Raw genomic sequence first — 258,664 nt, forward strand, 5'->3', positions numbered from 1 at the left:
CACATATGTAATTGTCAGCAGCTTTTTAATAGAAATGCTATGAAGTGTTCATCTTTCAAAACTCAGCATAAAATGAAGTCTCTTTTTTGGATTGTTGTCACGTCACAAGAGCAAATTAAAATGTCCTTTGACTTAAGTCTACACAAGCCTGGTATTTGTCTCTGTCCCAGGAGACAGACCCCAAATTGAGGCTTGATCCTCCATCTCTCTTTATCGTGCAGTGCATGCAAGGGTCCTCCACGATTTGCTCAATCTGCTCTGTGTTTTCCTGAAGCTCTCTAATATGAAGAGCAGCAATTTTCTGGACTAACCCAATGTAAAAAAAAAAAAAAAAAAAGATAATAAAAGATTTGATGGCAGAGGAGTTATATATTATTGATTGAAGGAATTTTTTTTTTCCTGAATACCAGTGGTGATGTCCTTGCTGTTTGTCAGTGTGTATTTGTATAGCACTGATGCAGGAATATCAGGACAAAGCTATTATCCTGGTCCAACATATGTTGATGAGTGAGTTCTCAAGATGTTTTTTCAAAGGGTCTTAGCTTTCTATAATGTCAACATGCTGACTTTCAGCTTTAATTTTAGGGTGTTAACATGTAGTGTAACACTTTTAATATGGACTTTAGTCCCCAAATTTTTTAGTGGACCAACTGTAATTGGACAAATTAAGATCCCCTTAAAGTCCTCATGGTGTTTTCTTTGTATCATATTTTTTGGAATACAGAGCAAAAACAACATCATTGTAAATCATACAATGTCAGGGAATTATACTCCGTAACAGTTACATAGCATTTTTTTCATTAAATTAATCTAATGCTAAGTTAGCCATATAGCGCACCACGGTCTGTCTGTCTCACTCCCCACCACTAATTGACAACATAGCACGACTGAAGGACTTTTACTTGTAAAGGCTTCAGATTACCCATAATGAATGTCTCGTATTTTTCCAATTACTAGTATATTACAATAAATTGTGTTTTCTTACCTTCATGGCACAGAATACATATCTCAAATAGACCAGACTTTAACACATAAGAAGCGCAATAAGTCAGCTCACACGCAGTTTTCTACAGTTTAACCGAGTTCAGTAGTTGATCGTTGTAAACATAATGTCATTTGGAACAATTCAATCAAGAGAGACCTCATTTTGAGTGAACAATTTTTCATTGATGTGTGCACACTAAAATGATAAATGATGTCTTTGGCGATTAGACCCCATCGTGACATCATCGAATTCTCATTGTGACGTCATCATATTTAAAGGGAGTCGAGAAGCTGTGAGTATGGATGGAGTCTAGGCACTGGTGGTGATGGCGATGACTGAAGAGGATGCTGAGATCTGGATGAATGAGAAGAGGACCTGGGAGCTGGAAATGATGAAAGAAATTGTGGCTTAACCTGGTTGGTTTAACTGAAAGAAAAAACGCCCCCTAATAGGCGAATTTACAGCGAACTAAGCTTCATTAATCTGGCCTGGAGTCTACAGGTCCGCTTTCTACTGATCTGTGTGAAGTAGATTTATCCCAGAACATACTTTACAGTAGGTAGGTCAGCCCCCTGTGTGGAATTACATCTCCTCCGTGGGCTTGTTTAATGCAATCTTATGTCAAAACTTTCAAGATCAAACTGTGCAAGGGCACGAATAATCCACATATGAAGCAATCTTTCCATATACCATATACCAATACCATGAACCAATATGTTGCTGCTGACAGTCATTGTATCGGTTAACTCATCAGGGTCATGTAGCCTACATCTAAACATGTTGTCACTCTGGTGGGGGGCAGCTGTAATTCAATTATGTAATAAGCTTAAGAGCAGCCATATGTTTCAAGGTCCAAGTCTGACATTAGAGGTGCTTGTGTGACAAGGTGACAAAAATAATGCGCACTAATTTAAGAACAGGAACGATATTTTTATTTTCACACATTTTGATGGTACTGGATTTTTACTCTATATGCAATCTCCATGGAAATTTTAAACGACAATTGAAAACTTATTTATTCAGCACTGCTTTTCACTAATTGTCAATTGTTGCTTTATTATCATGGTCTGCATGTTTTGTTGCTCCAATGATTTCCCTTGTATTGTTCTGATTTTATTTTCTACGATTCTTGGCATACCTGTTCTTAATGTTTGCTGTCTCTGTCTTTTGATGCTCATTTGATTGTTTGATTTTATCACACGATCACAAAAGTGTCTGCATTGATTTTACGGTTTTAATTTGATTTTGTTTGTTTTGTGGTCTTTCGACTTTGTTGTAAAGCACTTTGAGCTACACTCTGTATGAAAAGTGCTACATAAATAAAGTTTATTATTATTATTATTATTATTATTATTATTATTACTATATGTAAATGTGTAGTTATTCATTTAGCCTAATAAACTTTTGTTTTTAATTTGCTATATGGGTAATTCCTTTTAAACTTTTGGAGAGAAAAAAAGATGGATTTTTTAATGTTTTTTTGCATCATATAAGAATAGTGACATGTTTAACTGTCAGTAAAACATATTGACAAATGTCAGGCACTCAAATAATAATCCTTATGGATGGACTGGTTTTCAACATTTTGAGCTAAGTTAGCCTTAGCTCTGTGAGTGATCCAGCTTTAACTAGGTAACTTACACATAAAAATAACTTTTATAACTATATCAAATATAACTTTACATGTTTTTGATTGGGCCAACTATCTTCATAACTTTCTGTTGCCTAACGGTGTGAAACAAAAAAAAGACGTGAACGTTTTTCCTGAAAATGTTCTCAATGGAATAAGTCTTAAAGGGGAACTATTATATAGCATTTTCAGGTTCATACTTGTATTTTGTGTTTGTTCTGGGACATGTTTACATGCTTTTTAAGATTATATTTCTGGTATTTTGAGGCCTTTACTTGACAGGACAGAAAGCCCAGTCTGCTCTGATTGGCTAGCGTGTTTCCTAGAATCTCCACTTTGCTCAACTGTTGTTTCACTAGTTGCAGCTGGAGCTACCGCAACAGGTACAGCAGTACTTTGTCTCGTGAAAAATCAGCAATCAAGGCTTCTAAACCAAAGACTACACAAATGGACATGTCCCAGCAGTAATATGCCTCGAAATTGGGGAGAAATGACCAACAATGGCCGCCAAAATTACGGCTATCTGGCATTGGCATGCACCTTCTTCATATTTAGCAGTAGGCTAACATCAAAAAAATTGCAGATAAATACTTTTAAACCAAATACTACATAACCGGAAATGTTTCAGGAATTGGGGAGAATTTAACAACATTGGCAGCCAAGATGACATATTTTACTGCTGTTAACATGTACCAACATGCGACAATGTTAACACGGCAGTAGCTTAACAAAAAAAACACTCCAGTAGTTCCTTCGTGGAGCAGATCACCAACCCCATGTCCAATAAAAGGCCGGCTAAGTGTTACGTGACATAAGAGTAGAAAAAAACAGTTGAAACCGGAGCGTTTACAACAGCTGGAAATCTGAACGTTTTAGCTCACAGGGATTTCTCTAAGATACGTTTACCTTAATCTATAATTTGAGGCCTTGTGTTATATGTATTTGACATAATTTAAAGAAAATACGAGGAAGTAACATCTAAGCCTACCACAGAAAATCTCAACAGTTTTATGGAATTCTCAACAGCCGATCACAGCTGTGTTCTCCCTTTCTGCATGTGTGATTGTGCACGACAGAGAACCAGAGAATCACATGAATTTACCTTCCTTGTCACACCACCGACCATTACCCTTTCTCTCCCTCCCTCTCTCCCTTCCTCTCTCACTCTTCCCTCAGTAAGCTGACACTGTGCATTTACACGTTAGCTGCTTTTACCCCTAATAGGATCAGAGGGACTTACATTGTCATCTGATAAAACTAAGCAGCTTGATAACTGCACTGCTCCTTCTTAACCAATTTGTGTGCAATTAGGATAACAGAGACACAATGGAAGGACAAAAATGTATTAACAAAATCATGAGGGGATAAACGAGCACCTTAGACTATCATTACTCCGTAAGTATCACAGATTCAATCCCCCCAGGTATTGATCCTAATGGCACTTTACAAGTGAATGAATCTGAAAATGTTTTCTGCAGGGTAACATGTAGTACTAGTACTATTCCAGTTATAATCAACAATAGACCATAGTCCAAAGACCTATGACCAAAGTGTTGAATCCCCTAAGTAATAAGAAGTTGACTGCAAACATAGTCAATTTAGCATCCAGTTCACGTCAGCCACAACCTGCCCCAAAAAACGAGACAGTGTCTGTAACTCGACTCAGATCAGTTAAATCACAGGTAACCAAAAGAGGGGCAATACTTAACAACCTAATTGGAATTACAACTACCACTGCAATGATAGAACAGGATAGGAAAATTAGATGCGGTCTACTAAATATCAGATCTCTGTCTTCTAAAGCAATACTAGTAAACGAATTGATATCCGATAATCAAATTGATCTATTCTGTGTAACTGAAACCTGGCTGGGCCATGAAGAGTATGTCAGTCTAAATGAAGCCACTCCTCCCACTCATATTAATACTCAAATTCCTAGAGGCTCAGGCCGAGGAGGGGGAGTTGCAGCCATATTTGACTCAAACCTGTTAATTAATCCTAAACCTAAACTAAATTATAACTCTTTTGAAAATCTCATTCTTAACCTTCAGCATCCAACATGGAAAACAGTACAGCCTATTATATTTGTTGTTGTCTACCGAGCACCAGGTCCATATTCTGAATTTTTATCGGAATTCTCAGAGTTTTTATCATGTGTAGTCCTAAAATCAGACAAAGTACTTATTGTAGGTGATTTTAATATCCATGTGGACGTTGACAGCAATAGCCTTAGTACTGCTTTCAACTCACTACTAGATTCAATTGGTTTCAGTCAGAGTGTGCACGAGGCCACGCACTGTTTTAACCACACCCTTGACCTTGTGCTGGCATATGGCATCAAAATTGAAGACGTAACAGTATTCCCGCAAAATCCTTTATTATCAGACCACTTCTTAATAACTTTCGAATTCTTACTACCCGACTATACGAAATTAGATAGAAGCTTCTACACTAGAAGCCTATCTGACAGTGCTATAGCTAAATTTAAGGAAGATATTCCAACAGCACTAAACTCATTACCGTGCCGTAATATAACAGAGGATCTTTATGTAAACTTTAGTCCCTCTCAAATTGATAATTTCGTAGACGGTGCTACGGCCTGCCTACGGACTACTTTAGACTCTGTTGCTCCCCTTAAAAAGAAGACGATGAAGCAAAGGAAACTAGCACCTTGGTATAACTCCCAAACTCGTAAATTAAAGCAAATCTCGCGCAAACTTGAAAGTAAATGGCGTTCCACCAAACCGGAAGAATCTCGTTTAGACTGGCAAGACAGTCTGAAAACCTATAGGAAGACCCTAAGAAAGGCCAGATCAGACTATTATTCATCACTAATAGAAGAAAATAAGAACAACCCAAGGTTTCTTTTCAGCACTGTAGCCAGGCTGACAGATAGCCACAGCTCTATTGAGCCATCTATTCCTATAGCTCTGAGCAGTGATGACTTCATGAGTTTCTTTAACGATAAAATTATAACAATTAGAGATACTATTCATCACCTCTTGCCCCCAACCTCTAATGGGTCACCTTTAACTGACAGACTGCTAGAAAGAACGACTAGACCTGACATATACTTAGATTGCTTTTATCCTATAAACCCTCAACAATTAATGCTAAAGGTCTCTTCAGCAAAGCCATCTACCTGTCTCTTAGACCCCATCCCAACGAGGCTACTTAAAGAAGCGTTACCCGTGGTTAACACTTCATTGCTAGATATGATAAATATGTCTTTATTGACAGGTTATGTACCGCAGTCATTTAAAGTAGCTGTGATAAAACCTCTACTGAAAAAACCCACCCTCGACCCTGAGGTCTTAGCCAACTATAGACCTATATCTAACCTTCCCTTTCTCTTCAAGATCCTTGAGAAAGTAGTCGCTAATCAGTTATGTGATTTTCTACATAGCAATAGCTTATTTGAGGACTTTCAGTCAGGATTTAGAAAGCATCATAGCACAGAGACGGCACTGGTGAAAATTACTAACGACCTTCTAACTGCTTCAGACAAAGGACTTGTCTCCGTACTTGTCTTATTAGATCTTAGTGCTGCATTCGATACTATCGACCATACCATCCTGTTACAGAGACTGGAACATTTAGTTGGCATTAAAGGAATCGCACTAAACTGGTTTAAGTCCTACTTCTCTGATCGATCGCAATTTGTTAATGTTAACAATAAACCCTCCAATTACGCTAAAATTAACCATGGCGTTCCTCAAGGCTCAGTGCTTGGACCAATTCTATTCTCCTTATATATGCTTCCTCTAGGCAATATTATTAGGAAACACTCAATTAACTTTCACTGTTATGCGGATGACACCCAATTATATCTGTCAATCAAGCCAGACGAAACCAGCCTGCTAGCTATACTTCATGCTTGCATTAAAGATATAAAATCATGGATGGCCTACAATTTCCTGATGTTAAACTCAAACAAAACCGAAGTTATTGTGCTGGGCCCGAAACATCTACGAACCTCATTATCCGAAGATATAATTACTCTGGATGGCATTGCCCTGGCCTCCAGTACTACTGTCAGAAATCTAGGAGTTATTTTTGATCAGGATCTATCCTTTAACGCCCATCTAAAACAAACCTCTAGAACAGCCTTCGTAACATTGCAAAAATTAGGAACATCCTATCTCAAAACGATGCTGAAAAACTAGTCCATGCATTCGTTACTTCCAGGCTGGACTATTGTAATTCCTTATTATCAGGATGCTCAAATAAGTCCTTTAGGACTCTCCAGCTGATCCAGAATGCTGCAGCGCGTGTTCTGACAAGAACTAAGAAAAGAGATCATATTTCTCCTGTATTAGCTTTTAGGTTTTTCCTCGCCACTGTTGCAATAGCCACTGCTAATGCTTGCTCTTGGGGGAACTATTGGAATTGTTGGGGCTTTGTAAATTATAGAGTGTGGTCTAGACCTACTCTATCTGTAAAGTGTCTCGAGATAACTCTTGTTATGATTTGATACTATAAATAAAATTGAAATTGAAATTGAAATTGAATTGAATTGAAATTGAATTGAAGTCTGTTGACAGTGAGTTTGCAAACAAGGGACTGGTGACTGTAATGGGAATGAAGGATTGTTGAGGCAAAATAATGTTATGGTGCTACACTCTGGTTTTCTGGGCTGAAACGTAGATGATTATTCATGATGTCCGATTGTATATTAATTGGTATTAAAATTGTCAAAGAAATTATGATAGCATTTGAGAGCCACAGTTCGAGTGATCTGGATTGTATATCCACCACTGTCTGCCTTCCACTCTTTTTCACCCTTTGAATTATTCCAATGAGTTGTCACTGTTGAAAAATGTTTAAACACACATTACAGTCTGTTTATTAAACCACTTATCATCCAATGAAACTAATACTATATATATATATATATATATATATATATATATATTTTTTTTTTTTTTTTCTTTTTTTTACAAATGCACCATTCCATCATTTTATGCATGTTTCCTCCCAAAACTCAGCCTGGTATATCTGGTATCTATGGAAACTAGGATCTCCACTAGAATTAAAAAATAAAGTCTGGTAAGTTTGAACAATGGTTTGGCTGCACAGCATATGTTCGTACTGACTGTCCCACCAGCAGGAGGAAAGCTGTATTGAAGAGGTTCAAGCATTCAGCAATCACTGCAGTACCTCAGTGGCATATTTTTATGTATGTTTTTTTTTTATAAACAAGTTGTCCACCAGTTGGCATGATTTAAGCCAGAATCAGTACACAAAACTGATCTTGTTTGCGTGTTCAAGTCAGATGTCTCTGCAATGGATTAACTGGTAAACTCTAAGGTAGACATGTCAGGGGTGTATTTAATGAAACGTAAATAGACAAACAAGATTAATTAATTGTGAATCATGGATTGCTATTTTGTCATGTGCGCATGCTCCCAATAGTAAATACTGCAACTGATCAGCTGTTAAATCGATGTTTCTCTAACTTATAACTTAGAAGGTAATCACTTTAGAGTCCCAGCTGATTACTGTGACATTAAGCTGGAGTCAACTCCACTGCTTTAAAGTTGCTAGCAGACACTTTCATGCTCCAGAACACAAAGAAACAATATCCAAGTATACGTGTTGATAATGAAGCAGCAGCAGGGCTTTTGTTTCCAGTCAACAAAAAGCATCACAACCTTTTATTGTCATCATATGATTGTCAAAAGTAGTTCACAGCAGCTCTAAAAGGGACATGTTAAAAAGCTTCCCAGTAAAGGCCTTGAAGAAATACTGCACCTCCACAAGAGGAATCTTACTGTACAATGTTTCCAGCCCACTTTTCACTGACTGGGCTGATGCACTGAATATGTCCGATTTTACAGTTGGTCCATAACGGTCATCTGACACCAGAATAATGGAGGTTCCTCCCAGAACACAAACACTTCTTTTTTTTTCTTTTTTTTTTTTACTGATATCATTAATTTAGTTGTTCAATTCTTTTTCTTAAAGTTTGAAGGTATATTGTAGAGATGCACCGATCGGATATATATATCTGACTCAAATAGCTGGATCGGGTATCGTGACAATGGGGCTGATTAATTAAATTCTATTCTATGTTTATATACTATATACATTATATGCTGGAATTTTTGACCAATTTGTGGCTGCATTTAAAAGGTTTACACTTGAAATGTACTTCCTGTTGAAAATGTTTTACCAACGGTTGCTGGTGCAATACTTATTATGGTAATAATAAATCAGTTAATTTATATCTATGTATTTATTTGTTACATTTTGTTTTACAAAGTTAGGAAAGCAATGTTTAAGTCAAGCCTGATGTTGACTTACACATGAAAGAAGTATTCCACTTCCACACAGTGAGGCATATAGCTTATTAATTTAACACTGGAATAGGATCAGTTCTCTCTATCGGCCTATACCCAAAGCCCAGGTATCAGTATTGGGACTGAAAAAGTTGGATTGGTGTTCCCTATAGCCTTTTTGACCACTGAGCAGGCCTGATGGGTTGCATTTCCTTTATATGACTGAAGAACAGTTTCTTTTGTATGAACCATGAGTTATAATGTCATACAAATAGTGTATACTATACAAATAGTGTAACTGCAACGTTTCAGAGTCATTTCAGCTCTGACAAGAACTTTTATGAAATCCCTGATTGTTTTTGGTTTATTTTTAAATTATGAATTTTAAAGAGAATTAACATCAGCATACTGAATACAAGATACATTTCATAGTGTCTCACTCATAATGTACATTATTGAAGTATTTCCGAAAAATTATGTTTTTTTCTAAAGTAAGTATAGAGCAAGTAAACAGAGAGTAAGTAAGTAGGTTTTGTTAGCATTTTCCAGCTGCTTCGCACAAAACAACAAGCGGATGTTATTGTTTTGTTATTGTAAACCTTGTTTTCTTCCAAATCAACCTAAATATTGTAATGAGGCATAAGCAGACGTATTACATAGTTTCCTGCCTAGAAGTAAGTATCGTTCCACCTAAAATTGATTTAAAACAGGATATATATATATATAAATATATATATATATATATATATATATATATATATATATATATATATATATATATATATATATATTTATTAAGGTCTTAATATTTAAAAATAGATATATTTTTTTTATTATTTTCTTTAATTATTTAAAAAAACAAATTTGAATATTGCAAAATTAAATTCCTGTATCTGGCTCCTACCTTATTTCCTTGTTCACTAGAGTGAATAAAACATTCTCAAATAAATGCATTTATCCCTGTACCAGGATGTCTGATGAGAGACTGAACCAAGACAAATCACATGTAGGAAAGTCTCAGAAACTAAAATATTTTGGCGAGATTTAAAATAATCGTACTTAGTAGTGTCATTTACAGTTTTGATTAATTAAATATACATTGTGGTTTTGTTTGGATATAATGTTCTATATTAAATTAATAGGTTCAACATCAACATGAAGATAGTCCAGATAGCTCCACATAATGGAGGGCTGGGTGTGCTTAGTGAAAACTTTCAGTGAGTCTTTTGTCTTTAAAACAATAAATTAATGAAAGAAAGTCTTGTCCAGGCTCCATTAGCCTGACCCCCTCCTGTGGGGGTGAATGGAAATGACATTAAAAAACAATTACTTGAGCAAAAAACTGCTGCCAATCACTCTTAGGGGAAGGATTCCAATTAATAACCCTCTTCTAATCCCCTCGTTTCGACTCCTACGCCCCCTTAGCTTTGTCCACCTCTCCCTCTCTGAGCTGGAGTGCATGGCGTCTGAATTCAGTTGTTGAGCGCTCTTTGCACTGGGTGGCTTTATTCAGTCACACTTTATTGGAGTGTTTCTGTCAGGACTGTTTGCTACACAGAGAAATTATTCAGAGAGATGCAAGGTAAGCAAAGAGTGACTGCAAACGGTGCACATTAAGGATCTTGGAAGAGTGAAGTTGGAGGCTGCCAAGAGGAACAGGTGGAGCACTGGCATCAGCAACTTTAACAGTTCAACGTAATTACTTCCAAAAGGTAAGCTCTATCACTGTCTTGTTTTATGGCTGTCATACTATTTATTGACATCGAACTTCAACTGTGATACTCGCCATGCAACTGTGGATGTGTGGGTCCAAAAAGATAGTGGTGTGCTCAGTAGGTAAATCTCAGGATGCACTGAACAAACACGCTGTTGAAACTAAAGGCTTTTAATCAAAACTCCACTCCTGCTCCTCCATGTGTGAGCACCTGAAATCTGCTCCTTTTCTCATGTCTGTAGATGTTTTGATGTAATTCTATTGTGTAGCAGAACACATATAGATACAAGAATGCAGAACCACTATTGTACACAATACTTTAAGTCAATTCACTTTACTTAACTTAAGTGTATATTATTAACACTGGATGTCCTAGATTTGGCCATCTTTTTTGCAGACATATCTTTTCCAACACATACTGTAAACCTTAATTGTTCTTCAGCCACATGCATTACTTTTTCAAACATTATATAATCTGTGAATTAATTGCTGCATAAAAACAGTCCATAATAACTGCATACATACTTGTAATTCCTAGAAATGATTTGTTGCTCCTCCAAGATTTGGATTCTTGATACAGTTAAAATCTCTAACAAACATTTGACATATTGACACCAATAAGACACATTTTTGTTCTAAGGTCACAGTAAAGTATTGGTATAAGTAGAATATTAAGATATGTGCCACTGGTATGTCTAATAAAGTCTTTTTTGCATTCCAATAGAGAGACTTGCATTTACGGTTTTTATGAGAAATGTCATTGTTTTATATAAAAGGTGGAAATTGAATGTAAATGAAAATGTTTGCAGAGGATAAGTGGGTTAAGATGGATAGACAGAGAGTTTAATCTAAGATAACCAGGTGATCTCTGCCCCTCTACTGTACCTTAAGTCCTTCACTTAAACCCCTTTCCTCTGATTGCAGGGCCCAGACGCTCGAATGCATTTATCACTGGATACCATGAGCATGGTGGACGACAGCTGCCTCTCACCCAGCCACTTCCACGAAATGGGGAAGGGTGGGGGCGTCACTGTGGGGGGCTGCGTCCACAGCATCGATGTCATTCTGGGTTTCAGTAAAGACCAGGACCCCATGCTCAGCCCTGCTGGGGCCCCACGGCCCCATAAAGTGGACATAGATGGTCTGGTAGAGCCTGGGAGGCAGCAGGAGCTCTCATCACACCCGACCTACAGCGGCCACCTTTCCTCCCTTAGAAACGGCAGCACAGAGCAGCAGCAGCAGTACCATGGTGAGTCAAGCTGCTGACCTGCCAAAGTTTTCTACAGTAGTATCACCTTTAAGAGCACTTCACATCACCTTTAGGTTGGGTTCCTTCAGGTTGTGTTACTTCAGTGCAGATCTTGCTTCAGAGTTTGTCATTGAGGATAAAGTTTATGAACATCCGATCTATTGCCTCAAAACAAAAAGAGATGGTCAAACATATTGATTAAACAGCAGCACCTCTGGTCTAGGAAGGCTGGACATGTATGAGCTCTGGATTTAGTGTTTCAGAGATGTGAACTGGATTAGATATATAATTGATTTTGCTGCACTGAAGTTAGGATATTGACGCCTGTGAGCAAAAGTTTTCTGGCCACCAAAACATGGTTCAAACGTATTCAAGAGCCAGCTTGAAAACATCCACAAAACATTTATTATTAAATATAATATAATGTTTGCATGTTGACAAATCTGCACTGTAGGCCTACAGTTTAAAAACTGCAATGGCAATGGAAAATAATTATTTACAAAAAAATGGAACATCATTTTGGGATAATAGCCTATGTTTGACACACAGAGGCAACTGCCAATAAGAAATCTGACCTATTTAAATGAGGGTTAGGTACCATTGGATCTTATGTGTTGGCGCAGCATTCTTTTGCAGTTGCATCCATTTAAAACCATATCATGCAGATTCAGAATCACTGTGTTACACGCTGTTGCCATGTGGAGCCTGTTGCATTAACTGTGTGGGCTGAGATTGAGAGATAAATCACAGGACAAGATGGTGTAGGGGGTTTATGTCCCCAAGCCAAATCCAATCCCCTTGTGGAATTCCCCTAATCTTCTCTTCTGTGCAGATTAGATTGTACAGTAGTTCATTCCGTGTTATTTTTATCGTTCTGCCTCAGAATAAAATTCATCCTATTTAATCTGAAGCTATTTTCACATGCAGGATCTGGCAGGTGGTTGATTTTGTGGCACAATTATTTTTTTTTCCATGGAGATGAAGTGATTCAAATTCTGTGGACACTCTCGTTTTTCTTGATTAACGTACATCAGCACCAATGACATCACTCTTTTGTATGTAACTGTCCTGTGAAGTCAGCCCAGTTCCCCCTGAATGAGCAACTTTTCTGTGTTTGGTGTCAGTCGGCCCCCTCCTCTCTGGGCTGAGATGTTCTGCTGGCTGATAAACAGTGGGCAGCCTTCAGACCAGTGGCTGTGATGGGCTGACAGGCCAAGAGCTGGTCATTGAACCAGACCTGACCTCTGCCTTTGTCAGAGCCTGGCCTTTGTCATAGCTGCTTAATGAGAGGTGGATAAATGAACCCCTAAAAATCCTACTTTGCCTCTACTCCCGTTTGCCAGTTGAAAGACCACAATGAACCCCCCCCCCCCATCTCCATCAACACATCTCAGACACAGAAACATGCTGACATTTGTAAACTGCCAGCAGTTTTACTGAAGCAGTGACAGGTGGATGGTAAAGTTTAGGAAAACTTAATATGTTTTGAATAATGATGCTGAGAAAACCCTAAAATACAAACTACTATAATCAGGAAAAGTAACATTCAAAACGATGGATAAGAGTAAATTTGACATTTAAAAAAAACTGTAAATTTGACAACAGCTATAATCAACATTTTTACACTAACAATGTATGAAATGGAAATGTGAAAGGTGTGGCTCATATCGATCAACCTACAAAGAATTATAATCCGAATCTCCAGCTCCCCTCTGCTTTATGGAGCTTTACAGCGAGTTTCTGCTCTTAACGGTCCGGTCCGTAAATGTAATGCTTTGGTTCACTCTCATTGTTGTTTTCGGCCGCAACAGGCAGCTGTTTTCAGTGAAAAAGCTTTAATAACCTAGAGTACCATCCTCAGCACCAAACAGCAGACAGACACTAGTCTGTGTAATCAAACTAGTAATCAGTTAGCTGGTGAACATAGTGGAGACTTTCTTTAGTAGCTAAAAAGCAAGATATTTCCCTCAGGAGTTGGTGGAGACCAAAAACAGAGCTAAAAGAGGGTGATTATAGGACTTGCATTCAGCAGGTGGACACAAAAACGACTCCAAATAAATAATAATGTTGCTCCCTATCTCCTGGTTCACCATATCAACTTAAAAGGTGCTGATGTGTCAGTCTTGTGTTCACAACTTGTTCACTGTCCCCAAGTGGCCAAAACAACTAGCCTTTTCTGAGCAGGTGAGCAAACTGACAACACTGAAGAAGACAGTAAGATTTGATTGAATACTCTGGAGAAAGAAAACTAGTACATGGACCATGATGTTTTTTTTGTCTAACTATATACTGTAGAAGGGATCAAATAATGAATTAATAATATTAATAATAATTAATATTCTTACTGAGATGCAAAATTTGCACTTCTGCTGCAAAATTGCATTGCAAATACTTCAACCAGTAAAGTAATTAAAGTCAATTTAATCTACTTTCTGTAATTTACAACGTATCCAACACAACCTAAACGATGATACCTGATTTAGGTTGATAGTTCACACGAGCAAATTATCTGATTGCCAGATCATCAACTTTGTCTAATTCAATTACTTGCTAGTTAGACGGATATAGTCTTCTCTTGACAGGGACTTCATTCTTCTTTCTGAAATGTGATCTGTATTTCTCTGGTGTTAAAAGTGATAAACAAAAAATATTATAGAAGATTAGGAACTAAGGGGAGGAAGAACAGTTGAGAGGAAGACTAAGAGAAATGATTTGTCTTGATTATGAGGGGAGACAGTTTCAGTTAAAACCTTGTAGTGTCAGTAAACAGCTTGTCAGTGGCATTTTTCATAATTAATGTTTTTTTTGTGGCTACTGCTTTAATCACAATCATCTATACTGTGGGAATTAACTAACGTGGTGGTTTTGCATTACACTGTCAATAATAAATAATGTTATATATTGTATGTGATACTGTGAAAACAACACAGTTCAGTCCATAAAAAGAAATGGAACACTTTTTGTTGTTGCCAACATCTTTTTGAGAACAGTTTACCTTTGGAGAAGATCAACACTGGAAACAACATTTTTAAATCCGATTAGGAATGTTTCGAGCTTCATTGAAGTTCAGGAGATTGCTTGGTTCACTGACCTACAGTAGCCTATTGTTGCAAGTGTCAAACTAATGTCTGCTCTACCGGAAAGTGGGCACTATATTCTTCATTTCAGCTAACCACCCTGCTTTTGTTTTTGTTCTGAATGTTAGGTCATATTTGTAATATATTGTTGTTATAATCACAAATTCTAAACTTATATATAAAGAAAATATACACTTCTGATTCATTTTTCTTGTGTGCTTAACAGATACCAGCTTATTCACAAACAAATGTGATGAGGAGCTGAGTGAGCTGAGGACGAGTGTCGAGAGTGATGAAGGCAAGTCTCCAGAGCCATGCAAGGATGAACAGCCCAAGAAGAAGCACAGGCGCAACCGCACCACCTTTACCACCTACCAGCTGCACGAGCTGGAGCGTGCCTTTGAGAAGTCCCACTACCCGGACGTGTACAGCCGTGAGGAGCTTGCCATGAAGGTGAACCTCCCGGAGGTCCGAGTTCAGGTAGGAGGAACCACAATGTCTGTTTACATAAATAAGCATTTAGGTTTGCTTTTCTATTTTTTTCTTACATGTTGGGCCACTCCTTAATATATTACAGCAGTAGAATAATCAGACAGCCATATCACAAGCTGAACTTAAGAGTTCAATTGGTGTGTTTCCAAATGCTGAGGTGGTCTAAGGACAGCACAAACACGGCAAGCTTTTGGCCTCTGGCTTGGCAGTATTCAGGTGAGGAGATTGTACTACAGAGTAACGCAAGCAGGGGTTTCCAAGTGTTGGAACAGTTGCACAGTGTCAATGTCATATAGATTTGTGAGGACAAGAAGGTGCAGCCTTTACACTGGATGGCTTTTTTAGAGGATCAAAAGGGCTCAAGACCAAATGACACCTTAAAGGTTGGCAAGAAGCTGGTGGGTTCAGCAGTGGGAGGTTGAAGTTAACTGCAAGTTAATGGCTGCGCACTATTTTCAGGAGCTTTTAGTCGCATCTCATTGCCTTCATCAGTGGTTAAAGTTTGCTCAGTTGTTGCAGAGATGATTTTAGTTGTTAACATGTGAACTAAATATAGAATTTCTGTCATGGAGAACAGGTGGTTAGAACATTTCCAGAGAGTGGACTGATAACGAAATAATAAATAATGAACATTTAAGCTCATCTTCTCAAGAAATGTTTGTTCGATGCTGCAGATTTATGATGACATACAAACCAGAGGTAGAGGGTAAGAATGTGTAGGCCTTGTAGGTAACTACAACTTGTGGCTATATATATTTTGATTTAAATAACTTTAGTCTGAGTGTTTCTGTGAGTGTGGAATTTGAAAAACATGTTTATTTTTCAAAATATTTTCGAATTACATTTCGAATTAATGATTGGGAAAAAAGAGTAACACTTGTTTTTGTCCTCTAGGTCTGGTTCCAGAATCGCAGAGCTAAGTGGCGTCGGCAGGAAAAAATGGATGCTAGCACTATGAAGCTTCACGACTCGCCCATGCTTTCCTTTAACCGCCCAGCACCAGTTCACACCAGCATGGGTCCGATGACCAACTCCCTCCCCTTGGACCCCTGGCTGTCCTCTCCCCTGTCCAGCGCCACACCGGTCCACAGCATCCCAGGCTTCATGGGTCCAGCTCAAGGCCTCCAGCCCAGCTACCCCAGCCACAGCTTCCTCAACTCCACTCCTCACCCTCATCCTCACTCTCATCCTCATCCGTCCATGGGCCAGGGGATGCAGAGTATGGCGCCTCCTCCATACCAGTGCACAGCACCGTACCCTAATAAATATCCTCTGGAGGACGTGGACCAGCGCAGCTCCAGTATCGCTGCTCTGAGAATGAAAGCCAAGGAACACATCCAGTCAATGGACAAGACCTGGCATCCTATGTGACTAACAAACCTGGCAGTCCATGTGAATGACATTGGGAAAGGGAGATTTTGAAATTGTTTCTTGGGGTTCAGGGTCAACAGACATTAAGTAAAATGTTGGAAAATATGGCAGTGACTTGTCTGATACCCACAGAGCAAAGGAATTGGATTTTGAACTGTGAAAACTGAGGATTCTTCTTTTTTTCCTCATCTCAAGGACATTAAGCAGACAAGTGAACTCTACAGTATTGTTAAATTGTTCATTTTAAACCACCAATTACCAGACATCTGTTCCCTCCCATGTAAAAGTGTTTAGCGTTGCCTTGGGTGCTGTAAAAGCAAATCTTCTCAGTCTTCTTGGTGACCATTGCACCCTGGAAGCAAGGACATTTCTTTCCTTATAACAAACTATAGTATCTTTACAGGCATGCTTCCCTTTGGATGAATGCATAGTTCCATCAATATTCATGAACAGCTTGTCTAGTGATATAGGCAGGTTTTCAGGGGTCACATATATACTTTGAACATATATGTCCCTTGTGAAAGCTTGTGTCAGAGGACAGCTGCCTGAAAAGGGAATTAAGCTAACACGAAAATCTTTATTATTGTTCTTATCACTTTTCTGTTATTTCTGTTAACCATCAAAAATCGAATTGGACAAAACATCCTACATTCAGCTGGCCATTTTTCCACCAAGTTTGTGTTTTAACTAATTAATCCAATTGTTCATCCATTTTCATGGGTCAGCTAATCAGAGTCACAGAGTACTTTGTGGATGAAAGTCCAGTCTCAGTTTAATGTGAGAGCAGCTTTTAAAAATCACGGCAGTGTATCTGACTGCGACTGTTAAATGCACGTTTCACTAATCTGTTGATTTATAAAAAATACGTGTTACTGCCTTTCAGCTAAACTCCAAATTAAAGCATGGTTTATGTTGCTACTTACTGGCTGCCCAGTTTATATATATATTGAGCCTGTAGCCTAGATAACCTGTTATGACTGGAGGAAGATGACAGCAGAGGACCAGTGAGGCCTACTGTTGTGGTTTTCAACATACAGGGAGAGGAGAATCTCTTAATTATGCTGATAGACTAGATCATTGTTTGGTGGGAAAGTGTACTAGAGTCAGAGATGTGATGGCACCTTTGAAGTGGTCCACGGCTGAAAATATACCAAAAATAATTCTGCACAGTTATAATCGTTTTTTTCTGATTTGTGCTGAGATGCTTTAAAGAAGGAAGGAAGGAAGTTTAAAAGAAAGAAAAGGTAGGGAGCGGAGTAACCCTCTTTTTGCTTGAGTGGCTGTTGGAGGAGAAGACCTGTTGGCAGCTCAGTGTTGGGTGGCTGCGTGTACGTGCAGGGCAGCAGAAAGGGCCCTGTGTGATGCGTCACCCCACATAGTTAAGTCTTTGTTCGGCACAATTGATCCAAGTGTATCCTCTTTGTCTAAAATTGAAGGGGTGGTTAGGGGGGACTGTCTCAGGCTGCACTAAATAGGCCCTTGTAACCATTTTGTCATGGAAGTTTTTTTGTTTATTTTTCCCAATCAAAGGAGGAGAAACATGGATTGTAGCTGCTATGGTCACTAGTGACACAATATTGGTCTCTTCCCATCTGTTACAGAGTCAAGCTCTAATTGTCTTAAAGATAGAGAGGAAATCTAACCACAATGTGTTTCATATGAGCAGTAGAGCTAAATAGATTTGTATTTGGTATTGAGACATCTACAGATAGCATCTCACATAACAAAAAGTTATATGGTAACTTTTTTGACTTTGTTATTTTGTTATGGAACAAGAGGGAGAAGAAAATCCTTTATCTTAAAGTGCAATTTCAGACTCCTTTTAATTTTTTATTTAAAAAGGAGACAATTGTTCCCCCTAACTACCTATTGTGTGGTTGTGATATTTCATTTTAATTTGGTGGGAAAGTGGTGCTGACAACATGTCATACATCCACACTGACTAGAGCAGCAATATCAACAACACTATTAGGTCATTTCTGTTTTTAAAACACATTGTTGTACTGCTCAGAGAGGGAAAAACAGTTATTCATCTGCTGCTCATCATTAGTTCCCATGCAATTTTTTATTGTTGTTGGTTAGTGATGTTTAGAATCCCTATTGGAAAATGCCAGGAAATCACAACATGGAGGAAATGAGGATTACCTTGCACATTAAAGGGGTGGTTCAGAATTTTGGACATAGGACCTCATTTCCAAGTTAGCCAGTGTGTTATTTATCAGTGGAGACAGTTTTCAACACTTTTCATCCAGTCCTTCCAGTTGCAGAGTTCGCTGGTGCTAGGCTAGCACAAGTCAACAGTATCTGCTAGCCTGCCATTAAAAGCAGTCTTACCCACTCCAGAGTACACCCGAGGCAAACAAATTATAACGCCAAGACTATCGATGTAAATGTCTGTTGATAAAATAATGTTAGAAATAAAACTACCCTTGCATCTCAATTACATTACATTTTAAGGGACTAGTTTCTCAGCAGCAACGGAATTTTACTTAGCTCCGGTTAGTAGTACTGCGCCATAAAGTAAACAGAGAAGTGCACTTCAGTCTGGAAACCTAGTAGCTGCTGGCTTGGACATCAAGATACCAGCGGAGACCCTACTCAATTGGCAAATGTGTAGTGATCATTTTAGACCAGAAGACTTTGAAAAACCCCGCAATCTAAAGGACCACAAGTCACTGACAACGAATGCGGTTCCATCCGTCTTTCTAGATGCACCAACAGCTACTGATGAACAGGTAATAACTTTCGGTAGGCTACTCTAGCTAATAAAGCTAGCCCCTTTCATAAGTTAGCCTAGCTGCTACTGATAGATTGAGACTGACAACGTTAATGGAATGTTACTGTTCAATGCATTGTGGAGAGTGACAACGTCAGCTAACGGTATCTTGGTAGATACCTGGCTGGGCTAACCGCTAACTTTAGGTAATTGCTGACAGAAACGTCATGTAAGCGCGGACAGTTTACATGCAAATTGCTAGCCCGTGTTGTAGTTGGAGCTCACAGCGGCAGGTAAATAAACTTGCGTGATTGTCATGTAAACCGGCTTTCTCAGTAGCCTAGGTAATATCACTCCGCCACTGCTGTAGCCTATGCTACCAACTACAGGGAACAAAGTATAACTATTGCAATGCGATGCAAGGATAGTTTTAATTCTTATTCTATCAACAGACATTTACATCAATAGTCTGACGTTATAATTTATTTGCCTCGGGTGTACTCTGGAGTGGGTAAGACTGCTTTTAATGGCAGGCTAGCAGATACTGTTGACTTGCACTAGCCTAGCACCAGCGAACTCTGCAACTGGAAGGACTGGATGAAAAGTGTTGAAAACTGTCTCCACTGATAAATAACACACTGGCTAACTTGGAAATGAGGTCCTATGTCCAAAATTCTGAACCACCCCTTTAAGAGCTTCTTTAGGATGCTACATACAGTAAATGTGATTTTGGACCAAGAACAAGCCAAAGGTTAGATAATGGACAAAAATGCACTAGAAGTTTGACAGTTTTAGTTCTTTTTTATGTTTTTAATTATGTTCAGGATATTTTCCTGTATGTTTTGTTTCTTATATGTCCTAGTTATATCTGTCCTAGGATACCATTGTTTTCTCTGTTGTTGATTTTGTCTGGATCGTTGATGTCCATAATCTGGAAAGAATGAAGATCTACTGCAAATAAATATAGTTTGATAGTATATGTATCCCCACTTTCTCACGGCAGTGCTTTCATGTTGAACTGTGCACTCATTCCCACACAGTCACTCTATTTTTTTTTTTTTTTACCCCAGTAAGTCTAAAGAGCAGTCCAAGATTACTACAGTATAATCGTTATCATCTGACATACATGGGCATAGACATTTTTCTTCCTTTTTCTCAAACACTTGTGCCCCGTCTCTGTCATATAAGAGCTCTTTCTCTCTTTTTTACCCCTCCCAATCCTTTCTGCTGTTCCATGGTTTGGTGGCAGGGTGCCAGCCTGTTAGGAAGATGAGACTCCAATCAATCAGGGCTTCCCAGGGGGGCCTCTGACCACAGGGCACGACTCTCTAATTGCCCCCAGGCAGGCAGGCAGGCAGGCAGGCAGGCCGGCAGGCTCAGCCGCTGCAACACATGTTCACAGAGGGACCGCTGCCGCCATGCTAGCTGGCCTCCTCAGCGTGTGAATCACTTTCTTGGACAGATGGAGGCCTGGAAGGACCTCACTATAAGGACCATATGTAAAGGCCAGTGGATCTAACAGAGAAATGTTTTTTTTACATCTCCTGAAGTGATTAGATACTGAATTACACACCAGTGGTTATGGATTACTATTACATTCAAGTCATAGCGCTAAGCATCTGATTTTCCAAAAAATAACTTTTTTAAAAAAGCATTTCCAGACTTTTCTAACCATCTGTGTTGCACAATAAAAAGGATGTATCAATGTCTTTCTAGTATTTAATATTTTCATACAAAAGAATGTGTTCATATTTTCTGTGTGGCACGGGCAGTGTCATAAGTCATTTCCAGCTATATGGATTAGGAAAAATTAGTTGCAATTTGGGAAACAGGTTAAAAAGAAAAATCTTGTGCAGCAGACAGAATATTTTTTCATCCATATGTTTTGAGAAGTCAGAACAGCAGTGCGTTTTGTTAAATAAATTCGAGGGTTTTCAAAGATTGCCAGGTATTTCTTTTTCAGAAAATAGGATGCTTGGCTCTGTGACTGAAATGCAATTGTAAAACGTGACTTAGAGGCACAAACTGGAGCAAAAGTAAATGCAGTTATGACTCGTGACAGAACTTGATCTGTAAAGAAAAACAAAAGAAAACTCATGTTTAAGCTCAAATTTCAGGGATCACACACATTGCATTTAACTCTGTATGAAGTGTAACAATTGCACATGTAAAACTAGATAGATTTGTTGCACTTTCACATGTACATTTTTGTTTATGAGATCACATCTCATGGTGCTCCAAAAGAGATGAACAAACATTATGCTGAATGGATGAAAAAGGTAAGAAAAAAATGCTTTGGACAAGAAAGGATGAAAGGAGAGACAGAGAAGGTGAGGAAGTCAGAGTGGGAGAGAGAAAAAAGAGAAACATTAAGAAAGAGATTAAGCAGGCGAAAAGTGTGGGAGAGAGAAAGAGGGAGAGACAGAGGGAGTAAGAGTGGGGAGGAAAACTGAGGGAGGGGTGGCTGCTCATCAGAGTTAATGATGTAGAAAATCCCCCAATTAGAGCGTTTTCCTGTGTTGCAGGATGAGTTCAGAGCAGGGTCCTCTGACAGCCCGAGGATTAGTACCCGGGCCGGGCCAGGCCGGGCCGAGCTGGGTCTGAACAGACACTAACTAACTGCTGGACAGCTTGGCACTGCTCAGCTGGGGCCGGGTCGGGGCTGTAGCCACAGTCAGGGGCCCGGGGTAGGCATGCGTTTAGTTGGAGTGAGTGTCTCAAAGAAATGCATGGGAAAAAGAGCAGCGGCAGATCAACATGGAAAAAAAATCTCAAATGTGTTCAAATGTAACCAAATGAAATTTTCGCTGATGTTTCTGTAAGTTGCTCTATATCTTACCTCTTACTAAGTCCCTGAATTTCTCAAGAAAATGTACCTGTTTTCTAAAATTATTGAACATTTTGCACATTTTTGCCTGTGTTCTGGAGTGCCAAAAGAAAAATGTGAGGACTACCATATGATGTTAACATTGACTCAACTCACTGCTCCTTGCTGATGCATTCATTTTCTAACAGCATTATATCCAAAACATATTCTCATCTAATCTGGACATCTGGATTGCACTAAAAACCAATCTGTCCACATGCTGCTTGATGTCAAACAATAAATAAATCCCAAGATGGCAAAAATCCTGAGTATTGTGGGTGTAAGACACAGGAACACAGCCTTTAATCCTCCTGATCTGGTACAGGACAATACATCTGAACATAAATCTGTCTATGTTTTTCTCTGTTATAATATATTCACCTGCAAGTAAAAGCAAACAAATACATAGAAGCAAAGATATTGGACTTGAGTCAGACTTATGTCAGAAAGAATACGGACTTGAGACTTGAGCATGGAGATTCATTCTTAACATTGTGGACACATTTTAATTTAATGTCTACTTACTTAGCAATTTTGCAAGCAGCTTTGACCGTGTACCATGGCCTTAGTCAGCAAATACTTGAGACTTGACTGCCTACAGATTTGACCTGATTTGACCCTTGCATAGCCTCACAGCTTGAATATTGAATTGAAACAACTGTATTAGCTATGAAAAAACACAACTAACACAGCTTTATTCAAATGCTGTGTCGTTGTAATGGTTAACATTCAGTGACTTGAGCAGCAGGAGGTCAATATTAAAAAAAGGTATCCTCCACTATGCAAAATCTCAAAGTAATTCAAATGTGAGCTAAACACACTTTTAGTTATCACATTTGGAAGTAACTCTGAAAGGCATGAACTTGTCTTGCAGTTTACTAATAAAGACTTGAGACTTAACTTGGACTACAGTAGCACCTGTTCAGTATAAGTTACACTATAAAAGCATTAAGGGGATCCATTCTAGTTCTGCACATGTTCATGTTTTCTTTTAACTGTAAAGGTCACAAAAATAAAGACGTCAGTCTTAAAAATTAAAGGTTGTTGACTAAATTGACAAATGATTTTGAGGAAGCCCTAACTCACCTCACACAGTTACTGTGTCCATTAACAACAACTAAGTTCCTAATGACTAATTGATTAATTGTGCAGTCTATTATTTCGCTCCTGCACCCCAGTAGTTTTGAAAGAGCCACGGCTGGAGTTAACAGTCTTATTGGAGAGACGCGTTCCTCGCATAGGACAATAAGGGAAAATAGCGGAATTAATTGGGTTTGATTAAGAGAGCTTTTCAATGGGACACGGCTTTTTCGCATGACATAATTAGAGGTCAGTTAAGGGAGGGTAGAAGGGGGGATTTGCCTGTTGGCGCCAGTGTTGTGTGGGTGTGTCTGTGAGAGAGACAGATAGACAGACAGACACAGAGAGAGAGAGGGAGGGGTTGCTTCCTTAACACTTGTAGAACTAAGTTGTGTGTCTGATGTGGTCAATTTCTATAGGCTCACTCACCAGAAAACACACAGTGAAGTTCACAGGGGGCCCTCTGTGTGTGATTATTATCACTACACTTGTCAGCATTAAAGACACAGTGCTCAGTCTTTTGTTATAGCTACATGCTCATTAGCAGTGCATTGCAGAGACAATGTTATTGTATAGAATAGGGTGGTGACAGAAGAGGACATTCAGCAATGTTTTTGGATGAGAACTAAACATGTAAAAAAAAGTCTAAACATTTATTATACTCGTAAACACACATTATGAATTTATAGTCATGTTACAGTATAATCTGAAATAGGAGGAGGAACACAGGCCATCAGATCTAAAAATACATCTGAACTGTCATGAACCTAAACCAGGCTTCACACCTGATTAGATTAACAAATATTTCATCACAAATCTGCATCTACAGTTTTACTCAGAACAGTCGTGATATAACTCTTTTCTGTTTTACTGGGATTTTGGACAAATAACAAGCCCAAAACTGTTCAGTGGAGTGAATTTTTCATCCCACAGACAATTGCTATATCAATATTGATATTGAAGTGTCCTTGAGTAAAGCATTACACTACAAGCTACATGTTCAGTAAATATGGTCTGACAAAGTGGAAGGAGAATCTTTCCTTTGGGCATCATATCAACTTAGCGGTGGTGGAAGAAGTACTCAGATCCTTTACTTAAGTATAAGTCAACACACTGTTGTCGGAAAATACTCCATTGCAAGTAAAAGCCCTTACTTTAAATGTTACTTAAGTAAAAGTACAGAATTATTATCAGCAAAATGTACCTAAAGTATCAAAAGTAAACTCATTATGCCAAATGGCTCATTTCAAAGTGTAATATTATTATAGAATATTATGTTACTGTGTTTCTACCACTAACAAATACATGTAAGTTGTTTATTGTTGTAGTTTGTCAATGTGGAGCCGATTTAAGATACTTTGTATACTACTGGGTATTATAGAAGTAAAGTACAGCATCATGAAAGCGTCAAGTAAATGTAGTGGAGTAAAAAGTACAATATTTCCCTCTGAAATGTAGTTGAAGTAGAAAGTAGCATAAAATGGAATTTTGTAGAATGCAAGTAAAGTAGGCTACAAGTATGCCAGAAGGGTACTTACAGTACTTGAGTAAATGTACTTAGTTATATTCCACCATGGCATATTAACTACTACTTTTGTTACTTCACTTGTATTTCCCTGCATGACATCAATAAAGTTTATCTCATCCTATCTTGTTTATTTATAAATTTTTACATGCAATATTGTTATTGATGTTCTGAATTCACACAGAGATCGACCTGTTTCAAAGCCCATGTTTAGATTGTAGCATAAGATAATGTGTGTTTGTCAGACTGTAAGCGAGGATGGGGTGTAGAAAGACAAGCAATTGTTTAAATAAATTAATATAGGAAAAAAGCAGGCATGGGCTGGTTTAGGACTTAGGGCTGTGCAGTTAATCAAAATTTCAATCGCTTTTACGATTTGGGCTCCTAATGATCACAAAGACACAATTATTTTGCACATTACGTTTTGCAAGTAAACTCTTATTTTGTCTTGTGAAATGAATTAAAAAAAAAAAGGTTCAAACGGGTAAAGTATGAAGGGAAATTTCACTGTTCAAGGTGTTTTTACTGTTGATTTGTTGTTTCACTACTTTTTAGGTTCAATATTTGCAACATCTTTCCAAAAGTCAATGAGTAATCGTGTTAAATAATCTTGATTTCAATAGCAACCAAAATAATCGTGATTATGATATTATTTCCATAATCGAGCAGCCCTAGGACAACTACATCTTATAGAGCTGGGTCTGGAGTGTTTGAAAGTAGAACCAGCACGCCCTCTATGTTTGGTACTTTGACATGACAAGTAACTCACCCACGTAAAAACATAACATACTGTAGCCTATATTAACTCATATTCAACCTGTGCAGTTGTCCAGTTTGATCTACATCAGAGGTTCCCAAAATTTTACATTGACTACCTTACAGTTAGACCCCTGCACATTTGAGAAGATCTATCTAGCTACAGTACTGTGCAAAAGTTTTAGGCAGGCATGAACAAATGCTGCAAACTAAGAATGCTTTCAAAAATGGAAGTGTTAATAGTTTATTTTCATCAATTAACAAAATGCAGTGAATGAACAGAAGATAAATCTAAATCAAATCAATATTTGGTGTGACCACCCTTTGCCTTCAAGACAGCATCAATTCTTCTACACTTGCACACAGTTTTTGAAGGAACTCGGCTGGTAGGTTATTCCAAACATCTTGGAGAACTAACCACAGATCTTCTATGGATGTAGGCTTCCTCAAATCCTTCTGTCTCTTCATGTTATCCCAGACAGACTCGATGATGCTGAGATCAGGGCTCTGTGGGGGCCATGCCATCACTTCCAGGACTTCTTGTTCTTCTTTACGCTGAAGATAGTTCTCAATGACCTTGGCTGGATGTTTGGGGTCATTGTCCTGCTGCAGAATACATTTGGGGCCAATCATACGCCTCCCTGATGGTATTGCATGATGGATAAGTATCTGCCTGTATTTCTCGGCATTGAGGACACCATTAATCCTGACCAAATCTCCAACTCCATTTGCAGAAATGCAGCCCCAAACTTGCAAGGAACCTCCACCATGCTTCACTGTTGCCTGCAGACACTCATTATTGTACCGCAAACAACCTGCCTTATGCTACAGCCAAATATTTCAAATTTTGACTCATCAGTCCAGAGCACCTGCAGCCATTTTTCTGCACCCCAGTTCCTATGTTTTCGTGCATAGTTGAGTTGTTTTGAGCACTTGTTTCAATGTCGGAGGTATGGCTTTTTGGCTGCAACTCTTCCATGAAGACCACTTTTGGCCAGACTTCTCCGGACAGTAGATGGGTGTACCTGGGTCCCACTGGTTTCTGCCAGTTCTGAGCTGATGGCACTGCTGGACATCTTCCGATTTCAAAGGGAAATAAGCTTGATGTGTTTTTCATCTGCTGCACTATGTTTCCTTGGCCGACCACTGCGTCTACGATCCTCAACGTTCCCTGACTTTTTGCAAGTGTACCTATAAGAATTGATGCTGGTTTGAAGGCTAAGGGTGGTAACACCAAATATTGATGTGATTTAGATGTTTTTACCACTTTGCATTTTGTAAATTGATAAAAATAAACAATCATTATTTATATTTATGAAAGCATTCTTAGTTTACAGCATTTTTTCCACACCTGCCTAAGACTTTTGCACAGTAGTGTATGTATCTGAAGATTTTTACTGATAGACATGTATGTGAGTGGAAAAGTAAGATATAGCCTACGGTTGTGAAATACTTGACAGTAGTTAGTTCGTTTAGGTCCGTTTAAAACGAACCCTGGAGCATTTGGTCGGATAGTCCAGTTCGTGTGGGTTGGTGTGAAGGCTGGTCAGGGTCATCCGAACTCTGGTGCAGATCAAACAAACGAACTCTGGTCCGCTTGAAAACGGAGGTCCCGGTTCCCTTCCAAGTGAACTAGAGCTCGGTTCACTTCACGTGAGAATGCGATCCGACCCAAATACAGGAAGTGAACCAAAAACAGAGCATTTACTAGCCTGCAATTTCAACCTTGCACGCAATTTACGGACTTATATATGATTTAAGGGATAACTTTCAGACTTTTCAGTCTTTATTTGTTCTCATCATCATCATCTCTCTCTCTCTCTCTTTCCTTCACTCACTGTCTGTCAGCTGCTTATTGTTCGCCTTCTTTTACAATATTAGAAGCAGAACCAGGAAACCCGAGACGTTATAAATGTGGTGTTGATGGTGCGTTTGACAACGTGCAGTGTGAAAAGCAAACCGAACCAAATGAAAAATGCAACAATGTTACAACTTCACCCCCGAATCGCACCGAGTCCACCGAACTATATGAAAGCGCCCTTACACCATGGATGTATTTAAGAGAACGCTTTAGCTTACACCATGGATGTATTAAAAGGGCTTACACCCATAGACTTACACATTTCCGTGTTTAGATTTGAAAGTTATACGTCACGAGGGTGATAAAACTCCCACAATGCAATGTCATTTTTACCTGAGCTAAACATGGATGTATTAAGAGAACTAGCTAAATCTGAGAGTGAATATCTTTAAACCCATATATCCATCTGATATCTCCGTGAATTGTTGTTCCTGTTTGGCGTGTGTGTGCTGATATTCAGGGACTGGCTCGCTGTTGTATGTATGTTGTCTTGTGCAGATATGATTAGATTAGCAACCAGCTAAATTAGCTAACGCTAGTTATTAACGTTACCTAGCTTTACATTTTTCAGTGCAACATAAACAAGCATATTCAGTGATGTTTAGCTACGAACAAGGCTCTCAAGCTTGTCATTGGTTGCTTTGAACTGGTTGAAAGTTTGTTGTGTCGTAACGTTAACGAAGTTAGTTTGTTCTTTCTCCAAATCAAGCATCAACTGAGTTTTAAGATTAACGTTAAATAAATGACATCCTGTTATGATTATTTATTTGATACAAAAAAAAGCATCTGGGGGTATTTTACAAAGCAGGATATCTTTTAAAAAGTGCTGTGAGATGTGTAAAAGGTTGTAAGTTTCTATCAACAACATGCAAGACACAATTATAATTCCAACCTTGCTAACTTTCTGGTTTTACAGGTTTAAATCAGTATTTTCAGGATACTAGCTACATAACCTTTTGGCTAACTGTGTAACCTTGCATTATGAGAAGCCCTCCAGAAGACAAGCAATAAAACAAAACAAACAAACAAAAGTAGCATTTCAATTCAACTGTTGAAATCATGTTTTTGTGTGTTGGCCAGATCTCCAACATCCCAGCCTGTGGCTGTGGGATCAGGGTTTCAGGTTAAGATGGATCCAGAATATGAACATCGCCTCCTCCGCCAAATCAACACTCAAAATGACAACTTGAGCCCTGTTGTGAGTCGTGTAAATGTTGCACAGCAACACTGAACTTGCAAACAACACTGAACTTGTGGTATTATCAAGTTATATTATAAATGAAATGATCAGAGAATTGACCAAACGTCCATAAATTCATAAACATATACACTTTTTTAATAATTTGTTGGTTTTGCAGAAACTGACACAGAGTCTGCGCGGTCGGACACCCACCAGCTCCCCGTTATCTTCCCCCAGAAAGCTTGGAGACAGATTCATTCCAACCAGAGCGGGGGCAAACTGGAGTATCAACTTTCACAGGATCAATGTATGAGCAGGTTGTTGGTAAATTTGTTGAGGAGTGTGTCTGTGCTTTTGCAAGAGAAAAGTAATATTCATGTGTGTAATACAAGACAAAAGTCTAAAGGTTACAGTGGGTTTGGATAAAGTTGATAACTGTATGCATATTCTGTCTGAGACAAGTTTGTATTACAAATTAATGACAATATCTTTGTGATATTTAGGAAAATGAGAAGTCACCAAGTCAGAACAGAAAAACAAAGGATACCTCTTCTGATAACATTAAAGGTAAATAAATGTAAATGCTATTTTGCAAATTATATTACTTGCTTATGTCTACCCAGGATTGTCATTTTATGCTTTTGTTAATAATAATTTTTATATTTTTTATTTTTTGTGCATGCAGCAGACGGGCTGGCCTACTCTGCTCTGCTGAAGAATGAGCTGCTGGGAGCAGGAATAGAAAAGATCCAGGACCCTCAGACGGAGGACAGGCGTTTACAGCCATCAACCCCAGAAAAGAGATGTCTCTTCACTGTATGAACATTTAACCTCATGCTTCTTATGTATTGAATTATATTGCACATTGATCATACAATGTTGGAAAAGATGCACGTACAATATGCTCTCGAGTGGGGGTTAAAAACAATATCAAAAAGTAGAATACCACTATTCAGTCAGTGTACAGTTTTTCTTCAATGTTTTATGTTATTTTATTGAAGCTGGTAGAGAATATGATGGTTTCTGCTTGTGTGTTCTTTGCAGTATTCACTTAATATCAAGAGGTCATCACCAGACGATGGCACCAACATCTCCCCCTACTCTCTATCACCTGTCAGCAACAAAAGGTAGAAGCTCTATTTTTTTAATTTAGTTTTTAGATATGTTATTGTTGATCACACTGCAAACAAAGAAACACATTTTGGCATTTGTTGCAGTCAAAAATTGCTGCGTTCACCACGAAAGCCAACTCGCAAGATCTCAAAGATCCCTTTTAAAGTCCTGGATGCTCCAGAGCTGCAGGATGACTTTTACCTCAACTTGGTGGACTGGTCGTCTCTCAACGTGCTCAGTGTCGGGCTGGGTACTTGTGTTTACCTGTGGAGTGCCTGTACCAGCCAGGTACCGTAAAGTGTTTAGACAACTGATTTTGAAACATGAATTTGAGTTTTTTGCTGTGTATGTACTGTATATTTAAAAAAAAAAAAAAAATATATATATATATATATATATGTGTGTGTGTGTTTCTTGGCAGCATTTATTACTATGCTAAGCCACAGTGAATCACTAGTTGAATTGTTCTTTCCTCAGGTAACAAGGTTGTGTGATTTATCAGTGGAGGGAGACTCGGTCACGTCAGTTGGGTGGTCTGAAAGGGTAAGTACATGCATCTTACTGCTTACAGGAAACTGTCAAGGTGAACTTTTAGTACAGTTAGTTTTTCTGAATAAAAGGAATCTTCATGTTTTTAGGGTAACCTGGTGGCAGTGGGGACTCACAAAGGCTATGTTCAGATCTGGGACGCTGGTGCTGGCAAGAAACTCTTTGCCCTGGAAGGACACACAGCTAGAGTTGGTGAGAACATTTTTGCTGTGTTTAATCTCTGAACATGGATTATAAAGTACCTTAACCGGAATGATGAAGTCACAATAAACACAAATAAACTGAAGACAAAAAAAAAATAGAAAGCTTTATTAATGCTTGACATTCTTGATAATTGTGTCCTGACATTTTAGTCAAATTTTGAGAGTATGACCCAGCATAAATTAATTTTTACTCTGTCTGCAGGAGCGTTAGCATGGAATGCAGACCAGTTGTCTTCGGGAAGCCGTGATCGTTTGATTCTCCAAAGAGATGTGCGGACCCCTCCACTCCAGTCAGAGAGACGGCTGCAGGGACACAGACAGGAAGTGTGTGGCTTAAAGTGGAGCACTGACCATCAGCTGCTCGCTTCTGGTGGCAACGACAACAAGGTTCAGTTGTTATTTTTATTAAACTTGCCTTCATCTTTGTGCATTTACTCATTGTGTCCATTGATGTGGTTGTTATTTGTCATCTTAGCTGCTGGTTTGGAACCACTCCTCGCTGAGCCCAGTGCAAACGTATATGGATCACTTGGCTGCAGTGAAAGCCATTGCCTGGTCCCCCCACCAGCACGGCCTGCTGGCCTCTGGGGGCGGCACTGCCGACCGCTGCATTCGATTTTGGAACACCCTGACCTCACAGCCGCTGCAGTGTATGGACACCGGCTCTCAGGTCTGCAACCTGGCCTGGTCCAAACATGCTAATGAACTGGTAAGTGACTCCAGATACATACTGTGCACAATGATTTACTGACTTTATTCTATAAATAAACAATTGTCATGAAGATCACACTTGCATTAAGAATAAGGTGCTACTTGGCCTATTTTTATGCGTCAAGACAATGCCTGTAAAAAGTTGGCACTTGTACTTAATTTGTATCAGTTTTCAGTGATTTCTCACTTTGACAGTAGTCCAAGCTTTTTATCGGCCTAATTACTGACACTGCCTATTCCTGAGCCCACTGACACTGCAATTCAACAAGCAAACAAGTCCAAGGGGGTAAATACTCTGAAACTCAATGACGAATGTAAATTGTGATACATTGGCACATTTCAATAAACCATGTTGGTATCTCTTGTGCCAGTGTTTTCTAAAATTAGGAATGTATGGGGTACTGTGTACTCAAAGTTTTTTTTTTAAATAAACCTCTTTATTACTTATGCTGTTTCCATATTTTATTGTGAGATACTTTAAAAAAGTACCTGTTTTCACTGGAAGAAGTGTTGCCTCTTTCCGTTTTATATCTTTGGCACAAGTCAAGTCAAGTGAATTTTATATAGCCAAATCACAACAGAAGTTATCGCACACATGTAAAATATGCATTGTTGAGACCAGTACAACACGATGGTCTTGTTTATTTGCAGTAATAGCATATATGTGGCTAACTAATTCATTTATTAATAGTGAGTTACACAAAGCCTCCTTGGATTTAATATTGCCTGTTTTTTCAGGTGAGCACTCATGGCTACTCTCAGAACCAGATCTTGGTGTGGAAATATCCAGCTCTCACTCAGGTTGCCAAACTCACAGGACACTCCTACAGAGTGCTCTACCTGGTCAGTGTGTGTGTTTTCTCTCTGATGAGATTGTGATCTTGCCATTGGTCATGTCAATGAAAAAGCTGGCCATATTTTCTGGTGATTATTTATTTATATTTAGGCCATGTCCCCGGATGGTGAGGCGATTGTGACAGGAGCTGGAGATGAGACTCTTCGCTTCTGGAACGTATTCAGTAAAACAAGATCAACTAAGGTGAGAAAGCACTTTTTGGGAACAGCATTCTGTAATCACATGTCTCCTCATATCTGCAAAATAATTGACCAAGTTTCTTTATCTTTTGTTTCAGGAGTCTGTATCAGTTTTAAATCTCTTCACTAGGATACGATAACTTTAAGCAAATATTAAAACTGTAAAACTCTAGTTTGAGTGGATCTTGGCATGACCACTGGATAGCTCATCAACATGGTGCTAAGGACATACAGTACAATCGCAGCAAGCACTTTTTTTCATGCTAACAATTGTTTGCAAAATTCTTTTTGACTTTTGTGCTCTCATTATGAATGTTGTATTTTTTTAATGTATACGTGGGTTGATTTCAATTTGTTATGTGTTCACAACAAGAAATCATAGGCCTTAACATTTTGTGTTCTAATAATCTGAAATGTAGAGGGAGCATTTTTAGTTTTTGTTTAACTCAGGTCTTATTTATTTAACACTGCAGTGAAAGCCATAGCAGTGAAGGCTGTAATGGCTTCAATGGAGAAAAATGCCATTACATATTATAACTAAAACATAAAAAATAACCATAATCACCTAGTAAGGCCTTTACAGTATATGCACCATGTTTACTGTGATCCTTAGATACTAAGGTTAAAAGTGGTTGGCTAAAATAATGCAGTTTTGCTCCTGTGGACAGAAAGTCTAATGCTGTGCATCAAGACATATACTACATAGTTGATTCTTTGTCGTAAAGGAAGAAATAAAAGCTCATGGAACTGAAGAACCGGTGTATATTTCCTATTTGCCATTAAAAAATTCCATTTCTGTTCCATTTATTTTTTTGGACTTAATTTAGTTTAGTTGCACTTTTGTTGTTAGATTATATTTTGTAATGCTGCATCTTAAAATTACTATTTAAAGAGCATGATTGTATAATGTTTATGCAGCTCATGATATGAAAAAAATGGTTGGATTGTTAGCAAGATTTTCCTTTTGAGTGAGTGCTTGAATGTAGTTTATTTCACCATTTAATTCAATACCATGCAGTTAAATTAACTGTTTACGGATTTAACTGTTTACAATTTGCCATTTATTTAAATACCAATGGAACACATATTAACAAAAGTGATCATACCAGGGATATAACTACAGAGTATTTGAGAAATAAATAAAACAATAAATTAATGAATAAAGTTGAATCATCCAACGCATTATTTATTTATATATGTAAAGTTACCATACATTATATTGTGTTTTTATTTTGTGGAATTTTCCCAGTTTGTGTTTCCATGAAAACAACCGACTAGAGGCGGCGCTGCCTAAACGGATATGCTGACCGGAAATAACGTTACTGCGAACAGGCGGGAAGTTGAAAGTTTGAACATTTCAGATAATTAGAAACATTTCCGTCGATTACCTGTATTAAAGTAAAGTCGCATCCTCAACAAGAACAGAGTAAGTTTAACCACTACAATTAGCAAAATGTGGTCAACGACGCAAGCTACTACGTTAGCTGACAGGAATAGCAGCCTGTTGGTGGTGCTAGCTAGCTAGCTAGCTAGCTAACTAACGTTACGAGTTGTTTAACTACTTTCTGTTGCCTGTCAGGATGGCGGACAGAAATCTTGTGCGGGAGATGAAACGTTGGGCGACAGAGGAGTTCAATCTGTCCCCGGACAGCCTGCCAAATGACAGCTATTTTAAAACGTGGGTATCAGCGTGTCTTTACTATCGCTGTTGATAACGTATGTTAACACAGGTCCTCACAGTTGATGCTTAATTCGTAGCGTTGGAACAAACTAATGCTGATCATTTTTTTTATAGGCTCTGTATCGGGACAGGGAAGTCAATATGGAAATATATTATCCAACACGTTTTTCACCAGAGGTTAGTCTTAACACTGCCTTACTGTTCTGTAACCCCTTGGGGTAATGTTGGCTTCTTGTATGTCATCTCAGAGCGCACTCAGTCTCCATTTGTCTGGTCAAAAGAAAGAACATCATGGCATCTGAGAAATTGCTTAATCTAAAATAAACTGCAGTCTCACCCTCAGTACACTATATGACTTGGAAGATGGGCAAATAATAGATCACAGCTTTCTGACTGTTTCTCTGTTTTTCCAGGAACGTGAGGATCATGCGTGGCAACCTCCAGTGGTATCCTTTCAGGCTCTGATTGAGGATTTGAAGCCACTAGTGTCTTTGCAGTGGCCATGGCAACTTCACGTGTACATTTTAGTCATTGTGTTGCTCTTGTAGATGTGAGTGAGAGGTCACTTAGACAGAAGAGAGTCTGTATCTTGCTCAAGACTTGATGCTGTTTGTATGTGTATGTTCTGTCAATGTACACCCTCCCCGTCCTGTGATTGCCATGGGTGGCATACATACAGTGGATGCTTTCTTGGGGAGTCCTGGTTGTCCCTGGTTCAAACCTTACGAGGAACCTTTTGCTGCATCCTATTCCCTCTCGGTTTTCCTGTCGATTGTTTGTTGTGCTGTCTTATAAATACCCCAAAAATACTTAATGTAAAATACTAACTATGCCCACTTCCTATACTTGGTATTACTCAGTATGCTAAATTCCTCAGTCACAACCACTGTGTGTTCAGCATTTATCCAGTAAATTCCTTGACTTTATGATCTTCAAGGTACAAAGTTCTTCAAGACAAAGAGGTAGGCTACAACTTGTTTTCCTTCCTTGTTGTGGTTTATTTCTATTTCAAGATATACCTGCTCGATGGAATTTTCAGTAAGAAAGCCACGGATAAACTAAGATGTGTTTTGTTTTTGCATGTTCAGTTGAAGCAGGCTGAGGGCCAGAGTGAGGCTGCTAAGCAGAGAGAGCTTCAGAGGAAGATCGAGCAGCTCAGAGCTGAGATCACTCACCTGGACTCTCAAATTAGTGGAACAGAAGAACAGTTGGCTACACAAGGTTAGTCCATCACATGCAATAAGGGCTGGGTATCTGATCTGAAGACTACATTACTTCTTTGCAGAAGGAGGAAAGCCAGCTCATTGCTGCCGTTTGCTTAGCTCAAACAATATTTAATGATCTCCCACACCAGTGATTTCTGCAATTTACCAATAGAGCAGTTCATCAGCCGTACCTGGGCCCAGGTGGAGGACAGCCGGCGCAGAGAGCTGCTCCTGCAGGCCTTCAGGCAGCGCTGCATCTTGGGCCGCAAGGTGCTCTCTGATGACACGCAAACGGTCAGTGGGCACTGCCAGGCATTGGAACAGATGGCCAGGTAAGGCAGAACATTGAAAGTTAAAGTAAAATAAAAATGAATGAAGTAAGATCAGTTACATATCTGTACTAATCATGTAGTACATAAGAGCTGTGTTGTGTTTTGAAGGAAAGCAGAGATTGAAGTGCTGTTTGATAATAAGCCTTCCAGCAGCAGTGATGGTGACAACCTCAACTCTAAAGTCGCAGCAGAGGCACAGGTCCTGGTAAGAGCTGCCTAAATATGGTCTGTATCTTAACGAGTAGAGTTGAGTAAGGTGCACTTTATCTATCTCGGTGTATTGCTGCTATCCATTACCTACATGTTACAGTCAGAAAAATAAAGAGTGACTACTAGGCAAACTGACAAAATGCTACACATTGGTTGTGTCCGAAATCACATCCTATTTACTATATAGTGCACTATATTTAACATCCCTGATTTTATTTGAGTGTCTGAATTCCCACATGTACACTACTCTCTGCTAACAACTGCAGTTATGCGACTCTTAGTCTCGCATTGTCAGACCTATCTCCACAGCACTGCAGAGTGAGGTCCTGCTACACAACAGATACATTCTGGGATAGGAGAAAAAAACGCTCTGGGTTGTTTGCATTTCTTTAAACCAATCACAATCGTCTGGGGCGGCGCTAAGCTCTGGAAGCAGTGACGGTGGCTCTGCAAAATCGTACTTCGTACACAGCAATCTCCACCAATCGCTTCCAAAACATCCCAGTTAGATAGTAAATGCTGTAAACATATTCTTTGTAAATCTTTACAATCGTTCCCCAATAAGACCGAGCAGGCCTGCCTGGTTGCACAATCCAAATTTTCTTCAAAACCTTTTCAGCGTGTAGCTTGCTTGTTCAAAGTTTGTTGTTTGCCGAAGCAAAGGAATTTTGTGAACGGCAACACACACAGAGAGTGGAAGTGGAGGGCTCACGTGCCAGATGTCAGGCAGTTATCCTGGAAATGTATTTCCATTGATCCAGACTATCTGACTCCACCTGTCAAGAATGACAAAATCTCAATTTCCAGCTCACTATAGAGGAAACTAATGAGTGTGTATATATAGTGTCGTATAGGGTGCAATTAATGAGGGGGATTGTTGCTGGTTGTTTCATTATGTATCTTGTTATACCATCTTGATAGTATTATCATAATTCTACAGCTGGTGGAGATATGCACTGATTTTATGTTTGCCAGCTGCATATTTTAGAAGAAGTTATTCCAGTTGATCTTAAATCACAGATTACAAATCTGACTAATGTAGACCAAGAGGCCTGTAATACATCAGCTGCAGACTGAGGGAAATAATCCCATTTCTTTTATTTTTCCCCATTAGCGTGAAGTGAGACAGCTGTGTGATGACAGGGTCCACTTCTATCAGTCTTTACAAGAGAGTGAACTGAAAACGGCGCACTCTGCAGCCAAACAGTAAGGATTACAGTGATACAGTATTTGAGAAATCCACTATTCAAAACCTGTCTTTCAGAATGTTGTCAACTTCTTCTTTCTTGAGTTAATCACTTATCTCTCCGTTTCCTCTCAGTATGACTCGTGAACAAAGGACTGCTGTGTTTCAGTACTGGCTGAGTGCTGTGGAGGTTAGTGCATATTGATCAAATTTCACTTATTTTTTCACACTTACATACTGTACATTTTCACTTTGAATTACATGTTGTTGCTTATCATGTCATCAGAACTTGATGGGTGATTATCCGCCAAACCACATCCTCTTAGCATTGGAGCATTTAGCTTCCAGAGAGCAGAACGAACTAGAGAAGAAACTCGCCTCTCTGGATGTGACACAAGATGTGACGGCTCTAAGGTAAACTTCAACATTATTATATTGTTCTCTCTACCTTTTTAAGACTATTAAAAAAAACAACGTTCGTCAGAGTATTTATGTAGCATTTTAATTGCAGGTTCCGCTATGAAAGCAATCACCTACTGGACATGTCAACAGAAGAGGATAATGAGTTGCCATCCGTTAAGAGCCTCTTAGAGGTGCTATACACAAACACACATAGACACTGTAATGTAATATTCAGGAAGTAGAAGGACATGTCCTTGCGTTTTTTTGTCCTTGCGGAATTAAAACATTTTTTTATTGTATTTGTTGTCATTTCCAGGTTGCTTGGGAAGAGGTGGAGCAGAGTTTGGTAGAACTGGCCCGGACTCGCTCCAGAGTCCAGCAGCTCCAAAATCAGCTGCAGGCCCGCAAGAAGGAGGTGGAGCAGGAGGTGTCTGGCATTGCAGATGAGCTCCACATTGACACCTTGGCACTGTAAGCAGACTCACTGTAGAGTTTGTTTATGAGGTTCCCACAAGTCATGAAAAGAGTCTATAATCCCAGGAATAATATTTTGGTGATGACATTTCAGACTATAAACTTCAGGAAGAAGGAGCAGAATTATTTTGTAGTAGCTCATTATTGTCAAGCATTTTTAACTGAAGATTTAACAATTTCTTCTTTTTCTTTTTTGTCTCATTCTTTGCATGTTTTCTGTCTTTATTTTGCTATTTTTGTGTTTGCATATGCAATAAATGTGTTGCTAACACAGAGTAGCTAATAGTCAAATTAGAGTTGTGATCTGGGCAAATAAAAAAACTTGTTTTATAGCATATATTTATTACGTATACATATACTTATTACGTATTTTTCTTTGTTGCTGTCAGGTCAGCTTTAGAAGTGGAACTTCAGTGTGTGATGAAGGCGGCGACCAGGGATCATATCAGAGACAGGTGTATCCAACTTGACCAGCATGCCAGAAGCCGTCAGGAGGCGCTTAGGAACCTCCACAGTCAGTGGCAAAGCATCCTTGACTTCAGACAACTAGTGGTGAGAGTTAACTTACAATATGAGACCTCTCATAACCTTTGCCAGTGTTACTCCTGTTTCAAGCATTTTCTACATGTTTCAAAATATATCAGTAATTATTTAGGAAAGTGTGTGTGTAAGTGTGTGTGTGTGTATATAAACATTTTGATTTGCCAAACCTTTTATGAAATAAAAACGCAGGTGTCAGTTTTTCTCCAACATATATATTATTAAACATGTGCTGTTGTGTCTCTCCAGGTTCTCAGACAGGAACATATCAGAGGTCTGATTAAGGGGAACTCCACGGCCAAGATGGAGCTGATTCGTCTGCACACAGAGGTGTGGATGTTCTCCATCTGTGACACTGATGTAGAGAGATTATTATAAGATTTACTTCATGGTGGTGAAATACATGTTTTAACCTCTTCAAGCTAAAAAAAAAAAAAAAAAAAAAAAAACTTTTTCCACAAAACTTTTTTTTACCATCTCTTGAGGATTTCTATGCCTCTGTCTTGTTTCAGTTACAGGGATTTGTCCAGGGCAAACTGGTGCCACAGTTTGAAGTTGTCACCACTGCAGCCAGCAGTCAAAGGAACTCCATTTCCAAGGAGGCCCGACAGTTGGGAACGGTTTCGCTTCTTGCTCTGGACCGTAGGACCGTTGAAGGGTAAGAATAAGTTGCCTGATACCTGAAGAGGTAAACCCCAGTCATTCCACATTTTTTCCTTTGTTTCAGAATGCAAAGAATCCCTGCATTGTGGTTGTCCATCCATCGCTTGCAGTCCCCGACCTTTAGCAGCTTGTGTCAGAGCCTGGCCTTCCCACAGTACAGGGTGAGTATGGGCATATAATGCATCAGTCTGTTGTAAAGAAAAGAAAGAAATTATCTCCTTCTTCTTTCTCTTCTTGCCCAGAGCAAATGATTAAAACATATGAGGAATATAATGAAATAGATTATCATTAATATGCATTTTAAACATTCTAAAACATTGTGTAACTTTGCATATGAAGTTTGCCTGCAGACACTCATTGCATTCCTATAAAAGTTGTGCTGGCAGCTCCTAAAGTTCACACTGCTCCTTAAACGCCACATGCCCAGAGTGGTTTTAATTGGCAAGCTGACTGCAAGTGCCATTGCTCGACCCCAGTCCTTTCACCAGCAGGCCTTATAAAAAATATTATCCATGAAAATCGGTTTTACTACACAGAGGCACAACAGCCTTGTTGTTGTGTAAATAATTGTTTTTCTTGATTATTCTGTTTTTGTGATCACCGGGAGCCGAAATCACAATCACGATTAAATTTCGACTAATTGCACAGCCCTACTCAGAAGTTATATTTTGCTTTTATATAGATGCATTTAATTTCATGGTATGTTTTTCTCCTTTGCTTCATTCTCTGACTTTGAAATTGTCTCCTTCGTCTTACACTTCAGGCTCCAGAAGAATTGTGTTCCCATGCGCGCTCTCAGCAGCTTGAGTTGCATTTTCTCCAACAGTTACGGCAACTTCATTCTGCTACCCTGCAGAAAATACAGAAGGAAACAGAGTTGCTGCATGCATCTGATCAGAAAGGTAATCAGGGAAATTCATCAAGAGTGAATCTTTTATCATGCTTAAGCAATGCAAATAAATGAATGCTAAAAGAAGTTTTAGGAATTTTTATAAATTTTAGTAACAACAAAACTACTGTGTGTCTACGCTGTGCCTCCTAGCTCTGCTGTCCAGAGTCGTGGAGGAGGATCAGAAGCTTCTGGAGGCTCTGGTACCGAGAGTGAGAGGCCTCACCCAACGTAGCGCCCAAGGCCTTTCTTATGGGGCACAAGTCAAAACTGCCATTTCTTACTGGTGAGGCACATTTCTGAAGTAGATAACCTATTGTAAAACAATGAATGCACCACGATTTAGCATATAGTTTCCTTTCTAAAGTGTCTGTTAAGGAGAGTTTTTTTTTTTTATCCGTTAACATTTTACCAACCAGCTTCATTGCTGAGATTTGGGGATGAGCCTGCTTGGCACAGCTCTGCAGTGGAGTGCATGAGGGCAAGCAGCACAAGCAACCGTGCAGGTTTTAAACAAGTCTGTTGTCTAACCATGCTACCTAAACTACACTTCCAAGTGAAAATGAACGTGAATGTGACAAGATGTCACTGAAACAGCCTGTTCTGAACATCCATTAGTTTCTCCTTCCCGGTTAAACTTTAATACTGTACTTGCATTAATTGTGTACGCAGTTTTACAGTGCAATAGATGTGTTTCTGTTTTTGCTTTCCAAATAAGTGGTTTAGATAACTAACTAACTCTGTTAAACTGAAATTTTTGTTTATAATTGTCTGACTACTTGCCTTTTTTTTTTTTTGCCATAATGAAGTCTACTATGGAGGGAAAAAATACATGAATGAGAGTAACAAATTAGGGCTGGTCAATAATTCGGTATTTTTTTTTTTTTGTTTCAATGGAATCATATTTTGTTGAACTAAATGAACAAAATTTTGTTGTTCAGTGATTCCCAGCCAATTGTGATTCTAAACTACAAAACAGTTTTATTTGTCTGATCTAGTTAATAACAGGAAAACGCAGTACATTGCATTTTCTATTATTTGTGATAGTTAGATATTTCAACATCGCCCAGCCCTAAGCTGAGTCAAATTTATGTTCAATTTAAGTTATGGCCAAAACAATGAAAAGAATAAAATAAGTTTTCCTTCATCATTCATTAATAGTAAACTCTGGTTTAAACATTTGCTGCTTGCAGACAGATTTTTTTTTTCTACATATGAATGCATTTGTGTTATTTTGGATTTATACCTTCAGTCAGGAGCAAAAGGTCTGGTTTGCCGGTTAACTTTTTCTGTTTCGTGTCTGTTGAAACATCTAGGTGGGATCGGCCAGCCCAACATGTCCTACCTGAGGTCAGTAAAGGAGGACTGACTTTTCAACAGTGGCTACAAAGGTGGAAACTTGCTGCCAAAGCCTCGTAGGGGACACCACGTAGTTTAAATATATATGAGATCCCTTACTGCACCTTTTCAGTGGAAAAATGACCATGCTACAGTAGTTAGAAAATGCACACTAATATGTTTTTCATGCTCATCACTTCTTTTGATGTTTTACCATGTGAAAGTCAGTCACTATTAAATACTTTTAAACCTAATTATTTGCTCCTGTCTTCATTGCAATGCATTTAAAAAAAATACAATAAAGTTGTTGAACGAGCTGAATCGATGCTGCAGTTTGCTCATATGCCCACTGAATGAGCTGCAGATATCTATAATTAGCCAAGTATTGATCTGGCTCACAGTCGGTGCTCAGTCTGTCGTTAATTCTTGTAGTTGTGGGTACAATGTAGAAGTATGTAGCTATCGTTTCACACGGAGCAACATTGTTCCTGTGTAGCAGTGAAGGGGGAGTGGAGCAATCTGATTCCTGAGGACTCAGCTCCTCCCATGGTTGCGGCTGCGCAGTTCAATTTTTCACTCCTTTTTTTTCAATTTTTCACTCCTACTCTGGCTTCCGGACGCCAAGACAGACCTCTGCCGCCGAATTTAAAGAGACAGGCGATAGTTATTTTAAATACGATAAACGGCAACCATTGTCCCTTAGCTTATTTCCCGACGCTTCTTGTCTCAGCTTGTTTAAATCGATGATGATGTTTTATCAAAGTCGCAGCGAGTAGCAGCTTGTCTGTCATCACCCTCCACGCTGCTGGATTTTCCGTCCTTTTGCGCTGTAGCGAGACTGTCCAGCTAGGCAAAGTAGGGTTGCTTGCTGGCAGGCTGGCTTCCCGACCGAGAGGAAGGTTTGTCGGCTAGCCAACAACTGGAGGTAACACCGAAGCTTCCCTCTCAAGTTGTGGTAGTGGCTCTCAAGCCTCCTGTCGCCGGGATAATGGCGAAGATTCAGGCGCACACCGCGAAGCAAATAAACCAAATTCAAGACAAGCCTTACGTTATAACACAAAAGCAAGTGCAGCAGCAGCACTTCCAGAAGCTGAAGGTAAGAAGACAACGGGCACGACAAGGGAAAAGTCCCTCAGAGTCAGAACCATTTTGTTCGTCGGATCATTGCATTGGATTTGAGGCTTTTCTCTTTCTCCCCTAACGTCGAGAGAAGTGAAAGGGACGGCTGGCTAACGTTAGTTAGCTCGCTGGCCTATTAAAAGTAATTCATTGCTAAACAACCGAAACATTGACATTTAAGGTTAGATGTGGAGGCTGTATTTAATTAATGAATGTCTGAGTGACAGTCAAGTGGCACAGTTAGCAGTAGTTTCTTTTTTACGATGTCAATAACAGCCACTGTGAGCAAACGTTAACTCAAACCTCGGTTGTGGGAAGTTCCTCCTTGTTCGTTTTTTTCAGCTCCCTGAACAAAGTGGAGGACGTCAGCCAGGCCAGCCAAGAACGGCTATTTCAGCTGATTAGCAGCTTCATTACACATTTCTTTGTTGTCGTATTAGTTGAATATAACATGCTGTTTTTGCCAACACGATACTGTTGGCTAGGGACCAGCTGTAACTAACTTAAACACATTGTATAAATGTGTAACGTTATGTGGGTAACGTTAGGTGTTCTAAGTGTTCGTGGAGTTATTACCGTCAGTTGACTGTCTGTTGGCTAACGTTAGCTTAAACAACCCTCTTTAAATGTGGACTGTTTTTGACAACGCGTTGTGCACACGTTTTGTTTTTTTATCGTAACCTATCCTAGCTTGGATGTAGTGAATAAAGAAAGCTGAGGTCCAGTGAACAAAAGCCGCTTGGTGGTTCTTGTATTCGCCCATTTATTTTTAAACGGTTACTTGTACAGCTTGTGCAGCTATGTACAGCTAACGTTAACTAGTGCATTTGTTGATATAGCACTTCAGCAGACAATGAAGAAAGCAAACATTACCTATTTATTTAACTTCATATAAAAAAATGTCCACATAGTATTGAGAAATGTAAATATTTCTGTTTGATAGTGGCACCCCTTGGAATTTGACAGTAGTACTTGCCAATACATTTATAATTATTAATGAGACACAATGTAGACAAGCCATTGTCCAACATGTTCAAGAGCCTGATGACATTCCTGTAAAATCCTTCTTCATCAACAGCACAAACAGGGTGTTTGTTAAAAAGCTTCTCCACAGGTCCAGGGTGATTTTTCTTTGTGCTGCATTCATGATTTTTTTTTTCTGTGTTTAGGTTGAAGATGCCTTGTCATATCTGGACCAAGTCAAAATTCGTTTTGCAAATGATCCTGGCATATACAACAAGTTTCTAGACATCATGAAAGAGTTCAAGTCACAGAGGTATTTATGCAAGAAGTTACTTACTAAATGAGTTTTAGTAATGCATTTTTAATGACTGTATTTTCCTAATACAGTCTCTTGAGATACTGAATGGTGGAGCTTGTGTGTAGATTTTGATTACGTTGCAAAGTTTTAGTACCAAGGAATCAACCACACATTTTAAGGCATTATCAATAAGTAAGAAATTGCAGATATCATCCAACTCTAATTATCCAGCAGATTATATTCTCTTGTAATTTAATTGTGGGATGACATAAATTATTTGTTTCTTTTTAAACAAAGCTGCAACACTCTTTTTTTTTATTAGGAGTTGGTTGTCTTCATGCAGCACATGAGAGAGAAGGCTACTTTTTATTTGCCTCTGTCATCCACACCACTAATATGTCTGCCTGTTCTCTTAAATAGCATCGACACACCAGGGGTGATAAACCGCGTGTCGCAGCTCTTCCATGGACACCCAGACCTAGTCTTGGGCTTTAATGCCTTCCTACCACCGGGGTATCGGATAGAGGTCCCGAAGAATGGGGTGGCTTTCCTCCAATCTCCGTTCTCCACACAGGTGAGACTCTCTACGACTGAAGTTGATAAATTCTCAAAACTAGTACTTTATTTATCTTCAAAGCTAGGAAACTTTCAGCAGGTGCATCATTAGAAACTCATGGTGTGCTGAACGGTACAGTATGTGTGAACTTTTATATTCTTAAGAGGAACCAGGTGTTTCCTCCACACTTAATTTCAATTGGGTGCTCAAGATCCCAAGTTTTTGAAAGATCCAAAATATGACATGCTGAATTGTACACATACACTCAGTTGCCACTTTATTTATCATAAAGTTGAATCAACACCTATTCAAAACAGTTTCAACAAAAACTGTTGTAACATAACTTCATGAAGGTAGGATTTATTAACAAGAATACATACTTTATTAATCCCCTTGGATCACTCTGTTATTATACACTACCTACAAATCCCTTCTTAAAACACATATTTATTCTCAGGCTTTTAACAAACTATGATAGTTGCCTTTTTAAATTATTGTCGTTTTGTCTTTAAACTGGTGTTTGTGTGGTTTTTTTTGCTATCTTTGATTGTACAGCACTTTGGTCAACTGTTTTTAAATGTGCTTTATAAATAAATTTGGATTGGATTATACACAGGCTCAAAATACAGACACATGCAAACAGGACCTATGTCAGACAGAGGTGGCTGCCCAGTGCCTTGCTCAAGCGCACCTCGGCAGTGCCCAGGAGGGGAACTGGCACCTCACCAGTGCACACTCCGTACTTGGTTCGTACGGGGACTTGAATCGTCGATCCTCCGGTTCCCAAGCCTAGTCCCCACAGACTGAGCTACTGCCATACAGGGTTGTTGTATTAGACTGCATTAGTTTTAGCAAGTTGTACCTAAGAAAACTGGCAACTGAGTGTATGTAATGTGTATAAAAAAAAAATGGGTGTGATGGTATCTCTCCTAGACACTTTGATAGATATTTGGTTACATTGTCTACAATTAGACATAAAAAGATACAGAAGAAGTTTCTAATGTTATAGATGCATTGTGACTGAGCCGATGTGTTATTCAGTTTCAATTCAGTCCACATTTGGTAATTAATCATTAGTGTTTTCAGTTTTGGTTGACAGAAAAAAAAAATAAAGGATGCAGAGACTACTTTCAGGTTTGTCAGTTTCACATGCAGAAAGACACAAAATAAGGAATTTAAATATAACTTTGCTGCCTAAACATATTCCTCTGAAAAAAATCCCAAGAATCAAATGCCAATGATGTTGGTATGTTTGTCTGTGAAAGATTTTCTTTGTTTGGATGGCTTAACTAAAGAATTTGTTTGGGCAACCTGAAGACCAGCGGAGGTGTGTGTCATACACACAAGCAGAGTGTTACTTGAGATTTGCATCAAAACCGTTGTTGGTGGAACGGCCATGTTGATTTTAGAATTAGTCACTGAATATGGTTCGATTGAATCTTTTTGTTTGACATAATAGTGCAAATATTTCACTCAATGTATGTGTGTGATATTACAAAAGTAAAGTAGACAAGATATGAATAATGTTGTCAAATAGTGTGAACATTTTTTTTGTATAACTTGAAGCTTTTTAGTTGTAAATTTGAGGGAAACACTGTGTCCGAAATCCCTCCATGTTTACTGTATAGTGCACTATATTTACAATCTGCCATTTTATTAGTGTCTGAATTTTGAGTGTCAAATGTATGCACTATATAGTGCCCCAAAGAATTCTCTCAATGCAATGGAAAAAGTAGTGTCCACAATGCAATGTGCCACATTATATTATTTGTAGATGTGAAAAGATACCATTCATAATTGTTTTGGTTACTGAGAGTTGTAGTTTTTCAAAATTTCGATCCTGTTCCTCCTCAAAGAATTAAGTAAGGGTTTAAGTGTTTAATTTTTTTAGCATTAAAATTACCGTACCACCATCTGGGCTGGCCTTTACTGGCAGATATTATTCCCCATATCTAATTTGAAGTAAACAACTTCAGTTACTTAAATGAATGCACCTCTTACCATGCAGCTTAACTTCCTTATCTGTCCAGGTATCCCCAGGCCAGCAGGGGAAGAGTGTCACCACCTCTGCAGTGACCGTAACCTCAGGTAGTGCCTCTGCTGCCAACATTGAAGCTGGATCTGCCCAGACCAGTGAAGTCAAGGCGGCCCCATCAGAGACCCTGTCCTCAACCCCAGCAGGACCTCCGGAGCCCCCCAGCCGTCTTTCTCTTCCCCTGACAAGCAGAGAGAGCCAGAATCAGGCGACCACCTCGTCTGTATCCCCACCTGCCTCAGAGACAAGCCCCGTAGAGTTTGACAGTGCCATCAGCTATGTAAATAAGATTAAAAACCGCTTCCTGGATCACCCAGAGATCTACAGAGCCTTCCTAGAGATTCTTCACACATATCAGGTATTGTGGAGATCAAGTGTGGTGATTTAAGTTGCTTTTTAGTTGGGTATTAAGATATAGGCAATGTAGGTTTTAGTTACTGAATTGAAGTTACATTCCTCCTTTTCCACCTTAAAGATTTGACTGTTCTTGTAGGGTTTTAGCAAAGCAGAGGTCTCTCAGCACTGTTATACTAGTAATTCCTTTCTAAATGGCTCGCTGGTATTTTAAATAAGAATTGAACAAGTAAATAAATGTTGAAGTTGAAGAAAGTTTGTGTTTTTGTCCAGTATCAAATTCCTAGAGCAGCCTGTTCCTTGTGCACCAAGACTATGACTACCATGTGTAGCCAGGCCAAATAATTAAAACTTTTTTAATCAGAGGTTTGATTCCTCACCTCTGATCACCATTTTTTTCCCCGTACCACCCCTCAGAAGGAGCAGTTGGAGGTGAAGGAAAGTCGAGGCGGCCGAGGCAGTAGTGGGATGACCGAAGATGAGGTGTTTTCTAAAGTTGCCAGTCTTTTCAAGGGGCAAGAAGACCTGCTGGCTGAGTTTGGGCAGTTCTTACCTGATGCCAAGAGATCATTGGTCAGTAAAGCATCACACAGAGATAAATAATGTAATGTAAAAATGAAAAAGGTTGTGACTCAATCAATGGCCTGTCTCGGCACCAAAAACATTTTCTTGTCGTATTTTCTTCTTAGTTTTTTAACACACATCACAACTAATTTGCTAATGACCTTTTTTTATTTCCATGCTACTGCTCAAAAGTTTCATTCTCATATATTCTTAGCAGTCAGTGTATTGCAAAATAAGTGCTTTTTACTCAACACTCTTTGAATACAGTAATTAAAAGTGCAAGTCCAAAGTAAAGCTAACACAATTTAGTAGATTAGTCGATCAACAGAATATTTAATTGCCACTATTTTGATAACTGATTTATCAAGTTTAAGTCATTTTCCATCAAAAATGCCAATTTTTGCTCCTCAAATGTGACTATTGGCTGTGTTTTTTAAAGTCTTCTATGAAAGTAAATGGAAGGACTGTTGGTTGCACAAAACAAGCTATTTTATTATGTCAACTCTATGTCCGCTCTAGGAAATATTGTGATGGTCCTTTTTCACACTTTGTGACACATTTCCTGTGTGCTTCATCTTCTGTAGTTCACAGGGAGTTCATTAACAGGAGGGAAAGAGCAGCTGAAAAGGCCAGAGGAGGACGACACAATAACCAAACAGAACAAAAAGAGGCCCAGGCCCATACTACTGCAGCACATGTCCCCACTGCTCAAGGTAAACTCTCAATTTAGAATAACCGCCTTAGGCAATGCACCAATGTATGTACTATTGTCCTTGAAAAGGTTCAACTCTTGTTAGCGTTCCCAAAGCAACAATTCAAATGCTTCAACTACAATAACTTTAATAATATAAAGATCATTAAGCATTAATTTCCTTTTTTATTTAGAAGAAAATGAAGTATTCCTGTACCAAAGATCAGTCCTTCGCTTCAGTGGGCAAACATGGAGTCTTAAGAGAATTCTCCTTCTTTGATAAGGTGAGGCTTCATTTTCCATGGCAGTGGTGTTAAATTTCCTTCATTATACTTGGTTCACACTGTTCTTTTGACCCATTGCCACATCGTTTTATTAATTGGTCTGACTTTCCTGTCAATCCCCTCATGATTCAGGTTCGTCGCCTGTTTAAAAGCCAGGAGGTGTATGAGAACTTCCTGCGCTGCATCGCCTTGTTTAACCAGGAAGTAGTTTCGGGAGCGGAGCTGCTACAGCTAGTCACTCCTTTCCTGGGGTGAGTGGATGAAAAGATGATTGAGCTGAATAAATGTTTAAATTGGTTGAATGAAATCAGGAGAATGGATGTACAAATGACTGGATACAGTAGCAGGGAGCAGCCAGAAAGTGTAGACGCTAATGTCTGGTGTTGTAGAAGAGGCATACTTGTAATACTGAAGGGGGCGGGGGCAACCACTGTTATTTTTTATTTTATTTATAAGTTTATTTGATTAGGACAATACACATTAATCAACATTTCTGTAAATGCGCCAGTGTTAGACAGTCGGCTAATTTTCAACTGTAGTCCTAATTACCTTGCATGCATGTCTTTATGGTGGGAAGAAACCGGAGCACCCGGAGGAAACCCACACAAACACGGGGAGAACATGCAAACTCCACACAGAAAGGCCCAGAACGACCTGGATTCGAACCCAGAACCTTCTTGCTGTGAGGCAGAAGTGCTAACCACTGAGCCACCGTGCTGCCAAAATGTTAAAAATGTGACCTGTATAAAAGGCTTTCAGGACCATTATTAAGAATTTCTTATTTTTTAAAAAATATTTTTCAGCATGTCTGCTTTATTGGATAGTGTTAGCTTGGAGAGAGACAGGAAAGAAAGGGGAGAGAAAGGGGATGACATGCAGCAAGGTGCCCGGGCTGGAATCAAATCCGGTCGCTGCGGTATTTAGCCTTGATACATGGTGCACACGCTCTACCAGGTGAGCTACTGGGGCACCCATATTAAAGAATTCTTAAAGGTATATGCAAATGGCACTGATATGATCATTACCTATTGAACTTACATGATCATTCCAATTATGAACCAAACTGTACCAAAAGAAATAAAACTAACATGACATAATGCAAATTTGTAGGATTGGTAGGATTATTCTGATCGGTAACACTTGGTTTTTGATCAGCTGTTCTTCTCCTGATTTATCTCTCGTTCATGATTTCATCCATCTCCTTCCAGGAAGTTTCCCGAACTGTACACACAGTTCAAGTCATTTCTGGGGGACAAAGAGCTCTCTCATGCTGTGTCAGGGCTGTCGGATCGCTACATGGAGGGGGGAGGGGGCAGGGAGGTGGATTATGCCTCCTGCAAGCGCCTGGGATCCAGCTACAGAGCACTGCCCAAGACCTACCAGCAGCCTAAATGCAGCGGGCGCACTGCCCTTTGCAAGGAGGTACACCCTCTTACATTTTCCTAGAGAGTTGTCACTAGATCAATGCATTGCTTGAAGGTGACGTGGAATTTTCTTGTAAATAAAAGTTCTGTTTACATTTAATGTTACTCAACAAGATGCATTGTGTGTATCCTTGAGGTCTGTTGAATGAGTTTTCTTCCGCATAAAACATTTGCAAAGCTGATTTTACTTAAAAGTTTGAAACATGCATTATTTACATGCATACTGTGTCCTCCTTCCCTGCCTTTTGCTGGAATGTTGCTGTTTTTTTTTTAGAGTAAATGATAGAAATGCTAGAATATTATGTCATTGTGAAATATTTTCCTATAGAAAGGGTTTTCCCATTGTTGATTTTTACATGTGTGTCTGTATGTGTGTAGGTGTTGAACGACACCTGGGTGTCATTTCCCTCTTGGTCAGAGGACTCCACCTTCGCCAGCTCGAAGAAGACTCCTTATGAGGAGCAGCTGCATCGCTGCGAGGATGAAAGATTTGAGGTGCGTCTACCCTAACAAGGATCTATTTACACTTCTTGCAGAGCAGGGAGGTTTGTATAAACATCACAATTTACTGTGTATGTTTTTATCTTTGTGTCCCTGCTCTCGTAAAAGACAATATATTAATACTGTAGTTCAGTGGTTCCCAACCTTTTTGATCTGAGGTACCCCCACAGCCCTATCAGATGAACTCACGTACCCCTTTATCGATTCCCAATGTATGTTTCAAATGTAGCCCAAATGTGTTCAGGTGTGACTGTTGACTTAATGTTAATATGTGAGTATATTCGTTTAATCAAAAATTATACTATTATTTCAAATTAGTTGAGCTACTCTACAATCTGTCCACGTACCCCCTGGCAACTGCAGAAGTACCCCCTGGGGTACAAGTACCCCTGGTTGGGAATCACTGCTCTAGTTGATGGTTGCCTTCTAAAAGCTCTGCATCTGTAACTTTCCACTTATAGTTGGACGTGGTTCTGGAGACAAATCTGGCCACCATCAGGGTGCTGGAGAGCGTCCAGAAGAAGCTCTCCCGTCTTTCCCCAGAGGACCAGGACCGATTCAGATTAGATGACTGCCTGGGCGGCACCTCTGAGGTCATCCAGCGTCGTGCGGTGTATCGTATCTATGGTGACAAAGCCCCTGAGATCATCGAGGGACTGAAGAGGAGTCCTGCTACCGCTGTGCCTGTGGTGCTCAAGAGGTCAGGACTGTCTTTTTATTTCAAATTTATTCATCGGTAACACGTTTTTAATGGAAGAAATTCGATGGCTGAATTCTTGTTTAGGACCTTGTTGTGCATGCATCACTATTATGGTCAATTATACATATTGATAGAATGCTCTAATTTTCTTGTATATCAACATTGTGAATATGGAAAGGAGATTGTTGCTTGCCATTAGACAGCACACTTACGTTAACAGCAGGGAGGTTTAACTAAGTGACGGAATGATAGTAATGTTGATTTGATGACAGAGTAAGATCCTTGTATCAACAGTAATCTTTGTGCATCCTGCCCACCAAAGGTGAACTATACCAGCAACAGCTGTTTAAAGAATGCATCCTAAAAACTGACATGTTCCCTCCCAAAGATACTTTAACCCTTACAAACAAACTGCATTGTGCCCAAGCAAGATCAGGGGCAGACATGTTAACGTAACACATTTATAGAAGTATCTTTATTAAAGGTGTGTCTTTCCTACAGGTTGAAAGCCAAGGAGGACGAGTGGAGAGAGGCCCAGCAGGGTTTCAATAAGATTTGGAGGGAGCAGTACGAGAAGGCCTACCTGAAGTCCCTCGATCACCAAGGAGTCAACTTCAAACAGAATGACATGAAGGCCCTGCGGTCAAAGAGCCTTCTCAATGAGATTGAGAGCGTCTACGATGAGGTAAACACTTTCTTCCTGTTTGCCATCTCAACACTAGAGCTCTCATAATTTGAAAAGATAATTGGGTGAAAATGTATCAAATTACATTTATTTATAATTTTTGGGCTAGGTTGTAGAGCCATACCAGAGGCTAGACACAATACAATTGTTCATTATATTTTAAACTGTTAATGAGCAAGTTAACTTGGAATATAACCCCTTCAGAAAATGCATTCAAACCCAAAGCCCACCAAACAATAGAAATCACCTTATTCTGGTGGTGATTTCTTTGTAATGATTGGGTTGGTTGATACCTAGTCTATATCTTTTGACGTTCCACTTCTGGGATTGCTCCGTTGCTGCCGGAAAATCCGCCAGATTTCGCTCATTTAGGCTGGATATCCGTTGCCTTGGGCTTCCTTTGTGTTGGCATTTTAAACTCCGGTCAATATATGAGGACTATGGTTAACCTTTTCTCAGATCTCTACAGGGTAAATCTAGACAACTAGCTAGACTATCTGTCCAATTTGAGTTTTCTGTTGCACGACTAAAACAACTTTTAAACGTACACATTCCACCAAAACAAGTTCCTTCTGAGCCTATTTTGCAGCGGCACCGCGGCTTTTCTCCGGTGCTTAGCACCACCCAAGACGATTGTGATTGGTTTAAAGAAATGCCAATAAACCACAGCACGTTTTCCTCCCATCCCGAATACTGTGTGGAGTAGCCAGACTCTCCTCCAGCGTGCTTTGGAGGAGAGTCTGGCAAGGATACCCAGCATCCATTTAAACAAATTAGTTTTTTCACTTACTTTTTTTTGGTCTCCTTGTATAGTTGAGCTTTACAGTTCACTCTTGAGCTTAGAAACAGGAGTTGACACAACAATCTCAACTCAAGACTCGATCATAAGAATCAACGTTCGTGGGTATACTTAATCTGCTGATGAGGATCGTGTGATACGACCTAAGCTCTAGAACAAGCAAGCAAATAAATGGACCTTGAGTTGATATTGTTTTGTCATTTCCTTGTATGTTGTTTTCTTTTCATCCTTAGTAGCTGCGAGGGAAATTATCATAAAGTTTATGTAGGAAGATTAATCTGAGTTCATTGAAACTCATTAAAACCAACTATTTGTCACAGTGTGTCTTTCTCAAGTTACCTGCATTCATCTGTGTTTTTCTGTGTCTCAGCGTCAGGAGCAGAGCACAGAAGAGGGCGGAGTTGGCCAGCAGAGCCGCAACGGCTCAGGTGCGGCCTCGTCCAGCGAGCCTCACATGGTGTTTACGTATGAGGACAAACAGATCCTGGAGGACGCTGCCTCGCTCATCATCTACCATGTCAAACGTCAGCCCACCATCCACAAAGAGGACAAGGACCACATCAAGCGCATCATCCAGCACTTTGTCCCCGACCTGTACTTCTCCCGCCGCGGTGAGCTCAGTGATACTGAAGACTGGACAGATGAGGAGGTTGAGCCTGAGGAGGGGGGAGAGAGAGGACTAGGAGTTGGAGCAGCAGCACCACCACCACCACCACCACCACCACCAGCAGCAGGAGCCGGAGGAAATGGTAATTCTAATAATGCATCAGGAGCAGCAGCAGCCACAGGTAGTCAGTCTCAACCCCAACCTGCCCAGTCCCAACCCCAGCAGCTCAATGGTGAGTCCAGGCGGAGGCGCTGCAGCCCATCCCAACCTGCAGACCCAGAGGCCTCCACCACCTCCAGTAGCACGAGCCAGCCTGCAGGGACTGCCTCATCCACCCCTGGATCTACGCCCATGGAGACGGGCTCAGGTGCACCCGGGGAGAAGGTGGACCTGCGTGACCCTGAAGCAGAGCACCAGAAGGAGCTGGACGGTGTCTACAACCTTTTCTTCGTCAACAACAACTGGTATTTCTTCTTGCGGCTGCACCAGACCCTGTGTACGCGGCTACTGCGGGTTTACCGACAGGCAGAACGGCAGCTGCTGGAGCACCGAGCTGAGCAGAGCAGGGAGAGGCTGCTGATGGCCGAGGGAAGGAGAGAAAAAGCATGTGACCTCGCCATGGAGCTCCGCCTCAAACAGCCCAGTAAGTTCAGCTACTGGTTGCTTATGCAAATCCTAGAATGGTACGATTTAAAGTATTTAATTTGAGTCGATTCAACCAGCTGCCACATCTGACTCAACATGGACAATAATCTGAGTGTAGGAGACTGTTTTGTTTTAGATCCTTGAACTGTGATCAAGAGCTGTAATATACATATTGCGTATATCATTAGGAAGATGAGTTAACTAGATTTAATTAATGAGCACTGAATCAGAAAGTGAATTTAAATCTGTTTCTGATGTCAGTTCAACTAAATTATTCCAGGATTCACAGTGTTGCATTATAATCACACTGCACGATGAAGGGAAAGGCTTGTTTAAAAATTATTCCAGATGTGATGCTATTCTTTTCTTTGCCTTACCAGCATTTTAAGTGGCATTGTGTTTGAAGAGTGAATAATGGATGTACTGTTCAGTGGGTTTGACTGACCATGGTTATCAACATAGTGTAGTATTAAGAGATATTTTGTCTCAGTTGAGCTGGTGTCACACTATCTGTTTTTGGTGTGGAAAAAAAAAAAAATTATTTTTATGTTCTATAAACCCTGATCCATCTTGGGACATTTGTTTATTGTAACCCAATGATTTCTAACCAAGGGTACTTGTACCCCAGGGGGTACCTCTGCAGTTGCCAGGAGGCAGTAGTGTAGGCTAATGTATTGTAGTGGGTATACTGTACTGTGTATATATATTGGCCAGAATCTGCCTTTGGGGGAGGGGGGGCATATCATAGTGGGGGGTCTGGGTTTCCTCCCCTTTTATGCACCAGTTTACGGTGGAAATACCTTTTATTTAGCCTATGTCAAGAAGGAAAACACAGATGACAATTCAAAATATATCAAAAGTATGCTGGGCATTTTTAAGTGGGTATATGGAAATCCTGGAGCTTTCTTAGTGGTTATACTGCGTATACCTGTGTATCACGTAGACTACACCACTGCCAGGAGGTATGTGGAAAGATTGTAGTGTAGCTCAAGTAATTTGAAAAAATTTAATTTTGAATAAACAAATAAATCCACAAATTAACATATCAACAGCAACACCTGAACACACAGGGTACATTTGGAACATACATTGGTAATTAATGTAGTTTGGGAACCACTGTTTTCCATTGAGCTCCAGGTAAACCAGCTATCATAAACAGTAAATTTGGTTATTTTATAATGCAAACACTTTTCCTAATGTAAGCCTTTTAAAGCAAGTGAACCACAGAGTAGTGCTGCAACTAATGATTATCTTAATCAATTAATCGTGTGGTCTATAAAACATAACTGGGAAATGTCATCAGAATATTGTTGAGCACAATGTGACATCGTTAAAAGTCTTGTTTAGTCTGACCGACAGTCCAAAACCCCAACAATGAAATGTGCTACACTGTAAGACAAATCTGTGAATTCTAACATTTGAGAACCTGGAATCGAATTATCTTTAAAAATGACTTGAATGATTTAATAAATTCTCAAAATAGTTGTTGATGATTTTTCTGCGATTTGATTAATTGACTGCAGAGCACAAATACATATCCGGCAACAGTTTGAATTAATGATACTGACCTCCATTTTTAAGGTGCTGCTTTTGGTTGAAAACTTAATTTAAAATGTTATTTAATTCATGTTAGAGGAGAAGACAGGGTGTCCAACTCCTGTTCAAGCCTTCCTGTCACAACATATCCACATTCACCTCTACACAGAAGACTTGATTACATTGTAAAGACATGCTGTTGTAACACATGTGACATCCCTTTCTTCCACAGGTGAGGTGGAGTTAGAGGAGTACTACCCTGCCTTCCTGGATATGGTGCGCAGCTTGCTGGATGGCAACCTGGACTCCACACAGTATGAAGACACACTGAGAGAGATGTTCACCATCCACGCCTACATCGGCTTCACCATCGACAAGGTCATCCACAACATCATTCGGCAGGTAAGCGGAGTTTACTTTTTTACGACTAACATTTATTTATTTTTTAACACAAAACATACAACTCACATCACCTCCCCATCTGAACCCCCCAATCACCATCGCCCCCTACCCATACAGAATTTTAGACAAGATGAAAGTATATGGCTTCCTAGAGCCCTTCAAAGAGCTCAGGAACATTCCCCCATATTTTAGTGTAAACACTTAATCTTGCAAACCGTTTGTCTGACATTTTTTCAAGTGCTGTTACTTTCGCCATCTCACAAGCTCATTCTTGGATTGAAGGTACCCCTTTGTTCTTCTATACTCTCAGAAGAATTTGTCTGGCTATCATTAAACTGGTTTGGACCCAGCTTATTGTGTTATCTATCCCGCTTAAAATTGACCCATCTCCCAAAAGAAATAATCTTGGGCTGAATGGATCCTGGCTCCCTGCAATCTGACATAGGTTATGATGTATCCCTATCCAAAATTCCTGGACCTTATCACAGGACCATAGGACATGAAGTAATTGTGTCTCTTAATCAAAGTCTAAACAATTTTAAGGGAGTCCAATAGAAGTGATGCATAAATTTAAACTGAATGAGGCGGACCCTGACATCGCGTGACATATTTTATATTCCTACCAATTCTGTCCCACTCCTTTTCCCACTCCATCATCCAGTGTAATACTCAGATCCCTTTCCCATGTCTTCTTGAGGGCTGACCAGGCTCTATCCCCCAGGTTCTGAATAAGCATAGAATAATACCAGACGCATCATGACCTTTCCCAACGTTCTTCAACACCTTATCTAAACGTTCTGATGCCTTCGGAGCTGAGTAAGCAGAGTTTACTGTCACGCTGATCACTCGTCTTAAACAACGAAGACATTTTCAACATTTAACGTATTCTAATCCCCACTTTTTTTTTTTACTTCAGCTGCAGCACCTAGTGAGCGACGAGGTGTGTCTGCAGGTGGTTGATCTTTACCTGGCTGAGAGGAAGAGGGGGGCAGCGGGGGGTAACCTGTCCTCGCAGTGCGTTAGAGCAGCCTGGGAGACCAGCTACCAGTGGAAAGCTGAGAGAGTCATGGCTGAGGAGAACTGCTTCAAGGTGAGAACACAGTCATGGTTAATGAAGTACTAGTCTATAGCCTTGACGTTCCACTTCCGGGATTGCTCCGGTGCCACAGGAAAATCCGCCGGATGCATGTATTTTCGCCGATTTCCATTTCCTTCCGCTTTCTTTGTGTTGGAATTTTAAACTCCGGTGGATTTATGAGGACTATGGTTAACTGCTCCTCAGATCTCTGCGGGGAAAATCCAGACAGCTAGCTAGACTATCTGTCCAATCTGAGTCTTCTCTCGCACGACTATTTTGCAGCGGCTCCGTCTGGCGCTTAGCATCGCCCAAGACGATTGTGATTTGGCTTAAAGAAATGGCAATAAACCAGAGCACGTCCCATCCCGCAATGCTGTGTGGACTAGCCAGACCCTCCTCCGCTCTGCAGCGTGTGGACGGTCTGGCAAAGCGAGACTAATGAAGTACTGAATTACATATTTGGCCCTAACATGTTGCTGTTGTTTAAGGCAGTGAAACAATTTTCTATTATCAGCCTCCATTTTCACTGCAGTGGAATTTTGCTGCTTATACTTGTTCAATCTTGTACAGTACTTCATTTTGTACCCAGAAGAGCAAAGCACATTACTATAGATATTTTTAAAATGTTTAGTGAGTGTTTTGATCAGAGAGTGCTGCTTCCTGATCATTTTCTTTTTTAGGACTCATTTTCTTTAATGTATCTATTGCTAGCCAAAGTTAGTTACAGTTTTACCTTCTATGTTATGACTAATCTGCATAAAGATGTGGAAGCAACGCTTCTTATATACAGCCAGTTGTACTACAGCAAGATGAACATGGTCTCTTTGAATTCAGTTACATATAATTGGAGCACCTTTCTCTTCTACCAACACGTTCTTTAGAGATTTTTACAGCTTTAAAGCTGGAGTGTGGAACCTATGTCTCCCCCCTCTGGTAGTGAGAGTAATTACACAAACACTGTTAGTGTGCTTAAGAAAAGCAGTGGGATTCATAATAACAGCGCCTTGCTGTGGTCTCTCCCCCCTTCCTGCCTGTCAAGGTATTGGGTAATACAGTTAGACTGACATACCATGTAACCAATCAGAGAGCCAGAATAAGCAACTACGCTGTGAAGAACTGTAAGTGACTGAGCAAGGTTGGTTGATTGCTCATGCAAAGACATTGTGGAGTTAATAAATGACTTGTTCTAAGTACCAATAAGCTTCATCGGCATTTGGCATCTGGTGCACCACAGGAACCAGACACCACAACTCCGGTATACTGAGAAATACAGAGCTTTCCCTGGCGGTGATAGGTTTAATCTGCAGTGTGTGAACTTGTTTGGCAAGGGCTTGAATGTAACGCACGTTCATTTATATGTAAAAGTTCTGCACTAGCTTTAAACTCCTGGTTTCATTCAGCTATGTACATTGATCCAAGGTGGTTTACTGATGTTTGTTTGTTTGTTTGTTTGTTTGTGTCATCAGGTGATGTTTCTCCAAAACAAGGGTCGTGTGACGATGACCATTGAGCTGCTGGACACTGAGGAGGCCCAGGCTGATGACCCGTTAGATGTACAGGTAAACACACATTTACAGACAGACTGGTACAGACACTTTGAAATAAATATGATATAGTTACACATTTATGAATCGTAATGGATCTTGCTGTACAGTTATTAATGCTTTGCTGCCTTCTCTCTCAGTGCCTGTCGAGCTACATGGAGCAGTTTGTAGGAACTGAGTCCAGTCTGTGTTCTCAAGCCGAGGGCTACTTCTTCAAACCTGTATTTCTGCCTAGGTATAATGGTTTTAACATTTTTGTAGGTTTAGAATTCACCAGACCAATTCTTATTTAAATCTGTGCATATCCAAATCATAAAGGTTGTCTTGTGTAAATTATACAGACAGATCAGCTTGTGGTCACTCGGTCCATGCACTTGCAACAGATCTCTGCTTTCCCGGGTTTGTCAGTGGACAAAATGTCATAGACACCAAAAGAAGTTTGAATTTCTGCACACTGTCAGCACCAAGTTTATGTGACATTTCCTACGACTAAAATTATGCATTTTCAGTGAACTTGAACTCCATACACTAACCTTTAGGGTAAATATTGTGCTGATGTGTGTGATTACATTAGATTTTACAGGTCTTCTAATTTACCTTTGTCGGTGCACATTTTAAGCATTTTATCAGTGCTGAAATAACTTGCTGCTTTTAGATGGAATTTTCACATGAAAGGAAGTGTTCTGTTAAACACAATCTTTGTATATGTATTTACTGTTTGCAGACATTGAGTAAGTATTAAACCCTTTTTAAATAATAAAAAGTTACAATGTTCGAATTTTGGAAAAGTGAAGTTTCTGTTTAAACATTAAATCTGACTTTGATGTTGTTGTCATTTTAGATAAAAATGTATTAAAAAAAATGAACAAGGCCTAATTTATGTCATTCAGTTGTTCTCAAAGTACTGTATGTCAATTACAAATATTGTAATCCAATCAGCATGTCAAGCTTTAATAAATGAGTGTCTTCTTGTAGGAACCTGCGTCGTTTCCGTCGCTGGCAGGTGCGGCAGGTGGAGGCGATGCGCTGCAGGAGAGAGTGGCACCGCCAGCTGGGTGTGGAGAACGCCGGGAGTCTGGACTGTCGATTTAAACTCAACACTCACAAGATGGTGTTTGTCATGAACTCTGAGGATTACATGTACCGCAGAGGAGCACTCGTCAAGGCCAGGAAGGTAGACTGGAGTCTGCATTTATTTTCAGTCGCTATTTTCCTGTTGTAAGAGTCTAAGATGGGATGTGAAGAATCTGGGTCACGATGCGTGTCAGGAAAATGAAACCTTGCTTGCAGATTTTCAGCTTGTTAAATCCTGCTTGGTGTCTGACAGTTTTTCCTCTTCCTCCGCAGTCGCAGCACAGAGTGGCAGCGAGCCAGCATGAACGCTTTGACAAGTGGCACCAGGGCTGGCTGGCCAATCACGTTACGGCCTCGGCTGGCCACTCGGTGCAGAACTGGCTAATGGGTGAGGAGGAAGAGGACATGATCCCCTGCAAGACTACCTGCCTATCGACTGAGGTGAAAGGGCAAGCAGTGAACAGATACCAAGTTCATTACAGCGGTAGCAAAGCCCCAGCCTCCCCGTAGAGGCCCGCATAGAGATGGACATTCAGTACACACACAGGTAAATGCATGGACGTACAGGACATTCATACACTAAACACAGACATAAACCGCTGCAGTCCCACTCTCCACCTTCCTCCACCTCATGTCCACTCATTCACTTTCACTGATGGATGAAGAAACACAGTGCAGACTCTGGACTGTTAATACCAGTGGACAGTGAGTCAGTGAATGAGTGCACAGTGAGAGGAGTGATGACGTGGAGAAAAAGGACCAACACAGACAGTGAAGTAATCAGTGAGAGTAGACTCGGCCCTGATTGATGGCACGAGTCGGACACGACGGCACAAACGGAGCTCATCATCCTCAGTATCATCATCATCATCATCATTCTAGCTTCTCTGGTGGCACTAAAAGTTGATGGACACAGTTGATCAGGTGAGAAGTTATGAGATCATGAAATTTGTTTCAGAAATGTGAATGTCTGTTTATTTTTCTTCTTTTTTTAAGTCAAGTGTAGTTTTTAGCTTCTAAAGCCAGAGAGCCTTCTGTTGGTTGGTTGGTTTATGCGTGTTTATATGGAGAGATAATGGTAATTGTGTATGTATGTGTATCCTGCTCTCTTCATTTTGTCTGTTTGTATGCCCAGTACAGGCTCTACAACTCTAGTAATTGCATTGTTACTGTATGTGCATATATATATATATATAACAGGGATCCTGTATTTTTATATATGCATCTACATGAGTTGATACATCTTAAGATCATGTGGTTCTTTACAGTGTTTGCTGTCAGCCAACTCTTGATGTTTTGCATTTTGTTTTTTTTTGTATTTTTTCCCTTTTTTGTGTTGTAGCTAAACAAGTTATCACCAAGGCAACAAGGAGACCTTAAATTAATTGGTTTAATATGGAGGACGCAGTCAAATTTATGTATCATATTCATGATACTAAATGTTTACTTTGTATTGTCTTTTTTTTTGCATACTGACATTGAAAATAAAAGCAAAATATCAGTGTTAAAATAGAATGTATAACATTTATCCTGTATCAGTTATCATAAAATAAACAACCTAGTTGTGACCTTCTTAGATGTTGACGGGCAGGTTGTTTGTTTGTTTGAGAGAAATGTAATGTACAACTGCAATACGTTGATAACAAAACAGAAACTAGAGCCTTTAAAATGGCAATGGTGTTGAAACGACACATCTGACACGGTATCAATAAAAACTCAATTAGAGCTGATGCAATCGATAGATCACAGAAAATAAATCGGCTATTTTGATAATCTATTGTTTAATTTACTTTTAAAGCAGAAATGTGATGAGTTTGCTGCTTCTAGCTCTTAAATTGTGAAAATGTGTTGGTTTTCTCTGTTTTCTATCATTGTACAACTGAAGATATTTTCGGTTTTGGACTGTTGGACCAAAACAACACAATTGAAATTTTTTTTCATCTTGAGCTTTACAGTTTTCAAACATTTTAGACAAAATGAATAATTGATTAATTAATCAAGAAAATGATTATTATGTTATTTTTAGCCCAAACTAAATATGAGCTCAAGCTCATGTGTTAAAGTAGGATTTCTAGCATGGCTGTTATGCTTGGTTGCTTTTAATTGTACAAGTTGCTATTTTCCATGTATTCAGTCGACATTTTAGAGGAGTTGCCCAGTCGTCATGCAATTGCAGATTTTCAAATCTCCATTTTCTTCTGAGCACTCTGAGTTACAAATTGAGATTTAGATTGTATTTAGATTTCACACTCAATCTCCTGAGGGAAATCTGAGATAGGATTAAAAGCTCCAGAACAGCCACAAATCCACCTTGCAGTGAGATTGTTTTTAACTGAGCATTCTTCCAAGGTTGAAAATGGTCATTCAATCAATCAGACACACTTGTTTTTTTTCTCTTTTAGAGGGTTAGTTTGATGATTTGTCGCAAAGTTAAGCTGTTTGATTTAGTTGGTGCTTCATTTCTTCCAAGAAGCGAGAATTTCAAGATGATTCATTCATCCTTACTGGCACGCTAAACATAACGGCGTCAGACTCGGTCACTGGGAACGAATGGGGGGGGGGAAGCATCAAATCCCTAATTGCTGCCGGTGCTTTTGGACGAGTTCTCAAGCTTTTTCTGGACAGAGTTGTCAACCTTATCAAAACCTGAATCTTGTCAGGACCTGCAACAACCCTTTTCACCACAGAAAATGCAGAAAAAAAAGTCATAGTATTTCATTAAAAACGTCAAAAATAAAATCATAGTATAGTATGTCATAAAAAAGTAAACTAAAATGGCAACTAGTGGTGATGCAGAGTAGAGGGTCGCAGGAATAACGCTCTGTTGTCAATGCTAGAGCTGTTAGCCAAAGTTAGCGACTTCGCTGGACAACTCTGCAGTTTAATGTGAAAGTGAGATTAAAAAAAAAAATTTGTTTATGCACTTTTCCTGTCCGACCCTCCATCATATGCTGGCTCCCTAAATTGGCACTCACTCATCCAAAATTGAAGAAACCTTTACTTAAAGGTTAAGGGGGTGAGTGACTAATCTACTTAGAAGTAGATCAGTCACTCATTTTTTTTAAGAACAAAAATGAAGCAATCGGAAGTGGAAACACAAACACCCCGACAACCACAGCAAACAGTTGTGAGCTGGAGAAATAGGCTGTGTGCATTCGTGTTAATGTGCATATATTTTTATTCACAGAACTGCATCAAAGCCTCACTAAAGGGAGACCTACTCGCTCAGCAAAGCTTCTTTTCCACCACGAAGGTCAGAGACGGCAAGACCTAAAACCATCTGTGAGAAACTGAAAGATCAGAAGAGACTGAAGCAGCTGAAATGCCAACAGTAGAGAAAAAAAGGGAGTCGAGAGGCAGTGCGAGTTTTAAAAATAATCGTGGTTTATAAAACCCAGATATGACAGGATCACCAAAGTGTATACAGAAATACAAATACCATCAGGAAAACCATCATAGAACGGTGCTATACACTCGACATGTACAAACTACTCTGTAAAAGGGACTCGGGGAGGATGGGTCAGACATTTTTCTTTCTTTATGTCTCTTAAAATCACATTTAGCCACAATGTATTTATTCTATTATATTTTTTTTGTATCTTATCAAAGTAGAACATCCATCTACCAAACTACAGGACTATCACGTTCCGCTAGATTAGAGAAAGGGTACGAACAACATCACGAGAGAGAGGGAGGGGTGGACACGTATCAAGCACTTTAACAGCATGGGGGTTTCAGCAAGCAGTGGAAACACAATCACCCATGATAAACATGGGATGTCAGGGCTGAGGATCATCTCAAACACTAAATGTACAAAATAACCCTGTTTTTGTTTTTTGTCATTGGGTTACACATACTGAACATCTGTGAACAGACACTGGCCACTAAAACTCACAGAGAAGCATCTCAAAAACGCTTCCGATAAAGATCCTGGATCTGTTCATGAGATAATTCAAGAGAAGCTCAGGTAGATCTGGGATCAGTTTAACAGTATATTGTCATGGTGTGGGTTATCTCTGTTCCTGTGCCCTACAGTATGTCAAAGTGCTGCCAGCAGGGCGGTTTACAACAACAGATGTAACGTCCACAATATTTGCATGCACATTCACAAATGTACAAACTGTTTTACAGCTTCAGGAGACAGTAATGTGCCCCTCACACCTCCTCCATGAGCCCTGGACGCAAAGCCTTGAAAAAAGAAGGAATCACCAACAAGATACAACCAATCACATTCTCCAGTTCTATGGATTCTTTTCTATTCATATACAAATACATTGTCAACAGATTTACACATGAAAAGAGTGCAGGATCGTGACCAGTCAAAAACAAAACAACAATAGCTCCTCATCACCTAAAAAATACTGCTTGTCTTGGAGCAAAAATGGCAACGTATGAAATCAATCATTGTCACAGTGGCTACAATGATTGCTAATATACACGTCAAATAAATTAAGACCTATGTACAATGTGAAACTAAAGCAGCATGCAGGCAAGACAACAGAGCCTTTTTACAAAACTATCTGCTGTAGAGTTGTGCTCTCCGACACAAAAGTGAGAGGCAATGTGGGTTGTGTGTATGTGTGCCGTGTGTTATGCCTGTATACAGTTATGGTGTGTGTGTCCAGTGTATTTAAATGGATCGGGAAGCTACCCATCTTCTACATTTCAACATGTTTTTGAACTTTCTAGCTTTCTAGTTCACATTAAGCTCATTGCACACAGATGCTTTTCAGCCTTTTCGCCGCTATGGGAAAAACAGAAGTAGAAGAAACAGGACTTTCTGTCACACATTTGTCTCGTAGCTCTCTGGGCTTCGTCTCGCGACTGGCGGAGGGTGACACAGTGTAGCCACAGGGAGTAACAGTGGAGCGGAGAGCAAAGTGAGGGGGTCAAACAAGAAGAGAAACCCACAAACCAGAATTAAAATGAACATCCTTTCTTTAAAAGCCAGGGGGCCCTTTAACTGCAGCAGCAACACACCTTTAAAATAATAACAGTTCTGTAAGTGTGAGCTGCTGGTTTGAAAATAAGCAGAGGGGGCAAATAGTGGATGTCAGCTGTACAGCACATTTCTCCTGGTTGTTACCCACTTTTACTTATCCAAGATTAGTAGACAACATTTGATCTAACAAATCACAACCCTTGAAATCGTTTTTTTTTTTTTTTTTTTTTTATATAAAAGTGCTAAAATAATCAAGGCAACATTAGAGACAAACAAACAAACATTTATCTGGTGACAGGATCGCTGAATGTGCTGAAACCTGACTGTTTCAGGAGCTGTGAAACATGTCAGAGATTATTAACGCTTAAAGAGCCTTGAAAGAGCTTTTGCAGTTTTGCCAGATTTGACTGCCACCAAGTAATAACTTAATGGGAGCTTTAAAGTCGCCCAATCGTCATAAAATTCGCCCGATTGTTTTGTTTCAGATGGATGAAGATTTATGAGGTTTTCTGTCCATGTGCATTCTGTTTTATAAGTATAATTGGGTGAACCCAAATCAAAAGAGGCTGAATCATTTGGTCATAGCGCAAGTTTTTGTTGGAGGAAGGAACCCATATGGTACAAAAAGTAGCTCAAATTATCGACAAAGCATTTTATGTGCACAATTAAATAAAAAGTAGTTCAACTGGGTACACTACCGCCCGATCTGGCAACACTGAGCTTTTGTCAGGGTGTCTGGTGACCGTGAAGTGTGTTTTGGCGGTGGTTCTACAAACGTTTTCTGTCATTGCCCACTTTGAAAGGTGAAAAGAATTCTGTTGATATTGGAAAAACTAGTAACAAAATGGTCCAATCTGAATTTCACTGCAATAACATGTTGACCACAAAGGCTCTCCTGCTGTATTGATAGTAAACATTGGAGCAAGATGAGCCTTTTCCTATTTGATTTTCTTTCTGGTCAAACATGGATCGATCTTGTACTTTACATGTCGTTTTGCTGTCTGAATACATCTTGCTAGCTTAGCCTTGTTAGCATCGGCGCTGTCTTGTTTGGTTATTGTAACCATTCATTAATCAGATTCATTCAATTTTTTTAAAAAAGCGTACATTTGCCCCCCTGGTCCCACTCCCAGTTTGAGAACCACTGGCATATGCACTTTTGAAGGTAACATTTGGAGCTGTTGGCACATATTACTGGGATTTTCAACAAGACGGAACCTACCTGTTAAAAATGTGTACTTTTGTAAAAGAACAATCTTTAAACAAGCTTTGTGCAGGTTGGATGGACACATTCTTAAAAAGAAAGCTTTGGTAGTTAATGCAAAAAAATAGCAATGCACATACTGTAGCTAATAGGGCACTTTAAGATGACATGAGACACGATGATTCAGAAGTCGGTTTGCACTAATTTGAGGTCTGGGATAAATCAAGGTCTAACTATGAGCTTATTTAAAACGTGGCACAAGTCCAACCAAGAAAAAACATACCAAACTTTATAAAATACATTAACAATCATCGTGTGGATGCTCAAACTATTCTTACTAGTATAAACAACACATGTAGAAGTACTTAACAACTACAACAGAGTAATAATGCACATCAAAATATATTAAATATATTACAAAGCAACTTCACAGACTAGAAATGTTTGAATCAAAACATTGCTTTTTGTGGGTTTTTTTTCGTGTTTTGTGTATTAAATGCACTTTTCCTGCAAGTGCCTCCAGGTTGTTATTGTACACGGACGTTATTACAACTCAACCAAAAAATAAAAGTAGAAAAAGAATCAACAAGTTGAAACCAGTTGATTTGTTTTTGATATGCTGTGATTTGTGTTGAGTCCTTCCTCAGGTTTCTATTGATTGAGTCTTTTGATTGGCTTGTCTTCTCCCTGTTGATCCTAGAGTAGTTACAAAAAGGTGAGTAAACAGTCCTCTATGCAGCTTCTCCAAAATAAATCCAGAAAAAAAATCAAGAAAAATCTAAAGAAACACAAATGAAACACATACTTAAAAAAAAAAGTCCTTTAAAAAAAGAAGCCGATAATCCCGGGGCAGTGTGCTCTGTTTCCACTTATGTGCAGAAGATTTCCCTTGACGTCTGTCCATCTGTCTGTGTGTGTGTGTGTGTGTGTGTGTGTGTGTGTGTGTGTGTGTGTGTGTGTGTGGCATTAGCTCTCTTCTCAACTGTAGCAATATTACACTATGTTTGTGCTTTAGCAGGTTTTTCTTTATGTGTGTTTGCATTATAGTGTGTACTGACTGTGTTTCTCTATACTTATAAAGACCAAATATACTCATGAGGATGTAAAGATGAGGTAAATTGTCCAAAGTGAGGACAGTCTGAGGTCCTCACTGCTTTAAAGGTTTAGACTGAGGGTGGGGGGGTCACTACTCTTATCACTACACTAGAGAAGGGTCGAGGTTGGGTGTTAGTGAAGGAGGTCCTTATAAGTATAGTATGGCTGTGTTTGTGTGTGTACGTGCTGACGTTGTGGACTCAGCTGAAAGCCTCATCATCCGTGTCTTCAATTAGAACCTTTGTGTCCTTTTTCGACCTAGAAGAGGATGAAAGAATGCTCTTATTATTATCTGGCATTTCATTTCAACTGTTATGTTAATGTTGTTTTAGGTTTGACTTTGAATACATTGAGAGTTGCCTCTTGATCCAGGTCATACAACCGCTGTCTTCTGTGGTGTGATTTCATTTGGGTGTCTATGATACCTTTTACCTTGTCCCTGGAGCCCCACGGCTATCATTATCATTTATACATTTTGGTTGTTGTTTGTTCATACGATTCAATTGTCTAGTTCTTTTAGTTGCCGTTCTTCTTTTAGCTGTTTTCTGTATTTCTTAAAGTCAGACATTGTATTTCTGTCTCCATGTTTATAAATGGGTGGTGGACTGTGAAAACACCTGGGTCAACAATGGAAATAAATTCAAGATTTCATCATTAATATCCCTTAGAACGTCTGATGTATTGCATTTTATAAATATAATGTGGTCAGAAAACTAAACCGAAACCTAAACAAATTAAGTTCAGTTTTGTTAGCACCTTGTTTTCAGTTATTGTAGTGTCGTATTTATCAAGAACATGGTGACAACAAAAATGACAAAAATGTAAAATATCTTCAAGGTATCGATATATGAGATGGGTTTAATATCAGTAGATTTTACAGTAATTTGTACTCTTTGACCTCCTCGGTGGTTATAAATCAAACTGAAATACAAATGTATGAGTGCATGAGCCTGATATCAAGTGTCCATGTTGTTTCTTACTGTGAGGATAGTAGGGGGCGTCGGAGCGACAGGCTGTAGGACCTCTTCCAGGTCTTCTTGCCTGAGCGGTTCCGGACGCCGTCGTCCTGGTCCATCATCTGCTCCAGCAGCGTCTGGTCGTCAGCGTTGAGCGGCGCCACGGAGATATCCCTCACAGCACGAAACTCACCACAGTTATTCAGGTGCTCGTTCTCCAGACGGAAGAAGTTCCACACAAAACGCCTGCAGAGAGAGAGAGAGAGGGTGAGTAGGGTGAACCTGACGCAAGAGGTGTGAAACTGTATGTAGGAGCCACATACTGTATGTTGTTTATGGTGTCATTTGTATTATTTATTGATTATTGTGTTGTGCGCTTGTGTTGTGGGCGTTTTCATCGCGGTTTGAGCGGAAGTGATAACATATTTGTTTGCTTCACCTGTTGACCTGGGTTTTTTTGGGCTTTGACAGCGAGGGGGTGAGCCTGGGAGCGAACACTTTCTGTTGATGGCCGCACTAACGCACTTATTTCGACTCACAAGGTAACTTTACATTTGGTAACTGCAGTGCTAATTGTATTTTACGTGTGGAGGAATAAATCATTGCAATAACATCTCGGGCGCGTCACAGTGTGTTTATGCATCTCTCAGTGTGTAGTCCCTCGCGGCAGCACTTTGTTGGACTGCTTATAGCCGCAACACTGTATAAGAAATCAATGTGGGGGCTCATGGGGATGAGTGGCTTGAAAGAGAACCATGTGTGACTTTAGGTGTGTGTATAACAAAAATTGTTGTCATGTAATTGATACACACCTGAAGACCTCAAGGGGAGCCAGCACGGTGGCTACGATGTCACCCACAGAGTGGATCTTGGTCATTGTGGTCAGAGAGATCTGGATCGTCCAGGCAAAACGCAGGATCACATCTTCTATAATAGCACAGTAGTAGTAGGCCTGGACGCAGACGAGACAGGATTAGGGTGACAGTGTGCGTGTGCATGTGTGCCATGTACATGAGATTCATATCAGACGCTACCTTGTGTGGGTAAACAATTTCTTCTCTGAGAAAGGTGTTTTCTCCAGCTCCGCGGTCAAACAGGCCCCAGTCCATGCGCAGATCCCAGATCAGTGTGTACAGGGAGCTGATAATGGAGAACACGATCAGCAGGTAGAAGAACATGTCGGCGTCCGTGTGTCCTTGCTCTGAAATAAACACACAAACACAACTGATTGCAGATAACACAATTTAAAGATCAGACATGAAAGGAACTGTATTTGTTTTTTTTAAATGGTTTACAGAATCTACCACCTCACTCAAGCAAGTACTTTTGAAACAATACTTTGACCACTAGAGGGAGCCACCCTGCCATGAATACACTTGCAATGATTAATAGCCTGTGGACAATTATTACATTCAGAGTAAAACGTCCACTTTCATCATAACATTTTCTACCAAATGGAACATGACCAAACATCAAATTACACACTTTTAGCTTTTTCTCAGTTTCTTTTATTATAACAAAGTTTTACAATTATAACAAACGCTACTACTTCTCTATCTTTATGGAGGAGAGGTTATTACTTAAGTTACATACAGAAACTGAAATCATGTGTCCAGTATAGCAGCCGTGCGGTTTCTTTCATGTTGATTTGACCTCATTAATTCTCAATGTTGAACAAGAAGACATTTACAGTATATTATAGTATAATATGTACGTGTGTGTGCTTATCTCGGTGTGTGTATCCTAAATAATCAACAAATGAGAAACGGATGTAATATGCAGAGGCATTTACATGTACATCTTACATATTGTTTAATTCATTCAATATTTGTTTTCATATGGTTTACCCAGTGTGAAATGTACTGTATAATGCACTAGAGGTTTGTTTTGCTCTTAGTGTCCCAGCAATGAGAAAGCATGTAGAGAAGAATAAATATCAGTTTCATCCTTCTGTCCCACACAGTGTGTCCTACTTCTAATATCCAAAGACTCAGCACTTTATTGGCTGAGTAAATGTTTATACTTCTTAAAAGGGCAAGTACCTATATGCACTAACTTTTTCACTGCAGTTGCATGAATATATATATATTTTTTTTTATTTTTTAATTAAACATAACTATGAGATTAATTACAAGTCTGCTGGTTTCCAGATAAAGTTAGATTAGACTGTTCAATCTAGCGTCACATTTGCTGCACGTCTTCATAGACAGGTTTAATCTTTTGTTGACAAAATGCATGTTGGCTGTAATGTTAATAATTATTTGTCCACCTGCTCACTGCTAATGAGTATTTAACAAGCTCTAATGTTAGTTTACAATTGTTTGATGTACTGTATAATGTCAGAGTGATTATCCGTGCTCAGCAGTCTGTGTGTGTGTTTGCAGGAACACTGTAGATGTGAGTTGCTTGTTCCTCAGTGGGCACCCAGTGGCCTAACACAGGGACTCACACAGACAGAGAACGCAGCCACCAGACAGAGACCAGGCTCACTCCCATTTGTCATAGTCACTGTTTCTTCCTGCTACCAGCCAAAGAGACTCCGGGGAGCAGAGCGGGGACATTTCTAACGGAGAGTTACTGCTGAGCTGCTCTGTTAACTGCTGCATCCATTGTGCTGTTTGCTTCTTCAGCTGAGCGATGGGATGGATGGAAGTAGTCCTTACGGCCACACTGAGCTTTCCCAGCCATAGATTAAACTTAGTCCTGGACAATGGACTCTTTTCACTGGAGAATGTCCACTGATGTGATTCCCTCAGCTTGTAATGTGTGGAAGTATTTAACCCTTCAGTTTCTGTTAAGGCTGATGTGTCTTCCACCAGGCTGGTTCACCACTGGACCATTAAAAGGTTAAGCATGGTGAGATGGACATTGATTGGATGCTCATTGGGCTCAAGGGCTAGCGGCAGTCACTGGCTATTGTCACACACACACACACACACACACACACACACACACACACACACACACGCGCGCGCATGCGCACGCACGTACGCAACACACGGTTGCTATTGGCGTCTACAGGCCCTCATGAGGATAAACACTTCAGCAGGCTCATTTTATGCAACAGGCTCTGTCCACTGACAGAAACAAGTTCACACCAGGAACAATCACTCCCTGCTATTAAGTGATTTCTCATCAGTTGCCATGGCAACCCAATCTATCAACAAGGTAATTAAGAATCCTGCACCTGGAGACCACTCAGCAACAACCCATCCAACCAAATTTATGAATTCCAGTTCTCTCCAATCAGAGAGCTTCATCTGGGAAATGTCTGGAGATAATGGGCCTTGTGCAGGAACCACTCATACCAACAGATTTGTTCTTATGTAGTACTCACGAGGGGTTTAAGAGAATTTGTGGCATTCACCAATTTCCTCTTAGGTACGAGCAAAATTCAGTGGTCAGACCTGCGTACCAGTGATACACAGGTTCTCTCCACAGGACAAAACACACTTGCTTGACTAAAGAACCATAGTGTCTTAATCTGAATGAATTTGGAGTTTAAATATGGTACAGAAATGAACTAAAATAAAATATTAAACTAAAACAAACAATGCAAAATTAACAATTGATGGTGGGACTTGAAGCAGGAGCAAGTTCCACACTGTGAAGTTTCATTACTCTCTGGTGACATTTCTGAGTAAAACTGCCCATAAATGGAGCAGAACAGGTAGCCTTATATCGTAATTTTAGGGATGTAAATTAGATTATGCTAGAGATCAAATATCATGAACGTGCATCTCCCCATAAACAGGTGGTGTTCAACAGGCTGAAACAAGCGATGCATGACAAGTATGTACAGTAAAGAGAGTTTGGTGAATCTGACAATCAAATCAAACACTCGTATGAGCAAACCTCACGGAGAAAAGCATATGAGTTTTAGGATAAGAATACAAAAAAAGCTTCTTGCATAAGGCCCATTATTCACATGCACAGTTAACTCCACTGTGTCTGGCTGCTGGTGTAAATATATTAACTGTAGCAGGAGTCTGTTTGGCCTGAGCAGGGGTGAATTAGAGTTCAAGGAGACAGAGAGAAATTTGACTAATTTTACTCTTTTATCTTCATTGGTTAACGTTTGTGTTTGACTGAGGGTGTGTGTGTGTGTGTGTGTGTGTGTGTGTGTGTGTGTGTGCGTGTGTGTGTGTGTGCTGCAATTCTTCTCTTGATAATGAATGAGGGGTCAGAACATGAAATGAAGTTATAAAAGCTGTCAGCTCTTGGCTCATCTCTATTCCAGCAGAGTCCAGCAGACATGTGTTCAGCCCCGGGCTGGTAATTACACTCTCCTCTCCTCTCCTCTCCTCTCCTCTCCTCTCCTCTCCTCTCCTCTCCTCTCCTCTCCTCTCCCATTTAATTATTCGTGTTTTGATATATCTATTAAGTCTGTGAATCACCATCCCTTTCATGTCAATCTCACCTCTCTTGCTTTCTTTGTTACCTCTTCCATCTCTCCATCTAACCTTTCATGTTTTACCTCCCTCTCTGTGCTCTATCAGCTCTAAATTTTCCTCCCCTCACTACCACAGTCAGCCTCTCATAGAGACCAGCAGGACTAATGTTCCTCTTTGGTCCTGGTTATTTTAGCTGGTTTTGGGAGTTTTTGATGTGGATGTCACAGACGGAGGGATATCTTAAAAACAACCTGTGCATTGACAGGTCAAACAGCCATCTGCATTTCTTCTCATTTATGATCTCTCATTTTGTGCATTATGTGATTTCCCCCACCAAACAACAGTTCTCTGTCTATCAGGTTGTGCTATTCTTGCCCAGCATGCATCATCCTTCTTTTGCCTGTCCATGAGATAAATCTTGCTGGTTTAAATTAGAATTAGGCCTGTACCTCCCCTGCATCTAAAACAGCAATAAGCCTCAAGCCAATGTACATAAAGCTGAGACTGTATTGATCCTGAGTACAGTAACTGCTTTATCGCCAGGCCTCACACGGTATCGTACTGGGTTTGGGAATTCTGCCTAAACCAGAAAATCCTCCAGGAAATCCTCCATCATCTCTGGTTACAGGTCTCGGAGCATCTGCTGAGATTACAGTTTCATGACAGTGTCCAATCACTTCTTCACAGCACTGAACTGAACGCTTCTCTGAGGGGAGAAAACTGCTTTGGTCGCTGCACCACATCAGAAATGATTCAACCCTTGAATCCCACATTGACACAACACAGCCAAAAAAAAAAGTTTATTTCTAAAAACTGCATCACAGTTTGCCACATGTACACCAGAGAGCAGACTGTACCTCATCATTTTACAAATTTACAAATGTAAGAACTAGACACTGAAGACCACTCAGTCCTCTAAAGAGAAGCCTGTGATTATGCCTGAAGTATTTTGCTTTCCCGGAGCTAAAATGTGTGCAGTTCCAGGAATAAGTGAGGTGGTGAGGCAGTGAGGTCACACAGAAACCATCAGGGCTGTGATCAGGTTAGCAAAGAAGGTGACACCTCCACAGACAGACACTGGGAGCACTGCCGGATAGCGACTGACACTCCAGCCCCCTTTTACAGCTGGACCCAGCAGTGAGAACATGACACCACACTGCTGTCTGTTCTGGCAGATGCTGGTTAATGCAGGAAGACTGGGCATCATCTGTTCTGCCTACACTATAAGACTATAGTAGAGGCTTTTTTTCATACCTGTTCTCTGTACATATATTGCTTTAGAGGCTCTTAACTCATAATTTCCATATTTAGAAGATATTCGGACATTGGTGCCCACATTTGTTCATCAAAGGCTTTAAAATTGACCATAACAATAATTTCTGCAGCGGATACATCAAATATCTCCACAACAGGCAATTTGCTCAACCGTCAATTCACTTTCCGTGCGTGTATGCCTTCCCACCCTGCTCCTTTGCTTAACCAGTGATTGGTCTCAGCCTCCATTATGGTGCAGGATGAAAGACATCTTCATACAGAATAACACATGAAGAGAGACCATTAGTCTACAGGCTTCAGACCAAAGGAGGAAGGAGGATATGGTTTAATGGACGCCTCTCCTACCGAGCTGTAGAAGAAAAAAAGTGGTCTGTCTGTCTGTCTCTGTTTCGTCCTGGTTCATTCAATATCAGATCACTGGCGGTCAGCTTAGGAAGCAAGCGTATTGATTTGAATTTATATCGGAAAAGAATAAAGTCAAGCTGGGAAATAACATTTAGCGGTTTGAAAGGCTGAAGATGACGTTTCATAGCTGGCATTTTACTGGCAAATAAATATATAAACTGGCATCTGAGAAGAGTTTGTATATGAGCGGCAGAAAAAAAACTGCTTTCAAACGAGCCGCTTGGACAAAAATATCTGTGATGGAGAACTGAAATACAAAGCATGCATGCTGAAGGGACGCATTTATTGCCTGGGTGCTGTGTCTTTGAACATGGATTCCTTTGTGATACAGCTTCTGAATCAGAATAATTGCAGGCTAATTGTGAAGCTGTCGGAGGGAGAGTGACTTGACTTTTAATAATAACCACTCTCTCTTTTTGCCTTCCAATCTTGTTCTTGGTAGATCTCAAACACACTCTTTCTTTCTCTCTATTTTTCTTCTCCTTTTCTCTGCTCTGTCTCTTCTTTCTCTCTGGCTTCATGCCCACATATTGAATGCCATATTGTGAGAGCAGAACCTTGTTTATCTGTGGCTGTGTTTGAAAAACCTCTCCCATTTCCATTATAAAGCCCTCGGCACTGACAAGGAAACCAAGGCCAACTTCTAGCATTTGCACTTAAGGTCACCTCTGCTTTCTCAGCACACACAACTCAATTCCAAGGCTCAAAAAGCCTGTGTGTTGTTGACATGCTCCTATAACAGCGACACAAATACTGTTGCTGTTCTGGGCTCCACTGTGATTCTGAGCTGGATTTTACAGCACTGTAATTGACATAAGATGCATTTACATATTATCCGTTTACTCAGCTCAGATCAAACCTCCTACCTGGGGTACATGACACATAAAATAGATATTTGAGTGTAGATATATTTGTGTGTCCTACCTCTGTGTGTGGCATAGAGCGCAGCGAAGGTGACGACAAAGAAGGTGGTTGAATATTTCCCAGCATTCACCAGGTGAGGGAAGGCCCTCTTGGTGTCACGGTAACGCCTCAGGCATTGTATGAAGCGGAACCAGGCGGGCAGACACTGGATGATGGCACGCAGTCCGTAAGAGTAGCTGTGGCATACATGGCCATCAGAGTCTGGAATAGAATAAAACAGTGCATCATTATGTTATAATTTTTTGTTCTCATTGTCTCTGTCTTTTCTCTAAAATAATGTCCTCCCCACATTGCCCTTCCCACAGAGAAGCTCATCAATATGAGAGTCACATGGCGACCTCTGTGTGGCCAAACATTTCCGATCCATTAGCCACGTGTTAATTGGCTGTGCGGAGCCCTATGTGTCAATGTTGGTGGAGTGGACGGACAGCAATTAAAACCATTTCACATCACAGTCCCTGACGGCATAGCGCAACTGTCTGGCACACGGTCAACTTAGTCAGAAACATTTACAACCAGGAGGTTTGTGTCTTTATCTCCATATTGCAATGCGATGCAGCAGGTGAAAAATAAACACTGATATTAAAAATAAATTAGTGCTTTGGTGGCCGGGGTTAGCTCAGTTGGTAGAGCAGGCGCTCATATATATAGAGGTTTACTCCTCGACACAGCGGCCACGGGTTCGACTCCGACCTGTGGCCCTTTGCTGCATGTCATTCCCCCCTCTCTCTACCCTTTCATGTCTTCATCTGTCCTGTGGAAATAAAGGCCTAAAAATTTCCAAAGAAATTATCTTAAAAAATAAAATAAAAAATGTGTGCATATATTCACATAGTATCTATACCATTCATCTGTAATGTTTAGTGCAAGTGTTTCAGTTTACTGTATGTTTTTGGTGTTCCCAGTTTCCACAGGCCTCATCTATGTAAATTTACTTAAGTTAGTATATTTTCCTTAATTTCCTTAAAATTTCCCAGAGTGCTTTACAACAACCCCCTGAGAACAGGTATGAACTCTGTATACAGTTGATGTTTCTACATGCACAGTATGTAAATACAGCAAAGCAAACAAACAAAACAAAACCCAATATTTACTTACTTGAACTACATTTTTGTCGACTGAGGCTGCTGTTGAAGTATTTTTGCCTATTATTGAGGGAAGTTGGGGAAATGGTGAGTCTAGAAAGAGGGACCTTCTCTTTGATTATAATGGGCTGATACCAAAACATTCTCTTTAATGTTTCATGAAACGCATTTATTATTATGGTTGTCCATTTATAACTACTTTTATTTATATAGAAATGAGAAATGTATAGCCAAAACAAAAGTGTGCCCAGGAATCCCAGGTACTATGCTTTTAGCTCTTTAACAACAAAGCTGTATTTTAGGGTATTTATTTCTGTAGCTGGGCATTCACCTTCCCCTCCCTGGCTCCTGCTATGTTTCATCTGTTCACAGACAACATTGCAGAGGACATAGAGTTTAAAATTAAGTCATACTGAACATGGATTCATTTCTCACCCTTCAACTCGGGCAGCAGGCCCTTGCTGTTGCTCCACTGCAGATCAAAGATGTAGTAGCAGATGAGATACTCTAGGTCCATCAGAACAAACACCAGAGAGTTGAGCTGATCAGCCAGCCAGAAGTCTGCAAACTCCACCCGGTGAAACGGTGCTGTGAAGACACGAAACTGAAAACAGACAAGAGGGGAAAGATAAAAAGCTAAAATTTAAAGAAAGTTAAAATCTTATAATAATATGTATATATCAATGAGTTATAAAAGCATCTAAGCAAAACATATGCATCTGACCTCACTGCTACAGTGAATTCTGATTGTGTGTATGTGCTTTTAACACTGGGATTAATTAGTGTGCAATTGTCGCAGTTCCTCAGTTAAGAAATGCAAAGCAGGGAACAACTTTTATTAATGATCTGTAACCCATGTAAGGATCGAGCCTCCAGACTACCTTATCAGCACACAACAGGACAACCTAATGAGTCACACTTTGTGTCAGTGTGCATGTATCTGTTTACTTGTGTCACTACTCACAGGTGTACAACACACACACATGAAGTGGTGGGATTTGGCTTATATGAGTTATGCTATTTGGGATATGACTTTTGGCAGGAGCTTGGTTATTGACTGTGCTTTGTAAAATGATCCAACGCTGCTCGACTCTTTCCATTTACCCCCCCAGGCCACATCTGACATTCAGGAGCGACTGTATACCTCTCACCATGTACAGTACACTTTCAGGCAAACCCACATACACACACTCTCCCTACATTGAAAATGTCAAAGAATATTGATCTTTCTCTTTTACACATATCAGCTCATTTCAAATTTCTCTTAACCTGTCAATCAAAGCCTGTATTGATCGAGTGGCCATCTCACCTATATCCACTCTATCTGTGTGGATGTCTCAAGGCTAAGCCTTCTGCAGTGATGTGGTTAGGTTTTCATTTCTTGAGCAAACACTAGTAATCCAGGTACTACATCTGCAGTTTGTCCTATAATGAAATCTTTGTCCTTGGTCCTGGCTGGTGTTTATTGTCAGATGAAATTAGCACACCTGTCATGGAAACATTTTATAGCATGCTAGAAAAAAACTGATTGTTTGTTCCAACAAAACTACAATTTCTCCTGAAACATCCTTAATCACTTATTGCGTATTCCATGAGGCAACATGTACATGACAACCATGAAAAACAGCTCATATCAGCTCTAATTTTATGTAGGTTGCTATGATTGCTGAGGACCAATCAACACTAAGGCTGATTATGGAGCCACATCAGGAGGGCTAAGGGAGTGTTGCTGAGGACTGTGGGGAGTTGTGAAGGAAAGGACAAGAATATGAGGACGGGAGGGGGTCCTGCTGCTTCTGGGGGGAGAGGCAGGGAGGAGGAAGAGGAGGAGGGACAGAGGCGCTCAGGGCATCAGCATACTGATAGATCTGTGCCTGTAATGATTGCACAGTCACAACCCTCCACCTCCCCTGGGACGTGGCTGCATTCTATTATCCCTCAACCCCCTGCCCTCTGTCTCGCTACACCCCCTCAACACACACACACACACACACACACACACACACACACACACCTCAATCCTGCATAGACAAAGAACAGTCACATATGAGGGTTTTGTAAACACGAGGCTTGAGATAGATATCTGAATTGTACATGCATTCATTGTGTGGGATAGAGATACACACACACACATACGCACACACAAACAAACACACACACACACACACACACACACACACACACACACACAGGGCATATTTAAATTGTGTCAGCAGCACAATACGTAGCAAGATAGCTCCCAAATAGTAATAAGAGACTAATTGCTTCCACAAACACGTAATTCTTTTCTGGGCCTCAGTGACCAAGTTTCAGTGACCGGTCATCCCACATTTTGTAAGGACAATGCAGTAAAAACAAATCTCCAGTCCCTTTAACTTAAGATAACAATGTTTTGCTTTTGACTCTTCACTTGTATGGCGGTATTGTTTTGGAACACTGTATACATTTGATTACTTATATAGTTTTAAATAATCATTGGTGAAAGGTGTTAAGGTCGGGTAAACTTTTGGTTTTGTTGTTTTGTCTTAAAGTACACATGTTTTGCAATTTTGTGCACATGCATAACAATAACCACCATTCTAATTAATACAAATAACTACACACTTCACATTAAACCTGGCTCTTGCACTCTGTGCTTTAATTTAAGTTTGTTCTAGGTTAATACTTTATTTAACCTGAGCCCACATACTGAGCAGGTGTCTCACATCATCTCATCTTGTTTGCATTTGGTTAATTTGGTTATGGCAGTCCTCTAAAGTCTAAAGTGTTAATTACTGCTCACAGTTGTCAACATTTGTCTTTATGTATCCATGGACCTTGGCGTATTTATACAGCTTGGATTACATTCTTCTTGTAAAACACCACCAAAGTTCAAATGTCATCGTTGTAATTCTTTCAAAATAAAGTGGCGGAGGTATAAAAGATATGCTCCAATAGATAAATGAGTGGACTGACCAGCAGCTTGAGAAGCCAGAAACGTGATTTGTAGTAGCAGGTCTTGAAGGGGTTGAGGAGGAAGAGCACCATGAAGCCATAAAGGATGAGCGGGTTGATCTGCATGGGGAGGTAGATGTACTCTGAGTAGAGACAGGAGAGGATGCTGAGACACCACAACACACCCAGGAATCCAGCAATCTGAAGCACACAGGGAAAAAAACAGAAGAGTCTGGCATTAAAAGAAAGCATTTTTGACACATAATCACAAATAACAAGACAATCTGAACAATTCTGCGCAAATTATGTTTTGTTTTGTTATTACAGAATATAAATGAAACCCTGTGGACATTAGGTATGTACAGTTTTATGCCGACTGAAATAAATAGTAATGTGTTCCTTGAATGTGGATTACCCTGACGACTCAACAACCCCATTCAATCATTTTGCATATCTTTAAAATGCATGATCACTTCACCACACTCATATCAATCTGAAAACATAGTGTGTGTCTTCATTACAGAGAAAAAGTTTATTTTCTGAAGACTCATGGCTCTCATTCAGTAACAGAAATAATTGCTTCCATTTGTTTCCTCATTCTGACCTCAAACAGGTGTTGGTGTGAGAGGTTGTTTCGGGGGTTGATCTCGAAGATGAGGACATGGTTGACTCCAGCCTGTCTCCATCCGTAAGTGTTGATGCCCAACAGGAAGAGGAACTGGATCAACAGGAAACCTCCCCGATAGATCCGCACAAGTGGCCACACGTTCTCGAAGCGGAAGAACACAGCACCTGATAAAACCACAGTGGATGTTCTGCTTTTAAAGATAAAATATGAAACCCTTGACTGTGTGTGACACATCTGAGGTAAAACAACAATGAAATCCTGCCAATCAGGCTCTGTATGAATTTTAAACAATCTACTAAAACTGCCAGTTATCTTACAGTGACATATTACAAATTGTGCAGGACTCAACAGGATATGAAAAATGTATGAATCTGGATGTTTATGTGACTTACCAGTAAGGACGAAGGCGATAGCGAGAATGATAAAGAAGCCGCAGTAGAGACCCACACGGAAGGTCGTCCAGGCCAAAGCAGGCTGAAGCAGGCAGAGAGGAATACAGAAAAACATTATTAATAATGTTCATAATATTAATGAATAATACACCTAACCACTTTTCTATATATATTAACAGTTTTACATATACTGTATATGCATATAGATTGCAATCATTGTCTATGTAACTACGGCTTTTTAATTGAATGTGTCAGCATATAAGCCACTCCTTTTATCTGCTTGAATATATTTATTACAGTATACACATGCCTGCAGGGTAAATGGAGAGATCAATAGTCACATAACACAATTCAAGTCAGACATGACAGTAATTAATGCATTAATAACAGTAGATATAACATAGGAGGGTAAAGTGCCACTAGCCTCGATTATTTCTGAAATATATCCTGTTCAACAATGGGAAGGCACTTATAAAATCAATACTAAAGGCTCTCATGGTTTCTCTCTCTCTGTCTCTTCCCATCTTCCTCCCTTTCTCCATTTCTCTCATAGCAAACGTCTCACCTTTTGTTTTTAACCTTTATTATTCACAGGGTTCAAAATTAACTTTTTCGTCCACCAGCCAAATGACTAGCGAATGTTCAAATTTCACCAGCCACTCAATAGATTACTATTGTTTTTTTGGATGGTGAGTGAAGCAAATTTACAAGCCACTTGAATATTTAACCAGTAATTTGGCTAATAGATTAATAATTTTACTAATTTTGAACCATGATTATTCACCTGCTGGGATATGCTCAGGCATGGACAGCAAATTTGTATTCAGGTCATTTAATACTGTAGAGGGGAAAATGCCTTGTGAGACAAAAAAATATGATATCTGCACACATTTATTAGTTATTTTATTTCAGTTTGCAGCCTCCCTGACACAAACTGCAGAGGAAAATGGCTGATATTATTGAACGGACACTCTCTGTAAATGCTTGAGAGGTTTTAAGTCCAAAGGTTTGAGAGGCACAAAGAGGCCTCATATCACTTGCTTTCCAGTGTAACCAGCTGTACTTCTGACCTGAGCTGCCCCCAGTGGAGGAACTCTCAACCTCTTCATGGCCCTCTGACGATCTCCTCCCTCCAGCTCTGTGGTGACGATGGTCTATACACACACACAAACAAACAAACAAACAACAATGATTTACAACAGTGATCTTTGTATTATAGCTTGTATGTGTGTGTTTGTGCGTATGCGAGCAGGCACCTCAGTCTCGGAGATGAGCTGCGTGATCTTCTTGCAGGTGTAGAAAGGTGCCACCTCAACATGAATCACACGCCAGTCGGCTCCGCGAGAAGTATCCAGGATCTTGTCATGTTTCTTCAGGATTTTACGGAAACCAGTGAAGTTCAAGTTCTGCGGACGGCAGCGAGGAAACAACTGTTACATACCATAGATTGGAAGATTTATTTATTCCGAACTGCTGCAGGAAACATAAAGCGGCAAAACACACATTTTGTGATATGAAAAAGTTTGTGATTATTACTCTAAATATTGCTTCCTTCCTTATTTTGAAACATTGCATTCTTTTCTTTGAAGACATTTTCAGCCTTGACTCAACCTTGAATGCAGGTGTGTCTGAGAATGTGTGAGTGTGTGTAATGACACCTGATAGTTCTGGAGCAGGATGAGGCTGAGGTAGAACTCGCTGAAGGCTAGCTTCAGGTCCTTGATGTTGTGGTGTTTGCAGCGCTCCTCCTGTGACAGGTGGAACATCGTCTTGCGTCTCCGCAGGCCGGGCGGAGCGTTGCTCTCGCGCTGAGCGTCCAGTGAAGACTGCAGCTCATTCTGCAGCGTGGCAGAACGTCTCTGTGCTTCAGCAAGCTTTTCTAGGGTGGAAATAATTAAAAAGAGAGTTTTTAGCTTTTCATATAGCTTATTATTGCTTATTATTGTGGTGCTTACACTGCACCACATTCACACATATTTTTAATGAACGTATCCACACTTCTTACTCAGTAGTTACAGTATATTCTATGTAGTCTGACCTGATGACTTCATTTTGAGTCCTGTTCTACTATGCATTGTTAGTTTTGAATGAGGGTTAGGAATTAATATTATTAAACAGCATTAATATGCGTGTTTTGGTAATCTAACCAATATGCATGAAAAGAAAAAAGACCCTTCAGTTTTGCTTTTGCCTGACAAATGTCTGGTAAGAGACGCCAACTAGCTGCTTCTTCCTTTTGTCAAAATAACAAGCAATTACAGAAAAGGTAGCAAGAAAAAAAATCTTTTATACACCCTGTCCCCTCTGCTCTCCTGCTGTCTGTTCCAGGAAGCATAAGCATGTAGACTATTAGGCTGAGCTGACATGTAAATGCTGCAGAGGAAGGAACCATTATCTGGGTCAGAGATAGGTTAATATACCCAGAGAGAGAGAGAGAGAGAGAGAGAGAGAGGGAAGCAGTCACAGGGCAGTAACCTGCATTTCATTAACTATCTTGCATTTCGTCTACCTGGTTTTCCGACACACATTAGCCCTCATTCTACTAATGCATAACAGGTTCAGTCACTACAATAAAACCCACATGTTTTCTTGCCCCATAAGTTCTCCTTCACCCATTCTCCTCTTCCTTCTATTTTTATGAATAACCTGCTAAAAACAGAAGTAGAAGCAGTTTTCATTTAGTACAAGGAATAACTACCATTGAGTTGCTATTTCCATTAGGCCATCAGTCTATGAATTTCATAATTCATAATTATCATAATCACACAGACTAAGGTAAGTGGTTTCTTCTAATAAAATCAAACTTGTCATTTTCATACAGGCAATACATTTTGCCAGTTCTTTTGACCAATAAGAGTAGGCTGAGTGTTAAGTCAGTTTGCAGGCTGGCTAGCCGATTTTATGCACATCCTCCTTGATGTCTTTTTAAGTTATATTCATACTACAGTAGTTAACTAGCTTTAGTATAAACCTTCCTGTAATATGCTGCCAAACGTGGAGAATACCATGTTTTAAACCCCTTTTAGGCAATTCTTCTTCACATTCCCTTGCAAATTAAATATTGTATCTTTTTAAATGTTTTCATACGTGTAAATAAAGAAACAAAAAGCAAGCAAGTGTGTTTACTTCTTGCTTTTTGAAACTTGCAAGTCATGTTTTCTCGTGCAGTGACTTGCAAGTTCAGACCTGAAGTCACAATAAGAACACTGATATCTCCTTGCAGTGCTGTTTGTGACAGCAGTCTGATAACACACCAAATCTGATTTGGTTTGAAGCATACTGGCAGCCTGACAGTCTGGGGAGCCGGAGCTCCAATAGCTCTTCCTCTGTTCTAAACTGGGAAAAACAGAAGTGATGATGTGGAGGGTGACTTTCACGCTTTGTTGATCCAACACACACACACACACACACACACACACACACACACACACACAGTTAGTGTGTTTCACTGCACACACACACACACACACACACACACACATGAGATATCACACTACCTTCCTCACAGGAATGCTTCTTTGACATCTCAATTCACAGTAATCCTTCTACTCGATTTATACAGTCTGTCACAGCAATGCTTGGATGAATACATGACAACAACAGCAGGAGGCGTGAGAAAGTCAAGACCCTGACTGCCACACAAGTAGCTTTAGATTAAATTTGAGGATTGCAGTGGCACGTCACAACAGAGGACATGGCTGGACAGTTCATGTGTGGGGCTAATGAACCTAGAGGTGTAGGTGGTTCAGATTTCAACTGGTATGGGTTTAGTGGAGAAGTTTAAAGAGCCTGTTGTTCTTTCTCAGCTTTCAGAATTAAAAGACTGTGGCCGGGCTGGCTCAGTGGGTAGAGCAGGCGCACATATACTGAGAGGCTTATGCCTCGACGCAGAGGTCGAGGGTTTGAGTCCGACCTGTGACAACTTCCTGCATGTCTTCCCCCCTCTTTCTCGCCTAGCTGTCCTATCAATTAAAGGCGGAAAAGCCCAAAAATGAATCTTAAAAAAAAAAATAGAATTAAAAGGATATTCTATTAAAACAGCAGTCTGCAAAAATGTTGTTTTGGTGTGTTCCCATCAAGATGAAAGTGTTGTCTAACAGGCTCGATTTAAGTGCAATGCAGTAGAATGGCTTTGAGAGGTTAAGGACCCCTTTCAGAGAGAGATACAGAAGGAAAGAGCCATGGGGAGGCAAATGTCTTATGTAAAGTCAGCACACGATTTATCTCCATCTATCCACCGCAGTCTCTCTATCTTACAACCTATCCAGCTTTTTCAAACTACTACACACTGCACCCACACAGACACACACACAGACACACACACACACACACACACATACACAAACACATACAAACACATACATACATACATACATATACACACACACACACACACACACACACACACACACACACACAGTAAGTGGCTCCTCATGTGTGTGGAGGATAAACAAGACGCCTTAGAGCAGGAAGGAGACACTGATGTTTTCATACACAACATTTAACCAACCTCACAACTCAAGTCTGCTGAAGAGACGGTGACTCACTCTAATACAACATCAACAGACTTACACATGTCACATGTAGCACTGAGAACATCAGAAATGACAACTACGTGTTTGCTTTGTTCTATTCCTTATTCTGTTTTCATTCATAGAGACCAACACTAACATATACAAAAAAAAAATGAAAAGCCTCACAACTATGGGGACTATTAGTTTGATTAGCAAAAGTGTGCTATCTGACACCCTATTAGTAAACCCCCCCTCTACCCATATATAATGTAGTTGTAAGCAGATATAAATGTTTATTTGATGTATTTAGCAACAACTATGATTCACCCTGTGGGCACCCATTAGAGGCTGCAGTATAAAGAGGCGAAGTCCCTCCCCTTCTGGTGGACCACCATGGGACCTTAATTCGGAAAAAATATGTACAGTAGTTAACGGGGAAAGACAAATTATTTTTTTATCCCGTTTAAATTGAGCCATGGATTACACACACATTACACACATGACAAGTTCGTTAATTTAAAAGATAATTTTGCAAGTCAAAAAAAGTCTCAGTTTGTCATAAAACTGTTGAAGTTTAAGACTGTGAAAATACTTAATTAGAAAGACTACACACTTCAAAGTCACATGGATGATGTGTCTCTGAAGCTTCAATGTCTGTGTGTTTCGTACCGGGATGTAACGTTAAGAGCAGCGGATCTTGCTCGTTTTTCGCCTCTCGGCTGATAAAAAGATGCTCGATAAAACATCAGGTAAGATAACGTTGTGAAACATAGCTAAGCTAGCTATCTATCGAGCAAGCCGAGCAGCAATAAGGTGACGTATTGTGCAAGACGAGATATGTAGCTTGTTCACTGAGCGGTTTCACACAAAACTAAGTGGTACTATGACAAACTCACGACAAACTGTGACTTTCTTCAGTTGCAAAATTATCTTTTAAATTGACAAACATCATATATGTTAATCCATGGCTCAATTCAAACGGGATCAAAAAATTATTTGTCTTTCCCCGTTCACTAAGGGGAAATGCATGCCCGTTCAAACAAGGCATGCAGTAGGAGGTAGTTTTATTTTACCTAAAGTGAAAACCAAATCAATTCAACGTTCAGTTAGGTACAGAGCAATGTGTGAATGGAACTCTCTTCCAAATACTATCAAACAACAAAACGTAAAAAGTATGAAACAAAAAGTATGGTTTTAAAAAATCACTTAAGAAATATTACCTTCAAAGATATTTCAATATTTAATATCAAATTAGAGAGATTCTGTCATAGGGCTTTTTGTTATATCCTATTTTAAAAAAATCTATTCGGGGTAGCGTAATCTTTTCAACTTCTTTTATATTATTTAATTATTTGTATTTTTTCTTTTTTGTGTGTGATTAATTGCGTTAATTGTAAAATATGATTTGTATTTTCAAATCTGAATAATGTCTTGGGCGTATGGTGTGTAATGTGATGTCATAAATTGTATTGTCACATGATAGATTGTAGGACCCCAGGAAGAATAGCTTTTAGCTTATGCTGAAGCTAATGGGGATCCAACTAAAACAAACAAAAAAACTACTGTACATATTTTTTCTGAATTAAAGTCCCATGGTGGTCCGCCAGAAGGGGAACTATGTTGTCATTATCTGCAGCAGATAATGTATGTGGATAATGAAAGACGAGTTAACAAGACATGGCCTCTACAGCAGCTTACAGTAAGCTTCTGGCATATGTCAGGAATCAAAACATACACTGTTGTTAAAGACTACAAAAATTTGAGGATCAAAGTATCTTCAGTAAATCAACCTCATGCTAACAAGATCTACAATGATTTATGTCTTGTTTATTTGCTGCTCTTGCCATCCATCTGCCAGTTATGTCCCATCATTAGGAGCTGAAACAATATTGCCAGTCAACATTGGCCCTCAGCTGACCTGTAGTTTCACCTACAGCCTCTAGAGGAAGCACACTCTGTCTTCAGATACCTCCAACTTCCCCCTGAGCTGAAGTTCGAGACCAGAATGCAACCTTGTGGTACCAGAATACCACAATATATCATGGCTTCCATCTCATGTTTCACGGTACACACATACTCCCTTGCTCCCTGAAATACACACAGGCAGGCCTGCTCGCATAAACACGACAACCACTGGCTACTTCAATCAAATGACCAAGATTAGACGGAATGTCATCTGGCACTGAAACAGGAATCTTAGCATTGATAAGTAAAATGTGCAACAACTCTAATATCTAAAATGATGATAGCTTATACCTATAACAGTCTCTATATCATTGGGGGGGGTAGCAGTAGCTCAGTAGGGACTTGGCTTGGGAACCAGAGGGTCGTCGGTTCAAGTCCGCGTGTGGACCAAGAACGGATTGTGGACTGGTAGCTGGAGAGGTGCCAGTTCACCTCCTGGGCACTGCCAAGGTGCACTTGAGCAAGGCACCAAACCCCCAACTGCTCAGGGGTGCCTGTCATGGGCAGCCCCCTCACATTTTGACATCTCTCCATTAGTGTATGTGTGTGTATTTCGGGCCTGTGCGTAATGTGTGTAATAACTAACAGAGTGAAAAAATGTTATTTCCTCTTGAGGAATCAATTCTTAACTCTTTCTAACTCTATTCTAATTCTAACTCTTAATGGTCTATACAATATATTATTAAACACCTCATGTAAAAGTGTTGAGGCAATAAAAAGTTAATCTAAGAGCAGGTGCAGAGTTTATTTGCCTATTAAGGGGGCTTTTATTTCAGAGCAGAATCAATAATAAAGATTTTTTTTCATTAAATCATGGTGATATTGCTTCAAATTGGTACAGATGATCAATTAAATTAAATAGTCAATTCCATAGTTCATCTGACTACCAGCCTAGCCTGACGTCGTCATACTCAGATTCTAGTCAGAATATGAGTCTGATACTGCTCCACTGGGCTGTGATTATGGGGCGTGTTTCAACCGAACCAGGAAAGAAAATGCCTCTGCACTCAATTGGATAGACCTCCAACCAATCAGAGCAACGGAGACAGACGTCACAGAAGCTGCAAGTCAAAGGCAGGCTTCGACAGAGCAAAGGCAGAGGCGGCAGTTTCTGTGTCTTGTGGACGGGTGTGGCAATGTGTATACATACGTGATCACAGTTCTCTGTTCCTCTTTTAAAATTAATGCGCTGTCAATATCTTCTATAACAGATGCTATGGCAGCCGTCTTTGTTGTAAACAAATTCAACCCAAGCTCTCTTTGGTGACGTGGTTGATTATGTTACTGTTGATCATCTGTCCATCATCGTATAAAGCCCGCCCTGACAATTTGATTGGTCCGAACACCTCTGGTTTGAGCATAGTTGCTCCACAACGGATCAAGTCCAGACCGAACTTCCTGACCTTAAATGTTGTGGGCGGGGCTAAGTTCGGCTGGCATCCAGGCTACTACCAGCCCAATAATCACACTATAACTGTTCAGTTTTTGGATCTGAAACTGCTTTACTAATTTGACTTTGATATTAGATACTCAGCATCAATCATCAATCATCAATCAAATGTAACTGAAGTAAATAAATACCTGAATAGAATGTGTTGATTTTCAGAAGCTCCTTCTCGCAGGTCTGGAAAAACCTCTCTTCAAACTTAGCGTAGTATCTCTTCACTGTGTCTTCATCTGTGACTGGAGAAGAAAAAAGAAGAGACAAAACATGGTGATTAGCTGCTTGCTGAAGGACACGAGTGTGTAAATATAAAAAGCACTGTTGCGCTTTTATAATCTCGACCTACGGAAGGGTTTTTGATTATGTTGCTCTATTTTGTGACACACACGTTTACGCCTCATAGCCGACATAAGCAATGACGAAGCACAGTCTACATTTTAGTGAGAAGCATTGACAGATGAAGCCATGTCAAAACTTTGTGTAAAGGACGGTAACAAGAACAGTGAACATACAGCAGAACACAAAGCAAAAGCGATGAAGTATTATAGACACCAAAACCACCTAAATGTGCCTAATAGATCTCTCCATGCTTACATGTTATTATACACCATTTTAAGTGATAATAAGTGAGACAACATCTCAATATGGGAAAAGTTGGAAGCCCCCCCACCCCCCACACACACACGATGAATCTCTGGGTCAAGTTCATACTAAACAGTTCCATTTATGTCAGTGGCTCTTTACTGGTATGTTAAACTTAGATTATGCCAAAGCAACAACAAAATGGGTCAACCAGGTCTGATAGTTTTCCATCACTTTTATTTATTAAATATTGAACAATATTTCTTATACCGTGTGCCACACATATTCTTTCCATTAACAGTTGACCTTTTCATCAGACCGGGTGTGTCATTGGTATTTCAATGTCCAATCCAAGCAAAATAAAGAAAGATGTGGGTTTTGCTGATATAGATATAGTGTCAGATCCAATAGTGATACCGCATTGTAAACATTTGCTATTATATAAAGTGAGCCTTGGCTGCAACTGGTAGATGTAGAGGCTTTCTATTCAACACGGTAATAAGAAAGGCGCCCCAGGCAGCGCAGCCTGTTAATTTCACTGCTCTATTCACACACAAGCACTCATACATGTTTGCAGCATGGGCGTATGAGCCTGTGATGAAAAGGTGAAAAAATTTTCAACAGCAGCTTTAAAGTCCAACAGCTTTACAAGGAAAATAAATGAGAACCTGCCCTCACACCCATGAAGATAATCAATTATAAGTTAATTAAACTGTGTTCTGCAGGTGAAAACACCGTACAAACTAAAGTTTTCAAGAAAGAGCATAAGAGATGAAAACTTCCTACAGCAGATGAGACCTGCTGCAAAATACTCTTCACTCTATGTTAGCCAAATTCTATGAGTGTATCAAAGTAGTGCTCATTAAACATCCCAAACAAGATCATTACAATAATGACAACAACTGAAAAATGGGACTGCATTATAGTAGTGAACAAGTTTCTAAACAAGGACAATGTTCCACTACCACTTACAGTAGCATCAACTAGGGGTGGGACAAAATATCAATACGGCAATATATCATTGTCCTTGTTCGTGCGATATGATAATCGATACGCTGGCGCCAAATATCGATATTTTAATTAATAAAACAAGGCACTCTAAATAGATTTCCCTGCTCCCAGCGTCGCTGCTTCATGGCTCCTCGAGGTGGCGCTCAACAAATGAATGAGGGAATCTTGAACATAAGTTAACTAGCAGAAGAGGTTTTCAATGTGATGGCGGACAGCAGTTTGAGGAAAATAACAGATGCCCCAGCCACGTTTAAGTCCAAAGTCTGGACCCATAGTTGCTCTATAGTTCTGAAAAACTACAGAATTGTGCTGTTTTCTAACAGTTTGGACTTGCAGTGAATAAAGAGAGAAAACTTGCACTTAGCCTTTTCAGGGGAATTTTGTATTCATAGTAGACCAATATCGTGATATATCATTATAGGATTGTCTAGCAACATATTGATTATCACAGAAATGCTGTAACGTGATATTATCGGTATCGTGAACCATGCATCATGTAGTGTATTGTATCGTGAGGTACCCTGTGTAAAGAGTGCAAGAGAAGATAAGAATGAAGGAGGAGAAGATGAAGCTGCCTCAATAGGAGGTGAAGAAATGTAGACTGACAATAATGAGAGAGAGAGAGAGAGAGAGAGAAAGACAGAGAGACATACAAATTAAGCAGATGGTCTCCAATCTGCCTCACACTTCTACACAATTGCACATTTCAGCTGAAGTCACAACTCTTTCAATCCCTAAACGATGCAGAGCCACCTCAGCAGCTGCCAGCTGACAGGCTGGCTGCTGCTGCTTGAGACGAGTGGATGGTGGATGGATGACTGTTTTGATAGAGGTACGCATGCTTGAATTGCTGACCGATCGGCTGGCCAGCGGGTTAGCTGAATGACTAAGAGCCTGGCCAATCTGTATGTGCCATGACAGAATGACTAATGGTCCAACATGCTCCTTTAGTTAGACCTGCAGACAAGCAGCAGACTGAGCTGTACTGTAATTCATAGTAAAAGGTACACATGTAATGAACACTTTGTATGAAAGAGCACTGAAGGAATAGAGGCGTTGGGTAACAGGAGGCGAAAAGACGAGGAGCAGTTGTGGATCATTTGACATATGTGGTGTGTTTCCTATACATCATACATAAGAAGTATATGCATAAAATCTACAATATGTCCAAGAAAATACTGTCAATGAAAAACCTCTTCTAACGCTTGTCATAAAAGCTTCTGATCTAAACCTTGTTTGGACAACTGAGGACTTTTGGGAGTTTACTCCGATAGGCAGCATTTTAAACTGTGGTGTACCATTTCAACCGTTGAAACTATGATGAGAGAGATGTGTCAGAAGAATACATGTGTATATATTTTGTGGAATTACCTTCTTTCTCACTTGAAGGCTGACTAACAGAGTGAGCGTGTTGGTGGATGAAAGAGTAGATGTGAGGGCACTTTGCATGTAGGGGTTATGAAATGACCATGCACCCCCATCTCTTTGTTTCCTGCTGACCTTGTGCAGTACTGAACACATCAGTGGAGGTGTGGAGGTGTATTTCCACATATCATCTGCACACATCTTTTTGTTCATCCATTTATGTGTGTGAGCTGTGTGAAGTGTAAGAACAAAGGCCACAGTCAGAGCCAGTTCATCTTCACAGCTGTGTTTTACTGAGGCTTCACCAACAGACGCTCTGCTAACATCTCTGCAGCTGCTGAAAACGATTCTGTCAGCCATCTGCCCTCAACCTGCCACACATTTTACCTTCAACCAGCATTAGCACAAATGAGCATCATCAACATCTCATAATTGCATTGTATCAACTCTTTAGCTGCCTCCTAAGATGACCAGTGTGAATGCAATGTAACCTAATTACAAAAACATTCTGAATTCATGCAGCTATTATGGCATTCACTGTATCTTTAATTCAATATACGGCATCAGTGTTCATGTAAATCTGACAGCTTCTCTTTCAGCTACACAGTATGGGTTCTCATTATCACAAGTCTGGGTGGATGATTATAGAGATGGCTTTCTAGAGTCCAACAGCGTTCACCAAAGGGATTTGAAGGTAGATACAAGTTTGGACTTCATGGGAAATGAGAGCTTAAACAGAGTGACAGGTTTGAAAAACTTTAGTATTCTTCTAAATCTACAAATATGTTCAGCCTCAAGAATACACACGCAAATATGAAAAATCAAATTCATCAATCATTATTTTGCTGACTTTCAACACAGATACCATAAACCATCCGAAAACATTTGCATCTGCCGGTTTCACAATGTAACAGCACTGTTTCATTGATAAAAACACATTTCAAGATTAGTTATCTCTGTTTTTTGCCCAGATGAGCAACACCACTGTCATTGGCCTTCTCCTGGTCTTGGACTAATGTCTCCAGAGGAATCGCTGCCTCTACGCTAACATACAGACACCAGGGCACACAGCCTTTCCTCCAGGTCTACTGCAGTCCTGGTTTGCCTCGAAATCCAGTATGAGGGAAGCAACAGTGTGTGTGTGTGTGTGTGTGTGTGTGTGTGTGTGTGTGTGTGTGTGTGTGTGTGTGAGTGTGAAGAGATGATGATGGAGCACCTTAGTAGGGAATAATGGCTCTGTCCCTGTAGGGCTGTGTGGTGATATATGCTTCTGCTCTGAGTGTGTGTGTGTGTGTGTGTGTGTGTGTGTGTGTGTGTGTGTGTGTGTGTGTGTGTGTGTGTCTTTAAACTGTGTGTTTTGCACAGTACTTCAGCAGTGACGCTATAAGTGTCAACAATAAATACTATTCCCCTTTGCCTTCAGAGAGCTAAACAGACCTGTGTTCACTGTACTTGTGAGGACATTTTGTGATGATGTTTATATAGCTGACCAACCAACCAGGGCTGAGAATTAACAGCAGCAGAAAGGCTGCAGTTTGGTTAAGGCGACATAACTAGGATCTAATTTATCTGAAGCTGCAGAAAAATCAATTTGTGGTTTGATTAGATTTAGGAACATTTAACGACTGTAAAACAGTCTGACAGTCTAACAAAATTCTTCACTAAAATGTAAAAGTGATGTCTTGATATTGCATATTTTGGATAATAATTAGTTAAAAAATACAAATAAATGTATACAATATACAATAATATAAAATTAACCATTTTTAAAACCAGCAAATGTTTGATATTTTTACTCAGTAAATTAAATGTTAATGATTCATTTTGTGTCAACCTTTCCATTAATCAGCTCAGCCATAAAACCCAATCTTTTTTCCTTCGTTTCAGCATCATCAAAACCAACAACTAAATGTGTCTAAACAAGCAGGAGTTGCAGGCGCCTCAACAGCAGTGTATCATGGGTACCAAGGGGTTTTGTACTCAAAATAATGAGACATACTGGTGTACAACATGCTATGAGAAGAGTAGATCCAGTGCAGTATAGTGCATTCATTCATTGGCTTCAGTCTTTCAGACAAAGAATTGTGCTGGTAGCTAGAAAAACAACTCTTGACCTACAGTATTCCCATGCGGCTTGTAGAAGGCAGCCCCCTCTCTCCGCTAACCCCTTCTTCTGTACATTGTATAAATAAATGATGAGACAGCTTCCCTAAAACCCTAGTACTCTAACCCCCCGAAACCCTTCACACACACACACACACACACACACACACACACACACACACACACACACACACACACACACACACACACACACACACACACACACACACACACACACACACACACACACACCCCACCCCCAACTTCTTATATTCCCATACAGGCATTCTGTGACGGGACCCCATAAAACCAGCACATAAATCCTTCAAGGAGACCCTCCAATTTGCTGACAGTCAGAGAGAACAACAACCGACACAAACACATACCAACCTGTATCACACTTACTTTTATACTTTACATTGATACTTTTATTCTATAATTATTCTGCTCTAACACCTGTTTCATGCTGAAAATCTGTTGCTTTTAAATTGGGAGACAAGAAAAGTGAAAAGGCACAAGAAGAAGAGCAGCAATGGTTTTCTCAGTGTTAGGAGCTCCGATATGATCTGTCATTACACTGGAGCCTGGAGAGAGGAGACAGGGCACAGCATCTTTCTCTTCATTATCCTCGAAAACAAACAGGCTCACATGTGTAGTTTCAAGTAGAAACAAGCCCACACACTCACAGAGACACACACATTGTATGTCCCCATTTTCAAGCTCCATTTATCTCATTTAATGACACCTCACTGCGGGATATAAACTATGTTCTGATAGCATTACAGTCGGGGGAGCTGAGGAGACCATTACATTATGATTGTCGCTGTATTAGCCTCGCTTATCTCTTCCCTCCAAGCACAGAGGTGTAAATCACAAATGAAAAGAAACACAAACTGAGCCATAAAAGAGAATAGGATTGCAATAATATTAATCAATTTATTTATTTATTTTTATATTTCAATCAGACAAAATTATGTGAGTTCCTTAAAACAACTTCTACATCCTCTAGTGCCAGGAAGCACAAGGAAACACAACACTAAAACCAGCCAGATAACCTCCCCCCCCCCTTCCATTCTTCCATCTCTTTTTGTTTTCACATATTCCCATTCGGCCCTCAAGCCACAATTAATTCTACCAATCATCTCTCTCATCGAGGCCAGGGGAACATTAAGAATGCACACTCACTGGGCTAGACTGCCAGCCTGGGACAACCAGAGGCAGGATGAGGAACTACTGTAGCTCACAATTCACTGTGTACTATTTATACTGCCAGACTGCAAGCTAAGCAGCTCCACAAAATACACTATACCAGCGTAGAGTAGTGAAAATGATAGGATGGGGAAAATCACATATTCAACACATTCTGAAAAGTGTTAATATATATTGTGTGTGTGTGTCTGTGTGTGTGTGTGTGTGTGTGTGTGTGTGTGTGTGTGTGTGTGTGTGTGTGTGTGAGAGAGGGAAACAAAGAGAGAGTGTGAGGCACATGTGAGGGGTTTATTACCAGCAGCCAAGTCAATACATTATGAGAGGGAAAGAGTAAAAGCAAGAGACCAGATGGGGTGTGAGATGATCCTGGGGACCACACAACACAATGCACACAATACGCCAAAACACTGGCGAATGATATACTGAGGGAGATAGAGAAAAAAGAGAGACAGAGAGAGACAGAGGAATATAATGAGATATAAAGACAGAAAGCTGGAATGGAAGAAAAATAGATGTAGCATGACAGCTCCAAAAACAGTGTTTTAAAGAAGGAAACCTATTCTCTCTGTGTCAGTTTAGTAGTGAAACTTAGTTTAGTTTATTATTTCAGGACAATGCACATTTGATGAACATATACAGAAGTACACGTAAAAAGTGCCAGATTATAGCCCAAAGGCTAATTTCCATCTGTAGTCCATTACAATAAAAAGAACAATAAATACACAGCAGCAACATTTGCTATATCAAACTAGGTAAAGCAGGACAAAAGAGAAGAAAAACAGGATAACACATTAATAGATGTTAAAACAGAAAGAAAACTAAACAATTCATTAGTAAGTGTTAAAACGGAGACACGATTCACCAATACGCTCTACTGGGCTGATACGGTACAGCATGCAGTCAGAGGTGATTGCACGTTTGATTAGCTCTGAGCCACACCTTTACCTGGCTCTTAAAGGTGGCCAGAGTGGGACATTCCCTTATAGTTCGGGGTAGTGTGTTCCATAATGCACTACCTTTAATAGATAGTGCATTATGGCTAAAAGAGGTTTTTTTAAAAGGAACCTCACAGTCCTTGTTTACAACAGCTCTAGTAATCCGAGTCTGTCTGTATTTAATAAACTCTTGAAGTGGTGGTGGCGCCAAGCCATGTAGTACTTTATAAATTAAGCATATTGAGGAAAATTTACAGAAATTATCAAAACTTAATAAGTTGTATTTTTCTAAGATCTTGCAATGATGATAAGAATAAGGTTTTTTATCTAGAGTTTTGAGTGCCTTTTTATACAAAAGCTCAATTGGTTTTAGGATAGTAGAACCCGTCATAGACCAGCTGGTGATGCAATAGTTCATGTGTGAAAATATCATCGAGTGAAGGAACATCAGAGCAGCTGCATCTGACAGAGATCCTCTAATTTGCTTAAAATTAAAAAGATTGAATTTAATTCTTTTGGATATCATTTTAACATGATTTTTAAAAGAGAGTTTGGAGTCTATAATCACCCCCAAATATTTAAACTCATTAACAACTTCCAACTCCTCTGTGACTAAAAACACCCCCGATTGAGATGGTGTAGTAGTATAAGGTTGCTTCGACAAATATAAACAAACAGTCTTTTTTGCATTTAAAATAAGACAAGATCTATTGAGCCATGTTTGTATATGTGTAAGAGCTGTTGAAAGGACGCGTGCTGCCTCCTCAGGATTTTTTGCTTTTGTAAAAATTACAGCATCGTCGGCGTAAAGCTGGACATCAACATGTAAACAGTATTTAGGTAAATCATTAATATATAATGAAAATAAAATGGGCCCCAGTATGGACCCTTGAGGGACTCCTACTGGACAACCCATATAAGCAGAACTAACCCCGCCCACCACAGTACATTGCTCTCTATGAGACAGGTACGAATGAAACCAATTAATAGCTTGAACCGAAACATTATTAAAAGTGTATTACTGAGTAGAGACTACAGTTAAAATGCTACTTTGTCACATACTATATGTAACATAATAATAATATTATTATAATATTGTCACATAAACTGAATTACTGCAATGTACTGTTTATCAATTTCTGAATAGAAACAAATGTGCATTAACGGCCAAAGAACAAGAGATTCAACTTCCTGGTAAGAAGATGCTTGAACATTTGTGTAAATAAAGTAATTAAATTACACTAATTCAAAATAAATAGAGAGCAAGCAGCACTGGCTTGGTAACTTCATTACATGATATGAAGAATGTTTTGAGAATTAGAAATGTGGTTAAGGTGGAACAAGCATATTACTGAGACAACTCATTGCTACTGTGCACTTTTTGTCATACATCATGTTGTTATGTTATACTAAATTAGTTATGTGATTATTCTGATTGAAAGAATCAAATGATTCCTAGTAGATGAAAAAAACACTGGGCATGTTTTAAAAATGCAATAATGTAGTGTTTTAAATGCTGGGCTGGAGATCTGTCCAAGGTAGTGACAAACGGGTTGCTATAGGCATTTTTCATAGATTACATTTTGACATATCCCAGAAGAAAATGCAGGTGTAAATAACAAAATTAACAATGGCTAAAGTCTGTTTAGCTGCTTCAGTTTAAGGGTCCTGGTATTGTCCATGTTGGCTCACTGTCATGACTTACTGGGACACTTGAAGAGAATGTGTGTGTGTGTGTGTGTGTGTGTGTGTGTGTGTGTGTGTGTGTGTGTGTGTGTGTGTGTGTGTGTGTGTGTGTGTGATGACAGAAATTGGTTTCAGCTTGTCTATCCAGAGACAGAAAATGACTACCTAAATGAAAGTAACTATATGAATATGTGGTAATAAGGAACACAGAAAAAGTTTCACTGTGCAGCAATTATTTAAGTGAGTCCTTAAACAAGACATAGATGTCAAGACAGCGGACTGATGCAAGTACACTAATAGGCAGAGTTTCTACGTTTGTGGGTCATGTTTGTTGTTACACAGGCTTTTTGTTTTGTCCATAGTATTTCCTGTAAAACAGAAAAAACAAGAAACAGAGTGTGTCTGTGAATGTGTGCATGCCTACTAAACTGCTTATGAATGTATCAGAGGACTTTTTATGTGTAAAATCTTTGCAGTCAGTTGATTTTTCTCAGCATATTTTATTAAAGGTGCACTATGCGTTCCTGCATGACGTCACTTCTGTTGACGTTCCAAGTAAATACCAAACAAAACAGAGCAAGCTCGCCCCTCCCCCCCATGTTTCCGTAACGGTCATGACTAACTGACTAACTGTCACTAACCCCCACCCCCTCCCCCAACCATCATGTCTGTGATTGGCTGGAACGTGTTTGTTGTATTTTGGTGCCTATCCTGTGCCTCTAGTGTTTGTTTGACGTTTACGACCCCTGTGTTGTCTCCCGAGACCGGGCTTTTTCACAGTGTATTCAGGGGGCAGGCAGCTAGTGGATCAAGGAGCGATGCCTACGATTTGAGACAAAAATGAAATTGCGCTGAAACCATGCAGGAACTCATAGTGCACCTTTAAAGCCCTGATAGTTCTCGTATCCCTAAAAGCCCACACGTACACAACATCAGTTGACTGCAGAACAGAGACACATCACAGGAACAAAAAGCATTGAGGTGACTCAATTTTGGAGTTCAGTGGACAGCTAAATGGGCATGGTCGAAAGCACAGCGAAGGTTAAATGGGAATAACGGAGACGAGGAGGAAGTTAGATGAGGTGGAGCTGGGCAGAGAGGAGAAGTAGGCCACAGATTCTTCCAATCAGACAAACAGGAAGTCCACAGAAAGCAGTATTATTGACCAGGGGGCTGATGGGAAAGTTAATTACTCTTGCTCTTTATTCTTCAGAGGGCAGTACTTCTCCCTCCCTTCTTTCCAGCCTATTTTTATTTTACTAAGCTGCTGCTGTGAAGTGTTATCTCTAACAGTCAGAGCGAGAGAAAGTTTGGTCCAGACCTCTCTCTCTCCTCGCAGCACCATGCAGGGCCTTGAAGATCAGGATAGTCTCTCTCTCTGAGAGTCCCGCTGACTCGCTGCATCTCTCTATAGGTAGATAGAGCCCAAAAGAAAAAGGCAAACTGACAACAGTGTAAATGAAAAGCTGTCTGATTCATCTCATTGGGTGAAATCTTCACCTGAACCTTTCGGCTTCAGTCATGTCTCTCAAACTTTGTCAGACATCTTAAGCCCTTTGAGATCAAGAATATTTTAAGTCTGTCAGTGACGTCCACTCTGGGGATATTATGAACTAAAATGAAGCATACCGTACATTAAGCCTGTGGTCTGAGCTGCACTGTCTAGTCTGAACAAAGTTTGTTTTGATTAGCATGTGTTATATTTCTCATTTAAAGCCATTTCAATGCTATTTATTGCCAATATCACATTTCTATAGACACTGCCATGGCTCGGATAATCCAGACTTTATTCCTGTGGCAGCAGTCCAAAAGAGGATGTGGACGAGTATCAATGTCTCAGTATGCAAACTCACAAATCTCTTATTAAACATTAATTGAAGCAAATCAAATCTTAGGAGATCAGGTCTGATTTCATGGAGCCACTGTGGAGCCTGTAAGGAGAGTGTAAGATGGCTCCACTGAGAGTCTCCAGTATAAGTTATACCTTTTAACAAAGAATGTAGGCTAATGTGTGTATCTTTTCATTCAAAACACGTTTTAGTGGGTACTATCATTTCCCCTGGAAGCTATAACATTACACTCAGTGCATCAACAGCAGCCAATTATTTCTTAAGTTTAAGATCAACTCTCTGCAAGACTGTGCAAGTCTTTGCCGTCATTCACCAAATATAAAAGGTATAATACAGCAATTGATCTGAATGAATTGGTACCTTAAACAGGACATCCAGCCACAAACACTGTAACACCAAACACACATCTACACTCAGAAACACATTGAAACACAGTTCTAGTATGAATGTCCGACAGAGAGAGCAGCATGACAGAGAAAGCCGTACACATCAGCCACAGCAGGCCACTTTGGGAATTCCAACCACAATGTACAACATCAAAAGCAAGTGCGTGTGTTTTTACTTGGATTTCCTCCATTATCTGGCATTAGGGAACCAGTATCTTACTCTGGTTACCTGAGACCTCAAGTGCACTACACATGAAGTACTTCCATGTGTTTATGGATTAGAGGATGTCGCCATTTTGATAGTCATCTCTTCTCATCTGATGTCTGCACTTTAGGATGCCTGTCAATTAAGTTTAGAAAAATGACTGAATGGCATCAAAGCCGTTATGTAAGCACACCTCTGTCCAGCCTCGTGAAGTACTAAGCACATTGTAGGTTTCTGTAGGTTCTTGGCGTAATATAAAAAAAAATAATATTATTTTAATACACACACTAGGATGGCACCCCAAGAATTTTATAGTGCACACACACTTGCATATGTATGAGCCTGCTCTGACTGGACAATATGACCGCATAGCGCTTGGGGATGCAACATACCAGGCTGCTCTTGGAAAATAATTCACTGATTCACTGAGCTGGAAAAGAAAAATGAAGGTCATACGAAGCAAAACCTAATCAAGAAATCAGGGGAGGTGTGCAAGAGGAAGGAGGGAGTGTATGAAGGAGTACCAGAAAAAGAGGAGTAGGGAGAACAAGGTAGACAGGAGGGAGGCTGGTGGTTGGGCCTTAGGCCTTATCAGCATAGTGTGAATTCCCAGCACATGCCTTTGTCTATTTATGTGACTGTGTGTGTGTGTGTGTGTGTGTGTGTGTGTGTGTGTGTGTGTGTGTGTGTGTGTGTGTGTGTGTGTGTATGTGTGTGTGTGTGTGTGTGTGTGTGTGTGTGTGTGTGTTTTCTGTATGCATGTATCTTCTACTGTAGTGTGTAGTTTTGCAAACTACTTTATTCCAATGGTTGTTTAACTTTATCTTGAGTGAGGTGAGTATGCAAGTCCTTATCTTAGATTTAATGACCACTAAGTATGGGTAAAGATAGTTGGTACATTACAAATATAGTTTGAGGCACAAAAATGGAGTTATAGGAAAAACTAGAGCTTACGCCAATCAATTGTTTAATTTTTATCTTGCTGCACAGCTTTTTTTTCTCCACAGTATCTCCTATGGAGGATAAAAGCAGAGAAAACTAAATAAATGCATAGTGTGAACCCATGTGAACAGATCCAGTACATAGTCTACAATCTCTTCTCAAGATCATAAACTAGATTAATCATCATCATCTGGACCTTCTAATCCCTTGCTTTAGTCTTTTCCTTTTTGCCACCTTTGTTGTCTCTTCATCACTTCTCAGCTCTCACTTTTTGGAGGCAGGATGCATGTTTTCTTCCTCTCTTGCATCCCTACCTTTCCATCTTTCCTCTTCACCGAGCTTGTTCAGTTGATCCATATGCAACCAAGTGGAAGGAATAAGGGCGACATCCTAGACTCACTGCATTCATGCGGAAAATATCAGGGCCACGTCTGTACTGGGAGGCCACAGAGGAAGCAATCAGGGTCCTGTTTGCAACTGCATAGCGCTACATGTAGCAGTATATGTACTGTCAAATCAAATTGGGTCCTATATTCAAAAGGAACAAATAATATTGTGTTCTGCTTTACTTTTCAGCACCTGACAAAGATGATGGAGCAATGCTTTTTACGGTCTTTTTACATTTCAACATATTATAATTTCATTCATCTTCATTTCTGTATTTATGCAAAGTTCACTCTGTGACAATTGGCATTTATTATTAAACCCTGAACAAGCATGCAGTCTGAACAGCAGAGAAGAGTCACTGTCCTGTAGGATTTGCATCATCTACACTGCTCCATTCGGCCTGCTGTTACGTTGGAAACACAAGCATGCCGTAAGAACGAGGAGTTCTCTGGTCAATCTGAATGATAAAATGTTATATAATAAGATAAGGTAATAATATGTGAAAAATTGTACAACAGAATAAGACACTTGCATTTAAAGTGGAAAATTAAAGATTGTTGAAAAGGAAACAAAGAAACAGATGTGGAAAACAGACTGATGCTTGCTGCCTCCTTATTTGTTGTGCACTTTGAAAACACTTGACACTGCTGATGGATGTAAAAAGGAAATTAACTGTCTCACAACTAAAACACCCCTAATACACTGGAAGACCAGAGCAGACTTAATGAAAAGGGCAGACTCTCTCCACTAACACAATACAACCGATAAAAGTTGGTGTCAATATGAATGAAAGCTAAAGACAAAAGCAGTAATCAACAAAAAAGACAAAACAAGAAAAGTAACTGCTATTTGACGTTGACATTAAATTAATATTACCAGAAATCATATGATGATTATAGTACCTGCAGTGTAAAATAGGAAAGAAAATCCTTTATTCAAACATTGGACCTGGAGCCAAAATGGCTCTCTGGAGCAAAGTCGCTATTTGACGGTATAATAACACAGCCACCTGGTTGGAAGAAAATTGCTCTTCCATTTCAACGTCTAGGTGTGTGTGTGTGTGTGTGTGTGTGTGTGTGTGTGTGTGTGTGTGTGTGCTTGTATGTGTGCCTGCGTGCACTATAAATGCACCAATAGACTTGCATGTGTTTGAGTGTGTGTATCCTGTCCCATTTTTGATAGCTGGTTGGCTGGGAGTGACATTGTCATTATCGACATCTCTCCCGCTCCCCTGGATCCTGTAGCCATTAGCAACCAACTCCGGGAGTTGGCCTCTCCTCTGCTGCAGCCAATTGCTTTCACATCACTGTGTGACTGTGTGCATGCATGCGAATGAGCAGGTGTTCTTTTGCGTTTGTGTGTGTGTATGCACTCATGCCTGGATATGGCATAATGATAGCAACATGACTGAGTGTGTCTGTGTTGATTATTTGATAAAATGCAGACTCACTGTTACTCATTTATTCCCAATTAATGTCTGTGTTTCTAAGACAAATATTCCATGACAGCATTTTATCTCCATAGTGACAGAACAACAGAAGGAAACACACACACATACATTTCATACCAGGCATGCTGAACAGAAAACTGCACACCAGAAGGAAGCGGTCAGTGTAGAATAATCAATAGGTGTTGATTAGGCCTACTCAGTACCTTTGTATTGCATGGCAAGCAACAGCCCTTTTTCTGTGTGACTAGAAATCAATACTCTGATCTCTGATTAGGCCACACTGCACATCTCACTGAGCAGAGGAAAAGAGCAGTACACACCAACTGACTGTGAAATGAGGCTGAAAAAGCACCAGTCCATGATAGATGGCCAAATAAAACAATATTGCAGGCCTAGTATCCCAGAACACAAATTAAGCTGAATGCATGTTCTCTAAAAGGCATCAGAGGAGAGTGATGTAGTTGTAGATGGGGCATTATGTTTACTTCCAGTTCCAATATCTAACAAGAAAAGTCAGCAGAGCTGCTCTTTGTGCAGCACAATTGTTTTTTCCCCCACGATAATCAGCATTAAGCATGTATGATGTGTCTTTACAATGGAGTTGTACATTCATAGCTCTGCGCTCTCTAGCACAGCCATTACACAGTTAAGGGGATAAAACGCTTTGCTCAAAAGCACCTCAAAAGCAGCTGAGAGAGGACTCGCTTCCCCCGGCTAGACTCCCACAGACAGACAACGGATTTGGCAATATTATAACCTTTAGGCTGACACTGACCCTTTACATAGCGGAGTCAACACTCCAGGAACTCTTTGGCACAGTAACATGAAAACCCTTTTATATTGAAGGCCCCACTGGGAGAGTGTGTGTGTGCGTGCATGTGCGTGTGTGCGTGTGTGTGTGTGTGTGTGTGTGTGTGTGTGTGTGTGTGTGTGTGTGTGTGTGTGTGTGTGTGTGTGGAAAAACTCCTCTCCTTCCCATTCGGCCTGAATGTTTGGCTGTGTTTTAGGAAATATCACAGATGTGGGAGAAAGAAAAACAGATTAGATTGTGTTTGCATCAGCTGACTAAACATTGCCATGCAGTAGCTTTGTAGAGCTACTATACAATAAACCTAATTAAGAAGATAAAGGTGGATTATCTGTTAATCTGTATTACCTATTATAAAGGTGGTTATCTGTTAAGAAAACACCACAAAATGTATTCTGAGGACTTAACACATCAGACTTAGGGTTTTAGAGTAGAGTAGTTGATGCTTACAAATATTGACTGAACCCTCCAACACTAGAAGAATACAGTTTGTTTATGAATATGGTGAGACAGATTCTCCTTTTCAGTGCCACAGGTTAAATGGTGAAAAATACACCAATATAAAGCACATCTGTTCAGTGCAGATATTTTCAAAGAGACACATACAGTACTTATTAAGTATGCTAATAAGTCTTTGTCTCTGTTACCATGGGAGCTAGTCATGTGACAAACCCCAGGGGTGTGTCCAAACGGATCTAAGAATACCTGTGAGAAGCTTGTGTGTGTGTGTGTGTGTGTGTGTGTGTGTGTGTGTGTGTGTGTGTGTGTGTGTGTGTGTGTGTGTGTGGTCATATATTATAGCTACATTACTGGCTGGCAGGTGAGTTTAATCAGGCCAGTAATAAAAAGCAGGGTGGGCTGATGGAGGAGAGTCCTCTGGGAGTCGCAGCTCTTTGTGTCTCTCAAACCCCTCTGGTCCATGACAACCTCTCCCTCTCACCCCCACACCAATAGCTCCCCACCCCCTGACATTCCTATATTTCTCTCATCTCTCCTCCCTTCTTAATTGTTCATTTGTTGTTCCTAAATTTATATTCAAGAAGTAGCAAAAAAGGGGTCAAACCTTGTTCCAATGACCACAGCTCATTAGTGTTACTGACTCTGATAGCAGGGCCAAAGACCTTCACACAAACCATCCCCCCTTTGTGGACACACACCTGTACCCCACTCCTTAGGCTAAGCGGCTCCCCAGCAGATGATGGATGTGACAGGGAAGGCCCTTGTGGTGGCTGGGAGCCCCAGCCTAGCTGAAGGCTTATTTATTAGAGCAAGCTTCAACTGTCCTTTAAGGAGCGTAAAATGCCACAGAGCAGAGCTGTGCTCAAACACCTAATGTGATGGATGTGGCAGTAGCAGCCCTGCTGGATCTACAGGTCTCAACCCTGCTGCACAGCCAGCAGCACAATCTGACCTTTGTAAATTTAGACTTTAAATGGTGATTTTACACAAGAATGGAGGCAATTAATTACGCTTAGTTAATTAATTACACAGAAAGCATAGCTTGTCCTCATAGAAACACAGACCATGGCTATTCTCTAACTGATAAATGTTCACACACCCAGCTCCTGTGTCACAGCCAGGAAACTTTAATCCAGTTCAACATCTTTGCCTGTATGGTGCTTCAGGCAAACACAGACTTCAGGCAATAAGCACTTGTAACTTTATCTTAGGTTCACTCTGAATTATATTAGTCTCCTTACAGACATTTCTTACATTACACTTCCCCCAGCTGTCTGTCTAGCCTATGAACCATCCTGCAAAGGACTCCAAACAGCTGCAATCCTTACTCTGTATCAACAGTAGCAGTGACAGTGCAAAGGTCCTGTGTGGGCAGGCAGTGATTATAGCTGAGTGGACTTTGGCCTCGGGGCCAGCAGGAGAGGAATAGAGGCCAGAAAACAGAGCAGGTGACAAACAAGACGTCTGCTGAGAGACCTAAAAAGGGTAGATAAAGTTAATTTCTCCCTTAAATGAGCTCTGATATTCTACAATCACAGAATACATTATAAGCTATGAAACTAAGCATCTACACAAAGTCCTTTCACCTACATTTACCACTAAAAGCATCTCTTTGATGTGCAATCACAGCAAATCACCACAGCGCTTTGTTTTTGAAGTGACATGGTCTTCCTTGTGTCTCCATCCACCTCTCATCTAATTTTTCCTCTGTTCAGCTCAAGGAGGAGGAGGGTTCAGCCCCTCCCTTTGCAATTCCTAATGAGGCTCTGTGTGTGTTGCATGTGTGCAGTACGTATGTGTGTGTACGTTACTGTATGGCCCTGTAATGGGCGCCTCATTGTATTACCATGGATACAGCTGGATGTCAATGTAGAGAATCCTATTATGTCCTGTTTGTCCCTCTGGAAAATCCTTAACAAGGAAATCCTTAGACCCATTTCACGTCTAATTACGCACATGACCAGAAGATAAAAAACAGCACAGTCCTTTCATTCATCTTAGTAATTTATGAATGTTCAGCATTGGACCTAACGCAAACATTCTAGCACTGATATTACTATGATTCTCATTATCAATTAATCTGGGGATTTTTTATTAACAGATCATTATAATTTATCTAATATATCTTATAAAACCCATTGCCAAAGACGTCATTTTCAAATTGCTTGTATTGTCCAACCAACATTTGAAAAACCTAAAGATATTAAAAGATAAAAGCAACAAATCCTCACCAGAGGAAATGTCACCATTTTGTGCCTTATAAATTACTTAAACGTTTTATCAATTGTCAAAAGAGTTTGCAATATCTTTTCTGTCACTCACCTAATCGATTAAGCAATTATAGAATAGTTCTCAACACAAAAACAGCTTTCGTCACTTTGTAATTTCAAAGTTGTAGGAAGCTCTCGGATTGATTCCAGGACAATGTGTTTTCTGTGACACACACCGAGCTCCCGCAGTGTCCCGTCTATAGTGACCTTTATCAACTGGGACCTCTGCGGTTGATATTGTGGTTATTAGTATTCTAATGTCATTCTACAGCTAGTTAGGACACCAGGGGCAACATTGATCTGCTATAGAGTATGTCACGTTTTGTGTGTGTGTGTGTGTGTGTGTGTGTGTGTGTGTGTGTGTGTGTGTGTGTGAGCACATGTGCAATTCCCATTTACAAGCAGCACTCTCCAGTGTTCAGACTGCTTATGTGAACATGGTGGGCCAGTAACACAATGAATGGCAACAACACACAAGGTGAAAGGTCAAATTGCTACTGATGAACTGGTTGTATTTGTGCCATTGTACACTGGCATTGTACATTACTGTGGGACCTACACACACACACACACACACACACACACACACACCTTCCTCCTCCACCAGAGGGTAGATTAAAGAGGCTGTGGTTGGAGGATGGGAGATGAGGCAGGAGAGGATGGGTGGATGCTGGGTGAGTGAGAGCGTGGGCGACAACAAAAGACCAGCGCTGCCCAAAAGTTCAAAAGAGCCCTTTCAACCAAGCATCTACCAATGTGCAAACAAACACACATGCATTTGGCAACAAACATGGTCCCACTGAATCTCCCTTTTTCCACTGGTGGAACTATATTTTCACACAGTTTGTGGGTTTAGTTGTGCAATAAAACTGTAACATTTAACTAATATAAGTTAATACACACACACAAACTCCCTCTCTCAACTATGTCATAATTTACCATATAGATGCAATTCTAATACATTATTTTTTACTCTCTACAATGACAACAGTTCTCTAACATATTTTACCATTCTGTTTTAATCCAAAGGTATAGAGTAAGATATACATTACAAACAGTTAAATCTGGTTTTTGATTCAGAAAGTGGTGAAGCTGCAGAGACAACAGGGAGAAGAATGGCAACACATCGACAGGCCAGGATCCAAGCCTTAGCTCTCCAGGGAGACACTTTAAGCCTCGTACCAGCAGTAGAACTCGTGCCAAAGACAAACTCTGCTGCAACAGGGCTGGAGTGACTGTGGCAGCCCCTGAGAGGTTGTCTCTTAGGGACAGGGTTGTTATTGAAAGCGAGAACAAGAGTTCTCTCAAAATGCACATATGCACATACACAGACAGCCATAACTAAAGCATCGCTAACAGGATTATGTTAAACAACACAGTTCGGTTCTAAACAGATGATATGAAAGAGCAGAGCATGACTGGTGAATACAAAACATGAATGAAAAAATTGAAGACATTTGTTGCTCCAACAAGGATTAGGCAATATGCTGCAAATAGGCCTACACCTAAAGTTATGCGTGACTTAAGAGAGTCAACAGAAGAAATGTAAGATATCCTTTAAAATAAATCTGCAAAACAAAACATAACCACATATTGCTTAGCATACATTAGTAGCCAGATTAGTTTTATGGGCTGAGACATAATCAAATCAGTCTTTGGACAAAAAAGTTGAATTAAACGTTAGCTATATCATTAATACCATGAAAAAGCATCTAAAATTATGACTACACTCAAAATAGCTACTGCAGCCAAATATAATTAATATGACTGTCTCCAAAATGACTCTCTATTGTCCACCTATAGTGTACCACATTTGCCCTCGCCATTTTATCTGAGTGTCCCAATTCTCAGTCTGAAACACATGCACTATATAGTGTCCTCAAAAAAGAAGTGTCCATGGCATTTTATAGATATAAAGATTAAGTAAGAGTTTACACCTATCAGTGATGACTGAAAATGATGATAGGAGTGTACTTTTGGACACAACTATGGTATCCATCTCTATATATCTCTCTCTCTCTCTCTATATATATATATATATATATATATATATATATATATATATTCCTTTGTATAGACAGTATACAGTATCTAGATATGTCTCACTATATCTTAAGAATATGAAAGTGCTGATCTATCTGTATATCTAATATGGCATCTATCCACTTATCTAGATGGATAGTTTGCCTGTTTCCGTCTATCTCCTTGCTCCAAAAATGATGTGTGAAATAGAGAGAGAATGAAAAAAAGATAGAATCAGAGGCGTGCAATAATACAACAATTCATGACGGATTGTTAACTTCAGAACTTAAGAGCTGAAAGCATCGGGCAGAGAGCTTTTCAGCTAGCTGAAAAAAACACTTTGGTTGGACAGAATTTACATAATTGTTGCACTTATCGCACCATCACTGGGAAAGTGAGAGGTACCCCGCCCAGTGCAAGAACAGTTGTCAAGGCAACTGAGGCGAGGGTTCAACGGGAGCATGTCAATGGCCTTGAGAGATAATCAGAGAGGGAAGGACTGAGGTAGCTGAGGTGGCGTTAACACCGAGAGCTGACGGAAAGTCATTTAGTCATGTCTGTAGAGAACATTGCAATGCAGGTAGGCGAGATCAGTTTGAATAATCTCACAGATAAAAATACATATAGACCCTCCTCAATGCTTCTGCTGCTGTGAACTGCACATGTCCGACTCACAGCAGGTGATAAAGTAGGTTAAGGGACAGCGTAATGGTCCTATTTAACTACAGTCCAGTTGTGGAGAACCATCTGTAGGTCTGTTTATGCTCCGCTGGCCACTCAACTGACCACTGAGCACATTAAGTTTAATGAGTTAATCTACTTTGTGTGTCCACAGATAAATGACTGCAGAGCACTATCATAAATCTCTCTCTCTCTCTCTCTACTGCTCTTATTCCCTAAATGTCTACCTCTCTGTATTCTCTCTTTTCATGACTTTATCTCGCTTTCACATTCTCCTCCTGCCTCTGCACTTTTCTCTTAGTAATAGACATGGCCGTAAAGGTTAGAAGACTATCTTATGTTTCTTAAAGCAAAATGCGGTTTGTGGATTTTTGTGAACGTGTGTGTGTGTGCACGGTCAACACTTGAAATATGAATCAACAGCAGAAGATCCTCACGGGATGGCAGCAGTCTGTGGTTAACCTCCCAGGGAGATGAAAACGAGCAACACCACACAACACACACACACACACACAACACACACACACACACACACACACACACACACACACACACACACACACACACACACACCAAAAGTGTCCAGGAGAATGTGGAGTCCTGGAGTCCCCTGTCTGTCCACCAAGAGCAAACATTTAGCAGGCGGTCTGCTGGGCTCAGAGTCTGGAGTGTGGCCAGAGCATGCAATTACTGAAGAAGGAACCACATAGTGCAGTAAGTGGCCACAGCCCAAACAAGAGTACTCTTTCTACCTTACTGATTTTGGTCTTAACAAATAGAAGTGACAAAATGATAATGTATTACACATATGAGATTATATATAGTAAGTTGGTCATTGCTGCAAAATAAGACCCATCTTCTAAGAACAATGAATGTCCACAGCACATTTAATGGAAATCCAACCTGATGGTTGCACTACAATAAAGGTCATGTGAGTGACACAAACATTAGGAAACTTGCTCTGAGAACCATGAATATCCAAAACACATTTCCTGGCAGTTTGACAAGATATCCTGCTCTGGATTGAAGTGATAGACCACCACAATCCTTAGGGTTCAACACTAACAGGATACAAATAAATAAACATTAGAGGTGTTTGAATTAACATAACAAGAATTTGAGAAACTGTTTGTCCACTTCTGGACCACTTGTGTATTGTACTGTACATTTTAGGCTTATGGGTCAATACAATGACAAATGCATATAGCAAACAAGAGGAACAAAATGAGAATAAAAGAGATGAAGAGATACAGTACAGTCACAGATACAGATCCTTTACAAAGACGGATAAAGACATTCTCAGCAGAATCAACAGACTGACAAATTCCTCTGCAGAGCACTTATGCTGTCCGTCACTTTGCCAAGGCCACTAACACAGTGAGGGATGGCTGTATCCAGGCAACTGTGTGGCTAGCATCAGCAGCCTGTATCTAACCACCATCAACCAATCACAAGCATCAACTCCGACCTTAGCCAATCATGACTGATGTCAAGCAGCTGCAATTGAGCGGGGAGTTATCAGCCAACTAGCTCAGTGAATGCCCGATTGTCTGTATAATATCTGTGGATTTAAGAGGTTAAAAACCACCCAAACCCAGCCTAGAGCACATTACATTACCTACTGTACCTGAGTGTCTGGTACTCTGTTTTGTTTATTTGGATTTCAATAAACTACTCAATAAAGCAGTCACTGTTTCTCTTAAATCCAATCATTTCTGTTGCAGTATATCAGAGGTTATTATTGAACCCTCAAACTTTATTTTCTTGCGGTATCCAGAGGACTATTTGTGCTCTTCTAATCTGTCTCAATCTACATTTTACCATTTCTTCCTCAAACTGTGGAAAATATAATTTAAACTATTCTATCCATGCAGAAAAACATGGTCTCTAAGCTGTGAAGTGTAAACCAGCATGACACCGAACATATTCAATTTGGTCTGGTAGGACTCAGCAGCTTGCATCGTAAGCTATTTGGATCTGACAGATGAAAACACAGTTCTATTGGAGCATATTATTGCCCAGCATATTTGCTCATCAGACCCATTGCGGGTGTGTGTGTGTGTGTGTGTGTGTGTGTGTGTGTGTGTGTGTGTGTGTGTGTGTGTCTCAGCATACACTGGCCAACAGAGCTCAGCATAGACTCATATAGGTTGCATGTGGTGCAGGTGTAATAGTTTGTATCACACCAATTCCTGTCCTCTCTTCTCTCGCTGTCTCTCACACACACACACACACACACACACACACACACACACCTTACTTTGACAGACATAAGTTTGGGCAAGGCAATCTGTTAGCCTAACTGTTGCCGACAGCTCCTGTAATGTTTGGTTCACTCTTTGTGTTTGATCCTCCAGGTACAGAGGAAGCGAAGCCTACAGGGACATCTCATCCGCTCATTCTTATTCTTATTCTCTCTGATCTGCTGCAAAGCTGCATAACAATACAAACATTACTGATACACAGAGCTTGGTGAACCTTCTCTGTAACTGTATTTAACAAGCTGGTGTCTTTCTTTACAATTGTTTGTGTTGAAAGGACATCCAACTCTTAACAAAGTCTACAGCCACACTATCAGCTCTGTGAGGCTTTAAATAGGAACAGCAGTGCTTTAAGTTAATTTTGACTTCATGATGGTGCTAGATGAAATGTTAAATGATCACTGAAAAGTTGTAATTATAAGACTATAACATGACAATCCATCCAATAGTTGTTGAGGCACTTCACTTAAATCCTCAAATGTAAAAGTCACAGTGGTGCTAGAAGAAAAGTCAGGGGCAGTCATAAGGACTGGTCATCTAAAAACCATGAGGAAATTGATATGTTTCATCTTAACAGTACAATTAACAATTCTAATATGGACCCATTTGTATTTAGCTTGACTCAAATACCTGAAGCAGAGTGAGTTAGCTAGCATAACTCAGGCAAAGTAAAAAAATAATAAGTAAACTGAATGTAAACATGCAAATAAACAGGAACAGCAACAGGTGGCATACTACTCAGAGATGCAACCATAATCAACCATCATTTATTAGTTGATTATATTTAGTTTTAATCTAGATACGCAAAAAAAACATTTTTCAAATAAATGTAGTGGAGTCAAAAGTTCAATATTGAGTATAAAGTAGTTTAAAATACAAAGACTAAGTACCTCAAAATTGTATTTTAGTACATTTATTCAGTTACAATCCACCAATGGTGCAGGGATTTCTAACAAGGCTGTTGCAAAAATGCAATTTAATGAAACCTTCCATCTCCAGAGAATCAAAAAGCATTGTCTGTCACTCTGCAGTCTGCTCCTCAGAAGTGTGAGGGGTGCTCTGTGTAAAACGGCCAGCTCAGCCCTACACATTATCTTAAGCTCAGATACTAACACTAACCCTAACCCTAGGGATGGAAACATCAATTGTGTTACAAAGAGTAAACAGCATTTATAACTGTAACTGAACTGTATGTGTAGGAGCCACAGTGAGGTAAGCGTCTGTGTGTGAGCTCTTATGTGTGTGTCTGTGCACACGTGTGCCTCTAAGGTTTATAGATAGAAGCTGCTGGACTCATAAAAACAAGATAAGTGTTGTGTCAATAGTCCAAGCCCGGGGCCATTAATCTAAGCAGAATAAGAGCCCAGGTTACACTACTGTAACCACGGCAGACACAGCGAAGCTGCACTGTAGAGGTGGAGGAAATTCAGCATCCATTAACCTACAGGGTGGCCACGGCATTAACAAAGCGGGTCAGAGAGGTAATGTTATAGCCAGCACACCGACAGCATGGATAGGGTTCCTACACCTTTTCCTGGACAAAAGTTAAAAACATTTCCATGACTTTTCAAGAACCCATAATACAATTTACATGACCAAGTGGATGCAAGTCTGGAAAACAATGTGTCAAAATACACTAAGTATGTAGGCTTAAGCTCAGACTGACATTTCTCATTTCTTTCAAGCATCTAATGCATTGTCAACTCAACTAAAGGGTTTTGAAAAAAAATACCATCATGGTATGTTTGAACTCATTACCTGGGTCTAGTCGTTCATCTTTTTTAATTTCTCCTCAATGGCTTTGCCTAAATCTGACAGGCTAGCTCCCTTGTTCTTTGCTTTTTGTTGGGGGTTATTTTACTTAACAATAAATGTCATATTTTGTGTGGCCTCTGCCTTCTCTGCAAACTATCAGCAGACTGCTCAGGTTGTTGAATGTCTGACTCAAGTAGTTTCCTTTTTTGCTTCAGTTCCTGAAGTTCATCTGCCAAGCCTCATCATATACAGCATTAAAAGATTTATGTAATATTGGTATTTTGCATGCTATTTATATGCAGTACACTACAGTTCTACTTAAACTCAGCACCTGACATTTTGAATGTTTGAATGCCTCTTGATGGTAATGTTAGTAGCACACAGTCAAAATCCTGTGTAAACAACAGATCACTATTATTGTCATGGTTGATGATCACTAGATTTAAAAAAAAATGACAACTTGAAGAACTGCAGCGTGCCACCTAATTTGCGTACAATTAATGAGATGCTCTTTCTTTCTCAAGAGAATCCCTCAGCTATATCGTATTGCAGGTAAATATAACAACATGCTATTATTCATGCGTGTTTAGGGGCGTGTGCCTTAGTCAGCTTGGTGTGGGTAAACCAAGGTGTGTGTGTGCACATGCATTTGTGTGAAGGTGTCCCTCCAGGCTGCCCTGGTATTCTCACAACAGCAGCTGCAGCCTCTCGATAAGAGTCACACTAAACAGCTTCACTTTGAGGACAAAATTAACTGAAATGTAAGGAGAAAAACATTTAGAAACACACACACAAACACATTTTTCTGTACCATGGCAGATATTAAGAAGCTAGCAGATTAGCAGACATGAAACAAGCCATTTTCCTCAGAGAGGGAGAAACACATTTTGCAGTGTCTGGAAACTGCATTCAGGCTAGGGCTGACATTATAGCCAGGCACATCTTGAATGCATTATATAAAGAGCACAGACCAATAATATGTTATAAGTCACAGAGATATTCCATTTTCAGCCGTGTTTAACCTTCTGTAACATGGTTATTCTATGTGGATGAATGCAAAAGAGGTGGTAGAAGAATGGTGAAAAAGAGAAGGACAAATGAAGGAGGAATAGAAGCAGAGAGGTTCAACCTGGTGGCTGAGGTAATAAAGAGGTGAGAAGGTAGTACGAGATGGAAAAAGAAAATGAATAAAAGAGGAAAGAAGCGAAGACATTTAGGGCTTCAAAGATTATAAAAAGTAGATATCAAAGGTAAAATCAACACAATGAATCAACACATTAGTGTCGCATATGTACTTGACATGTTAGCTGTTCGCTAATGCTTCAGCGTACTACTGTCATGGCAAGATTCTATTTGGATAGCGCAACATTGTAACACTAAGCTGAGGTAAATATTTATTCCAACCATAAACAAAGTAGTGATTAGTGGAAGTAGTGACTAGTTTTCTCACTATGGGGATGCTTATCTGAAAATAAGCAGGCTTTTTATATTGGAAATATTCTCAATGAGCACTTGATTTAGTATTACAACTGAGCTACCAACATAAAAAAAATTAATATTGTTGTAGGTAAAGTTAATTCAGGTTAAAGTTGAAAGCAATTTAGCAGCTCAACTTTCCCATTGGTACTTCTGTTTCCATTTCTTTATTGTAATACTGTAACTCTAACGTATGAATGAGCCATCATACTGTCCATTCTACCTTTGCCCAGGCAGAGAGGAAGGAATTCAATACTTGATATTATTAGATTAGGAGCAATTTCCTGACTCAATCAGATTAGAAGCTATGCTAACCTTGTAGTGCTTGAGTCATATCATTAAGATGATTTACATGAGCAGAGTACCAGTTTTTTTGTTATTTTTACAAAGCATTCATGAAGAAAATAGCATTTCAGTCACTAATCGTGACTTATTTCAGCTCGTTTTCAAAATATTAAGATTTAATAAGCATCATCTAAATATTGTTTAATCTTACAATGAACAACTGAATGCAGTTATCAAACAATTACAAACAATTGCATGGGACATGTGGCTTGTTTGCGAGCATGCTGGGTAGAATATGTATGGTGACATACAAACTAAAGAGCATCCAGAGCCAGAGTGTGTGTGTGTGTGTGTGTGTGTGTGTGTGTGTACGTGTGTGTGTGTGTGTGTGTGTGTGTGTGTGTGTGTGTGTGTGTGTGTGTGTGTGTGTGTGTGTGTGTGTGTGTGTGTGTGTGTGTGTGTGTGTGTGTGTGCCTGAGCCTCCTAAAGCCCTGCAGCAAACAGTATGGCTGTGTTTTTTTTTTAAGGGTAGACATATCAACCCTTGAAGATCTGACCTGCTCCTTGTTAACCTGGGTTGTATACACAAACATAAACACACACACACACACACTACACACCTATACACACCTCTTGAGTCACGAAAAATAAATAAGCCAAAACAAAACAATTTCATACTATGAATAAAAAGCACAACAAAAAGGCAAACACACATTTTAAGTCTGATTTGCAAATGTATTTTCACAGAATATTTTGTAGTTGTTCTTTTTTTGTGAATGAAAACTACCAAATATATAAATAATATACCGGTATAAACGGTATTGTCTTATCCTATATCAATATACATTGAAAAGTTGACAGACTGCCAAGCCCTACAATAAAAAAAAAATCTGAAGGCCGTCCATCATTTTGACAGATTAGAACACTGAGGGCGATCTGCCACAACATTAAGTATTTCAAACCTGTTTGTAACTGGTAACGTAATCTTCACTTCACCTGTCTCTCCTCTGCTCCGCTCCATGTGTGTGTGTGGAGAGGCAGGCAGGCTACATTGAACACGTAGAGTATGCAGACCGTTTGTGGAGTGGCTGCTGCAACGGTACGCTTCCACTATAATCAATGTAACTGGCTACACCATGCATGAGAGCAACGCGATACAAACAATCAAAACAGCATATTAAAGACTGCGTGAATTTTAGCAGCGGCGCTCATAATTCTGCAGCGGCTATGCGCTTACATACCATTGCAAAATATCACGGCAGCTGAGTGTACGAAGTTTCTTTAAAAAGCATAAAAAGAAAATAGAGGGATTGATGCAGTGGAGGATAAAGAACAAGCAAGTAATACTGATAATGTACATATTTGCCTTTTTGGGCACAATGGTTGCAGTGTCAAAATGACGGACAATGAGAAATGAAAAGTCTAACACAACCACTGGTATCAGCATGCTTTTACGAGACAGCATTAAAATTCAACCTAGCACCCCAGTCCTTAGTTCTACATTTAGTTATTGTTTTTGGGTGCTGAAAGTCACAGGAACAAAACAAGGCTCAAGTGATTCTGTTCTCTTTCTACGATGCCATGGTAACTGTTATGGGGAAAGTTCAGCTCGGCTTTGTGTGTCCACAAAAAAAAGGGACAGAAAATAAGGTTGCAATTAGGGATGCACCAATACCACTTTTTTCAGGACTAAGTACAAGTAATTTCATTTGGGTACTCGCCGATACCGAGTACCAATACGAGTACTTAATAATCCCTCTGGGGTCTGAGGGTGTTTTCAGACACACAGATGATTTTGGCCTGCCCTGATATTGTTGTCAATTAGAATAAAGCAGTGTTTTCAAAGTAGTACCATGCCTTTTTTTCTGTTCAAAGTTCAGTGCCCATGGGCTAGACATTTCCCTGAGCTAGTGACACAAGATTTTGTCCAAATTTAAAGAATTGTGGCAAACTATAAACAGTTAGACTACAATCCGACAGCTTTCGTTTTAGCTCGTTTGTTTTTAAAAAAAAAAAACAAAAAAAAAACGCTATTTGCAGAGTAGCGCTGTGGTTGTTAAAACAGGACTGTGTAGAGGAACAGGTTGAAATATCGCTTTCTTCATTGGTATGCCTGTTAAGCTATTGAAAGATATTGGGCTGACACTGCTACTCCAAATATCAGTGGTGAAGCTCACGGGCTGCTGATGTGTTTTTTCACAAAGTTATGCAGCTTTGGAAACACGGTTTCTGTGATGTGGTGACGGCTGGGAATCTCATACCTCGGCTCCAGTAGCCTACGCTGAGAAGACCTGGAAACCCAGTATTATTAACGACTGACAATGGCTGGTCGTCAAGTGCAATCATGTATCGGGTAAGAGCCTCTGTTATTTTTACATCTCCAAACAGCTGACAATGATCCTCCTCAGTCACCTATACCTGCTCGACAGAGAAGTTAATGTCACGTTGCTATGAGGTGGTATCGGGTGTGGTAGTATGGGAGTCATTTTATGATTACAAGTACGAGAACATGAGCACGGCATCGGTCCGATACCCAATACTGGCATCAGTATCAGTGCATCCCTACTTGCAATCCTACAGTAAAACCAACTTTGAAACATGGTGACACTCCCCAGATCCCAGTGATATGCTTTCAAAAATATGACAATGCATCCTAATAGACTAGATGGTTTATTACAACTGCTATAATGTATATTTATTAAAAAATAAATGCTTCTGAGATTAACAATGAAGCAATTTAAACCATTACACGTATGATTCATTCTCATAAAAACCCAAACAACAAATTTACAATAATCCTGGCTGCTGCTCATGCCAGGGGGAACAATAAACTGTTCTCTGCTCAATTGAGCTGCATACTAATAGGGTGATTATGAGGCCTAATTATCAGATGGAACTTGTCAAGAAGAAGCTGTGCAGTTCGCCCTGAGGACGAAATGCAAAACAGAGACAAACTGTTGTTTCTACTGAAAAGCCACTAAGGAGTGTCTCTCTTTTATAATATAGTAGGTTAGAAGTCAATAGGACACTTCTTTAGATGGCAGTCATGGAGAGGAGTCAGAGAACATACCATCAGGCAGAAATGTGCAGTAAAAATGCAATGTACACACAAGACTCGACCCTAACAGTGAGTCAACCTTGAATACCATGAATACATTAGTCACATGTTGAGGAAGATATAAAATATGCATATTCCCTGAGGTCAGCATATGGTAGCAGGGTTGGGTAACAGGAATTGTTAAGAATGATTAGCACTTACGGTCCTGATATGGTGTCTCTACTCTAGAGAGACATTGAAAGAGAAACATGTGTCGGGGGGTGTAAGCTAACACACAGTGGAGTTGTCTTTTAGTGTCTAATCTCATCATTTGTTTCTAATATACCGTGCAACCATAAAATACTCTTATGCTACTTTAATGTACCTCCTACTTAACCACCTACCTGTTTTTGACACTCTTGTGGCTGACAGTGAGGGACAGGACAGTTTTTGAACACTCATGAGCATCAGGAGGGAGATCCACCATATTTCCAATCTCACACACTGTTAATAATTCAACATTTAATATAAAAACAGACGGGTTGTCCGGGAGGAAACAATAGCTGTAAATTATTAATATCTCTCTCTCCTCTTGCCTCTGGATTAGAAGAAGGTGAAATAGTGTAAATAAGAGGAAAAATAATATCTGGACCAATATTCTTCTGCCCCCTAAAGAACAACCGCCTGACCTCAAATGTATTAAATTTAAATTACGACTAGTTATTACCGCCATCTTTGGAAAGCACTTAAAATGTGATTTGAATCCAAATTTATTGAATAAGCAAATGAAAAGAGCTTTAGCCAGGCTCTCGTGTATTTTCTGCCTCCAGTTCAGTCTCTTTTCACAGATCTTTTATGTGTAATAGTAACGTTTGGGAAAGGAGGCTCCCCAAGGCTTTAGCTTCCTTTCCTCCAATTACCACCAATGTCACCTCTCTTTTTTCTTTCATGCTATCTCTCTCATATTATCTTGTCATTCTCAGCCCTCACTAGTCCTCCTGTCTGCCTGTCCACCTCTTTGTCTTTCTCTGAGTGTGTCTCTCTGATTTTACTCATGGACAGAACAGTAGAGGATGAAATATAGGTAGACCACAGCAAACACAAATATATGCCACTTCTGTAACCCACCATCCACACACATTGCATGCACATCATGCACACTGCAAGTGACCCCCATGGGGCAAGACTCAATTTAAAGTCTCTGCTGCTCGAGAAATGTTTCCATCAAATATCAGTTCTGAAATAGATCCCTCTGCTGCCAGGTGTAGTGCTGAAGCCTGTAATTGTGTTGACAATCAGCTGAGAGTCAATATAGCAATATAGAGATGAGGAGACAGTCCAATATGTGATTGGTACATTTCCAACAAGTTTTCGTGCCTCTGAGCCAATCTGAGCCAGGTTCTGGCCATTTCTCCAGAGAGACGATGCAGCACACTAGTACAGTGAAGGACACTGTGTCTTCTGCAACGCCCTACCCACTGACACATACAGTACAAACCCACCCACATACAACCACCAAACATGCAAATAAAACAAACACAGATAAGAGAATCCCAATCCTACTGTAGAGAATTCATTTCCATATCAGAATTAAAGATCTAACACAAATTGACACACTAAAAAAATATGTTTGTGTAATCGAGCTTTTGTAGAGCAATGAAAGTTTTCCCATTTCCCAACAAAATGTATAAAATAATTAAGGGGTTACAGCAGTGTGGACACTGTGTAATGATTTCATTGGTTGTACTTTAATTGCATTGCCAAAAAAACACAGAAATAAATCAGCATATGGCCTCGCTGTCATCGCCTATAGCTCACAATCACACCCACACCCCCTGTAGCACACAGCTCCTTATGTGCCTGTGTGTCCTGTTTGTGAGTCTCACTCACACATATATATATATGTGTGTGTGCGTTCGTGCGTGTGTGCGTGCTTGCGTGCGTGCTTGCGTGCATGCGTGCGTGCGTGCGTGTACGGGTGTCTACAGTACGGGTGTCTTGTATGCAAGTGCAGCAGAGAGCGGAAGTGTGTGAAGATAAAAACATCAAAACACACAACAGAGAAAATCTCATGTCTCTATTCTTCGCTCTATCCATTCATTATCACCTCCCTGCTTTGTGATTTGTGTTGTTATTTTCTGTTACTCAGAATGTTTCAGTCTTTGAATACAGGACAGATGCCATACAAGTGCACACATGGCATCCAAATCTGCAAATTGCAATTCACTGCAAAGCTTTTTAATTTTTTTTATTTCAGCCAAGCAATGAAGTCGATACAGAAAACTATTCAAATTAATCCATCAGCCTGGTGTGAATCCTTGCTAGATAAATGCCATGCGGTCAGCTATGACTGATTGGTTACACTCAGCAGAGTCTAGCTGATCTGCTGGCAGACAGCCAAAGCGGTTGATTAGGCTTCTCATCGTCGATTAAAAACAATAACTTGCCTCATAACAGAGGTTAAGGTTTGGAAGCCCTAGTAATGCTGAACAAATATAGCTAACCCTTGAGACCTCGACAGCTGATTTCTAATCAACAGAGTCAAATCTCATTACATTCACATGCCTCTCATGCTTGAGATTGTTGAGATCGCTGCTGGTGCTTCATGTATATGATCTCCAGTTGTACACCTGGCAAACAGCCAGATCATATGATTTGTGCTTTCTGTGTATTTAACCTTTACAAGATTGTATTCTCATTGTACTAAAGGCTTGGCGTCTGAGAAAACTATGTAAAGCTTCTATCCGTCTTTAAAGATGTAGAGATCACAGCCCGTTCCTGTCATCCTTATTCGAGTGGCAGCATGTTCACAAGGCATGGAGATCATAAAGATCATTGCCAAGATCAGAACAGATGTGCACACACATGTTAATAGTCACACATACAGGGGTAGAGAGGCACAGTAATGACAAGTTGTAGACCACAGGATCCATAACCCCTAAAGGCTCTCATAATACATTTAAGAGCTGAGAGGGCTCCAGGATGACCTTGACTCCTCTGAGCACCTCTAACCTCTCCTTCAACCTTCTCCCTGATCCATTCCCTCCCCAAAACACACAAACACATCATCATCATTTCTCCTATACTTGCACCCCAGCCCCTGTAACCTTGGCCCTTTCTTTGCCCTCTTTTCTCTACACCTCAATCCCCTTCAACCCATTTTGCCAACGCCACATTTGCATCAGTGGAAATCTTATCCTCCCAGACTCAGACTGTAAAATGCCCCAAATCTAAAAATACCCTCCCTGCTGGAGCCACATCCTCAGCTGAACTCCTCACCCTTTCCTAACATCACAACAGTTGCAATCCAGATCCATCCTCCTCTAAACCCACCCATACCTTTTCCTCTCTCTCCCTCCTCCTCCTCCTCTACTTCATTGAGGCGAGATCTAATTCACGGATGAATAATGGATGGATGGATGGATGGATGGATAGAAGACTTTTATCTATCAAGGTTCTCTTTTGCTCTCTGTCTTTCTCTTGCAGGGCGGCTTTAGTGCTAATGCAGGGCAACATGCATTGGAGATGAGCCCAGGGACCTCCCACTCAGTCTGTTTGTCTGTCTGCTGCCTCAAGGATCTTTCACTCTCTATTTCTATCTCTTTCTGTTTCAGACTGGTCATTGAAAATACCATTCAATCCATTTATCATTGCTTTTCCAACCTCTTTTCTTTATTTAATTTTTTTATAACCATTACATCAAAACTTAAAAGCTTAGAATGCTGGCTGTCTTTCTTCATCCCTGTCTTAATCCAATTACCTTTCACCTTTTCCATTGTTCTTCATTACCTCAGGTCGATTAGTCCCTGACCTTGGGATAGCGACCCTACGTTTGTATTGACCCTGACCCCCCCCCCCCTCCATCCCTCCACTCTAATACCCTTTGAAGCCTCATCAAAGGACCAATCTCACAATCCACTGCCACCTCCATCCTTTACTGCTTTGTAGAATCGAGGCTGGTTTAAATCCACTCGGGAGGCTAAACCTGCTTGGGTGAAGAGAAACCCCTTCTGTAAGTTTGATTAGGTGCTCAAGAAATGTCATGTTTGAATGGCAATTAGGTGAAATGATCTTGATGCCATGGCAGTCTATTGTGGACTAATAATCTCCACTGTACAAAGAGCCTTAGGCGTCTTCACTTCTCCTGGAAATATTGATGGAATGGAGCAGAGAAACAGCCAGTGAAAAACAGCCTTATATAACTTTAATAGACAATAAATAAGGTTTTGTCTTGAAGCAGCAACAATAGAATTTTTCTTGTCCTTGGAGCTCTGAAAGGTCTCACTCAGTTTGGATCTTTCCTTCTCACTTATAGTTGTCGTGTTTCAGTGTTGCTCCATTTGATTTAGTTTGGTTTAGATTTCCTCTATATCTACTTTCTAGGTGGCACCAAGATTAAGGACCAAAAAAGAACCATCCCCCACAAAAAAACACAATTAGTGCTCACAAGCGAGTAAGAGCAGCAGCTTGAAAAAGAGCCCATCAATAATGCAGGCTGGTGGGAGGGAGACCCTGGCTGCCACACTACTGTCCTGCTGAACCCGCCGGCCTCTCTACCTGTCTGTCTGCCTTTCCATCTGTCTCCCTTCCATCTATTGCTTTTCTCACAGTCTCAGTGCCTGCTTGACCTCCTGTCATGCTGCCAGCATTTGCCTCTGCATCTTTCTAACCACACATAGAGTTGTATGTGTTTCTGAGCCTGGCTGCCTGGGAGTCTGTTATTCATGTATCCTTGGGCTGCTGTGGCTGGGGGGTGACTCCGTGTATACATGCACATATTCATTTATTCATCTACTGTAAAGATGCATCCAAGGTTGCTTATAATTCATACAGTATATACACAATATATATAATTGTTTATCACATATATTTGATGAGCAATAACACAAAGAAATAAAGGCAACAAACAGATCCAGTGGCTTGGACCAAAGGCATGGTAAACAGCATATTTTTGAATATAAAAAGGAAAAAGGAAGACTACTTGAATAAAAAAAATGTAATTATCAACATGCCAAAGAGAGAAGAAGAATGCTATTCCAGACAGGGGAGCGAGGACCAACTTCAAGGGGGACAAACAACAGTAATAACAGCTGCTGTTCCATCATATACACCAGCAGAATAATAATCAGCACTGTGCTAAATTCTAGCAGCCTTCAACTCTCATCATGTTCGTCAACAGCAGACAAAATGGCCGTCGAGCAAGTGGCATGTACAGCAATAGAAAATAGCAAAATACGTGCTGGCAGGTGTAGTTGAGGTGATTAGTAGGTACGATGGCACACACAGACAAAAAAATTATTCATTTGCAAGTGGTAAGATGGGTGCTTGCAGAGCTTTTACTGTTCTGGTTATTAGCAGTTTATTTATTTATATTTATTTTATTCCACTTTTGTCTATATCACAAACAGTAACTGTTCATTTACAGTTTGAGTGGTGGTTTCATCTTGCACTTTCAAGAAATGACAGGCTCTGTACTCTCCTCCTACTCTGATAGCAGCCCAGCAACCCTGGACCACTAAAACAAACACAGTCTGGTCTGGGGCGGGCTAGGCCCAAAACCAGACACACCAGGATGTGTTTAAGCACATCAACTATCTGTACAAATGTTAAGTCTGCATGCCCAATAGCCCCATAGCACAGAGACAAACCTGCACACATACAGGCATGCAAATGTATGTGTTTCAGATAGAGTGCACTGATTCCTAAACATCACTATCGCAGCAGTTTCATGCAATGCAAAACACAGGTAATCTGCACCATATTTTAATTTCAGTGTGCTATATGATGTGATTGTCGGTCTCTGGGTTGAATGAGACATGGCTATGATGATGGCTAGTGACAGAGATCAAGGACCCTGCATTAACTAAAACATGTTTAAACACCTAACAAGGTTAAAAGTTTGGGTGTTCCTTATCTCGTTCTTTAAAAAGGGATTGGTTAGGACTCCTTAAATAAAGGTGGACGTCTTATTTCAACACAATAAAACACAACTGATGGGGTTTGATAAAACAAATTGGAGGCTACATCAACTTTTTGGTGACTACTATCACATTTGTTTTGGATGGAAATGGCGGAGCAATTCATTGCTACGCAAGGAAGCACTGCAAGCATCCTATTTTCACACCGCTGCTTTTGTACTGTTATTGATTTGACTGCATAAAACATGAAAAGCCCTAAAGGGATAAGGCAACTGACAGTCAAGCCACAAGACAGCAGTGAAAATAAGGAGGGTACTTCCTGAAGAAGGAGCTTTACTATATGATATAAAAAAGTAAATGATTAATGAAATGGATGAGAGATCATCCTTTCATTATAGTTTTTTTTGTCTGATTCATTCATCTTTGACATCTAGACCTTGTGATTCAGAAGAAAATCCATTCTCCGGTCCCCTGAGCTGTAAGTCAATCGTAGCACCCCATTCCTTTCCTCGGACAGTGTGTGTGTGTGTGTGTGTGTGTGTGTGTGTGTGTGTGTGTGTGTGTGTGTGTGTGTATTCATGGTACTACACTGGGGCCCCACCCTTACTCCTATTGCCATCACCGCCATCTCCCCCTTACTCCAGCCCAGCACAGATACCATCACAGCAGAAGACTGGCCATTTACATAGTAGCAGAATGAGGGACACTATGACGGAATGAATGAGACAGCAACTGAATGACTTGCAGTTGCAGGATTAGAAAAATGCTTCATAATAAAAATATAGGAACGTTTGGCATGTGCAGCATGCAAAGATCGCTGGAAATAGTATGACACACAGACAGTATATGACCCACACACACACACACACACACACACACACACACACACACACACACACACACATATTACAGTTAAAGCTGTATGTTTATTATCTGGGGCCATTGTCATCTCTGTAATAATCAGCAGACTAACTGGATTAAATTGTGGCATAACTCATTCTAATGGTTGGAACAGGGGGAACCAGAGATCCAACCAGCTGTTCTCTCTGTTGTCATCCTCTGGCTCTCCACAGTACAGGGACAGGCATGTTTTAATTACAATTACACAAGGACCAATGGAGGGATGGAGGGAATGAGAACAAAGGATCCCAATGAGGGGTGAAGGGTCATATGCATGTGTTTTTGTGTCTGTTTGCCACAAGCTCTTTTAATTACTGTACATTCATCTTGTTGAAACTGAAGGATTAATTAGGCTAAAAATGGTGCTGAAAGAAGTGCATTTTCTGTGGTATGTTCCCACAGAGGCTCTCTGTGGTGGAGGTGCAAATGTGTGTAAAGTATGTTTAAACAAAAGCCCTGCTAGCACTGCAACACATAACACAGCATGAGAGACAATGATGTACTTATGGAAAGAGCAAACCATGAACATTACCCATATTTTGTTAATGTTGTTGGCCATGTGTCGTGATAGTCTCACAACCTGACAATGATACATATGCAGAGGCCCTGACAGAGGCTTTGAAGTGCTGCCTGTTCAGTGTTGTGTCTATCTACACAGCTCTATCAGGTACTGCAGGGTGTTTAGTGAGAGAGCAGAGTGGGTGAGCAAGTAGTTATAACCCAGTAAACTGCCTCCCTCAAGCATGGGAAACATCTTCTGAATACCAAAAATGCTGCTTTTTGTAATGAATGAGGAAGGAGACAGACAGAGAGAGAGCGAGAGAGAGAGCAGGGCGCGCCCTTGAATAAAATCCTTATAATTAGGATTTAATAAAAATAATCAGGGTTTTAAATATATTGTTTCACCATTGATATCACATTGCATGCATGCAAAAAAAAATCATGTTTTTGATCATTGATTAATCTAGCAAAAATGCTAAACAATCCCAAGCTCAATTGTGAGGATTTGCTGTTTTATAGCCGTCTTATATGACAATAAAATTAATGGTTTTAGACTGTTAGTTGGATGAAACAAGCAATGCAAAGCCTTCACTTCATACTAGATCTGCTCTTGATTTGATTTTTAAAAAGATGATGTGAAACAACTGGCTCAGGAGATGAGTGGGTTGTTTATTAATCGCAGTGTTGGGGAATGATTCCCGGCTCCTCATGTGTCCATATGTCATGTGGTGACGTATCCTTGAGCAATACAGTAAACCCAAAATGTCTCCTTATGCTCCAGCATCATGCACAGCTGCCATCGGTGTGCATGAAGTGTTTGTGTGAATTGGTGAATAAGAGGGAAATTGTAAATTGATTTGTCCACTAAGGTGAAAAAATTGCTATATAAATGCAGTCCATTTTTCCAATATCGTTCTGCCCCAGTTTAAATCCAATCAGATTTGACAGATTGGGTCTAGTGGATGTGAAGAGAAAGTGCTGCAGTAAGCTTGAAGTTTATAACCGCTCATAATCTTGTTTTTCTTATGAAAAGTCAACAAAATCTCAGCCACAGGAGAAAGTACTAGACAGGGCTCAATAACTGTTTGTCTGCTTCTACTGCTGTTTTCATTACAGCCTTCCCATAAAAACACCAAAAGGGACAGACAACTGTATTAATACGGTCAAAGATGTCTTCTCTCCTACAAAACAAATGCCATTGCTGATACTCCTTTCTTTGCACTTGCCTGCTTCAGTGTTTTGGTGTGTGAAAAAAAGTGTGAAAAGCACACAAATCAATTTGATTGAGTGGGGACTGATGCAACGTCACAACGACACCGGATAAATGACACAGTAGGATTTTCTACTGATTGATTGATCCCGTCTCTATACATAAGACAGCCTCACCTATCTTGCGACAAGTTGACAGAGGCAGAGCAGTGACCCATGGGTACAGCTCAGACCTGAGACAGCAAACCATTTATCATCCACATTGAGCTCGCCTAGCATGGCTAACAGCCTCTGGAGACAGCGCTTGGAGGAGAGACACAGCTCATTTGTTATCACCAAACAAGACGTATACAATGGTAGTGTTAAATGTACTATTTAGGAACAAGTGATACCAATAGAAACACACACACACACACACAGAATCGCATCAAACTCCCATCGATATCGAGACCGCTCAGCTGGAACTGAGCTCTGGGAGTCGCAGCTCTGTAAGAGGGCATGTTGCACAACACAAAAAAAATCTTTTACTAGGGGCACCCTGGTAGCTCACCTGTTTGAGCGTGCGCCCCATGTACAAAGGCTCAGTCCTAACTACAGCGGCCGACACACACACACACACTCATTTGGGCATGAGCACACATGCTCATCCCATCACAGCACGGACATGCAAGCATGGCAGAGGTCAGTTTTGTGCAGCCATATTTCAGGACAAGCGCATTTTCCAGACACACTCCCACAGTTGCATAGACAGAGATGCACGTCACCACATCATAAAGTACGTCTCAGTCTGCAACTAAAGAAAGTTGTTTACCTCCTCCACAAACTGGTATCTAAAATAAAAACAAATAGTTTACATTCTTTCCCTCATCACACATCACTTGCAGTCTAATGCCAAAGATTAATTAAAGCCAGTGGCCTTCCTTATCTTATTTTTGCTGTGTTGAGTAGCAGAACTCAGCACTGCCTGTCACTGAACTCCAGCTCTGGTCTGCCACGTTGACTTCTGATACACTGTTGTTTTAACCCACTGAAAGTTTACTTCATCAAGACAGTTTAAACATCTTTTCAACCAAAGCAAGTGTACAACATAAAAACCTTCCCTTAAACAACTTTCTAACTTGGCTTCAAAACATGTTTTCCTCATGCAGGTTAAAAAGCTGGGATAGTAGGGTGGGAGGTAATTATTTGGTAAATGGCCTTGGTCTGGTTGAGTCATAGCCTACAGAGTGAGTGGCAGCATGTTAGCAATGATTTCCACCTATTTTTAGCAGACGAAGGGCTGTTATTCTGGGGATGCCCAAAAAGGCCCGAGCAGAGGGCAGTGGGTATACAAGTGTATATGTCTGTGGGTGAGTATCTGTCTGTGTTTGTTTATCCAAGCAGGGGGTCTCCTTACCTTCTATGGACGGGGCTTGGTCCTGGGCAGCATACAGCATATCCTTGAATGCCTGATGAGGAAATGAGAAAACAAAATCACTGTCTGCAAACACTCAGGTGACACAGAAGACATGTCTGTACACTGATGTGCTTCTGCCAGGATGTTAAATTAATGTCAAGTCATTTGAGGCATAGAGGATTAGTGTATACATTAAGGAGGAACTGTGGGGTCATTTAAAAGATTCAGTTCCACATCAGATAAAATGCACACAGTGTGTTTACAGTACATACACTAGTACAAATAAGAAGAGATTACAGTAGACCAAGAGGCATTACACAATTATTATCACCATCTACTTTTAGAGTAGCATTTAAACCATCTAAAGCCATTTGAGAGCCATTAACTAAACACTTGTTCTCCAGTTTTGGAGAATCTTGCAACTGCCACACAGCTGTTAACATAATGAACAATGCACAAACTCTGGCATTTTAATGATCTCATTTACTCCAAGTTACACTAGTTACACAGATATTTCTAGAGCTTGCAATAGCTCAAAGAACTGAGAATGTACACGCCCAGCAGTACCATATTTTGGTTGCCAAATCTGACAGAGAGATTGCTGTAAACATTACATTACATGTCATTTAATTAACGCTTTTATCCAAAGCGACTTACAGTTGCTATATATATATATATCAGAGTTTGCACGCCTCTGGAGCAACTATGGGTTAAGTGTCTTGCTCAGGGACACATTGGTTGATGTATCGTAGTGGGAATTGAACCCAGATCTCCCACACCAAAGGCATGTATCATATCCACTGCCCCATCATGGTAAACAACAAAGATTTTTCTACTTGCACCCAGTTTGTTATCCATTTTAGTGTATTATGTTTAGCTAGAAGGAAAAGGAAATGGTCTGACTCCACAAGACTTTACAATAAACAACAAAGAATGCCCAGAATTTTAAAATGAACAATGATAGTTCAAAGAAAGAAAGAAAGAGACAGACAGACAGACCAACTGACAGACATAAGGGAGAGAGAGAGAGACAGACAGACAGACCAACTGACAGACACAAGGGAGAGAGAGAGAGAGAGAGAGAGAGAGAGAGAGAGAGAGAGAGAGAGAGAGAGAGAGAGAGAGAGAGAGGGCTGCAGTGGTTAAATGAGGTTGTTTCTCTGCAATAAGATTGATCTCAAAGATAATGGAAACTGACAGATAATTGCACGCTGGCTCATCTGAACATATCAGTGGTAATCAGAGAAAAGACTAAAACTGAATCCTGTTCAGGACCAAAAACTGTCTGTCTACTTAACTTCATGAAGTTTTATTAAGTACTAGCAATATTCAGCATTTTGTCAGTAAATAAAATACAAATATGATGTATGGTGTAAGAAGAACATTCTTCTGTTATCCAAAACTGGCAACCTGTACGCTTTTCTGTCTTGTCTTTGACCACATCAAACCACTCTCTTTGTCCAGCTTCCTATATAACCTTCTGCTTTTGTAACATGACAGTGAGAGGTGTGAGTAATCCTGTGTGTGGGTGGAAACCCCTCAGAAACTACGGTGCATTAGTTGAACCCAGATTGTTGATACTTAAGTTCCTCTGTGAATTACATGCAGAATGAGACTCTGACACTGGAGTCTAATCCAAGATGTAAAAATTTCATTTGCATGTAGCATGTTGTCTCTGGTAGTCTGATAAAGATCACAGGAAGCCAACTGTGCACACACACCATTGGAGCAGGGCCCGGTCCTGGCTAATCTCTGAGGAGTCCCCCCCCCACCCCTCTGACTAATAGGTGGGAAATAGACATTCAGATTCAAACAGGGAGGCATTGCCATGGTGATGGCGGTGATGGTAGTGATGGGAAGGGGCTCTTTGGGGAACTGGGATAAACCTGCAGGCTTGGCATGGTGAAACCTGTAGACAGTAACTAAGCCAAACCTAATGGGACCGCCAGTTTGAATGACCATGCATTAACGTGATGATGATGCACACTCACTAAACCAAACATGCGTGTATCACAAGTACCAGACTCAAGTCACTATGTCGAATGAGACTGTTGCCGATGTTGAGTGGACACTAACCAAAATATTTTGAGTGCTAGATGGGAAAATACTTCCCCTAAGATGTTTGAGGTTGTTATCCCTGTACTTGAGAAGATCACACAGTGTGCATTAATAGTTTGAAGAGATCTCTGGCTCAACTAGAAAGCCAACGGTGCATCACCTGAATCCCTAGCTCTGTGTCTGAGTGGATCCCTGCATGTAGAAAGAGGAGTAGAGAGGATGGGAAGAGAGGATGGAGGGAGGGGAGCAGAGGGCTGGTCTGGTCGGGGACCAGATGTCCTCCCAGTGGGGGAGGTACGATGAGGTGAGGATGGAAGGAAGGAGGGAGGTATGGAAAGGGGGGTTCTCAGCAGTTGCCATGCCATGCCTGTTGTATACATAATGTTTATATTGTTGAACATGCTGATAAATCACACGTTCATTACATAAAATACAGATGATAAGAGGGATGCTATATATTTTATGTACCATTTCCATTACGTCTGTCACAAAACAAAGCTCACTGTGCTGGTTTAGACATTTAAACGACATTACTCATATTAATTAGGGAAAGACAAGGCTTCACCTTTGAACAAATACCAATCACTCACTGAAGTCACACAAGCACCTGCTTTTCCTCAACATAATGTCACTTTGCTAGTTTGAATTGTAAATGTGATTCCCCACATGCACTCTCCTCCTCCTCATTTTAGCTTACACGAGTGATTAGACTGCAGAGGTAAATGCATAAGTGGCCTTGTTCTCTCGCCCACACACACACACACACACACACACACACACACACACACACACACCTGCATCTCTAGCTCTCACTCTTTCTGTTTAATACACATTAGTTTCTCAATTTCCATCTGAATTCAACAGTTGCCACAACTAATTATAGTCTGCACACATCTTACATGCTGTAATACAGACAGGTTTTTGCTTTTGCATGAAAAGCCCTCAATCATGTAGAGCAATTGACTTGAGAAAGCAGACAATAAAATCAGTTTATAAAAAACAGCTTTTTATCTATATATTATTTATCTATTTAACTATATCATTAAAAGCCAATCCTTTCCCTATCTATCAATCTCTGGAGTTGGCAGGACATGCATACCTCCATACCAAACAGCTGTTTGGCATAAAGGTTTATAACTACAATCCCACAGGATAATGCAGACACATAATTACTCTATCACTCAATCGCCTTGTCAATGCCTCCATGTTCAAATGAAGTGGCTTACTAACTAAAGCCTGTATTTGCTGGAACAGCCACTTTGCCGCATCCTTCTCATCTGCATAGAAACTGGCTGACCAATCTAAATAGACAGCGCACAGCTTTCCACACAATAGCGTGCTCTAAAAAAAGGAGGAGAGTTAAAACTGGGCTGCAGGTTAATTAACCCAACTAGCACACAAAGGCAAGAATATCACTTCAAACCACATTCAATTTGGATGTGGGCAGCTGTAATATTGCATATGCCACAAAAAGTGTCATATTTTACTGCATGGACTATGGGTAAGAATGACCTGTGTTGCTAGAATAATGTGTCAGTATGCAATTTAATAAACAGACAAGTCCATCACTGGCCACTGCAACACATAAAACAGAAAAAAATCATAAGGGACTGTTGACTACTACTGTGTGTAATGACTGAATGTTTATCTGAATTTCTCAAGATATTTGTAATGTTCCCTTCATTGAACAGTCAATGGACTGACGCTGCTTCTGCAGCAGCATATCAAGGCTTTGCATTTTTCAGAACGTCATTAAAATTGATTGTTTTATCTTAGTGACCCACTTCACTAAAATCAACCGACTTGTTGCAGATAAGTTTATGTTCTTGTCCTTGTCTCTTGACTTGTTTCAGAGGGCATTTAAGCCTCGAATAAGATGTCCATCATCTCTGATCTCTCCCTATCCCGCCCACTCAGGAGGTAGTGGTGTTTACAGAGGTCAGACAAAGACTGATGCAGCCGCAGTAACACAAATACACACAAACCCATACTTCCTGCAAAGCCTATGTATAATTCAGATTTGAGAAAGAATACAAACTGTATGGATAGGGGACTGGTTTTGTTGTTCTACATAATTCAACAATAGCTACACATGTGACAACAATATGTTTGTAAAGGTTGGGTTTTTGGGATGGTTAAAAAAGGAAACAAAAACATAGGCCTCTGCTCTATTTAAATAATGTACCAATGGTCGATTACAGTTGTGTTCACACAAGATTTGTTGTTTTGCTTCAAATTTAAATCTTAAAATAAATAAATAACTAAGTACCTAATATAGACGGATAATCAGTTACTCCAGTAATACAGTGATAGAATATCATTTGATATATCTAAAATAAAAACATGCAATCATCTGCAATCAATGTTTAGAATTGAATTGCCTCTATTGGGAATTACTGGTGTAAATATATTGGTAAAATACTATATAATTAAAACTTTAATGTCAATTCAAGATTATTATATGTAATATAACTGAATACCACCACTAAATGTAGATGACAGAGAAAATCTATCATCATCCATCTCAGGTCAGTGAGAGGCGAGCTGAAGAATGGAGGTGTAAAATGGCTGGTATGGCCATGCATCTGTCCCTGGGCTCACTGTGCGTCAGTCTGTTCACACAAAGACCCCGCATAGGCTGTGTATGTAAATAATAAATTAAAATTACATTCTACCTCTCTTCAGTGTGTCCACATGTCTGACACCTATTTTTGCCCACTTTAATTATGTTGTCTGAAAATGTTTTTATCACGCAATGATGACAGCATATCATTATTGTCAGGCTGGACTGATCCAAATGTCTGCTGTAGCAACCATCCAACTTAGTAACACTATTTAGGGAATGTTTCCAAAATAAAACCAGTGCAGTGAGCTTCTGTTGAGTCTGGGATGTGGGCTGCTGAGAAGGGTCTTTGTCTATAATTCATAGAGCTAAATGGAATAGAGCAGCCGGTCCTGTCACTGCATGTCTGCACTAAAGCTCTTAATGTAGAGCCAGCAAGATGTGGGGTGTGAATATGAAATACTCCCAAAGACCATGTGTGCACACAAAGGTCTCCATCAATCCACAGACAACGGAAACCAAACACCATATCCTGTTAGATGAAGTCTTGCAGGTTGATTCAGAGAGACAAGCATTCCTATTTAATTGTGCAAAATACGAATACCAACTAGATCTTGATAAAGTAAAAATACTATGTAACTCTGGTCAAAAACAAGGAACATTTACAAAAAAATATTTGTGATTTTACAACAATGCAAAATCAAGGCCTGGGAGACTTCCCTTGCATTCTGTTGCGAATAATGAAAAAAGAAAAGAATGGAAAATCAAAAGAAGGTTCATTCATTGGATGGAATTAACAAAGTAACAGAGAATGTACACACTTCTCTTTTTATTTATATACCCCTTAGTTTTGAACAAACTAAAAAAAGAAATTAAGACATGAAAGAAAACAAAACAATATATTATTGAAATCAATATCCATATTCGTTTTTGCAAAGAAAAAGTGAAAAATGAACCTATAAAAAGCTTACGAAATTATGTATTTATAGAATATTCTGAAACATTTATTTGTATATGTATTGTTAAAATTAATAACATAATTGTTTTGTTAATTGTTCCAGAATGAAAGACATTCAATTGTTCAGTAAATTGTTAATTATGTTTATTTTTAGGTGTTAAAACTCAGTAAACAGCAATAATCCACCCGCAGTCAATTCCCCCTCCATAAACAATAGGACATCCCTTATCTTTCCCGTCGTTTACTGCTCTCATGAGCAGGCTAAACTGAAACTGAAAAAAAAAAAAATCCTTTAAAAAGCTTTTACATTTTATAATAGTAAATTTTGACTCTTATCTTCCACTCTCCTCAAACAAAAAAATATGTATAATTTGTAGGAATTTCGGCCATGCCCATATTCATAAGGAGTTTATTTCTAATAACCTACAAGATACATTTCACTTTACCTCATACTGAAGATACTGTTTCCTCCACTCTGGAGTAATGTGGGACGAAAGATGCTCCGCGAATTTCATTTTTAAATTGTAGAAATTATCAACTATCCCCTTGAATCTCCGTTAAATCCAAGAGCGGCTGTCCCCTTCCTCGTCGACGCGACTTTTGTTATTTCAGTCAACTTGCTCGCTCAACATGCGGTGCGTCAGCCCGGCGCACTCTGCTCCTCTTCACTCCACTTCTGGCTCGTCCCGGTCAGTGCACTCCGAGCAGATCCCGTCCCACATACTAATTCACGAGAGGGACGGCAATGGCAGCGGCCTCTCTTTAACAGGTAGTCAGTTTAAGGGAGCCGGTGAGAGTGGCTCAGTGACTTTGCTCCGTCCCTCTCTGGGCAGGTCTGGGGACATTGCGGTCCGCCATCGCATTGAGCCACAGCGACGTGGTTGCGTCAGCAGAGCGCGCAGTGGCACCGGGCGTTGTTGGGACCTCCACTAAAACTAGTTGGCAGTGCGGTCAGGGAACCCCGCACCTTCTACACACAATTCAGTTTGTTGTTATTGTTGTATGTCTGCAATCAAAGAGGGGATACAGTTAAACTTCAAAATAGAATAATCTAGCCTACCTAGAAGTTTACAGTCCATGTTTTCCAACCAGCTAATAGTGCAAACTCAATTTAAAGATCACATAATGATTGCAAACGTACTTTTTAAAATCATCATCTCTTTGTCTCTGTTCTGCTGGCATTTCTGATTAGCAGTCCTTCAAGTTATGGATATGCAAACTTTTTCGCAGAGTATCCTACTTCTGCTTATTTCTACAATTTATCTTAAAATGGGACAGCGAATTACATATAGGCTACTTAGATGCTCAGTTAAATAGGCCAAAAGAAGCCTTTGTTTGTGCTCTGGAAAAGCACAGAGTTTTAAGACAACAGGATAATAGGCTACCATTACTTAGGCTATTTCAAAAGAACGTCATTATGCTGTCCATAAAGATCTCTACTTTTATGACAAATACAATCAAAGGTAATGAGACTATTACACATACACAAGTTGGATTGGCTCTTATGTGTATTTGTGTAAGAAACATATAAGATATAGTTTTAAGATGATCTCATGAGCGTTTGAGACAACCGCGTCTGTTGCACTGCGGTGGAGGAAGGTCTGGCAAAGAGAGACTAGTTGCAGGTAACAATTCATCATTATGCCAATAGCAGCCCCTGCTGGACAAACTGCGCTAATGCATTTTCCCATCAATGCGTCTAAAAAGTTACTCCATTTGCCTCATGACAGCTGCTGTCATTGAAATTGAACAAATTAGACTTAAATTGGACAAAGTAATTAATTTAAAAAAGAAAGCTAGCAAAACAGAATAATAATAATAATAATAATAATAATAATACTAATATAGCAATAATAAAGCCCACATTTACTTTACCTGGGTTATTTTCTGTCTATGGTTACTAGGCTGTAGATTCATTGAGCACATCTCCAAGCAACCATGTAGCCAACAAGCAAAAATGCAGGCCGTAACGTTAACGTTACACTTAAAAATTACAATGTTGGCAGCTGTAGGCTATGTGAGAAAATGCAAATAGTTTATATATGAAGATATTACAAATAAACCATTTTCTTTTTTACAAGTCCAAATAAAAGCTAACGTAACTTTTAGTTAACCTAGCTAGCTAGCTATTGACGTTAACGTTAATTTAGCTAGGTTAACAATAACTGACAAAGGCGTTTCAACTTGGTTGTTTTCACGTTAACCGAATGGTTACCACTCACACAATGAACCCAAAAATATTTTCTTTTCATGTAGATTTTGTGATCTACTTTAAAAACACTGTCATACCAAAATGAACCGACAATTTCACAGTTTTTTTTTACCGTTTGATTCGTTGTTTTATACCAAAGGAGCACCATGAAGCACAGACCGGAACCTTTCTTGCTAGCAGAAAGTTTTAGCCGGTGCTTTTAGTTGACAGTGCCTGAGACGGACCAACGGTAGAAACAAATCCGACTGTCACCGATTCTTAACGATAACGGATTAAAAAACGAAATCGGCACTGAAATACTCAACAAATATATTGAAGGCAGCTACTCTCCGTTCGTCTTTAACGTTATTAATACGGATCTACGGCGCACGTCGTCTCTGACGGTACGCTACCGTTACAAACAATAATAACAATGGCTTCTGGGTCGCCGTCGTCCTCTCCGGACACTGCGACGGGCTCAGGTACAGACCCAGCCCGGCCCGACACAGGGGAGCCTCTCGGTGGAGCAGGCTCGGACTCGGACTCAGACATGGGTTTGGGTAAATTTGACTGCAGCGCCATTGATGACACGGGGGACCGGCTGGATGGAGAAGGGCTGGAGCAGGAGTTTGAGTCTGCAGCCGACCGCGTACGAGATCTGGTTCAGACTGCCAGTAGGGACCAGCTGCTGTACCTGTATGCACGATACAAACAGGTGAGTCTCGGATTAAATGGCACTGTGGTCGTGTAGGCCAAATGTAACCCCTCGAATACTAGCAAGATGTGGCTTTAGATAAGAAGCAAATACATTGTATGAATCCCTAACACCCTTGTATCATCACTGATTTTTAACAGATGAGGTAGGCCCAGATACCTCTGTTGTCATCTGATGAATCTAGATCTGGATAATACTGGATGAGATGAATGATTCAGACTTGTTTTGTTTTCAGGCCAAAGTGGGAAAGTGCAATACACAAAAGCCTGGCTTCTTTGACTTTGAAGGACAGAGAAAATGGTATGTAGCTTAAAATTGGATGACAATTTTCAATAAATAGTTTGTACATATGTTTAAAAATGTTACAAGATTGCATTAATTAAACTTGGGTTTGGGCCATGCGGAAATAGGACGTGAGTTAGGAGAACTCCCTGCTTAACTTTTCAATATTGACCTTTAAAAACGCCACTTTTTATAAGACTCGTGTTACAAAAGTCATTAATACACCGGGAAGAGACACACCACTTGCAAAATGAGCAAGAACAAGCCACCAACAACTCAACCAACAACCCGTACTAGCGTGGCTAGCAGAGTCGCTAGCATGGCTGCAGCTAGCTCTGAAACGACTTCAAGCACCGAAGGGGTTTCCATGAGTCAACTTGTAGCCAAGCTGGATAAACAACGATCTTCATTCAAAGAGGACATTTCTGCTCTTATTCAGGAGTCGGTTGCTTCGCTACAATCCTCCGTGAATACACTTACAGAAACTGTTACTAGTTTCCAGTTGCGATTTAACGCAACCGAGTCTCTGGCTGGGGACAACTTTGCTGCGCTACACACAGCTGAGAGAAAGATTAAACAGTCGGAAGAGCAAACCGCCACTCTACTTGACCGGGTAGAAGACATGGAAAACCGCTCTCGAAGGGCTAACCTCAGAATATTGAACGTCCCAGAAGACAGCGAGAAAGGCCAGTCTACTGTAAAATTTGTGTCTGAAATGCTTATGGAAGTGATGGGTGAAGGCGTCTCTGAAAAGCCCCCCGACCTGGAGCGGGCACATAGCTCTCTGGGCCAAAAGGTATTGCCAAGGTATTTATCCCCGCCAGGATTTGTATCCCCTGGCCACTGTGACCTGGTAAACACAGAAAATAACACACATGATGACAGGACAGACCCTTTGCAAGGTGGGGGCGGGGGTACACATTATATCAGGTGGAAAACGGCCTGATATTTTGTGTATCCCCTATGTAACTTTTGCTAGAAAACAGCAGACATCTCCATATTATCTCAGGTTGTTCACTGTGACCTGAAAAACACAGAAAATAACACACATGATAATAGGACAGACCCTTTGCATGTTAGGGGAGGGGATACACAAAATATCAGGTGAAAAAACGGCCTGATATTTTGTGTATCCCCTCTGTAACTTATATGGTAGACAGGTGAACAAAGCGGTTAATTGAAAAGCCATATTAAACTAAATTAAATTAAAACAGAAATCACGTTAGAGGGCAGGGAGGGACGGGTTAGCAAAGACGAGGCATCCTTGTCAGACCACACCCGCAGAGAATGGACAGATGGAGGTAGCCTAGATTAAAGGAAAAAATATTGTTCATAAACCTGCATGACTCACATAGATAGGCCTATCAGTCAGCCTATGTAGCTAAGGCGCATGTCAATATGGAACTTTGGAAAACACTGTTGATTAATCCACAATACTACACGACGTGTTGTCTTCCCTTCAACCTTGAAAAAAAACACTTTTTTTTCTGACATTTGTGACGCCTTTTTTTTCACAATTTGTTTTTGCTTTTTCCAACGTTTTACATTTTTAAATTTTTCTTCTACACATTTTCAGCGCTTATTTCTACGTCCAATATTTTCTGATATAAAACAATAATTTAAAACGGACCAATGTGACCTGAAGTCAACACAAGGTTAAACAATTCACACGTCGCCTTAATGTAACAGACAAACTTATTTATGTAGATAAATGAGTCCCTTATTACTATAGAAATCCCTGTCGAGTCTTCCACGTCGCTATTTGTTCCATTTAAGAGTTGAATTCGAAGTGCAGCAGTTAAATTCTGCTTCTCTGAGTGCACGCACGCTCCCACAGCCAGGGGATACAAATCCTGGCAGGGATAAGTACCTTGGCACGACACCGGCCTCCCCGTCCCTTGGTGATCTGCTTCCACCGGTTCCAGGAGAAGGAAAAGGTATTGCGGTGGGACTCACGATGTGGAGTTTAAGGGATCCAAACTTAGGATCTACCCAGACTTGTAGACGGGTCTGGCGAAGAAACGCGCTGCATTTAAAGGCATCAAACAGCTGCTGTATGAGAAGAACGTACGGTTAGCTTGCTGTATCCTACACGCCTTCGAGTTAAATTTGAAAATCAAACGTTCATCTTTTCTTCACCGGAAGGAGGCCCAGGAGTTTTATGACCGTCGTGTTGCTACGCGTGAGTAGCCCAGGCTACTATTTCAGAGGACTATCCTGAACTGTGGTCATAATGTCTTCATTCAGCCAGGACGACAGTTAGTCGACGTAATCGACCATTAAAATAAGTCGACAGCAATTTTTTTTAGTCACCTCCACACCAGTCTGTGCGCTGTCTGCGCCCTGCTTGTTAATCTGCTATCCTCTTTCTTCCCCCTCCCCCCTGCCTTCACTGCTTAGATTTGAAAAATGGCAGAGGCAGGGGAGCCCTGTGTATCAAGTCCGAGCACAAGACCAAAAGCTTCTAAAGTATGGGAGTATTTCAGGCCAACTGGTAAAAGAGTGGTCTGTACACTCTGTCATACTTCACTTGCTTATCACAGCAGCACAACCACGATGCACGAGCACCTAAAAAGGAAACATACAGGAGTTGTTCAAGATGCGCCCACAGAAAAGGAAAAGACAATGTAAGTATATGATTATTAATGAAACGGCAAGCTAGTCTGTACTGTTTATTAACTCTTGAGAAGTACAATGACTGTCTTTGGATGTTAAACAGGCTACTTAGACTTTGGCAGTAATGTTTTAAACCCCGCAATGCATGTAAGTGTAAATGCGAGCACCATAACTGCGTGCCTGCCTGCTTTCAGCGTGATTCATTATTAGGCAGAGCTAAGCAGGCGGAGCTAAGCTAAACCCCGCCATGTACGCAAGTGTAAACGCGAGCAGCATAGCTGCGTGCCTGCGTGCTTTCAGCGCGATTCATTATTAGGCAGAGCTAAGCAGAGGGAGCTAAGCTAAGCATAGTAGGCTAGCCCAGACTCTGACTAATATGGTATAGCCTAATGGAAATGCAGATATTTATGCTTAGATTGTTAATACATAATGTTTGTGAACAGTTTACTTAATGAGCTTTGTAACAAAAGTAGGCTGATATTGATGTTAAGGTGAAAGCCCAGACAGGATATTAGGAATGGGCTCTCTACATCAGTAGGCTAATTGTGTAGTTTTCTCCTCTTTTTGTCAGTTGCAGGCAAAGTAGTCTGACTGAAGGACTGCACGCCACAACTTGCAGCAGTACTCACTGACAGTGTCCTGAAAATGATTATGAGAGATATGAGACCACTGTCCATCGTTGAAGGTGAAGGATTCCAGAACATGGTGGCAACATTCCAACCTGGCTACCCAAACGCACATGTTTCACCAAAATGATGGAGAGGAAATATGATGAGGAATTTCAGCGAACCAAAGATGCCTTGTCCTGCAGCTCCATGATATGTCTGACAACAGATGTGTGGACAAGTATGGCCACAGAGGCATACTTGGGCTTAACCTGCCACTTCATAAATGATGAATGGGAGCTCATGAACTTTAATTTGACCACCATGCCACTTGAAGAGAGGCACACAGCTGTAAATATTGCATCATGGATTGAAACTGCAGTTGCCAAATTTGAAATCCCTCTGCATAAAATACTCGCCATAGTTCATGACAATGCATCAAACGTTGTATGTGCCCTCAAAATCCTGGAAGAAAGACATGGGATCTCTTCTGTCCGCTGCTCCGGTCACACTCTGCAGCTAATTGTGAACCATGCTATGAAGAAGAATACCCATATTCAAAAGGCCACTGGCGCTGCAAGGTCCCTGGTGGAGCACTTTGACAAGTGAGGTTGCCAGCAATAGCCTGAAGGTAAAGCAAAAACAAATGGGACAGCCAGAAAACAGCCTCATTCAAGATGTAAGTGTGAGGTGGAACCAGGGGTCACAAATAGATCAAAGCATTACCTTGACCTCAAGCCAGAACAATAGAGCCTCCTGGAAGAGTTTGAGAGAGCTCTAAAACCCTTCGAATGTGCTACAGTGTACCTAAGTGGGGAGTCATATGTGACACCCTCTAGCCTACCCCCACTCATTAAAGGGCTTCTAAAAAGTGCACAGACCACTTATTCATTTGAGAATCCCCACATACTGGCATTTCAGAAAGCTGCAGAAAATGAAATAACTGAAAGGTGGCAAAATGAGCTTGAATTCACTGAAGACACCCCAAATACCAGCCTAATTGCTTCTGCTCTCGATCCCGGATTCCGCAGGCTGAAATTCTTATCTGCAGGTGACATCTTGAGAATGCAGGGGAAGATTCAACATCTTGCACTTGAAGAAAAGCAGAAGTCTGATGTTTTAGTACGGCAGCACGTCACATCCAGCAGTTCTGCTGACACAAGTGAAAAGGCCCCGGGTTCAATGTTGGCGACATTGCTGGGGTCAGACTCGGATGAATCATCCCACCAAATGGACAGTGAGGATGATGAAACTGATGACATGCATTCAGTGCGAGAATAATTTTTCAGTTATACTGGGGAACAGCCTTCACCAAAAAACACAAATCCTTTGCAGTGGTGGAAGTCCAATCAGTCCAGGTTTCCTTGCCTAGCATCTCTTGCGAAGTCTTTTTTAGGTGTACCGGCCACATCTACACCTTCTGAGCGCCTGTTTTCCTCAGCTGGAAACATAGTTTCAAAGAAAAGAGCCAGCTTAAGTCCAGATCATGTGGACATGTTGACATTTTTGCACTACAACACAACATTTTGAAGTGGCCACAGTTGGGCACTATACTCTCTTGCACTCTACATGCTTGCACACAGTTGAGTTTATTATAAAACGGTCAGACAAGACTTATTTCATAGATGTCAGCACCTTCCAAACATGTTAGAATATAATGGAAAATTACACTTTGGACAGTGTAATGAGTTTACTTTCTTTTTTTTCCTTTTTGCCATCTTGGCTGTAATGGACTGTGTTCAGTTAAGCCTACAACCTTCTGTTACTCATGACATAGAGCAGCTTTAAACTGGGTTCTTGAAAACGGAGACATTGACCTTGAAAAACTGTTTTCTCTAATTTTGAAACATTCTGAATTATTTTTTATATTTGCACTGTTAAGCAAATACTTTGCACTGGAAATTGTATTTTGTTTTATATTGATATAGCAACTTTGTGCAATATTTGTTTTGGAATGTGGAAACATCCCACTTTGCAATTTTTTATTTGGTAATATTAAAGTTATTTATATTGTTTACATTTGTCATTTTTTTATTTGGTAACATTTAAGTTATTTATATTGTTTATGGCACATGTGATATTTTATGTTTTGGCCCTTCAGTTGAGTTCAAAATAAAATGGACACAAAATAAACACTTGATTTTTTTTTTTTTAAATGAGTCGTTTAGTCGACTAATCGAAAGATTAGTCGTTAGAAAATGAGTCGTTAGTGGAAGCACTAAATTACAATATCTTTGAAGGATTGATGGGCTACCTGTTGTGGACTATGTGACTATAGCTGGTATACTTTTTTTCTTTTCGAATGGACTCAGGCTTATAAGTTCACTTCTTCTATATGGTCTGTTGGATATGGCCCTATGTCAGATTTAATTAGCCTAGTTATTGTTTGATGTCAGCTGTTTAATTCACTAAACAATTCAAGTCGTCACGTTGAATGTGTGCGTTTATTTGCTTGCGGTATGATTGGGAATAGCCTAATATAGAGATAGCAAGAAGGACTATTGGAAGTCTAACCACATTAAAGCTGCGGTTCGTCATAGTTCAGAGGATGAACCTAGAGTTTTTCATTTGTTTTATAACAGGGATGGGTTGCTGGGTTATGTGTTTTTATTTACTTTTTTTCTCTTTTTTTTTTTTTTTTCTCCCCCGTTCTTTGTCAGTCTCATGGCTTCTTACAATGCTTTATTGCGTGCTTTACCACCCATATGGTTTGATAGACGACTTTTAGGCAATGAATGGCACAGAAAGTAGAAATATGTCAGGAGGGTCTGCAGTATGTTTTACTAACTGGAATGTTAGAGGCATGAATGGACCAGTGAAAAGGGCCCAGATAATTTTACATTTGAAAAGACTGCACACCGAAATTGCATTTTTACAGGAAACACACCTCCGTGTTCAAGACCATATTTTGCTTAGAAAAGCTTGGGTAGGACAGGTGTACCATTCAAACTTTAGCAGCAGAGCTAGGGGAACAGCAATAATAATTCATAAAAAGGTATTATTCACTCCCTCAGAACTTATTTCAGATCCTCAAGGGTGTTATAGTATCAGGTAGTCTTTTTCTCACCCCTGTGGTCTTAGTTTGCATTTATTCCCCCAACTTGGACATTGTCGATTTTTTTCAAGGAAATAATGACCTTATTGCCTGCTTTAATCACACATCATTTAATATTTGGCAGAGATATGAATTGTGTGATGGATACAGCTCTGGACCGTTCAAATCCTGAAACTAGACTCACATCAAAGATGTCCAGGATGCTCTCTAGCCTCATGTCTCATATAGGTTGTATAGACCCATGGAGATTTGTATACCATAGTAAAAGAGAATTTCCTTGTTTTTCACATGTACACCAGTCCTACTCTAGAATAGATTACTTTTTCATCGACAAACATCTTCTCCCTTCAATAAAGTCTGTAGAGTACTCAGCCATTGTTGAGTCTGATCACGCACCCCTCATCCTTGACCTTAACATTGCACTTAATTATCCCGCAAGGTCTGCTTGGAGGCTGAATACAGCATTACTTTCGGATACAAACGTTTGTCATTACGTATCAAAAGCAATAGATGATTTCCTTTTATTTAATCAGATGGACTCTGTATTACCATCCATATTGTGGGAAACATTAAAAGTTGTACTAAGGGGACAAATAATATAATTTTCAGCATCACACAATAAAGAAAGAAGGCAAACACAGGAAAAACTAATTGACTATCTTGAAAATTGATCATCAGTATTCAAAGACTCCAACACCCGAGCTATACAAAGAAAAATTGAACCTTAAAGCGCAATATGATTTATTGTCTACAGAAAAGCATTTTTCTATGAACATGGAGAGAAGGCAGGGCATCTTCTCGCCCATCAGTTGAAGGATATATCTGCATCCAGACTTCTACTTATTATTAGGAAAGCGCCTCAAGAAATGACAATAGACCCCCAAGAAATCAACAGCACTTTCAAAAAATATTACTCAGAATTATACTCATCAGAATTTCCTCATGATACCTCTCATATGACAGAATTTTTAGAAAACTTGAATATTCCAACAATTACACAAGACCAAAGTGAAAGCTTGGAAAGACCTCTAGATAAACAAACAATTAAACATATGCGGAGCGGGAAAGACCCCTGGGCCAGATGGCAATCCAATTGAGTTTTTCAAAAAGTTTTCTTCAGAGCTGACACCTCTGCTTCTTAACATGTTTAACCACTATTTTGAACAGTCATCCCTCCTACGGAGCCTCACAGAGGCTCTTATCACAGTTTTACTGAAGCCAGGTAAAGATACGATGGACTGCAGCTCTTATAGGCCAATATCTTTCTTGAATGCCGATATTAAGATTCTCTCTGAGGTTTTGGCCGCTAGAATAAATTCTGTCATATCAGATATAATTTCAATTGATCAGATAGGTTTTATGAGAGGGCGTCATTCATTCATCAACATCCACAGACTTTTAGATGTGGTGCATTCTCCAGCGTCTGGGATCGCACCACAGGTAGTGGTGTCCCTTGACACGGAGCAGACTTTCGACAGAGTCGAATGGGGCTATCTCTTTTCCGTGCTGGGTAGGTTTGGGTTTGGTCCAAAATGTGTTTCTTGGGTTTGACTATTGTGTTCTTCTCCTAAGGATGCAGTAGTCACTAATAAATTATGTTCACACTATTTTTCTTTATCCAGAGGAACGCGTCAGGGTTGCCCTCTCAGTCCGTTGCTGTTCGTTATAGCGATAGAACCCCTGTCAATAAAGCTTAGAACCACACAGTCCATACATGGTAATAGCAGGATGGGAATGGATTATAACATTTCTTTGTATGCTGATGATCTCTTAATTTATATAATGTACCCATTGTCTTCTACACCTGTAATTTTGAAGATTCTAGGAGACTTTAGTAGCTTTTCAGGGTATAAAATTAATTATTCAAAAAGCACGTGTTTCCCTATCAATGAGAAGGCGCATCAAATACAAGATACAGACTTTCCATTTTGTATATCAAAGTCAGGGTTCAAGTATCTAGGAATCCATGTCACCCCGTCTTTCTCTGGTCTGTTTGATGCAAACTTCACTCCAATACTTGAGAAACTAAAATCTGAGATCCAGCGATGGCGCACCATTTATTTATCTTTAGCCGGAAGAGTTAACTGCATTACAATGAATGTGTTGCCTCGATTTTTACATTTATTTCAAAGTCTTCCAGTTTTCCTTCCAAAGTCTTTCTTCCAAGCAACAGATAAGTTACTTTCAAGTTTTTTTTCAAGACAGAGGGGTGGGCTTGCCCTCCCAAATTTAATGATTTATTATTGGGCTGCAAATTTACAAAAAAATGTATTCTGGTTTCAATCTCCTGAAGCAGACTGGTGTAGTGCAGAGGCCAAGTTTTTTAAACTGGCGTCACTTGCTGCACTGATTACGTCAAAACTCCCCCTCTCCCAATCGCGCTTCTCCTCCAGCCCAGTAGTAAGTTCAACACTTAGGATTTGGATACAATCTTCAGGTTCGTCATTTCATTCGAACACACGTCTCATCATTTCCTCAATTACCTGAGCACTCTGACCTAGAGGATATACTACAGACCCCTCTAACCTTAAGAGGCCAAATCTCAAACATATACAATTTAATTATGTCACTCTACAGTATATCCATGGATCCTATCAAAGCAAAATGGGAAGAAGAGTTGGGGACAAATATACCAGATGCTGTATGGGACAGGGCTCTAAGCTGGGTGAATGGGACCTCTTCTTGTGCACATTTGAATTTGATTCAGTTTAAAGTTCTTCACCGTATGCACTATAGTAAGGTTAAACTGGCCAAAATATACTCTGACATGGATGACATCTGTGACAGATGTAGAATGGACAGAGCAGACTTACTTCACATGTTTTGGTCATGTTCCAGGTTGAGAGAGTTCTAGGCATCAATATCTAAGATCTTAAATGAAGCCTTTGATTTAGATCTACAACCTAGCCCTACAATGGCCGTGTTTGGGGTACAAGGGGGTGATTTTGTAATGCCCAATAGTAAGGAAAGTGTTGTTGCTTTTGCAACCTTAATAGCACAACGGAAGATACTTATGGAATGGAAATCATCTACACCACCAAAAGCCTCCACATGGCTTTCTGATATTAAATGTTTCTAAAAATAGAAAAAAAATCAAATACTTTCTTAGAGGATCAACCAGAACATTTTACAAAAATTGGGAGCCTTTACCGGCTTACTTTGAAAGACTTACCGCACTTCCTTCTTAATAACTGCTAAGAATTGTAAAGCACAATGATTACACTATTTGCTATCATGAGTAATAGAAGAAAGCTGTTGTTTTGGTTTTGTTTGTTTTTTCTTTTTTCTTTTGTTTTTATGTGTTTCTTTGTTTCTTTATCTGTCCTCCTTTCCTCGGCACAAGGGTTTGTTTGTTGTGGGTGGGATGAGGTTAATAGAAAGATTTCTTGTTAGAATTGACATTGTAATGTTGCACTGTATATTGTACCTTCTCTAAAACAATAAAAAAAAAGATTGCATTAATTAATTTGTCATCTTGGTGCGTGCGTGCGTGCGTGCGTGCGTGCGTGCGCGTGACCGTGACCATGCAAGGCTCTACATGTCAGAACCAGAACTTTAAAATGGATCCTGAACTTGATAGGAAGCCAATAAATGAATGACGCCAACAACACATGGTACAGATACAAATGCACACCCCTACAACTGTAGGTTTATGATTGTGTAGTGACAATTATGCTCTCATTACAGGCAAGCCTGGAAGCAGCTTGGCGACATGGAGGCGGATCAGGCAATGCAGGAGTACATTTCTTGTGTCAATGTGTTAGACCCTGAAGGCTGCACAAAGGTAATCTGAACCATTTCAGAGAAGTCAAAGCTGATTTCCAATACCAATCTTGAATAGAAACTAGTGTGTATGGTGTACTACTATACATGTTTGTATCATTCTGAATCCTAGTATAGTGGATGCAAGGCTTAATAAAACCTTAAGTGAAGCTGTAAACTTCACAGATGGCAAACTAGTTACATACCTGGTGAAATAACATATCCTGTTGCAGCACTCATTTTGTCCTGCTTAAAGGTCGATGTTGGTGGAGTTTGTCACTTGTTGATGATACTGAAGTAAAGGTAAAATTCATCCTGTCAGAGAAAAGCTCCTACAGTGCCTACAGGACTAACAACATTTTGCCAAATGACTAATTCCACCCACCTTCATGTTTAATGTTAGGATAATTATTTATCAAAGAATGGACAAAATCACTGGAGTTATCTTAAAAGTTTGTTTACTTGCAGCAAGTAGAGTCAGTTTACAGCACTTCAGCATAAGTACAGAAAATAACTGAAGATTGTTCACAACAGTGTCTTTTTAAAGGAGTTGGGAGTCAAGTTATTCGGTTCATGCAATCAGTAGCTCTCTTCTTATCTCTGGTTAGGCACGGCATCTCCTCCATATTATGTGTTCTGCCCTCAGGGATACATCCTGTGCTCTTTGCAAGGTCACTCAGCTTTCATGATTAACACATGAAAGACAGAAATACTAAAACAACAGCTTGGATGCAAATGTTTTAACAAAGAAACTGAAGCAAAACTGTTCTAAGCATAAGTTTTCTAACATTTAGTAAAACTAGCCTTTAGAGGTGTTTCAAATAAACATATAAGTATTTGACTCAGCTCTGCTCCACTGTAAGCTTAAAAGTATGACAAATAAAGAAACATTTAATGTCATTGCTGCCCATTTAAGATGCAGTGCAGTTTTTTTGCCAGTGGAGGTCAGTGTCACAGTGTCATTTTGTCCCAGGCCTTTCAGTGGCTCTTTATTTTGTGCATGTAGCATGAAAAATACATGAGAAGGTTATGTTGTCTTCCTCAATAGCTGACATTTTGGGATATTAATAATGCAAGAAACTGTCATAGTTCTGGCTGTTTAGAGTGCCTGTGTGTATGGCGACATAAGAGAGACTGTTGTTTACATCTCTACACACTCCTGTGTCATATCATTCGACTGAGTAAGGAGTCTTGTGTTGCCATGGATAGGCTGTCCTTTGGGGCAGCAGCGGAAGCATTCAGTTACAATGACAAGTTTGTACTGTCTGCTTAGTTGGGAGGAGTATTATTGGAACACTAAGAACAATTTTGTCATGCTTCATTTTTTAACATTATAATGTCTGCTCAGTAAATATGAATGTAAATATTAAACATTGAGATTTTTACATAAAGAAATTATGTTCTAAAATTAAGATGGTTGCTATTAGGCCAACAATATTAAGTCTGCATTGCTTTGGAAAAGACTATTCATTAATTAATATAACCAGATAAAGTTTGATTGCCTGAACCTCATATTTATTTGGTATTTGAGATACAAATTATAACTATAAAGAAACTACTCTACCATGTTGCCATTAGAGCTGTCCTCGACTAAAGAAATTCTTAGTCAACTAACACTTATATGATTTTGTCGATTAGTTGATGTAATCGACAGAGCTGTGCTCTTTGAGAGGTGATTAAGACTAGAAAAGCACAATATAAATGTAGTTAATGAACCATCTGTAAAACTGAGTTTCTCCACAATTAATCCTGCAAAAGCACCACTTTAAATCTTGTGCTTAAAAAATGACTCATCAACTAAAGAAATCTTAGTCGACTAAGACCAAAACGACCGATTAGTCGACTAATCGACTAAGAGGTGGCAGCCCTAGTTGCCATATATGTCAAAGTTGTAATTCTGCAACTTTTATATACGTTCAGGGGTTTCAATCCTTAGACCTTTATCCTGGTGATGGTCTAAGGAATAAGGACTGAAATGTTTAATTTCTAAATAAAAGTTTATTGCAAGTAAATAGGACAGTGTGCAGGAATTCTCTTTTCTCTCATTGGCATTTCCTCCTACGCACCTGTCCACAAGATATTGAAGGTATGCATGAGCCTTCACTGTCAATGTTTAAAGTATTGACATATTTAAAATATCTAGAAAACCTTAATCCAGCTGGTCCCTGGTGTTAGGGCTACAAGTTGCCATAGCTTGTAATTCACACCTGAATGTGCCTGCCGTGTCCACATGAGGCAAACATCTGAACAGTGTGGATTCCCTCTTAAAGTGTAGCATACTCTCCAAACAGGGGGATGGACTCACAGTCACATAATGCTCTACAAGCACAGCATCAGAGAGATGGGAGTAGGTTGTTTTTTTTCTAGAACTGAAAAGTCAAAGAATACATTTATGTATTAAGAGCTGACATGTCTTGTGTGACCTACTGTACTGCTCTTTCCATTTTCTGCTCATCCTCTATTTTCCCTCGCCTTGTCATTACTGCACCTTTTCTTCTTTGTACTCCACCTCTCTGCTACTTGCTTTCCCTCTACTAATCTTCCCCCCACCCTCTCTTATCTTCTGTAACCCCTTCACTGTTTTATTACCTCCCCCTCCCTTTTTTTTTCCTCTCTTTCCACATTTATGTCTCTTTAATAGCGTCACTGTCAACCCCATGTCCAATTCTGACACATTCTTTTCTCTTGGCCATGCTGAGGGGCAATACGCGCTGACTCTGCCTCATAGCTGCACAATGCAGACAGGCCAGCAAACGCACAAATGCCCCCCCTGAAAAGAAGCTGATTGTATTAGTGTTAACAAAGCACCATAGCATGGCAATTTCTTTTCTTTTGGAAGCACAGTCAAATAGTGTAAGTAGGAGTGCATAGACCAAGAAGCAGGGGAGAGAATAATACCCAGAATTTGACCTCTGTTCCTGTCTCAATTGTTGAGCAGACACTGGCTTTATATTACATTATACTGCAGAGGAGAAGGGCCAGTGCATCAGCAAATATTCTGAGTTTCTGAAGTGAATTAGGTCTTCCCCAAAAGTGCACCCATAGTTGTTTTGCTTCTCTTGTCATGCTGTCCCCCACTCTCGCTATTTTCTGAAATCAGATTTGTGTGGGTTCTTTTGTGAGTCGAGGTTGGTCCGTGAAGAATAGGCTCTGTAACAAAGTCTTGGCTGAACTAAATGTAAAACAGAAGATTAACAAGAGTCACAAAATATTATATATTTTATATTGGTCTTGTGCATTTTGTTGGACATTTATTACTTATGAGGTCATGTCTAAAGCCCCAGAGGCTTGTTTCAAAATTACACATTTTGAACTTCTATGTCATGCATTAGCTTTGCAATGGCTATAGGTGAAAAGCCATAGATACAGTGAATAGATGAACTCAACTCTTTTGTATTGCATTGAGCACACGAAACAATAAGGTCAGGACCTCTGTCCATATGGGATAGCAACACAGGCTGCAGAACTAAGCCAAACTAGACTAGGTTGTTGTTTCACATTAGCTATCCTTAAACAAGAAGTACGTTTTGTTAACGGTGACCAACATCTGCGTTGAAAATGTCTTATTTTAGTGTTAACTGTGTATAAGGTGGATATTGTTCGTTAATGTGTGACTGTCTTTTATTTGACAGGAAAGACGACAAGCAGAAAGAAGAACGGGCTTCGGAGGAGCAACAGTCAGCTCGCTATACCAGGAGGAGATGATCAGGTATTTACATCAGAAGTAACAGAAACACACACACAGACAACCGTACATCATAAAATGCCTATTATATTAATTACGCAAGGAAAGCATCTCGTCGGATTTCAGGGACACAAGTTGTGCATTGTTGACTCTTTACACATCTAACACACACTCTCTTTATTTAACTGTGTTCTTTGGTTATGTTTTCAGAGACCAAAGAATCTAAATGCAGTTTCTCAGTTCTTTGGTAGTGTTGGAACAGACTCAGCTATTTCCACCAGTTTGAATCACTACTTATTTAATGCTTAGGTCAACTCAATCTGAGTCTTACTGTAGCATTGTTAACCACTGGTCTTGATGCTGTATTTGATTCTATTCAACAGCGCAACTGCAGTCAGGGCCCAGAGATGTCATACAGTTCTGATTTATGTTAATGAAATATATTCTCCATTTACTTCTGCCTGGCAGACTTACTCAAGCTTAAAAACCTCATCTTCATTTCAATGAAAAAAGAGCTCTTTTGGAGATGAAAATGAGATGTGTGAATCCTGCAGGTTTTCCTCCTAAATGGCTGTATGTGATTAGTATGCACGGTCTTGGGAAGAGGTGGCCAGAGTCTCCCCTTTTTAATTACGTTACCATTCAGGGGGTACTTTGTGGGAGGGGGGTGATGAAGATGTGCCGGGTACAGCAGAGAGGAAGCAAGTTCAGCAGGTTTCCCAGAACGATGCTCCCCTTGACGATATCCAGTAGCAACGATGCCCCAAGGGGGAAACCAGCATGAAGGAGGTCATTAACATGGCATGTACACACACCTATGCACACATTTGCACACATAAACATACACTTGCTGCTATATGTCGACACGATTGCATCGGAATCCATGCATAACCTGCTGGAACTGTCACACTCACTGCTCTGCTGCATTTTAATTTCCTTTCTCTCTCTTTTACACACACACACACACACACACACACACACACAGACCCACTCCATATTAAACAGTTAAGCACCTGTTAACCAGACAGAGAGTTAATTGCATTGCTCAGCTTGATCTGTGTGTGTGTGTGTGTGTGTGTGTGTGTGTGTGTGTGTGTGTGTGTGTGTGTGTTGACAAAAGCAGGATTGATTAGCAATATCCCTGGGCCACTGAGCTGATCAGTGTGTGATTGAATGATTGAAGAGGCTTTGAATGTTACATTTGTAATTCTCTCACCCACCTTGGAAGGAACACTGGAGGCTTTGTTGTCCGGACACTGCTGGAAACCGCTGCTGACTTATTTGAGTTCTCATTGTTTCTAGTACTTCTGTGGAGCTCAGCCATGTTGAGAGCGTCGACCGGGGTCCTATAGGGGATATGATGACGGCTTGTGTAGCTCTGTGCGTGTGTGTTTGTGCGTGATGGATGGTGTGGCCGTGGTGTTGATCAGTGAAGCTCAGGCCAGGAAGATGAGTGTTCTCCACCACTGTGGCCAGTTTAGCCTGATGGATGAAAGACATATCTGCCAGTACACCAGACTGGACAAACACACACATGTGAGCACATAACACTCTCACACACACCGTACACAAACACACACAAAAACCCTTGGTACCCTAGCTGTTTTTATGACAGAGTAGCCTGTGACCTTCCCAGCATGCATTGCGGTGCTGTTGATGTCACGTCGTTATAGGACCCACATTAATCATTTGTTTGTTTATAGCCTGTGTGTGTTCCTGTCCGTGTGTTACTCTCACTGTGGTGTGGACTAAATACAGGTGTTGTGTGTGTGTGTGTGTACATTCACATTTAGCTTATTTTAGTAATGTGCATATTATTATTATTATTATTATTATATTATTATTTAACCTTACACTGTATTAGATGTGTGCTCGTGCTTTATATATATATATGTGAGGACGTGTCATGCGCCCGTCAGGCCAGCCCTGTTCGACCATCAACGTAAGACTGATGAGCTGGCCTATTGATTAGTTGCCGGGGAGACGGATGGCGGCCACACATCAGGGACACTTGGGGTCACCATGGCCATCAGACAAGGAAGTGGGTGTGGCCCAGCGTGGAGACTCATGAATAAACATAGCGCTGGTAATCAGGAGTATGTAAATGAATGTGCTCATACATAACCCAGCAGTGATAAAAGTGTAATGAGTTATTCATAATTCATCACAGGCTGATAAGGGGGAGATGGTGGGATGAGGGAGGGGAGGAAAGAGAGTGCCGGGAGAGATAAAGCGTGTAGATGAAAATCTGAAGAAAAGGAGGTTCATTAAAGAACAAACAGCAGACAAAACTTTGTTTGTGTGTTCTTACAGTAAACAATAAAATGTGTTGATCATGAGTCAGAATGGTTTACGTCCCCTAGGGGGAGTTTTAAGTTGTAGTTGATCCAGCTGTGTATGAAGAGAGAGTTGAAATTTGAAGGCAGTGGGTCGCAGTAGGACCGAGAAACTATGCCACTGCCAGGATTCTCAGATGCAATTGTTGTTCTTTGTATCAAACACACAGCCTGTCGAGCACTTAATATAATTAATATTAGGGATGTCCCGATCAGGTTTTTTTGCCCTCGAGTCCGAGTCCAAGTCATTTGATTTTGAGTATCTACCGATACCGAGTCCCAATCCGATACTTCTATAATATATAAAAAAAAGAATAAAGAAGAGCGAAAAAACAGATCCAGGATGTTCCTTATTTTTTATTTAATTCACCTTATTTTAACATTCAACAACTCTGTTAACAAACAGAGCACTTCTCTTACATATCTCACAGTTTGCTATGGCAATGTTGTTGTCATCAACTTTATAATACCTCCAGACCGCAGACATACTCGCACTTTCCGCTTCAAGCTGCTTCCATGTTCTACTTTGCCAGCATTTAACCAATAGCGTCTCTGCAACAAAGTGATGTCATGCCACACGCGTTGCTGTTTCTGTGTGGAGTCAAAAGGGTCTAACTCTGTGCCACCGCATAACTATAGATGTGTTAAAAAATAAAGAGAATATATATATACATATATATCCGAGTCCTGATCGGGAGGTAACATCCGATTCCGATCAAGTCTGAAACCACATGATCGGGCCCGATTTCCGATCACGTGGTCGGATCTGGACATCCCTAATTAATATATATGCGACCACCTTTTCATCAAGCTCAAAGAAGTCAGGATAAAGACTTTTGGAAATCCTCAGAAAATCATTTGATTGGTTGTGAGTTTAAAAACTGCCATAGTCCAACAGTGCCTCTGGTTGGTTTTTGGCTGGGTACAAACAAGGATTTCCCCAAAGGAAATTGTTTAGCAGAGGTGGTAAGGAGCCACGAAAAGGGCTGCAACTTAATACTACTCATTTTTATAATGAGTGAATGTGTCCATTTTTTTCTCAATTTATCGAATAATCGTTTGGTTAATAAATGTAAAGAAATTATGAAAAATGCCCATCACAATTTTCCAAAACCCAAGGAGATGTCTTCAGATGTCTTTACTTGTGATTAATTTAGTTAGTAAGTGACGACCCAAACAAATACTTAAATCATTAAATAAATGCCAACACAATGCTGTGTAAAACAGCCCATCTCCTTTTTTTCCCTGAAGGTTTGTTTTTGTGAGTGGAGGTGGTCTTCATTTCAGGCAAAACATTTTGGAAAACCTTGAAGTTCGTCACCTTTTTCAATATGACTTTTGTGCTTGAATTTTCATAGCCAGTGTACGATAACTGAACCCCTAACTATGAATGTTAAGGCCACATACTCAACACAAAGCTAAACAACATCCTCGTCTTAATTGGGCAACAGCCCACGGTGTCTCCTGTGTGCTGTGTGGGATTTGTAAGGCAACAGTGCGGCAGAGCAAACAGGCATCAGAGACAGGAACTGGGGGATTGGCCTTGGGGATGACTGACTTACTGCGTGGGAGTAGTAAAGCGGCTGCTATGCGAGATTTCTGTCAGACAATAGAGCACTAAATTCAATTAATCTGAATGGCCGGCATTGGGTATGAGGGAGGGGAAGGCGTAAAGCTCTAAATGAGATTTCGCCCCTTCTCTCCCCTTCACCCAACAGCCCACCACCACTGCACCGTCTCCCCCCAGCACTCACTCCTGTCCCCAATGCCAGGAGGTGATTAGAGACACAGAGATATAATCAGTGGTGGGAATGTGTGTGTGTGTGTGTGTGTGTGTGTGTACGTGTGTGTACGTGCACACGCCAGTGTTCCCGAGGGATGTGACACGTGTAGCTGCTGCTTGTGTGTGAGACAGAGAGAGTAGTTGTGTGTTTACGCCTGTGTGTTTGATGACTAAATGATCTAGTAGCATGGCGTTTGCTTTCCTGGGTGTGCACACACTTCACACATAAAGCACTTGGATTGACACACAAGGCAGTTAAAGGGTCTTTTAACCCAAATTACCGATAACATATTTTCTCAGTGCCCCTGTTACTCTGGATCATGGACTACACATACTGTCACCATTTTTCTTTGGGACTAATTCTGAGGTAGAAAGTAGTTTCATTGAGAACTGTTCACAGTGAGCTCTGTAAATTATTCAGAGCAGCCAGGACACGGTGTAGAGGATCCTAATATCTCAAAGAAAGTGAAGTTTAAAGTTGTTTAAGGTAAAGGTGACAGAATCTTCTATCTCTCTCTCTTTTTCTGTTTCACTCTCAGGGAAGAGGATAAGAACATCTTTGACTACTGCAGAGAAAATAACATCGACCACATTAGCAAGGCCATCATCTCGCAGAAAGTGGACGTCAATACTAAAGACGAAGAGGTAACTACAGAACGCAGAAATATGTCAAGTGAAACTTTACTGATGGCATGAGTTGATATTAATAGTGCTACTGTACATAAATTGATTATGGCCATGACAACACTGTAATGTCATAGTTGGTATGTGGCAACAGGGGGGCAGAGAAAGTATCCAGACGATCAATGTTCAAACCCAATGTCAGGAGGGATTCCCCTTGCTGAAGTGCCCTTTAGCAAAGAACTGAGTCTGTACCACCACAGGGTTATTGTTATGTTCTCTGACCCCTTGTGCAGGAGGGCAGGTGATGATCAGTGGAGAATGATGGATAATGCAGGTCACCGGGGGATGGTTCAAGCAGCTCTTTTTGCAATTGTTACATAATGGTTTAAATTATCTGAAGCCACAAACACATGGGAACCACTACTCAGGCGGAGATGAGTAAATTGTGTGAACCGCTATTACCATTGCGAGGTGTTTCCGGGATTGACCCTAAAATCCATTCATCTGTCCCCGATTCATTATCGGCCAGGCCAAATGGCTCGCTCCCTGCCTCCCCATCATCACAGCCTTTCTTCAGATAAGCAGGCAATCGGATGGTGAGTTTTCCACTCAGAGGCCAGATGGTTGAGGGACCTCGGCAGTGAAAGCTTTGTCTGTCCACTGCCATTGTTGCTGTTTGCACTCCTGCAGCGCAACTTGCTCAACAGCAGAGGGCAATGGTGAAGTTTCACATCAGCAAGAAGCCTGATCTGCTCCTGCAGCTCAGAGAGAGACGCAGAAAGAGGCTCTGTCCCAGTACTCACTCTTTGGGTGTGTGGCCAAATATCCACATGTATTTGTGTATTTCTAGTAGTTTCCAACAAAGCCAAATATCAGTTTAGACTGCAAGTGTGTGGAAGCTTTCAGAACACATTAGGACATGCTTGGTTAATGAACTCATACTGCTCATCATTGCGCTTGGTTTCTTAGACTCAGATGCTTTTTAGATAATTAACAGCCATCTAGCATCACAATAATATTAAAATAACAATAAAACAAAAATGGAAAAATCCAGGGAACATTAGGAGAAATACAATTGTTTCATTCCATGGAGCTATTTAGGATTATTGTTGAGTCACATAAAAAAGATAACACGAATCAGGAAATGTCCTTTTGTATGATAAAACATTTTGAAAAGGCATGTACTGTAATGTAACTCATATAAATTAAAATGTAAGGGTGATTAAAAAAGGATACAGTTTTTAAAGTCACAATCACCTTTGGAGGGCCTGACAACATGACGTGTATTGCTAGCCACTTTATATATCTACCTTATTTGTCATGTTCTTTTTGATTACTTAAATCATTGTTGCTCTTCCAAATGCTTGCATTTTATATCCATTTCAATCTAATTCTGATTGCACTTTTTATATGAATGTGGTTTATTTGTAAATCACGAACAATTACTCTAAGAGTATTTGAGTATTTGACTTTAGAATGCCTAACTTCATATTTGTTCATTGTTGTCACAAACCAACTTATAGGTGCATTGCCGCCACATGAGCTGGTATGGCCGAGTAGAAGATCCTGAATTGTGGGATACGCTCTAAATACCAATAAAGTAATGATGAAATGAAGTGTTTGGTAATAAAGATTTGGGTACATTTGCATGTGTATGTATGTTCCCATTGTGATTTTATCATTATATTACCGCATGTTGGCATTTTGCAAATGTGCAACACACTTGCATACTTTTTTGCATACTTGCCAACACTGCATAGCGTTTTAATACTAACTCAAACATGCCAAACCATAAGTGTGAATTGGGGCAGAGCCAAAGAGAGTATAGAGAGAAGAATGTACATACATTGTGTGTGTGCGCGTGCGTGCGTGCACGCGATCCCGTTGAAAGTAGTAAACTCTGGTCTTCAGTGAAAATGTGGCCAGTAGCAGAAACACCTGAAAGAGAGCAGGAAAAAGAGTGAGGGAGAGATAGAGAGAGCAAGTTATTGGTATTCTGGCCTGGCTTATAAGTATCCATTTTAACATGCAGCCATGGTGATCAATATGATTTAAGCAACAGAACTGAACTTGGAGAGTTTGCTTTACCTAATTGGCCTGACTGAAAAATGAGCTTGCATGGTTTTATTAGAACAAGGATCTTGGACATTAGGTGTGTGTGTGTGTGTGTGTGTGTGTGTGTGTGTGTGTGTGTGTGTGTGTGTGTGTGTGTGTGTGTGTGTGTGTGTGTGAGAGAGAGATAGAGTAGGGGGTTGCTGATCAGGGGGCTGCTCTTGTTTTGTGCACAGTGTCCCATCAGTCAAGCTTTACAGACTGTGTGCAGGTTACTACAATTTGTCTGTGAGCCCTCTTTGTTCTGTGCTTGAACCACCTTATTGCTCTTCTTTGCACACACATGCACCGACACACACACACATCTCGTCACTCTGTCCGCAGATCATTATGGAACTGAGGCCCAGAGGCTTTGAGTTCTGAATGGTCGTGCATAATTTATTTTGTCTGAAAGTGAAGAAACGGGTTGAAGTGAAAGTTAACTTTGAGGAGGAGGAGGAGGTAGAGGAGGAAGAGGAGGATGCCCTGTGTGTTTTAGGTGTAATTCATGACTGTCTGAAATTACAGACATGACACTGCATGCAAGAAAAAGCAAATTTAAACACGCAAGTGGTGTTAAATAAATAGTCATTATTTAAATTTTTATACATGCCATTAAAAGTACGCCAGATTCTGCAGTAGTAATCATCTGATGTGCACTTGCATGTGTGCTTGCAGGGCCGGGCTCTCCTGCACTGGTCCTGTGACAGAGGACACAAGGAGCTGGTTTCTGTATTACTGCAGCACAAAGCAGACATCAACAGTCAGGTGAGCTCATTTTCTGTCTCTGCTTCTGTGATAATGAATCGGTAAATGAAAGACTGGAAGCCAAACGAGCCCTTCTTATTTAAATTGTATGACGACTTCTTGTACAGTATTTACCTGGTCTGTCTCATTTGAATTTATCGACATTAGAGGCTGTTTTATAGTTTCTGTCTTATTTTTCAATTTCCATTTCTTATTTTTGAGAAAGACCTAAAAACATTTGTTTTGTTAGCATTCAACGGCTACATCTCCCTTGAGTTTTGACCTGTGTTATAGACTGTATTGTGTTTCATATTTTCAAAAAGATCGATGAAAGAAACCCTCTATGGGAAAATACATTGTAGAACAGCGACTTGCCCAGAAGTGGAGCGTGACTTCAGATCTCGATTACGTTATTAGATTCCACCTCTATAATTGCATAAATTACTGAACTTGAGAGCTGGAGTCAGGGAGTTTTTTTTCAGTGGCGGAAGAACATAAAACATTCATGCACTGCAAAGTTTTTTAATAACACTTATTTACCCAATACAAATTCTTTGCTCCGCCACAGAACTTTAATGTTTGTGTTTGATCTCTTGAAGTTAACGAAGACGTGTTGCAACATTTTCCTGGACACATGTCTAGTGGCTGTATTTTGTTCTAGAAGTCAGTACAGAATATGGAGATGTGTGCTGAGTGTATACAGATGGATTTAGGATGGGGACGAGAGGAAAGTCACATGAGCTTTCCCATTCCTTGTAACTCTGCACACATGTACATGCAAACCCAAGGCAAATAGTGACATCTCCAGCATCCACATTGCCCTTCTCTTTTCTCTCTCCATCCTCTCCAGAAGGTCACCTTTAATTCACTTTGTGCCACAGACAAATCCCCCAGGGCTTTAGCAGACAGAGTTAGCTGGTAGCTAGCCTAGTGTTTAGCCTCCCTGAGGTTTAGCAGCATCCAGGAGGCTTTAGCTTTTGCGGTAAGCTGGCTCAGCTGCACATCGGAGAAATTACTCCTCTTCCCTGCCCAGCAGCACGACACAGTGCAGTTCACCGGGCTGAACACTGAGGCTTTAACTGTAAGGCCAAATCAATTGGAAGTAATCAGACAAATTGTTTTACGTTGCACAACCCACATAATCAGGACATTTCACAAATGACTTTCTCTTTTGTGGTCATGCGTGGCCCCTTTTGTTTTGAATGCTTGCAGGGAGGGGGGGTGGATTTGTAGAGAATGGTTCATAAAAGACTTAACAGTAGGATAACTCCGAAAACACTTCACTAATGATTTATAGCCATATCAAGATAATGACAGCCGAGGAGGATTGATGTATAGATGGAGGCTTTTGTCCTTTTGTAAAATGTAGCGTATTTACAGTCATGTATCTATCAATAAAATATAAATTGATATCTCAATGTGCCAAGTTGTTTCAGCAGTCAAAGTAGAAAACATAAATCTTTGGCCAGGTAGTGATAATGGGTGGCTGAATTTGAGTAGACTTTTAATATGTCCCTCACACTGTCTATCTGATTTGACTGCTTTTCATATCAAAACACATAGAGGGAAATAATACAGTGTTCCTTCTTTGATCCGGAATCATTTTAATATAGTAAACAGAGCGAGGATGATGGCAATCTAGAGATTTAAGGTGTGTTTTAATTATTTAAAGTCCTGTGTACGCGAAGACAGGAAAACCAAAAAATAATGTTTCAGAAGGGTGCATCTGGGGCCAATCAGAGCGCAGATATATCCTGAAGTAATGCATTTAGGACCTTTTCACCTGCCTGTCTCTCAGGTGTTTAGAGGAAGCTGTCTGTGGAGAAGCCTGAATATTAAAGACACTGGACCTCTGCAGCAGAGTTACTGGTAGCAGATTTATGAGGTGGCGAAGAGGTGGCTGAGAGAAAAATATAGTCAGCTAAATCATACCACTCTGTCGCAATGCCAAATTATCTCAGTATGTAAAGCTTACAGAACGATATGCTTCTCATTAGAACCTGCTCGAACATTCTTTTGTTTTGTTTTACTTGGGGTTAAGTCATTAAGGAAAATTAAGGAAGAGAATAAGGAAAGGAAAGTTTGTTATATTAGAGAAAGATAAAATCTTGACGGAGCAGCTTTATGCTTCTGTCTCTTTTGCCCAAAGCCCCTGTAATATGAAACAAAGAGTATAGGAGGTTGTGAGAGGAATAGAGGAATGTTTGAGTTGTTTGCAGGCTATTAGAGCGAACCAGTAATCTCTCTTGACCTCTACCAACTGCTGAGCAACCAGTAAATAAAGATCAAACATGATTTATGCTTAATTTGTTGATTAAAAAGGGGAGGGGGACTTTCAGAGTTAAACAAAAAGTATTATTATTTGCTTGGCAGAGGAGGAAAATCGTTTGAAATTAATCAACTGATTGTTTTAGTGAATTGTTCCCAAACCCTGGTAACCTGCATTAAATGCTTGTTTGATAGTTAATCCTGGATCAAGGCGGGGAGGGACTACAATAGGTGTGTGTGTGTGTGTGTGTGTGTGTGTGTGTGTGTGTGTGTGTGTGTGTGTGTGTGTGTGTGTGTGTGTGTGTGTGTGTGTGTGTGTGTGTGTGTGTGTGTGTGTGTGTGTGTGTGTGTGTGTGAATACACAGATCACAGCTCTGCCACCTGCCAATTGTAGATCAGGCCCTGGGGTTGGTTCCCCTCATCCTCACCGTATCACTGCTCCCTCAGCTAATACACTCAGAGAAAGTAGGGCAGAAACTGTGGGAAAGATGACAGTAAAACCTCACTTAATGTAATAATGGAAATTAAGGCTTAAACACTGGACTTGTATTCTGTGTGCTAGAATGTATTTAAGAGCATTAATGAGGCATTAGATTAAGTTTAGGGCATTCCATCATATCACGACAGCAGTGAGAAACAGATCCCACGGTACAGAGTCTTCACTAATTAGGGTTTAGTTTTGTTCAACTAGAAGAAGTATAATTGTTTTAAGACATTACAAATAAGGCGAGATATCAGACTCATTGAGTACCAAAAGCTGGCTTTGAATGATAAGTCATATTCTTAGTTTGGATGGAGTTTGCCCAGCTGTCAAGAAATTGTAGATGTTAAAATATTTTAATAAACTTTGAATCTAATTAACTAGACTATGTTTTATTAAACAAAGTTTTTCTGCAGCTGCTTTGGGTAAATATAGAATTAAACACAGATGCTTTCAAAATGTTTTGCTTATTTTGTTAAATAGATTTTTTAGATTTTGTGGAAAACATTTTGAAATTTTGTGGGCTTCAAAAAAGTACTGTTTTGATATAGTAGGTTACTTGTAATTAGTGCTGGGCATCAACATTTTTATAAATGGTTCTAATACAGCTAGTTGTATAACAAAACTAGCTGAATGTCAATACCCAGCACACATTACAAGTCACTGACATGATTCAGTTAACATGTTTCACAGCAAGATTATGTAATAAATAATAAATAATTAAAAATAATTAATAATACAGAATAAGCATGAGAAACATAACAGCATCATTAACAATACAGAAACAACGAAAAGCAAACAAAGAAAAAGCAAAAGAATATATATGTATAAGGTGTATCAGAGTTGTTATGGTAAAGATTCTCGATCTACCGTTAATTATGCTATAAAGGCAATAAAAACAATAATGTCTGTATTTCCCAAAAATAAAGTTAGGAAGAAAGGCGGCACATTTTCTACAGGAAAGAAAATAAGCATATTTCCCAAAATGTTGAACTTTTCCTTTAGAGAAAAGTTTAATCAATGAAAATGAAGACTCATTCAAAATTGGGTTAACTAAGAGTTGAGGATTATGTCCTTTCATGGTCTAGACGACCTGTGTTTGTGTGTGTCCACTCTCCCTGTGGTCATTCTCTGTCTAGTCGTTGTAATCCCACAACCACAGGTGGAAATCCCACCTGAACCCTTCTCTAACCCTCCCAACAAGCTGTAGGGTTGCCATGTAAATATATGCATTCATAGAAAGGACATGCCCATTCATGGGAACTGGAGTCGGAAAGGCAGGGCTTTGGTGCGGAGGTGCTGCAGACCTCCAACAAAGGTCAAGAATGGTCCTGAGTAGATTTATATGATGTCTGACCTGCAGTGATTACTGAGATGGTAAGGGACCAAGGCAGGATTAGGCTGACAAAGAGGAAGGACAGGTGAGATTCAGGTAATCACAACACAAACACAATGCCAGGCAGGTAACATTGTTAAGGTTTAAAGTAGGTGATTGGAGGAAAAGTGCAGGTTTTAAGCACATGGCTGTGTCTCACATCCTTTTACTCGACTCATGCCTGTTTTGTTTTTTGCCTTTCCGTCTGTCTCCATCTTTCCCCTCTCCTCATCACTCTCCCTTCCCCCCAACGCTCCCGTCCCCTTTACTCCATCCCTCCCACGCCTCCGCCTCTACTTTGTATTAAAACAACATGATCCATGAGGCGGGGAGGGCGACTCGCAGCACCGCTAATTCTAATTAATCCAGCGTGGTAGCACGGCCACGGCAGGCCCCAAGCGCTCCCAGTCTATCAGATAGAAATTCATAACTTAATTGAGGTCAGAGCCTCTAGCCGGCAGAACAAAAGTCTCCAGCCAGGACCAGCTAGATCAATAGTAATAAATATCTGACTGGGCGGCCTACAATTGGTGGGAAGAGATAACACAACAAGTCTCATACACATAGTCTGCATGTCGAACCTGCAGCGATGTCTGTGTGTGTGGCTGTTGTGAGGATTTGAGCCTTCCCTGAGTGGCAGACTGGCATATCATAAGCATAAGTTTCCCTGTACTTACATTCCTTTAATGTACAGTTGTATTATTTTAGTTAGATTGTAGAAAAGTATTCTTTCCTGGTAAGGATAGTTTGTGTTTGTATACTTGTGTGTAAAATTGCACGATGGAGCTCTAAACATACATGTGTGTATGGCTGATTTGTAATGGCATAGTCTCTCTTAAGGTATGGATCCATTGATTTGATATTGATGTGAGTGGTGTGGGTGGACTCGGGCTGTTGATATAATGGAGTAAAACAGTGAATTCATGACTGTGGGAGTTCTCAATTTAACTGATAAATGCAGACAGATGGGGAAGAACTTGGGAAATCTTTATAATATAAAAGGATGTTTCCTCTGATTTCATGTTAACAGTCACATTTTCACACTAGCTGCTTACCATCTGTTGTTACCTTCTAGAGCTGGACCAATAAATCGACCGAACTGATATATCCTCTGATATGAGGTCCTTGCAGATGTCAGTATTGACGTAAATGTCGACTGATAAGTAACAAGGCATTGCAGTACAGAGTGCCAAAGATACAGTATGTGTAAGATCATTCAGGAACAGTGTCTTCAATACATAGTTTGTTTACCAGAGAGCTCTGACATTTTTAAGTGTAAACATCCCACACAGCACAGATTCTTTAATACCCATTTATTTATTTAGTTATTTATTGTATTTATGTTTAAAAGATAAAGTATAAAAGGATTAAAACTGTCAAATATTTACATGTATACATTGATACATTCAGATACCAATGTGCAGTAACAATGCACATGGGAGACACATACGAACAGAGATTCCTCGATTTATAATTGGAGTTGCTATGAAACAGTGCAGATGTACTGCATGTTAAATTAATGGAAAAAATATTAAACCTCAGACGGCTGTATAAATATGGGCTGCTGCAATTACCAAATAGTTTACCAAGTTTTTTCTGAAGTGTTTCTGTTTCCTAAATAAGGTATTCTTGATCTGTGCTAAATCCCCGGCTCAAAAATGTAGTAGGATGTCGAAGAAAATGTTCCATTTTAATCAAACTCAACAAATCGTAAGCATTAGCATCTGTTCAATGGTCATGTTTCATGAAAAAAGCATATCAACCTGTATCAAAATGATGACATTTCATATTAAAGTCGCGACATTCAGCAAACAATTTAAAACTGTAACCTTTATTATATTATGCAGCTTTACAGGCATTTTAGAGCTTTTTGAATTCAAGCTCTGCTGTTGTAGCAAACAAAGAACACTGAACCATCTCATCTGTGTCCTCTACTGTGGTGTCAACTACTTGTGTGATCAAAACACACACACACACACACACACACACCCACCATGGTGGTTGATTGAAATTCTATGGTGGAGGCATTATTACACGTTTGTAGCCCTCCCCTTTCCCAGCACTGCCTCCTATAACTAATGGCTCAGTCAGGCCAGTCATAACAAATATCCAGCAAGATTCGTCATAATTGTGTGTGTGCGCATGTGTGTTTGTGTGTGTACCAGTGTTTGTAATTGTGCAACCTCTCCCCCAGAATATATAGGGTCTTTAAGAAAGGGAAGGCAGCAAGGTGGGAAAGTAAGAAAACGGAATATATCGAGGATTCAAAGAATAAACAGGGGGAGAAAAAATAGAATGGAGGGAGAAATAGAGCAGGTAAACAAAGATATGAGATGGTATGTGTCCCTTTCACCTCTCTGGGAGTATTAGGACGTTATTGACTATCTTACAAATCAATCAGCATGACGGCTTTATGGCAGTATTATATGATATTTGCGTGAGTGTGATTTAAAAAAAAAAACAACCTTTATCAGGTATTTAATTTACTGAATAAGCCAAAACTAGACATTCATATCTGGTTACTTCCTCCACAGTTTCTCAACTTTTTCCAGAAATTATATCATGCTATATATTAATACCACAATTTAAAATGACATATACTGTGCTAAAGATTTTTATCCATATTGTCCAACCGTAGAGACAAGCAGAGAAGAAGCAAGACAATAATAAGTACATGCATGTTCGTTTGCATGTGTCCACAGCTTGCAGCATGTAAATGGTTCCTATTTAGCTGAGCAGATGAGTGTGCACCTTCACACACTTTCATGTCTCTGCAACAGATTAATAGTTGACACTGAGACACTCCCACAGCTTAGTGCACACATTAATGCAGATGTTTAAGAAAGCCATTCCTTGCTTCCTCTTTATAATAGGCCCAAGTGTAATTTATTGCCCCTGCATTTTCAAATGTATTTGCGTCTGCCTGCCTACAATATGTACGCACATGTTAAAGTAGAGGAATCGGAACAAACCTTGGTAACGTATAATACACACACATAAAAGGCACCGTAGCCACAACACACACCACTTGACATTTTACACGCCACACTTTAAGCTGCTCTTATAGGATTCATGTTTAGTATTTGCCACACATTAGCTTGACTCTGTGAAATGAAAGCTGTTGCTGCGCTGTGTTAAAAGGCCCTATCGGACATAGATACAGTTATGAATCTATAATATGAGCACTTAGAAAAGAGCCAGCTCCTTGACAGTAATATTGCGGCCTAAAGAGCCATTCCAGCAGGTAACAGTCCTCTTTGCTATCATCAGCTGTTGTTTCTTTCTTATTGGCCACTCACTGGGCCTTGCCTACACTCAACTATTTGATTTCCATCGTTCTTAACCGTCCACATAAATTATCAGGAGCATTAAAGCTGTCCTCGACTGCTTTAGACAGAAGGGGGGGGGGATGGGGATGGGGGGGCGTGAGAGAGTGAGAGAGTGAGAGCTGGATACAGAGCGAGGGGAGGGAACGGGGGTGAGGAGAGAGAATAAACAAAGTAAGTGTTTTGCCTTCCATCAGTCTCCCGCAGTACTCAGCTTTATGAGTCCCTCACTCCAAATGCCTCAGCCGCAGCCCCCGCTGCTTGGCCATTGATTTTCATATTACACTCTTTTATGTATTTATTTATTTCATATATTTCTTTTTAAACATCATCGATGAGCCGCAGGAGGACAGACGGGGCCTCTGGCGATGTTAATTCTTAGTCGCAACCTCATCCTCCTCTCTGATGGCTTTAATGGAGGCTAAGGTGTCCCACGGGAACAAGCAAGCTCCCTGACATGGGGAGGAGAGGGAAGTGTGTGTGTGTGTGTGTGTGTGTGTGTGTGTGTGTGTGTGGGAGGGAGGGGGTGGGAAGAGGGGGGAGATGAAGACAACAACGTTGGTGAGAATGGAGGTTTAGAGAAAAAGAGAGGCTTCTTTTGTCTGGTGTGACAGAAAAATGCAAGAAAACCAGGCTATTGTGGGTAAAGGTACAGTATGTACAGGGCTTTAAAGGAGCTTTTACACTCAGATCGAGCTTCAGACACTTTCATTACCCTTTGCTCCAGACCCACAGGAGTTGTTTAGGGATGGAAGACCTGTGCTGAAGTAAGGTGTGTCACACTTTTGGGCTTCCTGACAACGCTGACACAATAAATATCTATAATCCCTGGCAACCTCCAGGACCCCTGTCAGCTCTGGACCTGTGAATCATTCAGGATATCCCCCCCCAAACTGTGATGCTACTGATTGCAGCTATGGGTGTGATGGGGAAGTGTGTGTGTGTGTGTGTGTGTGTGTGTGTGTGTGTGTGTGTGTGTGTGTGTGTGTGTGTGTGTGTGTGTGTGTGTGTGTGTGTGTGTGGTTGGTTCACCCGGGCACCTGAAGGACACTCCCAGGAGGTGTGAAGGACAGGGAGTTTGGCGTCAGGCTAATTTGACCATTGGTGGTAGTGCTCACACGCTGAGTGGCAAGGTTACCTCTCCATGCTCAGAGAGGAGACCCAGATTCAATTAGGGCTGGCCCCGGTCAGCAGATCCTTTTAACACAGGGGGCCTTCCCAACGCACGCACACGCACACACACACACACACACACACACACACACACACACACACACACACACACACACACTGGCAGTTAACACACACAGCAAACATAGGGAAAACTCATGTGCATGCACAGGCCTTTACATACAATACATACAGATGTTTCCTTAAAGGCAGGGTTGGTAACTATTTCCAATATACACTCTTTTATATGTTGTTTGAAATGCCTCCTTGCCCCGCTGCATGTACTCTACCCCTCCCGTGTACGAGCCTGAGCTCAATGCACGTCGTCGCCGCCGGAGTTACTGCAAGTCTACTCAGAGAAAACTCAGCAAAATTTGCCCCAGCCGCGGTTACTTGCAACCGCCCGCCTTCCCTGCTAAAAAGGCTAACCTCCAATTTCCACTGGATGCGGAACGGCTGCGGAACGGCTGCTGAACGGCGGCGGAGTCATTAGGTTTCCATTAAAGTCAATGTGTGTATTTCCACTGACTGCGGAACGGCTGCGTTCCGACTGCGTCCCAGCTCCGGCGCAGCCCTCCGGAGCAGATACGCAGAGCTTCTATTTTTGCCAGACGCCGGAGAGCTCCGCAGCAATTCAGCACACGGCAGATAGTGCGGGGCAGGAAGTCAAGCACAGAAACAAAATAAACATCCGGTTAATTTTCAAAATAAAATACACCGTGCTCACAGCGGATCATGTTTCCCTGCACTACACCTTGAAAACACAGCACAGAGTTGTTTCCCCTCTACTCCTCTGGATGGAAACAAACTGTTGTTGGTTTTGTGGTTCTATTCTACGTGAATTCGCGAGATCTTGTGGGTCCTCGTGACTACAGCTGTCAGTCATGGCCGCAGTCGTGCCGCAACAAATCCGGACCTGGTGGGTATTGACGGATGGCGGAGCACGCAGCCGTTCCGCATTCAGTGGAAATCCGGAGTAAGAAAAAAAAGACAAACTGAAAAAGCAGCGATGCAGCGGTGCTCGTGTACGTGTGTTTGTGGGCCGGAGCCCCGAGGGCAGGGGGAGGGGTTAGACGGAGCCCTGAGAAGATGCTACTCTTAATTCTTGCTAGCTTTTCAAGATTACCAACCCTGCCTTTTAAATGCACAAACAAGGGAAAGTTTTCACATTTTTCAAATCTATGTGACAATAATATAACTTTAATATTTAGACATAGCAGGCTGCCTATGTCAGGAGGGTTTTAAGGTGCTGGAAGTAGATTTTCTCACCAGACTGCATGCAACAAAACTCAAAAAATGCATGGTACTGTATGTTTTGGAACATGCTTAGCAGTATATTCTGCAAAATTAGTAATGAATGTTCTATAAAAGTGCTATAAGTTGGTTCTGTCTGGTGCCACAGAAGCTGCTCTGGTTACAGATGGGACCCAGTGATGGAGAGTCTTCCTCTCCTCCATCTTACTCCGATCTGTGTTCTGCTTTCTGATTAATGGCACCTGCTCATCATAATGCTATCTGCTGGAATCTGCATACCAATGATCCCAGTCGCTTATTGATTCACCCCTCATCTTCCCCACACACACACCCTGGAGACTGATCCACACAGTCATCCCCCCTCACTCTTTCTCTCCTTCCCCCGACCACTGTCATTATAAAAGTCAGCAGCTGCTGCATGCATTGATCATAAATCATAATTGCTTGTCCATTTTTCCCCACTTGTTTAATGTTGCTGTCAGGGACAGTAGGGGGGAGAAAAGGAAGAGAGGGAGAAAAAAAACCTTGAGAAAGTTTCGGAGACAGAAAGATGAGACAGAGAAAAATAACTAAAGGAGAAATAGAGAGGAAGAGTTTGATAGTGGAGAGGATAGAGAGAATATATCTAGTAAAGTTTAAGTTAAATACAGCTAGTGGCCATTAGAGGAGTTGCAGCTCTGGACGTCTGCATTAATTAGCTTTTGTATTCAGCTATAGTGGGCTCACTTTTTGAAAAAGATGTTGAAAGTGTTTTTTCTTTTAGCTTTTGTAGATAACCCTCTGCCTCTGAAAGTGTTGTACTGCTCACTCTGGAAGAATAACACCCTTCTTGTTTTGTGGAGTAGCTGACATGTCTGCCAATCAACTTGGCTAAGGTCTTGTTGGTTTAATTACACTAATGTTTCAAAATGACTGTAGCGATGATTTATTAATGTTAAATTCTTCACCTTTAAGTAGCATTTTTATTTCCTGACAAAACATTGTTGCTGAAAGACAGTGATGAAGTCATTGTGTGCAAATAATGTTTAATTAATGTTTTGTCCATTTTAAAATATATACCACTTAAATTATTGTTACTGTTGAGAATGACACCATTCTTATTAATAGTTATTAGAAAGATAGCACATAGAAATAGAGTGGGCTTGATTATCCACCATATACCAAGGACCTTTGTCAGTTGGACTGGCATGGTATGAACACATGAACTAGGGGTGTGAAAAAAAATCAATTCACATTCGTATCGCGATTCAAGCTCTACCGATTCAAAATCGACTCATAGAATTCCAAAAATCGATTCATTTTTAAAATTTTTTTTTTTTTTATTGTATGTCTACTGCAATCACATGGGAAATAAAAAGTAACTACATTTACATACTGTGAATGGTTTTTTTTTTGACATGCAGCAAAGGGCTGCAGGTCGGAGTCGAACCCTGGCCCGCTGCGTCAAGGAGTAAACCTCTACATATGGGCGCCCGCTCTACCAACTGAGCCATCCCGGCGCCCGTGAATCGTTTTTTTTTTTTAATCGAGAATTGTTCGTCGTTGTTTTTTTGTTGTTTTTTTATAATTATCTTCTTATTAGGAAATTTCACATCAATTGACAAGTACAAATGGAATTACAGTTGTTAACATCAGAATTGTACAGAACCAAAGGTTTTGTATCAATAGTTTCTTGTTTCAGATGTCCATTCCCTTTCGATAATATGTATACGTATATGTATAAAAAAAGAAAAACATACAATTTAACTTTTTACATCCAGAGGGGTATAGAAGCAAAAAGTAAATACATAAAATGAAGAAGAGAAGAAAAAGAAAAGAAAAGAAATCAGATAAAAAATGGACGTTCCTTCAGCTCGTTACCTTGACGAAATCTGGTCTTAAAGGTCTGATGAATTGTACCCATTTTTCCCAGTGTTTCATGAATACATCTAACTTTAGGTTGAGAGAAAAAGTAACCTTTTCCATAGTATATATATATATATATATATATATATATATATATATATATATATATATATATATATATATATATATATATATTGTCGAAAATCGATTTTGAATCGAATCTTGAGCCTAAAAATCAATTTTACAGTCCACGGGGACACCACCACACACACACACACACACACACACACACACACACACACACACACACACACTGCTTTCTTCAGTCTCAGACCTGACTTTAACTTTAACCTCTACCCACAATCTCTCCTCTGGCTCGGACACAGACAAAGGGAATGAAACCTAGTTTCAAGAGGAGATAGACTCAAAGGACCTCTGCGTCTTATTTGTATCCCTGACTGGGTTAACTTTCTGCCTCTGATATGCCCTTGATCCCTCCACTTAATGCTGGTGTAAACAGCTTGGGTTGAATGTTTGGAGTGTTCTTGTCTTGTCGTCCAAGGTTCGTGAAAGAAGACTGACTGACTGAGAAAACAAACGAAACCACTTTCCAGAAATGAACACAACATCTGTGACAGTCCCTTTGTGTGCTCTCTGCAGATAAACTTAGTTACAGACAATGTTTCAATTGATCCTGGTTGGCCTCAGTCTGACTCTGAGTTGCCTGGACATTCCTGCAGAGCAATCTGAATGAAATAAACACAAATATTTACACAAGATCATCTCACAGTATTATTTTGATCTGTATAGAAATACAACTGTGTGCTCATATCTTTCTACATTCTTGATTTGCTGTCTTTCTCTTTCATCCATCTTGCTTCCCATCATTTGTGTGGTAGAAATGATAGATTGGTGTGACTTAAATTCAGCAAAACTGCATTTGTACTAATAGATCAATCCCAATCCATGCTGCTCCTAAGCATATTGCTCCACCCCATTAGGGTGATACACTACACAGTGCTGGAGCTCTGCTGCTGCTGGTATTGTGCAAGCAGCGGCTTTATTGAGCACTCTGCTGACATCCAGCCCAGTATTTCTGCACCGCAAGGGGAAACTTTGGATGACATGTAAAAGCAGGGGTTCGGTGCGACATGCCTCCGTAATGGGATGGGAACAGGGGTGCACAAGAGAGGGGGGTGGGGTAGCTAACTGTAGGTATTGGGGGAGAGTGGTGGGAGGGGAAAGAGTGTCTCTTCCAGGCTGCTTCCAAAGCAAATGGAAGACAATCCAATTTCCTGTGATTCCATCAAGCCTCCGTCCTGGATGAAAGGGCATTAGGGAACGCTGAGAGGACAGGCTGCTGACCCCTCACATGAACATGCAAGAAGCATGTATGCCGCACGCACACACACAAACATGCATGTGTACAGGCAACATACGGTATAACAGTATTTTTGTTTTGCTTCCAGGCTCACTGCACTTTAAGGCATATTTTCTTTTGCTTGTTAATTATCAACCACTCATTCATACTTTTGTGTGTGTGCTTGTTGAATAACTAACTGCAGATTAGCGCTTGGTGCAGATTAGGGATTAAACCCCTTACACTTTAATTATAACTGTATGTATTTATGTGCATCAAGGTCTTTCACTTGGCCCCGGCTGTAAACATCTGTCACTGCCCCATTGTGCCGTGTGTGTGTGTGTGTGTGTGTGTGTGTGTGTATATATTTTAGTGCCTGGACAGTACAATTTTACCTTCACACCATTTAATCTAAATTTGTCAATTTTAGTTCAGTTCCTCTCTCTCTCTCTAAACATCATTGTGAGAGACAGACACAATGTCCTCAGTACATCACAGGTTGCGATTTGACTTGCAGACAGACAGCATTGTTGTCTTGGGTTAACTATGGCACGCTTTCCACGCTGGTGGCGATTTGCATCTGTGCTCTGTGATCCACCCAGAGGGAATAGAAAGCTCTAATCCAATCAGCAGGTCCCTGAAGTGCTGCCCCTGAGAGAGCGACACACACACAACAATAGGATCACTCTGCACTGTGCCCAGCTAGAGAGGGAAGACAGGAAAGTGACGAAGAAGGAAAGGAAAAGGATAAAGATTGAAGAGGAGACTGAATGGAAAAGAGAGAGAAAGGTGGATGTGGTAATGAAAAGAGAGGAGTGACTGGAAAAAGAGAGAGGCGACGGTGGGCAAGGTAATAAAAGAAAAGAGACGAGGTAGGTCAGAAGAAGAAGAGAAGGAAGAATTGGAGGAGAGTGGAGAAAGGACATGGAAGTAACCAAAAACAGGAAGGTGCAGGAGAGGATCTGCTGTTAGAAGAGCAAAGGTGGAAAGACTAATGAATAATTTCACCATAACAGTTTTAGTAATTTGGAGGTATTTTCACTGCAGTGACATTTTACGGTACAGAAATGTCACTGCGCCGCCTGCTGGCTTTTAATCTGTCTCTGAGCATTTGATACCATTGTGCTTAGCTCAACGACTGCTCTTGTTCTGAGACTGAGGGCAACAGTTTGACCATTTATCATCATTATGAGGTGCAAAGGCAGGCTGGAACAGTGATTAAGAACGGAATGTCCTGTTGATGATGCCAGTCATATATTGTGCCTTATACCTACACACACACACACATACACACACACACACACACACACACATTTCCCCATCCCTGTCCCCAATCCACAGTTCTAACAAGAAATATATCTCTACCATTGGCCCCTTGACCCCAAGTATCATTTTTACCGCACACCCACATATCCGCATGCACACAGACACACTCACACACATGCACGCAAGAGACCATCACTGATTTTCTGTTCACCCCCTGACACTCTTCTCTACATTGTCCCTGAGCTGTTGTGTAAAGTAATTCTTCTAGGCTTCAAATATTCTATATCTATATCTTATTGCTAACAAATCACATGAAAAGACTAAAACCTATACTAAAAAGTATTTTCTGCCTATCCAAAGCCTGATCACGTATTCCTCTGTGCCATAGAGCTCTGTTGTTGTCATCTAAAACACATAAACACATACACTGTTGCACAGGCTGACATGTTCTTTAATTGCAATAAAGGATTTTAAGATGTACATATTCAAGCAATTCAGTCAATTCAAATAAAGCTATACACTGTTTGTTTCAGCTTTCACTTGTTAACGAACTGCTACAGATATGTAACACAACAAATGTTACTAAGTTTGTCTTTAATAAAGCACAAACACTACCCACGCTACGGGATAATGTGGGGGCTTTCCTGTTCCTCCCATTCTGCCCAAACTACATACAGCTTAATACATTGTTGTTTGTTGACAATAAAAAAAATGAAATCACCAGCTTTAATCTTTAAGACTCTCTAAGACCTTACATCTAGTTTCTTGGACTGGTATGAACATGTATCAGGAGCCGCTGACATGTGGTTGAGATGTAGGGTTGGGGCTAACACTGGTCTGGTGTTTGGAGGATAGATGCGTAATGCTGGAGGCGCCTCCACAGTAATATGTTGAGTTTCAGTAGCTTATTGGTTCAGGTTGATCAGAACTGCAAGTCACCTGCAAGTTGAAAGATTTGATTTGCAGGTCCCATGTTCCTCAAATCAATATCTCGTCATCTCATAATTTGCCTTTGGTACAATGAAAACTAGGCATCTTTTGTCCACAGCCAACAAGTAGGAGGTGATTGGTATTCTAGTAGCTGAAAGTTTTCCTGTTGACTCTTGGGAAGTTTGAGCAAAGTCATTTCTCTCACACCAAATGCTCACAATATATATTTTGTTATATGATATTATTAAGACTTGTTTTTGTCTTACAGGATAATGAAGGACAGACAGCGCTACATTATGGTAAGAAGGCCTCTCTTGTTAATCTCTATAGTACAAAATGTTGTATACTCACTTTTTTAAGTGTATTTATGTCTGTTTGTAAATGGTGGAAATGTCTTTTTGGATCTATCGTACACTGACATTATGTTTTGTGTGCGTGCTCTTTATATGAAGCAGCTTGTTTTCTGCACTTTGCCAACATTTGTCTCAAATTTGACAATGCTCTGTCCTCCGTTCCTCATCTTTATTTTCTACAGTTGTTTTTCCACCCCGTTTCTCTTATTCCTCTGTGTGTGTGTGTGTGTGTGTGTGTGTGTCTGTGTGTGTGTCTGTGTCTGTGTCCTTTGGTATGTATGTGAGCATGTGTGGATGTCTGGTTTTGTTCTGCGTGTGTGTAATAATCGGCAGGCCTCCCAGAGGAAATCAGCAGTGGTCCTTAGACTCCCCTGACCCTCTCATGCCCCAACACACATGTCCCTGAGGGGCGTTTCCCCTGTCCTCTGAGTGTGTGCATGTGTGTGGCGTCACCATCTGTCCCCCAGCTTTGTGGCATTGATGTGGGCATGTTGCATTGCCCACCGTAGATCTGCACACACAAACACACTCAGCAGAGGAAGCCCCGAGGATGGGGCATAAAAAGATGACTAATAAACATAAGCGATGAACTCCAAGAGACAAATAGCAGAGAATGAAAATTCATTCCCACCTCTCTTTGCACAGGGCCACAGTGGCTGGCAAGTGATTAATTGAGGGTTTACTGCTCACCATAAATTGTTCTCCTCCTCTACGGCTCCCCTGAGGGCCAGCTACTTTTTACAGCTCAAGGCCCAGGCGAGACACCTGCCACGCGCACACACACACACACACACACACACACACACACACACACCCCGCTGGCTAAATAAAATACTGTTTAGAGCAACAAGAGGAGGACTGCAAGCGTGGCTGGAAAAAATAAGCCAAGCTTTGTTAGTCTGATTTGGCTGAAAAATAAGTGGTTCTTGTAGTGTTTGATAATCACACACCTCATGCAATTCATAGACACAACCTGCGCATGCACATGCATTTGCTTACACACTCACATGCATTCCGATGTATCATCATATCTCATGCACACACACTCCCGCCAGCCAGCCCACCAGCCACCCCTGGGCTGGAGGTTAAAAGGCCTGGCTGTCAATCACTGTGGTTGCTGACATCAGCGATCATGGCACAGCACAGAGTCCGCTCTTTAAGAGGAGCGAGCGATTGACACCGACAGAGAAGAGCACTCAGAACAAGAGAGGAAGAGAGAGGAGATGGGGGGGCGAGGTGCCAGAGGGGCGAGAGGTGCATCAGGAAAGCAGGGACCTGCTAACTGGGTTAAGAAAGTGCAAGCCTCCCCCACTTCCTCCCCCTTATACAGAGAGAGAAGACCCTTTTAGTGGGGCACAAATTGCCAATGGGGCAGAAATGAAGTGTTTGAGAGAACCACAGGTCCAGGCCGGTGTCAGTGCTGGGCCTGCAGATGGGCTTTTCATTAACTGCAATACTGTACATACTGTACTAAACTACAGTACGTAGAAGAAAGGGATGAGGCAAATTTACTCAAACCTCTGGTTCACACCAGCATAACAGTCTGTAATGAGCTGCACATTTGTCCAGGTTAAGAATAAGTGACAGTGTAACCACACTCCTCTGCTAAATACACCACCGTTGTTTAAACCAGACTTTACAGCAACTCTGTGAGGCTGTGCTTAGGCACTGTGGTGCTTTGAGCAAAATGCTAACATCAGCATGCTAACTTGCTCAATGCTAACAATGTTTACATGTTGATGTTTAGCAGGTATAACATTTACCATATTCGCCATCTTAGCTTGTTGTGTTAGCATGCTAACATTTTCTAATTAGCACTAAACATAAAGTGCAGCTGAGGCTGATGGTAATGTCATTAGTTTTGCAGTAATTTGGTCATAAACCAAAGTACTGGACACATTGAATTTTGACCTGATTGTGGCGCTAGACTAGCTAGTATATCGCCAAAGTCACTAGGATTCATCCTCAGGGGAACACAAATATCCATACCAAATTTCTTGGCAATCCATCCATAGTTGTTAGATAGATATTTCTGTCTGGACCAAAGGGGTTGACTGACCTACAGGGTGATGTAGCCATCCATACAGCCTTGCAGCTGCTAGCATGGCCAAAAAGCTAAATGCCTAGCAGAACATTTGCATAAATGCTTTTTGTTTTCTACTTCTTTTATTGCTCTTCTTTGCTGTTTTCTCCTCCTTTAATTACTCCATTATGTTATATTTTTTTTCTTCGTAGCATCAGCGTGTGAGTTTGCTGACATCGTGGAGCTCCTGCTGAACGCTGGAGCCGACCCGTCCATCAAAGACATGGAGGGCTCTCTCCCTGAGGAGGTCACTGAATCCAGTGCCATCTCCTCTCTCCTGTGTCACTACACGGCTCCAAAAGGCTAGCTCACCCACCTGCCACCACCCTGGTCCTCGCCCCCGTCCTTGTCTCATCCCCGCTCCACTCATTCGACCATCCTCCTCATCATCCCTCCTTCATCCCTGAAGATACTCTGTTCTTCCCCAGCAGTTAGTAGACCAGGATTATAAGTTTTATTTGATTTGATTTTCAAATACTTGAGGTGAGTTTGGTTATGTTGGCTTAGCTCTGTGGAACTACAGGGTGTAAACATTAGCCCTTCCATTTGATGAGTGTCAAATGAAGCAAACCACATGTAATTTCAATCATCCAAATAATGTATATTGACTTTATATGCCCAGTAGGGTTGGGTGATATGACTTATACTGTGAGTACTGCTGGAGAATTTGCTATACTGAGGTTGTTATACCTTAAATATCTTTTGCTGTATTCGACCAATGCAGGCAATGTTGCAAATCAATAAGCAGGACTGCTTATTGACAATATTGGAATGACAGGGTTTGTGCATCAATGTGGTGAAGTATCTGTATTTGTCAGGTATTTAAGTCACCAAAACCAAGCCAGAACCAAAAAAAGACATTCCCATCCACTTATTTGATCTATAAACAGTAAAATATTTCAGAAAGTTCATACTGCGATATGATATTAAATACCGTAATAAAAGATTTGATACATATCACCCACTCCTACTGCCCAGGTCTGACTATCAGCCAGGCCTTTCAGTCTGGGTCAGCCCTCTCTGACCATTTGTTCATGATTCAGTTGTTACGTTCAAGGAATGCTTTGATCATTTGTCATTTATCACATTAAAGTCTTCAACAAATACTTTCCCTCTGACTGCTCATTAGATAACTTAACATCAGAAGTCAGTGTGACATGCTCTGTCGTATTCTAACATTCATAGTACAAACAGACACAGCAGTGTACTATATACTGCCGCAGCCCTTGTACTGTATGAGTAAAACCTAAACTCATATCAAACATGAGTTTGAAAAAACATGTCATGCAAGAAAGCGTTGGGGGGAATCTCACAAAAGATACCCCCTACCATGCCCAGCTGCCCTGAAGGTAGCGAGATTAAAAGTCCACAGAGAGACAATAAACATAAAAAAATATATAATTACATCATCACCAACAGCAACATGACCGTGCTCAAAGTCCAACCAAGTGGTATGCTACAATACACACGAGCACCGATACAAGTCCACTGAGATCCCATTTATTTGGCCTGTCTGTGTTTAAGTGCTGTCAAACTAATGATAACACATTGTTGGAAACCATAATGCCAATTAACTGTGGCAGAATTAAACACTACAGTATAAATGGAAATACTTATGTTGCAGTCCTGACACAGCTCACTATTGTTTAAATCCACACCCCACCCAACTGGCCTATATTCATCATCCACACAGCATATGCACAACATACTGTTCATACAACACTGGACCCTGCAACCTGCCTCTGTAGTATTACGTCATATAGGAGAGATGTGGATGTTCTCCAAACATAACCAACACATGGTCTGAATCCAAATCTGCTTTACTCGTCCTCAAGCCCCCTCTGATCAGCACATTTTCTCTGCCTCAGCACACACACACACACACACACACACAAACACACACACACACACACACACACACACACACACACACACACACACACTCAACCAGATGAGAATACACTAAATCTGGATCCTGCATCTTAACTACAGCTTCATGAAGATGCAAATGTACATTTTGCACACAACAGTGGGGACAAAGCTTAATCCTTTACTCTCTAACACCCTCCCTTGCTCCATGCCTGCCCTCATCCCCCCATGTTTTACTTAACTGGAAATCTGCTTCGACACAAGGCGTTAGATAACCCCTCAACATGTCCGGTTGCAGCCTGTCAGTCACTCACAGATCTATGGCAGCAGTAGATGGTCTAACAGGCATTGGTAGTCATTGCCAGGGGCACCACTTCAAATTCAATTTTTGTCTTGACAGCTGTTGTACAGGGCCTGTAGTGAATTCAGATGCAAGTGAGCTGTGCTATACATGAGGTGAATTAAAATGTCTCCATATGATGTCTGTATATGCATCCATGTCCTGTCCTTCACAAATCACATGGAAGAAGAGAGCCTGGACTATTCTTTTTCAAAAGTGTCATCCTTCACTTTTGCAAACTCTAGCCACAGAGTCTGCCTCACCTCTCATGAATTTTGAGGAGGAACCAAACATGAGTTGAGAGGAAACCTTTTGAGTATTCAACCTGAGTCTGAGACATGATGTGCTACAATCCCACAAAGAGACGACCAGTGACCATATTGTTGTTATGAATTCCATCCACATCCAGCCATTAGGCTGTTGGTGTATTTCTAAAGCCTGTTTGGGGCCCATCGTTGTCTCCTTGTTGATTCCTAAACCCCGTTATACTGGCTAGAGGTAAGAGAGGGTGACGGCAGTCGAGCTTCCCCCCCGGCTCGTCTGCAAGACTCTGACACTAAGCCCATTATGCTTCCATTATGGGGCTTCAATTTTCCTCTGAGTTCTATACTTTTGACACTGCAGCTCCCTCCCTCTCCAAACCGCAGACTCACACACCCCTCCAGGCCCAAGATTGTTCAGTCGTTCTGAATATTTATACATTTTTCCGAGGTGAAAAGTAATAAACTAAATTTTCTCAAGTAGTAAACTTAAGTACAGTTTTGAGGTACCGGTACTTTGCTTGAGTGCTTTCATTTTGTGCAACTTTATACTCTACTGCACATGTTTTAGAAGAAAATTCAGAGGGACTTTTTATTCCCTAACAATTCTTTATGGTGTCCCCAAGGGGCAGCCCCATGTTGAATAGTAGGCATTTTGTTTTTGTAAATATTCAATTAATTATCTAATTATGAGATGATGACTCGACATGTTTCGTGACGTACTGTCTATAAGTACGGCCACATTTACCTGAAAAAGCCCAAGTTACATCCTTATTAAACAAAAGAGGGGCAGGGAATGGTTATGGTTATGATCGGGGATTTTTTCAGTGTTATATGTTGCGCATATAAACACCATATCCTGGTTTCAAAAACCACACTAAACCGTTATCCTAGTTTTGAGAAACCTGGATATGCTAGCTGGAGTGCTCCAGTAGTAGACAGTGGCATGTAAACACCTTATCCAGGTTTCTGATCATTTTCTGCCGTGTGTGCAGGTGCCACTTTAACTTAAGTTACATAAGTAGTTAGTCACTAAAAGAAGAAATATAATGGTAAATGATGTAATGTAATGATGATCAACAAGCTGAAGTAAGGGGAAAGTATGACCTCAGTAATGCAATGTAGATCATAAATTGTATTGTCACTCTTATTTTCCATTACCAGTGATCAGATGGAGACTCTAAATCCGAGTCCATACAGCGAGACACCAAAATGTGTTCATTTTGAACTGTTGAGGTGTCTCAGTTGGTGACATGTTGAGAAATCAAGACACGTGCAGATAGATGATCAGAAACTTGGTTACTGTCAGAATAATGTGTTCAGGGATATGAATAACCAGAGTTCATGTAAACAGCATATCCCCAATATGAAAAAATACCTGAATAAGACTCATAACTGCGATACTAATGTGCATGTAAATATTAATTCAGACACCACAGTGAGGGTATTTTGTCCTGTTTGTGATGGATGTATTTTTGTTGGGAACCTGGGATGTATTTGTAGATGTGTGTTCCTCCAGGGGGACTTTTCCATCTCTACTCTTTACCACTTTCATCACTCCCCTTTTCATCTTTCTCTCACACTGGCTCTCTCTTCTTTTACCTCACTCCTTTCTCTTTGTAAAGCAATACCATGTTGTTGCTTTGGCCAGCTCTTAATGCAACTCCTTTACCCCCCACACCCTCAACCCTTCCCCCCCCATCTTTTGTGCTACGCTGCAGCACCCCCACACCCACCCGGAGCAGCGTGGCTGGGAACCCAACAGTAAGCAGAAATCCCTCTGCTGCTGAAACACTTCCCACTAATATTAGGCACATTCACTGGTGCCCAGGACTGTGTGTGTGTGTGTGTATGTCTCTCTCTCTGAGGCTCAGCTCTAAAGCTTTATGTGTAGTTTATGGTGATGAACAAGCGTTTCTGCTATCCACCGACACTGAGGACCTGAGCTTTCTTTCAGACTAACAGTAAAGAGTCTTTTTACACTCTCTCACAGCATCTGTGTCCAATACGGACATGAAAACCTCCAGAGAACTATTCTAGAGACTGAGGCCTCCAATACAGCAAACATATTATCATCACTACAGTATTTATCATGGTTTCCTCCTCCTTTGGTTGCCTGTCTTCTATCTGATACATGCAGCAAGATAATTATTGAGTGGGAAAAAGCCCAGTTTCACATTAAAACAGCATTGAGCTCACAACCTTGAGGGTGTCATTGAGAGGCCTCTGCTTGACTCCAGCCCCTCTTTAAGACTCACTCCGTCATCCTGCAGATCATTGTTCACTGCAGATCATTGTTCACTGCAGGCCCGATGGAGTCGTTTGGGGAGAAAAATGCCCTGTCTTGATGCTGCGAGATTGACTTTCGGGCCAAAACAAATCCTATCTATTTTGCATGTTAATTTATTCCCTTTTGCTTCAGACGGAGAAAAAAAACTGTTTCCTTCAGGAAGTTTGTAATAAAAGCCTTGCGATCGATGATAATGGCATTTGTGCTTGTGTTTGTCATCTTCGCAAAAGCAACAGTGGTGGAGTTTCCACAGATTTATTTGTATACTAGTGCTGTAAGTGGCGTGTAAATTATCCTAACTGTCTGTGTGGCTTTTTATCTTTGTAAGGCCATACTATTAGAGCCTATCCATTAATGCCCATAGCCCAGCCAATCAATGCTTAAATAAAAATCAGCTCAATTTGTGGTGTTTTATGCAAACGTGCAAACTCCAACCAGGCTGACTCTTTGCTTTTTGTTTTTTTAATGTAACAGGAATAGCTAAAACACAAAGGAATCGATAACACTTAAGTTTGGGTTAGGTTGGCCTGCTCTCAGACAAGTGCTGCACATTGCTGCATACAAATGAGTTTCATACAGATGTACACTGTGGTGTAATTTCATTATAATTCTATACATAGTTAGCCAACACCATAGTTACAGGGAATTAATCCACTGTAACCTGAGAGGTTTAAGAAATGCAGCAACGGCTACTAAAAACGAAAGGCCAAGCAGCCACACACGTATAAGGTCAGGGCCATTGCAAATGAGGACATTGTGCTCATGTCCTCCAAAGGAGTTATGATGGTTGTTTCTTTAGAAAGATGGGGGGAAGTGAGGGGAGAGAGAGATTGGAACAGTGTGCAACAAAAGCCCCCAGCTGGATGCAAACCAGTAACATTGTGGTTCATGGTCGATACCTTAAGGTCTCCTCCTATTCCACCACTTCGACAGTATTGTTTTTTTAAGGTGGTTTAAATACTTTTAGCAAAGCTAGCGGTTTGTCTTTAGGGATGGCGATGCCAGTCTGTTGGTCGGTCATCCCACCACTTTAGTACAGACTGAAATAATATACAACAACTATTTGATGGATTGCCATGAAATTTGGTACAGACATTCATATTCTCCTCCGGGTAAATTGTACTAACTTCAGTGATACCCCATTTTTTTCATGTAGCCCCATCATTAGGTCAAAATTTGTATAATACTTGGGTTTAAGAATCTGCAAAACTGTTCCCATTACCTTTGTGTTCAGTGCTAATTAGCAAAGGTTAGCATGCTAACATACTAAAATGAGATGCTTAATATAGTACAGTATGCCTGCATGCTAGCATTGTCATTGTGAGCATGTTAGCATGCTGATGTTAGCATATCAAAATATTACTTTTTTAAAACAATAAACAAATATTAAAACCAAATTTAAAGTATTTAGTATTCCTCCACCAGAATTACAAAAAATGCAGGAGCAGTGGACGGCTTTGAAACAGCCTTTAGACCATCAATAATGGAGATGAAAATTATAGAAAACATGCTAGTCAAAAAAATTCCCTCAGGGTGTATGGTGGAGTTATGGCCTCAGTGTTTGAAAATCCTGGCTACAGCTACATTATAGTCTTTTTAGCAACTTGACATATTGACATACAAGCTAACTGCTGGCATATGGGCCATATTCCCTCTTTGCCTGACCACAAAGCATATTTTCCCATATTTCACAAAGCACTCTACAATTAGTTAACAGTACAGGGATTAAGAATAGATTTGACAGTGCAGCGCTGCAATCTGCTGCTGTGTCTCTTTAGCTCTGAGAGGATCAGTGAGCCAGCGAGGCATCTGTTTCTCCACTTGTTTTATTTTTTTCTCTCTTTCTTCTCTCTCTTCATGTATCTTTCTTGTCACCCCCACCCCGAGAGCGAGAGAGGAAAACAGCATCAATCACTGTTAACTGACTGACCACTGTCTGTTGGTGGTACTAAATGGATCTCTACAATTGAATAGAGGCCTAAGTGTGTGGTAAATGCTCTCAATGGGTAAATTAATTTGCGGGTTAACTCGCTCTAAGAGCGTTTAGATAAGGCAAAAATAATAAAAACACCTAAAGCAGATATTTTTCTTTTGATATATTGAAAACAAAGTTCAGCTGAAAATCTTAACTCGCACATTCATCACCACAGGCCTGGTCTATTAAAGAGAAATGCACTCGGGGGTAACCCAAAGACAATTCAGCTTTATTTTCCTCGTATAGATTTGACTGTACACGGTTCATACCATTACACAGAAGGCATAAATGAATAAATTCAGTGCTCTCTTTTACATCTTTTTCAAAGACACATGGCAATAATAAATAGCGTTCATTAAACAAGACGATCAACACGTTTTCAAACTGTACAAAATTTACAACAATTAAGATGCAAACTTCTGAGGCAACACAGAATAGACAAAACTGTAGTAGTAATGTGTTTGTGTATGGTTTAACTACACACTTTAGATTGTAGCCCGCAAATTACACTGAAAATAGTTTGTACATATGAAGTACAAATGAAACACCTAGTGGGTATCTACTGGTATGTACAAGGGGAGAATACTGGGAGTAATGGGTAACAAATTAGAAATGTATTATACTGCAAGTACTTAGCTTGTTCATGAAAAACTAATGTTTTGTTCCCCAAAAACAATAATGTGCACTACACTTCATATTTTAAACTCTTTAACATTGCTATTTTCCAGTTATTTATTGAAGTATATCATACTTTTAAGATCAATTATACCACAACTAATGTCATTGAAATATTCCCTAAGCTATTGTCATCTTCCCCTGTACTTATATTTGAATGCCGGTATAGCCATACGGTAAGTATAACATTAAAACCATGTATTTACTAGATAATTACACTGAAATTTGCGGGCTGTAATCCAAAGTGTTACCCGATTTACTTGCTTTCTGGCTCTTAAACAGGATGCTCTAGTAAAAAAAGAACTTGGCATTTTTTCACGAAAAGGTGACCACACAGATAAGAATTGATTTCTTTTCTTCAATTGACAAAACAGAAATAGGAGTAGGGATGTGTTTTTAAGCAAACCTTCCCACAGATTAAAACTCTGTTTTGACATGCTCAACAGGTCAAATCAAATTTTTAGAAGAAAGTTTGAATTTTAAGGGAATTAGAATTAGTCTTCTATTTCATTTGTCGTGGGGCCTGAACTGTACAGTAATAAACATATCAGCCTAGCGGTCATGCCAGCACTGAAGCGACAGTAGGGTATCTGCCCTGATCGTGGGGGGCTCTGTGGTAATCCCTATGACATGGAGGCCAGGCAGAGGGAGAACAGATTGACAACACATCTGGGGTCAGTAAGTAGGTTGATAGCAGGCAAAGCTAGAGCTCTGCTGGACTGAGTAGATTACCGAAGTGAAGCCTGGATCAGACTGAGGAAACAGAAGAGCCAACACAAAGGGACTTTTTATCTGTGTTCCTGGTAATACTTGTTGGTGTTTTGAATGTTTTGTATTTGCCTAACCATCTAATTTGGTCACTAATATCTGCAAAAGAATCTGCATGTCTTATAAATGGATATCTACTCGTCTTACGTCTGTGCATTCAAAGAAATGAATTAATAATTTAGATGTGTGATATATTACTAGAATGGTTAAGAGTTGAATCTCTCCAAAACCCTAGTTTTCTTGACTGTCCTCCAACACATAAGCTTTGATGCCTGGTGAGTCTGGAAACAGATAATTTAATACTGACAGACGTCCGCTCTCAGACAGCTTTTACACAGACAAGAACAAGTCAAGCACCTATAAATATAGAAGAGAGGCCTGCTGTGTAGTAAACAGTGTTCGCCCTCATTCAAACAGAGGAGATGTCAGTTTCTACGGACAGACGGACGGGCAGACAGACCAACCGCCATCTACTTCCTAATAACTTGTAAGCTTCAGCAATACATTAAAAAACATCAGCATGGTTCAAAATTCACACTTGTGCCACTGTTCTTGTAAATTTCTCTCCCAATGAAACACTGTGTTTTTGCCTTGTGCATATGTCTCTCCTCTTTCTCTCTCTTCCTCTTTTGCATTCCTGTCCATATGTGTAGAAAAAGAAGAGGAGAGTAAAGTGCATTGCCAATGTAACAGGCTTTGATATGGCCCGACAGCAGTCCTACTCATTATGAATCAGAAGCATGCAGGTGCCTCCTGGGTCTCATAGGGACTTTGATCTAGAATGTAGCCCTATTGTTGTAGCTGTTAGACAGGGATGGTTTATTTTGGGGGACAATATTACCTTCCCTGTGAGCATTAATCCACCAACATTCAGTCTCATTCTCGGAGTGTAAGAACAAAATAAAGTCAGGTGATACCAAAAATTGTATGATACAGTGTTGAGATTGAACATTCAGTGGCATGGAGGTGTTCATCACACTTTGTTCAGACCACACATCTTGACCCGGTTGTTACCTCACCATTACGACTGCTGAGGGACAGAGAGTCACACTTCTTCTCTTTTCCTTCTCCTCTTTACCCAAATCCACAAAACATACCAGTCTTGGAGGGTGATAGAAAGAAATGTAAAAAGCCTTGTGAAAGTCTGTTTTGTCGTACCCCCACAGCGCCGTGATCTAGATTCAAAACTGGGAATGGTCCATCTCGTCCAGCCATGAGGCGGGGCTGGTGGGGAAGTCGGGGTATCCTGTACTGCTGCCTGTGGATAGGTCTGAGGTTGGGCCCCCTGCCATGGCCCTCAGAGCCTGTCCCACGCCGCCCGGCCCGCCCTGCACCACCAGACTGTCCATGCTGAAGCCCAAGTTGTTGAGGAGAGGGGTGTGGCCGGGCAGAGAGGTGATGGAAGAGGGCGACTGAGGAAGACCATAGGGGCTTCCTGCTCGGATGTCGTGGTAGGGTTGTCCCGCCACGTCAACAGAGAAGCCGCCGTTCAGCACCGCACTGTTGGTCACGTCACCGACACTCCCATAAAGCCCGTTGGTGTGGCCGAGATCTGACAGTACCTGGTCGTCTGTGTAGGAGATACCGTCACTTAGCATGAAGGGTGTAAAAACTTTGACACATCAACAGTGCTGTCAACGGCAAGAGCATTATATAGTTGTTATACTTCAATACAGTTAAGTGCTTTTATGAGTGAGATTTATTGTGGCAACATTATGTGGATTTTACAGGTACAGTAAATGGGCCGCTGAGCCACTGCTAAGTATTTAAAAAGCATTTGAGTTTTGTTGGTGAGAAAGGATCTACTTTACTTTCTTCTCTAACAAAAGAGGTCTGTGCAGTATGTGTGCAATTACTGCAGCACAAAATAGTTGTTTCCATCTCAATCCCTCCCCTGAGTGGTTTCAATATCAACAATGCCCCAGAGCACTTTCTCTCTAATTGACTAAAAGCCTCACATGCTTTATAGAGTTTCTGTCACCATGTTTTCATTTCTCATAAAAATGGCCTTCTTTTTAAAAGTGGCTTGAAGACTTTTATAACTACCCAAAACGGGGTTTGTGAACATTATATAACACAAAGATGTCTAAAATGTTGTTTGCATCCCACTAAGGACCCTCACTCTTTTCCAATAAGCTCCATCCTGGCGACAAACTGTGGCAGGAGGATGCGTCAGCAGCCATGGGGAGGTGTGAGGGGAATGTGAAATGAGAATGCCGTTTTGGATTTCCCTGACACCGTGCATTGAACAATGCAAGAAAACAAATGAATTGCCACAAAGACACATTCAATTGCTGCTGCACCTGATCATTTAACAGCTTTTAGGCTCCCTTAATCCCATTAGCACGACAGCATGACTGACAGTTCCCTTTCAGGAATCTCTCTCTTAACTAATAAGAGATATGGACTCGGTTTAAGTTACACAATACGTACCTCTGAAGCTCAGTTCACTGTCACTAAGTCCTGCGTCGTCGGCCGAGCTTTCCTTCTCCACTTTAGTTCCTCCTCGGCTGCGTTTGACAGTTTTATAAAACTGAGTCCAGCGATGTCGACCCGCGTCTTTCTTCAGACGCTTTTCCTTTGCTCGCCGGTTCTGGAACCACACCTGACGGAGATCATAACAATTATCATTAAGTGAACATAATACACACAATATGAGACCAGTACGCATTACTAGGTCAGTTTCACAGGCACTCATTCCAGTCTCCCCATACAAAAACAACTATGGTAAGAAATCCTTTTTTCATACATCACAAACACCAAAACTTGGAATGACATTCCTCATCACACCAGAACACTACCATCCATCACATATTTCAAAAAGGCATACAAACTGTTCCTTCTCAACAGTTACACTTGCACACATTGATTGTTCATGTATTGTCCAAGTCTTGTGTGCACTGTTTGTATTGTTGTTTTATGTGTTTGCATCTGTCTAGCCCATGCTAATGTCCTGTACAAATGTTTCTGTCCTCATGTGCCGTAACTATGTTCAATGTTTTATGTTTCTGCAGAACAGGAACCTGCTGCAAACCAGTTTTTAAACTGAGTCAGGCCCGTTTATATTGTAACTTATTGTTACTTTAACATTTTTCCTGTATAATAAACGAAAAATGAAATGAAAAAATTTTAACTAATATTGTAATTCATCATTCAAATAATCATGAATAATATTATTTTCAGTTCAATATAGTATTACATTTTTTTGATATTTTAAATGTTAAACTCTTAAAACCATTTTCTTTGACACAAAAAAAATGTGAACACATTGGAATACATGGTGGAATACGTAACCAACTAACTTATCATAATAAACAAAATATAAAAACACGGTTCAAAATGGTGTTGCATAAAGATTCAAAATTGAATATTAAATCAAAAGAAAAGGCAAGACAATCGTGGAAAGAAATGTTAAAGCAGAGCATAGTCATAAAATATATAAAGTTTTATATTTATCATTAACAGGTTATGTGTTTGTATCATGTCTTTGTATCACTTTTTAAATAAAATTAAATATTTCTTGCTCCAAAAGTCTGATAATAAAGGCCTGTTTTACATAATTTATATTTTAAAACAAACATTAGGTAACTAAGGACTTCAGTGTGTAATTAAGTCATACGGGGCTAAAACATTCGTGATAAACGGGGATAATTAGTAAAAAACGTTGCTAGTTTAAAGATGTTCAAATCAAGAGCTAATGTCTTTTTGCTGCTTTGTACAGGTTGGAGATAACAGAGATCCTTTAGCAGGAATATGGACGAAAGAAAGACGAAACCCTCTACCTGAACTACTCTCATGTCCAGCCCCGTCTCCGAGGACAGCTGCTCTCTGACGTGGCGTGCCGGCTTCGGCGAGTTTTTGTAGGCACTTTTGAGGGTCTCTAGCTGCTTGGCCGTGATGGTGGTCCTCGGTCGCTTGGTCCCCGCCTCTGAATCATCTGAAAACATCATTACAAGTGTGAGTGACGTCTTCTTACATTTGTCACGTTGCCTTAACAGTCAGTGCCCCTTGGCCTTTGCGTGGAGTGTATGCGTTAAATGAAGTGAATGGTCATGTATGGAAGTGTATTATTGTCCTTGTGCATCTGTCCCACTCCCACAGCAGAGTACATAAATCTACACAGCCGGAGTGCCAGAGTAACGGAGTTATTGGGGCTGCTTCACTTTACATAATCAATCAGAGATGCATGGAAATCTCAGAAGAGAGGGAGGGAGAGAGACAGCATACACACCCAGACCACAAACAACATAGATCCACAGTCAGTAGTCATTTCACTGCATTACTCAGTGTACATAGCTTGATCTGTCACATCCTCTACTGTGATTCTGATGTAAGTTAAGCCAGACTGACTCACATAGGCTGTGTCTGACTGTAGGGATGTAAAGGAGTGCTGATTGTTGAAACAAATCGTTTTAAGTAAAGTTTCAACCTGTATTTTTCTTTTAAATTGACTGGATTTAAGTTGAGTATGAGCTAATGTTGCCGCTTAATTTTTTGGATGCATGCAGACCTACCATTTTGTTTTGCAGTCTCATAATCCACCTTGCACACAAGCCTTCCATCCTCCATTAGGTAAAACTCGTCCCCGGTGGCCAGTTGTCGGCTGCACATGATGCAGGCAAAGCAGTGCAGGTGATACACAAAGTCCTGTGCCTTTCGCACAACCTGCGTCGGAGGGATCCCCTGTTGGCATGATGCACATTTTGTTCCAAAACGCCTGCAGGAAAACATGAATAAGGGAGCAGCCATTAGAACATTTGATGCAAAACGCCAGCAGGATAGACTGACATCCTTCCCATTTATGCCCACCTTACAGGCTGGTGGAGATAGCGAGACCAACCGAGATTAAAATTTCACATGCCAGACAGATATTTCTTTAACTGCAGCCAAGAATGATGGCACAGTGTCTGTATTAATAGAAGCTCCAGCTGTTGTAGAGAGAAAAATCAGCACTGGAATGCATTTCTGTTAACGATAGACCTGATGGATGGAGAGGATCAATGCACTGTGGTGTGTGCACGCCTCTGTGTGTGTGTGTGTGTCTGCGTGGGTGTGTGTGTGTGTGTGTGTGTGTGTGAGGAGGAAGAGGAAAAAAAGAGAAAGAGGAGGAGGAGGGGTGCCCACAGTAAACACACCCTGAGGAGAACCAATAAAACACTGACTCGGGAGAGGCTTTAAATCACACAACCAACCCACAGAAATAAAAAGAGCAAGGTGAAGCCTCCAAATCACGACTGGGAGGCATACACCACTGAATCTGTGTGTCTACATGTGTGTGTATGTCTGTGTTTTCCAGTCACACACGTGTCCCTCACCACAGCACTGAACATGCAAACGTCCCCCTGCTGTCCCCCAGGGTCGACTAACACTGTTAGCTCTCAGTGAAGACTCCAGAGCTCTTTAGGTCTCATTCAAGCTTTGAGCATTAAAACCTTTCAAACATGATTTAGTGAAAAGCCTGGATCTGTTGATCCTGTTTTGGATAAAAGTCAAACTCAATTGTCTTCTGTAATGCCTCAAAAATCCAATCGTTTGAAAGAAAGAAAGATAGGGGGAAAATGGCATAAAGAGAGAAACAGAAAAGGGTTTTTGAGCTCTTGTTTTGAATTTTTTTTGCTTCTTATGATGTCAGCAGGACAAAACAGCCAGTAAAAAGGTGAATTATGTAGAAATATGAATATTATGAATACCTTAATAAATAAATCATAAAATATTCTGAATATTATGGAAACCTAAACAAATAAAAAGAAATAATCATAAAATATAGTCCAACATGGTGCCTTGAGCTGAGTAATAATGACATCCATTTATAACAGACCAGCAAAGTGATAGGTGTTTAATACAAAATCATACCAACAATTAGACACACAAAAATATTCACTAAAATACTACATGTAATATTATTAACGTTAGCTCTCTAATTTACTAGCTCTCCCTGTGGATATTTTGGTTAAAGAAATAAATAATAAGGTTGATAAAACTTACTGTAAAAATAACTAGATTATCTTAATTTATTACAATAAAGCATGACATTCCATAAAATACAAAGGCTGCACAAATTCCTAAACAAAAATATACAAACGAGAAACACTGGATTTATGCTAATAAGCTAATAGCAACTTCGAAAAGTAGCTAACTTAACGTTAGGCTAGCAAGTTAAGCTAATGTTGCTAACATTTTTTACCAGATGGAATATAGTAGGCTGTTTTGTAAATATCAAAAATATACGAATTATTCAAAGACTTATTTCCGTTAGAGTCAGTCACTTTCCACCCTTATTAGTAGTGAACGCGACCAAGATGTTAACTTCAACGTTACTTTCTCTGGGGGCAACTCTGCTAGCTTGTTTGAATTGTATAGTCCATGTTTGCTTTCACAGTTTAGGCCAAGAAACCAACTCAAAGAAAGCCTGGGTTAACTATGAACAAATATATAATTTCATCACTAAGACAAAAGAAATAAGAAACTGACTTGAAGAAATCGTCCTTGCAGTAGACGCTCCCTGCCCGGGAGAAACATTTGTCCGCCAGCGGAGTCTGACAGTCGGCGCACTTGAGGCACTTGGAGTGCCAGTGTCTGTCCAGCACCTTCAGGATGAACTTGTCCAGGATGTGTTGACTACAGCCGGCACACTGAGGGATCTCTGCGGGAGAAACAAGAGCACACACACACACACACACACACACACACACGGTGAGTACAGAGAGAGGTGAGCAACCCCTGATATCCATAGAAATAAATGTTATCAGGCAAGCGTTGTTACACGGTAAAATAACAACTATTATATACATGCTTATGAATTTTAATCTGAATTTGAACTTTGCACATCAAAACAGGTGGATTTTCCCTCCATCATGTCTCAACCTGTAGGTCAGTCTTGAAAAGCACATATCTCGGTCTCTACATTGAATATTAACTGGTCAATTGAGATTTACAATAGGAAAATTAGTATATTATATTCTTTATGATATTCAAAGATACACGTATTTTCAAAAACTTTAGAGTTTTTTTAGAGTAGTTATTTTTATTTTTGACCCACTTTTCTCTCGCTGATTTCTTATTTTTAATCGTTTTAAATTACGTTATGAATTTGTTTTTTATTTTTTATTTCATCATCTTTGTTAACAATAAAAAATAGAGGATGCCATGTTTTAAAAAAAGTCAGTCTATTTGTAGGCTATATGAAGCGCTTTGTGAAAAATGTCCGTCACTGTCCAAGGTGCTGAACTCAGAGTTGTTTCCCAGCAATGCACACGTAGACGTACTTCATATTGATTTGTATTAATTTTGTTAACCATTGCTGTTTCTCTGAAGCTTGATCATCTATCTAGATGTGCTTCTAGGATCTATGGTGGCAAATCAGGGTCAAGACGAGGTTCAATTTAATTTAGTGGTTGTGAAAAACACAACTGGGAAGCAGACCACATGTGCACATACAGAAAGAGAGACCGTACTGATTCCCTAATGTTACCTATTCTGCAGCGGCATCGATGATCTACAGTAAACTGCAGATCTCAAAAAGTAGCATTTAACTCATCAATCAATGAGTCAAATGTTTGTCCATAACGAAATAGATATTTCCTCTCAAAGCTGGACCTTTAATAAACCAAATGCCATAATTTAGTCTATTTAAACATATATATGCTAACACGAGATATGTTGTACATAATCTGGTTTATTTTATAGACATTGAAGTTTGTGTCTTTAATCATATGTAAACCTATCCTTTCCATTATATTTAACAGAGAATCAATCCGTTATTTATATTGTAAAAAAGGCCTCGTGTCATCTGAAAACCAACCTTTAATCTTCTTCAATTATTCTGTAAATAGCAATGCAATTTTTAATACATTTTCTTTCGTGGCTTCACTTAGTCAAACATCCACATGATATCTGATAATGCAAAATCAATATCGAGGAGAAATGGAGAGAAAACACCAGGCACAACACACACACGCGCTCACACGAGCTGCGGCAGCGAGGCTGTTCACTGTTGAGACAAAACATCATCTACCAATAACCGTCTAAAGCGCAAAGATGCCTTATGCTAAATCTCATCACAGCACACAGTCTGCAAAAAACAAAGCTCTCGGGTTATGCAACATGGAGGTCGAGGCAGTTTGCACACAAGTAGACACGCGCATTTTATATATAAATGCATGTTCAGCCCGTAAATATGTAGGATATGTAATAAAGTTGTGCTAGTTTCTTTGCATTGAATTACTTTTAATTCGAGACATTTATGACTAAAATGAATTACGTTTAAATGTACCAAAAAATAACAAACTCATATTTTTTTTCATATTAGTTTGCGTTTTTCTGAAGAAGATGAAATGTATGACTTGCATAAAATATCCGGCCTATGTGGCTTCATTTTACAGCATAAAAGGATGCACACAGTAAATACAGAGCAACATTCCTGCACAGACAGACAGGATCATAGGATGGACTGGCTTTGTTTAACCTCGATAGTGAGTGAATTCAACAGGGATGATGTAAGAAGTTATTTAGAAAGGATTGCACTTGAATCTGTGTCTTGGCTTTTTTTTATATGAGGAAAAATTAGAGACATTTTGAATATCTGGAGATAAGTGGTGGATGGGTGAAGCTGAGCGGGTGCGACAGAAGTGGTGCTGAAAGGAAAGCAGCACGATCTTGGCAACGACACAAGGTCCACCGTCCAGTGTGTGTGCGTGTGTGTGTGTGTGTGTGTGTGTGTGTGTGTGTGTGAGAGAGAGAGAGAGAGAGAGAGAGAGAGAGAGAGAGAGAGAGAGAGAGAGAGAGAGAGAGAGACGTGTATTTAGGAGGTCTTCATATCTTGCTATCTGTTGCCACCACTCTCCACTCTTTCAATTCACTCTACAATTCAGTCTCATCACCTCCGTCATTTCACACAGGAAGTGAACTACATTTTCAGTCCAACAGGGTTTTTTTCTATGTGGAATAAGTGCAGTCTGACAGCCATTTATACTTTCAATTGTCAAATGATGTGTGGTAATTAAACGTGGAGTAAACACTCTATATCCCAGAATAATAGCCTGCAGGTTAGAGTTTGGGTGTAATTGCCCTGAGTCAGCAGAGCACTCTGTCCATGATATAAAATAAATGTTTAGATACATTCTCTGTTGCTTTTATTCCTGGAATAATCCAGGTTTAAATCCAGGATGAATGCTGCTATACTGCAGGGGGCTGAGTGGCAGGATCTTTATCCAATCTTTTAATCTGACTCGATTTATAAAATTAAAGAGCATAAGCCGACCACATAGTCTCTTTGTCATTTGGTTAGGTTTAAATACTTTGCTGAACTCTAAAATGGCATCATAAAGTTATTCTATTTCACCTGCATTTTTCTTTGCATTAGGTTTGTTTACACGGAACAGGCGACAACAATGCGGTACAAAGAAAATAATATTACTTTGTATTTTGGGTTATTTGGAAGCCAAATGTGTGTTAGAATTTGGCCTAAATATTTAGAGCTAGAAGAAACAATTTTGATCAAACATCGTGTTATCAGTGTTTTGAAATCAAGGAACCGTCCAGTAATTATCTCACTTTATTATCCCATTTTGTTTTTTGGAGGTTGTTAGAGTATAGGTCCATCTGTACATTTGACTAACTCGCATATTTAGGTCAGAGCAGAGATGTATCCCACTGCACTTCTATCTTGATTGCACGATCAGATTAAAAAGGGCCTGGGACAGATTAACACGCCGGGACGAATAGATGTAAGGTAATTCTAGCCTTTGATACTGAAAAGTAGAAAATGCAATAAGATGCTGAAAAATAACTGTGAGAAATATTTGGTCGTCTCCTGAATAAATAATGGCACAAACGAACTACGGGCTAATACTACTGCTTTCATCACTACTGCTCACATCCTGACCTTAATTGTCAAACATACAAACTAATATCAAGGCCTTGCTTCAGAGACGAAAACGACAAAACAAACTGTATCAGGCAATTATTTGACCTAGTAATGAGTGTCAATCAAAGTCAGTGTGCATTTGTCTGATGGGTGATGACAACTGCGTCTGATGTCTTGGCCATGCAGGCTCGTTTACAAATTAACAGCTGCCTGGGAAGGCTCACTGTGAGCCCAACAACCTGACGGGGTATGCAGCAAAGTTTTGAGGCCAAACTGCAAAATGAAATACTGTTGCTTTAAATAGCAGAAATTATTCTCGTTTTTTCTAGGGGTGGGATGAATAACCAAAGTGCCTTTGCACTATACGTGTTGCATCCTATTGCAGACTACAGCCTAGTGAGGCTGCAAAGATGAATTGGACATGCGGGATAGTCATTGTTGGCTTTGAGGCCAATAATCAGTATTATTTAAGACGTCTATGCTAGTTGAAATACAAGCAGCATGACACATCATTGGCCTGTACGTGACAATCTAAGACAGAGAGGTTCAGCCTCCTCTCCCCATCCTCATTCTCGGCCGAGTTACTGTAACCTAAACCCCTCTCCCTACAGCAAAACTCCGCAGCACAGGTTGCACTCGCCAACCGGTTTCCAGATTGAAAATCGACATAAGGAGGGTAATAATGTCTTACGTTGCAGTGGCACTCCGAGAATCTCCGGTAAACTCTTTACAGGACTCTCTGTCGGTAGGACCGCCGCACTTTGCATCATCGTGATCCAAACCGGGAGACAAACGCACGCACATACACCCGCAACACGGTGGGCGCACTCCCCGTCCTGTCTTTTGGAGAAAAAAGTATATGATGATGCTGATGTTGAGGCCTCTCTCCTCTCTGTAGGCTGAGCTCTCCTCGCTGTCCCGCCAAGCCTCTATCCCTGTACGGTCTCTATTCCCGGGATGATGTCCGTGCCGTGCTGAGCTGTTTTGGAGTGAATCAGACAGGCTGCTAGGTCCATTCAGCGCTGCAGGGGCGGCGGGGCCTGACGTCACCACGGCAGTGGCTCACCGGGGGCCAATAGGAGCGCAGGAAGAGGAGGCCCCCGGGGCGGAAAGCATCCTCCATAGATGTACAAGCGAGGAGGAGAAAGGAGAGGAGCAGAGGCGTCTAACATGGTATATGAAAATGTCTCAGGAGAGGCGGGGCCTTGTTCCTTTGGAGACCATAAATAGCTCACTGCAGTAGCTCCTGGAGGGACCCCGGGCCAGCAGGGCTCCTTCAGGGAAGGAGCAGGAGGGGGTGCCCCATGCAGCCAGGAGACTGAGGATCAGTTCACTTTTATTTTAGGAATTACCAATAAGTCCATTTATAAAGAAAGGAGAGTTGTCCTTGCAGATGTCACTTCTGCTCATATGAGGGTGTGTGATCATTTCTAAACAAATGTTTCTTCAACATGCACCAGATTGCTTGAAAAAGATTGAACTCAAAATTGAAGTTTTATAGGCTAGATAATCAGAAAGTGGGATGGTGGAACACTGGAAATAATTACATTTATCTTTGTTTTTTTTCATTGAGCTAGACGTATGGGCATGTGTGAATATAAAAGGTGGATGTAAAATCAAGCTGAAATAAAAAGTCACTCGTTCTTCTTTAAAAACAGCCACCTCATATCCGTTTAAATAGGTTTTCATAGGGAAGAGATGGCACACTGATTTGTCACTAACAGGTACGGGAGCAAAAAATAAACCACACCACAGAAGTGATATCATTGAACACACGTCTGAGTCAAATTCACAGCACCTTCACCTGTGAGAAGAGCTGTACTCTTTCCCGGCAGTGTGGCAGCGCCCACGCAGCTGGTTTTCTCCCAGTGACAGGTAGGATTAGGAGTCTGGACGCAGTCCTCCTGACACTGTTCATTTCAAACCCCATCGTCTGACACTGCTCTCCCGGATAAGATATTCCCCCCGGAGGGCTGCTAGTTCAAGCTAGATGAACTCAATCTTCGCTTCCAATTTACTTCAAGCATGGAAAGAAAAGCACACAGTGGCGCTTTCCCGCCGGTCCGCTTCCAAACCAACGGAGGTTATTTCCATCAACAGAGAGTAACCGTCTGCAGGTCCCAGCTCACACCACATCTGCCCAGACACATCTGGATACACACTTAACTACAACAACACCACTGAGTTTACTTTGAACAAAAAACAAGGTTATTTGACTTTATTCACATTAATAATAATAATAATAATAATAATAATAATAATAATAATAATAATAATAATAATAATACGATTTCATTTCAGTGGGTTTTCAGCCCTTAAAATGTTATAATGAGCATTGTATTAACCCACAGAGGCTCTAGAATTAGTGTTAACCTCAGACAATTTAAGGTAAAAAGATAGTTCTCGTGGAAAAAATATTTCCGAATAATATTGAAAACAAGTGTTATTTAAATATCAACGAATCTGCAGAAAGTGAGTATATACAAATTACAAACATGAGTGTCGTGTTGGAAACTCAGATATTCTGCTTTGGGAAAATAAATTAGATTTTGCGTGTGTCCAATCCAAACAAGTAAACATTTCTCTGCTACATTATGCTGATTTATCTTCCTATCTTTTCCCGTAGTCTATATTTCCAACTGACTGTTTATTCCATTGTCACACACCGTTTAAATAGCCTAATGGAAAGAGCCACAATTCCATAAGCCGTTCGCTTGTGTGGTTAATGTTTCAAATGTAATTAAGTAAAAATAAAACGCACATCAAGCTGATTAAAAAAGGAGCCTGGGATGTTACAGGAATTTTTATCCAACCTATTCAAAGCTGCAGTCTCTTGGACCAGGAGTCCCATCCATCCATCCATCCATCCATCCATCCATCCATCCATCCATCCATCCATACATACATACATACATACATACATCCATGGCGTGCACGTGTGGCAAAGGAATCATCTGGTCTTACTTTATTTTCATTATACACTTTTCCCCTCAAGATCATTCAATTTATTCAACTATTCAATTACTCTGATTGTTAGTATTGAGACCCCTTTAGCTGCCCTGGAAAACAATGAAGATAAAAATGCTCTTAACCTATCAGCAAGGGCAACATAATTAGAATAATTGACGGATGCAAAATGCAGAAAGAGAAAATATGTGCACATCTGGTTTAGGGGGACACTAAATGACGTTTTTGCATTGTCAAATGAGATGGCAAAAAAACAACAACGTGGGATGACCAAATGAATTGCAAAACAATATGTATCTATCAAGAAATATTTATACTGCACAAGGTGACAGCAGATATTTAAAAGAGGAAGTGATATATGAAAAATTGGGCTACAAAAATATGTTTTAAAGACGTCCAATTGTTTACTGCTAAGCCCCTCACCAATAAATCAAATTGAACGTATTGCCAAATCATTTTTGAACCTTAAACAATGCACTCAAACATAAGAAAGAAAAGCAAGAATGATGGTCAAATGATTAGAATAATGCACTTTCTGAGATAGGTGAAATGACTGATCTTTGTCCATATGCAGGTGCTACTGGAAGAGGAAAAAAGCTGCAGAGGAAGCAGCTCTCGGGCAATAATTCACGCAGAGGGCGACTCCTTTGCCACCGACGTTGACCCAGCCACCTCTAATTAGATCTAATATTTCAGTGGACGAGTTCATTGACATCTGAAATTCACATATCCATCTTACTAAGCAGATAGTCAGAATTACAGAAACACATCCATCTGTACAAAGAGCAGGCTTATAAGGAGTCTAATACAGGTGTGTGTCACCCTGTACTGATATATAACTGCACTAGGCAGGCCTAATTTATCATGAGCCAAAACATCACATATTTAATAGATTGAATTTATTATTATTAATATTTAACATTGTTTACAATTTAAAAGAGGCCCATCACGCCTACACAAACACAATTAAATATCAAATGAGCACAAGAGCAATGTATATTACAAATAGTGACAACTACATCGCACATTCATTTAGTGTGGAAATGACTGCAAAACAGCACTTACAATTCACTGTACCGGTTGTGATCAATACAGAGAACATGGATTATATCTCAGTGACTTCACTCCAGAGAAGATGCATATTTTAGAGAAGTGTACATTCCCTCTATGCTTGCAAGATGAATATATAACACCACCGTGTAGACCTACCTAATCACCGCAGCTCGCCGGTGATTCTGAGGCAGATTGTCTCCTCCTCCTCCTCATCTTCTTCTCCTTTATGCCGCTGAGAGGTTTTTCTCAGCAGAATGAACCGAAGCTCGCAGAGAAAGAGCGGCAGTCAGTCCACAATCTCTCCGGCATCCACTGACAAAACAACATTAGCTATAGCGATGGCCCCGTGTCCCTAACCATTTGGTTCTGAAAGCAGGAGAGGAACAGAGAGAGGGAGAGAGGCAGAAAGCGAGGGGAAACCTGAGGAGAGAGCACGGAGGAGAAAATTAAATTGCACTTGGGGGGCAAATTCTATTAGGGAATAGTTATTGTCTCCTGACAGCTCCTGTCCATTTGGGTAATTAGTAGAAGAGATTGGTTGAACAAACGAAATCTATTCCCGTCAGAAATGATATTTTCCAATTCCCTGATTGAACCTGACCCTGTCGCGCTAAGACAGGCGGTAATAGGCTCATTTGACTCAAACAACTTGTACACAGTCCAGCCAAGCCTGCCTGGTCAAACACTGATTGAGGTTTTAAAAAATAACCTGAGAGAGACGTTTTATTAGTTTTAAGACACAACGGCGAGGCTAATAAAGCACTGCAAAGCTGCACTTGTCACAAACATTATGGTATAGAATATTCACAATTTCATTATTATTATTATTATTATTATTATTATTATTATTATTATTATTATTATTATTATTATTATTATTATTATTATTATTATTATTATTATATCATCAGCCTATCAGTAACCAATGCGTGTACTGACAAACTGGATATATTTTTGTGGGAATCTCTCTGGACAGTAAAGACATAATTCAGATATATTATCCGGTTTAATTTGAAATACTGTGATTTAATGGCACCTGCCCAAGGTGTTACCCCGTCTGCATGCTGCCCCCAGTGCATGCTGGGACATCATCAGATAAGCCTGGAAAGCAAATGAATGAATGACAATTCCAAAACCTCCCAATGAAAGTATTGATAGAGAGAAATGTCATGGTGCCTATTGGTCTGAAACCTTGTAAACAATAATGTCTGAACTAGCTTAATTAATGTGCAACATAAAGTATCAAACGAAAAGATGTCTCTAAAAAATTCATTAATTCATTGAAAATCATTCAATCAGCCTTTAAATAACCAAACGAGCACAAAATGTTAGTATGTTTGGTAAGTAAGTTTTTGCAAGCAACTCTTCCTTCAGGGCCTTTGAGTTGAGGGTAACCATTTCGTGTGTGTAGCTGATTCAGTTTGCATTGCAATTCTCAGAGGATGACTCAATTCACAGCCTCAATTACAACTTGTCTGAAATGAACTTAATTTATAAAATAACTTAACTGTTTTTAAAATATTATATGCTTAATAATAATAATAATAATAATAATAATAATGTATACTATATTAATCCCGCAAGGGGAAATTACAATGTTTTCACTCTGTTGTTTGTTATTACAAACATTACACACAGGCCTGAATTACACACATGCTCAGTAGTACCTATACATGGACTAATGGAGAGATGTCATGGAAAGGCACCCCCAAGCAGTTTGGGGTTCGGTGCCTTGCTCAAGAGCACCTTGGCAGTGCCCAGGAGGTGAACTGGCACCTCTCCAGCTACCAGTCCACTTGAACCAGCAACCCTCCAGTTCTCAACCCAACTCCCTACTGACTGAGCTACTGCCACCCCAGTAGTAAGTGCTATAATTTGCTATTTACATCTAATATAAAGATTCAAATCAGATGACCCAAAGCCCTTTTTGTTACAAACAAGTGACAACAAACTAAAACAAACTAAAGCCTTTATATAACTTAAGATTTCCTGTGGAAAGTGAGGAGTGAATCTTCCCACTTCAGTGATGGGAGCAGAGTCAGCTGAGTGAATTAAAACAATGTGACTGACATGTGTTGGATCTTCACCAACTTCATTACACTTCCTGTAAGCTATATGCTAACTCTGGAGGAGGAGTGGGGGGTGAGACCAGAACATAAAAAACAAGAAACACAAGAGAAGAGACGAAGTAAAGATCAGATTTGTGTTGAAATTAAAAAGTGCAGTCGAGCATATTAGCAAGGCCTAAATGCAGTTGATAGTAGGAGGTTATTGATTCTCCCTCCCTCCTGTCCACACTGCTACACTCTCTGCTGTGCACAGATGGACTGCAAGGACTTCCACTTTGCTAAAATCAAAGATACATCTCCTTCAGTCATTTAAAACACACACTGCAGGTATACAAACCAACATAGCATGACAAACAGTCACACAACTAGACAGATATTGATTGTGCAGGATCTGACAGAAACTCTAAAAATAAATGCACACTCTGTCTTTTGGTTGAACACAGGCTGACTGGCAGCACAAAGTACAAAACAGCATCCCAACACACTGATGGTGAGATGAGATGTTTGGGAGATCAGCAGATGAGCGTCCGCATGAAAGGGGGAGGGAACGCAGCAGTAAAATGAGATGGATCTGACCCTACTTGACTCCTGCCTTTAAAAGGCTGAATGTTTAAAACTGAAAGGGGATCTGGCTTAGTTTAGATGTGATATATACCAATACCATATATTAACCTCTTTTTCATAATTTATTCACCCCCCTCTCTCCTTCCTTCTCTCTCTCTCTGTCCACAGCAGGAAGCTTTATAGTATTATTAAAGTCAGAAAGAGAGATGACAGAAAAATGCATCAGGCCCCTCCTGCATTTTAATATCAATACCAGAGGGGTAATAAACATCGAGGCAGAGAGCATACAGGAGAGGAGCGGCAATAAAACCCTACATTGTCTAATTTATGGAAGACAACAACAGGCCAACAAGGTGAGGTTTTTACCCTTCAGTCTGTGCTTTCATAACACAAAGCTGTATCAGTGCACACCATTTGTTTTGCAGTGAATAAAGACAAGAAAAAGTTTTGAAGAGAGTAATCTGGCCTTTTTGAGTAAATAGCTCATATTGTAACCTGGAGGAGGGATGACAAACTGGAAAATTTCTGTAAACTGGAAATGTTTCTCTCATATGAGTTTCTGAAGTTACTAAACTTACTTAAAAAGTACACAAAAAAGTTTGAGGAGGACACATAATTCATCATTTAGTTGGACAGTTTCCCCACGTAAAAAAAAAAAAAATCACAGCCCACCCTGATGTTAAAATCAATCAGGTGATATATTGGATAATGTTTGAAAAAGGAATAAATAATATGCAGAAGCATCTCTGGTGACAAACTGAGCTCTTCTCAATCCATTCTGGCAATCACAATGTGTCATTGAGTATCTAAGAGTAATTTAAAGTATATAAGAGTTTGATTAAGCCACAGAACCACAGCTGCTCAGCCTTGATGCTCCTCTGCTTTAATGTATGGCTATTAATCAGCCTATTGTGTGTGTGTGTGTGTGTGTGTGTGTGTTGTTAGAGGAATTGACTGCCTTAACTCAACTAATTCACCATCAAAACCTGTCATACCGTTGATGCTTGGATAAAGAGATTGGTGAGAGTGGTGTTTCAGATGAGATCAGTGTGTGTATGTGTGTGTGTGTGTGTGTGTGTGTGCGTGACAGGTTGGGGGTGAAGGTAAGGTCTAAGAGTCAAGGGAATACAAGCCAATGTTCCAGGAAACACAAAGCTCAAGATCAAGCATCAGTTGTCCCTCAGATGGGCTTGTTGTAATCCGGACGACATCAAAACCTGGACTTCCGTCCATCCATCTATTTATCCCTCACACACACTGCTCCCTCTTTCATCCACCTCACCCGATCATCTCACCCATGTTACCCTCCCTGAGGGTCTGTTGCTGCCCACCCCCCGCGGAGCTCACCTCCAAGTGTGTGAGGGAAGAAGCCCCACAAAAGCCGATTGCGTTTTAATAAAGTTTATTATCTGCAGGGAGCTAATCCTCAAGGGTAATCTCTCCCCTCTAGTCCTAAAGAAAAGCTGGATTACTCACTTGCTATAATCTCAATGAAATTGTTAGGATTTAGCTTGCGCTGCACAGCAGATGGCAACAGGCTTTTTCCTTCAACCGTGGATGCTTTAACCCCTCCATTTCTACATGCAACACCCCTGTCCTCCTTGCCACATGTCCTGCTAGTCTTGGTCAAAACAAAAACAAACATGTTTTTGCCAAACCTGCAGAGAATAACATCTGGGAGGTTCTCAAAACACATCTGAGACAGTACAAATGGGATCAAGGTGTACCCCTTCTCTGTAAATTCATGTTATACGTTAACAAGAAAGTGTGATTGATGGGCCTTCATCTAGACCTACCTCAACAAATGACAGGTTGCAGATGCAGATCAAAAGCATTGAGTCCTTATCAAAAATAATTTTATTGATTCAGACAGAAGTGAAGAAGCAAACAGAAAAACAGTGTTTTTGAGATGACCAGCCAAGGCTTTACATCGTGGACACAAGCCAAAAACAAATCCTGCTTATTCTAAAACCTTGTCCAGTGTGAACATATGCATCTCTCCACAGCACTTTATAAACAACCAGAGTAGCTGTTATGTGGACTCAGCAGTGTGATGTAATATTTAACCCGTGTTGTCTTCCTTCCTGTCGTCTTTCCTCTGTCGATTTTTTCTGCGCGTTTGACGTTTTTGTTCTTGTTTTTTTCCGACATTGTCACTTTTTTCAACGTTCTTTTATTAATTCTTTTCTTCAAATGTTATAAAATTGAATAAAACACCCACATTCAATGAAAATAGTGAACTGATCATTAATTTTACTTGTGAAGAGCGTTGTATGGAACCATCCACGTTATTATTTTTGACAATTTGGTTGAAAGAAACCCACATTTCTGATATAGAAACTTTTTGAAAAGAATGGGTCAAATTTGACCCGAGGACAACACGAGGGTTAAAGACATGACATAATGCTCAGTGTAATGTACAGTAAGACACCTCAAAGGAGCTGAACAACAGAAGGCTGATCCTCTCTTCTCTGGTAAAAGTTAGTTTGGACCTGCTGGTCCAGTCACAGTATTCAAACAATAAGATGCAGCTGTCAGGCGGATAACAAACTTTAAAAACCCACTATGCATTTTTCAGGACTGGGACGGTTTTTTAAAAATCTGATTATTAAATGAAATGCAGAAACATTTAATTTATTACCTGATAAATTGACTTGATAAACACAAAGATCTCAGTGATTGATTGGAGGGAAAACAGATCGTCTGTAATTTAAGATACAACAGAATGTTTTTTAAATCGAAGAATAACCTATTTGAGTATTAAGTTCAAATGATTCAAATATTTTTATGTGTAAATATATAAAAAATTGTGACTGAAATAAAAACATATTTTGGTTATTCTGATCATAGTACACAGGGAAGTAGTGTAGGAGGTATTTGTCCTACTGTAAGATATAAAAAATATAACAAAAAAAAAAAAAAAAAATCACAGTTACAAATGTCCATAATGTCAGTAAAGCAACACAAATCACGTATTAGTTGCATTTACTTCTTACAAATTAAAAACAATCATCTCATATTTGGGTTTAATTTTATCCTTCATAAGTGGTCAAACAAAAATCAAAAAATGGATTATCCTTAACTCAGGCACAAACCCCAAACAGAAACCACTTATGGAAATATATATCTATATGCACATATTTTCCACAGTTGAGGTGCTGCCTAATAAAGCTCTGGAGGCCAGATTAAGTGTAATGTCAAAGGCCCCCCCCCCCCCCAATTTTCAAAGATTTGGAAGGTAGTCTGCTAATTTTCCCTTCTCCTCCTCTCCAGTTAGACATAACCCATTCACAACATTCAGGGTAAAACACACTGTTGCATACTTTGGCTGTAGGTAACAGTTAAGTGGACCACCGAAGATCGCCTTAATCTTGACACATCCCCTAACACTAACCCCGACCTTAGCCTACATGCACCTAATTAACGTTAATCATTGCTGACTCAGCTCCAATTTGGAAACACCATGGTTCAGGGCAGGGCTACTTTAGCCCGCCGTAGTCTGAGGCGGGTCTTGAAGAAAAGGTACATGGCCAGAAGACACATGGAGGACAGGAAATAAAGGATGACACACAAGCTGATGTCCACTTTGGAGAAGCCAATGCTCAGCACAGACATCCAGCGTCCCCTGTGGCTCAACTCGGCCTCCTCAACAAAGTACTGGCCTGTCAGTTCTCGCTTCTGCAGCCGCTTTCTCTGCCGCCCCACATCTTGCTCAAAGTCTGCTTCCATAGGCTGCAGTCCCACCATCCCCAGCCCTGCATCCAGCTCCATGCCGAGCCCAAACACAGGCCAGGGCTCCTGCTCCTCCTTCCTCTGCAGGGTGCGTTGTTTGACCCGCAGCGCCTTGGCCTTGTAGTGCTGGTTGACAAATGAGTCGAGATCCACAATGTCCTCCTGCAGCTCTCGCATCCTCATCCCCACAATGCTCGGCTTCCTGCGGGCCTGCCGCCGGCCTCGACCCACCTCCATTTCAGGCTTGGCCCAGGGGGTTGTCTCAGATGTCTTACCCTCCATCTCATCTGCTGCTGCTCCTTCCCCACCATCCTCCTCTTCGTCCTGCGGCCCCTCTTCCTCCTCCTCCTCTTCCTCCTCTTCTTGCATGGTGGGTTGCGATGGCAGAGGATGTGCCATTGAGTCCAAGGCCTCCCTGGCTTTCCTCTCTACATGTTTCTGAGCTTCTAAAGCTTGCTGCTGACTCACATGTTTTTCTCTCTGTTTTGCCAGGATCTGGCTTTCATCTTCGAGGTAGTCTGACAGGGTGAGGAAAAGAGAGAGACAGGGAAGTTATGTCTTAAGTCATCACCTTTAATCTAAAATCAGAGGCATTACTTATCATCTTTGGTTCATCTGAATCAATGGTGAACTGTCAGCTCAGAAACTCTTCTTTTGCTATACACTCAATACAACAAAAAAAGTAATACTCACATATTAAAAGAAAATACTGTCCATAATTAATACTTTACATTAAGAGAATACTTGATATGATTTAGAGGGTACATTCTCTACATTTGATATAATTTGGCAAACCCAAATTAAGTATGTTGCAGCATGAAATAAAAAATAAAAACTCAGTGAAAGATACTGTACAAGGAATTTGGGTGACAGTGGGATTATCTAGGCTCTTTGTTACCTTGTTTCTCCTTCTTTGATTGTATGGTATTACTGTTCCTATGTTTTTCATTTACTGAGAACGGGGATCTTTTACAACACATCCACACACATACTATATTTACATAACATATTTTTTTAGCAGCTTACTTCACATACAGATAACAAAACGGAAAGACACAGGAGGATGTCATGATTATTAAGCTCTAGACTGCTTACACAGGCAGGTAGAAGGAAGAAATACATTTCTATTGTTTGGTAAAAATCCTTGAATTCATGAGATATGATCTCTTCCAAAAAGGAAACTATGGTGTTAACCTGTACCTGTGAGGATACTGCTGGATGAGAAGTGGGACAGGAGGAAGAGGAGAACCTGCTCCTGGCTCCACTTGTGCTCCCCGTTTTCCTTCACCGTATGGCAGGCTGGACACATTTCTGGTGGAGGCCACTGGATCTTTGGGAAGTTGGGGTCTTCACTCAAATCACCTGCAGAGATGAATGCAAAAGTAGGGTTAATGTATTGTACAACAGAGTCCTGATCACTTTAGTACTGAGCAAAGATCAAGCACACAGCAATATAGGGGGTAAAGGATGAATTGTGACCATAAAGGGTAGCTGGGTGGTTGAAAATTAAAAATCTGAGAGCCACAGAATTAAATCTAGTGATGTAATGTATTATTGGCTCATGCCTTTTTTCTATAAAAACTACCTACTAAACGTACCTAAGTACAATTACACAAGCAGTGTCATTACTTGATTATTTCAACTGTGTGACACTTTATACCTCTATTCCATTACACTCCACTATATTTATTTAAGTTACTTTGCAGAATGTTAAACATATGATTAACTCAGATAATATGACACATTGAGATACATACTTGTGATACTTAAGTATATTGGCTGCAAATACTCTTTAAGTACATTTTTGAATGCAGGGATTTAATTAAAGAGGCCTATTTCTTCTACTACTATGGTTTTCTCACAGTAACAAACTAATAAGTACCTCACTAACTTAGCAGTAGTAGATAATAAACAAGGTCAGAAAATGTGGCATGGCTCGAGATTCTTTGCCACATACAGGAATCACACAACATAAAGCGCCCAGTCAGCTGCTTCAACCATTGTTGTTTCTTTTATTCTCCTTGTTAGTGCATTGACTTGAGGATGTAAGTGCTTTGAGGATTGGATGCAATCTGTGTTGAACCCATTTGATCTTGTCACAGTGCTCGTAAATACTAAGTGCCTATATGCATATGTGTATGTGTTTAAGTGTGTATATGTAAATCATCCGTCTGTGTTTGTGTGAATGTAATCTAGGAATTGATATTTTTGTGTGTGTGTGTGTGAGAGAGTGTATGACAGGGTCTAACAATGATCAATGGGCTTCTGGGATGTCCCAGTGGGAGGGGTGGTGAGATAATAGATGTGGCCAAAGTGGACAGCACACACACACACACACACACACACACACACACACACACACACACACACACACACACACAACCTGCAGCAGACCTCAGTGCTCTGGACCACCTGTCTTGTCCCTTCACACCCCTTTGAAAGCAACTCCAATCTCCAAATTGAACATGAGAGCAACAGAAACCTCAGAGGGGGGCTGCCCTTCTAATGAATTAGAAACTTTCTCCTTTAACATGTTTTCTTTCATGTAGCCGCTGCCCGCTAACACCCCTCGTCACTCACACACAGCATCCATGCAAAAAGACGGGCAGAGGAACAGGCATCCATGCAAAAAAAACTCATACACAGCAGACACACTGCACAAATTCCCACAAGAACACACACACAGGGCAGCATCTAGTAATAAATTGCTTGTTGTCACCAACAGGCCTCTGTGTGTGTGTGTGTGTGTGTGTGTGTGTGTGTGTGTGTGTGTGTGTGTGTGTGTGTGTGTGTGTGTGTGTGTAGAAGAAAAAAAGGAGAGCAGCAGCAGGTCTGTCACTTTACAGGACTGTCAATTTACATCCTCCACCACCTACGTCCCCGCTTCCTCCTCCTTCTCTCCACTGCTCAAGATTAATCTCAGTCATATGCATGTGTGTATGTACTCTGCATACAGTACTTTACATAAAGGATACATCAATTTTACTGTGTCCTGCAGCCTGTGGGTGTGTGGGCTTTTATACATTTCAGCAGGTGAGTGCACACACACACACACACACACACACACACACACACACACACACGCACCATCTCTTTCCTTATTCTAATCAGCTTGTCACGTTTGCGGCCAGGGTGACTTTAGCCATACCAGTCATATTGAGATTGCCACAATGTCCTGTCACAGAGATGTCATCACCGCTGCGCATACATATTCATCAGGTATAAATATGTATTGTTCAGTACGTCAAACTAGCTTCCTCAGCACTAATTCTGTAAGTGATGATCACCTACACCACATGGCATACCGAGCCATCATGACAGCTGGGCAGTGTGCATGATGTCAGACATTTTGCTCATTTAGATAATCAAGACAAAACCTAAACCAGGAATTCTGTTTATTGTATGACGCAGCTCACATTTGGGTGAACCTCGATACTTGTATTGATACTGACTCAAATGTGTCTGGAGCACATTTCCATATATTCTAAAATGTTGCTAATTTTAGACTACTTTGTGTTTGGACAACATTTAACATTTGAGAAGGTCATCTACCCCTGTATTAGTACTGAAAACTCAGGTGCTGTTTTGGCACTAGTATGGAAAAAAGATGTATGCATGTGAACACAGTCCTAAAGATAGCCAGGCCTGCTGCTGTTTTGTCTGTAGAAATGTGAATCAGTCTCAGCCTGTTGACAAGCAGCAACAGGACTGAGCTGCCACCGGTCTTAATTCTGCTGCTGCGAGGAGGCAGAGGGCCCTGGGGCCTCTTTGTTGCCAGCTAAATTAATTGTTCGGTCGCTTTACAAATAGCTGCTCTTTTATGCATGGCTGCTCCTGAAAGGAGGGGCGGGGAGGCCTGCTAAAGAGCTCCACTTTAGGCAAAGGGGAGAGGAGGGGCTGAGTGGATGGAGGGATGGAGTGTGCACTCCTCAGGGAGACCCCGCCACTCATAGCTACAAACGCAGCCAAACCCCTGTCTCCTCCCTCTCTCTCCTTACGATTCACCCGACTTATCCCCTGTGGACCCACGACTCACCCTCCACCATGACCAACTCCCCCTGCCACACGCCACAACTTGACCCATGCTTGGAAAGGCTGTGTGTGTGTGTGCGCTTGGGAGAGGGAGGAAAGGAGGGGGAGAGTGTGTGGCTTGTGTCATGGTGTTTGCCACCTGCTGTAACACAATACCTTGGGAATTGTGTGTGTGTGTGTGTGTGTGTGTGTGTGTGTGTGTGTGTGTGTGTGTGTGTGTGTGTGTGTGTGTGTGTGCAAAAAGAGGGCTGGTTCCTGGGGGACACATCCTGCAAGGATGCTGTGCCATTACTTGTCAAGCGCAGGATATGAGTCCCAGGGGATGGTGAGTGGAAAGAGAGAAAGATTGCAACAGAGATAGAGGAAGAGAGGGAAGACGGATGGGTGAAGGTGGTGGGTTGAATAGTGTTTAAGCGTCTGGGGTGCAGACACTCGCAGGGACGGGTGTCATTCTGGCCCCTGCTGTTCAGGACACAAGCTGTCCCTGAGATAGAAGAGGGGGCAGTCAACACAAACAAAAGATAGTGATTTAACAAAGTGGGCTGTTAATGACAGCCCTGTGCCAATAAAATCATATGAACACAGACAAGGGAGGAGGGATGCTTAGGAGCTGTTTAATACTCTCGAGACTGATGTGCAGAAGTGTAATACGCTGATACAGCACCGTCAAAAAGGAGAGAAAACTTTGTACATTTACAAGCAGATGAAGAAGAGAAAGACTGAGCATTGGAGGAGAACCTAAAAAAGTGCAATCTGATGCAAAAAGGAAAGAAGATTTATTTCTGTGTATGGCCTATACAAGTTAATAAGTAGGTAATTATGCTGCATTTAATGGATGACCTGGATAGAAATTTCTAGTCATAGATTTCTCAAAGACGCAAATCGTACAGTGGAGCGAAGGGGTGAAGTTTGGGGTACAAACCTATGAGGACAAGGCGAAAGAGCATGATTTGGGGTAAATAAGTCTAGAGGAGATATGAAAAAGAAATGGCTGAGGACTGGTAAGGCGATAAAGTGGGGACAGTGGGGTATGGGAGAGAATCAAAGTAAGGGTGTGGAGAAGGACGGAAGATGGCAGAGGGGGGTTAGGAGAAAATGGGTGAGGCAGAAGCAGATGATGCTTGGAGGACTAAGACGGGGTGACAGCTGGTGTCTGATCTGAGGATCCATCCTTCCTCCTCCCCTCACCCCTCTTAGTCGTATTACAAAAGACTAACTGACTATGAACAGACAATCTTCCCCCAAAATTGAATAAGGTAATGCTTAAGATCCCAAGGTGTGGACAGTCACAGAAAAGAGGAGTGTGGAAAGAGGAAAGGATGGGATGGCTTAGCAAACTAAGGCGTGTAACAGACTTAAATCAGCTTCATAACTTTTTTTTTCATTATATACTGTATCTCATGTATAGTGTCCAATATACAAAATAAACATTATTTTCTTCTGCATTAGGGCTGCAACTGACTATTAGTTGTTGTATTTGATTAATACATTTAGTCTTATCTATAGAATGTCAGAGAATAGTGATACATGACCATTATAATTTCCCAGAAGCCAAGGTAACATCTTCTTGCTTGTTTCGTCTGGTGAACAGTACAAAAAGCTACAAATCCTCATATTTGAGAAGCTGGAAGCCAGAGAAACCTTGGTGTCATTGCTTGAAGGATGATTGAAATGATCGAGTATCAAAATAGATGCAGTTAAATTTTTCTGTTGATAAACTGAATGGCTAATCGTTTGAGCTCTACCGATTAAAAAATTACCACATTTAGTTCAAAACATAAAAAATTTCCCAAAACAATCAAGACCATTACCAAGGTGGCTGACACTTTGTGCTGACCTCTACACAATATTTTACAGTCTACCACAGAGCCGGATTTCACAGGAAATCTGCTGAACTGCTTTATGATGTATCAGGGTTTTACAATTTTGTTTACTTATGAGGGTCCTTTATCATGTCTTATCTTTTCTTGGGCCTTTAAAACAAAAGCACACATCCTCTTTGTAGCAGAAAGAAGTTTGTGGGAAATATGGTCTTCACTTTAAAGCTATAGTGTGTAGGTTCTGTCTCCCCCATGAGGAATTCTAAGTAATGACAACAACACTGTTGCATCCACATGACTCGCCACGCATGATCGCGCACCACCCCCACCCCTCATCCACACAGTTGCTGGTAGCCAAGAAGGACACTGAGGTTTAAAAAAACATGATGGACTCTTCAGAAAAGGTAATTATCTTCACTCAGGAGTTTCTAAACATAGCCATACTGAGAAATACAGAGAGAGTGGAGCTGATAGGCTTAATTAGCTTTGTTGCAACTCATTTGGCAATGGCTCAAATGTAACAGACGTTCATTAATATAAAATAATTGCGCACTTTAGCTTTAAAAACACAGCGAAATAAAAAAACACATTCTCTAACCCTGTGTTGATTGTTTAGTTATCTCTTGGCATATGGTAAGATTTAAAAAAAAAAATGTTTTATATCATAATTTCTCTCTATCCCTCTTAACATTAAAATACTTTTGATGACTCATCTTGAACTCTAGGGGCGTATACATAAATATATAAAATCAAGTGTGATTTGAGGCATCTAGCTTACCCTGCCTATCATATAAAACCGCGAGCTGTTAGCTTGTTGGTCATAGTAGCTAGTATAATGATATTATGGGAGGTGTGGATGGCGGCCAACAGCTCTGTATCTCACTACAGCTTTGTGTCGCTCCATATTCGCTAAGCCAACCCCACGTTGTAGCGATCCAATCTGACATATGAAGGATTTTATTTAAATAGTAATTGTCGGCCGCCCACATAGTTAATTTCACTCAGTAATACATTACATTGTGGAAGCTAAAGATGCTATAACAGCGGTTTCATTGTCATTTTAGGGAAACATCTACACACTGTGTACCACAGCTGTAATTGAAATAGAAAGGACAATCACCTCTAGTTTGCACCAAAGGGATTCTGCAAACTAGCTACAGATGATCGTGTAGCTACAGGTGATCGTGCTGACTCCTACCTGCCAGTCTGTTGTTGACGCGATTGTGTCTGGACCAAAGCCACAGCACCGCTGACGACAACGTGTTCACCTCCACCAGACTCTCTGTCGCCATAATTTCAAAGTGCTCAGCACACGCCCTGCAGCCAAAGAAGCTGTGGACGTAGTTTCTCATCGCACTCAGCACCTCCTGGGGATCTGGGGGGGAAAGACATTTTATGTTGTCAGTCAATGTTGAGCACCAGTAATCTGATCAAAGTGAGAAATGTGCTGCTGTGTATGTCACAATAACAAAAATATCACAAACGCCTTCCTAACACCAACTTTGTTCTATTTCCTGATTTTGTTACTTTAAATGTTTTTGTGGTAACATCTTCGGTAATATATGCAACTAAAAACGATGGTTAAAAAACAGCATGTTTACAAAAATAAATGCAAAATCAAAGTCATTATCTCCTATTTGAAGCCCATCACCTGTTCTTGTAAAGCTGGTTGATGTACAAATGTCCTGTTAACCTGCGCTGTAGCCTGAAAGCTTGCTAATGGCAGTGTGGGTCCACAGCTTCCTGGATTCCCACGGTTATGTGGGCCTAGAGTCACAGAGAGCTGGGTTAACCCCATATTGAGATGAATTATCTATGCAAATGGGATAAGCCAATCTGGAGATTAAATACAGTTAACCCTCTGTGTGAATGGTGGCCATGCTGTTGTCTCAGGACTTCAACAGTCCACAAATACATATTTTCCTGGAGCGGTTTGGTTTTGTTCTTGATTTAGCAGGACCTTCAGATGAACCGTTCTGACAGTGGGAGCTTGTCTCTTCATGAAAATAAGGATGGGCTTGTGTTCAAACCTATACTAATGTGTTCACGCCTTTACTAATCTATGCAGCGTGTGTGTATGTATATAAATAGAGTTTTATCTGATAGTCAATACTGTACAGTATGTGTGTGTATCCTTCCATTAAGCTGGTGGTCTGTGGGGGCCAGATGGACGCCCCTTTTGGTCGGTCCATCTGCAGGTCACATGATGGTCCGTAAACCTCGGGATTAACCTCTGTGTGTGTGTGTGTGTGTGTGTGTGTGTGTGTGTGTGTGTGTGTGTGTGTGTGTGTGTGTGTGTGTGTGTGTGTGTGTGCGTGTGTGCGTGTGTGTGTGTGAGTTGAAGGGAGATTAACGTCCCAGCCAGGAGTGGAGCCTCCGGTCATCTGCCTGTTTTATTAACCACTCACATTCCACTAATTTAACATAATCCTTTTTCACACAGTTACAATTAAGCTCAATTTAGTTGTAACAAAAATGACAAAACATAGGAAAAAAACTCAAACTTCATCGTGATATTTGTTTGTGTTCTTTTTGATGTTAAATCAGGTCAGTGTGAAATAAAAAGCAGTTCACCAAACATTCCTGAGCTAATTTGTTTACAAAGCCTCACAAAGCCCTCATCCTCAGTCCACCCATCTTTGTGAACTTTCAGTGGCCCTTTTCCTTCACAGCAATACAAACTCAGTGTGTGTGTGTGTGTGTGTGTGTGTGTGTGTGTGTGTGTGTGTGTGTGTGTGTGTGTGTGTACCAGTGCCTCCTGCGTTCTTGGCCTGGACAGTGAGAGCATGGAAGAGGGTCCACATCCCGCAAGGGTAACGTCTCAGGTGGGGTCGTGAACCCTGACAGCCCACCCACCTCTCTCCTTCAGGCAAAGCAGTGTCTGGAGACTGAGAGAGAGGAGAAGAAAAACAAAAAGACAAATACAAATTACTGACAAATAGGAAGTAGGAAACAAAAAAAAGCTTAAAATTATCAATCTGGTGATATTCTATATTTTTCTTACTGTCAACAAATCCCACAAAAGACCAAAAACAAACAATGAATTGATCCCACTAACAAATATTGTCTGTGTAACAAAGGCTTGAGATAGCTTTTTCCTCTGTGTTATATGTCTATTGACACCACACTGTTGCACTGCCATGTTCTTTTATTTCTACAAGCAAGTAGCCCTGGTTGGGAAACAATGTGAAACATACGTGGATGAAAATATAACAAATGCATTATTTAATCCTATTTGATAATATTTGCTAAAAAATTTAATTTAATAAAGAAATGTTGCCTTTAAACAAAATAAAAGTATACAGTATATATAATGCATGACCCATTTTTAATACATCCTCAGTGGGACTGAATGAAAGTGCCACAGACAGAATAGGAAAATTGGAAAGTATTGAGAGACAGGTTAACGCATCAATGGTTTTGGTCTTTTCATGGGATTTGTTGACAATAAAAAAAGTAGAATAACAGCAGCCTTATCCTTTAAATAGGACTACAAAGATTCTCTAAAAAGTAGAGCCTCTTCAGCATCTCCCAACCTGTTCAACTTAATGAAAGCCACGTAGTTTTCTTGATCAATAAGAAGTCAATCTTAGGTTAATGGCTCAGCCCTCCACTAATGAACAGAAGCTATCCAGATCTCTAACCAAGAGCCACAGTTGAATCCAATAACATATTTTCTCTGACATAAAGTCGTTTCTCTCGCCACACTGCATTGCCATCACTGGTGTGATTGACAGGGTTACTCACATGTCAATAGTAAAGATTTTGGTGTGTGTGTGTGTGTGTGTGTGTGTGTGTACAAAGTCCATTTCCTCTGAGGCGAAGTCTATTCATACCTTCCCATTGATTCATTGATCAATTGATTTGCCTGCTAAAAGCTAATGATGTAAGTAAGTGACTCTTTCAATTTGCGAGGGGCGGTACTGTAGGCATGCAGGCTTCATTCCAAAGACAACAGCACATAGATCCTCAGCTGTATGTGCTGGCACCGAGACAAGGACAAAGTACATATTGAAAGATTTGGATACATATAAAATGTATTTTTATCTACTCATACTGTGGGTTTTTATAGACATTTTCAGGATCACATTTTAACATTTTCTTTGAAAGGATAGGCATCACTTTGATGCCTCTGAGGTGGCTTTGAACTGATTATGTGGCCAGATTGACAGGTGACCTTGATATCTCGGTGGAACAAAGAGGCTACTCCCAGACAGATGTCCTCATATCAGTCTGGGTGCATTTCATGATGCCCTGCCCTCTGCTTACCTGTCTGGTCCTCTCTTGTCTCCCTTCCTCTCCCTTTAAGATGCCTGCCTGCTCAGGCTCACAAAAGTACGTTCTTTTTCTCAATTTGCATTCATGTACTTACCTCGATGCAGCATGTAATGGACAGACAATGAATACCAAAGATGGAAGACAGACTTAAAAAGTTAACTATGTCCTACATAGGACGTTGGCTTGACTGACAATAATGAGCCCCAAGTTCATCGCAATATTTAAGAATATGGTGAAAACTTCAATTGGATATTTGTCTATACAGCTCTGCCTTGACTCACCTGAGCTGAGTTATCCAGTATCTCTTTGAGAGCCTCATAGGAAATCTCATCGCCAGTCTGGTTCTGTAGCCAAGAGTTTACGGACTTCAATAGGCTCATCACAACTGGACGGCCTGGAAAGTACTGCAGACATTAAACAGAGCACAATGGAAACAGGTCTTAGCTTTACGAAATGACAGAGACAAAATTGTTGATTTTGGAGCTGATGAGATGCAAGAAGAAATGCAAATAACCATTATTTTCATTGTTGATTTATTTGTTGTTGATTCATTCATTAGACATTTAGTCTATAAAATGGTGAGAAAAGCCCATCACATTTTCCCAGGAACCAAAGCGACGTCTTCAGAATGCTTGTTCTTTCCGGCCAACAGCCCAAAATTATTCAATTTACTATCATTGAAGACATGAAAACCCAGCATATATTCACATTAGAGAATCATTCTGTAAATTGAGTAATTGATCAATCAAACTAATTAGTATTACTAGTTTTAGCTCTAAGTGCAAGTGTAGTTTATTGAGAAGGAACCAAAACTCCTCTACACTGTCAGTTACTTGTAATCCCTTTATTTAATTATGATAGTTCTGTTGGTAGATACCATTAGATGAATTAATCCACTAATTAATATTCTCTGATAAAGTAAAGTTGATACAATCTTACAGCTCTGGTATTAGTTGTATGCTTTAGTGAGCACATGACAATCAGTTTCCACCACATAATAGCTTAAAAAATATAGACTGTGCTAATGTTTCTATGTAAAATTCTTGTATTTATAAAAGATTTATTTTCCATGTGCTAACACTGATGCTAATGCCCCATAACGTTCACACTCCTTTGCCTGAAATGAACATTTCAAATCAACATCTTCACCTTCGATGAACATGATTTCTGTCCTACTAATGCACACAATGTACCAAGCAGAAATGTAATACCTAGATTATCAGTTGCCAACTCATCCTCAACTATGTTGTGCACGAGGTTTACATGCTGCACAGATGTTGTGGTTTGAGTGTTTTCCCTGTAAAGAAACTCACTAAATGTGACAGCAGCCGAACTTAAGCCTCTTCCTTCATTAAGATCCATTTCCTAAGCCACTAAAAACCACTTAGCTGCTGTCTACTCAGTGCTTCCTCCTGATGTGTATTTACATCCTTAGCACTACCATGGTAACAACCACAACTGTGTGGAAACATGATACTGTAACTAGCAGAGGTAGGCACGCAAAGATAAAGAGGAAATCCAGCTGATGGGTGTCTGAGACCAGTGATGACAGAGTAAAGACATACACAGACAAACATGTCTTCACACATACGTTACTGACAATAGAAACAGCTGATGTCTTCAGAGAAGAGCGCTTTAATACATTTCAGCTAAATGTGCTTCCTATTCTTACTGTAAGCCTCTCTGTGGAACAGTTTATGATAATGGTCCTGTTTCAGAAAAAGGGATCAAGCTTTTTCCAAGACTTCAACAACAGGCAAATAGACTACTTCCATGGTAACTTTCATCTAGGTCTGCAACTACAGTAACAATTATTTTTATTAGGGATTCATTGGCTGATTACTTTTTTAAATAACTGATGAATCATTTTTTGTCAGAGCAACAGCCCAAAACAAAGATATTCAGTTAACTATCATGTATGACAAACAAAACTATCAAATCTTGACATTTAAGATGCTGGATCCAGCAAAGGTTTGGTATTTTTGCTTTAAAAAAAAAAATAAAAAATCACTAAAACCACTGTTTCATTATTAAAATAATTGGCAAGTAATTTTCTGTCGATTGACTAAGATTAATGACTAACTGTTGCGTTGTGTTGTGTTTGTTTTACTCATTTTTGAACGACAGAACAAGGTAAAAGTATCACTCAACAATTTGTTTAACCATAGCTCTTGTCAAAGTGCATGAAGACTGTAGAATAGTGAATCTAAGAGAGAACAAATACCAGAAAAAAGAGAAAGCAGACGACAGAGAGAGCTTGCGTCATCCAACATGTGGACCTTTATGATTTGCATCATAAAGCATGAGTCTTTTTAAATTGGCCTCCACCATTTGTTAAACTAAATACACCTGCATACACTGACCATCTTGCACACACACACACTCTTTTCAGTCCACGGCTCAGCCGACTATTCATCACCCTCTAACAGGATCTGTGTGTTACACCCTGACCACTTAACCAGACCCCCAGTGATTTGCTTAAACCTCCTTGTCCAAGGCTGACAGAGTCCTGCTCTGTCCTGCATCCTTCCCTCTGCAACAGAGCACTCTTGACTCCATGCAGCGCCTTTCAACTTTAATCAACTTTGCCTGCAGAAAACTGTCGCTGTGCGTAAACAGCTGAATTTCAACATATCGGTTAGTACTGGGCCATTCAAGTTAAAACTATAAGCAATACATAAGCAGCTGCCTTACATAACTAAAACTCACAGTCAATCACACAAGTATACTGGTCATTTAAAATAAATAGAGGTTTCAATCCAAAAATTATTGTGAAAACAGCTGCTACTATGTGATTCTCAATAAAAAAATAAACAGATGTGCACTACTTCAACACCAAACACACACAATATTGGTGACAGCAACAACATGGCCCAAAAAATAATTAACAGAAACAACTATTTTATAAATCCTTACTGATCATGAATCATCTACTATAATTGCTTTTAATATTGTTGCAACATCAAACATTTTCTACTTTGTTAACACACACACACACACACACACACACACACACACACACACACACCTAAAGTTGTAAAGAGCATACAAAGGCCTCTGATGTGTGCTGCTCACTGCTGGGAAAGCGATCTAATAGGTTTAGGTCTGGATCTGGGGTCTGGATGCCAACCGCTCAGAAAAGCTCATTAAACAGCCATATGAATTTAACCAGAAGAGAAAACGCAGGTGTTTCTCACAAATGGGTTTAACTCTGCATCACCAAAGCAACACTATTCATGAGATCTCTGGGTCTGGTGATCGCCTTAAAACTCAAATGTTCACCATCTTTATTATTTTATTTGTACAACAAACAATATTTATGTAGTCAGATATTAGTCAGTTTCATCTTGCTCTGTTTTATCACTATATATCTTACATTTATTTCTCTTTCTCTTATTCTCCCTGTCAGACTCCCTGGCCTTGATCATTGACGGTGCACAATGTCAATTAATATGCCAAATATATTTCACTGATATATTGATCTATTATGTGCTAAAAAAAAAAGTATTAAAAAGTGACAGGCGATGAAGAAAAGACAGTGAGACAGTTCCAATTTAAAGCTATAGTGCATAGTTTCTGTCGCCCCCATGAGGAATTCTAAGTAATGACAACAACACTGTCGGCGTGTCCACATGATACAAGCCTCCTTGATCGCACACGTGCCCCCACCCCCACCCCTTCCCCACGCAGTTGCTAGTAGCCACCATGGTAGCCATGGAGGACACGGAGGATTAAAAAAACATGGACTCTTCAGAAGAGGTAATTATCTTCACTCGAGTTTCTGCGCGCGAAAGTCACCGGGTGACACAATCTTCTGAACATAGCCATACTGAGAAATACAGAGTTGTGTGGAGCTGATTGTCTTAATTAGCTTTGTAGCAACTCATTTGGCAATGGCTTGAATGTAACGGACGTTCATTAGTATCTAAAAGTTACGCACTAAAGCTTTAATTTAAACAGATTTACAGTATAACAGAAGTGCAACAGCAAAGAAGTTTAAAAATGTTATACCAAAAATAATACTGCCTGTTTTCCACATATGTATAAGATGTACTTACAGAACACTTCTCTCCTTCATGAATACTCACTCTTGGAAACAAAAATTCCAAGAGTGAAAAATTAAAATGTAATTACGAGAGGCAATAGCGATGCTCGTTTTAGATGATTCATCGACAACAAACATCACAGTGACACAAAAACTAAAAATGGCTCTTTACTGATCAAATTCAGTATTGGTAATACCTAGTGATTAAACTGTAAACACCCATTTTATCATCTCTACTAGACATCTCCCTCTGCATTTGTTCTCTCTATCTTGACAAAACACACACAAGCATGCACATCCCCTCCTCTAACCCTGTATCCCTCCTGCCCCCATCCCAGTTGGACCATGACAATCCCCTTCACCCTGGCAATATGTCATCCCTAATCCGATTAGTATCAGCAGCACTTGAGAAACTGCAAGCTCCTTGTGGTGAGGGTCCCGAGAGGGAGGCATCTGTTGGCTGCAACAGTGCAGACCAGGCCAGGCGCGGGGCAGAAGACAGGGGTGAGGACCCTTGGTAATAATCTAACTTCAATCCACTGGGGAAGCATGGGGGGGATGCTGCAGACACGTGCCACAGAGTGGAAACTCCTCATCCTCGTCTTTACACACAAATACTTAAATTTGTCACTGAGAGGAACCTACTGAAAAAAAGCCAAAAGAATCAACATTTTTGTTGAATTGCTTATTATGATACATTACATGGACAGCTGGTTTTAAAAGAGAGCATCTTTGGTAATATAGGTGTTTCTGAGCCCTGGCGTGAGAAGGGCGAAGTCTGGGTCCGTTTAGACCAAAGCCCCCCTCTTAATTCTTTGTTTTATTCCCCTGCCCCTCTGTCCCCTTTAGGCTAAAGGGCTTCTTTCAAGAAAAGCAGGATAGAGGTGTAATCCTTAAAAACCTCGCTGTAATGCTCTCATGCTTCCCAAGATCCAATTTTTTAATCTTCATATACATGTAGAGGCTTCATAAATCCGGCTTCAGCCTCCTGACAAGACAGTAAATCTAGTAATAATATGCCCGGGTGCAAAATAAAACGAAGAAAAAAAAGCCAACATCCACCATGTTTACATGTTTGGCTAAAGATAAAATGATGGGATGATTGTGGATTGGAAAGAAACAAACAATTCATGGAAAAACAATTCTTGGACTGAACAGTGTATATATTTTTTTTAGGTCAGGGTAAAAACTAAAAAGAATACATGAAGGACATGAATACATATTAATTTACACACAGACTTTGCTTTTCCTCAAGATGTACAGAACAATGATTAGTGGATATACAGAATATTTATAGGCAACGATTTTTATGTTTAAGTGATTTTCCAGCAAAAATACCAAATATTTGATGTTTCCAGCTTCTCAAATGTGAGTATTAGTGATGTTTTCTTGTCTTTCATTAAGTAAACGCTATAGTAAACAACAATTTGAGGTTAGGACTGTTAGTCAGCCAAAAAAGCAATGGCGTTTTATAGAGAAATTGATTAACCGTGAAAATAATTGGCAGATTAATCGACATACACATGCATAACGGCAAACCCACACAATATCACCCATGCAAAGACAAACCCTTGAGTATGCAAATACACTCTCCACTAATTATTGCGTTTGGTAAAAGTTCAAAATTGTGTCATGATCGAGGAAACGTGTCACCAGTGTAAAGTGATGACACTCGGCACTGTGGTCAGAACATCATGAGTCACTTTCACTCTAATCTAATCACATGACTCACGCGGGGAGTTCCGGAGAGTTTTACATTTAATTTTCTTATATTCAGCATATGAACTGCATTCTATGAAACTTAATATAAAAATGTAGTCATTAAATATGTGTTTGCTTTTCAAAGTGCACCAGTAAGCATTTTCTGCCATTCTATCCACTCTCATCCCAAACCTCTAGTTTCACATTGACTTGATTTTCTTACATTAACTGTTTTTAACAAGCTGACTGACTCAAAGGATTCAGCCTCTTTGTAGTGAAGATCGCTCAGTCAAACAACAATAAGGACAAGTCAGCTGCAACAATGACGAGCTCCTCAGCTACACAAAGCCCTGCTGAGCGGCTGGTCCATCATGGTAGGGGGACAGGCTAAAAATACCACTGGGACCTGCCACTATTGACTAAACAAACTGGAGCTAATGGGGGGGCCTCAGTGCTGTACACACACACACACACACACACACACACACACACACACACACACACACACACACACACACACACGCGCACACACGCACACACGCACGCATGCTTGCTACAACGCCTCCCTAGAGAGTGAGATATAATCAGAGAGATTGGTGGCAGACTAGGGCAGTGAGACAGCCTGGTGCGTAGCCAATAGGGACAAGGCTAGCAGGTCAGGCCTCATCATCACAACATGTTTGCCTGGCTGGCACACTTCAGTGAGGAAAAGAGGGAACAAGGGAGCATGTGATCAGTAGCGGGAAAAGTATGTAAATAAAAGCCGAGACCCTGGACAAAAAAAAAAAAAAGTATAAAAAGAAATATGTATCCTTTAAAGTTGGAAGATGGAAGAAAGCAGAAAGGGAAAATGGAAGAGGTGAAAGAGGATGGGGGGGGAACCACAGAGGCTTGGCTCGTTCACAAGTACATACAGAAATGCCTGTGTGACACCAAAATTGCAAAACTGCATGAGGAGAACAGAGGAGGAGAAAGAAGAGGAGGAGGAGTAGTGGCTGTGTCTGTGGGTGGCAGCCACGCTTTAATCCCCCTGAGAGCCAACATGAAGAGGGTCAACAATACCCGAGAGAGTGTTTGTGCTCCTGCTCTAGTCAATGGCATCCACTTCTGCTTTCAGTAATGTGTGTAAGAGTGTGTGGTGAAAAACAAAAGTGAATTTGACAAAACAATTAATTAGGTAAATTTGCCAAATAATCTAATGGATTCTAATGGAATAAAAAAAAACATGTTATGAAGAGAGGACCTTGAAAAACAACAGCTCCAATCTAAAATGTGAGCAGACATTCTGCTGTCTAACTCGCCATCTAGTGGTGACCTGCTATAACTACACATTTCTGACTGGATGTTCATTATACTTTGTTTTTTTTATAGAAACAAATCTTTTTAAACAAATTTTATTCCCCTATGATCCAAAAATGTGTTGTCTTTCCTGATCACTATAGTTTACAGTTAACAATCCTCTGTCCCCTGGGGACAAGGACAGCTAGGAACGTGTTTCTGATAATAGAAAGAGAAGAGTAAAATGAGGGAAAAAGTAATTAATGAGCTGCTCATTAAACAACAGAATCCGTATAAATGAGAAAACAACGAATTAATTAAATACAGCATGTTCCGCACAGCAACGTTATTTTTTGAAATCAGATATTTTATATTATATTATATTTTGAGTTAATGGTGTGGTCAGCAATTTTTACGATTAAAATAAAACAAAAAAAATCTAAATATTATAAAATCATGAGCCCTAATCAATGTATATCATTTGTTACACATTTTGTGTGTATGCATTGCTCTCTCTGCTAACTCTACCTTTGTCAGGACAGAGATGTACTTCTTGAGAGAAGTCAGGGCCTCTCCTTTGATGAGGGTATGGGCAGCTACCTCCACACGCAGAGAGTAGTGCAGCGTGGACTCCAGGTCTGCCATGTACACCCCGGACCTGGGCACACAATCACACACTTCATGTCAACAAATAATAAGAATGAGCATACAAAAAGACAGAGCCGCATGTATTGTTCATACCTGTTGAAGGGTCTCCAGGGCTCCTCTGTGCTGTTGGTGAGGATGTCTAGGGTGACCGGTAGAGGCTTCCCTGACCGCACCACCCCCGGCAGCCTCTGGAGGGCGTAAGAGTAGAAAGTACGAGCCTCAATGTTGCTGAGGGAGAGAAGGACAGGTGAGACTGACCTTTAGGTCACTCAGCATAGACTATATGCACAAACATATGTGGACACCCCCTCTCTTGCTTTCCTGATAAAACATTACAATGATCCCATGCACAAAGGAGGTCCAGAAAGAAATGTTTTTACAGTTTGGTTTGAAATAATTTGACCCATCCAACACTTTGTGATCAACTGAAACCCCAGACCTTATCACTTAACATCAGTGGCCGAACACACTAATGCTCTTGTGGCTGAATGGGAGCAAATCTCTGCAGCCATGTTCCAAAATCTTGTATAAGGCCTTCATAGAAGAGTTGTGGCTGTTATAGCAGAATGTTAATGCCCAATGTTTGGAACGAGATGTTCAACAATCACATGTGGGTGTAATGTTTGACTGTACACTTTTGGCCATATAGTGTACATGTAACCCAGTTTGTATAGCAATGTGTTAAGAGCATAGCTTTAATTCTGCAAGGAACCTGAAACAAATGCACTGTTTTTTTTTATTTCAACCTTTTGTTTCAGCAGTCCACTGCCATAAAAATTGTTTTATGACCTGTATTTCTTTGTGGCCATATATTTTATACACTTACGGGAATGCATTTTAAATACTGAGCAGATGGTGCCAGAGTAGCATGGAACTGAGAGAGAGCGAGAGATTGCTGATTATTTAGCCATGTGATAACCCTGCAACAGCCATTAATTTTCTCTCTCTCTCTCTCTCTCTCTCTCTGAGAGAGAGAGAGAGTGGGGCAGAGAGAGAAAGAGAGTATCGTAAAACTGGAAGAGGATGGTAATAAGGAGGATGGATACTCTGGGCCCACGCTCACTCACACCAGCCAGGGACTCAATTACACCTGCGTGTCTGGTGGGAGTGTACAGATGTGGAGGGAGAGCCATTCATCCAGTGATCCCCAGGGCCGGCGGGCAGGCAGGCATCAGGGTGGGCTGGGAGGGAATGCATTCACCTGGGACCAGCACACATTACATGCATGACGGATGTGACACACACACACACACACACACAGACACACACACACACACACACCCCCTCTCCCAGGATCAATCAGACATTCAGCAATGATGGGAGGCCATCTGTCGCCGTGTGCGGCTGGGGCTTGTTTGGCAGGTGAAGCCAGAAAAGCAATGGCATTGTTTTCATGCAAGAAATTAAAAAACCTCCCCTCTGTACAGTGATGGAGATGAGGGGGGTTGGAAGGGGAGAGATGGAGGGTGAATAAATAAATCAGCAATAAATCATTTCCTTTTTGCATTTGTCAACTAAAAAGAGTCCTCTTTGCATGCCAAGTTATTGAAACAGCCAAACAAAGAGGCAGAAACAGCAGATGAATTTGCAGGGTGAGGAATGATCAGCGCCGCTTTATGATAGTGAATAATGGGAGCAATTCTGATGCTCTGATCCCATTAAGAGGCCAGATGTTTAAAAGCATTCTCATGAATAGGGTTCAGATAATGAGCACACGATGAAGGTTTACAGCAGAAAGCAAAGTTGTCGCGTGTGGAACAATAGGAACCAAGGGAGAAAAAACTTGGTGTTTGTGTATTTCAGATCAAGCTAAATGGAAATAACTGTAAAAAGTTTGAGATGTTATCGAGATATATACAAAACGATCAATATGTACCAGGTACAGAACATACAAGATATATACAAAAACAGTTCATGTTGCAATAGACTCACAGCTTCACACATCACGTCCATCCACTTGCTTTTAAAAATGTTAGCCCTACAAATCGAATGCTGACTGTGGATAGAAAAACACATTCAGAACAGTAACAACATTGTTTTTTCCAATGTGTATTGTCCTGTAATTCACTTCACAGATAACAATCGGCAGATCTGGATGGTCTTAACACAAGCTGAATGCTGTTATATCCTGTTGGAGGTGGCGCTTGTTACCGTTTGGCAAAACCACAATCTGGCCTCCTTTATTTGCATGTTTACATTGTGGGTTTGTCATTTTTAGGGTTGTCCCAAACCAGCTAGTGGGGAAAGGCAGTGAACAATAAAGCCTTCAGACAGCACGTCTGCCCCAGCGCTGACTCGATTCTCCTGTGCTCCTCGTTGTTAGTGCAGCGCCACAGAACAGGGGAAACACTGTATAAATTCACGTTCTGTCCTGCGCAACCACACAGGTGTTTTCACTTATTCTGGCTAATTAGACCTCTGCTCAGGTGGAAGTTGGAGAGAGCTATGCTGAAATTACAAGGTCACCAAACCTCATGAACCAAAGACATAATAAGGGTGTAACCTCTCTCACCATCATGGTGGAACAAAATCCAGCTGGCGAAATTCACTCGTGTGGTGTAGCCAAAACCAGGAAGAGACAGGAAATAGGGTGGGTTTAATCAATTACAATTACTTAATAAAAAAAAAAAAAACACGCTATCTGTTTTAAAGTATGCAATATAAATACAACCACAGTTTACAATGTTTACTAAATGTAGCCCTCCACGCCGGCCTGTGTGATTTTATTTTTCTTAGTTATGCTGCGTTACAGACACAATTTTTTGCCCGTAAGTTAAGACTTCTAGTCACGATTCAGGACTTGGTAGCGTTCCAGGCAAAGTCACAACAAACCCTTCTGCGGCTACCTAACTTGCTAGCTGATAGTAGCGATTTATAGTCGGCGACATATTTTGGGCTTCATTTAATAAAAATGACCTGTAGTAGTACACTATCGTATGTGTATTGTTTTGATTACAATGTGCGGAATTACTTTACGTTGCCTATTTATGTCTATTCATTTCTATTTCTCACCGTTAATCACTGGCGTCTGTACAGCATCAACAGGGGTCGCCATTGTTGTTTATGTGTATATGACGTCAAAAACTGTAACTGGGAGTACAACGATCTGGTACGAGTTCACGGGTAGTAAGTTACGGGTTTGACTGCCGTTCCAGGGCACTTTCACGGGTAGAAGGTTGTGAAAACACGGGTTACGGGTTGCCTGGAACGCAGTAGCGATCTGTTTGGGATACAACCTTAAAAGCGAATTCCGGTCAATTTCAACACGTAGCTCTGTTGTTTGGAAATTTGGAGTGCTGGCAGTAGCAAAAAAAACAAAAAGAATCGGTGCTGCCTACACCATGTTATCCCCCTGCTAGCGTTAGCACTCAACAGGCTTAAACAGGGCAAGTTTTAAACGTGTTTTAAGCCTCTAAACATGCTCGAAATGTCATTACAACTGCCTACCCATGTGCAGTGATTCCTTCTGAGGGAACACAGCGAATCTGACTGCAGTAGATGTGACAGAAACGCACAAAAGTTGTGTTAATCCAACCAGTGCACATACCTCTGTTTATTTCCTGAGAAGAGCTACATGTTGAAATCGACCAGAATTCTCCTTTAATGCTAACTATCCGGTCTAAAAAAACAACTGTTACTAATGCCTGAAATATAAACACACCACATCCTTTAGCAGGGAAAGAACCTACCATACACTGACTGTTTGTAAAAGCAAATACAGTATAAAAGCCTTCATGAACTGGTGTAACAAATCTCTGTTTTCTAATATGTAGAAAATGATAATTATTATTATCATCATAAATCTCTACACTGCACAATACATTATGTCTATTTGAAAAGAACACAGAATCTCAAATTTGGCATATCTTTGCACATACTTTCTTATATTTTTAGTAGGGCTGTCAAACAATTAATTTTTTTTAATCGCGATTAATCGCTGAATTTCTATAGTTAATCACGTTTAATCGCATGTTTTGTCACGTGATTAAAATTCTATTATTTTGCATTTCAGAACGGTTTTTAACAATGGAAAGCAATTCTTACCAGTGTATCTTGATTGGGAATCAAATTAATGCAAAGAAAGTTACTTTATGAACTTGACTTTAAGATTTGTATTTGTTTATTATTTATTTATTTACTGTAAACAAAAGAAAAATGTGTGAATCTAGTCACACATTTGAATCTAGAGTCACTATATAGTGTGCAGTAACTCCTAAATAATGTGGATTACTCACTGACGTCCAGTGATCACCTTGCATCACCTTGTAGCAGTTCCAGTGTGGCTGCTTGCTCCGTGTGGTAAAGGCTGTGTATGGTGAAACTACTGTCCCCCTCGACGGCAATGTATAAGACGGGTCAGAACATGCCAACCGTAGTCTTTAAGAACCGAGTCTTCTACCATGCTGACAGGTCTGCAGTTAGTTGCCACCCATTTTGCAAGAGCAGTAGTAATTTTTTTGGATTTGGTTTCATCAACAGGTCGGCGACTAGTAGCACTCTCCAAAATAGTGCTTTGCCTGAGCCTGCTAGCATCAACCTGAGCCACGTTAATTAGCTCGTAGGTGGTAGCTCAAGCCTGACGTGCTTCGGTGATATTTTAATTTGGCGTTACACAATGTGCATGTGGCTTTCGACTTGTCTATGAGCCGTCCGGGAGTTTTGGAAAATAAAAAGGTTCATTCAGAGTTGTGTTGCTGCTGTCTTTCTCCATCATGCCTGCAGCCTGCAGCAGCAGGATGTGTTACGAGGAAGTATGGCAGCTTGATGATAAGTAAAGGTGCGGCAAAGGGTCAAAATAGTAGCCTGTTAGGCACCACGCCAAGCTGAGTTAAGTGTAAAATAAATTAATAAATGGCGGCATGCGATTAATGCGATTTAAAAAAATGAACGCGTTATGCTCGGCCCTTAATCGCATCGCGATTAACGCGTTAATGCTGACAAACATTGTCACGATGATAATACTGTAGTTATAAATAGCAGAGCACTGTATAATGCAGTGGAAGTTAAAGACTGCACAGATACTCACACTTTGAGTCTGGTTAAGTTGCCTTGAGGAGAGTAAAGGTAGCAGGATGGAAACTCAGTCACTCCCAGTTTGGTTACCAGACCTTCCTCAGTGCTCAGGACTCTCCGCACTGCGACGTTCTCATACTGTAACAAGTCCAGGGTTACCTGGTAACACAGTACACACATACACACACTTCAAACTAAAGATTTTAGTCACGTTATATTTCAACATATGTCATGTTTATCTGTGATGTGCAATCATTTCTAGTCAAACATTACAACAGCTTATTTTGACCACGTTTTCTCTTTCTGGCTAAAGTAAGACATACATAGTCAGAGAGAAACTATATTTTGTATTTCTGAGAGCTCATCTCTTCTGCTGCACAAAAAGAAATAATATTCAAGAGGAGAAACAAACATACAGCTCAGGTTGATGAAAACATGAGCCATTACCTCTCGCCCGATATAGGATTTAGTGTCCTCGAAGATCAGAGCCAGGTGTTGAACGCTGTTGGTCTCGAAGAAGCTGTCGATCTCTGCTTGGCTGGACAGAGAGATGAGCAGACAAAACACTTAAGACTGGAATCTTAGGTACGAGTTACACTAAGCCGCGAAGAATTGCCAAACATCACCAACAAATCTTAAAGGCTATTGATCCAGCAGAGAACAAAAGGAAGAATTAAGTAAGAGCATATGACATATTTTATCTAATTAAGAAAAAGGGACATTATAAATGTATCTAATTTATCTAAGAAGACTTTAGTTCATTTGGAAATAGTTATTTTTAAATGCCTTGGATCTCCTTTATCCACAAGACTACTTTTTTATCTGAAGAACATCCACAATCACAACCATAAACTTTAAAGCTGTGTGATATCTGGTTTCAAGTATGTTGTTTCCACTTGAAAAAAAAGGAGAAGAAAATTGCATGATTCTGAGAGAAACAATGTTACGTTTCCTTTAAATGTAAAAGGAGAAATAAACTTGACTTCCTGCTTCCTTTTCCTGCACCACTGTGATAATAAACTATGTGTGCAGTATCTGAATACATGCGTGGCAGTATGTGGGCAGAGCAGTGTGGCCTACTAGTGAAGACCTAATGAAGACCTTTCTTAGTGGAAAGATTTGGATCCCTCATTCTGTCACTAATAAATAACAGTGTGGCAGCTAATGATGAGATCAGATAAATTGATGCAATATGATGAGAATGTGTGTTTCTACAGCAACAAGAGCACAATAATGCAACAAAAGGTAGAAGAAGTACGGTAGCTCAACATGGAACTATAATAAAATACTAAAATAAACTATAATAATACATGAAAACAGCAGTTCAGCACATTCAATAAAAGTGTGAGATAGGTAGATGTGGGGAAGAATACGGACTCACTTGCATTTAAGCCTTACCGTGCATGTTACTACAAATATTATTATTATTATTATTATTATTACAGAGTGTGTGTGTGTGTGTGTGTGTGTGTGTGTGTGTGTGTGTGTGTGTGTACCTGGTGGGCTCCAGTGGGGGGCAGGCTGGAGGCCAGGGCTCTTCATGGGATTCCAGTTTGTCTATGATCCTGTGACGGAGCACCCGAACATCATGAGTGGAAGCTGGAGGTCAAAGATTATCAAGAGAACATTATACACTGCTGTTGATTATTATTTACTAATGACTACCTGAGCATGTATACAAACATCTGCAAACTGGACGCGCTCTATAAAAGATACATTTAAGGTGGAGGCTACTCCTTTATTTTCACTGGCTGAGTTGCTTCTGTGTGTGTGTGTGTGTGTGTGTGTGTGTGTGTGTGTGTGTGTGTGTGTGTGTGTGTGTAGTAGTAGTAGTAGTAGTAGTACCTTTAAAGGCCTGTCCTGTAGAATCAGCTTTGGAATAAGCATGGAAGAACTGCAAAGTGAAAGAGAGAGAAAGTTTGGGTTACGTAGGAAGTGGTGAAAAAAAGAGAAGTGAGATCAGATCAGACGGCACTCACACAGCCATGAGAGAAGCAAAGTGATGTTGTGTAATGTGGGGGTGTGGGTGGGGGGGGCAGCTTTCCACTCTGCCCGCCTTGACCCCTAAATCCTTCCTGATTGAAATGAGCCGCAGATGTTAAAGCTCCATTGTGTGTTCAAACAGAAAGAGCTCTTTGTTTCATTGGCTCTCGCTGGATGACAGAAAGGAGAGTCTGAAACACACACTACTGCTGACTAATCAGATACGATACAAATACAAATGCAGATGTTTGAAGCTGGAGTGTTTCTGCTGATCATGCATAAGTTAACTCTACTGGGAAAGACTGTTGCATCTACAGTATCTAACCCAATCTGTCACGTTAACATCCAGAGCTTCAAGAATTTTATATATATATATATATATATATATATATATATATATATATATATATATATATATATATATATATATATATATATATATATATATATATATATATATATATATATATATATATATATAAATAAACCCTTTTAACATACCGGTAGGCTGCTCGTACACATTGATAACGCAACATTACACTGAATTCTAACACTGCTACTTTTACGAGGAGAAAAGTCCTCTGTTGACTGAATATTAACAACAATATTCTAACGTGGATCATTCAGATTTTGAAGTTACTAAATGACAAACAGCCCAAAAAAGGTTATTTTCCTTTATACAATTGACAAAAAAAATGAAAGAAACTATTCAACTGCTGAAGAAATTTCAGAGTTTATGTATAATGGCTTCAGAAACACCACAAAACAAAATCACTAGTTAACAAGTGAAACATACTAACAGATAGGATAGAGTCTGATCACTTAGGGGTGAAAGTTAAACTTTTGAATAGACTGTGGTTTATCAAATACCTTTTTAAAGTACCTTATCTGCAAAAGTCTTTTGTTTCCAAGCATGCTAATGCACATTATACACTACATGCTAATCAAAGTCAAACATAACGTATTCGTGTTGAAAAAGGGGAGCTCCCAGACATGTTCAAGGAAAACTGTGAACATTCCTGATTTTATGGTCACTTCAGAACATGTATTGGAGTACCATGGAAGGGAAGGGACTAGAAATGGTATGTTTCTGAATGTAGTCTGGTGTGCTACTGCAAGATAAAGACCACAGCACAGTTGTTTCCGATGTATACATTTCATTCAAGTCATGGAATCAAGGACAAAGATTTGCTTCAGCACCTGCTTCTCTCTCTTCAGTACCTCATCGAATTAGGGCTGCAAATAGTGATTATATATCTTATCAAATTAGTTTTTTCATTTATTCAAGTTGACAAGATGACAAATGTACCATGTATTCAATTTAGTATCATAAAATACTATAAAGAAAACTGATTTATTCACATTTGAGAAGCTGGAAGCGGTGAACTTTCGGTATTTTTGCTTTAAAAATGATTTAAACAATTGATTATTTAAATTGTTGCGGATTTATTTTCTGTCAATCGACTAATCAATTTATCAACTAATCATTTAAGCTTTACAAATACCTTAAAATAAATTCCAAAAACAGAACAAAGGTGCTTGTTTTTTTTTTTAATACACGTTTAATTCAGCTGTGTCTTTTACAAAGCCAGAGTAATATCTTTCAAATCTTTTAGTCTTTTTGGACTATTATTAAGAAAATTATTTGAATAATTAACAGTAAAAAAATGAAGGCTTAAGACTTGTTCCAATACTTTAGAAGTCTTTAAAGTCTGCAACAGTAGATAGTAGACACAGTAATCACATCTGTCCCAGGACATCTGCTTTACTGGATAGATAAGTGTAAGTGTTGGGCCTGTGTAAACACTTAATATACTGTATAATACCTTTATAGTGGGGTACGCTCTGATGCCGAAGCCAGTGCAGACCTTCCTGTTTTCCTCTGCAGCACAGTCAACAGCTGCCAGGTCCACAGCTGGCTTCCACTCTGAAGAACAAACATCAAACAGAGCCACAGTAAATATTTAGTGTACGGTCTACTACACCCTGTACAGTCTGCTGACACTGGATAGGCCTTATGTTGTCCTTGAGCCATGCAGCGTGCCAATATGAACTTCAGTATATCAATACACAAGAAGTCCATATTGTCAAGAAAAAATTCTGTTTATCGAATAGACCTTAATTACCTCTATCTATCCACGTCTATTTATTTATGAAAGAAGGCAACAAACTCATCACATAATACAATAACTGAAGTGATTCTTACATGTTTTTGTAGCTGATAAACATCAACAGGTTGAGGGTTGCCATGCTGCCAGTCATTTAATCTGCATGAAATCCTAATATTTTCTCTTGTATTCTCCTCAAATATTAGATGGATGACCCTCCTAAGCAAAGCATTTGAGAGCATGCCAAGACATCAGTAGCCATTGTTGACTGTGTGTGAGAGTGTAACACAGGACTGAAATATCCCATGACTGTGTCAGGCCTTCTGCCATCATCAGAAACTTTGCCCTCAACTATATTCCTAATAATATTTATTGTCATAGCTCTGTGATATTAATTTTGGCTCAAGAGCTACAGAGAAAAAAACCTAGTTGGAGGATGTGATGGAGAGCCAGAATAAAAAGACATTCATTAGATCACATGCTCTAATTAACAGATAGAAACAACGGCTTGGTGCTCTCACTGTTCCCATGCAGATTATAAAAAACACAGGGAGATGTAACCAAGGCAATATTTAAGCTAATTAATTCAGGACTATTAGTCCTAAAATGTTTAACAATGATGTCTGACTATTTCGCTGGCTTATCATGTGAATGAAACAAACTCGGAAAGTGTTTACAAAGAATGTAGTAAGAATGAATGCATTTTACCAGACTAATAATAGACATAATTAATTGGCATTGTAAACAGCTGCAGCTACGTGACTTGCAGCTGGTCCGTACCAACCTTTTATGTCACTCGCCAAACTTTTGTAAACCGGAGAAAAGGCGATGCAGTGTCCGCACCATGAAGCATAAAACTCCACAAGAACAGCTGCTGAGGAGTTGATCAAAACCGACTCCACATTTTCCTGACTTAATACGATGACTTGATCAGAAGCGGTGTACAGTCCAGCCTCCGCAGCAGAAGGAAAAAGAAGACAAAAACATAACCAAATTGCGAATGTTGCTATCCTTCTGGGATATATTTGTATTTCTACAGTAAACCGAGACGTGGCACGACCACAGCGCCGCGCCATCTTCCCCGTTCGAGCTGCTAAACCCGTCGGTTTTCACCTCCGTGTCCTAAAACTTGACACAACTTTTTCTCCCCCTTTTCCCGGTCAGCAGGCTTTATGGGTCCTCCCCCTGAAGAGCTCCAAACACCTTTCACAACAAAGTAACACACCCTCTCCACAGTCTCTCATGTTTGTCGTCAACTTCTGTGTGAAGATGAAGTCTTGATATCAGTCGAGTTAAGTGACGCGCGAGGACAAGAAGTACAGTTTGCCCCTTCACGGCTTTCATACAGGAAATAACCTTGCATTCATATTAGTATTATTAAGACTTAAATTGTTTTAAAGAAAAACTATTAGTTGAGCGTAAACGGCCATACTTGACCTTCAAAATAAGTATAATAGGCAAAATCAATAAACAATTAATACCTTAAAAAAAACTTCCAACTTACTTTTTCTGGGGGGGTTTCTGGGGTTTTCAAACGCATCGCACAGCCTTCCTCAGCGGATGGAGTTATCTCCATGACAACCTATGTGACAACCAATGGTGACAACCGATGAGGAACGCCATGAGATGAAGTTGAAATCTGAGATAAAGGCTGGTAAGTGGACATTGAGTTATTATCTTGATTTTCTTTATTTATGTGTCAAAACAAAAGCTTTTGGGTCCTCTTTACCTAGACAATTAGTAACATCACCACCACTATTTTTGGTCATATAAATTACAGGTATATTCCTTCACACACAGTACGTCATTGAATGGTGACTTGTAAATGAAAAAGAAGCAATTGTGTTTCTTAACTGATAAAAGACCGGTCAATGACCAACTTTTTTAAGTTAACATTTCTGTGAATTAAAACAAAACAAAAATTACAAAATTGCATAAATGTATTTATTCAACTTTATAATGGCTTTTTATGTTCTCTCCACGCATTATGTAGGCTACTAGCAGTTTTTGTTGTTGTCTTCACACTTTGAAGATTTTTAGACTAATTATCAGCCTTAAAAATCCAAACGTGAAATAGTTATTAAATCATAGAATGTAACCCCTTTTGATGACATGTAACTCCCACATTCCCATACATGCTACAGTGGACATGACAGTGGTGTCCTCAATAGTTGCTGCAGCCATGTAGTCTAACAGTTAGTAGGAGTAGGCTAACAGGCTTCAATTTTCCTGTATTTTGAAAGTGGTATCATGGATTTCCAGTATTGAGGAAACCAGCATAATAATTTCACTATTTGGACAATTCCTTGGCCTGCTGTCAGTGCTGCAACAACAATGTGTGGGAACTCCAGCAAACTCTAAACTAAACCAGAACACATTTCAACTCAGCATTCCTTTAGAAACAATGAAAGCTTTATTTACAATTTCAAAGGTCATTTAATGTTAACAAATATATATTTTGCACATATTTGCAAAGTAAACAGTGTTTATTTTACAACAATCGTTACAGGTTACAGTAACCGTGGGTCAGATAGGATAGACAGTATATTTACACCCATAAAAGAATTGTACAAGTCTTCAAGTGCACTTGGCGCACTCACAACACATTATTATAAATATTCATAAACATTTCTGAAGATGAAATGGGAAATCTAGTCTGACTAGATTCATTTGATAATCACATGTTGTGCCTACCTTTATAATTCAGTTAATCAGATCAAACTCTATTAAAGGTGAATTTGCTTTATCTCCCTGTGAAGAAAACTGACCTCAGACCAGCAGATAGAAAGCAACTCTGCCCTGAACCAAACAGCTTCTTGATGATTTAGTTTATTTACAGACTACAGAAAAAGTCTAAGCTGTTTGGTCCATACCTATAAAGCAATGCATAAGACCAAGTACTGCATAGTTACAGAAGGGAACTTGACTTCCTCCCACATACAATCAATTCAAGAGGACAATCCTAGAGGGTTTGTAATACAGCCTTGCAGAAAGTCTTTCTAAAGTACTTATGTCAACATTACAGTTACATATGCCTACAGACCAGACATACAAGTCATACAGCATGGAGAGGTTGGTGTCAAATGGTTTTGGTCTTTTTCTACATTATATAATTTACAGTTTGAACGTACACTTAGCATCTTTTAAAACATTGACAGTAGAAAAAAAAGACTCAGTTTAAGGTCACTTTAGCTTCAGTCAGTGAAGATTAAGAAGCTGTCACACATGCCATGAGTTTGTACAGTTTCTTGGATCAAAGCAGCACGGACAGTGAGAGCTAAAAATAAGCCCTTGGATACAGTCCTACGTGCTCAGTCTCATCAGCTCTATGACTCGCACTGTGTGCGTTTGTGTCAACAATCTAGTTCCTGATACAGTTCATTAATAACATGACTCAACTGTGTCTATATGCACAGATGGAGGGGTGATATAGACAAGCAGGTAGCATTTAGAGTGAGTCAGCGATTCTGTTACCTTATAGGAAACATTTCCTCAGCAAATGAGAAAAATCTGAAAAATGAGGTTTAAAAAAAAAAAAACCTTCCTCATCTATGCTTCAATACAGAAAGATTGATAAGACAGAAAATTAAGTATTGGCCAAACTGTTTAGAAGGAAGAGCAGCCGTTTAAGGATAATTCAGAAAACGTTGCTATACAGCAGTTGACATTCAAAGAAAATAGGTCCAAAGGATGTTGAGACAGCAACAAAGTTTGTTATGAATCTACAACTCAACTTAAAGAGGCACTTAAACTGAATGTTGAGAAGACTACCCACTGTTGTCTCACTACAGCGACAGGCTACATTCTGACGGCTGGTTTGAACTTGCTGATTGCTGTAAATCCAAATTATTCACAGCAGCAAGAGAAGCATATAATCATGCTGCTACACGACTCAGATGTTTTTTGGGAAAATGTTCAGCTGGCAACCTTTACGAGGACAACTGATGAAAAAAACAAACAACCACAGGTGTTTTCTCTCAGGTCACAGACGGTAAATGGACTGTAGGATAAGTAAGGCTCAAATCCAGCATTTCAGTTCTGTCCTATGATGTGATTCAAAAAATATCAAGTCAGGCCTACTGCCAGTCTTTTGCGTCCCACTTGCATGCTCATTCTGTGTTTTGTGTGTGTGTGTGTGTGTGTGTACAAGCATTTTGTTTGCTGGTTATATGAGATGTTTTCAAACTATTAACATTAGTAAACAGTGTATACAGTATGTAGTACGAAAGTGGGACACAGTGATTGTGTTAACCAGCTGCACAGGTGTGGCCACAATAAAAGTCATACAGAACACTTTAAATTAATCATATACACTACAATGTTTAAATATTAAAAGTTTTCTCCCCATGTTCTTTTTCTGGTTCAATAGTATTCTTTCAACCTCCTACATAATATATTGCCGTGTTCACATTCCCATTTCTGTTTGTGCTTTTTTACAATTTCATTAGATGTTAAAATCTGTTCTCTATATGTTGACAAGATCATTTACAATTCAAAATGTTCCTTACTCCTCTAATCAAACATTTTCACGCAATAAATAATATAATTATGGAGACAAAATGTTTCATACAATATCTGACCTCAGTGATGTTCCAATACAGCACAGCCTGACAATATTTAATCTGTGACAAATTTCTATTGTTTTATCGCTCCCCCAGCACATTGGATTTAAAATTCAACAATGATTATAAAGTTAAAGTGCTGACTAGCATCTTTTTTTTTTGCATACATATTACCCCAATTTAAAGCCAACGCATGAGGACAATGATGCTGAACATAGAGGCAAAGCAAACAAGGAGTTTTTAGGGCCAAATAGTGACTGGCTGAGTCAGTCACCTGACTGAATGAGCATGTTGTACTTGCTAGAGACCAGACTTCAGGCAAAAAGTCTCAGAAACAAGCAAGAAGTGAGGATGGTTGCAATTTCTGTGGGTCAAAAAATTCTGCCAGTTTTTAAATTTAAGGCAGGCTTACAGACCTATTAACTAAGGGGATGATCACAATCACCCAGTATGGATGCAAAACCCCTCAAATTACAGCTAAAAGTTTAACCTCATAGTCATTGTTTAATTTCAATGAACTGGATTACGAAACCAACACACTGTATAGTCTTCTGCTACTCTGTTACAATTCTTTAATCCATATATATATATATATATATATATATATATATATATATATATATATATATATATATATATATATATATATATACTTTAAGATTCAATACAAAATATAACAACCTATTTTTGTTCCAGGTGGATTTTATATTACAGTCCCCTATGGATTGATCAATTTAGCAGCATTAATGGACTTTAAATGCAAACAAATGGCACAGTCCATCCTATCAAAACATCTACAAATTCTCCAACTGGCATTTACAAAAGGACCAGACCAGGAGGTGAGATCTGAGACTCGGTGGTGTTAAGGTTTAAGAAGGCTGGATTGCTCAAGAGGCGTTTTGTGTGTAGAACAAATTATATAACCACTAGCTGAAGCAAAATCTAGCAAATTAATGTCACGGAAATAATAGAAGTTGTTTAGCTGAGAGGTAATGCTGGGACTGAAGGCATCTGAGGGTTGCTGTTGGCACATCCGCTGGTCGGTTGTAGTTCACAGGGGTGGGGAAAGACTGGGATTGAGCTAGAAGTTGTAGTTTAAAAATCTAAGCAGAAAAGCTGTCAGGAGAGGGTGCTTTCTCTTTTGGCCCTCTTATCATAGATTAGCGTCAGCACATTTGCAGTGTCCTTCAGCAAAGCATCAAAGATGCTGTCTGCCAGCTGCATCTTGACAAACAGCTCGTCCTCATCATAGTTGACCCACTGGGCTTCTTCCTCATGGAGTTCCTGAACCTGACAGACAAACAAACAGTGTCAACTACTGAAGCACAGTGACGAACATCAGTTGTTTGTATTGCAGTGAGTAAACTGAAAAAATGTCAACATTATTATTATTTTAGCCAGATAAACTTCTACATCCGGTAAACTGACCAAGCATTAAAGCATGGGTGGGGAACCTTTTTCCTATCAAGTGCCATTTAAATGTTTGTAACATCCTTTGAGGGTCATACTAAAGGGGGTTGGGCGATATGGACCAAAAATCCTATCTCTGTATTTTCGGCTGAATGGCGATACACAATATACACTACCGGTCAAAAGTTTGGGGTCACTTATAAATTTCCATTCCACTCCATTCCAGACAGAATACCAGCTGAGATCAGTTGCATTGTTTTTTTTTAATCAGGGCAGCAGTTTTCAGATTACATTATGTGCTTACATAATTGCAAAAGGGTTCTCGACCAAAAAGCATGGAATTTCAAGCGTTTCTTCAGCCACTTCTGTCTACAACAGTTGAGAACCCTTTTGCAATTATGTAAGCACATAATTTAATCTGAAAACTGCTGCCCTGATTAAAAAAACAACGCAACTGATCTCAGCTGGTATTCTGTCTGGAATGGAGTGGAATGGAAATTTATAAGTGACCCCAAACTTTTGACCGGTAGTGTATATCTCAGTATTTTCTACAGAGTGGGCTAAATGTTCAGTTGTAAGTCAAAGCCACATGTCAGAAGCATACCTAACCCTGTGATCAAAATAAAATGCAAAGACAGGGTTTCCTTAAAATAAAATATCCTAAAATAACAATATCTAAAACAAAGGCCTTCTCTGAGAAAGTTCCTTCAACAACAGTAACAGATAGATATAGATATAGATAGATAGAGAGGCTCATAGACGAGAGGGAGCGTGCAATGTACTGAAGCTTAAGATACAAAAACTTTTTCTGACCATAAAGTCGACTGTTACCGTAGTTTTCTGGTTTATCAGTGAAGTGTCTGAACTACACTGCAGAGTGGATTCTCTAATCACAAAGTGAAGGCTGATTCCGAAAGAAAAAATTAAATTTGTTTGTATTTAACTTATACAAGAAATACATGATAGTGATCTTGTATTGCTTGAACAAGTGGGTTACAAATGCCTTCTGTGTATTAGGTGTTCTGTCCTGGTGATAGAAAAATCCCCAATATGAAACGGCTGCCCTTTAAAATCATATGTACAAGAAATCCAAACGTTTAATTTTGAGACCTACCAGAATGTGATCGACTCTGTCTCGCTTCTTTTTTCCAAATTTGAGCATCTTCTGCCAGTCAGTCTTCTGGCTATGATCTTTTGTCAGACCGTACAGTTTCAGTACTTCTGCTGAGATGAATTCCTGGGACACAATGTAACAACATAACATAAATAAATACAATGTAATCAGATGTGTAAAAGGCATTGCACTGAATTTGAATTTGTAAAACTGTAAAAGGACTTTATTACTGCACTTTATAAAATTTGTTTCAAATGAACAAAGCCAAATTGTGAAGTTTGTTTAAACTTCCAGTCACTTTGGAAGATAAGAAACAAACCAACTATACTCTGAGTAATCTAGCTGCCTTTAAGGCAATTACAACGTTTCAAACACAAATGTACAGTAGTGTCTCTTTCTTTTGGTGGTGACTGGACTTCAGTACTGTACCTGGATTTTGGTGAGGTCTCCTGGTGTCTTGACTCTGTGGAAAAAGGAGGACTTGACTCGACGTGGTTTGACCCACTGAGGCTGATCTGCGCTAGGGTCCTCAGCATAGATCTCCTGAAGCATCTCCCACGTCAGGTCATACACAGCCTGGGGAGTGAAAGAGAGTAATGAGATACGAGTGCGTAAATATGCAATATTAACTAAAAGTGATCTTAAAACTGCAGTAGTTTCTCAGGTTGAGTAACCCTATGCTAGGCGAAGATAAGAAAGATAGTATGTCAAAATGTCAGTACTATTTACTGCTCAACAGCTTGAGTATTTGCATTCAAAGCAAATATTCTGACCCACTGAGGCAATAACTTTCTCAGTGGCAAAGGGAGCTATTGTAGTTGTAAGACAAAGGCAACTGAAAAAGCTATGTAGTCTTGAAAACATCAAGATGCTAATCAAAGAGGAATCTGCTGAATAATAGAATCTTATCTGGCTTGTTCACCTCAGTGAACTCACTCAGAGTAAGTGCTGTCTTTAAGATTAAACTGCAAGTCCAGCTGCTGTTGGCTTAGTGTTACTGAAGCAGTAAGAACAGTACAGCAGACAGTTGTGTGCTGATTTTAACTAGTATGATGAGTGGGGAATGAAAAGGAAGTCGTGAAGAAGGATGCTCGCCTTACTTCTCTTACAGATTAGGTATAATACACATGCGTTGAATTTTTTTCAGTGGGCTATCGGTATGTTTTTTTGTGTGTTATACTTGAAACTACTTGAAAAGTTCTCCTTTTCACCTTTCGGTAGCTGCGGACGCAGAGGGCCTCCTGGTCCTGCCTCATGGCCTCTATACCCAGATACTCTTGTGAAGGTTTGGGGTTTGGCAGTTGTGAAAGGATCAGTGCTCCCTCCTTCCCCAGACAACAGCTCTCCCAGATCTCCTTAGTGGCAGCATGGACCATCTTCTCAACCTCTGTGGCTGAGTGGGGCACCACCATGGCAGGCTGCTCGGGTAGTTTTGGAGGCAGGGGGAGAGGTAGCTCCGGTCTAGGTGGAGTCTTAACCTGCTGTTCCCCACCTGATGAGGCCAGCCCCCCCAGGGCTGGTCCAGCTGATAAGCCAGACCTCCCCAGCCTCACCTCCTCCTCTCTCTGTTTGAGTCTCTGCTGTTCTCTACGGGAGCTAAGGCCAAAGTCCTCATCGAACCAGTCCTGATCTTCACCCAGCTCATCTAGCAGTTCACGGCTAAGTTCCAGCTCTGCTAGTCGTTTGGCGAGCTCCTCCTGACCACTGGCCCCCAACACCGGACTCTCCTGTTGTGAAAGAAATACAGGAAAAAGTGAATTTCATGCTGACTTCCAATTTAAGATTAAAACCTTCCATAAATATGAATATTAACTGCACCATGACATAACAAGTCCCATTACAAATCATGGTTTTACACTTTTAATCTAGTCTTAAAAGGTTTTTCTTTCTTACCGATCATTCAGACACAAATGGTTTTCAGCAAAGAGCACCAAATTCAATAATGTCTGTCAACATAAAGTTGGACTTTGGCTGAGCACATACCGAAAACAAGGGTTCTCCAGGTCAAATCAACAAGTACTGTTTGTCAGTAACTTTGGAGTCATTGTTGCTGTTTCCACAGCACTTTTACATTTTTAAGGTTTTTGCTCACTGACAGTGACATTTTGATTCATGTGTCTTACATTAATTGGAAAATACATGAAAAGAAAATATTATTTTATTGATTAATTAAAATATTATATCTTGAATTTATTTTTTAATGTTTGGATTAACAGGTTACTAAAGAATCAGAAATATACACTCACCGGTCGGTTACACAGCTCTGGAGAAGACAGCTCCTCTTTTTCCGCAGGTAGGAAGAAGGGTAGACCATCTTTTTGTTGCACTGAAGAGAACCATTCTTCTTGTTCAACATTTTCACTAAACAGATATCCATTCATCTGGTTGGCAGCTTCTATCTTCTGCTCTTTAGCCTTTTTAATTTCAGCAAACTGTGTCAAAGTGTCTTTTACAAAGTTGTTGAGGAGCTTGTCTGCAAATGTGTCCAGTAAGTCTCTGTCCTTCTGTTCTCCCTTATCATCCCTGATATCAGTGGAAAGATCAGCAGGACTAAACTGGTGTGAGTCTACCTCTTCTCTCTCAACGATGGCAGTAATCTCCTTCAGACTCTGCTTCCCCTGGTCAATCTTGTCCGTGTCGGAGATGAGGAGGGTGGTTGGTGCATCTTCGAAATCCAACATTATGTCCCTAGTGTTGCCATTACAAATGGGATGCTTAGATTCCTTGTAATGCTGTAAATTGAGGTGGGATCCAATCTTGTGAACGGACTCTTCTGTTACCTTTTTATCTCCAGACTCATAGACCTTATTAGATGTTTGATCATTTTCACTCTTCAGATTTCCTTGCTTTTGGGATTTGTGCTCATCTGTTTTACGTTTTTCCCCATCTTTATCTGACATACCATCACAGAATGAGTCCTCATCTTCTGTGGTGTCTGTGTAGATCTCAAACTTGTCTGGCAGGTGTGTGATCTTGTCTGGAGGAGCAAAGATACCGTGGCTCTCATCACACTTGAAGTATACTATCCCATCATAAGTGCCGTTGTTGCTCCCCTCAGACTTATCCAACTCCACACCAGCCCAGAAACCATTAGCAAAGCTTGTTGGACCTTTAAATCTCAGAGTGCCAGGCTGAACACTACCAACGAGAACCCGATCTCCGATGCTAAAACTTGGCATTTCATCTATCACAGGAGAGAGAGGGGTATGCAAAGGAGAGATGGGTGGTGAGCGACTGGAATGAACAATATCGTTGCTGTCATGTTTGGAGTTGTCTGTGTGGTTATGAAGATCAAGCAGTCTCCCAGATTGGCAGCTAGCTCCACTAGTCCCTGAATGGTGACTCAGTTCTTCAGATATTTCCTCGTCTACCTCTTCATCCTGGCTGTCATACGGTGTGGCTCTGCTAGGGGAGTCCTTTCTCAAACCCTTGATCTCGGTAGGGGCAACTGAGATTTGAGAGGCAGGCTTGGAACCATGACGCTCCTCCCTGGGGGAAGAATCTGCTGAAGACTCAAAGTCCTCATGATAACCATCTGCTATGGGAGAAGAGACCTCGACATCCTTTATTGCCGCCCCCTTCTTTGAAGAGAAGGCCACCAAGTCAGGAGAGCAGGAATGCTCACTGGATGCAGAGCTATAGCTTAAAGGAGGTGACGTTTTGAGGTCCACTGCAGCTGAATGTGACTTACTAGAGGAAATGATATTAGACTTTTCAGCTTCCTCAGCTTCAGATGTTTCCCTTTTCTTTATTTCTGTATCTTGTTCTAGGCTAACAGATGATGAATATCGATGTTCTTCACTCATGGAAGAAGAAACATGTTTAGATGCAGACAGCTTCTCTTGGGAGTTGAGGCTGTCTTCTTCTTCTAGTTTGAGAAGACGTTCAGAATGTTGATCCTCAAACGTGGAGCTTACTTCCACCTCCAGCTCTTCCTGAATGTCAGATCTTTGATAAGACACAATGTTCTCATCCCCAGACTCAACTATCTGTGCCTGGGCTTCCTTAGAGGAAGGTCTTAAAAGACCCCCTCTGGCCAGGGGGCTCCTTGGCCCCGAGGGCGGACACTCTGGGCTGTCATATACTGGGGATGTGGTGACTGTTGGTGCGTCGTCTTCATCAGACAATTCTTCAGGCACTGAGGTGGATCTACTAAGATCAGGTTGAGGAAGGGCATCTGTCATAATAGGAAAAGGTCACATTATTATTGATCATCAAAACACTTTTTTAAAAACTTAATGTATGTATTAGTTATGATGAATGAACAACTCACGGCGATTTAATGAAGCATCATTTCGCGTCCTTTCAGATTCAGAGATTTTGCTGGTTTCTGACCTGAGAAAGAAGGATTTGCTTTTAATTGAACACCAATCTTTTCTAACTTACTGTATATTACAGTGTAAGATATGTTGTCATGTTTACAGCTGTATCTGGTACCTGTGAGCAGGTGGTTTAATACTGGACTGCTCTGCGATTGAGGTGGAGTCTTTGATCTGGGACTGTGTATCAGGTGTTGAGTCTGGCTCCTTGTTCAGTTCTGCCTTAGTTTTCTCGATGAAGTTGTTATAGCTCTGAAAGGAAAACGGGAGAATAACAGTTATTATGAAGAAATATGCTTATACAGTGCATGGATAAACACACACATTAACAAAAAAAATAATCATCCAAGTTTTGACATTTGAACATTCAAACAACCATCTAAAAGCCCCCAGGCACACTTGCACACATTTACCTCCAGTTGCTTCAGTAGGCTGGCCTCCTGTGCCTTCAGGCGCTCCTTGTTCCTCTTCTTCTGCTCTTTCTTCAGCTGGTAGGCCATAAACTTTCGTTTTCTGAGTTCTTCTTTCAGGGCCTTGATACGGCTCTCTATGTCACTCTGGTCTGAAATGGGTTCTGAAGGCACATTTTGATGATAAATCACAGTTAGAATGTGAAACCAGTGCCAGATGTCTGATTAGCAGAGGGTAATCCAACTTCGACCCGACTCGATCTTAAACCCAATTCTTTGGAGATTAGTGTACATTTTCTTTACTAAGAATGTGTTAGGTTCATTTTTGTGCATGTTGCATTGGCTTGTACCCAAAGAACAAACAGTATTACAAAGGTTTTTAATTAAAAGGTTAAAATAGTGGTCTGAAATGAATGCAACGCATTTAGCTACAATACTGGGCCAGAAAAACTGTCTTTGCTTGTGCAGTAACTAAGTCCAATGCAAAGTGCTCTCTCCTCTTTTCACACAGCTAAGCAGGTTAGGTATCAGGGAAGTGCTTGCATAATGTATTCCTGGCAGCATCACATTATGCCTGACTACACAGCACCAGCAATATAGCTGAATAACGTCCAATCTTTCCTCTTTGCCCCTTCTATATTCTCTGAGAACTACCAGGAACTATTATAATCCCCTCCAAAAATATTACACATTCATGTATGTATGTTGAATTATTGGGGAACTTACCAGTCTGCATGGGGGATTCAGCTGGCTGAGTGTGGGCATGGTTGGCAGTCCGGGAAGAGGAGCAAAGCTGCATCTTGGTTTTGCTGCTTCCATCTGAAGGAGAGGCAGCAGAGCTGTGGCTGCCTTTAAGTGGAGACTGGAGAGACTAAACAGAAGGAGGAGGAGCGGAAGAGAAAGAGAAAGGAATATTACTTCAGGATATAACAACACAGTCTGATGGACTAATAGAGGCATGCCTGGATTAATATTTTATATGCACGATAAACTAACAAATTGCATGTCCCTCACGCAATATAAAATGTTACATTTTCAATAGTTCAAGACTACAAATAACCCCAACAGAATCTAAACTTAATTCTATGGGATGAAGTTGACTAAAGCCTGGTCACTGTAGCATACTTCACTCTCTCAGACACGTGAGGTCAGTTTTAGAGTAGATATATTTAAACTCAAAATTAACTCAGCTATCATCAAAGAGATGGGATTAAACACTGAAATACAAAAAGGAAAGAAAACCCCACTTATGCCTACTTGTTTACTAGGTGACCGGGAAGCTGAAGTGAAGTCCTGGGTGTAATTCGCAGGGCTGCTCTGCACAGAGGCCAAAGGTGTTTCAGGGACTGACGCAGGCTGTAGTGAAGATGGGCTTCCGGGTTGCTGGGACCCCAGTCCCTCTGTGTGTATACTGGACTCAGGTGTCGCTGAGGAACAGTCGCCTTCACTCACATAGTCTGAAAACATGTAAAACAGATAAACATGAGGTCATTTTTTATAAGTCCAGATACATTTTGACCTTATTTTGACTTTAAACCTGGCAAAAAACAGCAAGGATCCTGTTGCTTCACCTTTCTCACTGTCAGTTCTGGGCTCTGAGCTTCGATGGTGACTGGGGTTGGGGCTAATGTCGGGGATCTCCTTTTCCTGACCCTCTGCCATGTCCTGAGGTGTTTGTCTGTCCCAAACAGCCAGGGCCTCCTTTTCCATCCTACGGACCTCTGCCTCCTCCTGGTCCAGACGCAGTTTCCACTGCAGCAGCTCCTCGGCATGGTGACGCCTTTGCATAAGCTGCTGCTCCCGCTTTGTCAGAAACCTGGGGAAGGGGACGGTAAGAATGAAGGGGGGAAAAAAGAATGGGGAGATGAGGAAGGAGTGGAGGAAGAGATGATGTTGAGAAGAAAGGTGAGGAAATGGAGAAATGAGGGAAAAGACAGGAAGAAGATGGGTGGTGAGGGATAAGGTAAGGTGGCAGTGAAGGGGGAGAGAAGAGAAGTTTGACAAAGGCATTTAGCATAAGGGATGTTAAACATAACATCGCAGAAGCAGGCAGACCCAAATCACCTGGACCTCCAGTTATCACTTCAAACTCACCTCAAACCTCTGTCAAACACACACATACACACCCAATACATGCTTTACTTATTTCTTTCCCTGGAATAATCATCCAAATAAAGACGTGTACAAGCACCCAATAAATAAACAAGCACAAAGTAATGACGTGTCACTCAGGAGAAAAGGAGAGCAGGGAAATAACAGTGAAGAAGTCAAGATTCATGCATCAGACTGAACGCTGATTGGGTGCAGTCACACACACACATCTCAAACAGTTACACAAAGAAAAGAAAAATCTAAACATAGGCAGTTACATCTGTATGAATGCGTCTCTTCAGTAGAAAAATGGGGATAAAGAGACTTAAACACAACAGCTTTTTTGTCTTGTAAAGCCTATCATATATCTGCAGATGCCTATCAGTCAAGTGCAGTCAGGTATAGCTGTTGTGTAATGTGGTACCCCACAGCTATGGGTGCCATTACAGTGCAGTATTATTTAGCCTTGATCTAATTTAGAGGCCTTTCTCTTGACTTAATGTATACTGATGACAGGCCAGATACTGAAGAACCAGACTGGGGGATTCTTTTAGTGCCTTTCCAAACTCTATTACAGCCAATGGCCATCTGTACTTATTATCCAATTCTATGCAACAGTTACCTAATAAAGAGGGCTAGTTAAGATTTACTGGGATCATTAAAGAGATAGAGATAGATAGTTATCTCTGGCCTGTTCTCTGCAAAACTCCTTTACTTCCATGTCATAGTGTGGTTTAATCTTAAAACATTTTGTATCAACGACTGGGCTGGAGCTGACCAGCCAGCAGCCACAATATGAAGGACATCGAAGAGAAATGCACTGCAACATTCATTCCAAGAGGTAAGAAAGAAAAACAAAAAGAAAGAAATAGGGAAAGAGTCACACATTTAACACAACAAAAATCAGTGAAATCCCAGTGTTGAGTCTGAGATTCCCATCCAACAAGGAAGGCTCCTATTAAAATTAACATAACCTTTATCATTTATAAAACATTTATATCACCTCTAATATTGTCAATGTAACCACTTTGTTTTTTTGTTTAAAATTGCTCCGCAACCATAACGCTTTAATGCACACAGTAATGGCAATAAATTGGCAAAACTGGCAAAAAAACAAATGATATTTAAAGTGAAGTTGTCAAAAGGTTAGGTTATTTCAGCGAGGCAGCCTTCCTTGGGCACTTTTCAAGCTTTTACTCAAACTCTTCCCCACACATATTCCATCCTGGAAACAAACCAACACAATCAGTCATCATTCACCGTCCCACCCCTACAAGGTCCCAGTGCCAGTAGATGAACACAAGCATGTTCCATGGGGTGGGGTGAGGCAGGGCTAGGTGGAGGTGCTGGGGAAGAGGTAGATAGCACTATACAGTACCTGACCAACTGGTTGTAGATAAAGAGCTGGAATTTAGGGTGAAGGTTGGGAAGACAGACACTGAGGGAGGCCCAGTGGTGGGCAGTGAACACAGAGAAGAAGTAGTGGACAGGAGAACAGTGTCTACAACACATATGCACGCAACAGACAAAGTCAAAAGAATCACACAAACATGGGTATGGAAACAAACAACACACAATGTACAGTAAGGAGGAAAAACATTAAAAACACAAGACAAGTAAAGGGCAAAAGACAAGTAGAGAGAAAGGGAGAGAGAAGAGTGATATGAGCACATGTGGTTTGATTGCACCCAATGTGTCAATCTGCCAGGTTTCTGTTAGAATATGGCTACATTTAAATGACTATGTTTTGGGAGAACATAAACATTTTAGCTAGCTTTTGGGCATCAAGCGTGGGGGGTTGGTTGGGGGTATGATCACTGCCAAACCTGCTTATGGAGGGGGTTAAAATGATTGAGTTATCAGTAACCCTGATTATTAAGCAAATAACAGTGTGAGGTAACAATTACAGCCTTAGATGAAGTGATTACAACTTAGTTGTTAGTGTGTTATGTCAAGATGAATATCTAGCGTACATTTGCTTTTGCTTTGATCAACAGCAGGACAGTGGTAATAGAGAATGACAGAGAATGACAGGGGAAAGGGAAGAAACAATAGTTTAATTAAATGGCAAGCAAGCAAGCCAGTAAATGCATGATCAAACACAAATAACTAAACCCTTTTATGTTGTTATGGTTGTTGTTGTTGTTAAATCCTCTTAACCATTGTATTTTGCAGTGATCTAAACCTAATTGTGGTGATTTTGAACTTCATAATGTATCAACATTGTGTTGCTAGTACACATTTAAACAAATCTACACCTAAAAAAAAGTGCTACCATGGAAGACCTGTGATTTATAGCCAAGTTATAAATCCTAAACTCCAGAACAATTAACACACTTGTTGAACTACCCGGTCATGAGAGACTCTACAATCACCTGACCAAAGCTGTTGGCCAAGTGGAAAATCTTGGAGGACGAACAGGAACTCCAAGCGAGGGAGTGGGTCGATAAAAATGATGGAATGCACAACCAATATGTAGATAAGATCTGTAAAATAATCTTGCCTCTGCAATTGAAAGGTGCAGTATCAAAATGACTGTTACAATTACTTAAGACTGTGTAATATTATCTGATGTTCTTGCTTTAAAACGTTGGTTGAAAACTGCAACAGATAACTCTTAACTACTCTTAAGACTTAACTCTTAGCACAGATTCTTCTACAAAGTACTGTTACAGTTGTACAAATCTCAAGTTAAGAGGGCTACTGTAGCAAAGGGTTAAGGATTCCTATCTAGTTTAGACGGAAAACAACATGGAGCATGCTTATTTTCACATCCACAGCATTTTAGACAGCAAAAGAAAGATGGCATGCACTGATTAGTTTTCATTAGTTCAGTGGCTAGTTAAGGTAAAGACCCTATGTATACAATTGGAATATTTGGTATGGTCATGGTAGAATAAATAAAAAAAAAAAAAAAAAAAAAAGACACCATCGCAAACAGCACACTGCCACACTTAATGCAGAGCCACTTAGTTGTAAAACATATCTAAATCAAGCCTTCCCAATTTTAATAAACACCCCACTGCAGGCTAAGGCCCTGATCAGACAAGGGCGGCTTGTTGTAATTCTTTACAAAGAGAGTGAAGCGTTTTGCTCACTGCTTGTCCGTTGTTAGGTGCCTCGCATGTTTTTGCTGGAGTGCCCTGAACGCCTCGAGATGAAAAAACTTGATTTTAGAGCGGAAAAAACATCTGACGTCATTTAACTTCACAGCAAATTAACGGTTGGCTGAGGACGGGTTACTCTATGGTTGCCTAGCAAGAATAACAAAAAAACGCAACTGGTCTGATCGGGGCATCTTTTAGGAAGTGCGCCTCGTGTTTTGCAACCTGCAAATGCTCCCCGTCTGATCGTGACTTAAGTGTAAACTGTGCAATGGTGTTATCTAAAAAAAAAAAGATCAAAGTGTGTATTAACAAATACTATGGGTTAAAGAAAACTGTGATCAGTAACTATTTTTACAAGCACAAAAGAAGCAAAACCTTAAGGGGAAAGGCAGCAGGACACTTATGGAGTAAGCACTGTTAAAAACACTGATAAGGGAGCGTGACTTCTGATAATTCACTTGTCAAATTGACAGTAAGCAGAGAACCCATTTAATATATGAAAAATTAAAAGTCTTTACTTCTCATCCATGTGAGAGCGCATCTTCTTGAGCTTCTGCATGATGCTGCTGGTCTCACTTCCAGAGACAGAGAGCGAGGGAGAGGGGCTGCGGATATCTTCAACATGTCTCATGTTGGAAGAGGCTGCCTCGGACACAGGGGTTTCTGACACAGGAGTCTCCTGGAGGATGGATGAATGGACATGCAGACAGGCAAAGTATTAGCACAGCCAATTAAAAAAGCTTAGGAACATGGTAGCATGTTCTACAGTTAGAAAGGGTTTCTTTCTTGATTCCATTAAGATTCGACTTCTGTAGAACAAACAAAACTGAAACGAAACCCTTTAAAATCGATCTGTTCCTCTGTATAGGCTGTGACGGTGATGAGTGACTGTTGCACTACTCACAGGTGGCGCTTCACCCCCAGAACACTTGAGACGCTCCTTAAGTCTGAATGTAGAGTTTCTCATCCGCTCAATCTCCTCCTGCTGCTTCAGCAACAGCTGCCTTTCCTTCCTGGCTGCTTTGTTGGCCTCCTGAAGTCGCTTGATCTCAGCCTGTGAACATGAGTGGGAGAGAAGGTTGGTTGGTTAAGTAAGGGTTAAGATCACAGTATACCCCAAAACTCAATTGTCACAATGTCAATATATTTCCACTCCCTACGTACCTGTTCCTGCTGTAGTTTCATCAGAAGGCCCCTCTGCTTCTTCCTGATGGGTGGCATTTTGTCATCCTCTCCCTTGTCCCTCAGCCTCTTTTTCTGGTGCTCTAGCCAGGCTAGCTCAGTTCTGGTCTTCTCTTTGACAGCTTTCTGGCGAAGATGCAGCAGAGAGCTCTGGTGCTGCAGTCTTACCTCCTCGTCCTTCATGTACTGACGCACCATATCCATCGTGAACTGGGAAAAGCTATCCTGTCCGCTAGAAAAGGCCATGTTTCCATCCTGAGACTGCAGGAGAACAAAGATTGGAGTGGCAGAAAAGTTGAAAGGAAAGGAAATTAAAGGGGGAGCAAAGAAAAACAGGAGAAGTGAGGTAATAAGAAGTAAGTATGAGAGGACAAAAGAGACATAAACCACATGCTCAACAAGGTACATCCAGGCAACAACAAAAAAAAAAATCAAATAGTCACACTTTTTAAAAGGACAAATCGTCAGTAGTCACACCAACCTTCCATTGTCAACAACTGACTCTTAAGGATATGCATTGGCAAATGTTTGTATGACTACACTGCCCTCTCACCTTTAAGATATTGTGTGCCCCTGAAACCAATGTTGTGTCGTGATTGGCTCCATCATCCTCTGATTCCTCATGGTGGCGGGACTTCTTCTCCATAGTTCCACGGCGGTGAGCCTCAGACGGCAGCAGAGAGCGGAAGGAGCGCTCTTCTATCTCATCCTCTGTCATGGACTCATCAAACTTGAGAGAGTACTCCGTTGCCACTGACGTACTGTCTCCTGGGGGGCCAAAAATAAGAGTGTTTCAGTGTTAAGTGTCATGTTTAGGTGCATTGTGCATACACAGTTTTGGCTTCAGTACAAATTTAATGATGGCAACAAGATTTTCACATTTTCTCTAAAAGTGGTGGTGATACTTATGTAACAGCAGCCCCAGCCAGTTGAATGGATACAAGGAAAATACTGGTGTGTGTGTAAACATGAAAAAAAGCATGTTAAATTAAGAGACGTGCTTGCCATCAGATACCTTTCTCATCCACTACAGAGGGGATGCTGTCACTGCAGAGGGAATCATTTGCTGCTGTAAGAACTTCCTCCTCTATGGAGCTGCTGCCTGCTTCCCTCTCCGTCCTCTCTTTAGCTCCCCCCTTCCTCAATTTCCCCTCTACTGCTTCTTTTTTTGTCCGTTCTCTGGGGTCTGTCGAGGCACGCGACGGGCTATGGTGGCTGCTAGAGTCTGCTCCACTGAGGAAAGTGACAGATTTAGTGTATATTTAGATTTCTCTTCCATTAAAAAAAACAGAGAAACTTGTGCTACACGAGAGGCCCGAGTGGTACCTGAGGTTGGGTCTTCTGAAGGATAGAGAGTCCGAGTGGCTGAGGCTGTTCAGCGAAGACAGCGGTTCCTCTGGCCTGGTCCTTCTGCTTGACACCTCACTAGGGAAGCTGTAAGAGAGCATGCAGAAGAGATTTAAGAAAGATGTAGCACAGATACTAAGTTTAAAATGAAAGACGGTATGCAGTGTAAATGATCAAAAACTCTCTTTCACAAAAGATGTTTTTAGTTTACCTGTCAGAGTCATTTTTTTCCTGTAGCTGTTCTGAATAGGAGCTCTGCTGTTCTTCCCGCTTGTCCAAAATGGAGGAATCAGAAACAGCAGGGGGGACAACCAAAGCTCCTGCTATCTGGGACCGTGCCAATTCTGTCATCTGACAGACAAGGACACAATATACAGACCAAATGTTTGATTTGACGAATCTTACACTGGATATTATACTTTCTTGCTCTGCATGGATAGTTATTTCTTTACTGAAACTCAACAATCAATTAGCTTTTGTTACAAAATGGAAGACACAGGCTTTTTTCCAGGCAGAGACTGCTAACCTCTTTGATGTGTCGGGCAGTGTCGGCTGTGTACCGTGCTGCCTCAGCCTGTTGACTCATCATCTTCGTAGTTGCCTCCTGGAGGCCCTCCAAGGTCTCTTTTTGATTTGCAGCCAAGTTTTCCTGCAGTTCTATATGAGCCTGGACAAAAGCAAGCATGGACATCATACACACAGAAAAGAAGCACACATATCTTAGAATTAAAAAAGGTGAAGAAGCAAATACTAAAGCTATTATCTATAAATGCACATATATTTTGTTTGTAAGAGTAAACTAACTGATGAACTGTGTGTATGCCTGCACGTGTGTGTGTGTGTGTGTGTGTGTGTGTGTGTGTGTGTGTGTGTGTGTGTGTGTGTGTGTGTGTGTGTGTGTGTGTGTGTGTGTGTGTGTGTGTTTATACCCTGGCCACTCTCTGCCTGTTTTCCTCCAGCTGTAGCTGTGTCTCCAGGGCTTCCCTTTCAGCCTTGATCTTCAGCTCGTAGAGATCATGCTCATGACACTGCTGCCTGGCCTGCAGGGTCGAAGTTCAGAGAGCAGGTCAATACAGTGAATCAATGCAGACATTAGTGAGGTAGTAAGTCACTGAAATGTATAGAGGCCAAAAAAGCTCTTGAAGTATTTATCATGTACATTTTATGCAGCGACAATTAGAGTCCCTGACAAATACAATATTGAGAATGACTTAACTACATGTAATTCCTATTTTTATTGTACATTAAATCAAGTGTAGATGTTGTAACTTATACATAAAGACACAGCTTAAGAGTATGTGCTGTCTTACAATAATCAAAATATTAAGCTAGATACAAAAAAGTCAAATCATCACAGTGTCAACCAAAAAGAGAATTAAGGAAGGCGAGGATAATTTAATATTTATTGTTCAACATTAATACAACTTCTGTTATGTTAAAGGGGCGCTATGCACTTTTGGCCATTTCTTCGCCGTTTTCTCGCTTTTTGCTCACAGGTTTCTCTATAGAGCTCCACCTACAGCTTCGGAATAGATATTTGGCAGCTCCTATGTTTACTTGTGTCTGCCTCCTCGCTCGGACAGTCTGCCGTTTCCTCTTTCTCTGTTCCTCTGACAATGCTTTCCTAGCTTTCTGCTTCTTTTTTTCTGGCTCAGCCATGACGATAGTGTGAAAAACTCCATCTCTACCTTCTTCTTATAGCTAGCCGGTTCCTGTATGTGTGCAATGCTGTGAAGCAATTTGTTACATCGCGAGACCTGATACCACGTGATACTTCCCGACGCTGAGGCTGCCGGCCCAAAGTTGCAAGGGTGGTTTTTCCGATCACAGGCGCTAGGGGGGAGCGAGACGACCACCATTCAACCCCAAAAAAGTCATATAACCATTCCAATGACTCCGAAGCTGTTCAGTTAAGGTAAATAAAGCTGAAAAAACTGAATAGTTCCCCTTTAACACTTTAGACATGGCTAAATATACTCTTTGTAGTCCTTATCTACAGTCTTGTTACTCTCAGCAACAAAACCCTTCTTCACCTTGAGCATCTGAGCCAATGTCACGCTCTCCTGCTGAGCCATGGACACACCCATCACCCTCTCCACGTCGCCCAGCTGTCGGACTGACTCCTCAATGGACTCCAGGTACTGGAGCTCTGCTGCCATACGCTGCTGCAAGACAGCAGGTGAATATTGTAGTTCACCTGGGAGAAAAGAAGGGCAGACAGGGTGAGAGAGAGATTTATAAAAGGGGATGTTGGTGTGTCAGACCTTTTCTGTCTTCATCTTAACAGTTGTGACTTCAGCTAAAGGTACATTCTGTCTTCAAAGCTTTTTTATATATGGCCCAGCTGAAATTACATTTCTTAAACCTCATGGTGCATGCTATCCAAATTATTTTAATAAAGTTCTGCTTCACATAACATTTTTCGTTTCTGTTTTCATATTATATTAATAGGAGTTTCATTTACCGGTGGTCTTGGTCTCTGCTCTACCACTGCGAGCTGTGGTGCCTGTGTTTGGATAATTTGCCTCCAGAGAGCCAATTCTCCCAGGCTCACTGGGACAGCCTGCTCCTGGAGGAGATCCAGGGTATGGAGAGCCAGACGGAGAAGACTGTTTGGGCCTGGCTGCTGGAGACTTCTTACTGTCAAGTCCCAAACTACAAATATAATTAGAAAAAGAAATAAATAAAAAAGGTCAGATATGTAGCTAATGAAAGATCAATTACTGCTGTGAAACCAGACAACATCTCTTCTGAGGTGGATATGTTTGTAACATTCATGTTGATGGGCTTGGGTGCATGGGTATCAGACATAAATGTATGACTTTTTAAGGTGTTTTTAAAACCACACAGATTCAGTAGTACAGATTGGTTTATTGTTTTCTAATTCTAAAATAGGGGTTTAACTCACACACAGGAAAACGGGATGTAACAAGCTTTGAAAGAGGGGGCCTCTCGTCCTGCAAACCCTACAACTGACTGAGGCAGCATAACCCTGCTGTGAGAGGCCCAGACTATGAATGGCTATATTGTGCTGTTCAGAGATTACTATAGGCCACGGATGATGTCTAAAGAGATCAAAATACACTCTACTTCTCCATTAAGGATAGCAGACTGTGGCAATGTTTTTCTCCAAGGGTAAGGATCAGACTTGAATTCATATATTATAACACAACAATATTACCATGATTTCAATGATAAAACAGTTAGCTGTCATAACAGAAACAGATATAAATGCAATTTGCCCAAAGCTTACATAACTTATTTTGAACTGTAGTAATGCATGTGCTGTTACTAACGAAATAAAAGAAACAACAATAAGTTTCCACAAAAGTTAAACCACAACCTGCTATGTAAATGGTGCTGAAAAGAACACACTCATGCCGGAATATCTTGCCTTTATTGTGTAAGACACACTCTAAAGAAATCTGCCAACTGGGCTTTAGAGTACCATTAGAGGACTCAAATATCTCTACTGTGCACTTAAAATTCAACAAGATTAAAAGAAAAAAAACTCTATCCTTTCCCTTTGGCTGCAGGCCCACGCTGTGGTGAAGCTGGCTGACCCGGCCAACCACCCTGCAGGACCCCAAAACAAAATAGCCACCGTTTTTGGTTTTGGGTCAAACTGCAGACTCCTCCTGAATATCCCAAATGTAAGCCAATAGCACCACTACTCTTCTCACAAAGAAGTGTTGCACTAAAGGTTATAGAAAACCAGGAAGGAAGAAAACACCAGAGACAACTGGATGTGTGGAAACACCATTCACAATTCATTCACCTCTGATACCAATGCACACTCTTAAATTTGATATCTTAGAGATGCTTTCAACTGCAAAACACTCAGTGAAACCTTGCAGGTGGAACGTTTTACAGCACCCGACTAAACCAAAAGTAACAAACCTCCTCTTTAATATAAGCCGCTTTCCGACCGGAGGGATTTTCGCAGTTCCTAGAACATAAAATTCCTAGAACCCTTTTTTTCTCGTGTTCCGACTGGACCAATTTGGGGATTTTTAAGTCCCTCTGGCCGCAGTTCCTGTAACTCTTTCAGCTCCTACTTCAGGGGAGGGTCTTTTCGCTGTTCCCTTTTCAGCATATGAACCTAGGTCAATGAGGGTCGGGTTTCCGGTACAGACAGACCAACAACGGGACAATTTTAACAATTTTCGCAATCGTATTCATCACTAATTTCACTTCTGACAACGTTTTAGGCAAGAAATTAACTGTTTAGATTTTGAATATAGGCAATCTTGCGAAAATTGATGCCAAATTGACAATTTGCTTCAAAGTTTTCGGAGTTGAGAAGCTCCATGAAGTGAGGCGACAGCCAGCAGGCGACAGCCAGCAGGCGACAGCCAGCAGGCCGCTAGCTCGTCGCTCGGCCAGTCATGCTCAGAGACCCAGAGGTAAGCTGGAGGTCTCTCAGACCGCTCTCGTAAATAAGAGGCTTTTATTTCGCCGTTGACGGTTCGTTTGTTTAAATATCACAATACATGTCCATCATAAGATTAACGGGAACCTGTGGTTAACTGTCTTTTCGGAGTTAAACTCCACAAGTGTGTCCTGCGGCTGGCCGGCCGTCTCACACACACACATACAAAGTCTCACACACACACACACACACACACACAGTCACACGCGTCCACAGCGCAGCAGGCAGAGGCGGGGGAGAGAGAGATACCCGTTTCTCTTCGGGAGACTTGTTTAAATTATGACAAATATGCTATATACATTAGATTTAGCACTTAATTCATACTTTTTTTGGTGTATTGGTGTTTTCTGATTTTAACGCTATAAAGACGTGCTTGCATCACTCCTTTACCCCTCCTACCAGTCCCTATGGCCACTTGGCCAGTGCGAATGCAATTGGAAAAAACGGATTTGGGGGAGAGTAGTTAGTAGATCTGTTTAGAAGTGGACTTTTCCTATAACTACGTTCCTGTAACTACTTGGTCGGAAAGCGGCTATAGTCTGATGAAGATCGGTACCTTTGGTGAGAAAGCCCTGATGTTCCCCTTATAGTGTCATTAGAGTAGACGCTCTTCGCCTGGCTGTGGACGGAGCTTTTGTCTGAGCCCCTCTTCCTGGAGTCAGAGGATAATGCCTCTGAGGGAGGTGAGCAGGAGCTCCTTTGCTCTTCTACCAGGGTGGCATCACTCTGGTCTGATGCTGTGCCTGCAGAGGAATGTAGAAGTTACTGTATATTGTGCAGCAGAGGGACTTCAAAAACAGTATTTGACCATATAGAGACCATTTCCTTTATTTTCTTTTTAATAAAAAAAAGGAGTTGTCCAATAAATTATGCTTAATTATTGATTCTTACCTCTTTTTCTGGTGGAGCGCTTGGAGAAGGGTGAGGAGCCAGATGTTGAAGCAGGGGAAAGATGCGGTGAGTGACTAGACAACTGAAAGGATGAATGGTGAGAATTGATGCCTCCTGTACTTTTGTCATAAGGAGACCTCCTCATCAGCTCCTCAAAATGACTGTTCACACTGACAGAGAGAGTAGAAAGACGTATGATCAATCATTTTTTAAATAAAATTTAGGATCTGTGACACAACACAAACACATTATGTCTAGTGAACATGGGATAAACAGCAGAGTTAATCTTACTGAGAGTGTTCATTTTAAGAAACCTGCTTAATTCAAGAATACAGAGGGGGACTGCTGTCTGAAAGGGCTACATGGGCTTTCTATTTGTGTGACATGAATGCCATCCAGTGGTCACTTTAAAAACTAACATCCACTCTTTTTTTTCTTACCTGTGTGAATTGGAGCTTCTCCTTAACTGGCCACTGGCTCTGCTGCTATGTGATGACACAAAGTCATCTTCATAGATGGCTGTGTCTATGGGGCCATTCCCAGAGTGTATAGAATGGGCAGAGGGAGAGTTCCTCTCACTCACTACAGGACAAGGTGGACAGACAGGAAAGAAGAGAAATATTTATGATCTTGCCTAAGACTGTCTGTATGAACAGTAGGAATGCTAGTTACTATGACAAACATTCTGTGTAGCTGTTATGGTTACATATTTATTAGAGGTTTACCTATAGATACTCAGTAACGACAACATTCTCACCATTTCTCATCAGACAAGACACACACTTATGTCTCATCACCTACATCTAATATGGAAAGCTTGACTTGGACATATTTTCCTTAGTGGAAAGGTCCTCATATGTAAACTAACCTGTAACATGGCCATGAAGATTCTTAGTAAAAATGTTGATAACGCTTAAAGGGCTTCCTTTGTTCAGCTCCTCCCACGCTGCTTTGCTGCCATCATGCTGTGCAAAGGGTGGGCTGAGGGCTGTGCACCTTGCTGCCTCCCTCTGGAACTCCGACAACCGCTGGTAATCCCTTCTTTGACCTGCGCAGTAGTCCATTGCTTCCAGGCGATCTGCCAATACAGGCACACGATTGTTGGAAGGGTGAGGAGGGCTTGGATCATCCTCAGAAAAACTCCCTTCACTCAGAAGAGGACCCTCACTGATGGAACCGGCACTTGAGTCATGGAGTTCTGTCCGATTCTTATCCTTTTCCAAACCATTGACTAGCCTCCTCCTTTCATGTGTATAATTGTTGAGAATGGGCCCCGTTACATCAACAGAAGTTGTTTGTGGATAGGTCAAATTGGTGTGTGTACCCTTGTTTTCTTTGTGTCCCCTGAGGACGTGCAGATTGCCTACTCCTGGAAGAGCTGTGCCATTGTATGAACTATGACCTGTGCTAGTCAAAATTCTCTGGATCCTCAACGCTACGTCATCATTTTCTGTGGCAGCTGTTTCTGCCCAGCAACCATCATTAAGATTAGCTTGAGAGGGCCTAATTGTATCTACGTCCATTGAAGTTTCTGTACCATAGTTGAGCCCCTCCCCAGCAAGCTTTCGTGCCTCACTCTCTATACGGTTGGAGAGGGATGCGGCTGTGGCCTTGAGGGCCTCAATGCGGGACATCTTGGACTGCGGCCTGTTGAAAGATGCTGTGGCTGGCTGCGGGGTGTGCTTGACGTCACTAGCTGCAACCGCAGTCTCCAGCCTAAGAAGCCGAGAGAGTAGATGGTCACCAAAAGGGGCTAGCCCACTGCTGCTGGGACCAGTCATAGGTCGAACAGCTGGGCTCAGACGGTCAGGCTGAAGCAAAGAGGTAACTCCAATATCCAGATCATTCCTGCAATAGGAAGAGCAACGAAGAATGGAGACGTCAGAAGGAGAGAGGGAAAGGAGGTGTAAACAGCTTTGTTTAAAACAATGATTAAAGTAAACATGTGTAAGTGTATTCATCATGCTAGCTACTTAAGAAAGCAAACAAGAGAACTTTAATTGTGAGTCCTCATTATTCATTTTACTTAACATTTGGGTCTGCTCTCCCCTGCAAAAACACCTTAATGCAGGGGTCTTCAACGATTTATAAGCCAAGGACCCCTTAACTAAAAGAAAGATGGATCAAGGACACCCTACTACATATATTGTACAAATTAAGTTGCATATTAAACTGGGCCTACAATAACGTGTAAAGCGGCCTAAAGCCTTTATACATACCTTTTTATGCATAGAATACTAAGCTATTAAAATATTAATTGTTGGCATGTTTTTATAAATCATGTTTACTGTTAAACGTACATGTGTCACAGTGAATCCTTAGGATGAACTGTATCTGTGGATGGCTACCTTACCTATAGGCCAGTAAGCCTATCATCAATGTCTGTTTTTTCACAAATAGGCTGATTTATATTTGCTAATAATATGTGGGATTCATGTTAAAACGTTTTTAATTTTTGAAAAAACTTAAAGACATTTATAATTAATGTGGTGGCCCCCCGAAGTAACTGTGAGGACCCCCTAGGGGTCCCGGACCCCCTGTTGAAGATCTCTGCCTTAATGTATCGCAGCTTTTTGAGTAAATGTGTTCAACAGCCTGATATGTAACTCTTAATCGTACAGACCATAATAAAAAAGGATAAAGCATACACTTTAACTGGATACAAAACTATGAATCAGAATAACTATAAATCACTGAATGCACACAGAGAAAGATTATTATTATTATATCTGTTTCACAAGAAAAAGTATTACACACCCTCATCTTAATTTCCAGTCAATTGTCTAAGATGTTGTTTCATGCATCTAAAATAGAAGAAGTGCTCTAAAAGCCAACCACATGGGAACAAACAGTTCCTCTGTTTGGTACAGTCAGGTGATTCCAGTAGATTATTTCCAGTAGATACCAGAATATGTTTACTGAGCAGAGAGTTGTTTGTTGTTTATCTGGGTCAATAAATCGGAGCGTTTGTTATTCTGGAGAGTGATGGAGGTGAGCAGGCAGGTTTGTGTGCATGTTTGTACCTGGATAATGGAGGAGATGGCCGATCATTCAAAGACCTATCACTGCTCGAGGGGCTCTGAGGTGCCTCCAGTCTTTTGTTCTCTTTGTCCGACTCTCCTGAGGGCTGGTACATCGGTCTCTGTGGCAGAACACGTGTTAACACAAATGTCAAAAAGTATTTTGTTTCTTACATCACGTGATTACATTAATTTATTTTACTGAGTTACTCATTCTAGCCAATACAGCTTCCATATATAAATAGGATGACCATGTTTTATGTGTATGTACAATACCATTTGACTAGAAGGTGCAACAGGTAGCATCTGTGTGGCCTCCTCGCCCAGCTGGGCTTCCTCCAACAGCAGTTTGTTGTAGGTTTCCTGTAGTCGCTTTTGTACTGGGGCCACAGGCACCTCGCTGGGAAGGGCCATGGTTTTAGCTACTTCTCTTTGCTTCCTGTAGAGCTCCTGCAATCTCTGGTTTCTCCTTTCTGCCTCCTCCTTAAGTGCCCTCTTCTCTTCTGCTTGACGCCTCTTTCTCTCCTCTTGTTGCCTGGAAATGTACTGGCGAACAGTGTCTGCATCATAGTGTCGCTTCTTGTGCCCAGAGTCAGTAGTTTCTGGTCGGTGTGCAGTGGGGCTGACGCTGCGGCAGCCTCTTGAGGAGCTATCCGTTGTCACAGTGGTTCCCCAAACAGAGACTGGAGTTCTTTTTCGTGACCCTGATCCCCCTCTCCCTCTCCTAGCACTGCTCCCACCCCGGGACCTTTGCCGGGCCCTCTCCTCGCCCTCCGCTGCTTTGCACTCCAGCTGAAGATCATCAAGTATCCCCTTGATGTCTGCTGACAACAGGTCTGTGCTTACACCCACAGGGGCCTGGTCCCGATCTGTAGATGAGGGGGGAGATGTGGTTGTGGAGTGGTTTTTGGATTTAAATCCACTACGAGGTCTTTCTGTGCTGTTAGGGCGAGGCTGTGGGTTTGATTCTGAGCGTGGGTCTGAACTGGAACGGTGACGAGAAGCTGGTGGACATTTACAGAAAGGCAAAATGTTACAGTTGGAAACTGGTAATCAACTTACTAACATCAGCACACACAGTGCCCCTGTTAAATAGTTTCAATGCTAAACTGATAAAACACTGAACATTTCAAATTTGCTTTCACCATTCATACTTAGTCAGAGGTATAAGTGTGTGACAAGTCGTAAAACTCTTTTTGTTTAACTAGTAGTAGGGGTTGAAATCATTTAAACTGTTCTCCTGTT

General features: G+C 40.4%; 9 protein-coding genes and 2 long non-coding RNA genes across 26 annotated transcripts in view; 5 read left to right on the forward strand and 6 right to left on the reverse strand.

Annotated features, from left to right (window-relative positions):
- Nucleotides 1–10,308: 10,308 nt before the first annotated feature.
- Nucleotides 10,309–18,951, forward strand: rx1 (retinal homeobox gene 1). 3 transcript variants are annotated; one of them, XM_036007605.1, is made up of 5 exons: nucleotides 10,309–10,605; nucleotides 11,533–11,723; nucleotides 11,763–11,859; nucleotides 15,163–15,416; nucleotides 16,323–18,951. In XM_036007605.1, the coding sequence occupies exons 2-5, from the start codon at nucleotides 11,550–11,552 to the stop codon at nucleotides 16,797–16,799; spliced, it is 1,002 nt and encodes a 333-aa protein (XP_035863498.1). In that variant the 5' UTR covers nucleotides 10,309–10,605; nucleotides 11,533–11,549; the 3' UTR covers nucleotides 16,800–18,951. The 3 variants fall into 3 exon arrangements, with proteins under 3 accessions (XP_035863498.1, XP_031163350.1, XP_035863497.1); XM_031307490.2 differs by having other exon boundaries at nucleotides 10,310–10,608; nucleotides 11,535–11,859; XM_036007604.1 differs by having other exon boundaries at nucleotides 10,310–10,605; nucleotides 11,533–11,859.
- Nucleotides 18,952–27,902: 8,951 nt separating this feature from the next.
- LOC116055280 (fizzy-related protein homolog) lies at nucleotides 27,903–33,195 on the forward strand. Of its 5 annotated transcripts, none has more exons than XM_031307141.2 (14): nucleotides 27,903–28,083; nucleotides 28,684–28,801; nucleotides 28,962–29,090; nucleotides 29,287–29,350; nucleotides 29,469–29,599; nucleotides 29,828–29,910; nucleotides 30,001–30,184; nucleotides 30,374–30,439; nucleotides 30,535–30,637; nucleotides 30,851–31,035; nucleotides 31,124–31,357; nucleotides 32,098–32,202; nucleotides 32,306–32,398; nucleotides 32,493–33,195. In XM_031307141.2, exons 2-14 carry the CDS (start codon nucleotides 28,733–28,735, stop codon nucleotides 32,532–32,534), a joined length of 1,488 nt encoding a protein of 495 aa, XP_031163001.1. In that variant the 5' UTR covers nucleotides 27,903–28,083; nucleotides 28,684–28,732; the 3' UTR covers nucleotides 32,535–33,195. The 5 variants fall into 5 exon arrangements, with proteins under 5 accessions (XP_031163001.1, XP_031163003.1, XP_031163002.1 ...); XM_031307143.2 differs by having other exon boundaries at nucleotides 29,472–29,599; XM_031307142.2 differs by having other exon boundaries at nucleotides 27,913–28,079.
- A 423-nt stretch (nucleotides 33,196–33,618) lies between these two features.
- haus5 (HAUS augmin-like complex, subunit 5) lies at nucleotides 33,619–41,568 on the forward strand. The gene is made up of 20 exons (XM_031307140.2): nucleotides 33,619–33,820; nucleotides 33,974–34,072; nucleotides 34,190–34,252; nucleotides 34,489–34,521; nucleotides 35,013–35,037; nucleotides 35,164–35,296; nucleotides 35,453–35,612; nucleotides 35,721–35,817; nucleotides 36,937–37,028; nucleotides 37,144–37,198; nucleotides 37,295–37,422; nucleotides 37,520–37,601; nucleotides 37,727–37,881; nucleotides 38,274–38,436; nucleotides 38,674–38,754; nucleotides 38,937–39,082; nucleotides 39,152–39,248; nucleotides 39,851–39,989; nucleotides 40,130–40,262; nucleotides 41,293–41,568. Exons 2-20 carry the CDS (start codon nucleotides 33,975–33,977, stop codon nucleotides 41,393–41,395), a joined length of 1,983 nt encoding a protein of 660 aa, XP_031163000.1. The 5' UTR covers nucleotides 33,619–33,820; nucleotide 33,974; the 3' UTR covers nucleotides 41,396–41,568.
- Nucleotides 38,254–39,939, reverse strand: LOC116055281. The gene is made up of 3 exons (XR_004106253.2): nucleotides 39,844–39,939; nucleotides 38,899–39,275; nucleotides 38,254–38,779 (listed from the first exon to the last, which is right to left on the reverse strand). It is a non-coding gene; the product is annotated as an uncharacterized LOC116055281 (long non-coding RNA).
- Nucleotides 41,569–41,899: 331 nt separating the features above from the next.
- Nucleotides 41,900–60,757, forward strand: sin3b (SIN3 transcription regulator family member B). Of its 2 annotated transcripts, none has more exons than XM_031307138.2 (19): nucleotides 41,900–42,410; nucleotides 43,603–43,709; nucleotides 44,115–44,268; nucleotides 46,281–46,643; nucleotides 47,057–47,212; nucleotides 47,788–47,916; nucleotides 48,089–48,178; nucleotides 48,311–48,429; nucleotides 49,387–49,600; nucleotides 49,981–50,097; nucleotides 50,565–50,803; nucleotides 51,305–51,488; nucleotides 52,658–53,537; nucleotides 55,308–55,477; nucleotides 56,394–56,567; nucleotides 58,022–58,114; nucleotides 58,240–58,334; nucleotides 59,075–59,273; nucleotides 59,447–60,757. In XM_031307138.2, the coding sequence occupies exons 1-19, from the start codon at nucleotides 42,303–42,305 to the stop codon at nucleotides 59,681–59,683; spliced, it is 3,828 nt and encodes a 1,275-aa protein (XP_031162998.1). In that variant the 5' UTR covers nucleotides 41,900–42,302; the 3' UTR covers nucleotides 59,684–60,757. The 2 variants fall into 2 exon arrangements, with proteins under 2 accessions (XP_031162998.1, XP_031162999.1); XM_031307139.2 differs by having other exon boundaries at nucleotides 48,092–48,178.
- Nucleotides 60,758–62,536: 1,779 nt separating this feature from the next.
- Nucleotides 62,537–134,401, reverse strand: xpr1a (xenotropic and polytropic retrovirus receptor 1a). 2 transcript variants are annotated; one of them, XM_031306975.2, is made up of 16 exons: nucleotides 134,323–134,401; nucleotides 132,445–133,004; nucleotides 126,420–126,471; nucleotides 87,468–87,569; nucleotides 81,066–81,286; nucleotides 80,664–80,813; nucleotides 80,478–80,561; nucleotides 79,408–79,489; nucleotides 78,992–79,179; nucleotides 78,409–78,588; nucleotides 75,889–76,057; nucleotides 74,369–74,569; nucleotides 68,405–68,571; nucleotides 68,183–68,322; nucleotides 67,395–67,616; nucleotides 62,537–66,672 (listed from the first exon to the last, which is right to left on the reverse strand). In XM_031306975.2, exons 2-16 carry the CDS (start codon nucleotides 132,511–132,513, stop codon nucleotides 66,615–66,617), a joined length of 2,085 nt encoding a protein of 694 aa, XP_031162835.1. In that variant the 5' UTR covers nucleotides 132,514–133,004; nucleotides 134,323–134,401; the 3' UTR covers nucleotides 62,537–66,614. The 2 variants fall into 2 exon arrangements, with proteins under 2 accessions (XP_031162835.1, XP_035862753.1); XM_036006860.1 differs by having other exon boundaries at nucleotides 134,288–134,381.
- Nucleotides 134,402–134,423: 22 nt separating this feature from the next.
- On the forward strand, nucleotides 134,424–175,307 carry acbd6 (acyl-CoA binding domain containing 6). Of its 2 annotated transcripts, XM_031306976.2 has the most exons (8): nucleotides 134,424–134,904; nucleotides 135,140–135,204; nucleotides 145,150–145,246; nucleotides 148,857–148,933; nucleotides 153,568–153,673; nucleotides 156,422–156,511; nucleotides 172,034–172,064; nucleotides 174,354–175,307. In XM_031306976.2, exons 1-8 carry the CDS (start codon nucleotides 134,623–134,625, stop codon nucleotides 174,506–174,508), a joined length of 903 nt encoding a protein of 300 aa, XP_031162836.1. In that variant the 5' UTR covers nucleotides 134,424–134,622; the 3' UTR covers nucleotides 174,509–175,307. The 2 variants fall into 2 exon arrangements, with proteins under 2 accessions (XP_031162836.1, XP_035862754.1); XM_036006861.1 differs by lacking the exon at nucleotides 156,422–156,511.
- A 5,836-nt stretch (nucleotides 175,308–181,143) lies between these two features.
- lhx4 (LIM homeobox 4) lies at nucleotides 181,144–193,365 on the reverse strand. 2 transcript variants are annotated; one of them, XR_004898862.1, is made up of 7 exons: nucleotides 192,935–193,365; nucleotides 188,850–189,021; nucleotides 186,893–187,095; nucleotides 186,161–186,315; nucleotides 184,812–184,983; nucleotides 181,687–183,948; nucleotides 181,144–181,652 (listed from the first exon to the last, which is right to left on the reverse strand). XR_004898862.1 is itself a non-coding variant. In XM_031307484.2 (6 exons), exons 1-6 carry the CDS (start codon nucleotides 193,011–193,013, stop codon nucleotides 183,560–183,562), a joined length of 1,170 nt encoding a protein of 389 aa, XP_031163344.1. In that variant the 5' UTR covers nucleotides 193,014–193,365; the 3' UTR covers nucleotides 181,144–183,559. The 2 variants fall into 2 exon arrangements, 1 of the variants encoding a protein (XP_031163344.1); XM_031307484.2 differs by having other exon boundaries at nucleotides 181,144–183,948.
- Nucleotides 193,366–201,509: 8,144 nt separating this feature from the next.
- On the reverse strand, nucleotides 201,510–230,863 carry qsox1 (quiescin Q6 sulfhydryl oxidase 1). Of its 3 annotated transcripts, XR_004898872.1 has the most exons (14): nucleotides 230,319–230,863; nucleotides 229,253–229,353; nucleotides 227,289–227,337; nucleotides 226,940–227,042; nucleotides 225,891–225,981; nucleotides 225,457–225,602; nucleotides 220,524–220,658; nucleotides 220,311–220,440; nucleotides 213,040–213,162; nucleotides 211,230–211,368; nucleotides 209,679–209,855; nucleotides 203,829–203,990; nucleotides 202,150–203,146; nucleotides 201,510–202,102 (listed from the first exon to the last, which is right to left on the reverse strand). XR_004898872.1 is itself a non-coding variant. In XM_031307396.2 (13 exons), the coding sequence occupies exons 1-13, from the start codon at nucleotides 230,608–230,610 to the stop codon at nucleotides 202,365–202,367; spliced, it is 2,424 nt and encodes an 807-aa protein (XP_031163256.1). In that variant the 5' UTR covers nucleotides 230,611–230,863; the 3' UTR covers nucleotides 201,510–202,364. The 3 variants fall into 3 exon arrangements, 2 of the variants coding, with proteins under 2 accessions (XP_031163256.1, XP_031163255.1); XM_031307396.2 differs by having other exon boundaries at nucleotides 201,510–203,146; nucleotides 211,236–211,368; XM_031307395.2 differs by having other exon boundaries at nucleotides 201,510–203,146.
- Nucleotides 230,864–231,924: 1,061 nt separating this feature from the next.
- LOC118496315 lies at nucleotides 231,925–234,701 on the reverse strand. Its single transcript, XR_004898873.1, has 2 exons — nucleotides 233,682–234,701; nucleotides 231,925–233,642 (listed from the first exon to the last, which is right to left on the reverse strand). It is a non-coding gene; the product is annotated as an uncharacterized LOC118496315 (long non-coding RNA).
- Nucleotides 234,702–234,758: 57 nt separating this feature from the next.
- Nucleotides 234,759–258,664, reverse strand: part of cep350 (centrosomal protein 350) — a 36,609-nt gene continuing 12,703 nt past the window's right edge. The window contains exons 10-38 of one of the 4 annotated variants that reach the window (XM_031307391.2): nucleotides 257,696–258,423; nucleotides 257,423–257,541; nucleotides 255,268–256,247; nucleotides 254,840–254,981; nucleotides 254,400–254,569; nucleotides 254,065–254,251; nucleotides 251,541–251,716; nucleotides 251,110–251,273; nucleotides 250,006–250,116; nucleotides 249,603–249,743; nucleotides 249,288–249,427; nucleotides 249,056–249,163; nucleotides 248,745–248,962; nucleotides 248,283–248,497; nucleotides 247,712–247,990; nucleotides 247,452–247,601; nucleotides 247,066–247,226; nucleotides 244,819–244,941; nucleotides 242,921–243,165; nucleotides 242,607–242,806; nucleotides 242,076–242,220; nucleotides 241,353–241,513; nucleotides 241,058–241,191; nucleotides 240,894–240,955; nucleotides 238,867–240,797; nucleotides 237,832–238,347; nucleotides 237,050–237,196; nucleotides 236,621–236,743; nucleotides 234,759–235,386 (exon numbers count right to left, since the gene is read on the reverse strand). In XM_031307391.2, coding sequence (XP_031163251.1) covers nucleotides 235,216–235,386; nucleotides 236,621–236,743; nucleotides 237,050–237,196; nucleotides 237,832–238,347; nucleotides 238,867–240,797; nucleotides 240,894–240,955; nucleotides 241,058–241,191; nucleotides 241,353–241,513; nucleotides 242,076–242,220; nucleotides 242,607–242,806; nucleotides 242,921–243,165; nucleotides 244,819–244,941; nucleotides 247,066–247,226; nucleotides 247,452–247,601; nucleotides 247,712–247,990; nucleotides 248,283–248,497; nucleotides 248,745–248,962; nucleotides 249,056–249,163; nucleotides 249,288–249,427; nucleotides 249,603–249,743; nucleotides 250,006–250,116; nucleotides 251,110–251,273; nucleotides 251,541–251,716; nucleotides 254,065–254,251; nucleotides 254,400–254,569; nucleotides 254,840–254,981; nucleotides 255,268–256,247; nucleotides 257,423–257,541; nucleotides 257,696–258,423 — 8,147 coding nt within the window. In that variant the 3' untranslated portion in view covers nucleotides 234,759–235,215. Of the gene's footprint in view, nucleotides 235,387–236,620; nucleotides 236,744–237,049; nucleotides 237,197–237,831; nucleotides 238,348–238,866; nucleotides 240,798–240,893; nucleotides 240,956–241,057; nucleotides 241,192–241,352; nucleotides 241,514–242,075; nucleotides 242,221–242,606; nucleotides 242,807–242,920; nucleotides 243,166–244,818; nucleotides 244,942–247,065; nucleotides 247,227–247,451; nucleotides 247,602–247,711; nucleotides 247,991–248,282; nucleotides 248,498–248,744; nucleotides 248,963–249,055; nucleotides 249,164–249,287; nucleotides 249,428–249,602; nucleotides 249,744–250,005; nucleotides 250,117–251,109; nucleotides 251,274–251,540; nucleotides 251,732–254,064; nucleotides 254,252–254,399; nucleotides 254,570–254,839; nucleotides 254,982–255,267; nucleotides 256,248–257,422; nucleotides 257,542–257,695; nucleotides 258,424–258,664 lie in introns of all 4 variants that reach the window. The other 3 variants (XM_031307390.2, XM_031307394.2, XM_031307393.2) reach the window with 3 other exon arrangements.

This window comes from Sander lucioperca, chromosome 11 (genome assembly GCF_008315115.2).
Source record: "Sander lucioperca isolate FBNREF2018 chromosome 11, SLUC_FBN_1.2, whole genome shotgun sequence".
Taxonomy (NCBI): Eukaryota; Metazoa; Chordata; class Actinopteri; order Perciformes; family Percidae; genus Sander; species Sander lucioperca.

Excerpts from the sequence above, each read along its gene's own strand:
- acbd6 (XM_031306976.2), top strand. The coding sequence starts at position 134,623 with ATGGCTTCTGGGTCGCCGTCGTCCTCTCCGGACACTGCGACGGGCTCA. Across the intron at positions 145,247-148,856 it reads ACCCTGAAGGCTGCACAAAG|GAAAGACGACAAGCAGAAAG; the intron begins GTAATCTGAACC and ends TTTATTTGACAG. Across the intron at positions 153,674-156,421 it reads TCAATACTAAAGACGAAGAG|GGCCGGGCTCTCCTGCACTG; the intron begins GTAACTACAGAA and ends GTGTGCTTGCAG.
- xpr1a (XM_031306975.2), bottom strand. The coding sequence starts at position 132,513 with ATGAAATTCGCGGAGCATCTTTCGTCCCACATTACTCCAGAGTGGAGG. Across the intron at positions 79,180-79,407 it reads TATCGCCTTCGTCCTTACTG|GTGCTGTGTTCTTCCGCTTC; the intron begins GTAAGTCACATA and ends TGGTTTTATCAG. Across the intron at positions 66,673-67,394 it reads CGCCCCCTACTATCCTCACA|GTCGAAAAAGGACACAAAGG; the intron begins GTAAGAAACAAC and ends ATCCTCTTCTAG.
- sin3b (XM_031307138.2), top strand. The coding sequence starts at position 42,303 with ATGGCGAAGATTCAGGCGCACACCGCGAAGCAAATAAACCAAATTCAA. Across the intron at positions 43,710-44,114 it reads AAAGAGTTCAAGTCACAGAG|CATCGACACACCAGGGGTGA; the intron begins GTATTTATGCAA and ends TCTCTTAAATAG. Across the intron at positions 55,478-56,393 it reads TCCACAACATCATTCGGCAG|CTGCAGCACCTAGTGAGCGA; the intron begins GTAAGCGGAGTT and ends TTTTTACTTCAG.
- rx1 (XM_031307490.2), top strand. The coding sequence starts at position 11,550 with ATGCATTTATCACTGGATACCATGAGCATGGTGGACGACAGCTGCCTC. Across the intron at positions 11,860-15,162 it reads GCAGCAGCAGCAGTACCATG|ATACCAGCTTATTCACAAAC; the intron begins GTGAGTCAAGCT and ends TGTGCTTAACAG. Across the intron at positions 15,417-16,322 it reads TCCCGGAGGTCCGAGTTCAG|GTCTGGTTCCAGAATCGCAG; the intron begins GTAGGAGGAACC and ends TTTGTCCTCTAG.
- qsox1 (XM_031307395.2), bottom strand. The coding sequence starts at position 230,610 with ATGGCGCGGCGCTGTGGTCGTGCCACGTCTCGGTTTACTGTAGAAATA. Across the intron at positions 227,043-227,288 it reads TACAGGACAGGCCTTTAAAG|CTTCCACTCATGATGTTCGG; the intron begins GTACTACTACTA and ends TTTGACCTCCAG. Across the intron at positions 203,147-203,828 it reads ATCCAGCAGTATCCTCACAG|ACTACCTCGAAGATGAAAGC; the intron begins GTACAGGTTAAC and ends TCACCCTGTCAG.
- LOC116055280 (XM_031307141.2), top strand. The coding sequence starts at position 28,733 with ATGGATCCAGAATATGAACATCGCCTCCTCCGCCAAATCAACACTCAA. Across the intron at positions 29,091-29,286 it reads TCAACTTTCACAGGATCAAT|GAAAATGAGAAGTCACCAAG; the intron begins GTATGAGCAGGT and ends TGTGATATTTAG. Across the intron at positions 30,638-30,850 it reads AGGACACACAGCTAGAGTTG|GAGCGTTAGCATGGAATGCA; the intron begins GTGAGAACATTT and ends CTCTGTCTGCAG.
- lhx4 (XM_031307484.2), bottom strand. The coding sequence starts at position 193,013 with ATGATGCAAAGTGCGGCGGTCCTACCGACAGAGAGTCCTGTAAAGAGT. Across the intron at positions 187,096-188,849 it reads TGCAAGGACGATTTCTTCAA|GCGTTTTGGAACAAAATGTG; the intron begins GTCAGTTTCTTA and ends GTTTTCCTGCAG. Across the intron at positions 183,949-184,811 it reads CAGTGAACTGAGCTTCAGAG|ACGACCAGGTACTGTCAGAT; the intron begins GTACGTATTGTG and ends TCTCCTACACAG.
- haus5 (XM_031307140.2), top strand. The coding sequence starts at position 33,975 with ATGGCGGACAGAAATCTTGTGCGGGAGATGAAACGTTGGGCGACAGAG. Across the intron at positions 35,297-35,452 it reads AGAACAGTTGGCTACACAAG|AGCAGTTCATCAGCCGTACC; the intron begins GTTAGTCCATCA and ends ATTTACCAATAG. Across the intron at positions 39,249-39,850 it reads TGGCCTTCCCACAGTACAGG|GCTCCAGAAGAATTGTGTTC; the intron begins GTGAGTATGGGC and ends CTTACACTTCAG.